The 288,358-nt window shown below is 39.2% G+C and overlaps 1 protein-coding gene and 2 pseudogenes across 5 annotated transcripts; all 3 read right to left on the bottom strand.

Annotated features, from left to right (window-relative positions):
- Positions 1-67,676: 67,676 nt before the first annotated feature.
- On the bottom strand, positions 67,677-69,397 carry LOC102390070 (annotated as a pseudogene).
- A 21,788-nt stretch (positions 69,398-91,185) lies between these two features.
- Positions 91,186-233,514, bottom strand: HAO1 (hydroxyacid oxidase 1). Of its 5 annotated transcripts, XR_003103127.3 has the most exons (11): positions 233,321-233,514; positions 226,509-226,660; positions 202,383-202,638; positions 191,996-192,171; positions 182,266-182,357; positions 174,013-174,171; positions 173,831-173,900; positions 171,856-171,890; positions 169,469-169,586; positions 168,134-168,229; positions 154,905-155,991 (listed from the first exon to the last, which is right to left on the bottom strand). XR_003103127.3 is itself a non-coding variant. In XM_006053569.4 (10 exons), exons 1-9 carry the CDS (start codon positions 233,455-233,457, stop codon positions 169,518-169,520), a joined length of 1,146 nt encoding a protein of 381 aa, XP_006053631.1. In that variant the 5' UTR covers positions 233,458-233,514; the 3' UTR covers positions 154,905-155,991; positions 169,469-169,517. The 5 variants fall into 5 exon arrangements, 4 of the variants coding, with proteins under 4 accessions (XP_025119813.1, XP_006053631.1, XP_006053630.1 ...); XM_006053569.4 differs by lacking the exon at positions 168,134-168,229; XM_025264028.3 differs by lacking the exons at positions 154,905-155,991; positions 168,134-168,229; positions 169,469-169,586 and adding an exon at positions 91,186-93,537.
- A 45,006-nt stretch (positions 233,515-278,520) lies between these two features.
- LOC123464865 overlaps positions 278,521-288,358 on the bottom strand; it is a 17,382-nt pseudogene continuing 7,544 nt past the window's right edge.

The raw sequence follows: 288,358 nt of genomic DNA, 5'->3' as shown, positions 1-288,358 counted from the left end.
AAGGATCGATTGTTCAGCGCTCAGCTTTCTTTATAGTCCAACTCTCACATCCGTCATGACCACTGGAAAAACCATAGCCTTGACTAGATGCACCTTTGTTGACAAAGTAATGTCTCTGCTTTTTAATATGCCATCTAGGTTGGTCATAACTTTTCTTCCAAGGAGTAAACATCTTTTAATTTCATGACTGTAATCACCATCTGCAGTGATTTTGGAGCCCAAAAAATAAAGTCAGCCACTGTTTCCCTATCTATTTGTCATGAAGTGATGGGACCAGATGCCATGATCTTAGTTTTCTGAATGTTGAGCTTTAAGCCAACTTTTTTACTCTCCTCTTTTACTTTCATCAAGAGGCTCTTTAGTTCTTCAATTTCTGCCATAAGGGTGGCGTCATCTGCGTATCTGAGGTTATTGATATTTCTCCCCGCAAACTTGATTCCAGCTTGTGCTTCATCCAGCCCAGCATTTTTCATGATATACCCTGCATATAAGTTAAGTAAGCAGGGTGACAATATACAGCCTTGACGTACTCCTTTTCCTATTTGGAACCAGTCTGTTGTTCCATGTCCAGTTCTAACTGTTGCTTCCTGACCTGCATACAGGTTTCTCAAGAGGCAGGTCAAGTGGTCTGGTATTCCCATCTCTTTCAGAATTCTCCACAGTTTGTGCTGCAAAGAGATATCAATGAATCCAATATCATAGTTGGAGATTTCAAAACACCTCTATCAAAAATGAATATATCCACACATGCTATGTTTAAAATGGATAACCAACAAGGGCCTACTGTATAGCACAGAGAACTCTGTTCAATATTATATAACAATCTAATTGGGAAATGCATTTGAAAAAGAATAAGTTCATGTACACGTATAACTGAATCACTTTGCTATACTCCTGAAAATAACTCAACATTGCAACACAACATTGCTAATCAACTATTCATATATATATATATATATATATATATATATATATATATATATATATAAAAGTTTAAAAAAAGAACAGATCTGGCAGGTAGAAAGTCAGCAAGGACATAGTTGAACTCAATACCTTCAATCAATCAGATATAAATGACACCTTGGTGGCTCCGATGGTAAAGAATCTGCCTGCAGTGCAAGAAGCCTGGCTTCAGTTCCTGAGTCAGGAAGATCCCCTGGAAAGGGAATGGCTATACTCCAGTTTTCTTGCCTAGAGAATTCCACAGACAGAGGAGCCTGGCAGGCTACAGTCCATGGGGTCACAGAGTCGGACATGACTGAGGGACTAAACTTTAGCTTTCATTTTTCATGGACAACTTAATCCAACTACTATGGAGCACACTCCTATTTAAAGCCCACATAGAATAATAACCAAAGGAGATAACATTTGGGGCCACAAAAACACAACTTTGCTCTTTTAAAATAACTTAAATCATACAAAACTTCTGTGGTGGCTCAGATGGTAAAACGTCTGCCTACTATGCAGGAGGTCTGGGTTCAATCCCTGGGTCGGGAAGATCTCCTGGAGAAGGAAATGGCAACCCACTCCAGTATTCTTGCCTGGAAAATCCCATGGACGGAGGACCCTGGTAGGCTACAGTCCATGGGGTCTCAAAGAGTCCAACACGACTGAGCGACTTCACTTTCACTTTCAAATCATACAATGTCTGATCTCAGACTGCAATGAAATCAAACTATAAATTAATACCAGAAAAATAATGAGAAAATCTCAAAATAGATGGAAATTAAACAACACATTTCTAATACATGATTTAAAAAATAAAACTTTTCCAAAGTTGTGGGATGCAGTGATAGTAGTACTTAGATGAAGATTAAGAAAGGTCCAAAATAAATAATCTAATGTTTCCACCTTAGGAAACTAGATAAAGAACAAACTGAATACAAAGTAAGCAGAAGAAAAGAAATAATAAAAAAATTAGAGCAAAACTCAATGGAGTTGAAAACAGAATTATTAAGAAACCAATCAATAAAGCCAAAATCTGGTTCTTTGAAAAAAATCACTAAAACTGATAAGCCTCTAACTAAGCTAACAAAGAAAAAAGAGTGAAGACACAAATTACTAATATCACAAAAATAAAGTGGAACATCTCTATAGATTCTGTGGACATTAAGAAAATAATAAAAGAATATATTAAAAACTCTATGCCCATAGTTTGATAACTTATATGGGGAAAAAATTTTTTTGAAATACACAATATGCCAAAACTCACACAAGAAATAAACAATCTGAAAAGACTTATATCTAGTAAAGAAATTGAATCAATAATTAACAACCTTCCAAATCAGAAACCCTGAGGCCCAGATGGATTCACTGGTGAATTCTATTGAAGATTTAAGGAAAAAATTGTAACAACTCTCTAAATCTCTTTCTGAGAATAGAAAGAGGGAATACTTCTTAATTTATTCCATAAGACCAGCATTGTCTTAATGTCAACAACAACCAAAAACATTACAAGAAAAATCTACAGACTATTATCTCTTATAAACAAGAAAGCAAAATTCTCAACAAATTATTAGTAGATGGAGTTCAACAATGCATAAAATGAATTATACACCACAATCAATTGGGATTTACCTTGGTATGAGAGGTTCATTCAATATTTAGAGATCAATTAATATAATTCTTCACATCAACAGACAAAAAAGAAAAATAACATGGTCATATCAATAGATGCAGAAAAAGCAAATGACAAAATCCAATACTCATTTGTGATTTAAAAAAAGAGACACATCCACCTCATTAGAACTGATTCAAATGTATTCTTTTTAATGGCTGAATAATACTCCATTGTGTATATGTACCACAGCTTTCTTATCCATTCATCTGCTGATGGACATCTAGGTTGCTTCCATGTCCTGGCTATTATAAACAGTGCTGCGATGAACATTGGGGTACTCGTGTCTCTTTCCCTTCTGGTTTTCTCAGTGTGTATGCCCAGCAGTGGGATTGCTGGATCATAAGGCATGTCTATTTCCAGTTTTTTAAGGAATCTCCACACTGTTCTCCATAGTGGCTGTATTAGTTTGCATTCCCACCAACAGTGTAAGAGGGTTCCCTTTTCTCCACACCCTCTCCAGCATTTATTACTTGTAGACTTTTGGATCGCAGCCATTCTGACTGGTGTGAAATGGTATCTCATAGTGGTTTTGATTTTCATTTCTCTGATAATGAGTGATGTTGAGCATCTTTTCATGTGTTTATTAGCCATCTGTATGTCTTCTTTGGAGAAATGTCTATTTAGTTCTTTGGCCCATTTTTTGATTGGGTCATTTATTTTTCTGGAGTTGAGCTGGAGGAGTTGCTTGTATATTCTCGAGATTAGTTGTTTGTCAGTTGCTTCATTTGCTATTATCTTCTCCCATTCTGAAGGCTGTCTTTTCACCTTGCTAATAGTTTCCTTTGATGTGCAGAAGCTTTTAAGGTTAATTAGGTCCCATTTGTTTATTTTTGCTTTTATTTCCAATATTCTGGGAGGTGGGTCATAGAGGATCCTGCTGTGATGTATGTCAGAGAGTGTTTTGCCTATGTTCTCCTATAGGAGTTTTATAGCCTATTATTTGGAGCCTATTATCCAGAGTGAAGTAAGCCAGAAAGAAAAACACCAATACAGTATACTAACGCATATATATGGAATTTAGAAAGATGGTAACAATAACCCTGTGTACGAGACAGCAAAAGAGACACCGATGTATAGAACAGTCTTATGGACTCTGTGGGAGAGGGAGAGGGTGGGAAGATTTGGGAGAATGGCATTGAAACATGTAAAATATCATGTATGAAATGAGTTGCCAGTCCAGGTTCGATGCACGATACTGGATGCTTGGGGCTGGTGCACTGGGACGACCCAGAGGGATGGAATGGGGAGGGAGGAGGGAGGAGGGTTCAGGATGGGGAACACATGTATACCTGTGGCGGATTCATTTTGATATTTGGCAAATCTAATACAGTTATGTTAAGTTTAAAAATAAAATAAAATTTAAAAAAAAATAAAAAAAAAATAAAAAAAATAAAAAAAGAGACACAGAGAAAGAGACAAGATTGGAACTTCTTAAACTTGACAAGGAGTGTCTTCAAAGAAACCTGCCATTAATATTGTACATAAAATGTGAGACATTCAAAACTTTCCCATAATATTAGGTGCAAGAAAATATACTTTCTTTCTCCCTCCCATGTCCCCTCTCCCCACTCTTATTCAGTATCATACTGGAAGTTCTAGTTAATGTAATAAAAGAAGGAGATCAAAGGGTATACAAATTAGGAAGGAATAAACAAAATTTGGTTGTTCACATGATTGTCTATGTAGAAAATTTGAAAAAGTTGAAAAAAAAAGACTCTTGAAATTAATAAATGATTATAGACAGATAATGGTTTGGCTAAATGATTATAGCCAAACCACAATCACAGAAAACTAGCCAATCTGATCACATGGACCACAGCTTTGCCTAACCCAATGAAACTATAAGCCATGCCATGTAGTGCCACCCAAGACAGACGGGTCATGGTGGGGAGTTCTGACAAAACTTGGTCCACTGGAGAAGGGAATGGCAAACCACTTCAGAATTCCTGTCTTGAGAACCCCATGAACAGAAAGAAAAAGGCAAAAAGATAGGACACTGGAAGATGAACTCCCCAGGTCGGTAGGTGCCCAATATGCTACTGAAGATCAGTGGAGAAATAACTCCAGAGAGAATGAAGAGACAGAGCCAAAGAAGAAACAGCATGTATTTGTGGATGTGGCTGGTGATGGAAGTAAAGTCCAATGCTGTAAAGAGCAATATTGCATAGGAACCTGGAATGGTGGGTCCATGAATCAAATCATTGGAAGTGGTCAAACAGGAGATGGCAAGAGTGAACATTGACATTTTTAGGAATCAGTGAACTAAAATGGACTGGAATGGGTGAATTTAACTCAGATGACCATTATCTCTACGACTGTGGGCAAGAGTCCCTTAGAATAATTCATAGTCATCAAGTCAACAAAAGCCATCATAGTCAACAAAAGAGTCCTAAATTCAGTACTTGGATGCAATCTCAGAAATGACAGAATGATCTCTGTTCGTTTCCAAGGCAAACATCACAGGAATCCAAATCTATACCCCAAACAGTAATGCTGAAGAAGCTGAACGATTCTATGAAGATCTACAAGACCTTCTAGAACTAACATCCAAAACAGATTCCCTCTTCATTATACGTGACTGGAATGCAAAAGTAAGAGGTCCAGAAATACCTGGAGTAATGGGGAAATTTGGCCTTGGAGTAAAGAATGAAGCAGGACAAATCTAATAGACTTTTGCCAAGAGAACACACTAGTCATAGCAAACACCCTCTTCCAACAACACAAGAGAAGACTCTACACATAGACATCACCAGATAGTCAATATCGAAATCAGATTGATTGTATTCTTTGCAGTCAAAGATGGAGAAACGCTATACAGTCAGCAAAAACAAGACCGGGAGCTGACTGTGGCTCAGATCATGAACTCTGTATTGCCAAATTCAGACTTAAATTGAAGAAAGTAGGGAAAATCACTAGACCACTCAGGTATGACCTAAATCAAACCCCTTACAAGTATACAGTGGAAGTGACAAATAGATCAAGGGATTAGATCTGATAGAGTGCCTAATGAACTATGGACAGAGGCTCGTGACATTGTACAGGAGGCAGTGATCAAGACCATTCCCAAGAAAAATACATACAGAAAGGAAAGATGGTTGTGTAGCTGTGAAAAGAAGAGAAGTGAAAGGTAAAGAAGAAGAGGAAAGATACACCCATTTGAATGCAGAGTTCCAAAGAATAACAAGAAGAGATAAGAAAGCCTTCCTCAGTGATTAATGCAAAGAAATAGAGAAAAACAATAGAATGGGAAAGACTAGAGATCTCTTTGAGAAAATTAGAGATACCAAGGGAACATTTTATGCAAAGATGAGCACAATAAAGGACAGAAATTAAGAAGAGGTGGTAAGAATACACAGAAGAACTATACAAAAAAAGATTCTCATGCCCCAGATAATCACAATAGTGTGATCACTCACCTAGAGCCAGACAACCTAGAATTTGAAGTCAAGTGGGCCTTAGGAGAAGGCAATGGCACCCCACTCCAGCACTCTTGCCTGGAAAATCCCATGGACAGAGGAGCCTGGTGGGCCGCGGTCCATGGGGTCGCAAAGAGTCGGACAAGACTCAGCGACTTCACTTTCACTCTTCACTTTTATGCATTGGAGAAGGAAATGGCAACCCACTCCAGTGTTCTTGCCTAGAGAATCCCAGGGACGGGGGAGCATTCTGGGCTGCTGTCTATGGGGTCGCACAAAGTCAGACGCGACTGAAGCGACTTAGCAGCAGCAGCAGCAGGGCCTTAGGAAGCATCATTACGAACAAAGCTAGTGGAGGTGATAGAATTCCAATTAAGCTATTTCAAATCCTAAAAGATAATGCTGTGAAAGTGCTGCACTCAATATGTCAGCAAATTTGGAAAACTCAGCAGTGGCCACAGGACTGGAAAAGGTCAGTTTTCATTCCAGTCCCAAAGAAAAGCAATGCCAAAGAATGTTTAAACTACCGCACAATTGCACTCATTTCACACGCCAGCAAAGTAAAGCTCAAAATTCTCCAAGCCAGGCTTCAACAATATGTGAACTGAGAATTTCCAGATGTTCAAGCAGGATTTAGAAAAGGCAGAGGAACCAGACATCAAATTGCCAACATCCGCTGGATCATCAAAAAAGCGAGAGTTCCAGAAAATCATTTACTTCTGCTTTATTAACTACACCAAAGCCTTTGACTGTGTGAATCACAACAAACTGTGGAAAATTCTTCAAGAGATGGGAATAGCAGACCACCTGACCTGCCTCCTTAGAAATCTGTGTGCAGGTGAAGAAAACAATTAGAACTGGACATGGAACAACAGAGTGGTTCTAAACTGGGAAAGGAGTATGTCAAGGCTGTATATTGTCACCTTGCTTATTTAACTTATATGCAGTGTACATCATGAGAAATGATGGACTGGATGAAACACAAGCTGGAATCAAGATTGCCAGGAGAAATATCAATAACCTCAGATATGCAGATGACACCACCCTTATGGCAGAAAGTGAAGAAGAACTAAAGAGCCTCTTGATGAAAGTGAAAAAAGAGAGTAAAAAAGCTAGCTTAACACTCAACATTCAGAAAACTAAGATGACGGCATCCGGTTCCATCACTTCATGGCAAATAGATGGGGAAACAGTGGAAACAGTGACAGTCTTTATTTTGGGGGGCTCCAAAATCACTGCAGATGGTGACTGCAGCCATGAAATTAAAAGAAGATTGCTCCTTGGAAGAAAAGCTATGACCAACCTAAACAGCATATTAAAAAACAGAGACATTACTTTGCCAACAACGGTCTGTGCAGTCAAAGCTATGGTTTTTCCAGTAGTCATGTATGGATGTTAGAGTTGGACTCTAAAGAAAACTGAGCACCAAAGAATCATTGCTTTTGCACTGTGGTTTTGGAGAAGGCTCTTCAGAGTTCCTTGGACAGCAATGAGGTCCAACTAGTCCATTTGAAGGAAATCAGTCCTCAATGTTCATTGGAAGGGCTGATGCTGAAGCTGAAACCAATACTTTGGCCATCTGATGCGAAGAGCTGACTCATTGGAAAAGACCCTGATGCTGGGAAAGATTGAAGGCGGTAGGAGAAGGGGACTACAGAGGATGAGATAGTTGGATGGCATCACTGGCTCAATGGACATTAGTTTGAGCAAGCTCCAGGAGTTGGTGATGGACAGGGAAGCCCGGTGTGCTGCAGCCCATGGGGTCGCAAAGAGTCGGACATGACTGAGTGACTGAACTGATCTACAGCCAGACTGTATGATACAAGTTTAACATACAACTGTTTTCTTTTATACCAGCGATGAAGTGAAATTTAAATTAAAAACAATACCATTTATGTTAGCACTCCCTCAAAAGGCAATATTTAATTATAAAACTAATAAAATATTTTGTATATATCACTGTGTGCATAGTCACTTCAGTCGTGTCCTATTCTGTGTGATCCTATGGACTGTAGCCTGCCAGGCTCCTCTGTCCATGGGATTTTCTAGGCAAGAATACTGCAGTAGGTTGCCATTGCCTTCTCCATGGGCTCTTTCCTACCCAGGTTTTGAACCCGTGTCTCTTAAGCATTTTGCATTGGTAGGTGGGTTCTTTACCAAGTGCCAAGGAAAGCAAAATTCTAATTAATTAAATCATCCAAATATGTGGAGAGTTCCAAGTTCGTGGATCAGAAGACTCAGAATTGGCAAGATGTCAGTTTTTTTCAATTTGATCTCAAGATTCAGTACAATTTCAATCAAAATACCAGCAAACTAGTTTTGTGAATATAGACAGACTAATTCTAAAGTTTCTTTGCTTGCATGCTACTTTGCTTCAGGCGTGACTGACTCTTTGTGATGCTATGGACCATAGCCCCCCAGGTTCCTCTGTCCATGGGATTCTCCAGGCAAGAATACTGGAGTGGGCTGCCATGCCCTCCTCCAGGGGATCTTCTTGACCCAGGGATAAATCCCACTTCTCTCACATCTCCTGCATTGGTAGGTCGGTTCTTGACCACTAGTGACACATGGGTAGCCTTCTAAAGTTTCCACAGAGAGGCAAATGACTCAGAATAGTCAACACAATATTGATGAAGGAAAACGAAGTTGGAGGACTGATGCTACCAGACTTCAAGACTTAATATAGAGCTTCAGTATGATTACTGAAGATAGTGTGATTTCAGTGAAATAATAGACAAAAAGATCAATGGAACTGAGTAGAGATCCAGAAATAGACCTATACAAATATAGTCAGCTGACCTTGACAAAGGAACAAAATCAATACAATGGTGCAAAGACAGTCTTTTCAACAAACAGTGCTAGAACAACTGGACATACACACACACACACACAAGAATCAAAACAAACCTTACATCCTTCATCCTAGAGATGATCTAGTAAGTCATCAAAAGAATCTTTAGTGAGCATTACTAAGTAAGAGTGGCCAATCTAAAATAGCTAGATTCCAACTGTACATGATTCCAACTGTACATGTATCCTTATGTCTCTGTGTCTGTTGCAATTGGTTTTTCAACTCACCATCCAACTTCTGGGTTAGTAAGAGGATAGGGTATGCAATGTATAACCTCCTTTTCCTGAAGGTTGATCTCCAACGAAAACCTAATGAGAGGGGGTTCATAAGTTATCCTACCTGATTAGAGGGTCTCCAGCCAATAAAAGGCTTGGACTAAACATTGGATTTATCTGCCCTTCAAATTTTGAAACTTTTATATATTTCAATAAAGATGAGGTAATATAAACTCATGTTCAGTCTCTCTCTGAAAAGCTACAAATAAATGCCAGTAGAAACTATAACAATAAAATCACAGTATAGTTAGAAAACTGCCAGTCAGAATACACCCGAAGAACTGAAATATCAATGTGGTAAAAAAAAAAAAAAAAGGCTAAAATCTGAAACAATAAATTCTTAAAAATGTTAGACTGACTGCATCACATATTTAATATGCCTAAACAGAATGGGAAAGACTAGAGATCACTTCGAGAAAATTAGAGATACCAAGGGGACATTTCATGCAAAGATGGGCTCAATAAAGGACAGAAATGGTATGGACCTAACAGAAGCAGAAGATATTAAGAAGAGGTGGCAAGAATACCCAGAAAAACTGTACAAAAGAGATCTTCACAACCCAGATAATCACGATGGTGTGATCACTGACCTAGAGCCAGACATCCTGGAATGTGAAGTCAAGTGGGCCTTAGAAAGCATCACTACAAACAAAGCTAGTGGAGGTGATGGAATTCCAGTTGAGCTATTCCAAATCCTGAAAGATGATGCTATGAAAGTGCTGCACTCAATATGCCAGCAAATGTGGAAAACTCAGCAGTGGCCACAGGACTGGAAAAGTTCAGTTTTCATTCCAATCCCAAAGAAAGGCAATGCAGAAGATGCTCAAACTACTGCACAATTGTGCTCATCTCACACGCTAGTAAAGTAATGCTCAAAATTCTCCAAGCCAGGCTTCAGCAATATGTGAACTGTGAACTTCCTGATGTTCAAGCTGGTTTTAGAAAAGGCAGAGGAACCAGACATAAAATTGCCAATTTCCATGATCCCCTGGATCATGGAAAAAGCAAGAGAGTTCCAGAAAAGCATCTATTTCTGCTTTATTGACTATGCCAAAGCCTTTGACTGTGTGGATCACAATCAACTGTGGAAAATTCTGAAAGAGATGGGAATACCAGACCACCTGACCTGCCTCTTGAGAAACCTATATGCAGGTCAGGAAGCAACAGTTAGAACTGGACATGGAACAACAGAGTGGTTCCAAATAGGAAAAGGAGTATGTCAAGGCTGTATATTGTCACCCTGCTTATTTAACTTATACGCAGAGTACATCATGAGAAATGCTGTGCTGGAAGAAGCACAAGCTGGAATCAAGATGGCTGGGAGAAATATCAATAACCTCAGATATGCAGATGACACCACCCTTATGGCAGAAAGTGAAGAGGAACTAAAAAGCCTCTTGATGAAAGTGAAAGTGGAGAGTGAAAAAGTTGGCTTAAAGCTCAACATTCAGAAAATGAAGATCATGGCATCTGGTCCCATCACTTCATGGCAAATAGATGGGGAAACAGTGTCAGACTTTATTTTGGGGGGCTCCAAAATCACTGCAGATGGTGACTGAAGCCATGAAATTAAAAGACGCTTACTCCTTGGAAGGAAAGTTATGACCATATTGGATGAGGATGAGATGGCTGGATGGTATCACTGACTTGATGGACGTGAGTCTGAGTGAACTCCGGGAGTTTGCGATGGACAGGGAGGCCTGGCATGCTGCGATTTATGGGGTCGCAAAGAGTCAGACACGACTGAGCGACTGAACTGAACTGAACTGAAATGTGTCCAGTAAAATGTTGTTTAAAAAAGTAATTCTTTGAAGAGCAAGAAATGGAATTTTAAGTTCATCTTTTCTAGCTTTTTCCTCTTTGAAAAGACACTTTATTTTTCTTTGATCTCAGTTCCTCATCTCCAAAATGAGCTGTGGTATACATGAGGTTCTGTAAAGTTCTTGAGCATAGTTTTTATGTACAGAAAAGTTCATTTCTATGTTTAACCAAACAACATTGAATTTAATAATGTTGAACTTCAAGAAACTAATTTTTCTATAATTTACTTTGTGTTTATGTTAAAAAGCACAGCAAAGTTTAGTAATTGCTTCCAAAGAACTTTTGCGTGATATTGTTGACAATAACAAATTCCTTAAAAAATTTTAAACATTTAAACTAAAGTTAAATATTTAGATTCCAGTTTCACTTTTAAGTATTTCAATTGTTTGAACATCTAACCTCTTCAATTTATCAGTTCAATTCTGTTCAGTCACTCAGTCATGTTTGACTCTTTGCTACCCCATGGACTGCAGCACTCCAGGCCTCCCTGTCCATCACCAACTCCCGGAGCTTATTCAAACTAATGTCCATTGAGTCAGTGATGCCATCCAACCATCTTATCCTCTGTCATCCTCTTCTTCTCCTGCCTTCAATCTTTCCCAGCATCAGAGTCTTTTCAAATGAGTCAGCTCTTTGCATCAGGTAGCCAAAGTAATGGAGTTTCAGCTTCAACATCAGTCCCTCCAGTGAATATTCAGGACTGATTTCCTTTAGGATGGACTGGTTGGGCCTCATTGCTGTCCAAGGGACTCTCAAGAATCTTCTCCAACACCACAGTTCAAAAGCGTTAATGCTTAGGTGCTCAGCTTTCTTTATAGTCTAACTCTTACATCCATACATGACTACCGGAAAAACCATAGCTTTGACTAGATGGACCTTTCTTGGCAAAGTAACGTCTCTGCTTTTTAATATGCTGTCTAGGTTGGTTATAACTTTTCTCCCAAGAAGCAAACGTCTTTTAATTTCATGGCTGCAGTCACCATCTGCAGTGATTTTGGAGCCCCAAAAAATAAAGACTGTCACTGTTTCCCCATCTATTTGCCATGAAGTGATGGGACCAGATGACATGATCTTAGTTTTCTGAACATTGAGTTTTAAGCCAACTTTTTCACTCTCCTCTTTCATTTTCAGCAAGAAACTATTTAGTTTTTCACTTTTTGCCATAAATGTGATGTCATCTGCATATCTGAGGTTATTGATATTTCTTCCACCAATCTTGATTCCAGCTTGTGCTTCATCCAGCCCAGCATTTCTCACGATGTACTCTGCATGTAAGTTAAATAAGCAAGGTGACAATATACAGCCTTGACATACACCTTTCCCTATTTGGAACCAGTCTGTTGTTCCATGTCCAGTTCTAACTGTTGCTTCCTGACCTGCATACAGATTTCTCAAGGGGCAAGTAAAGTGGTCTGTTATTCCCATATCTTGAAGAATTCAACATACATTATATGAATTCAATTCATATAGATCTAATATTTTAAAATTAAATTTTGCTGACATGTATACTCTTAAATTGGAGAAGGCAATGGCACCCCACTCCAGTACTCTTGCCTGGAAAATCCCATGGACGGAGGAGCCTGGTAGGCTGCAGTCCATGGGGTCGCAAAGAGTCGGACACGACTGAGCGACTTCACTTTCACTCTTCACTTTCATGCATTGGAGAAGGAAATGGCAACCCACTCCAGTGTTCTTGCCTGGAGAACCCCAGGGACAGGGGAGCCTGGTGGGCTGCCGTCTATGGGGTCACACAGAGTCGGACACGACTGAAGCAACTTAGCAGTAGCAGCATACTCTTAAATGATCCAGGTCTACATATAAGCTTGTTGTTGTTCAGTTGCTAAGTTGTGACCAAGTCTGAGACCCATGGACTGCAACACTCCAGCTTCCCTCTCCTTCTCTATCTCTGTCTCAATCTCTGGACTTTGCTCAAACTGATATCCATTGCATCGATGATGCCATCTAATCATCTCATACTCTGTTGCTCTTTTCCCCTCCTGTCCTCAATCTTTCCTAGCATCAGGGTCTTTTCCAATGAGTCAAATCTTTGCATCAAGTGGCCAAAGTATTGGAGCTTCAGCTTCAGCCTCAGTCTGTACAATGAACATTCAGGGGTGATTTCCTTAAGGATTGACTGGTTTGATATATTTGCTGTCCAAGGTACACTCAAGAGTCTTCTCCAGACCACAATTCAAAAGCATCAAACTTAGAAAAAATAAATGAATGTTCAACTATAAATCTTAAAACTGAATTTATTGTGCATTTTAATAGGCTAAATTTTCTTAAATATTACAAAATTATACTAAACTAGTACACATTTTTCAATGAAATGTTATTAATACTACTGTTTTTATATTTCTAAAGATTTTATACTTTAAAACATTTTATGCTTTATGCCTACTTATGTTTTTGCTTAGTAGCTAAGTTGTGTCCAACTCTTTTGTGACCCCACAGACTGGAGCCCACCAGGCTCCTCTGTCCATGGGATTTCCCAGGCAAGAAAAATGTGGTAATTGCCTCTCCAGGGTCCTTCAGGGTAAGCATGGGAGTTTTTGTCAAGGGTTTGACTGGATTCTTATCACAGAAATGAATGGATGCTCTAAACTCTTACAGTTGCTTTGACAGCTAACCCATAATTACAAGAGGGAGTGGCCTTTGTCAAAGACATCACTGTATGTATATCAAATATGTCACATATATTTCTTAATATATGAAGTCTATATCTCCAAATTGGGTTCATCTCAGATTTAGATCTTGCCATTTCTTTGACTCTTTTTTTTTTATTTTATTTTATTTTTTAACTTTACAGTATACTATTGGTTTTGCCATATATCAAAATGAATCCACCACAGGTATGCATGTGTTCCCCATCCTGAACTCTCCTCCCCCCTCCCTCCCCGTACCATCCTTCTGGGTCGTCCCAGTGCACCAGCCCCAAGCATCCAGTATCGTGCATCGAACCTGGACTGGCAACTCATTTCATACATGATATTATACATCTTTCAATAACATTCTCCCAAATCATCCCACCCTCTCCCTCTCCCATCGAGTCCAAAAGACTGTTCTATACATCAGTGTCTCTTTGCTGTCTTGTATACAGGGTTATTGTTACCATCTTTCTAAATTCCATATATATGCGTTAGTATACTGTATTGGTGTTTTTCTTTCTGGCTTACTTCACTCTGTATAATAGGCTCCAGTTTCGTCCACCTCATTAGAACTGATTCAAATGTATTCTTTTTAATGGCTGAGTAATACTCCATTGTGTATATGTACCACAGCTTTCTTATCTATTTGTCAGCTGATGGACATCTAGGTTGCTTCCATGTCCTGGCTATTATAAACAGTGCTGTGATGAACATTGGGGTACACGTGTCTCTTTCCCTTCTGGTTTCCTCAGTGTGTATGCCCAACAGTGGGATTGCTGGATCATAAGGCAGTTCTATTTCCAGTTTTTTAAGGAATCTCCACACTGTTCTCCATAGTGGCTGTACTAGTTTGCATTCCCACCAACAGTGTAAGAGGGTTCCCTTTTCTCCACACCCTCTCCAGCGTTTATTGCTTGTAGACTTTTGGATCACAGCCATTCTGACTGGTGTGAAATGGTACCTCATAGTGGTTTTGATTTTCATTTCTCTGATAGTGAGTGATGTTGAGCATCTTTTCATGTGTTTGTTAGCCATCTGTATGTCTTCTTTGGAGAAATGTCTATTTAGTTCTTTGGCCCATTTTTTGATTGGGTCATTTATTTTTCTGGAGTTGAGCTGGAGGAGTTGCTTGTATATTTTTGAGATTAGTTGTTTGTCAGTTGCTTCATTTGCTATTATTTTCTCCCATTCTGAAGGCTGCCTTTTCACCTTGCTAATAGTTTCCTTTGTTGTGCAGAAGCTTTTAAGTTTAATTAGGTCCCATTTGTTTATTTTTGCTTTTATTTCCAATATTTTGGGAGGTGGGTCATAGAGGATCCTGCTGTGATGTATGTCGGAGAGTGTTTTGCCTATGTTCTCCTCACAATTTGTATGGAAATACAAAAAACCTCGAGTAGCCAAAGCTATCTTGAGAAAGAAGAATGGAACTGGAGGAATCAACCTACCTGACTTCAGGCTCTATTACAAAGCCACAGTTATCAAGACAATATGGTACTGGCACAAAGACAGAAATATTGATCAATGGAACAAAATAGAAAGCCCAGAGATAAATCCACGCACATATGGACACCTTATCTTTGACAAAGGAGGCACGAATATACAATGGATTAAAGACAATCTCTTTAACAAGTGGTGTTGGGAAAACTGGTCAACCACTTGTAAAAGAATGAAACTAGAACACTTTCTAACACCATACACAAAAATAAACTCAAAATGGATAAAGATCTCAACGTAAGACCAAAACATATTTTCTTTATCCATTCATCTGTCATAAACATTTAGGTTGTTTCAATCTCTTCATTATTCCTTATAATACATTTATAAGAACATAGAATGAAATATAAAATGAATAGTGAAGAGAATGGAACCACTAGTGACAATAGCTGATGCTTGCAGCATCAGACTCAGTTGGAGAGAAAGAGAATTGCTCTTAGTAATTTTTTATTTTTCTAACTCTAGAAAAGGTTGGCCCCAGAAAAGTGAAAGTGGTAATTCCATTTTTGTTAAAGAGCAGGTTTCTTGTTCCTTCTAAGTGGGGCGAATGAATCCTTGAAGCACAATGCAGATTGGGGGATGTGGGAGTTCAGTGTCTCTTTCAGACCTGGGGAGGCTTTTTGCCTCCCAAGAAAATGGACTTTGTGCATGAACTTAGTGTTTCTCTGGGTAGAACTTGTGGTTCATCTCCATAGCTGTTTCTGAGAAGGGAAGTGATGAATGTTAGAGGATCTGAAAACACAGGTCACTCTGGACTCAAACTAAATACAGACCTCAGAACAATGAGCCTCTGTCTGAATGCATCCTGGCTCCCAGAGTGGCTCCTTAGCCAGTCTACTTTTCAGTGGCTATGCCAAGCTACTGGGTCTGAGGCGAAATAAAAAATAACATCCAAGCTCTCAGCTTTCACCATTAGATATACAGACCAGGTTCCAAGGAGGAGATACAGAAAGCCTGCTCATCCACTCTCTCTCTTTCTCAGTCTCTCTCCATCTCTCTCTGTTTCTCAGTCAGTCTCTGTCTGTCTCTTCCACCGTGTGTGTGTGAATCTGGACACTAAAAGTATTCACAAAGAAATGCTATGCTTAAACTTCTATGCTTAAAACTGGATCATGACTGGGAATGAGAGACCCCTTGACCTTTCCAATCAGCACACAAGGTAATGTGGGCTTTGCTGTTCCCATTCTCACAAGATTTCCATTGTCAAGTTTCTATTCCTTACTCCTGTTGAGAGAAACTACCCAAAATGTGAAATATGTAAAAGGATAATTGTATGCTCAGACCATCATTTAGCTACCCAACCAAGGATTAGTTCATTCTCTAGACTGGAAGTCAGCAAACTTCTCCTCCTGAAGGCAAGATAGAACATAATTTAGGCTTTAAGGCCACATGTTGCTTTCTCACAACTCTTCAGCCCTGCCATCATCATACAAAATAACATGGCCAACACAAATGAATAGGTATAGCTTTGTTCCAAAGAAACTTTATTTATTTTTTTTTTAAATCATTTGTAAAAACAGATGGTCAGAGGATTTTGGCCCCCTGTAATTTGCTAAGTTTTGTTCTGTTAAAGAAAAAGAATCCTTATCTGATTTGCTATTTGCACTTGATAAAGGTCTAGGTTACAAGTTAATTTGGTAGATATTGATCCTATAGAGTTATAAGTTATTGTTTTCTGGTAGAAAAGACAACCTAAAAGGTTAGGATTGGAAGGTTTTGATTCTAACTTCAAAAGTAAAATCTCATTTTAGTGTGCCTTTCCTGATGGCCTATATGTACTTTGATCGTCAATGTTTTTTTGATCCAACTCTGCCATCCTTCCTAATTTGTGAGTTATATACATGAACTAGTGTTAATTCTCCATTTATTTGAAAATCTTGCTTTTAACTCTCTGAAGATTAAACATTATCTTCCTTATATGCCCTCATATACCTCTCCCTTATATGCCCATGATACGGCACAAATGACTTGACCTTTGCACAAAACCTTGAAACACTGATATTTCCCTCATTACCACCACCACTATTCCACACTCAGTGATAGCTTCCCAGCACAGCCTTCATCAGCTCCCTTAATTTCCACTTGATTAATTACATGGCCACTTCTTTCTCTCCCAGATCCCCTACCTAGTCCATAGATAGTGCACATAGTCACAGACTAAGTTTCTTAAACACACATGTTGTTATGCCTCTCTTGTTTATCCCTGATCAAAAAGTGTTGGCTATTTCCAATCATTGAGCAAAGAAAATCCAAACCTAAGACCCCACCTAAACTACATACCAACATTCCCTGGAGAATCCCATGGACGGAGGAGCCTGGTGAGCTACAGTCCACGGGGTCACAAAGAGTTGGACACGACTGAGCAACTTCACTCAAGACCCCACCTAACCTACATACCAACATTCCCATCATAGATTCATTTGAGCTGCTTTTAAGCTCTTGTTTATTCTGTTATCTCTCCTTGAAATACATTTTACCACAGCCTTCTCTTAGATTCCTGTGTTTCCACATGCCCCAATCTTGCCTCAAGGTCTTTTCAACTCTCCCCAAAGAAAACAATTTCCCCTTCTTCAAGTTCTCTCTTCTTTAGCTGTTTTTTCCCATGTTAACATTCATAGACTTCTAAAGTGTTAGCAGGCTGGAAAGTGTATGATAGAGTCTGAAAGTTTTCAACTGGCCCCTTAGCATTGACATTTGTCACCTCTGTGAACTTTGTAACCAACTAAATGTTTCCATGCTTTAATTTTTACATTATCTGTAAAAATAATACAATAGCATCTATTTCTCCAGGCTTCTGCATAAATTAAATTGGTGTATAGTATCATTCACATGACTTCTAAACATTCCATTTTGTTTCTCTAAGTCTGCCTCCTAATATTTAAAACTATTTCATGAGGGCCTAGAGAAGGATAGACGTGAATCTGAGCAAACTCCAAGATGTAGGGAAGGACAGGGAAGTCTGGCATGCTGTAGTCCATGGGGTCACAAAGAGTCGGACAAGACTGAGCCACTGAACAATAATAGAGAAGGATCGTTTTTTAGCTGCTCAGCATTCCTTTCACCTTCTTTGGGTAACTGCCTTCTGGGTCATTATTTTCTGTCACTGGTCACAGTCCTGGACTGGCTATAAATCAAAAGGCCTGGCCTTCCCTGCTAAGCTTTTGGGGATATTACTTAAGCAGGGCAAATTGGACTTTCTGTCTTGGGACTTTGTACCTTGACTTGAGTAATAAAAGGTTGTAAAAATAATAATTATTTTCACTTCAACCTTAGGTCCCTAACAAAATTGTTGTATAGGTCCTCTTACTGAGATCACTGATTTTGCCCATTCTGATTCTGATTTTCACCTACTCCATCTTTTGGCTTTGCCTTCAGTCCTGCAAATCCATGTAATAAATTTCATTTCTACTTGAGTTAGCAGAAATGAATTCTGTTGTTTGCAACCAAGAACCTTAGCACAGAATTATACATCCATCTTTTAATCTCCAATAGTCAAAACCCAATGTCTAGCACTTAAAGTCTTCAGTAAATTTTTCTGAGATAGAAAAATTCTTCAACTTCTTTTGGACTTGTCTGTACACATTTTAGTTTATGTATACTTTCTTAATTTCATGATAAATCAGGATTCTTACATGCTTCATTTTACTTCTATTCTTAAAATCATATGTGTGTGCCCATGCTGTTCCAAAAATAATTTAAGATATTTACATTTATATAGAAAACTAAGATAATGGAGAAAATGTTAAAGAGGTGGGACTTTTCCCACAAAGAAAGTTATAAAAACAATAAAAAGTTCACTATCTTGATGATCAGATTAATTTCAAACACTTCATTTCTGGCTCAGTATTGTGTACTGTAGTATAGTAATCCCATAGACTCACCTGTGAAGTTTTTTGTTGTTGCTGCTGTTTTAAATACAGGTGATTTACTCTCACGAAACAGCAGTTTGACCTGAAGCTCTGGGTGCAGGACCTGGGATGCAGTATTTTTTAAATGCTCCTAGTTGGTTCTAATGCACAATAAGAATTGAGAGTTTGAAAATCATGGGGCCAGTCAATTTTGCAATATGCTTAAAATGGAATATTGATCTTCAAGTCAATACAAATCATCTCAATACTTTTCAAGTGTAGAAAATTCTGTGTAGGTTTCAGAGTAAAAATATAAGCACAAAAGATTCAGGAAAATAAACTCTCATGAAAAACACTAATACTCTGCAATTATTTTTCCACAAAAATAAAATAATGCCAAGTACTAGGCCTCTTGCAAGTAACAAATCTTCAAAACCCAAGTGAAATTTTAAAACCACTCCTTCAAATAGCATCCATCCGGTAGGTAGATGTCCTGTTTTAGTTTATTTCCCGTTTCTGTTTGGTGGAGTTCGTGGGATATTTCTAGAACCAATGAGCAATTAGGATTTGGATGCCAATTTAGATATTTGATTTGGAAATTGAGTCTTTGAAAACCATGAGTTCCAAATACAGGGCAATCCTTCCTTATTATGCTACCCCAGAAACTGGCAACAAGAACTCTCTCAAAACATTTACAAATGCTGGAGCCGTATTCTCTGGGCTGCAGGTGGAGCACATAGAGCTGTCAGGAAAAGTAAGACACCTGCTGTGTCCTTGAGTGCCCTTAGATGGGTGGTGACAGGAGAACAATGGGATCTGCTGTGGTATAAATCTGGGCAGTAGTTATAAATCAGTGTATTTCAAGAGCACTGCTGGAAGACCTTTCTGAAAAGGTGTGCACAGTGGACCCTGGTAGTAAGAAATCAGGCCTGACAGCCCTAGGTGGCTTTTGTTAAATGTAAAAGACCACTGGACAAGTTGTGCACCTGCCATAATCAGTCATGAACACTTTGGGAGACATTACTTTATCCGACACATAATCAGCTACTCCTTTTACTCAAGTCAACAGATGTTTATGGATATCTACTGCCCATGTGACATTGCAGTGAGGGCATCAATATCAAAGGTAAGTATGCAAAAGAGTGATGTGAAAGCCTTACTAAAAGACAGATCTCTGAGCCTCAACCTCAAATATTCTGATTGACAAGGATTGTGGAGTGGTCAGGAATCTCATTTTAGCACTCAGGGATAATGAAGATGTGGACGGTCAAAGAACAACACTAAGATATCTATGAAGATTATTCTATGCCTCCCTTAAAAATAGCTTAATTTGAGGGAAGAGGAGAATTTAAGAAAGATCCAAGTCAGTTAGGACTCCAGCAGAGGGTTTTGGCTGCAATAAGTGAGCCTCAAAGAACAGGGAGTGAAGAGAAAGTCCTGAGTGCTCTCTACCCCAGGAGATGGGAAAGACCACAAGGAGGAGAAGATGAACCAACCTCAGAATTTCAAAACTTGGCCTCAGACTCACTTAGGGAGAACAACAGTTGGGAGCTATAAGACTAACAGAAAATTCTTGATTAGTAAATAGTCAGCAAGCATGACTACCTGCTAGGCATTTAAAAAATGCTTTAGATACATCATCTACACTGGGAGGCAGCTGCATCCCAGTCCATCCTAGAGCATGGACTCTACGACAGTGTCATCAATGCCGACTACATCTGAGATCACCTGGGATCTTTGAAGAATTCTGATACGGGGGCTCAAGCAGAGTTTCTGAGGTATTGGTTAAGGTATAGTCTGAGCTTTTGTCTTTCTTCAATGCTCCCCAGTGAGGAATGAAAACTAACAATCTAGAATGGTGTTTTGTAAAATAAGAAGTATATCAGAATCACCTGGAGAGGTAATAGGGAAATGGAAAGCCAAGCTTCTTGGAGTTGGGCAGGGCCTGGCCTCCTGCATTTACTGAGTCCAAGAGGGTGATTCTGACACACGCCAAGTTTTGAGAACCATGGATTGTGAGTGAGACTACATTGGTTTGAAGTAGGCTTCCCCACCCCTCAACCGGGTGCCTTCAGCTAGTTATGGACACATCTCTGTTTCATTCTCCATAACTGTACAGCAAGGAGAGCAGGACACGTCTGATGAGGAATGAACATGGATAACACTGGAGACTCATTCCTTCCCCCTTTTTGACTCACTTAGCAGAGAGCTGCCTTGGCAGCTCTGAGTTTTCTCAATAGAACAGGCTTAGAGTGGCCCCCAATCCCATCCTACCCAGTTCTAAGGAGGCTTTTTCCTGAGGAGGGAGCTTCTATCATCTGATAATCTCACATATATTCCCTGCATATTCTCTCCCAATGCTCATTCTCACAACAGTTATGTAAAGTTATGATTTTTATAGTTCATCATACATAGAAACACTCGAAGGACTTTATATAACAGATTTCTGGGCCCTCCTCCTAGAGCTTCCAACTTGGTAGGCCTGACTGTGACCTGATAATTTGCATTTATCAACTTTTCAAGTGAAATTGACATCAGCCTGAGATATACTCTGAGAATTTCTGATGTAGAACCATTTGAGGACAGGGGTTCTGTCTACAGAACCACTGGGCAGGCCTGAGCACTGGGCACTTAAAGTCACAGGGCTGTTTAATACTTCTCTGACTATAAGTTCTCCCCCAATAATCTCTCTTTTCGGAGAAAGCAATGGCACCCCACTCCAGTACTCTTGCCTGGAGAATCCCATGGATGGAAGAGCCTGGTAGGCTGCAGTCCATGGGGTCGCTGAGAGTCAAACATGACTGAGCGACTTCACTTTCACTTTTCACTTTCATGCATTGGAGAAGGAAATGGCAACCCACTCCAGTGTTCTTGCCTGGAGAATCCCAGGGACAGGGGAGCCTGGTGGGCTGCCATCTATGGGATTGCACAGAGTCAGACACAACTGAAGTGACCTAGCAGCAATAGCAGCAGCAATCTCTCTTTTATATCTGTACTGGCCAAAGTGAATGGCATGTGTCTGTGACTATAATGGCCATCTCATGTGTTGTCACATGTAAAATTGTTTTAAAATGTACCTAACAAAGAGTTTACCCATTCCAGTGTTCTTGCCTGGAGAATCCCAGGGACAGGGGAGCCTGGTGGGCTGCCGTCTCTGGGGTTGCACAGAGTCAGACATGACTGAAGCAACTTAGCAGCAGCAGCAGCAGCAACAAAGAGTTTAGGCCTTTAAACAGAAGCCAATTATTTTTCATTTTTAAAATCCCTCCTGAGCACCAATTTTGTGCCAGACATTTGGTGAGATGCTGGGAAATTCCTTATCCTGTAGGAATTGACAGTCAAGAAGAAAATAAAAGCATGAACACAAATAATGATAATGTTATAATAAACAAAATGATATAAATACTGTCTAATATAAGTAGGATCCTATTACGTAAGTTTTTGTTAAGGAAGGGTGAAGGCCATGACTGGTTTCTTTGCTACCACACAACTCCTACAGAAGGCATAAAAAGCAGCCTTCTGACCCACCATTCACCCTCCTCCTTCTAGCCACCAGCTCTGACTTCTAGTGTTCAGTGAAGAGACGTGCTGCACATATACAAAATTAGGCTATATTAGATTCATCAAAGATATTCATAGTTCAGGGAACAGTATTTAAGTATTTAACATATACCTATTAGCTGTGGTTTCATCCTAAATTATTTTAGCCCACTCTCAGATGCTTGAAGTTTCTATCATTCTTCTGATCAGCTCTTTACATGGAACTTTCTTTCAAAGAGCCTTCACCACCTTTTCAGTGTTACTTCCAGCTTCATTACCTTCTGAGAGATTAGGAAGAGTCACTGATGACTTCATTTCATGGAGGAAATGAGATGCAGAGACATTAATGGTTTGGCCCAGAGCAAAGACTAGAAACCGAACCTCCTACTGAGGGACCCGGGGCTCCATATTTTGTTGTGTTACAAGAGTAAAAAAATATGTACCACCCAGGAGTATGTGACTTACCTGCCTCAAAGCACAGAACTTGGGAGCAAAATAATAATAAATGAAGCCAGAGGAGAGGTATTATTTTTCAGGAATCATGCCTTATCATCCAAGAGCAGAACCTTGTTCTCTTCAAGGGATCATCACAAACAGGTCACTTTAAATGAAGTTATGCATTTCCATCTTCACCCACAGGAGATAGCAGCTCCTTCTACCTGATTTCTATTCTTGCCAATAAATGTTTATTCTTACCCAGTGGACTCCAATAATGTTTAACAAATGGTCTGGGCTGGACCACCCAGCTTCTGGTAAGAAGACAGAAACAAGCATTCCCAAGATTCTTATTTTTCTATGATGACAAGGTCAGGGTCAGGAAAGAATGAGATCTTTATGTTGAAACATCAGGACTTTCCTTATTTAAAACAAATGGCATCCAGAGTCTGAAAACATTAATGTTACTAGGTCTGGAGAAGCCAGACAGAAATATGGTTGGGTTTTCCTACTCAGATACTTTAATGTAGCAACAAAGGCATCCACTGATCCATAATACCCAGTCAGAATTTAAAATAAGGCCTGGATTTTCCTCATGACTCAGAGGTAGAGAGTCTGCCTGCTGATGTAGGAGACATGGGTTAGATCTCTGGTCCAGAAGGATCCCATGTGCCACAAAGCAACTATATCCTGCACCACAACTATTGAGCCTGTGCTCTAGAGCCCTGGAGCTGCAACTGCTGAGCCCATGTGCTGCAACTGCTGAAGCCTGTATGCCCTGGAGGTCAAGCTCTGCAATGAGGGGCCACTCCAGTGGGAAGCCCATGCACCACAACTAGAGATGGCCCCCGTTCACTGCAACTAGAGAAGATCCCACTCAGCAATGAAGACCCAGCACAGCCAAAAATAGACAAATAAATAAAAAATTTTAAAAATAAGGCCTCAGTCAACTATTCTTTGCTGGAGCTCATATGACAGAAATACAGGTCTTCTTCTTAGCTCCCAATTTACCATAAAAGCAGCCCAAATTCAGCCGTTCAGCCCTGCCACCTAGAATACCACTTCCAAAGTTGCTCATTTCCAGGAAATCCTACAAATATTTGCAATCTGAGGTCACTTTTGAATAATATATTCTCAGTGTTGATGAAAAACACATCTGAAGTGATTTGAACTACCTCAACTTCTATACTGAGTCAGACTAACTTCACTGTGAGATATATAAAACTGAAAAGCCAGAATCATTAGAAAATTTATATAATGTGGATTGTAATGAAAGTCCAATTTCTGTGGAAGTCCAGGAGGAGTTCTGTAGGAATTTAATTGTATTGTGCTCAGCTCAATTTAATTGTTTAATTAATTTAAATTGAATTAAATTATTTCAGTTTACTTTAATTGTATTCAGCTAAGATTATGGCATCATGAACTCAATGGACATGAGTCTGAGCAAGCTCTGGGAGTTAGTGATGGACAGGGAAGCCTGGTGTGCTGCAGTCCATGGGGTCGCAAAGAGTCTGACATGACTGAGTGACTGAACTGACTGACTGAAGATTATGGTAAAATTTTTCTGGCTCATGGTCAACAAAATTTGAAAAAATCCTAGGATATGTTTGACCCTTGATCAGCACAAATTTGAACTAAGAGGGTCCACTTATACAAAAAAAAAATTTTTTTTTCATGAAGTACCTACCACAGAACTGCATGATCATTGGTTAAATCAATGGTCAGATGACTCCATGCATGCAGAACCATGGCAATGGAGAACACAGATACAAAGGACTCACATATGCAGAATGTCAACTGTAATTTATAGGCACATTTTTAATTGTGATGGGGGTCAATGCCCCTTACCCCAGTGTTGTTCAAAGGTCAACTCTATTAGCATAATTTCTAGATTTCTACATGGCCTGCACTAAACAACTCAATAATAAGTAATTTATAGCTCTGAAGGCTGGTATAATCACAGGTAGCTGAAACCTGCTTATATAAATAATCTCATCTTTATATAACCTGTAGTTCAGGTCAGTTGCTCAGTTGTGTCCAACTTTTTGGGACCCCATGGACTGCAGCACACCAGGCTTCCCTGTCCATCACCAACTCTCAGAGCTTACTTATACTCATGTCCATCGAGTCAGTGATGCCATCCAACGATCTTATCCTCTGTCATCCCCTTCTCCTCCTGCCTTCAATCTTTCCCAACATCAGGGTCCTTTCCAGTGAGATCTGTAAGCATTCACCAAATACCTTTGAGGGTCTCAGTCTGAAGAAAACCACTTACCCAGATCATCATGACTGAAGTTCTAACAGTGAGAAATGACGGAGACAGCTGTCTTGTCTCCTTCAGTTCAGTTCAGTCGCTTAGTTGTGTCCGACTCTTTGCGACTCCATGAATCGGAGCACACCAGGCCCCCTGTCCATCACCAATTCCCGGAGTTCACTCAGACTCACGTCCATCGAGTCAGTGATGCCATCCAGCCATCTCATCCTCTGTCATCCCCTTCTCCTTTTCTTTTTTTTTTTTAACCATATTCACAGAAAACTCATCAATCTTGTCTCCTTAGATCTTCAAATTAACGTTTAGCCAATACCCAGTCTAGAAGAGAGAAGTCATCAAAGATGTTTGTCATTGTGTTGTTTTGATCAAGATCTAGAATATCCACAATATCTACATATCCACCGAAGACTGGGGGGTACCCTGCAAACAGGGCAATGGCATTTTATTTTCCTGAACAATCCACATCATTCTGAGCTTTAATCAAAATTAGCCATGACCACTGACTGTGGGGGCAATGAAAAAGAAAGAACAGGTTTGATTTTTAAGGTTTTGGGAAACTATTACTGTTGTAATAGAGATGTCAGATCACTTTGGCTTCTGAAATCTCAGTAGTTTATGGCTTCCTGGGAATAATAGGGATGTCCCAAGATTATCTCATCAGAATACATTTCTGAATAAAGCTCATGTAAACTATAGAAACATTTCTTCAGTTACACATGATCATAATCTTTTCTTGGTTTCAGCCTGTCCTTTTCACCTTTGTAATAAAGATGTTACCAAGATAAGAATTAATATACTTTTTTGTTTAGCAAATTTCCTCCTTAATTCAGATAGCTTATAGTTGGAGGTCTTCACCAATGCATAAACTCTTAGTATTTTGTGAGTTTAGACTCAACCTATTAGTTTGTACATGTTGATCCCAAACTCCCAACTGTCTACATGTATATATGGCTGAATCCCTTCGCTATTCGCCTGAAACATTGTTAATCAGCTACACCTCATGGCAAAATAAAAAGTTTAAAAAATATTTTAGCAAAAAATATATTACTACATTCAGTTCAGTTCAGTTGCTCAGTCATGTCCAACTCTTTGTGACCCCATGAATTGCAGCACGCCAGGCCTCCCTGTCCATCACCAACTCCCAGAGTTCACTCAAACTCATGCCCATCGAGTCGGTGATGCCATCCAGCCATCTCATCCTCTGTTGTCCCCTTCTCCTCCTGCCCCCAATCCCTCCCAGCATCAAAGTCTTTTCCAATGAGTCAACTCTTCCCATGAGGTGGCCAAAGTAGTTTCAGCTTCAGCATCAGTCCTTCCAAAGAACACCCAGGACTGATCTCCTTTAGAATGCACTGGTTGGATCTCCTTGCAGTCCAAGGGCCTCTCAAGAGTCTTCTCCAACACCACAGTTCAAAAGCATCAATTCTTCGGTGCTCAGCCTTCTTCACAGTCCAATTCTCACATCCATACATGACCACAGGAAAAACCATAGCCTTGACTAGATGGACCTTTGTTGGCAAAGTAATGTCTCTGCTTTTGAATATGCTATCTAGGTTGGTCATAACTTTCCTTCCAAGAAGTAAGCGTCTTTTAATTTCATGGCTACAATCACCATCTGAAGTGAGTTTGGAGCCCCCCAAAATAAAGTCTGCCACTGTTTCCCCATCTATTTCCCATGAAGTGATGGGACCAGATGCCATGATCTTAGTTTTCTGAATGTTGAGCTTTAAGCCTACATTAAAAATTATTAAAAAAAGAAAAAAGAAATCACCCTTAAAGCAGAGAATGAGCCTTCTTCCACCCCTTGAGTTTCAGGATATCTATGGTTCCCCACCCTCAACATGCCCCACCAATAAATAGCATCTCTTATAGCCAAACTGTTATAAGAGAGCAAGACATTCTAACACAAAGGAAACAGTTATTATTGGTTGTCTAGGTTTAAATGAGGAATTCAAGGGTAATAAGGTACAGCAGGGCCTCCCTGATGGCACAGACAGTAAAGAATCTGCTTGCAATGTGAGAGATCTGGGCTTGATCTCTGGGTCAGGAAGACCCCCAGGAGAAGGGAATGGCTATCCACTCCAGTATTCTTGCCAGGAGAATTGCATGGATGGAGAAAACTGGCAGGCTACAGTCTATGAGGTTGCAAAGAGCTGAACACAACTGAGCAATTAACACCAGCACAGGGTCCTACAGCACTGTTTCAGTTTGATGAAAAAGATTTTAAAATATAGAGTAGTACTGCTTCCAGGCTCAGTACCTCGGAAGGATCCAGAATCGATTCCCCTTTCTGACTAAAGTTCTCCATTTAGCCAATAAGTTCATTCTATAGTATTACCCTCATAAAACCAAAGAATGAGCTACGTGTATTTTCTTAACTGAAGGGTTTTCTACTAAACTGAAACAAGGGAACCACATCTAATACTCAACAGTCACTTTAAGATACATTTACTTTTCTTAATTGGACTCAGATAAGACATGCAAGGAGATCCAACCAATCCATCCTAAAGGAGATCAGTCCTGGGTGTTCATTAGAAGGGCTGATGTTGAAGCTGAAACTCCAATACTTTGGCCACCTGATGTGATGAACTGACTCATTTGAAAAGACCCTGTTGCTAGGGAAGATTGAGGGCAGGAGGAGAAGGGGACGAGAGAGGATAAGATGGTTGGATGGCATCACCAACTCAATGGACATGTGTTTGGGCGGACTCTGGGAGTTGGTGATGGACAGGGAGGCCTGGCGTGCTGTGGTTCATGGGGTCCCAAAGAGTTGGACATGACTGAGCAACTGAACTGAACTGAAGACATGAAGAGGATTAACAAGTTATCTCAAAATTCAAGTGATAGATTCTAGCTCTTACTTCATCCAGTTACCAACAATTAGCAAAGCTAGGATGCTATTTCTTTTGATTCTATTAAACAAAGTTTGTTAACTTTGTCCACACATTAGAATCACCTTGGTGAATTTAAAAATCTTAATGCCCATTCCACATTGGGCAATTTGAATAGTATTTCTAGGGGTGGGACTCAGGCCTTCCTACTTTTTGAAGTCCCATTGGTGACCCCAACGCACAGCCAGGATAACAAATCTATGTCTTAAACTAGTAGCTCTCAAACTTCAGTGTACATCAGTATCACCTGGATGGCATGTTAAAATAGAGAGTGCTGGGCTTCAAATCCAAGAGTTTCTTACTCAGTAGGTCTGGAATGGAGTCCAATAATCTGCATTTCCAATAAGTTCTCAAGTGATGCTGAAACTGATGCCTTTAGTACAAGGATCAGCTCAGATCAGTTCAGTCACTCAGTCGTGTCCGACTCTGTAACCCAGGGACTGTAGCAAGAAAGCCTTCTCTGTCCATCACCAAATCTGGAAGCCTGCCCAAACTCATGTCCACTGAGTCCATGATGCCATCCAATCATCTCATCCTTTGGCGTCCCCTTCTCCTCCTGCCTTCAATCTTTCCCAGCATCAGGGTCTATTCCAATGAGTCAGTTCTTTGCATCAGGTAGCCAAAGTATTGGAGATTCAGCTTCATCATCAGTCCTTCCAGTGAATATTCAGGACTGCTTCCCCTTAGGATTGACTGGTTTTATCTCCTCACAGTTCAAGGGACTCTCAAGAGTCTTCTGAAACACCACAGTTCAAAACATCAGTTCTTTGGCACTCAGCTCTCTTTATGGTCCAAATCCCATATCCATAGATGACTACTGGAAAAAACCATAGATCTGACTAGATGGAGCTTTGTTGGCAAAGTAATCTCTCTGCTTTTTAATATGTTGTCTAGGTTGGCCATTGTGTTTTTTCCAAGAAGCAAGCATCTTTTAATACCATGGCTGCAGTTACCATCTGCAGTGACTTTGGAGCCCCAAAAAATAAACTCTCACTGTTTCCATTGTTTCCTCATCTATTTGCCATGAAGTAATGGGACCTGATCCCATGATCTTAGCTCTTTGAATGTTGAGTTTTAAGCCAGCTTTTTCACTCTCCTCTTTCTCTCTCATCAAGAGGCTCTTTATTTCTTCTTCACTTTCTTCCATAAGGGGGGGTCATCTGTGTATCTGAGGTTATTGATATTTCTCCCAGCAATCTTGAGTCCAACTTGTGCTTCATCCAGCCCAACATTTCACATGATGTACTCTGCATATAAGTTAAATAAGCAAGGTGACAATATATAACCTTAATGTACTCCTTTCCCAATTTGGAACCAGTCAGTTGTTCCATGTATGTTTCTAACTGTTGCTTTTTGACCTTCATACAGATTTCTCAGGAGGCAAGTAAGGTGGTCTGCTATTCCCATCTCTTGAAGAATTTTCCACAGTTTGTTGTGATCCACACAGTCAAAGGCTTTGGAATAGTCAATGAAGCAGAAGTAGATATTTTTCTGAAACTCTTTTGCTTTTTTGATGATCCAAAAGATGTTGGCAATTTAATCTCTGGCTCCTCCACCCTTTCTAAATCCAGCTTGAACATTTGGAAGCTCTCAGTTCACGTACTGCTGATGCTTGGCTTGGAGAATTTTGAGCTTTACTTTGCTAGCATGTGAGATGAGTGCAATTGTGCAGTAGTTTGAACATTCTTTGGATTTGCCTTTCTTTGGGACTGGAATGAAAACTGAACTTTTCCAGTCCTGTGGCCACTGCCGAGTTTTCCAAATTTGCTGGCATATTGAGTGCAGCACTTCCACAACATCATCTTTAAAGATTTGAGATAACTCACCTGAAATTCCATCACCTCCACTAGTTTTGTTCGTAGTGATGCTTCCTAAGGCCCACTTGACTTCACACTCAAGGATGTCTGGCTCTAGGTGAATGATCACACCCTCATGGTTATCTGGGTCATTGAGATCTTTTTAGTATAAGACTTCTGTGTATTCTTGACATCTTTTCTTAATTTCTTCTGCTTCTACTAGGTCCATACCACTGCTGTCCTTTATTGTGCCCATCTTTCTATGAAATATTCCCTTTGTATCTTAATTTTCTTGAAGAGATCTCTAGTCTTTCCCATTCTATTGTTTTCCTCTATTTTTTTTTTGCACTAATCACTTAATAAGGCTTTTTTTTTTTATCATTCCTTGCTATTCTTTGGAATTCAGAATTCAGATGTTTACATCTTTCCTTTTCTCCTTTGCCTTTCACTTCTCTTCTTTTCTCAGCTATTTGGAAGGCCTCCTCAGACAAACATTTTGCCTGTTTGTATTTCTTTTTCTCGGGGATGATCTTGATCACTCACTTCTATACAATATCACAAACTTCTGTCCATAGTTCTTTAGGCACTCTATCAAATCTAGTACCTTGAATCTATTTGTCACTTCCACTGTATAATCCTAAGAGATTTGATTTCGGTAATATCCGAACGGTCTAGTGGTTTTCCCTACTTTCTTCAATTTCAGTCTGAATTTGGCAATAAGGAGTTCATGATCTGAGCCACAGTCAGCTCCTGGTCTTGTTTTTCCTGACTGAATAGAGTTTATCCATCTTTGGCTGCAAAGAATATAATCAATCTGATTTTGGTATTGACCATCTGGTAATGTCCATGTGTAGAGTCATCTCTTCTGTTGTTGAAAGAGGATGTTTGCTATGACCAGTGCCTTTCCTGGCAAAACTCTTTTAGCGTTTGCCTTCCTTAATTTTGTACTCCAAGGCTTGTTACTCTTGACTTCCTACTTTTGCATTCCAGTCCCCTAGGATGAAAAGGACATCTTTTTTTTTTTTTTTTTTTTTTTTTTTGGTGTTAGTTTTAAAAGATCATGTAGGAGTTAATAGAACTGTTCAACTTCAGCTTTTTTGGTATTAGAAGTTGGGGTTTATACTTGGATTACTGTAATATGTATGGTTTGCCTTGAAAAGGAATTGAGATCATTCTGTCATTTTTCAGATTGCACCCAAGCACTGAATTTTTTACTCTTTTTTTTTTTTTTTTTTTTTTTTTTTTTTTTACTATGATGGCTACTCCATTTCTTCTAAGGGATTCTTGCCCACAGTAATATATATAATGGTCATCTGAATTAAATTCACTGATTCCAGTCCATTTTAGTTCACTGATTACTAAAATGTCAATGTTCGCTCTTGGCATCTCCTGTTTAACCACTTCCAATTTACCTTGATTCATGGACCTAACATTCCACATTCCTATGCAATATTGTTCTTTATAGCATCAGACTTTACTTTCACCACCAGACACATCCACAGCTGAGCATCATTTCCGCTTTGGCCCAGCCTACTCATTATTTCTGGAACTATTTCTCCTCTTTTCCCCAGTAGCATATTGGGCACCTATCGATCTGGGGAGTTCATCTTTCAGTGTGACATCTTTTTGCCTTTTCATACTGTTCATAGGGTTCTCAAGGCAAGAATACTGACGTGCTTTGCTATTCCCTTCTCAAGTAGACATGGATCACACCTTGAGAAGCAATGTCTTACATGAATATATTAATCTGACAGTTTTAGGCAGAAGAAATAAAGTTAATTTGTTTACATTTTAGAGAAATTGATTTAATACAAACAGCCATTTTTAATAGCATTATATAGTCTTTAATTTGACAAACTAATGGAAATACTGGTGACAATGCCAAAGAGCAAGTCTTAATGGCTTAATTTCCCTCCCAATTATAGAAGAAATTCAGCTCATAAAATATAACTGAAATGTTTAAACAAACTTATGTGGTACTTAGGTGAAATTGTAACTCTTGTAAAACAGGGCAGATTATAATCAATTTCATGAAGTATCTGGTTTGTTTCAGCTAGTTCACTTGAAAATTTGAGCAGCTGGACATAGAAAGAGAATCATATACTCACACCTTGGTTGGTAAGAAGACAATAATTCAAAATATTATCTAATTTGTAGTGTTTTTCTCATTCTTTAGAAAAGAGCTTTCTCACAATTATTGAAAAACCCCCAACATGTCCAGTCTCCTTACCAGCTGAGGAACATCACACTAATATCCTCATTTGACAATCACATCTTGGTATCATTGTGACAACTCCATCTCTCCTTCTTTGAGATTTTGATTTTTGGTAACTGGTTATGTATATACCAATGCCTTTATATTATAATTTTTAGAGTTTGCTCATTTACATAATGAATGAATACAACAATTAAAAATTAGTGCACACATAACAACATGATGAATCTCACAGATGCAATGTTGAATCAAAGTCAGACACAAAAGTGTTCATACTGTAATCTATATGAAGTTTAAGAACAAGCAAAACTAGCTTAACAGCCACAAAACTGAGAAGAATTCCTCTAAGGAAAAATTGACTGAAAGAAGGCATGAAAAATACCTTGAAAATGCTGAAATATCCTAACTCTTATTCTAAGTGGTAAATTGGACACATGCACGTGTGCTAGGTCACTTTGGTCATGTCCAACTCTTTGTGTACCTATGGACTGTATCCTGCCAGACTTCTCTGTCCACGGGATTCTCCATGCTAGAATACTGGAGTATGTTGCCCTGCCCTGCTCTAGGGATCTTTGTGGTCCAGGGATAAATCCAAGTCTCCTGAATTGCAGGTGGATTCTTTACCCCTGAGCCACCAGGGAAGTCCCAAAATGGTCACATGTATATATAAATATTATGACTGTGAGCTTATGATTTGTGCATTTTATATGATGTAACTTAATTCACAACTTTATTTCAAATTTTCATTAATATAAGAAATTACTTTGCAAAATATATCTCATATCTAAGTTCAAATATTGCTTACATGCTGAAATTAATAATTGCTACAGATAAGTCTAATTTGAAAAATAATTCAAAAGATTTCTTTATAAAAGTCAAGTGTAGGACAATTCTATGTAAAGATTATGTCCTCTTTTTCAAATAATTTTTACAAAAGATTTCATCAAGTTTTGGAAGGCAGAATGCAGATGAAAGATGGCAACTAAGTTAGCAAACGCAGAAAAATGAAGCTTGAGGTCACTGTGAAGGAGATGGGGAGAATGGTAGGGATCATTTACTTTGAAGAACCCCATGAAGACATGATGCTCAGAGGCATCAAATATAATGGTTAAAGTAGACAGAAGAGGTAAGATGTAGGTTGAAAAATAAAGGTTATTAACTGATAGTCTATATAGCAAATGACACAGTAGATTTCCAGCCCTTGTGCAAGTGGTAAAAACATTCTTCACTGAAGAAACTGAGTTGCCCCAATTTTTAAAAAATGTTGCTTGCACACTAGCATATGTGAGTCCCCAATTAAATGATTAAATGTTCTGCTCACAAGCCAAATAATCACCCAGTTGAAACCCTATCCAAAAGCTCCACAAAAGCAATAAATTCTAGTGACTTGCTCTTAATATTAAATAGACAACCAAGGACCACCAGAGACCATAATATGCTTCCAACATTAAAGAGAGAGACAAAAATAAACATAAAAAAGAAGAATCTCTAGAAAGCATCAAGCAAAACTTCATAAGAAATGTTAATTACTGTGGAGCAGTGAAAAATGAGAAATCATTATTGTATTTGCAAAACAAGAAGAGTACAGTGTTTTTAAAAATAATGAATAAACAATTTTTAGAAGTTAAAAAATATAGTCACTAAAATAAAAAGTATTGAGAAGATAATATCAAGTAAATAGATAAAATAAAACAAATTGAACATAACATAAAGAACAAAAAAAATATGAGAGAAACAATAAGAGATTTGGGAAAATGAACCTGGAAAGTAGGCATTTCAGATGGAGAAAAAGGGAGGAAAGTATTTTTAAAATCATGTGTGAAAGATTACCAATGTTATTAAAGAATGTGCATTTTTAATTGGAAAAGCCCAGGACAAGAAAAAATAATTAAATAAAAAGGCCACAGCAACACACATCATTATGAAACTTAAGAACTGAGGAATAGATTGCTTTATGAAATGTGTTGTAAGAATGTCCATGAACTTAAAACAATGAAAATGCTGCAAAAAGTTAAAACAAATGATTCCAAAACTCTTGAAACTAACTAAAACCAATGAACAAATTGAAAATTTCCCAAGAGAAATGACTGACATATTCAGTAAAACAGTGGATTTTGTGGTGTTTAACTTGCAGCTAGCTATTCCATGCACACTCTGCCTGACCAGCTCAGCAGCTCTGTAGACATAAAAAGCCAGCAGCCTTATAGCTAGAGAAGACCGACATCTTTCAGAGTTCTGTTAGAAGACTTTTATTCAGGTCAATATTTTGTTCAACCTGGTAGTTCCCTAGAAGAATCTCCAAGTTTGTGTAGCTATTTTATTTGGCCAAAAAAAAGGCCCCATCTTCAGGTGTTTGGTGTAAATAATGGCAATCTCACAGAAACATTGCAGATGTCTGAGGTTGTGATCTGAGTTAGAGAATGCTAACTCAAAAAATGTAAAAGAATATCCTGCAGCAGTATAGGACTTAAAAAATTCCAGTATATTCCTGGGGCTCCAAAAGGCCTCTCTCAAGCACAGAGCTTTGTGCAAGCCCAACACCTTGAGAAATTACAAGACCTCATCCATTCACCTCTGGGTGACCTCAAGGCCTGGAACAAGCAAGAAGTGAAAGCTTAAAGCTGTCTTGTAAATTTCCTGAACTGTGAAGGGAGGCTTTCACAGGCAGATTCCATTGATATACAGTAGAAGACAGAAAGAGCTTACCAGGTGGCCCTAGTGGTAAAGAACCCACCTGCCAGAGACACATGTTTGATCCATGGGTTGGGAAGATCCCCTAGAGGAGGGCATGGGGCAACCCAATCCAATATCCTTGCCTGCAGAATCCCATGGGCAGAGGAGCCTGATGGGCTACAGTCCATAAGGTCGCAAAGAGTCAGACACAACTGAAGTAAATTCACAAGCAGGCAGAAGACAGAAAAGCAAGAAATTTAAGGAAATACTTAGACCAATCATTCAGTTCAGTTCTGTTCAGTTCAGTCACTCATTCGTGTCCAACTCATTGCAACCCCATGAATTGCAGCACACCAGGCCTCCCTGTCCATCACCAACTTCCCGGAGTTCACTCAGACTCATGTCCACTGAGTCGGTGATGCCATCCAGCCATCTCATCCTCTGTCATCCCCTTCTCCTCCTGCCCCCAATCCCTCCCAGCATCAAGGTCTTTTCCAATGAGTCAACTCTTCGCATGAGGTGGCCAAAGTATTGGAGTTCCAGCTTTAGCATCAGCCCTTCCAAAGAACTAGCTTACTATTAAATTGTATGTTTTTTCCAGTAGCCATGTATGGATGTGAGAGCTGGACCATAAAGAAGATGGGGCACCAAAGAATTGATGCTTTTGAATTGTGGTACTGGAAAAGACTCTTGAGAGTCCCTTGGACAACAAGGAGATCAAACCAGTCAATCCTAAAGGAAACTAACCCTGAATATTCACTGGAAGGACTGATGCTAAAGTTGAAGCTCCAGTACTTTGGCCACCTGATGCAAAGAGTTCACTCACTGGAAAAGACCCTGATGCTGGGAAAGATTGAGGGCAGGAGGAGAAGGGGGCAACAGAGGATGGATCTTTTGTAGAAGGTTGGATGACATCACTGACTCAATGGACATGAGTTTGAGCAAACTCCAGGAGATAGTGAAAGACAGGGAAGCCTGGCAAGCTGCAGTCCACGGGGTCAGAAAAAGTCAGATACAACTTAATGACTGAACAACAACAAAATTGTACTGACCAAGGGGCAACCCCTAAGAAGCCAAAACTAATAATCGTTCTTGGGTGGATTAGTCACGAATGATTTTGTTAGCTCTTTCTGGACAAGGACTTTGTTTTTCACCAAAGTGCTCCCAATCTCTTGCATATTTACTGAATTGAATGAATTCATGAACACACAATTACTATAAATTAATAGGTTTGAGTCACTGTCATTTTTTAAAAGAAAAGCAAACATCTATGAACCTGACACTTATCCTTGTTTCATGCTTTGAGGTAGAAGGTGACAAAAATATACTTTATAGATTAGAAAATTAGCTGGTATGAAAAAATATTAATTGGTAAGATAATGTGGTGGACCCTGTGATGTCCAAATCTCCCTTAGGGAATGAACTTACTCACCCATAGGCTGGGAGTGATTCAAGAAGACAGTCTCCACTGCCAACCCTCTTTGGGTACAGCTTCAGTTGAAGAAACTACCTTGTTCATGACTAGGTTTCCTCCCAGGACAGCCTACATCCAAGATTCACCACAAAGGGATTATAGAGATGCAGCCCCTTCATCCCAACTTGGTCAGTTCTATAGGGCCAACCTACTCTCAGCATGCCCCTGATTCATGGACACTGCGTCCTCCCTCTGCCCCATCCTGCTCCTTTCCCTTCACTTCCACAAATGCCCATCATGAAATGTACACATGAGATGCTATATGAACCTCCTCTAACTCATAGAACTAGGAGCTGTCTCCTAATAAGTTTTTCTACTATATCAAAGCAGCCACATGCATGAACCCACACAAGAAGGTGCTTCATGATATTTTCATTCTAGAATAATGTAAGAGATCTCCTAGAATAATAGGTACTTGCTTCCTGGTCTTCCATTATTTGGTAGTGGTTTAGTCACTAAGTGGTGTCCGACTCTTGTGACCCATGGACTATAGCCTACCAGGCTCCTCTGTCCATGGGATTCTCCAGGCAAGAATACTGGAATGGATTGACATTTCCTTCTCCAGGGAATCTTTCCCACCCAGAAATTGAACCCAGGTCTTCTGTATTGCAGGCAGATTCTTTACCAACTGAGCCACAAGGGAATTTGGTATGGTTTAATTAAGTTAGTTCATGTCTGCTTCTCTCAAGCCTTAGATACAGGTTTCACATGTTCTCATAAAAAATACAAAATCGGTTTATTATAGACTTACCATGTCTTTCTATTTTTATTATTTATTTTAGAGATTGGTGAGTCCTGTTGCGGAGAAAGCGATGGCACCCCACTCCAGTACTCTTGCCTGGAGAATCCCATGGACGGAGGAGCCTGGTGGGCTGCAGTCCATGGAGTCACAAAGAGTCAGACACGACTGAGCGACTTCACTTTCACTTTTCACTTTCATGCATTGGAGGAGGAAATGGCAACCCACTCCAGTGTTCTTGCCTGGAGAATCCCAGGGACAGCGGAGCCTAGTGGGCTGCTGTCTATGGGATCGCACAGAGTCAGACACGACTGAAGCAACTTAGCAGCAGCAGCAGCAGCAGAGTCCTGTCGTGATTACACATCTTAACAAATCAGTGCCCAACTCCTCTGGCAGATTTCTGAGCAACCTCACTTGGAAAACACCTGGTAAAACATATTTTTATTCAACTTCAGGCAATTCAAATGCAGTGGAAAGTCACTTAAGTAGAAACCCAACTATGATGCTGCTTTTCAAATCAAAAGCAAGATCTCAGCTCCACAGGATGTGGCTGGTTGCCAGGTGTTTAATATTCGAGGGGCAAGCACACTGTTGGGAGCTTCTTTACATAATTGACAAACCAAAACTCAAAGTACCAAGGTTAACAATTCGCTTCTCTTTGACCACATAACTGGTATTGTGATATTCCTCTACTGCCCATGAATCACTTTCATAGAGCCATTAGAGGGTTGTTTTGGGCCTCTGCAAAACTAGCAGCAAGGCTCTGGGTAGCTGAGCAATGTCAGAACAATGTACAGTGTGGGTTTAAGGTCGCTTTGGAGCCACCATCGTTTTTCTTCTTTCTTGCTCCTGAATCTGCCAAATTATTTTGGCCCAAGTGCTGTGTATTTGAATTCTATGCAGACGATAGTACAGACAAGTAGTTTTCTCCACAAGGTCCTTGATGAATAGGCTCAGGATATCAGACAACAGCATATCTCCAGATGTCACTAAAAACCTTGCAGAGGGTTTACAGATCAGCCTGTTTTGTCAGCCACCTGCGCAGGGAGACAGACACACAAGAAAGATGATATCACATAAGCTGACCAGGATTTCCACTGGTAGCCAGTGAGCCTCACTTTTTCCTGTTGTGTGCCGCAAGGCACACCATCATCTGTTGCTAGAGGAAAGATAGGATAGGTAAATAATTCAAAAATGAATGACACTAAATGATACTAATTCAGAAATGGATGACAGTTTCTTAAGGAAAGGTTAAATTATGTTGTTTTAGATTGCTTTGCTACTTTTCCTTTGAAGGTAGAAAAAGAATTGTAAATTGACATTTCTGAATGCCTAAATGTGCCTGTTGCCTCACGTAATTTTTATGCCTCATTTAATTTTCACAATACACTATGAAAGAATGAGGAAAATGAATCCTTAGAAAGTCTATAATCTGCCTAGGTTTACACAGAGAGTAAAGTGAAAATATGAGAATCTGAACACAGTTCACAGTGACTTCAAAATGTCTGGTATTCCCACTTTTATACCCAATTCCAAAAGGGTTATGATCTGAGCCCTAGCTAAAGATTCAAATTTGTTCTCTCTTGATGATTTGCTGATTTTCTTTTTTATAAAATCATAAAATAAGTGATTCAAATTTCTATTACCTTTCTTCTCAATGGTGAACCCCTTGACAGAGATTTTTATTCACAAAATAGGCCACACTCTTTTCAGGATTCTGTTGGTACAAAGTATAATGGATTATACTGAGATGAAACAGACACTGACCTGACTTTTTGTTCAGCACAGGGGCTACCATTCACAAAGAAAGCTCCATGCACATTTCAGCTAGACTTTAAAGGGTTAATGGAGGAGGAGGGTGGGAAAAGGACATCCTAAGCAAAGGGACCATCGTGCACGATCAGTCTGTGTAAAAAAAGAGGAAATACAATACAAGGTTAGTAGGACAGAGAATATCATTCTGTTTCATAAAGGTTAAAATTGGACATTTGGAAAAGAGAAGCACAGAAGATTGCAAAGATTATCTCAATTCTTCACCCATTTTTGCATTCACTCCCTTTGCCATGTATGTACTTTTGCTGAGTCTCCACCTGGGAACCGGACGGTCTGTTCTGTCCCTTGACTTTGGCTTAGCCATGTAACTTGTTTAACCCAATAGGATGTTAACAGGTGTGACACAACAGAAGTTCAAAACAGCCTTGCTCATTAGGGGTTGCTTTATTCTATCTTTGCTGTTGTCACAAGGAAATGCTTTGTGATAGCTTGCTGGGGAATGAAGGCACCCGAAACACAGCCAATGCTTCCAGCTGCTGGAGTCTCCCAAGCCAGAGTAGCCTATATCAGCTGACAACCAGGTAACCCCAGACTTGTAAGTCCAGCATAGTTCAGCAGGGTGGCCCTTCCAACCCCCAGATGGTTCCAGCCATATCAGTAATTAACTCAAATTTTTTAATAACACTGAAGTTCTGTTGTCTGTTATACAACTTGTTTTAAACACAGATGACATGAGGAATGATAAATAAAACAGACAAGTGATACAAGAAGTAATGAGAATTTGTGAGAAAATCTACCATCATCCATGGATGTGGTATAAGATTATTAAAGGTAACTCAACAGCCTGCCCCTCCAGTCCGTGTAGGTCACTCAAAACACTGAGACCCTAAAAATGGGTTTATCAGCAGTCCCTTCACACCATAACAGCTCTCCACATCAAACCCTGATGCTCTGTAGACTTCTTTCAGTCTGTGGTGTGACAACTTCATCTCTTAATATCTTTCTTCCATTTTGTCCCATGTGATATTTATCTTCGTGTCTATTTTTCCTAAAGAGAAACAAACATCTCTGAAGACAGATGTTTTGTTTTTCTCCTCTTTGCATCTCCTGGTGTGCCCAGCAAATGGAAGACAATGAAATATTTAATGCCTTTTTAAAACAGAAAAAAAGGAATCAGAGGTGAGAAGTAAGTTTATTTATGAAGCAATATTTCTTCAAATACTCTAAAACCCCAAAGGTTTTGGCAACTCACTAGTGGCAAAAACTGACTTAAATAGGCAAGAAGCTTTTTCTAATACTTACCCCCCAACTTAGTTTCACTGCAGAAAATTAATGTGTTGAATATAGAACATTGACTCAAGCCCCACTAATATATGACATAATTATCATGATTATAAAATATTAAAAAAAATTCTGAAATACATCTGGGCCCAAGGACTTCATATACAGGTTTGTGAGCCATATTCTATTATTACAAATGAAAAATGAGAAATAACTGGAGACTGAACTGAAAACATATCAGTGAGAATAGAAAAGAGATAGCAGATTAGAGAAAGATTGCTAAAGAGAAATAGAGATGTCTTGGTCAACAAAGGTACATCCAGTCAAGAGAAAATGAAGATTAAAAAAGAGAAAACATAGTTAAATCCACTTTAAAAAAAAAAAAAATACTGCAACAGAGATACCGGAAGGTATGGAAGTACAGCTGCACGTCCATATATGAAGAATCAAGGAGTCATTTCATTTATCACCACTAGCTACACTCTTGTATAATTTGTTTCCTTTTAATTTCATAAACACTTTTGTAAAAACTAATGATTTCCAAACATAATAGGGCTTCATAATTAACAGAAGAATTAATTTAATATGAATATTCCTGGCCAGGATCAAGGGTGTCCTGGGGCTGGTACCTGCCCACTGGTAGGTGGAGTCAGGTCCCAGGGTCTCTAGCTGCAGGGCCCTGGGGTCACAGGTCTAATGCCTGCACTCTTAGTTACTTCACCTGAGGAGTCCCAGCATTGGTTCCTACATGCTTGTGGATGGGGATGGGCCTTGGTCCCAAGCTAAAAATCTAGGGGAAAATTCCAAAATCTCCTTGCCAGCACCAGTGTCCACGTGTTGGGATGAGCTCCCCAGAATGGCTGCCACCAGCATCTCTGTCCCCAGGGTGAAGAGATGCTCCAAGAACATCAGGTGGGTCTGACCAAAGATCACTTCATTTTACTGCTTCTGCTCTGGGTCCTGGAGATTTCATGTGTATCTTTTGAGAGAAGAGTCTCTATTTCCCACAGCCTCCTGGGAAATGATAAATTATTACGACAAATTGTAACTCCACCCTGATTTCAGATCAATTGGAGACATAGTTTTATTTATAAAATTGAATCGCACAGAGGTATGTCTTTAGATATAGTTTCATTCTGGGGCTTCCCAGGTGATGCTAGTAATAAAAGAATTCACCTGCCAATGCAGGAGGCATTAGAGACACAGGCTCCATCCCCTGGGTGGGGAAGATATCCTTCAGGAGGGCATGGCTCCACCATCCCTGGGATTCTCCAGGCAAGAACACTGGAGTGGGTTGCCATTTCCTTCTCCAATGCATGAAAGTGAAAAGGGAAAGTGAAGTCACTCAGTCGTGTCCGACTCTTCGCGACGCCATGGACTGTAGCCCACCAGGCTCCTCCGTCTATGGGATTTTCCAGGCAAGAGTACTGGAGTGGGGTGCCATTGCCTTCTCCCAAGTTATAGCATAAATAATGTCTATTAATTGCCTGAGGATTAAAATCCACTTGTGAATAATTCTCTTCACTAGGACACATGAATATACAGTGAATCAGTCAAGCATATAGTGCATTGTCTATATATAGAGCTCAATCGGTATCTCCTAGCCTTGGTTGAAAGAATTCATACTTGCACAAAGCAAATTGCTTTGTACTAAAACCCATTCTCTTTGGAATTGTGATAACCTATTCTTGGACACAAGATTTAATTCTACAAGCATATTTTTAAGAGCCTATTGTCTAATAATGTGATTCTATGACATATATGGGGAAGTTCCTGACATTATGGTCATCACAGCCTACTTGGAAAAGAAGTCCTCACATTCATAAAATAAGAGAAGAAAACATATGATTAAACATCACATTTTCTCATTTAAGAACAATATAACATACAATGGAAAGAGGACTTTGTTGGAAACCTCGTGCTGGATACCAATAAATCTTTAGTTCTATGACTTAGCACTACTGGGCTTCAGTTTCCCAATGTGAAAAATGAGGAGGTTCAAAGAGGTGATCTCATAAATCCCTTTACATTCTCAGGTCTACCAAAGGTCAGTGAACAGGGATATAATTGTGGTTGAGAGAAAATGAAGAATTCCCCAGAGGTGGAAAAAGAAGTTAGGCATTAGCAGATGAATTGGCATGAGTGTTTAAAGAGAAAGGAGACTATTTCAAATAAGCAAACTACAAGAATAAAAGTGAAAAGGGGGGAAATCTCTGGTGGCCTGCATTTGATCCCGAGTCAGGGAACTAAGATTCCACAACCCATACAACCAAAAAAAAAAAAGTTCAAAGGGATGTTGTTCCTTTCAACAACCCCTCAAGATGCTAGGCAACAACCTGCAGAAATGTCCTAACTCAACCAGTGTGATCCTGCACAACTTCAGGTGGAATATACATGGAGTCTAGAGCATTGTACACAAACTGTGACTGGAAACTTAGTTCAGGATGTTAATGCTGCCTAAATTTGGGCAGGTTACTTATGCCTCAATTTTCTTAAACTTTAAAATAGAGATAGTAATAATAATACATGTTCAATATTGTTGCTATGAAGATATGAGCTGTGCATTTAAAACTCTTAGCATGGCACCTGTGGCTTATAGGTTTTCAATTAGATTTTCCTTGTAGACTTTTGGATCGCAGCCATTCTGACTGGTGTTAAATGGTACCTCATAGTGGTTTTGATTTGCATTTCTCTGATAATGAGTGATGTTGAGCATCTTTTCATGTGTTTGTTAGCCATCTGTATGTCTTCTTTGAAGAAATGTCTATTTAGTTCTTTGGCCCATTTTTTGATTGGGTCATTTATTTTTCTGGAGTTGAGCTGTAGGAGTTGCTTGTATATTCTCGAGATTAGTTGTTTGTCAGTTGCTCTACAAGTAATAAATGCTGGAGAGGGTGTGGAGAAAAGGGAACCCTCTTACACTGTTGGTGGGAATGCAAACTAGTACAGCCACTATGGAGAACAGTGTGGAGATTCCTTAAAAAACTGGAAATAGAACTGCCTTATGATCCAGCAATCCCACTGCTGGGCATACACACTGAGGAAACCAGAAGGGAAAGAGACACGTGTACCCCAATGTTCATCGCAACACTGTTTATAATAGCCAGGACATGGAAGCAACCTAGATGTCCATCAGCAGATGAATGGATAAGAAAGCTGTGGTACATATACACAATGGAGTATTACTCAGCCATTAAACAGAATACATTTGAATCAGTTCTAATGAGGTGGATGAAACTGGAGCCTATTATACAGAGTGAAGTAAGCCTGAAAGAAAAACACCAATACAGTATACTAACGCATATATATGGAATTTAGAAAGATGGTAACAATAACCCTGTGTACGAGACAGCAAAAGAGACACTGATGTATAAAACAGTCTTATGGACTCTGTGGGAGAGGGAGAGGGTGGGAAGATTTGGGAGAATGGCATTGAAACATGTAAAATATCATGTATGAAACAAGTTGCCAGTCCAGGTTCGATGCACGATACTGGATGCTTGGGGCTGGTGCACTGGGACGACCCAGAGGGATGGTATGGGGAGGGAGGAGGGAGGAGGGTTCAGGATGGGGAACACGTATACCTGTGGTGGATTCATTTTGATATTTGGCAAAACTAATACAATTATGTAAAGTTTAAAAATAAAATAAAATTAAAAAAAAATAAGCAAAGCCAAAAAAAGAAAAAAGATTTTCCTAATAATTGTAGTTTAAGTAGCAGTAACGGTTGTAGTTGAAATACTTGGGCTGCTCATAAATATGAATTTTGGATCCCTGTAACGTTTTCACATTAACATCTCTTAAGAACACAAACATGAGACAGTTTAAGAAACTAAACACTGACTTTGTTACTGATCAAGGTTCTTGGCCTTTTTAATCAATAGAAATTGATCAGAGGCCAGACAAGAAATTCAGGCAAGGCTTTATTAGGGTCCATATGGAGAAGGCAATGGCAACCCATTCCGGTACTCTTACCTGGAGGAGCCTGGTAGGCTGCAGTCCATGGGGTCGCAAAGAGTCGGACACGACTGAGCGACTTCACTTTCCCTTTTCACTTTCATGCATTGGAGAAGGAAATGGCAACCCACTCTAGTGTTCTTGCCTGGAGAATCCCAGGGACAGCAGAGCCTGGTGGGCTGCCGTCTATGGGGTTGCACAGAGTCGGACATGATTGAAGTGACTTAGCAGTAGCAACATGGTATCAGCAGGGAGCAAGAAAAAACAACAAATTCCTTTGCTTGCTAGCTCTCAGAAGGAGTGTGGTGAGCTTGTTCCTTATATGGGGTGAAGGCAAGAGTGTGTCCAGGGATTGGGCTGGAAGGGTGGTTTAGGTGGTTTGCCTGCCCTTTAGGTGCTGTTGTGTGCAAGAGTTCATGTGTAGTAGTACCCTGTTTTATTCCTGATCCATGCTATTTTGCTCCATGCTCTTCAAAAGTGGCAGTCGGGTTTTTGGTCTCTTTGCAATTTTTTTTTAATTTATTTTTTTATATTTTTTTATATATTTTTAAATTTTTTATTATTACTATTTATTTTTACTTTACAATATTGTATTGGTTTTGCCATCCAGAATTTTCCCCAGTTGCACATGTGTGCAGTTATTTTTAATGTCATTATGGTTTCTTTGTATTTTTATCATTCACATAAAAGTTTGCCCAGGTGCAAGCACTGCAGTATTGCAACAAAGGGTCCCACATACTAGCCTGATTCACCTTTCCAACACACAGTTGCAGCCATAACCACACTTCTTAGATACAAAGCAGAGTAGTAGAAAGGAAGAATAAAGAAAACTCTTTTTCTCCACCCTTTTCTTACCATTAATAAACAAACTTATTTAGGGTTAAAAATTTTTACACCACCAGTCACCAACCTCCAGACTTGTAGGTCTAAACAAAGAGCCAACAATAGCACTCATCTCTGCTGCTGCTACTGCTAAGTCGCTTCAGTCATGTCCGACTCTGTGCGACCCCATAGACAGCAGCCCATCAGACTCTGCCATCCCAGGGATTCTCCAGGCAAGAACACTGGAGTGAGTTGCCATTTCCTTCTCCATTGCGTGAAAGTGAAAAGTGAAAGTGAAGTTGCTCAGTTGCATCTGACTGGTAGCGACCCCATGGACTGAAGCCTACCAGGCTCCTCCATCCATGGGATTTTCTAGGCAAGAGTACTGGAGTGGCTTGTCATTGCCTTCTCCAAGCACTCATCTCACACACTAGCAAAGTAAAACGCTCAAAATTCTCCAAGATAGGCTTCAACAGTACATGAAACAAGAAATTCCAGATGTTCAACCTGGATTTATAAAAAACAGAGAAACTAGAGATCAAATTGCCAACATCCATTGGATCATAGAAAAATAAGAGAATTCTAGAAAAACATCTCCTTATGCTTCATTGACGATGATAAAGCCTTTGACTGTGTGGATCACAAAAAATAGTGGAATATTCTGAAAGAGATGGGAATACCAGCCCACCTAACCTATCTCCTGAGAAACCTGTATGCAGGTTTAGAAGCAACCGTTAGAACCGGACATGGAACAATGGACTGGTTCCAAATGAGGAAAGGAGTACGTCAAAGCTGTATATTGTCACCCTGCTTATTCAACTTATATGCAGAGTACATCATGCAAAATGCCAAACTGGATGAAGCACAAGTGGAATCAAGATTTCCAGGAGAAATATCAATAACCTCAGATATGCAGATGACACCACCCTTATAACAGAAAGTAAAGAGGAACTAAAGAGCCTCTTCTTTTTAAAAAAAAAAAATTTTAATTTATTTAATTTAATTAGAGGCTAATTACTTTACAATATTGTATTGGTTCTTGATGAAAGTGAAAGAGGAGAGTGGAAAAGCTGGCATAAAACTCAACATTCAAAAAACTAACAACATGGCATCTAGTCTCATCACTTCATGGCAAATAGATGGGGAAACAATGGAAACAATGACAGACTTTATTTTCTTGGGCTCCAAAATCGCTGCAGATGGTGACAGTAGCCATGAAATTAAAAAAAGCTTGCCTCTTGGAAGAAAAGCTATGCCAAACATAGACAGCATATTAAAAACAAACAGAAACAACACTTTGCCGATAAAGATCCATATAGCCAAAGTAACAGTTTTTCCTATAGTCATGTGTGGATGTGAGAGTTGGACTATAAAGAAAGCTGAGCATCGAGGAATTGATGTTTTTGAACTATGGTGTTGGAGAAGACTCTTGAGAATCCCTTGGGCAGCAAGGAGATCCAACCAGTCCATCCTAAAGGAAATCAGTCCTGAATATTCATTGGAAGGACTGATGCTGAAGCTGAAACTCCAGTTATTTGGCCACCTAAAGCAAAGAACTGACTCATTGGAAAAGACCCTGATGCTGGGAAAGATTGAAGGCTGGAGGAGAAGGAGACGACAGAGGATGAGGTGGTTGGATGGCATCACCAACTCAGTGGACATGATTTTGAGCAAGCTCTGGGAGTTGGTGATGGACAGGGAAGCCTGGCATGTTGCAGTCCATGGGGTCACAAAGAGTCGGACATGAGTGAGAAACTGAACTGAACTGAACTGAAACAAAGAGGAATCCTTACAGAATTTTTTAGGATTTCAAAATTGAGACGAGGAAGGCTACACATATAATCAAATCATACAACAGAAAGAACCCTAAACAAATTCAGTTCTACAAATCATTTTGTTATTTTTGTTGTTCAGTCAGGTCCTGACTCTTTGCACCTCCAGGGACTGCAGCACGCCAGGCTTCCCTGTCCATCACCATCTCCCAGAGTTTGCTCAGATTCATTTCATTTGAGTCAGTGATGCTATTGAACCATCTGATCCTCTGCTACCCTCATCTCCTTTCACCTTCAACCTTTCCCAGCATGACGGTCTTTACCAATTAGTCAGCTCTTCACATCCAATGGCCAAGGATTGGAGCTTCACCTTCAGTATCAGTCCCTCCAGTGAATATTAAGGGTTGATTTTCTTTAGGATTGACTAGTTTGATCTCCTTGCAGCTCAAGGGACTCTCAAGAGCCTTCTCCAGCATCACAATTTGAAGGCATCAATTCTTCTGTGTTTAACCTTCTTTATGGTCTTTATGTACATCTGTACATAACTACTGGAAAAACCATAGCTTTGATTATATGGACCTTAGTCACAAAGTAATGTCTCTGCTTTTTAATACACTGTCTATATTTATCATGGCAAATAGATGGGGAAACAGTGTCAGACTTTATTTTTGGGGGCTCCAAAATCACTGTAGATGGTGACTGCAGCCATGAAATTAAAAGATGCTTACTCCTTAGAAGGAAAGTTATGACCAACCTAGATAGCATATTCAAAAGCAGAGACATTACTTTGCCAACAAAGGTCTTCTCTACTCAAGGCTATGGTTTTTCCAGTAGTCATATATGGATGACTTCACAGTGAGAGTTGGACTGTGAAGAAAGCTGAGCACCAAAGAATTAATGCTTTTGAACTGTGGTGTTGGAGAAGACTCTTGAGAGTCCCTTGGACTGTAAGGAGATCCAACCAGTCCATTCTAAAGGAGATCAGTCCCGGATGTTCTTTGGAAGGAATGATGCTAAAGCTGAAACTCCGGTACTTTGGCCACCTCATGGGAAGAGTTGACTCATTGGAAAAGACCCTGATTCTGGGAAGGATTGGGGGCAGGAGAAGAAGGGGACAATAGAGGATGAGATGGCTGGATGGCATCACCGACTCAATGGACATGAGTTTGAGTGAACTCTGGGAGTTGGTGATGGACAAGGAGGCCTGGCGTGCTGTGGTTCATGGGTTTGCAAAGAGTCAGACATGACTGAGCGACTGAACTGAACTGAACTAGGTCTATGATAGCTTTCTTTCCAAGAAGCGAGTGTCTTTTAATTTCATGGTTATAATCACTATCCCCAGTGATTTTGGAGTCCAAGAAAATAAAATCTGTCACATCTTCTACTTTTTCCTTTTCTATTTGCCATGAAGTGTTAGGACTGGATGCCAAGATTTTTGTTTTTCAATGTTGAGTTTAAGCCAGCTTTTTTATTCTACTCGTTCACCCTCATCAAGATGATCTTTAGTTCTTCTTTACTTTCTGCCATTTCTGAGTGGTATCATCTGCATATTCTAATATTGTTATTTCTCCTGGCATTTACCTAGACTTAATTTTCTAATTATCAAAAACTATTGAAGTTAAAAATGGAAGAACAGCCATTGTTCATGGATTCCAAGACAGTATCATGAATATGGTGTCTTAGTTCAGGCATTTATAATAGAGTACCATAGACTGGATAGCTTATAAACAATAGAAATTTATTTCTCACAGTTCTGGGAAATTTAAGACTAGGAAATTCAAGATCAAGGCATTCACCCTTGATAGCAACATTTCCTAACATGTCCCAAAATAATGACCTTGAGCAGGTTACGAATAAAGGCCCTTGTTCATTTACCTATTAGAAAGTACTGAGGCATAGAAGTCATTCCAATATATATTCAGATATGACCCCTGTCATTTACAGACTATGTGATCTTGCGAACATTTATAAACATACCTAAACCTCTTTCCACATCTTTAACTGTAACTCTTTCATAAGTAAGAAGCCAGTAGCCTAATTCACCTAAAGCACCTTGAACAATACCAGACACCTGGTGAATGTAAACTTTCCTTTCATCTACTGGGTAAGCTACTAGTGATCTCAGATCTTCTCACCAAAATTATTGCAAAGATCTACCATGTGACATAGGATTGAGTAAGCAGACTATATAATAATGTTTGCAATTGTACTCTGGAAAATTTATTCATTCAATAAATATATATCATTCAATAAATATAGTTATAACAACTATAACTTGAAGTTAAAAATAGAATACTATTTATATTATCAGTGAACTGCTTAAGTGTAAATCTAAAATTCTGTATAATACTTACATAAGGAAAACTATCAAACTCAAAAGAAATCTTACTAAAAAGAACTAAATAAATAGATAATTCATGTTCATGGTTAGAAAGGCTCAATTTGTCAAGATGTCAGTTTCTCCAAACTTGACCCATAGAGTCAATGAAATGCAATCAAAATCCCACCTAGTAATTTTGTGGATACCAACAAACAATCTAAAGTTTATCTGCAAAGGCAAAGGCCTAACATATAATATCAAAAAAGAAAAACAAAGTCAGATATTACCCAAATTAGAAAGTCAGATATTAGTCAAAGACTGATATTACTCAACTTCAAAAATGACTATAAAGCTACAGTAGTCAGGACAGTGTGGTGAAAGACTAGACAAATACATCGCCCTCCCCCCCTCCAAAAAAAAAAAAAAAAAAAAACAGAATGGAGAGCCTAGGAACATATACACATAAATATAGTCCTAGATCCTTGACAAAGGAGTAAAGGTAACTCCATGCAGAAATCATAGACTTTTCAACAAACGATAATGAAACAACTGGGCACTCTCATAAAGAAAAAAATAATAATGAATCTAGACAAAGACCTAAACCTTTCATATGCACACACCTCAAAATATATCAGAGATTTTAACTTAAAATGCAAAAGTACATACCTCCTAGAAGAGAACATAGAAGAAAATCTAGATGTCCTTGAAAGTATGGTAATAAATTTTAGATACAATGCCAAAGGTATGACTCATGAAAAAGAACAGATAAGCTGGAATTCATTAAAATTAAAGGTTTACTTTTCAAAAGATATTTCCAACAGAATGAGAAAACAAGCCACAGATTGAGAAAGTATACTTACAAAAGCCTCATCTGATACCAAGGGAATATTTCATGCAAAGATGGGCTCCATAAAGGACAAAATTGGCACGGGCTTAACAGGAGTGGAAGATATTAAGAAGAGGTGGCAAGAATACACAGAAGGATTATACAAAAAAGATCTTCACGACCCAGATAATCACGAGGGTGTGATCACTCACACTCACCTAGTGCCAGATATCCTGGAATGTGAAGTCAAGTGGGCCTTAGAAAGCACCACTATGAACAAAGCTAGTGGAGGTGATGGAATTCCAGTTGAGCTACTGCAAATCCTAAAAGATGATGCTGTGAAAGTGCTGCACTCAATATGTCAGCAAATGTGGAAAACTCAGCAGTGGACACAGGACTGGAAAAGGTCAGTTTTCATTCCAATCCCAAAGAAAGGCAATGCCAAAAAATGCTTAAACTATGACACAATTGCACTCATCTAACACACTTGTAAAGTAATGCTTAAAATTCTCCAAGCCAGGCTTCATCAATACGTGAACCATGAACTTCCAGATGTTTAAGCTGGATTTAGAAAAGGCAGAAGAACTAGAGATCAAATTGCCAACATCCACGGTATCATCGACAAAGCAAGAGAGTTTCATAAAAAATATCTATTTCTGCTATATTGACTATGCCAAATCTTTTGACTGTGTGGCTCACAATAAACTGTGGAAAATTCTGAAGGAGATGCGAATACCAGATCACCTGACCCGCCTCTTGAGAAACCTATATGCAGGTCAGGAAGCAATAGTTAAAACTGGACATGGAACAACAGAGTGGTTCCAAATAGGAAAAGGAGTACATCAAGGCTGTATACTGTCACCTTGCTTATTTAACTTATATGCAGAGTACATCTTGAGAAACCCTGGGCTGGAAGAAGCACAAGCTGGAATCAAGATTGCTGGGAGAAATATCAATAACCTCAGATATGCAGATGACACCACCCTTATGGCAGAAAGTGAAGAGGAACTAAAAAGCCTCTTGATGAAAGTGAAAGAGGAGAGTAAGCCATTAAAAAGAATACATTTGAATCAGTTCTAATGAAATGGATGAAACTGGAGCCTATTATACAGAGTGAAGTAAGCCAGAAAGAAAAACACCAATACAGTATACTAAAGCATATATATGGAATTTAGAAAGATGATAACCCTGTATGTGAGACAGCAAAAGAGACACAGATGTATAGAACAGTCTTTTGGACTCTGGGCGGGGGGGGGGGGATGATTTGGGAGAATGGCATTAAAACATGTATAATATCATATAAGAAATGAATCGCCAGTCCAGGTTCAATGCAGGATACAGGAAGCTTGGGGCTGGTGCACTGGGATGACCCAGAGGGATGGTATGGGAAGGGAGGTGGGAGGGGGGTTCAGGATGGGGAACATGTGTACACCCATGGCAGATGCATGTTGATATATGGCAAAACCAATACAATATTGTAAAGTAATAAATAAATAAATAAATAGAAAGAGGAGAGTTAAAATGTTGGCTTAAAGCTCAGCATTCAGAAAATTAAGATCATGGCATCTGGTCCCATCACTTCATGGGAAATAGATGGGGAAACAGTGGAAGCAGTGTCAGACTTTATTTTTGGGGGGCTCCAAAATCACTGCAGATGGTGATTGCAGCCATGAAATTAAAAGACACTTACTCCTTGGAAGGAAAGCTATGGCCAACCTAGATAACATATTGAAAAGCAGAGACATTACTTTGCCAACAAAGGTCCTTCTAGTCAAGGCTATGTTTTTTCCAGTAGTCATGTATGGATGTGAGAGTTGGACTGTGAAGACAGCTGAGCGCCAAAGAATTGATGCTTTTGAACTGTGGTGTTGGAGAAGACTCTTGAGAATCCCTTGGACTGCAAGGAGATCCAACCAGTCCATCCTAAAGGAGATCGGTCCTGGGTGTTCACTGGAAGGACTGATACTGAAGCTGAAACTCCAATATTTTGGCCACCTGATGTGAAGATCTGACTCATTTGAAAAGACCCTGATGCTGGGAAAGAGTGACAGCAGGAGGAGAAGGGGACAACAAAGGATGAAATGGTTGGATGGCATCATGGACACGGGTTTGGGTAGACTCCGGCTTTGGTGATGGATAGGGGGGCCTGGTGTGCTGTGGTCCATGAGGTCACAAAGAGTCAGACACACCTGAATAACTAAACTGAACTGAACATCTGATACAGGACTGTTATCTAAGTGATCCAGAGAACTCAAAATTCAGCAGTGATAAAACTAACAACATTATTTTTAAGAAGGCAAAAGACCTATTAGAATATCCAAAAACCAAAGCAGTGACAAAACCAAATGCTGAGGAGGATGTGGGGGGAGGATATGGAACAACAGATAATTCAGCAATTGAACTCCTTGGTATTTGCTCAGATGAGTAGAAACTTGTGTCCACATGAAGACTTGCTCATGCATGTTTAGAGTAGTGTTATTCATTATTTTCAAAAAATGGAAGTAACCAAGATGTCCTTCAATAGGTAATAGCATAAACTGGTACATTCAGATAATGAGCTAATTATTCAGTTTTAAAAAAGAAAAAGAGCTATCAAACCATGAAAACCAATGGAAGAACCCTAAAAAATATATTAATATGTGCAAGAAGCCTATTTGGAAAGGCTGCATGCAGTATGGCTACATATTAACTTTCTGGAAAAGTTAAAACTAGAAACAATTAAAGCATCAGTAGTTGCCAGGTGTTGGTAGCGGAGAGAGAGAGATGAATAGACAAAGCACAGAGAATTTTTAGGGCAGTATCTGTATGATACCATAACGATCAACACATGTTATCCCACATTTCTCAAAACTCATAGAATGTGTAACAGCAGAATTGAAATTTAATGTGAACTGTGGATGCTGGATGATGATAATATATCAATGCAGATTCACCAGTGATAACAAACTACAATTTGTGTAGATGGTTTTTATATTGGAGGAAGCTGTGCATATACAGGGGCTTCCCAGAAGATGCCAGTGGTAAAGAATCTGCCTGCCATGCAGGATATGTAAGATATGGGGGTTTGATCCCTGGGTTGGAAGATCCTCTGGAGGAGAAAACGGCACCCCCATCCAGTATTCTTGCCTGGAGAATCCCATGGACAGGGAAGCCAGTCATGCTACAGTCCATGGGGTCACAAAGAGTCAGATATGACTAAGCATCTGAGCACACTTGTGCATATTGAGGGGCAGGGTGTTAGAACTAACACTCCCCCCCAAAAAATGTCCTCTTCATTATAGGGGACTGGAATGCAAAAGTAGGAAGTCAAGAGATTTACCTGGAGTAACAGGCAAATTTGGCCTTGGAGTACAAAATAAAACAGGTAAAGGTTAACAGAGTTTTGCCAAGAGAAAGCATTCGTCATAGCAAACGCCCTCTTCCAACAACACAAGAGAAGATTCTACACATGGACATCACCAGATGGTCAATACCGAAATCAGACTGATTATATTCCTTGCAGCCAAAGATGGAGAAGCTCTATACAGCCAGCAAAAACAAGGGAGCTGACTGGAGCTCAGATAATGAACTTCTTATTGCCAAATTCAGACTTACATTGAAAAAAGTAGGGAAAACCACTAGACCATTCAGGTATGAACTTAATCAAATCCCTTATGATTATACAATGGAAGTGACAAATAGATTCAAGGGATTAGATCTGATAGACAGAGTGCTTGAAGAACTATGGATGGTGGTTCATGATAATGTACAGGAGGCAGTGATCAAGATCATCCCCAAGAAAAAGAAATGCAAAAAGGCAAGATGGTTGTGTGAGGAGGCCTTACAAATAGCTGAGAAAAGAAGAGAAGTGAAAGGCAAAGGAAAAAAGCAAAGATACACACATCTGAATGTTGAGTTCCAAAGAATAACAAGCAGAGATAAGAAAGCCTTCTTAAGTGATCAATGTAAAAAAAATAGAGGAAAACAAAGGAATGGGAAAGACTAGACATCTCTTCAAGAAAATTAGAGATACCAAGGGAACATTTCATGCAAAGATGAGCACAATAAAGGATAGAAATGGTATGGACCTAACAAAAGCAGAAGATATTAAGAAGAGGTGGCAAGAATACACAGAACTGTACAAAAAAGATCTTCATTACCCATATAACCACAATGGTGTGATCACTCATCTAGAGCCAGACATCCTGGAATGTGAAGTCAAGTGGACCTTAGGAAGAATCACTATGAACAAAGTTAGTAGAGGTGATGATATTCCAGTTGAGCTTTTTCAAATCCTAAAAGATGATGTTGTGAAAGTGCTGCACTCAGTATGCCAGCAAATTTGGAAAACTCAGCAGTGGCCACAGGACTAGGAAGGGTCAGTTTTCATTCCAATCCCAAAGAAAGGCAATGCCAAAGAATGTTCAAACTACCGCACAACTGCATTCATCTCACACACAAGTAAAGTATACTCAAAATTCTCCAAGCCAGGCTTCAACAGCACGTGAACTTCCAGATGTTCAAACTGGATTTAGAAAAGGCACAAGAACCAGAGATCAGATTCCTAACATCCACTGGATCATTGAAAAAGCAAGAGAGTTCCAGAAAAATATCTATTTCTTCTTTATTGACTACACCAAAGCCCTTGACTGTGTGGATCACAACAAACTGTGGAAAGTTCTTAAAGGGATGGGAATACCAGACCACCTTACCTGCCTCCTGAGAAATCTTTATGCAGGTCAAGAAGCAACAGTTAGCACTGGACATGGAACAATGGACTGGTTCCAAATTGAGAAAGGAGTATGTCAAGGCTGTATGTTGTCACCCTGCTTATTTAACTTCTATGCAAAGTACATTATGCAAAACGCCAGGCTGGATGAGGCAGAAGCTGGAATCAAGATTGCCAGAAGAAATATAAATAACCTCAGATATGCAGATAACACCACCCTTATAGCAGAAAGCAAAGAAGAACTAGAGGGCCTCTTGATGAAAGTGAAAGAGAAGAGTGAAAAAGTTGGCTTAAAACTGACTCTTTGTGACACCATGGACTGCAGCACCCCAGGCTTCCCTGTCCATCACCAACTCCCAAAGACTATTCAAAGTCACGTCCATCGCTTAGGTGATGCTATCCAACCATCTCATCCTCTGTCGTCCCCCTGTCCTCCTGCCCTTAATTCAGAAAACTAAGATCATGGCATCTGGTCCCATCACTTCATGGCAAATAGATGGGGAAACAATGGAAACAGTGATAGACTTTATTTTCTTGGGCTCCAAAATCACTGCAGATGGTGATTGCAGTCATGAAATTGAAAGAAGCTTGCTCCTTGGAAGAAAAGCCTTGACCTACCTAGACAGCATATTCAAAAGCAGAGACATTACTTTGCCAACAAAGGTCCATCTAGTAAAAGCTATGGTTTTTCCAGTAGTCATGTATGGATGTGAGAGTTGGACTATAAAGAAAACTGAGAGCTGAAGAATTGATGCTTTTGAACTGTGATGTTGGAGAAGACTCTTGAGAGTCCTTTGGACTGCAAGGAGATCCAACCAGTCCATCCTAAAGGAGATCAGTCCTGGGTGTCATTGGAAGGACTGATACTGAAGCTGAAACTCCAATATTTTGGCCACCTGATGTGAAGATCTGACTCATTGGAAAAGACCCTGATGCTGGGAAAGATTGAGGGCAGGAGGAGAAGGGGACTACAAAGGATGAGGTGGCTGGATGACATCACTGACTCGATGGACATGGGTTTGGGTGGACTCCAGGAGTTGGTGATGGACAGGGAGGCCTGGCATGCTGCGGTTTGTGGGGTGGCAAAGAATTGGACATGACTGAGCGACTGAACTGAACTGATGCAAAGAACCAACTCATTTGAAAAGACCCTGATGCTGGGAAAGATTGAGGGCAGGAGGAGAGGGGCACGACAGAGAATGAGATGGTTGGATGGCATCACCTAAGCGATGGATGTGACTTTGAATAGCCTCTGGGAGTTGGTGATGGACAGGGAAGCCTGGGGTGCTGCAGTCCATGGTGTCGCAAAAAGTCAGACACAACTGAGCAACTGAACTGAACTGAGGGGCAGGGCTCAGTTCCTTCTCCTCAACTTTCCTGTAAATCTAAAACTTCACTAAAATGTAATGTATAATTAAAAGAAAAAAAAAGAAAACCCAGAAAATTTAGATGAAGTTGACCTCTTCTCAGTTCAGGACATAATTCTCCCCTTAAAAATGTAAAGTTCCACTGGATGAGACAAATGTGGATGGATGTTCGTCTGTCTTTCAGCCAGTTCCTCAAATAATTAGACTCCCAAATCCTTCCACTTTCCTTTCATCAGTTAGGTGTACTAAGACTGGAAGGGAATGGGATTCACATGAATTGTGTCACTGGATTATGACTTGAAGCCCAAGCTTCCATGAGTTATCATGGACAGGGTTAGCCTGTTGAAATGAATGATTCAGTTAATCCTAAACCTTCCATGAAATAGTAATTGCAGCCACCTCTTCCTTCTGCTAAGTATTTTGCCAAAACTAAGGACAAATCACAAAGATTCTGCTAGTTTCTTGATGAGGTATTAGGAAACCTGGATATTAACCATGATTTCCAAAGAATTATTTATGTCCATCTTCTAAGATAGATGCAATGACTACTTAGTGTCTGTCAAACAGTTTATACATGCCAGATATTACTTTAACTTATTTACTATATTATATAATTTCCTAACAAATAGTGTGAAGTACTTATTAAAGTCCCTATTTTACAGATGAAGAAGCTGGAGTTCAGAGAAGTTATATAATTTCCCCCAGGTCACAGTGCCTGGTATTTGTGATTTCTCATTTTAAAGCCCATTCTCCAAGTATGAGAGAAAGTCAGCATTGCTTATGTGGATTTCTGGTAGAAATACACAACCTGAGTTTGATTATGGGGAAACATGTCCAAAATCAGGGCACTGATTTCATTGATTGCAAGGTGACTGTCCTGTACTCTCCAGGGATGTTGGGGTCATGGAGGACTAAGCAGGGTCTGAAATAATTCCAGATGAACTATCACTAGAGAGACATGACAGCATAGGATCTTAGATTGATCCCGGTCCAGGAAAATAACATGTGTATGTGTGTGCATTGTGGGGTGGGGTGGGGGTGTAGCGAGCAATTGGCAAGATTGGAAGATTTGTAGATTAGATGATATTATTGTGCACATATTGATTTCCCAGATTTTGATAATTGCATGCACTGTGCTTATATCAGAGTATCAATCAGAGTATCTTTGCCTTTGAAGAACTGTCTTAGAAGTAAGAGAAAATCACATCTACAACATACTCTCAGTACACACACACAAGGATTTTGCCTGTATTATCCCTGTCTTTGAAAGATCCTATAACAAAAAGCCCCTGGAGAAGAAAATAACAACTCACTCCAGTATTCTTGCCTGGGAAATCCCATGGACAGAGGAGCCTGTGGACTACAGTCCATGGGGGTCACAAAAGAGTTGAACACAAGTTAGTGACTAAACAACAACAACGCAGGAAAGAGCAATAGCAATTTGGTGTCTAAGTTACAGTCCTTATATGTGCCAAACACCTGTGGCGGATGCATGTTGATGTATGGCAAAACCAACACAATATTGTAAAGTAAAAAAAATAAAATAATAATTAAAAACAGAAACAAAGCAGCAAAATGATTCATTTTGTTTAATTTTATTGAAAATGTATTCAGTGCCTTCCCAGTGTTATTAAGTGTCAAAAAAAAATTAAATTCAGAACCCCTAACCTTGAGGAATATATATTGTTTTTCAACTTTAATTGACTATAGTTTAATATAGAGAGGTTTTGTCTAAGGCTGAAGTGAAGTGAAAGTCGCTCTGCTGCTGCTGCTGCTAATTCGCTTCAGTCATGTCTGATTCTGTACGACCCCATAAATGGCAGCCCACCAGGCTCCCCCATCCCGGGGATTCTCCAGGCAAGAACACTGGAGTGGGTTGCCATTTCCTTCTCCAATGCATGAAAGTGAAAAGTGAAAGTGAAGTCGCTCAGTCGTGTCCAACTCTTCGAGACCCCATGGACTGCAGCCCACCAGGCTCCTCCATTCGTGGGATTTTCCTGGCAAGAGTACTGGAATGGGGTGCCATCGCCTTCTCCAAAAATCACTCAGCTGTGTCCAACTCTTTGCAACCCCATGGACTATAAAGTCCATGGAATTCTCCAGGCCAGAATACTGGAGTGGGTAGCCTTTCCCTTCTCCAGAGGATCTTCCCAACCCAGGGATTGAACCCAGGTCTCCCACATTGCAGGCAGATTCTTTACCAGCTGAGCTACAAGGGAAGCCCTGTCTAAGGCTAAATGATTCTATAAACCTCAAATAGAATCGCATTGTTGTAAAAGATTAAAATAAGAAGATAACAAAGAATTCCAACTTGGCCACTTTATTCATAAGCAGGTATTTCCAAACTAACATTTAGACTGAGATTGAATCTGTAATCTGTTACTAACACTGTAGTGTCATTTGTCATTAAGGGCAATTATTTAGAACAACTAACTTAAAGAAGCCATTCCCACATTTAAGTTGGGGTCATCCGATGTTTGACTACCATATCTCCAATACTTAGATTAGAACCCAGGATATATAATGTTTGATAGAAATGTGTTGAATAAACAGAGGTTGGGACAGTGTGATGTTATCAAGGTACAAACATACACACAGGTTTAACGCTTCAAAGCATGGAAAACCAGTTTGCATTCATTATATTCCAGGGACAAATTTTACTTCCAGCCTCCTGAAGTCACTTTTGGGTAAGTGATATGGGACAATGCATTTTCCAATGTGACTTCATAGACCAAGCTTAATTAGGCAGAAATAACTTTCTCAAACAGTGTCAATCCCCCCAACACCTGGCTTTACAGCCGTCTGCTGACATGACACCCACATGGCACCTTGGTTTGTTACCTGAGACTTGACTGAATTCGTTTTGATCCTGAATGAAGGACTTCATTCCAGGTATGAACTTTGTCTCCACTATCTTAGATGATAGACTGTAAAGTATTTCTATTTCTGCCATTTCTGAAATACCTTTTATCAACTATGTGGGCATGGTTGGACAGAGGTTTCATCAGTCCTGGGTCATCAAGACTGCTTGCATGTGGCTCAACTGCTTGCAAAATAACTTTTGGAGGACTCACTCCAGCAGGTCTAGCTGCTCTATCTCCATGTAAGTAATATTTGCCATCACCTGGCATTTCAGATTATAAGTGTTATGTGACTCCCTTGGTGCTGAAAGGAGGTTTGGAAGCATCTGTGTAGATCCTGTTAGTCATGTGTTTCTATGGTTATTTATAAATATTATGACCAATCTTATTCAATATATGATGATTACAAATTATTCACTTTTAATTGCCAGGAGCTGTTTTCTTTCAGAGGTCATTTAGAAGGGTTTTCAGATTCAGTTCACTCTGATGAATGTAATTTGCCAGACTGAAATATTCATGGAGCCAAGATTTTGGCAATAAGATTGAAATTTGGAACACAACTTAATTGGAAGAATGAGAAGAGAATAGATAAGTGCAAAAAGAGGAATCTTTGGTTGACTATGTGTTTGAGAAAGTTTTTATTTACAAGCATGGGAAAATAACTCTAACAAAAAACTCATCATTGCTTTGTGGATCCAGGGAAAGTCTATTGTACCATAAGTCCTTTGTAGATCTAAAATTACCCAAGATGGAATTAGAAAGTTTCTCATATCCTTGCAGACTGCATCATTGGCAAAGACTACTTTACACATTCAGTAAAAATAATACTAGGTGAAATGAAAACATTGGAACAGGAAGGGAATTCAACAGAGTCTGCTGAGAAAGCCAGCTGATGCTTTGTGTAGAATGTACAAAGTTAGCTGTGAACCACGAGCCAGGTTTAAGTTAGCTCAAGGCTAGGAACACATCTTAGAGTTGTAAGGATACTAACTGAATAAGTCTTAACGTAAAAGTCTTAAGAGCCAGGCTTGCTTGCAACACAAACATAAGACAGAGAAAAATAATTCAATCCAAATTGAAGCAGAGTAGTGAAAAGACTCTCATTCTATTCTGTATCTATTTTGGTGAATATCCCTCTTGTTGCTAAATATAAAAGATGCAGCCATAGTAAGTATTAACAACTTTAATAAGTTGATGTATGGCAAAACCAATACAAAATTGTAAAGTAATTAGCCTCCAATTAAAATAAATAAATTTAATTAAAAAAAAAGATGCACGATACTGGATGCTTGGGGCAGGTGCACTGGGACGACCCAGAGGGATGGAATGGGGAGGGAGGAGGGAGGAGGGTTCAGGATGGGGAACACATGTATACCTGTGGTGGATTCATTTTGATATTTGGCAAAACTAATACAATTATGTAAAGTTTAAAAATAAAATAAAAAAAATAAGCTGCTATTGTAAATAGCCATGACAATGCAACTTTTAAAGTCGTATTTTTTTACATTTGCACACGAAGAGTTTTTGATGCATCTCTTCATTTGGTGAATGTGTCAATGTGTTTTCCATAAGCATGGCAGGATTACTTTCTCTCTTCATCCCTCTTTTTCTTTTTTCTTTCTTTTTTCTCTCTTTTCCTTCTTTCTTCTCTCTTTTTCTTTTCTTTCTCTTTTTTTCCTCCCCTTCTTGTTCCTTTTCTTTCTCTCTCTTTCTTGTTCCCTCCCTCCATTCTTTCTGCTTTCTTTTTCTCTTTTTTCTATTAGGTCCTCTGCCTTAGGAAAGAAGAAGGACTCAAAATTCAAGAAAGAAGTATTAACTTTGAATTCTCCTCTTTCACCAGCCTACCCTTCTTCTGAGTCTGTCTGCCTATCAATCTATCTGTCTTTCTTTCTATTTATCTTTCTTTCTTTCTATACTTACCTACCTGCCTACCTACTTGTTTGTTTCTATCTGCATCTGTGTGTTCATATATGTAGGTATATATACACATATATATACTTCTGCTCTGCTACTAAAGAACTTAAATCTAAAAAAATGTGTTCCAATTCCTCCAGCTCAGATTTGAAAGAGCTAGAATTTTAACCCATATTTTAATATGCAATTTAACCATGTTTTTCTAAGGATTAAATAATTATTGAGGGCAGACAAATAATTATACTTAAATTTTTAATGTATTTTTTCAATTTTAAAATTTAAATTCTTTTGTTAATTTATTTATTTTAATTGGATGCTAGTTAAATTCTTATTATGACCATTGATTCTGTTTTTTCATATATGGGAGTGTAACCAAATCAAAAGTGAATCTGTTTAAATAAAGATGTCAATAAGCAATTCTATAGGTGGCCAGTATCTATGACAAAAAATATTAGAGGAGAAAACAAGTACAATAAGGTTGGAAACACCACACTAAACATTAGTGCCTCCTACTGTAGGGTCAGGGGCAGAAGCCGGGAGGATCCCATGCCCAAAAGGGCGGCGGCCAAGAGGAATTACCCCACCTCCGAGGTGAGGGGCAGCGGCCGAGAGTGCCAGGCTGCAATGGCGCAGGAACAGCCTAGAGGAGCTACCCCACATCCGAGGTCAGGGGCAGCGGCCTGGAGGAGCTACCCCACGCCCCAACTCCAGAGGCCAGGGGCGGCAGCTGGGAGGAGCAACCCATGCCCGAAGCCAGGGGCAGCAGCCAGGAGGACCAAAGCCATGTCCAAGGAGCCGTGGCTGCACGGGCGCAGGAGGGTCTAGAGGAGCTATCCCACTTGAAGGTCAGGAAGGTCTGGTGAGGAGATACCCCTCGTGCAAGATAAGGAGCAGCGGCTGCACCTTGCTGGAGCAGCCATGAAGAGATGCCCCACGCCCAAGGTAAGAAAAACCCAAGTAAGACGGTTGGTGTTGCAAGAGGGCATCAGAGGGCAGACACACTGAAACCATACTCACAGAAAACTAGTCAGTCTAATCACACTAGGACCACAGCCTTGTCTAACTCAATGAAACTAAGCCATGCCCGTGTGGCAACCCAAGATGGTTGGGTCATAGTGGAGAGATCTGACAGAATGTGGTCCACTGGGGAAGGCAATGGCAAACCACTTCAGTATTCTTGCCTTGAGAACCCCATGAACAGTACGAAAAGGCAAAATGATAGGATATTGAAAGAGGAACTCCCCAGGTCAGTAGGTGCCCAATATGCTACTGGAGATCAGTGGGGAAATAACTCCAGAAAGAAGGAAGGGATGGATTCAAAGCAAAAAGAATACCCAGCTGTGGATGTGACTGGTGACAGAAGCAAGGTCCAATGCTATAAAGAGCAATATTGCATAGGAACCTGGAATTTCAGGTCCATGAATCAAGGCAAACTGGAAGTGGTCAAACAAGAGATGGCAAGAGGGAATGTCGACATTCTAGGAATCAGTGAACTCAAATGGACTGGAATGGGTGAATTTAACTCAGATGACCATTATATCTACTACTGCAGACAAGAATCCCTCAGAAGAAATGGAGTAGCCATCATGGTCAACAAAACAGTCCGAAATGCAGTACTTGGATGCAACCTCAAAAATGACAGAATTATCTCTGTTCATTTCCAAGGCAAACCATTCAATATCACAGTAATCCAAGTCTATGCCCCAACCAGTAACGCTGAAGAAGCTGAAGTTGAATGGTTCTATGAAGACCTACAAGACCTTTTAGAACTAACACCCAAAAAAGATGCCCTTTTCATTATAGGGGACTGAAATGCAAAAGTAGGAAGTCAAGAAACCCCTAGAGTAACAGGCAAATTTGGCCTTGGAATATGGAATGAAGCAGGACAAAGACTAATAGAGTTTTGCCAAGAAAATGCACTGGTCATAACAAGCACCCTCTTCCAACAACACAAGAGAAGACTCTACACATGGACATCACCAGATGATCAACACCGAAATCAGATTGATTATATTATTTGCAGCCAAAGATGGAGAAGCTCTATACAGTCAGCAAAAACAAGACCAATAGCTGACTGTGGCTCAGATCATGAACTCCTTATTGCCAAATTCAGACTGAAATTGAAGAAAGTAGGGAAAACCACTAGACCATTCAGGTATGACCTAAATCAAATCCCTTATCATTATACAGTGGAAGTGAGAAATAGATTTAAGGGCCTAGATCTGAATAGATAAAGTGCCTGATGAACTATGGACTGAGGTTCGTGACATTGTACAGGAGACAGGGATCAAGACCATCCCCATGGAAAAGAAATGCAAAAAAGCAAAATGGATGTCTGGGGAGGCTTTACAAATACCTGTGAAAAGAAGAGAAGCAAAAAGCAAAGGAGAAAAGGAAAGATATAAGCATCTGAATGCAGAGTTCCAAAGAATAGCAAGAAGAGATAAGAAAGCCTTCTTCAGCAAATCAATGCAAAGAAATAGAGGAAAACAACAGAATGGGAAAGACTAGGGATCGCTTCAAGAAAATGAGAGATACCAAGGGAACATTTCATGCAAAGATGGGCTCAGTAAAGGACAGAAATGGTATGGACCTAACAGAAGCAGAAGATATTAAGAAGAGGTGGCCAGAATACACAGAAGAACTGTACAAAAAAGATCTTCACACCCAGATAATCACAATGCTGATCACTGACCTAGAGCCAGACATCCTGGAATGTGAAGTCAAGTGGGCCTTAGAAAGCATCACTGCGAACAAAGCTAGTGGAGGTGATGGAATTCCAGTTGAGCTCTTTCAAATCCTGAAAGATGATGCTATGAAAGTGCTGCACTCAATATGCCAGCAAATTTGGAAAACTCAGTAGTGGCCACAGGACTGGAAAAGGTCAGTTTTCATTCCAATCCCAAAGAAAGGCAAAATGCCAAAGAATGCTCAAACTACCGCACAATTGCACTCATCTCACACGCTAGTAAAGTAATGCTCAAAATTCTCCAAGCCAGGCTTCAGCAATATGTGAACTGTGAACTTCCTGATGTTCAAGCTGGTTTTACAAAAGGCATAGAAACCAGAGATCAAATTGCCAACATCCACTGATCATGGAAAAAGCAAGAGAGTTCCAGAAAAACATCTATTTCTGCTTTATTGACTATGCCAAAGCCTTTGACTGTGTGGATCACAATAAACTGTGGAAAATTCTGAAACAGATGGGAATACCAGATCACCTGACCTGCCTCTTGAGAAATTTGTATGCAGGTCAGGAAGCAACAGTTAGAACTGGACATGGAACAACAGACTGGTTCCAAATAGGAAAAGGAGTACGTCAAGGCTGTATATTGTCACCCTGCTTATTTAACTAATATGCAGAGTACATCATGAGAAACGCTGGACTGGAAGAAGCACAAGCTGGAATCAATATTACTGGGAGAAATATCAGTAACCTCAGATATGCAGATGGCACCAGCCTTATGGCAGAAAGTGAAGAGGAACTCAAAAGCCTCTTGATGAAAGTGAAAGTGGAGAGTGAAAAAGTTGGCTTAAAGCTCAACATTCAGAAAACGAAGATCACGGCATCCGGTCCCATCACTTCATGGGAAATAGATGGGGAAACAGTGGAAACAGTGTCAGACTTTATTTTTATGGGCTCCAAAATCACTGCAGATGGTGACTGCAGCCATGAAATTAAAAGATGCTTACTCCTTGGAAGGAAAGTTATGACCAACCTAGATAGCATATTCAAAAGCAGAGACATTACTTTGCCAACAAAGGTCCGTCTAGTCAAGGCCATGGTTTTTCCAGTGGTCATGTATGGATGTGAGAGTTGGACTGTGAAGAAGGCTGAGTGCTGAAAAATTGATGCTTTTGAACTGTGGTGTTGGAGAAGACTCTTGAGAGTCCCTTGGACTGCAAGGAGATCCAACCAGTCCATTCTGAAGGAGATCAGCCCTGGGATTTCTTTGGAAGGAATGATGCTAAAGCTGAAACTCCAGTACTTTGGCCACCTCATGCGAAGAGTTGACTCATTGGAAAAGACTCTGATGCTGGGAGGGGTTGGGGGCAGGAGAAGGGGACGACAGAGGATGAGATGGCTGGATGGCATCACTGACTCGATGGACATGAGTCTGGGTGAACTCCGGGAGTTGGTGATGGACAGGGAGGCCTAGCGTGCTGCAATTCATGGGGTCAGGAAGAGTCGGACACGACTGAGCAACTGAACTGAACTGAACTGTAGGTTAAGAGGAAATAAATCTGCCTTCTTGAATCAAAAATATTTTTGAAACAAATCTTAATAAAAATATTTCCAAATCCCTCCTCCCTTTGTATTATTTTACAGATGAGAAAATCTGGGGTCAGAGGCTGTTGAAGTTACACAAACTTTTGAGAAAAGCTGGATTCAGCAGTGTATTTTGGATTCCTTGTATTACTGAACATAAGTTCTTGTGCCCAATGCACAGTAAGGTCAAACAAACCAAAATATCAAAGTTTGGAGCAGAGAAAGTTTTATTACAAGGCTATAAAAAGAGATACCTGGCTCATGAGCTAAAGGTTCCTAACTCCCCAAAGATTTTCAGCAAAGCCCTTTTAAAGGCAAGGAGAGGGACTGAACATAAGTGCTTTGTTGCTGCAAACTTTTTGGGTGTCAGATTCCTTTGTTCTTGCAACTGTCCACAAAGGTCGGCTCATGTCCACATGTGTCTCATAAACCTCCAACAAGACAAAAGTTATTCTCTGTTCTGCAACTTTTTATCTCTTTATGAATGGGCTCTTAAAGGTCAGAGCCCTGAGAATAAGTTGTCCTGTATATTTCAGGCTACAGGCAACATTCTTTTATAAAAGATGCAGAGTCAGAATGACTAAGCACAGGCAACAGAGCACAAAGTTTAAAGTAAAAGGAAGAGATCTAATATGAAGTCAGATTTCTTTTTCCTTATTATACATGCAGGGGTTTAGTAGGAGGGTGTGTATTTTACCCATAGGTTTCAGGAGCAGAATGTGAATCAAGAATTCCTCTGGGAAAATGCCAGAAAAATAGCTGTCACTTCTGATCTGGAACCCATTTCAATAAGTGAATCTTATACAGATAAAGGTATGACAATAGACTAGTGAGATTTTTTTTCTTCAAAGTCTTTAAAAGTTATGCATTCAATAGAGAGTGATTTTCAAAGTCGTCACTCCTGAAGCTTTTACTCTCCATCCTGTTATCTTGATATGGTCAAAAATATGCTTGGTTCTCCCACTGGCTGAGGCTTACGCCCCCAAATCTATGCATCAACAAAGACATAGCAAATGCCCATTATGTGCTAGCCCTGTGTAGGGGCAGTGGATCCCACAAGAAGTTAAAGTCTGATCTCGGGTGGTCTCGGCCTGCAGCAGCTTGAAGCAGGGTTTTGGTTCCTGGCCAGAGATTGAGTTAAGACCACAGTGGTGAGAATACTGAATCCTAGCCACTAGACCAGTGGTCAATGACAAGGCCCTGGCCCTTTGGCTTTACAGAAAGAATTCCCACAAAAATGGAAAGTAGTGAAACAAGTGAAGTGTTTATTAGAAGTAAAAAAGTACAGTACAGAAAAAAGAAAAAAAAAAAAAGTACAGTACATGTGGATGGACACATGGGCAGACTCAGAGAGTCGTGCCCTCTTGTCAGTTTAAATCACTTGTATGGAGCCTTTCTTTCAGGTTTTCTTTGGCCAATCATTTTGACTGCCTGGTTCTGAGTCTGTTTTTGGTATATCTCTGGATCCTCCCATGTGTGTGCGTGCATGGATTCCACCATAGAGATCTATGGGTAGATGAGCATTATTCCCCATTTGACCTCCAAGGAACTTGACTTAAAGAATGAGAAACATGTGGTCTTTATATTTTATCTGGGCAGGACCTAGCCTCCTTTATTATCTTGCTCTGTCCACAAGGGATGAACTCCAGCTGCTCTGTCTGGGGCCAATTTATCTCCTGTCTCAAGGCCATCTTCTGAAAGCTCAGATTCAAGTGGACAACACTGGCTATTCACAGTTAAATTAATCAATATCTAGACAATAACTGACTAACATTAAGCTACAAGGAAAATTAAAGGGTGTCATGGTACAGAATGAGAGAAAGGTCTGAGTTTCCACAAGGTAGTCATGACAAAGACATTTTGATGAAGAGGAATTTAAGCAGAGGACTGATAAAAGAGGCAAACCATAGTGAGATCTGATGGGAAAAAAAAATATTCCATATAGAGAAAAAGCAAAGAAGTGGCTGTGTTTTGAGACTTGAAAAGATGTTAAACCTAGATGTTTTAAAGATGAAAAAGTAGCTGCTGATGTGGAGAATGAGCCAGATTATACAGGCACATATAATTCATGACTAACAGCATAGTTTTTATCCTAAGAACAGTGAACATAAGCAGAAAACTGACATAAGTTGTTGTTGTTGTTGTTGTTTTAATCCTTCTGGCTGTGATGGCAAATAAATCATAGGGGCACCCCAAAAAATGATGAAACCAATCTGTAGGCTATTGAGAAGTTTGGGTAAAACATGAAGGTGATATTGATAGAATAGGAGTTCTCAAGATTGAGAAAAATAGATGGAATTGAGGTACATTTTTGAGAGCGAATTGACAGGACTTGCTAATGATTTTTTTTTTTTTAGAATAAAATAAATATATAATTTAAGAGGCATTTTACAAACAAACAAACAAAAACAGTTGTTATTTTTCCATCTGGATAGAAGTCCCAAAATTCAGAGTTCTCAGGTCTATGGTATTTCACAGTTAACCCATCAAATCCAGTGCTGGAGGGTCCAAATGGCAGATCCCTTGGTGGTGACTTGAGTACATGGCTTCTCAATCTTTGTTACTTTCTTCCAGTCCCCAAATCTTTCTTTCTTCCTCTCCTTCTGTTTTTTTTTTTTTTTTTTTTTTTTCAGTCAAAGATCCTGGAGCATATGGAATTTAACTGGCATTTTTAATCCAGAAGAGAAGTGTTCAAACAAATGTATGGGGGTAAGTAGGGCTTGGTGCAGGAGAATCAGGACACGAACGTCCCTCACTTTTGCTTTCTTCTGACCCAGATCCCACTGGACATATTCTGTTTGGCACTTGAAAGCTCTGGTATTTTGGCAAAGCAATTATGGGAGGCCCAATCTAGTTGGCAACTGGGGATGAAGGAATCTTCATGGCTAGTTGTGAAGTCCTTCCCCTCTGGAGAATCTGTGATCAACTTGTATCTTCTCAGAGGTAGCAGTCCCCAGCTGATTGCTTGAGCACAGGTTCCTCTCAGTGGGACGTAGTCACACCCAACTTCACCTTCTCTTCATTTTCCACGTCATAACCTCCTCTCCTGTGGTACCAAAACATGAGAAGCCCCATGACGACCAGCAGACAGATGGATGACAGCACCACAGCCACCACAACCAGGATGGTTGTGTGATCGCACGTATGTATATAAGCGATTTTTCACAGGGAGGCTCAGCCCATGGCACCTCTCTCCGTTTTAACCTGCGTGGCAGATGCAGGTTGGAACCCGGAGCTCCTTCACGTATTTGCATTCTCCGTGGATGCAGAAGTCCTTGTATCTCCAAAGACATGGGTTTCTCTTCTTCCCTAATCCCTTGCCTTTCTTCTTTCTTTTCCCACGCTCCTCCTTGCTGGGTGTGGCCAGAGCTTGTGGCTTGGAGGAGAAAGCAGCTCTGAAAAGGTCCAGGTTTGCCTCTTCCACGTCCAGGACTTCCCAGCCTTGGCCACCTCCCACGGGCAGCAGCTGGTCCCTAGATTGAGTAGGGGAGTCCAGATTGCTAGCTCCAGCAGCCAGGACTCTCCAAAGCCGCTCCAGGCTCTCGCCAGTGACCAACGCCGAAAGCACTGCAGCAAGACAGAGGGAGCTTCAGCACCACCGACGGCAGCAGCTTCATGGTCCCGGACTCGGCGGAGGAGGCGAGGCAGCAATCACTTTGCGGGGCGGAGGCCACCGGACGCTGGCACTGGAACCGAGCGGGAGAAGCTCTGGAGATCCCTGCGGGCACGGTCGGCTGCCGGCCTCTGGGTGCAAGCCTGCCTGGGATTTGCGCGCAGCTCGTGGCCGCTGAGCGTCTCTCTATTCCCTCCGTCTGTCCGACCGCCAGAGAAAGAGAACCAGCTGCGGTCGACTTGCAGTTTTCTGGCTTCTGTAACTGAATCAATGGTGGTACCATTTACAAAGATGGAAAAAAACTGAGGCGAGCCAGGCTAGAGGAGGAAGCTAAGGGCAATGTTTAGGCCATAGTAACCTTGAAATGCTTATGAGACATCCAAGTAGAAATGCCAAATGGATAATTGAATGTTGGAGTCTCAGGTTTATAGGAAACATGTGGCCTGAAGGTAGAAAGTTGAACACTCTCAGTCTATAGTTAGGCTTAAGCTCTGGGAGAGAATATGCATTTATCTTTCCCAAACCAAGCCATACACAGTACTTTCCATTTGCCTTCAAATTTGAATCACTGATCTCTCAACTCTAGCTGCTCCCATATCCACTTTACTTTCTAGATTTCCTTCCTCTATAAAGTTGTATCTTCTAAAAGTTTTTGAGCTCCCAAATGAAGCACTGCAAAGACTAACACAGTTTTGTTAAGAGAACACACTGGTCATAGCAAACACATACTTCCAACAATAAAACAGATGACTGTAAACATGGAAATCACCAGATGGTCAATACCGAAATCAGATTGATTATATTCTTTGCAGCTGAAGATGGAGAAGTTCTATACAGTCAGCAAAAAACAAGACCTGGAACTGACTATGGCTCTGATCATCAGCTCATTGTTGCAAGATTCAGGCTTAAATTGGAGAAAGTAGGAAAAACCACTTGGCCATTCAAGTATGACCTAAATTAATTCCCTTATGGTTATACAGTGGAGGTAGTGAGTAGAATCAAGAGATTAGATCTGGTAGACAGAATGCCTGAAGAACTATGGGCAGAGGTTCATAACATTTTACAAGAGGCAGTGACCAAAACCATCCCAAGAAAAAGAAATGCAAAAAGGCAAATGGTTGTTTGAGGAGGCCTCACAAACAGTTAAGGGAAGAAGACAAGCAAAAGGCAAAGGAGAAAGGGAAAGATATACACTACTGAAGGCAGAGTTCCACAGAATAGCAAGGAGAGATTTTTTAAAAGCCTTCTATGTGAACAATGCAAAGACATAGAGGAAAATGATAGAATGGGAAAGACTAGCTATCTCTTCAAGAAAATTGGTGATACTGAGGGAACATTTTATGCAAGGATGATTAATAAAGGACAGACGTGGCAAGGACATAAAAGAAGCTAAAAAGATGGAAGAGGTGGCAAGAATACACAGAAATATACAAAAAAAGTCTTAATGACCCAGATAAGCATGATGGTATGATCATTCACCTAGAACCAGACATAATGGAATGTGAAGACAAGTGGGCTTTAGGAAGCATTGCTATAAACAAAGCTAGTGATGGTGATGAAATTCCAGCTGAGCTGTTTAAAATCCTAAAAGCTGATGCTGTTTAAGTGCTGCACTCAATATGTCAACAAATTTAGAAAACTCAACAGTGGCCACAAAGGTCACTTTTCATTCCAAAACCAAACAAGAGTAATGACAAAGAAGATTCAAACTATGGTATATATGAGCTCATTTCACATGCTAGCAAGGTAATTCTCAAAATTCTTAAAGCTAGGCTTCAGCAGTACGTGAACCAAGAACTTCTAGATATTCAATCTGGATTTAGAAAAGGCAGAGGTACCAGAGATCAAATTGCCAACATCCACTGGATCATAGAGAAAGCAAGGGAATTCCAGAAATTTTTCTGTTTCATTGACTACGCTAAAGTCTTTGACTGTGTGGGTCACAAAAATCTGTGGAAAATTCTGAAAGAGATGGGAATACTAGACTACCTAACCTGCTCTTGAGAAACCTCTATGCAGGTCAAAAAGCAATAGTCAGAACTGGATACAGAACAATGGACTGGTTCAAAATTGAGAAGGGAGTTCATCAAGGCTGTATATCATCACTCTGCTTATTTAATTGATATGCAGAGTATATCATGCGAAGTGCTATGCTGGAGGAATCAAGTTGGAATCAAGATTTCTGGGAGAATTATCAACCTCAGATATACAGATGATACCACTCTAAAGGCAGAAAGTGAAAACAAACTAGAGTGTCTCTTGATCTGGGTGAAAGAGAATGAAAAAGCTGGCTTAAAGCTCTACATTCAAAAAATGAAGATCCTGACATCCAGTTCCATCACTTCATGGCAAATAGATGGGAAAAAAAAGTGGAAAGAGTGATAGATTTTATTTTCTTGGGCTCCAAAATCACTGTGGATGGTGACTTCAGCCATGAAATTAAAAGACAGTTGCTCCTTGGAAGGAAAGCTATGGCAAAACTAGTCAGTATATTAAAGAGCAGAGCCATCACTTTGCCAACAAAGGTCAGTATAGCAAAGCTATGGTTTTTCCAGTAGTCATATATGGATGTCAGAGTTGGACCATAAAGAAGGTTGAATGCCAAAGAAATGAAGGTTTTGAACTGTGGTGCTTGAGGAGACTCTTAAGAGTCCTTTGGACAGCAAGGAGATCAGTCAATACTAAAGGAAATCAAACCTGAATATTCATTGGAAGGACTGACGCTGAAGCTGAACCTCCAGTCCTTTGGCCACCTGATGCAAAGAGCTAACTCACTGGAAAAGACCCTGGTGCTGGGAAAGATTAAGGAACAGGGGAGAATGGGGCTTCAGAAGATGAGATGTTTGGATGGCAACATCAACACAGTGAACATAAGTCTGAGCAAACTCTGGGACATAGTGAAAGACAGGGAAGTCTGGTATGCTTTAGTCCATGTGGTTGCCAAGAGTTGAACGCAACTGACTGAACAACAGTAACAAAATTTCCACTTGTCCCTTCAAGCTGACCAGAAAACAGACACTTGGGCTCTTCTCTTTCAGGTGATTTTAACTACACAGTGGGAAAAAAAAAAAAAACCCACTGCAAACCACAACAAAAACCCCTGAGATTGGTTTTCAGTGAAAGCTGAAAGTTTGTTTTTTTTCTTACTACAAGTGAAGTTACTCTTGGGACTATTTGCTCCTGATTTCTTTCTTGATCTTAGACAGAAAGTTCCATTTATCCTTCATCTGTACTTCTGTAATAGGGAAGAAAAAACGTGATTCCATGTTGGATCTGTTTCTTTTACTTTAAGCTTTGTGCTCTGTTGCCTGGACTTAGTCATGTTGACTCTGTACTTTTGTAAAAGAATTTTGCCTATAGCCTGAAATACACAAAAGAGCCTATTTTCAAAGTTCTGACCTTTAAAGTATAACATTCTTCCATTCAGATAGAGATAAAAATTTGTAGCGTAGAAAATAATATTTATCTAATTAAAGATTTTCAAGAGTACCTCATCTATGCAGACAGATGCAAGTTTCTGACACCAAGAAGTCTGCAACAACTAACCACATCCCCTCCCCTTTAAACACAAAAGAAGCCAATTCTAACTCAGGTAAGATAGTTCTCTAGGACATGAATCTGCCATTTTCTTGGTCTGCTGGCTTTCCGAATAAAGTCATTATTCTTGTCCCAACAACTTGTCTCCCAGTGATCAGAACAAGTTTGGATTTAGTGAGCAGAACGAGTTTGAACTCAGTAACAGTTCTATTATTCCTGTGTGTGTTCTAAGTTTTTTCATGGTAAAATTCATGTTGACTCAGAATTCCAGATGTTGAGGTCTGAAGAAGTCCTCAAAAACTAGTTCAACCTGCTCATGTTACATATGAGAAAACAAGCATATAAAAAGTATAAGTGACCGACAAACACTGTGGCTCTAATATGGACTTTATATTATTTATATTCTCTAATTTACAGAGAATAAATGGCTCGTTGCTGAATAGATTGTTCTTTCTCTGCCCTAGACTACACAAATGCAGCTGACTCATATCACCTTGTAAGTTCCTGGACAACGAAAGGCTTCAATTTCATTTCTAATTACACTTTTTAAAGCTACAGAGAGCTGCCCGCAAGTTCACTCTACTATAGGCCCCAGAATTGTTTTTCATTAAAGCTGGCCTCTTCTGTAAGTCAGACATTCACAGAGATTCCACAGGAAGAGGGCCTCTAAGACACAGCTTTATCTCACTATCTTATTAGGGTATATCATGACTCCAGTAGGAAATGCATAAAATAATTTATATAATAAGTTTTACAATTTTATGCTCTGCATTTTGGGGATCTACAATATTTTATCCCATATTCATTTTGTTCTTTTTAATGATTGATTCCAAACATTCTCAGCTAAGAAGTTTTGAAAATGCAGAAAAGTACAAAGCAAGCAAAATTATCTATACCCTTACAAGACTTAGGTAATTACTTCATATTTTGTACTTCTTTCCAGATCCTCTTCCTTGCATATAGGTTTGTACATGGGTTTTTCTTGTGTGTGTAGCTATGTAGATAGTATTTTCATGTATGTTTACATTTTTCCATTTGTACATATAAACATTATATACATAAAATATTTATATTATTTGTGTTCTCTAATTTTCCATAGTGTACTCTAATTTTTTAATAAGGGATGTAACCCCTAGCAAAATGCATAGCACATTATAAGCTCCCTGTAAATTCTGATTCTCTTATTATTTTAATCAAATATACGAAGTGTTGAAGCAAAGGTAAGGAATGTTCTTTGGACAGGGCTGTGGGATGTGCTCACAGAGCAAAAGTTGAGACCAGAAGATTTAATGACTCTCACAATTTAGGGCTAGAACAATAAGTGGATGAGCAAAATGACTAGTATTTGTATCACTGAAAAGCCTGAACCCAGACCGGGAATGACAACAAAATCAACTAAGGTCACACCCCTGCTTTGAGAATGAGCTGTAGTACAGAGTATGCTTGCCTCAAGAGGGAAGAGAAACTCATCTCAGTTTTAAATTTCATTCTCAAGGCTTTAAAATAAAGAAAAACTGACTTTTCTCATAACTACCATCATCTTTCAAATACCCATACTACTCTGAGCCCTTATTTGCCTAAATTTTGCTTTCTAGAAATGATAGATGTTATTCTAGAGATGTAAGGGGAAGAGAGAACATCAGCATGCAAATGATGGGAATTTTAAGGTCAAGGATACCCAAATTCCTGGAAACACTCTACTGTTTAAACATTTTACTGTGTAAAAGCTTTGGACATGAGTCTTTATTTCCCTTTCCCTGTAATGTATTATATATGCATTCTTTTACACAAAATACTACAATCAGATTATTTTTGGCATCCAACAGCTGTAAGTCACTTCAAGTGAGGGAGATCGATTCCTTGATACCTCAATACACTTTTCATCTTATCTACTAGCATTATTACAATTAAAAAAAAAAAACCTACATCTTCTTTTCCTGTCATTATTTCATGGCCTCCCTCATCTGTTCATTAATTCTTGAAACTAAAAGCCTGCCTTTGACATTAAGACCATATCTGCCTTAGTTGTGCAGCAGATGCTTTCTGCACATTGACATATTTGCCATCATCACATTGCTTTTTCTTCCATGTGTATTTTACTTCTCTTGAACAAAAAGTATGTAATGGTCTTAATAGATAATTAGTGTGCAATAATCCAATGATATTTGTTAAAGAAAAAGTAAAACATAACAAGATTAAAGGTTAAATATTATCTCATAAAATATTATGAAAAATAACATAAAAACTTAGAGATAGGTAGTGTTATTTAAAATCTCCTCTTTAGTGTCAAACATTTGAAAGTGCATAACTTCCCTAACAACCATTTATTTGATCAAGACTCTGAGGTCTTAACTGACCTCAAGCACAATACATTAATGGAAATACACTCTCCCAAGACAAAAGGGAAAAAATGCCCCAATATTCTTTGCCCTTGTCAGAGTGCTGCAGAGGAACTACCAGCATCCAGATATCTGGAAAGACAAAACAAACTCTGATCCACTTCGGGGGCATTATATTCCTACCTGGGATATTTTTCCTCCTACTCCTTGCTAATTCAACTCTTTATTCATTCTTCAAGTGTTTGCTTAAACATCGCTATCTAGAGAAAGTGTCCCAAATTCACATCTAAATTAGTCCCCTTTATGCCCAAATCATAATTCTTAACTTGCCCCTTGCAATTCTTATTACAATTTAGCATTTCATTGTTTTATAGACATTTTACATCTTCCTCTCTCCCCACTAGACTCGGACGTTAGTGAGAGCAAGAATCAGCTCCAATTTGTTCAATGCTGAATTCTACAAACACCTAGCATAGTTCATTGGAATGACAACTGTTGTGTTCAGTTGTTCAGCCATGTCCAACTCTTTGGAACCTCAAGGACTACAGTACGCCAGACTTCCCTGTCCACTATTTCCTGGAGATTGCTCAAACTCACGTCCATTGAATCTATGATGTCATCCAACAATCTCATTCTCTGTTGTCCCTTGTCTTCTTGTTCTCAATCCTTCCCACCATCCAGGGTCTTCAACGAGTTGGCTCTTCACATCAGGTGGCCAAAGGGTTGGCGCTTTTGCTTCAGCATCAGTCCTTCCAATGAATATTCAGGACTGATTTCCTTTAGGATTGACTGGTTTGATCTCATTGCTGTCCAAGGGACTTTCAAGAGTCTTCTCCAATACCACAGTTCAAAAGCATCAATTGTTAGAAACTCAGCTTTCTTTATGGTCTGACTCTCACATCCATATATGACTACTGGAAAAAGCATGGCTTTGAGTATATAGACTTTTGTTGGCAAACTGATGTCTCAGCTATTAAATACACTGCTAGGATTGTCATAGCTTTTCTTCCAAGGAGCAAGCATCTTTTAATTTCATGGCTGCAGTCACCATCCACAGTGACTTTGGAGCCCTGTAAAATAAAGTCTGTCACTGTTTCTATTTTTTCCCATTTTATTTCCCATGAAATGATGAGACTGGATCTTTGTTTTTTGAATATTGAGTGAAAAAACCAGCCTTTCACTCTCCTCTTTCACCTTCATCAAGAGGCCCTTTTGTTCCTCTTCACCTTCTGCCATAAGGGTGGTGTCATCTGCATATCTGAGGTTATTGATATTTCTCCTGACTATCTTGATTCCAGCTTGAGGTTCATCCAGCCCGACATCTTGCATCATGTACTCTGTATATAAGTGAAATAAGCAGGGTGATATTTACAGCTTTGATGTACTCCTTTTCCAATTTTGAAACAGTCCGTTGTTTCATGTTCAGTTTTAACTGTTGCTTCTTGATCTGCATACAGGTTTCTCAGGAGGCAGGTAAGGTAGTCTGGTATTCCCATCTTTTTGAGAATTTTCCACAGTTTGTTGTGATCCACACAAAATCTTTAATGTAGTCAATGAAGTGGAAGTAAATGCTTTTCTGGAATTTCCTTGCTTTCCTATGATCCAACAGATGTTGGCAATTTGATCTCTGGTTCCTCTGTCTTTTGTAAATTCAGCTTGTACATTTGGAAGTTCTCAGTTCACGTACTATTGGAGCCTAGCTTGAAGAATATTGATCATTACCTTGCTAGCATGTAAAATGAGCACAACTGAACTATAGTTTGAACATTCTTTGACATCGCCTTTCTTTGGGATTGGAATGAAAACTGACCTTTTCCAGTCTTGTGGCCTCTGCTGAGTTTTCCAAATTTGCTGGCATATTAAGTGCAGCACTTTCACAGCATCATCTTTTAAGATTTGAAATAGCTCAGCTAGAATGCCATCACCTCCACTAGCTTTGCTTTTAGTCATCCTTCTTAGGGCCCACTTGTCTTCACACTCCAGAATGTCTGGCTCTAGATAAGTGATCACACCATCGAGGTTATCCGAGTCATTAACATCTTTTTTTGTATAGTTCTTCTGTGTTCTTGCCACCTCTTATTAATATCTTCTGCTTCTGTTAGGTCCATACCATTTCTGTCCTTTACTGTGCCCATCTGTATGAAGTGTTCGCTTGGTATCTCTAATTTTCTTGAAAAGATCTCTAGTCTTTCCCATTCTTTTGTTTTCTTCTGTTTCTTTGCACTGTTCACTTAAGAAGGCTTTCTTATCTCTCTTTGCTATTCTTTGAAACTCTGCTTTCAGATGAGTATATCTTTCTTTTTCTCATTTACCTTCCATTTCTCGTCTCTCCTCAGCTATTTGTAAGACTGCCTCATGTAACCATTTTGTCTTTTCACATTTCTTTTTCTTGGGGATGGTTTTGATCACTGCCTCATGTACAATGTTATAAACTTCTGCCCATAATCTTCATGCACTCTGTCTATCAGATCAAATCTCTTGAATTTATTTGTCAGAATGACAGTGAATAATCAATATGATGAAATCATCTATTAATTTTAGTAAAACTTCTGAATCATAGAGATATGAACCTTATAAATAGATCTTTAATTACCAGTGAAGAGAGTTTGAAATAAATGTTACAAGGGTAGACATCAACAGACTGACTGAGAAGAGTCTTGGGAGATGCACTGTTGTTACTGGAGGAAATGAAACTAAGACTTGGAGAACCTGTCAAGTTCATACAAACAGCAAGTGCTGGGACATACACTGGGTTCTCAATAACCATTTCATAAATGAATGAAATCACACGCTCATAGGCAAACTGTTAGGCAGTTTTACAGGTAACAGTAGTCTTTTCTTTTCAGTAATGCAGTTTTCTAAAGTTTCTATATATCAGTCCTAATTTTGCACTTCTGAAGCTCAAAAAAAATTGATTCTCTCATCCCCATTATATATCTTCAATTATTGTTTTATTCATTCATTTATTCATTCAACCAGTATTTTAATGTAACCAATGTCAAATGCTATTCTAAGAACATAATGATGAACAAATATCTTCATAGAGCTTCCAACAGATGAACAGCAAACCATCCCATAAGTGAAAATCACTGCAGTGCTACATATTTCACAGGAGAAAGCTGTGGGAGCGTATGACAGAAGAATCTGACCTAATAAGAGAGATCAGAAGGATAAAAGGTTTTATTTTAAATAATCAAAGAAGAAGGAAAATGCATTCCAATAGAGGCAGTGGTATGCACCCTGTGACAGGAAGTGCAATATGTGTGAGGGACTGATAATGTCCATGTGACAAAAATAGAAAAAGTTAAGAGTGCATGGTGTGATTTAAGGCTATAAGTACAGGTAGAGGCCAATCCATGCAAGGACACACAGTTACTTACAAGACTACTAAGGGCAAAGAAACTCTAGATGAATTTCAACCTAGGAAACAATGTTCTCAGATTTGTATTTTGTAAAACATTTTTTTGACAAGATATTTGGAGGATATAGGAACAAAGAATAGCAGCAGAGAGACCTGGATGCTACTCTCAGCAAAATATGTTGATGGTTTGGATAAAAAGGCATTGGAGATAGAAAGTAAACCAACTATTATGCTATTGGGATGTAAACTGAACAAGACATTATAGTTTGAGTGTGAAGGGGGAAATGACATTTGAAGGTTGACTCTTTGCTAACTTCTTATTCCAATATACATTTTCCCTCTTCCTTAACAACAAAACCCTAGATTTATCTGATGTGCCATGAAGCAGATAAAATTTATATTTTTCTGTCTCATGTTCAGGAATATATGACCAAAAATGTATATTGCTAAACATTGGCCAATAAAATATATGTGGGGAAATTTGGGCTTTTTGAGATTTTTTTCTGAAAAGGGAGAGGTCATGGCCTTATTCTCCCCTTCCTAAACCCTTCTGCTTAGAACTCAGATGTGAAATTGTAGCTTTACCAGTCAATTTGAATCATAAAGACAAGACTGAATATTGGAGAAGGCAAGTACTCACGCAGCAGCCCCAATCTAGGCTGTATAACACAGACTTCTTTTATCATGAGAAAATGAAATTTTTTATGTCAAAATCATCAATAGCCAAATAATCTGACTTTATTCACAGCACAATACACTAGATGATAGGGGTGCCATTAGGTGGGAAAGATTTGAGCAAGTTCAGATAATGGGAAGAAGCACCAAGAGTTACTTTGAATGCAATAAGTTTGAGATGTCTCGCAGATGATGAAGGGGGCAGTGAGACGTACAAATATAGAATTTCTAAAGTGTCTAGATTAAGTATAGATATTTTAGGTCCCTTAGCATTTTGAAAGTATTTATAATCACATAAGAAAATTAAGTGAATCTACAGATTCATTGCAAATCTGTTAAAATATCAGATGGTTTTTCCATAGGAATTGAAAAGCAGACCTTTAAATTCATGTGGAAATGCAAGGAACCCAGCATAGCCAAAACAATCTTGAAAAAGAAGAACAAAGTGGAAAGACTCAGACTTTTCATTTTTAAAACTAACTACAAAATTACAGTAATCAAAGCAGCATGGTACTGGCATAAAATGGCATATTAATCAATAGAATAGTATTGAGAGTCCAAAAATGAACCTTACATTTGTGATCAATTGATTACTTATTTATTTATGGCTGCACTGGGTCATGATTGCTGTACAGGCTTTTCTCTAGTTGCAGAGAGTGGGGACTACTCTATAGTTGCATTGTGCCGGCTTCTCATTACAGTGGTTTCTATTGTGGAGCATGGGTTCTAGGGCACAAGGGCTTCAACAGCTGCAGCACGTGGGCTCAATAGTTGAGGCTCCCAGGCTCTAGAGCAGAGGCCCAATAGTTGTGGTGCATGGGCTTAGTTGTGAGATCTTCCTGAATCAGGGATCAAACCCATGTGTCCTGCATTGGCAGGTGGTTTCTTCACCACTGAACCACCAGGGAAGCCCAGTCAATTGATTTTTGATAGTGTTGAAAATATTTAATGGGAAATAAATAGTTTTGCAATATATAGTTCCAAGACATGATATGTACATCTGAAATAAATCAGTTGAATACCTCATACCATGCACAGTGCCCAGTGTTCCCCAGTAAACTCAGTCTCCCAGCCTGTGGCCCAGAGTATCCCTACAGGAATTGAATACAGAGACCAGCCCTGGGAGCCTGGATACTGAATCACCTGACTGGGGGCATGAGCAGTTTACTCCTATGTATTTGCCTGCTGGCATCAGGCTCTCCTCACCTGCTTTATTGAGCTTGCCCTCACCCACTGAGCTATCCTTCTGGAGTCTCCAACTGCACAGCTCCCCCAACTGAGCCATTAATGAAGAGGTTTGCATGCATAATGAAGTATACACATTGCTTCATAGATGAAAATTATGCAGTTAATAATAGACTTGTACTCATATTACAGAAAAACTATTAAAACTCAATAATAAAAATATAAAAGATGTGAGTGGGCATATAAATGGTCAAAGAAGACATATAAGTAACCATAAAATGCAATAAAAATCATTAATCATTAGGAAAATACAAATCAAAACCACAATACGATACCACTTAACACCAGAATGATGGCTATAATCAAAATAACATAAAATAACAAGTGTTGGCAGGAATGTGGAAAATCAGAACCCTCATACATTGGTGGTAAGAATGTAAAATGATGCATTCAGTGTTATTTAAATACTGTCTGGCAGTTTCTCAAAAACTTAAATGTAGAGTTACCATATGACCCAGCAAACCCACTCCAAGGTATATACCCAAAAGAAATGAAAACATATGTCCACCAAAAAAATTGTTCATAAATATTTATAGCAAACTTTATTCATAATAGCTAAAAGAAGAAATAACCCAAATGTCCTTTAACTTATGAATAAATTAATAAAATCTATTATATCCATATAATAGAATATTATTTTATAATAAAAAGTAATGAAATTCTGATACATTCTATATCACAGATGAATATTGAAAACATGCAAAGAGAAATAAACCAGACACAAAACAATGCAAAGGAGTTATGCCATATGATTCCACTTATATAAAGAGTCCAGAATGGGCAAATCTGGCCACCTGATGCAAAGAGCTGACTCATTTGAAAAGACCCTGATGCTGGAAAAGATTGAAGGCAGGAGGAGAAGGGAACGACTGAGGATGAGATGGTTGGATGGCATCACCAACTCAATGGACACGAGTTTGGGTAAATTCCAGGAGTTGGTGATGGACAGGGAGGCCTGGTGTGCTGCGGTTCATGGGGTTGCAAAGAGTTGAACATGACTGAGCGACTGAATTGAACTGAACAGGAACATAAAGTAGATTAGTATTTGCCTATTGGTATTTGCCTATGGTTGGGGATGGTGAATGAGGGAAGGAATGAAGAATGGCTGTTAATGGGTACAGGAGTTTCTTTGTGGGATGATTAAAATGTTCTGAAATGAGATAGTGGTGATAGTTACACAACTCTGTGAATATGTTAAAAAAAAAAAAAACCTGAATTGTACAATTGAAGTGAGGGGACATTATGGTATGTGAATTAAACCTGAATAAAATGATTTAAAAATCAAGAGAAAAAGCTAACTTTTCTTTGCCCATCAGAGCACAAAACCCCACAATCATATCAATGAACCCATAGCCTAAATGTGCAATTATTTGCTGCCTCTACATGGAAGGCCCCTATCAAGCCACATTCTCACCTCTGTATCTGATAGCATCCTTTGCTTAGTACTCAGAGGCTCTTTTCTTGCTTTTCCCTCCCACCAAACTGTGCACATCTATACAGAAGTGATGAGTTTTAATCTCAGGATTTCCAGAAAATTTGATCCTGATTTGTGTTTGGAATATACTTGCTGCTGCTGCTCCTAAGTCGCTTCAGTCGTGTCTGACTCTGTGCGACCCCACAGACGCCAGCCCACCAGGCTCCCCCGTCCCTGGGATTCTCTAGGCAAGAACACTGGAGAAGGTAATAGCAACCCACTCCAGTACGCTTGCCTGGAAAAATCCCATGGACGGAGGAGCCTGGTAGGCTGCAGTCCATGGCGTCGCGAAGAGTCGGACACGACTGAGCGACTTCACTTTCACTTTGCACTTTCATGCATTGGAGGAGGAAATGGCAACCCACTCCAGTGTTTTTGCCTGGAGAATCCCAGGGACGGCGGGCCCTGGTGGGCTGCCGTCTATGGGGTCGCACAGAGTCGGATAGGACTGAAGCGACTTAGCAGCAGCAGCAGCAGGGCCTATTGCCACGGCACACAGAGCGCGGCCGAGAGGAGCTACCCCACGTCTGAGGTCAGGAATATACTTCAGTTCAGTTCAGTTCAGTCACTCAGTCGTGTCCGACTCTGCGACCCATTGAATCGCAGCACGCCAGGCCTCCCTATCCATCACCAACTCCCGGAGTTCACTCAGACTCACGTCCATCGAGTCAGTGATGCCATCCAGCCATCTCATCCTCTGTCGTCCCCTTCTCCTCTTGCCCCCAATCCCTCCCAGCGTCAGAGTCTTTTCCAATGAGTCAACTCTTCACATGAGGTGGCCAAAGTACTGGAGTTTCAGCTTTAGCATCATTCCTTCCAAAGAAATCCCAAGGCCAATCTCCTTCAGAATGGACTGGTTGGATCTCCTTGCAGTCCAAGGGACTCTCAAGAGTCTTATCCAACTAGCTCTTTGCAAAGTATTAATTTTTAAAATTCACAATTATTTAATTATATACTAAAAGTTAATTTCTTGTTTAATGCAGAAACTGAAATGCAAATCTTCCTACCTTCTTTCTCATGTATTTGCAATGTTCACAAATAAGTTATTAATTTAGACTTGCATTACATTCGAGCTTCTAGATTGACCTTTTATGTCATTTCTGTACTATGCATATCTTTCTAGGTACCATCTTAATATGTGGCCATCTAGCCCAGCACCTCTCAAACTTGAACTGCATCAGAATCACACAAGAAGTTTGTTAAAGCACATTGCAGGGCCTCACTCCCAGGGATCCTGATTCAGTGGTCTCCAGGTACAGACTGAAACTGTGTTTCTGATCATCTCCAAGGCTTTGCTGATGTTGCTATTCATAGACCACACCTGGAAGATTGAGGGGCTAGAGGACTAGCATGTGTAGGTTATACTCAAAAGTTGGGCAAGGCTTAGGTCTGTTAGGGAGAGGTCAGGGCATTTATTCAATAATAAATTGATTATAGATATTCAATAATAAATAAATTATAGATATTCTTTATAGAAATCTATCACTTTTTAATAATTGTATTGTATCACCTACATGATAAATTTGGACTCATTAACTTTTATAATTATAATAAAGAATGTTAGTAAATGTGAAATATTGTTTGTAATTTGTAGCAAAACAATGTCCTAGTAATAAAATGCTACTTTTCAAAGTATAAACAGTCAACTGAAACACACAATAAGACTAAGCTAAAACATCAATAAAATGGGGAAATAGCACAGGTAGGGAATAGGAGGGAGTAAATATTTTCTGAACAATAATCTAATATACCATAGTTGTTAATGTACATTTAATTTGTACTCATAAATGACAGTTGTTTGAAGTCAAGCATGAAAAAATATCAATTATAATAGGTCACATAAATTATAGTAATCATGGAAACTTTTCTCAACATGAACACCATCAAATCAGCACATTAAATTTTTCTGATTAAAATTTCTGCATATCAAATTGGAATAGCTTTCAATCTCAGAAATTCAAGAATTAAAAAGAGAAAATATTAACACAACTGGGATTATATGCAATTTATCTTTTCATTTAAGATGACTGAAGAAGCTTCAGAGATGCTTTCTGCTTGAAAATAGGATACCAAACCAACTCTCTTGTAACTTAGAAATAAACACATTTTTTTAGAAAACTGGGCCAGCTGATTGCTAATCCAAAATGGTAATATTCTGAACATTTAAGCATAATAAAAGCAATCTTTGTTTTTGATGATATAAAATGTAAAATTAAATTTCAAAACATATCTAACAAATAGTGAAAGTGAAGTCACTCAGTCATGTCCTACTCTTTGCAACCCCATGGACTATAGCCTACCAGGTTCCTCTGTCCATGGGATTTTCCAGGCAAGAATACTGCAGTGGGTTGCCATTTCCTTCTCCAGGGGATCTTCCTAACCCAAGGATTGAACCCCGGTCTCCCACATTGTAGGCAGACACTTTACTGTCTGAGCCACCAGGGAAGTTAGAACATCTTCTAACAAAATATGATATATCATGCCATTTATACTTTATTTACCAATCATACTTTTATCTTTTATAGCTTTATATTTTATACTGTAATTTTATAATTTTATAAATGAATAGTCTGTTCCCAATTTACCTGTTAACACATTTAGACATTATCTGTATACAGAGTATTAAAGATTCAATTTAAATAATTTTATAAAACATGATTAAAAACGTAAAAAAGTAAATAACTTTTTAAAACTATGTTATCATTATCATGAAAACATTCCACAATGATTTTTTTTGAATCCATAAAAGTGACTACAACTGTATATGTAGCTTATTGCATTCAGTTCTATGAAAAGCGTCAATCGTGTCCGACTCTTTGTGACCCCATGGACTGTAGCTTGCCAGGCTCCTCTGTTCATGGAATTTTCAAGGCAATAGTACTGGAGTCAATTGCCATTCTTTTCTCCAGGCGATCTTCCTGACTTTACTGTCTGAGCCACCAGGGAAGACCCAGTCTGTTCTAGGGCTGCTATAAATCTGGCAATTTAAAACAACAGAAATGTATTCCCTCAGAGTTCTGGAGGACAGAAGTCCAAAATCAAGCTGTCAGCAGGCTTCATTTTCTTTAGAGGCTCTGAGTGGAACCCATTCTCACGCCTTCTCTCTGGTAATTCTTGGCTTCCCTTGGCTTGGTAGACACATCTCTGCAATCTCTGCCTCTGTCTTCACATAACTTTTCCTGTATGTCACCTCCTTTGATATCCAGGATGATCTTATCTCAAGAGTCTTACCTTAAATACATCAGCAAACACCCTTATTCCGAATAGTTATATTCTGAGATTTTTGTGGACATATCTGGTTGGGGGTGGGGTGCAAAATTCAACTGAGCACACTTGTGAAAGAAGTTTGAGGATTAAAAATAATTGATAAAACAGCATCAATCCATTGCTTACCATTCCAACATGTTGCTTCATTCACCCACACATTTATTTTGTTCAATGACTGAGTACCTACTGTGCACCAGGCACTGAATTAAGCCCTTGGATAATGAGTGACCAAAGTGACAATCACCTGTAAGAAGGTTGTTGTGTGCTGATTCCCACACATGGCTTGATCATAGCCAAGTTTTCACCATCCTAAGACAAAATAAAATAAATTTTTAAAGGTTTAAATTTATTTAACTTTGCTTAATCCCTAGAGTATGCTCTGTTTACTCTTGTGCACATACTTCTGTTCTATATGTAGAAAAGAATGAACAGTTGGAAGGTGATAACTGTACTTCGTAAGATTCTTTCTCATACTTCATAGTATTCTTTCTGGAAGAAATAAAATATATGGAAATTCTACTACTCCCCTAACCTTATTAAATTAATTGGTTTTTTAAAGCAAACAGGCTGGGAACAACTGCTTCAAAGTGCCCTGGTCATGCTGAAAACCTTCACTGAACTTGGCCAACTTCTCTACTGTGCAAGAGGAGAATGAGATTTCCGAGACTTTTCATAAATTGGCACTTCTCTGGTGCCACAACTTTGCAATCCACTGTATCCTGTGCCTACATACCAATTGATGAGAAAAAGAAAGAACTGTCAGGCATCTAGCTGTGTGAGGTGAAGAAATCTACAGGTAGGAAAAGTTGCTGGGATGATCTAATGACTGCTGGATGGAGCTGCTTAGGGCGCAGCCTTCCCCAGTATGGTAATCTGAGCCTTGTTGGGGAGGGGCTACAAGCAGAATTTGAAAGCCCTGTTGCCTCAAGGACTGAAAGAGGTTAGGCATTACTTTCACTTCCAGAGATGTCCATGGGATCTCAAAGAATCAGATATTACTGAGCAAATAAGCACAGCACAGAGATGCTTTGGTGCTCAATTGGCTCAGTTGTGCACAAATTATAGAATGAACATTCTCCCCTTCTCTGCATGGAACCAAAGATAACTTGTACACACTCACTACTCCCCAAGACATATTCGTACCAATATTTCAATGGTCAGTTATTCTAGGTTCAGAAGTGCATTGAGGTGGGAGTGGAGGTGGGATGGAGGTAGAGCCTAGTTGATGGGGTCAAGAATGCTAACATATGCTTTTATTAGTAGTAATAATAATTTCACTATTTCTATCTATAGGCTAGGACAATCAGGTTGCTGAAATGTATAAAACAAGCAGGTGACAGAGAAAGGATTCATTCTAGAACAGGAGTTTCTTTAAAAAAACTGAAAAATAGCATTTCCCTTACAAGTGTCAACTACAAATTGGCACTTACCAAGAGCACTGCCAATGACTGAACAACAAAGGCATTTGCCGACTGCCTCTACAGAGATTGAACCCCATGCTGCTACGGTTGTTGACCTACAACAACCCCTGAGGGAGTTCAGGGTGGCCTGAGGCACTCTGTGCTCCAGGGAATCTGGTGGGACAGGTCTTTAGATAGTTGGATGTTTTTAGGAACAGATTTTATGATCTCAATCCTTACATCTCCTCATATCCAGAGAAATACTAAATCCCTTCATGGTGACATCAGATCCTCATGACTAACAAAAAAACTGTTTGCAAAATGAGTATTTCATGGGACTGAACTCTCCCTTCACCAAAACCTTATATGTTGACCTTACCCCACTGCCACTTTGGAGCAGTCTCTCAGAGCTATCTGAGAGGCTGCCTCCCTGGCTGTAGTCCTCATTTTGCCCCAAATGAAACTTAACTCACAACTCTCAAGTTGTACATTTTTAGTCAACACAAGCATATTTTAAAGAGGAGTGAATTTTTAGAAGTATATTAATTAACAATTCTGGGATAAAGCATTATTTTGATACAAGGCAGATCATAGTAAAAATTCTGGCTAAACTTTTTTATTTTTCATAGCCAGTGTGCAAGAAAGAGTTAATTCAGCAAATCAGGGCTTCTCCAGTTTGCACATTCCATAAAAGGCCTATCTTCAGAACTGGCCCTTAACTGGATCCTAAGAGATAATCCCTGAGCCTTTGGAATATCTCACTTGATAACAGTGTTTTTGTATGCCTAAGGCCTTGAGTCTTTCTATGTCAGTTCGACCTCTGAGAAGCTGGAGTCCAATAGCTGAGGTCAGTCACATGGGCACTGTGCCTACATGACTGACCTGCAATAAAACCCTGGACTCACGTGTTGGGTGAAGTTCTTGAAAAAAAAAAAAAAATCAATTCTAAAAGGCACAGAAGGAGGAGCAAAAACATTTTTAAACTGGCAAAAATATAAAGCATAGAAAGTGATAAATTATTTGAATGTCCAAGCAACTTACATTTTACTATATATGAAAGAATCAAACACTTAGAGAGTCTCATATTAGCCAAATTTGAGATAATTAGAACATCAAAAATAATCTTATCTATACAGAGTGAAGTAAGTCAGAAAGGAAAAAAAAATACTGCATACTAATACATATATATGGAATAGAAAGATGGTACTGATGAAAGTACTTGCGGGGGAGCAATGGAAACAGACAGAGAGAACATACTTATGGAATGGGTTGGGGGAGAAAAGAAAGGGTGAGATATATGGAGAGAGTAACATGGAAATTTATATTACCATATGTAAATTAGATCAGTTCAGTTCAGTTCAGTCTCTCAGTTGTGTCCAACTCTTTGTGACCCCATGGACTGCAGGACGCCAGGCTTCCCTGTCCATCACCAACTCCTAGAGCCTACTCAAACTCATGTCCATTGCTTAGGTGATGCCATCCAACCATCTCATTCTCTGGCGTCCCCTTCTCCTCCCACCTTCAATCATTCCCAGCATCAGGGTCTTTTCCAATGAGTCAGTTCTTCACATCGGGTGGCCAAAGTATTGGAGTTTCAGCTTCAGCATCAGTCCTTCCAATGAATATTCAGGACTGATCTCATTTATGATGGAATGGTTGGGTCTCCTTGCTGTCCAAGGGACTCTCAAGAGTCTTCTCCAACACCACAATTCAAAAGCATTGATTCTTCGGCACTCAGCTTTCTTTCTTTTTTATTATTTGTTTATTTTTTAAATATAAATTTATTTATTTTAATTGGAGGTTAATTACTTTACAATAATGTATTGGTTTTGCCATACATCAACATGAATCCGCCACAGGTATACATGTGTTCCCCATCCTGAATCCCCCTCCCTCCTCTCTCCTCCCTCCCCATACCATCCCTCTGGGTCGTCTCAGTGCACCAGCCCCAAGCATCCAGTATCATGCATCAAGCCTGGACTTGCGATTCGTTTCATATATGATATTATACATGTTTCAATAACATTCTCCCAAATCATCCCACCCTCTCCCTCTCCCACAGAGTCCATAAGACTGTTCTATACATCTGTGTCTCTTTTGCTGTCTTGCATACTGTTACCATCTTTCTAAATTCCATATATATGTGTTAGTATACTGTATTGGTGTTTTTCTTTCTGGCTTACTTCACTCTGTATAATAGGCTCCAGCTTCATCCACCTCATTAGAACTGATTCAGGTGTATTCTTTTTAATGGCTGAGTAATACTCCATTGTGTATATGTACCACAGCTTTCTTATCCATTCATCTGCTGATGGACATCTAGGTTGCTTCCATGTCCTGGCTATTATAAACAGTGCTGCGATGAACATTGGGGTACACATGTCTCTTTCAGTTCTGGTTTCCTCAGTGTGTATGCCCAGCAGTGGGATTGCTGGGTCATAAGGCAGTTCTAGTTCCAGGTTTTTAAGGAATCTCCACACTGTTCTCCATAGTGGCTGTACTAGTTTGCATTCCCACCAACAGTGTAAGAGGGTTCCCTTTTCTCCACACCCTCTCCAGCATTTATTGCTTGTAGACTTTTGGATCACAGCCATTCTGACTGGTGTGAAATGGTACCTCATAGTGGTTTTGATTTGCATTTCTCTGATAATGAGTGATGTTGAGCATCTTTTCATGTGTTTGTTAGCCATCTGTATGTCTTCTTTGGAGAAATGTCTATTTAGTTCTTTGGCCCATTTTTTGATTGGGTCATTTATTTTTCTGGAATTGAGCTGTAGGAGTTGCTTGTATATTTTTGAAATTAGTTGTTTGTCAGTTGCTTCATTTGCTATTATTTTCTCCTATTCTGAAGGCTGTCTTTTCACCTTGCTTATAGTTTCCTTTGTTGTGCAGAAGCTTCTAAGTTTAATTAGGTCCCATTTGTTTATTTTTGCTTTTATTTCCAATATTCTGGGAGGTGGGTCATAGAGGATCCTGCTGTGATGTATGTCAGAGAGTGTTTTGCCTATGTTCTCCTCTAGGAGTTTCATAGTTTCTGGTCTTACATTTAGATCTTTAATCCATTTTGAGTTTATTTTTGTGTATGGTGTTAGAAAGTGTTCTAGTTTCATTCTTTTACAAGTGGTTGACCAGTTTTCCCAGCACCACTTGTTAAAGAGATTGTCTTTAATCCATTGTATATTCTGGCTTCCTTTGTCAAAGGTAAGGTGTCCATAGGTCCGTGGATTTATCTCTGGGCTTTCTATTTTGTTCCATTGATCTATATTTCTGTCTTTGTGCCAGTACCATACTGTCTTGATGACTGTGGCTTTGTAGTAGAGCCTGAAGTCAGGCAGGTTGATTCCTCCAGTTCCATTCTTCTTTCTCAAGATTGCTTTGGCTATTCGAGTTTTTTTGTATTTCCATACAAATTGTGAAATTATTTGTTCTAGCTCTGTGAAAAATACCATTGGTAGCTTGATAGGGATTGCATTGAATCTATAAATTGCTTTGGGTAGTATACTCATTTTCACTATATTGATTCTTCTGATCCATGAACATGGTATATTTCTCCATCTATTAGTGTCCTCTTTGATTTCCTTCACCAGTGTTTTATAGTTTTCTATATATAGGTCTTTAGTTTCTTTAGGTAGATATATTCCTAAGTATTTTATTCTTTTCATTGAAATGCAGTACTCAGCTTTCTTTATACTCCAACTCTCACATTCATACATGACTACTGGAAAATCTATAGCTTTGACTAGATGGACCTTTGTTGGCAAAGTAATGTCTCTGCTTTTTAATATGCGGTCTAGGTTGGTGGAGAAACAGTGAAAACAGTGGCTGACTTTATTTTTGGGGGATCCAAAATCACTGCAGATGGTAACTGCAGCCTTGAAATTAAAAGACACTCCTTGGAAGTAAAGTTATGACCAACTCACAAGGAGATCCAACCAGTCCATCTTAAAGGAGATCAGTCCTGAGTGTTCATTGGAAGGACTGATGTTGAAGCTGAAACTCCAATACTTTGGCCACCTGACTCATTTGAAAAGACCCTGATGCTGGGAAAGATTGAAGGCAGAAGGAGAAGGTGACGACAGGGGATGAGATGGTTGGATGGCATCACCGACTCAATGGTCAGGAATTTGGGTAAACTCTGGGAGTTGGTGATGGACACAGAGAATTGTGGTGCTGCAGTCCATGGGGTCACAAAGAGTTGGACATGACTGAGCAACTGAACTGAACTGAGGTTGCTCATAAATTTTCTTCCAAGGGGTAAGCATCTTTTAATTTCATGGCTGCAGTCACCACCTGCAGTTATTTTGGAGTCCAAAAAAATATAGTCTGTCACTGTGTCCATTGTTTCCCCATCTATTTGCCATAAAGTGATGGGACTAGATGTCATGATCTTAGATTTTGGAATGTTGAGTTTTAAGCCAACTTTTTCACTCTCCTCTTTCACTTTTATCAAGAGGCTCTTTAGTTCTCTTCAATTTTTGCTATGAGGGTGGTGTTATCTGCATATCTGAGGTTATTGATATTTCTTCTGGCAATCTTGATTCCAGCTTGTGCTTCATCCAGTCCAGCGTTTCTCATGATGTACTCTGCATATAAGTTAAATAAGCAGGATGACAATATACAGCCTTGCCATACTCCTTTCCCAATTTGGAACCAGTCTGTTGTTCCATGTCCAGTTCTAACTGTTGCTTCTTGACCTGCCTACAGATTTCTCAGGAGGCAGGTCAGATGGTCTGGTATTCTCATCTCTTTAAGAATTTTCCACAGCCAGTGGGAATTTGCTTATGAATCAGGGGACTGAAATAGGGACTCTATAACAACCTGAGGGGTGGGATGGGGAGGGAGATGGGAGTGAGGTTTAAGAATGAAGGGACATATGTATACCTATGGCTGACTCATGCTGATATATGGCAGAAACCAACAAAATTCTGTAAAGCAATTTATCCTTCAATTAAAAAATAAATAAATTAAAAAATAATCCTACCTATAATTCATACAGTTTGAATATCTAAAAGTTCATGAGTACATAATGATACTTACAATGATGTAAAGTGAACCAGAAGACCCCACATACTACCTTGACAACTATCTAATACACCAATTCCTTACTCTGAAAATGGTGCCTAAAGGAAAAAATGTACACATTAATTCTGCTTTTTACACTTAGAATTATCTTATCTTTACCTTGTGAGTTGACCCTGCTTCTATTAAAATCTGTATTTGATACTTCAATGACTATCTCATTTTCTTTTGGTTTATATTTGCATGAGTAAGCTTTTTATCTTCCTATACTTTTATTTCAAACTGTCCACATATTTGCTAGGTGGGTATTTTATAAACATCTTATAGATTGTTTTCAAAATGTCAACTTTTGTCTTTTAACAGAACAACTAATTCATTTATGTGTTTTTAAATTTTATTGTGAAAATTTCAAGCATAAAGGGAAAGAAAATAGTACAATAAGCATTCTAACATCCACCAATAAAATCACCACTTGCTAACACTTTGCCATGTTTGTTTCATCTAGATATTGTTACTTCCTTAATCATTGAAAAATAAACACTTCTAAATAGGTTATTCTTCCATCATAATCATTAAATTCAGAGGTGAAACAAAAAAATTTGTGCATCCTTAAACTTTTTCAGTTTCCAGAGCCCTCTGTAAATGAAAAATATATTTATAAATACAAAATTGCTAGGCTCCTTCTCAAGTTCTGAAAATTGCTAGTACTTCTTAAGTTCTAGAAAGAAAGAGAAGGATAGAAAGAATGGAGGGAAGAGAAAGGAAGAAAGAATAAAAAAGAAAGCAACTGGGATTAGAGAAAAAAGTGCTATTATTAACAATGATATATGTAGAAAAACTGAAGACACTACCAATGAATTGTTTAAATAAATGATAGAATTTCAGAATGTCACTGAATGCAAATTGACATACAACATGAAATTGTATTTCTTTATAAGCAACAAAAAGATAAAAATTAAAAGATACTACTTTCAATTAAAAATACTAAAATATAAATCTAACTTAAGATATGCAAGATTTCTAGAAAAATAATGATAAATTTTTCACTCAGAGACTTTAAAGAAGATGTACTTAATAATGGAGAGCTATATTGTGCCTGTGGATGGAAAGATTCAATATTGTAAATGTGTAAACCATTCCCAAGAAAATCTATAGATTTAATGCAATCACAATAAAAATCCCAACAGTAATGTATGTGACACATACATTGACATGTGTGACACGTGTCAGTGTGATGTGTGGTTTGTGTATGTGTATAAGTCGACAAATTTAGTCTGAAATTTATAAGAAAATTCAAAGTAGCCAAGAAAACTTTATGCTAGGGAACTTGTACCACCAGATAGCAAGGCTTCTAATAAAGATACTCAAACTAAACTAGTGTGGTATTGCTGCAAAAATAAACAGATCAATGGATTAGAACAGAGAGTCTATAAATCTACACAGTCTATACAACTGCCTGAAGGACAATAGAAAGGATCCAGGTATGGGTAAGTAGCTAAGTGTTCAAGGGAGAAAGGGTTAAATAGTTACAATTATGGAAATGGCTAGAAAAGATGGGACACAAAAGCTGGGTGGAAGGATGATGCCTACACAGGATGTGATATCTTCTGAGGCTGAAGGAAAAGAGCTAGACAGTGAAGAAGGGTGGAGAAGGTTTGTTGTGGTCATCTTAGAAAGTACAAGCAAGCTGATCATAAACTGTAACAACCAGGCTGAGCCTGTGAAGGAACTACTGAGACTCATGATCAGGAATGTGTAACTCATGACCTAGTAAAACATGTCTGCAATATTTATCTGTTCAAGTGCAAGCACAGAGAAAATAAAACATGAGGTCAATAATGTCAACTACTAGTCAGTATCTAAATACCTAGATATTACTAGATCATTGTGGTAAAAGAAGAGTAAGTAGGTGCCCTATCAGCAAGGTTATTACTGAAATGATAAAGTTTGGAATATAAGTTCTAAATGGGAGAGAAAGAAAGAAGAAAATGGATGGATTGCAATAAAGGATGGATGGGAGTTTCTATGATAGTTTTTCTAACTTGATTTTATTTTATTTTTTTTTATCACCCCACCACTTAAGAGTTTCCTTTCTTGGCCCAAGTACAGAAATCAGACTTTCTTCCAAGCCATCAGGTCCATCAACATAATGATTGCACTGGAATTCCTGCTGATAATTTGAGTGTCTTCCACTGAATTCAATAAAACATAAATAAAATCAAACAAAGGGAAAAAAGAAATCCAGGACATACTCATATAACTAGTAGAATATCTCCTTGAAATGTCTATTTTACCAAATCCAAAGTCTTCAGTTCTTTTGCACAGCTTGTAAGCAAATGTTAGTGTGTGGATTAGATTTATGTCTTACAAATAAAAAGTGTTGTGAGGCTGAGGAGGAGGCATGACAAAGGTTTATTTTGTAGCAATGGAATCACAACTGCTTGGTTAGAGATGAACCTGAATGATGATTTTCCATAGTAGCCTCCCAGCACTTAATCTTAACAAAATATAAATGTGCTGAATTTATTACATTTGAACTCTGAAATTAAAAGTGATCATCTGTGACACACATGTGTGGTACATAGAGCAGTAATATATTGTAGACTAGTCAAACCTGAAGCAAATGATATCGTGTTTGTGATTTGACAGGCAAACTCACTCACATACTGAGACAGCTGAATGAATCTGATGAACTCTGATGTCACTCCTCTTCACAGGTATCTGCTTTCTGCAACAACACACAATATATAGGGGGTATTGATTAATAATTCTTTCAATATATCTGTATAACAGAGAGAATAGCCTAAATCTGGAAATTCTGTTTACTTCAATGAAACAGAACAATTATTTGAACCAAGCTAAATTCTAGAGGAAAAAGATTATAAGGGTTAGACAAAAAAAAAAATACAAAGGAATAGTTTCCTTTTCTTCTCTGGAGAGCAACATGAAGGGCAGCATTGCAAAGGGTGTTCCACTGGGATTTTCAGGCAGATGTTAGGATCAAATGTAGGAGGAATATGTATACATTTTATGATCAAAAATGTTACCATTTTCCTTAGGAAGCAGACTGCATGTGAAATTAACTTTTGCCACAGATCTAGAACAGAATCTATGTCACAAGGCTAAAGATGTAAACAATTAGAGGACTAATCCTTTCATAAGTCATATATATAGAATGAACCCTTAAGGAAAGAAGGGACACAATTTGCTAAGCGGTAGGTACCACACAGAGTGGATAAATTTATTTTTAATGAATTTTTATTCATACTTTGAATTCACATTCTGCATCCAGAGAGGGTAAAAAAAGCAAAATTAGGCTATACTGGGATTGGGCTATAATTTCTATGGCTTCGAGTCTGCATATATTACTGTATTTAATTAGTTTTGCAGGGAGATCCATATCTAGGTAAAATGTGTTGTGTCAGGATTCAAAAGAATCAATGACTTAATGATGGCTTCATAGCCATAGACTCTAGAATGTCCAAATCCTGTTCTACAAGTCATGTAGACTTCCTTGATGAAAGTGAAAGAGGAGAGTGAAAAAGTTGGCTTAAAGCTCAACATTCAGAAAATGAAGATCATGGCATCTGGTCTAATCACTTCATGGCAAATAGATGGGGAAACAGTGTCAGACTTCATATTTTTGGGCTCCAAAATCACTGCAGATGGTGACTGCAGCCATGAAATTAAAAGACACTTACTCCTTGGAAGGAAAGTTATGACCAACCTAGATAGCATATTGAAAAGCAGAGACATTACTTTGCCAACAAAGGTCTGTCTAGTCAAAGCTATGGTTTTTCCAGTGCTCATGTATGGATGTGAGAGTTGGACTGTGAAGAAAGCTGAGCACTGAAGAACTGATGCTTTGGAACTGTGGTGTTGGAGAAGACTCTTCAGAGTCCTTTGGACTGCAAGGAGATCCAACAAGTCCATTCTGAAGGAGATCAGCCCTGGGTGTTCTTTGGAAGGAATGATGCTAAAGCTGAAACTCCAGTACTTAGGCCACCTCATGCGAAGAGTTGACTCATTGGAAAGGACTCTGATGCTGGGAGGGATTGGGGGCAGGAGAAAAAGGGGACAACAGAGGATGAGATGCCTGGATGGCATCACTGACTCGATGGACGTGAGTTTGAGTGAACTCCGGGAGATGGTGATGGACATGGAGGCCTGGCATGCTGCAATTCATGGGGTCGCAAAGAGTCGGACACGACTGAGCAATTGAACTGAACTGAAGAAATTCTTCCTTGAAGACTTTCTGAGGACACTGAAGAAGGAAAATTAGTATAATGGGAATCAAAATGTTACTTTATTACTGGCTGATTTTCTGTTGTTCAGTTGCTCAGTCGTTTTCAACTCCTTGCAACCGCATGAACTGCAGCAGGACAGGTTTCCCTGTCCTGCACTGTCTCCCAGAACTTGCTCAATCTCGTGTCCATTGAGTCAGTGATGCCATCCACCATATGATCCTCTGTTGTCCCCTTCTCCTCCTGCCTTCAATCTTTCCCAGCATAAGGGTCTCTTCCAACAATACAGCTCTTTGCATCAGGTGGCCCAAGTACTGGAGCTTCAGCTTCATCATCAGTCCTTCCAATAAATATTCAGGATTGATTTCTTTTAGGACTCACTGGTTTGATCTCCTTGCAGTGCAAGGGAACTCAAGAGTCTTCTCCAACATCACAGTTTAAAAGCATCAATTCTTCAGTGCTCGCTCAGCCTTCTTTATGGTCCAACTCTCACAACCATACATGACTACTGGAAAAGCGATAGATTTGACTGTACAGACCTTTGTCTGCAAAGTAATGTCTCTGCTTTTTAATATGCTGTCTAAGTTTGTCATGGATTTTCTTCCAAAGAGCAAGTGTCTTTTAATTTCATGGCAGCAGTTACAGTCCACAGTGATTTTGGAGCCCAAGAAAATAAGTTTATCGCTATTCAAAGTTGTTTGCCCATCTATTTGCTGTGAAGTCAAGGGACCAGATGCCTTGATCTTAGGTTTTTGAATGTTGAGTTTTAAGCCGGCTTTTTCATTCTCCTCTTTCACCTTCATCAAGAGGCTCTTTATTTCCTCTTTGCTTTCTGCCATTAGGGTGGTATCATCTGTATATCTGAGGTTACTGATATTTCTTCAGGAAATCTTGATTCAAGCTTGTGCTTCATCCAGCCTGGCATTTTGCATGATGTGCTCTGAATAGAAGTTAAATAAGCAGGGTGACAATATACAGCCTTGTACTCCTTTCCTAATTTGGAACCAATCCATTGTTCCATCTCTGGTTCTAACAGTTGCTTCTTGACCTTCATACAGGTTTTGCAGGAGGCAGGTAAGGTGGTCTGGTATTCCCATCTCTTTCAGAATTTTCCACAGTTTCTTGTGATCTGCACAGTCAAAGGCTTTAGTGTAGTCAATGAGGCAGAAGCAAACCTTTTACTGGAATTCCCTTGCTTTCTATATGATCCAACGGATGTTGGCAATTTGATCTTTGGTTCCTCTGCCTTTTCTGAATCCAGTTTGTACATCTGGAAGTTCTCAGTTCATGTACTGTTGAAGCCTGCTGCTGCTGCTGCTAAGTCACTTCAGTTGTGTCCAACTCTGTGTGACCCCATAGACGGAAGCCCACTAGGCTCCCCCGTCCCTGGGATTCTCCAGGCAAGAACACTGGAGTGGGTTGCCATTTCCTTCTTCAATGCATGAAAGTGAAAAGTGAAAGTGAAGTTGCTCAGTCATGTCCCACTCTTTGCAACCCCATGGACTGCAGCCTACCAGGCTTCTCTGTCCATAACATTTTCCAGGCAAGAGTACTGGAGTGGGTTGCCATTGCCTTCTCCATGTTGAAGCCTAGCTTGAAGGATTTTGAGCATTACCTTGATAGCATGTGAAATGAGCACAACTGAACAATATTTTGAACATTCTTTGGCACTGCCCTTCTTTGGGATTGGAATGATAACTGATCTTTTCCAGTCCTGTGGCCACTGCTGTGTTTTCTAAACTTGCTGGCATATATAGCACTTTCACAGCATCATCCTTTAGGATTTGAAATAGCTCAGCTGGAATGCCATCACCTCCACTAGCTTTGTTTGTAGTCATACTTTCTAAGGCCCACTTGACTCGCACTCCAGGATGTCTGGATCTAGGAGAGTAATACACCATCATGGTTATCCAGGTCATTAAGATTTTTTTGTGTAGTTCTTCTGTGTTTTCTTGCCACCTCTTCTTAATATATTCTGCTTCTGTTAGGTCCATAGAGTTTCTGTCCTTTATTTTGCCCATTTTTGTATTTAATGTTCCCTTGGTATCACCAATTTTCTTGAAGAGGTTTCTAGTCTTGTCCATTCTATTTCTTTCCTCTATTGTTTTGCATTGTTCACTTAATATTTAATATTAATTAGATATTCTTATTAATTAAATATTACTATGTTCAATATTAATTAAATATATTTTAATATATTATAAATATATAAATAATTAATGTTGATTATTTAATATTCTCAAGTTTAGTCAACTTGCCACTCCTAGAATGTTTCAGAGGAAGGAGAGACTACAGAGAGCAAAATAGAGCATTCAATGTCTACAGACCAGACAAAGTTGAACTTACACATTATTTTACATTATTTAGTACCCTCTCAGTAAGCATAGAAATCCAACTCACTTGTGCATAGAAAATGCATAGGCCACTAGAAGTATAAATAGCCAATGAAAGCTTTTAGAAAAAAATTTTAGAATTAAATTTAAAACAATTAGCAATGATATCGTTTTGCCTCTAAAACTGAGAATCTGTTTATATAGGTTATAGAGAATTGTCATTTTTGTGCAATTTGGTCTGAGATCTTTCAGGCCATCAATTGGGCTAAGACCATGATGAAGTTTAGAAATTATCTTGGCATTTATTCATTCATTACTCAAATGACTTATCAAGAATCTGCTATGTCCCAAGCACATTGTAAGATATGTACCTCTCACAGTGTTTATGTACAGGACAGACATTACAAAAAATAGATATACTAACAAGTGTGTGTTTGTTAATCACTTAGTCATGTCCAACTCTTTGCAACCCCATGGACTATAGCCCACCAGGCTCTTTTGTCCATGGAATTCTCCAGGCAAGAATACTGGAGTGGGTTGCCATGCCCTTCTCCAGGGGATCTTCCAGACCCAGGGATCAAACCTGAGTCTCCTAAGCTGCAGACAGATTCTTTACCATCTGAGCCACCAGGGAAGCCCTATACTAACAAGAGTACGATATAAATCACAATTTTGACAAACACTGAAATATAGTTATATGAATTTAAAAGTGCCATACTAAAGGTAAGTTGAGCAGTGCCAGATTTCTGGCAAAATTTCCTACTGTGCACCTAGCTATAAAGCATTGAGTAAGGAAATGTTTACTAGGTAAGGAAAGGAAGTAGCTGGTAAATGTAGTAACATGTACAAATAATACAAGGAAAAGAAGGGAATGTACAATGTAAAGGCCAGAGTATCAATCAGTGTAAACTTTCCTATGTGACTGTAACAAATAACTCTAAGGTCTCAGTGGTTTGAACCAACAAAGATTTATTTCTCACTCACATTTCATAACCACTTTGAACTGACTTTGCTCCAATCAGATCTGCTCCTTGTTCTCCTCACTGGGGAACTCAGTCTGGCCAATGTGGCTAGAGTTTAGAGAGAAAGGGAAATACAGGCCAGAGCAAGAAAACCTGTCTTTATCTTATTAGCAGTGGAGACTCACTGAAGGCTTTATACTTTGAGGAATTTTTTCCTAAGGAGAAAAATCAAGTAGTTATGAAAAGCTTAATCTACAAACTTGCTTACCACAGTAATGTTTATTAATTTTTTAAAAAATACTCAACCTTAGGTTCTTATTATAAAAAAAAATGGATTCTCTGTATCTTTGTGATGAAATGCCATATAGCCAACAAAAACAATGTACTTAGGAAAAATATTTTATTAAATGAAAAAGATGCATAAGATATAGTATAAAATTAGATCCACCTATTTTTTAAGTGATTCCCAGGTGGCATAGTGGTAAAGAATCCGCCTGCCAATGCAGGAGACACAAGACATATAAGTTCGATCCCTGAGTTGGAAAGATCCCATGAAGTAGGAAAAGGCAGCCCACTCCAGTATTCTTGCCTGGAAAATTTCATGGATGGAGGAGCTTTGTGGGCCTCAGTCCACAGGGTAACCGAGTGAGACATAACTGGAGCACACACACAAATACATTTTTAAAGTACCGTTTATTGAATATATGTGTATAAAAACTTTGATGGATATATGTGTGTGTATATATATATATAAGCAATTCTCATTTGATATAGGATAATGGTTTGCTTGCTTTTTACATTTGTTGTTTTCTTTCTTACTATATGTGCTTTATTTATATGCTAATTTTCTGCAAAGAAGATTTATTCTTTTTCAGAGAATTTTTTAAATTTGTCAGGACCTAATTGCCACTGTTCAAAAATATCTTTTTCTTTTCTTTTTCCATGGATAAATATGATTAGACTTCTTGCTAATCTCTTGTAAAATATGTGAAAGTTAACATGTTGTTTTTCTTGTTCCTTCAATTCATCTAAATGTTCTGAAAACATTACCAGCAGTTCAAAAACTGTTGCTAGTTAGAGAAGTTTTAACATTTGTTCTCATCTTTGTTTTTTTTTTTTTTTTTTTTTTTTTTTTTATTTTTATTTTATTTTTAAACTTTACATAACTGTATTAGATTTGCCATGTTCTCATCTTTGTAATTACCTCTTACCATGAGCACCACAACTCAGGTTTTGGGTTCATAACCAGATGCCCTGAGGCAATGAAATGCCAAACTGTCAACCTGTCCAAAGTAACCAAATATCCTTTGGTAGTCATTCTGGAGTCCAGTCCAGCACCACAACTTACTACGCAAGAATGACCTCATGAGAACCTGTTCTGTATCCACTTTTTTGATGTTCTTTTGGCTATGGTGATAGAATGATCCTAACTGCCAGTAATGGATAAAGAACAATACAGCATATGTACCACCGATGCCATAATAACACCACATAAATTGCTTAAGAACAGGCTGCCTTGTTTTGCATTCTTATTCCATCACTGGACATATTACAGCAGTAAACTCTGACTTTTCAAGGAAAACTTTGGCATAAAAACTCAAACCATATTTCATCTCTGCTTCAGTTTCCAAAAAAAAAATAATCTATTTGACCAGACTTTGCAGACATTGGCCAAATGTTGGCCTGAGCACTGAGTGTATACCTGGATGGGTTAATCCATCTGACAAAACTGGGTTACCACAAACTGGGCCTTACATGAAAGGTCTGAAGCAGCTTAAAGCCAGCCTGGGGCAAACACTCCACTGGGAAGTGTGTTGGTGAAACAGCAGGCTTGTACTTTTACAAGGATTGTTTGGCAGTTTTGTTGTAAATAAGTCTGTTTTCATTTTTCAAAGGAAAAAAAAAAAAACAATAAAGAATGAAATAAAAGTTGCATTATAATCCCTGAAACCAAGGATTTTATTTTATCCAAAGTACTATTTATGAATTCCCATCCATGGAGCCATTGATGTCTTATAAGGGCCATTTTGGCCTTTATAATTCTTCACATTTTAGATACAAAGAGGCACTTCTGTTTGAACTGATAGTTCATGATGTAAAGGAAACTGGTTTGGTTTTGTTTTTTAATGCAAGCTGTAGTAGGTGCTTCTTGTCACACAGAGATCTTTTATTTTGGCCTGGTGAATGGAGGTTGGATTTGAAATAAAACTGAAGTCAACATACACAGAGTATTTGCTAGACAGACTAGCAGATCGCATTTGCTAAATGTAATCTTTTTTTGAAAATAGTGTCTGAATCTACTTTGGGAGATACAAAATATCTCTTTACTTAGACATGCAACAATAAAGTAACAGATTTATATGTGGAAATATTTCCAACAAGTGCTAATCAATTATGGAAGAAGAAAATGAAAGCTTGAGTCAATGTAGAAAATAGTAGCTGGAGAAAGCATGTTTTCAATTTCCATTCTATTTTCTTTCATTGTAAGAAAAGAGAAAAAGAATGGGAGGAAATATCAAGAAAAGATAATGATTAGCGCTATCAAAATTTTATAGTTACTTAGAGGCTACTCTGTGAAAGCATAGATGTCCTTCCTCTAGTTTTTTTTGTTTTGTTTTGTTTTAAAGTATAAATCCCTTTACTAAAATCTCTGGAAAGTAAATTAAAATAGGCGGAGCCCAGCCTATTCATGAGAGTAGGTAAATTTGTCAGCATCTAGTAAGAAAACCAAGACAAAGCCATATTTGGGTCTGAAGTCAGATGCCATTAGGAAGTGGACAGAATGCTATAGTCTGGTTATACTAGTGGAAGTAAATAAGGGTGTGTCCAGGTCAGATCTCTGCTGCTGCTAAGTCGCTTCAGTCGTGTCTGACTCTGTGCGACCCCATAGACAGTAGCCCACCAGGCTCCTCTGTCCCTGGGATTCTCCAGGCAAGAACACTGGAGTGGATTGCCATTTCCTTCTCCGATGCATGAAAGTGAAAAGTGAAAGTGAAGTCGCTCAGTCGTGCCCGACTCTTAGCGACCCCATGGACTGCAGCCTACCAGGCTCCTCCGTCCATGGGATTTTCCAGGCAAGAGTACTGGAGTGGAGTGCCATTGCCTTCTCTGAGGTCAGATCTCAGGAAGCCCCAAATGGCACACCAAACTCTAGAGGGCAAATGCAAGCAATATTGAGTTCTGGGTCTTAGGAGTTAACAAGATGAGTGTTGGGAATCAGCAGTGTATATCACTGTCTTCAGTGGTTATTCAATTGAGATTCTGCTAAGGATTAGATTCTCATCCTCATAAGCATAGCTGTATAGACCTATAAAACACAACACCCCAAGTTCATGTCACCAAACACCGTGGTTACATTCAAATTTTGTTTATTTTTTTAAATTCCTAGTACCTGTTTCTATTCAATAAGACTAGTAGAGAATCCCCAAATTTTCTGAGCTTGTCAATTACACGCCTGTCTAATCATGGTCCTTCCACTGACCTAAGCTAGTCAAACTCTCTTGTTTTATAAAATTGCTTTAGAGCATTACTTACATATTTATAGTCATAATTTCAAGTAAATTATTTGGGAGATCTTATAATTGTAGTTGTATATTTCTGATAATATCCCTGGTGTGTATATAAATATAAATATAAAAATCTTTCATGTGATAACAGCAATGAATAATTTCAAGAAAGCCCAACTCTCAACTGTGAATTTTTAAAAGATATAAAAATTCCCTATTTTTATTAAAATCTTACCAGCTAGCCAAATAGATGCATAAAATCATAGACTCCAAGTTGGAAGTTACTTAGGAGGTTATCTGGCAGTTTTGTGTCCACAAATTTTGGGCACTCCTGTCCAACTCATTGTGACCCTACAGACCTGCCAGGCTCCTCTCACCATGAAATTCTCCAGGAAAGAATACTGGAGTGGGTGGCCATTTCTTTCTCCAGGGGATCCTCCTGATGCAGGGATCGAACCCGGGTCTCATGCAGATTCTTCATCATCTGAGCCACTAGGGAAGCCCCTCCATCAAAAACAGGATCTGTATTCTCCTCTTGTGCATCCATGTAGGCTTCTGACTCACAAATACCACCTACAGTGCTGAAAATGTGATGCTGCATTACTTCTAAGGCTACACCACAAGGGGCAATGTGGCTTCTCTTGTGCACTGGGACATGTTTTGATATTCCTGAATCACTATGTATGAAGTCCAACTACCCTGAAGCAACCATCAAGTGAGGAAATTAAGGCCCCGTGTACATACTCCAGTCGGCAGCCGCAACCAAGCTTCCAGCCAGGTGCCAACAAAACCTGCCAGCCAGGTTAGCAAGTCATCCTGGACATCCAATCCTAGGATTCAGGCAATACAGACCTTCCTATGATTGCAGTTGGTTCAGATGTGTATAATCCCAGCAATCTCACTACTGAGCATATACCGTAAGGAAACCAAAATTCTGCATGACAAACCCCAAGTGAAAACTGCCTGTACAAGCACTTCTGAGTTCCTGGCCCATCAAAGGATTAAGGAAATAAAATTTGTTTTCACTAAGTTCGGGGGTAATGTTGTTCAGTTGTAAGTTGTGTCCGATTATTTGCCACCCCGTGAACTGCAGCATACCAGGTTTCCTTGTCCTTTATTACATCTCCTTGAGTTTGCTCAAACTCATGTCCATTGAGTCAGTAATTCCATCCAACCATTTCATCCTTTGTCGCCCCCTTCTTTTCTTGCCTTCAATCTTTCCCAGCATCAGGGTTTTTGTTTGTTTGTTGTTGTTGCTTTTTTTCAATGAGTTGGCTCTTTGTACCAGTTGACCAAATTACTGGAGCTTCAGTTTCAGCACCAGTCCTTCCAGCCAGTCCTTCTAATCAGGGTTGATTTCATTTAGGATTGACTGGTTTGATCTCCTTGCTGTTCAAGGGACTCTCAAGAATGTTCTCCAGCATCACAGTTCAAAAGCATCAATTCTTTGGTGCTAAAGATGCCCTGGAGAAGGAAATGGCAACCCACTCCTATATTTTTGCCTGCTGCCGCTACTGCTACTGCTAAGTCTCTTCAGTCGTGTCCTACTCTGTGCGACCCCATAGACGGAAGCCCACCAGGGTCCCCCGTCCCTGGGATTCTCCAGGCAAGAACACTGGAGTAGGTTGCCATTTCCTTCTCCAATGCAGGGAAGTGAAAAGTGAAAGTGAAGTCGCTCAGTCGCGGCCCTCTCTTAGCGACCCCATGGACTGCAGCCTACCAGGCTCCGCCGTCCATGGGATTTTCCAAGCAAGAGTACTGGAGTGGGGTGCCATTGCCTTCTTTGATATTTTTGCCTGGAGAATCCCAAAGACAGAGGAGCCTGGTGGGCTGCAGTCCATGGGGTTGCAAGAGTCAGACGCTGCTTAGCAACTAAACCACCAACCACCACAGCCTTCTTTATGGTGCAACTGTCACATCCATGCATGACTACTGGAAAAACTATAGTTTGACTGTATGGATCTTTGTTGGAAAAATGATGTGTCTGCTTTTTAATACACTACCCAGGTTGGTCATCGCTTTTCTTCCAAGGAGTAAGTGTCTTTTAATTTCATGGCTGCAGTCACCTTCCACAGTAAATTTTTATGCAATAGTAAATAACTGGTATGCCGTCTGACCCCAAAATCCACTCTGAGATAAAGATTTTGGATTAAATGACTCTATTTAAAAGGGTTCTTCCTCACATGTTAGATTTTGTTTTGGATAACTATTTTATTCCTCATCTTGGACAAAAATATTCAACCATTTAATTTCACACTAATATTTTAGATTAACTTTCTAGTTCACCAAATTTTCTCTGGCCTCTTCAACATGAAAGCTTCCCGTGTAGATCAAAGAACTCTGAAAATATCTTCTTGGACTTTTCTCCTACAGAAAAAATATCCTTATTCTCTCAGTCTTGTCTAAAAAGATTTAATTTTCAGAATTCTCTGTCCTCTAAATGTACTCTGATTGGAAAAGTCTAGCTTAAAGTATAATGGAATGGGGAACACGTGTACACCTGTGGTGGATTCATGTTGATATATGGCAAAACCAATACAATATTGTAAAGTTAAAAAATAAAAAAACTTTAAAAAAAAAGTATAATGGGAGGATTTTGACACTTTATTCCATAAGTCATCTTACTAGAACAGTATTTGGTAAAATTGTTTTTTCTATTCCCTTTATTGTCCTAGACACAATATTTCATTAATGCAACTTAACAATTGTGCAGTCTATTTTTCTAATAGCTACATAATGCTATTGGCTTATTTTATGGTTGCCATCAAATGGAAGTCCCAGAACTTTGCCATCTGCACTGTAGCCAAGTCAGCTCATTCTCATGCAGGTAATATTATTAATCTAAACAGAACTTGAAATTTGTTTCTGCTTGATTTTGTTTCATTGCTTTTGGACTGGTGTGTCTCTATCAATTGGCATCACTTTTACTATTAGGTTTGTCATTGATTTTCAGTTATGCACCCCACTTATGTATCTTCACTTCTAAAACTCTATCAGAAATATCAATGGAAACATTGAGCCAACAGGTAAGAGTGTAAACTCTTACAGAATCTATTACAGAATTATTTACAACACATAGTAGACATGTGTTTAAAATAAATATCACTAAATATCAACAACCCTATCATTCAATACATTTCCTAACTACCATGTATTTGCAAAAGATATTGTCAGATGCGGCTTCCCAGGAGTATTAGTGATAAAAAATCTGAAGACGCAGGAGACACAGGTTCAAACCCTGGATCAAGAAGATCCCCTGGAGTAGGAAATGGCAACCCACTTCAGTATTCTTGCCTGGAAAATTCCATGGGCAAAAGAGTCTGACAAGTTACAGTCCACGGGGTTGCAAACAGGCAGACACAACTGAGTGAATAAACACACACACACAGTCAGATGTATTTCTGTGATAGAAAAAATTGAATTGCATTTTATCCATGGAAGTTTCTGTTCTCCAGAGATTCTAACAAAATGGGAAATCATGTGAATTTAGCATGATTTATCTTGAGTTAATGGAAGTTGGCTAGTTCCTAGAGATTTTCTAGAGCATCTTCCAAAGGCTTATAAACTACATGCATGATTATTACTTCAAGAATATTGTATTAAGTTAATAAAGGAAAGGTAATAATTCACATAATTCTTTACCACCATTTTTAAAGTGAGAATACAATGTTTCTAGTTCAGATTGATGTCAAAAATCTTGTTTTCTGGTATTTCTTAAAAATTAGAATATAGCTATCTTATATATCAGATAGTATTTACTATATGAAAGAACTAATTAATAAATGACTGAAAATATAAATGAAATATTTCTTGATTTGGATTTATTTTCTTCGTAAAACATCATTATATGAGGTTAACATTCAATTATTGTCCATTTTATTTACAGCTCTCTGTCTATCTCATGTTCATGGGTGCAGATCTATCTACCTTTCTCAGTATTTACAATGTTTAAAATAGTATCCAAGGCACAATACACTCTATGCACAATATACTGCATAGAGATATGGTGAATTAAGGAATAAGAATGAATCAGTTTTCCTTTAAAAACTAGAAATGAAACTACCATATGACCCAGCAATTTCACTACCTTGCATATACCCTGAGGAAATCATAATTCAAAAAGACACATGCCCCTCAGTGTTTATAGAAACACTATATTTCAGGACATGGAAGCAACCTAGACATCCACGGACAAATGAATGGATAAAGAAGTTGTGATACATATATACAATGGAATATTATTACTCAGCCATTAAAAGGAACAAATCTGAATCAGCTGTAGTGAGATGGACCTTTCACTACATAGGTCCTATAACAGGACCTAGAGCCTGTTATACAGAGTGAAGTAAGTCAGAAAGAGAAAAACAAATACCATATTTTAAAACATATATGTGGACTCTAAAAAAAATGGTACTGATGGACTTATTTGTAGAACAGTAATAAAGACACAGACATAGAGAAAAAAAAGACTCGTGGACATGGTGGGGAAAGAAGAGGGTGGGATGAATTGAGAGAGCAGAATTAACATGCCTACACTACCTTTTGTAAAATAGGTAGCTAGTGGGAAGCTTCTGTATAACACAAGGAGCTCATCTCAGTGCTCTGTCACAGCCTAGAGGGATAGAATTGGGGGGTGCCAGGGAGGCTCAATATATGTATATTGACAGCTGATTCACATCATTGTACAGCGGAAACTAACACAACATTATAAAGCAATTAAAATATAAAATCATAAAATAAATACTAAAAAAAGAACCAGTTGTGGCCTTAGGTCTCAAATTCACACCTAAGAAGTCACTCACTATTACAATATTCAGTCTACTCTTCCCAGTTAGAAAAACCTTTTCTCAGTGAAGAAGATAGATACACAATAGAAGGCCAGTTTTCTCACTGTCACTTATAAATGTATTTCTAAGAAACATGAAGTTTATTCTTATGCCAATATTCTTCCAAAACTAAATGTTTTACAAAAAATACAATAAGAATTAGAAATAAAGAAATAAAACTGTTATATACAGATGACATAATTAAGTCAGTAGAAAATAAAAAGCATAGACTTAAGTTCAAATACTCTAAAATAAATTTTTATTAAAAAGTTATATAATTTAGATTCACCAGAAGCAGCATTCCAATACAACAAGCAGTTCATTTTGAGGGTAACCCCATAAAACACTGTGAAGAAAGCTGAGGAAGTACGACAGGCAAAGGAAAGTTTAGCTCTTCAATCTACAGCCTTGAAGAATCCATCCTCAAATCTTCACAATTGGAGCAATCACTCAGCTAGACCTCAAAGGCTTGGTGAAGTAACAGTGTTACAGTAATTTCATATTTCAGGCATTTCATCATTTTTAAAAACAAAATCCTGTTCTGTCCTTCAGCACCCTGGGGAAGAGTGACTTTTCCTGAGAAGTAGCAGCAGGTTGACATAGATTTAATTGAAACATCTGTGTATATCTTTTACATCTATTATTTTTCCCATTTTGCCTCATGATTTGATTAAGAAGTAGTAGACATGATTCTGAAATTACTATATTAAAATTTGGATGTTAATATACACACAAATTGAAGAAGGAAATGGCAGCCCACTCCAGTATTCTTGCCTAGAGAATCCTATGGACAGGGGAGCCTGGTGGGCTGCTGTCCATAGGGTCGCACAGAGTCAGACACGACTGAAGCGACTTAGTATGCTTGCATGCATTGGAAAAGGAAATGGCAACCCACTCCAGTATTCTTGCCTGGAGAATCCCAGGGACAGAGGAGCCTGATGGGCTGCCATCTATGGGGTCGCACAGAGTCGGACACGACTGCAGCAACTTAGCAGCAGCATACACACAAATGTATATCAAAGACTCTTTAAAAACTTGATATTTATATTTAAGTATCTATTTCAGTAACTATAACACATATAATGTCTTGAAACTATGATATTCTTTATTGTAAAATGAAAAACAATTTCAAAGCAATACATAAATTATGAACTCATTTTTGTAAAAATGTGCATATAGACATAACAGAGCTCGTTTCTGTAAAAATGTGTGTGTATATGTATAAACAATTCAGAGTGGTCTAAGTGGTAGGATTTTACAGATGTGTCTGTTTCAATTTCAAAAATAAAATTTCCTTTTAATTTTGTAATAATAACCAATTTTTAAAAGTTTGATATTTGATATAAAAAAACATCCAAAATAACAAAACAGATAAACATATAATCCATAAATACCTATATAGTAAAAAAAAATCCTTAATCAGAGAGCATGTCATCAACCACTGATTACTTCAAAAGTTTGCCATCATTTTTTTCTGTTAGAAAAAATTAGCTAATCATAAAATAGAACTATTTCATGTGTATTTTGAATAAAATTCAAGTTTCAAAACACAATGTCCATCTATGTATAACATATTTGAAAATCTTGCATTAGGCAGAAAACCGAAAAAGTTGACTGGTTTGATCCCCTTGCTGTCCAAGACTCTCCAGAGTCTTCAGCACCACAGTTTGCAAGCATCAGTTCTTTGGTGCTCAGGCTTCTTTATAGTCCAACTCTCACATCCATTCATGACTACTGGAAAAACCATAGCTTTGACTATATGGATTTTGTCAGTAAAGTGATGTCTCTCTTTGATGTCTCTCTTTTAAATACACTGTTTGTCACAATTTTTCTTCCAAGAAGCAAGTGTCTTTTAATGTCGTGGCTGCAGTCACCATCCACAGTGATTTTGGAGTCCAAGAAAATAAAATCTGCCATTGCTTCCACTTTTTCCCCATATATTTGCCATGGAGTGATGGGACTGGATGCCATGATGATAGTTTATTGAATGTTGAGGGTTTTTTTGTGTTTTTTTTTTAATTAGAGGCTAATTACTTTACAATATTGTAGTGGTTTTTGCTATACATTGACATGAATCAGCCATGGGTATACATATGTTCCCCATCCTGAACCCCCCTCCCACCTCCCTCCTCATCCCATCCCTCAGGATCATCTCAGGGCATCAGCCCTGAGCACACTGTCTCATGCATCAAACCTGGACTGGCAATCTATTTCACATGCGATAATATACATGTTTCAATGCTATTCTCTCAAATCATCCCACCTTTGCCTTCTTCCAGAGTCCAAAAATCTGTTCTTTACATCTGGGTCTCTTTTGCTGTCTTGCATATAAGGTCATCATTACCATCTTTCTAAATTCCATATATATGCATTAAAATACTCTATTGGTGTTTTTCTTTCTGACTTACTTCACTCTGTATAATAGGCTCCAGTTTCATCCACCTCATTAGAACTGATTCAAATGCATTCTTTTTAATAGCTGAGTAATATTCCATTGTGAATATTGAGTTTTAAAGTAGCCTTTTCACTCTCCTCATTTACCCTCATCAGGAGGTTCTTCAGACTCTGTTCACTTTCTGCCATGAGAGTGGTATCATCTGCATATTTGAGGTTGTTGATATTTCTCCTGGCAATCTTGATTCCAGCTTGTGATTTACCCAGTTCATCATTTCTCATGATGTACTCTGCATATAAGTTAAATAAGCAGGGTGATAATATACAGCTGTGATATACTCCTTTCCCAATTTGGAACTAGTCTGTTGCTCTATGTTCAATTCTAACTATTGCTTCTTGACCTGTATACAGATTTCTCAGGAGACAGGTAAGGTGGTCTTGTATTCATCTCTTTCAGAATTTTCCACAGTTTGTTGTGATCTACATAGTCAAAGGATTTAGCATATTCAATGAAGCAGAAGTAGATGTTTTCTGGAATTCTCTTGCATTTTCTATGACTCAATGGGTGTTTGAAAATTGATCTTTGGTTCCTCTACCATCTCTAAATCTGTCTTGTACATTTGGAAGTTTTTGGTTCACATCATGCTGAAACCTAACTTGAAGGGTTTTAAGCATTACCTTGCTAGTATGTGAAATGAACGCAATTATACAGTAGTTTGAGCTTTCTTTGGAATTGCTCTTCTTTGGGATTGAAAAGAAAACTGATCTTTTCCAGTCCTGAGGCCATTGTTGAGTTTTCCAAATTTGCTGACATATTGAGTGCAATACTTTAACAGTATCATCTTTTTGGATTCTAAATAGCTCAGCTGGAATTCCATCACCTCTACTAGCTTTGTTCATAGTAATGCTTCCTAAAGTGAAGTCGCTCAGTCATGTCCGACTCTTTGTGACCCCATAGACTGTAGCCCACCAGGCTCCTCTGTCCAAGGGATTCTCCAGGCAAGGATACTGGAGTGGGTTGCCATTTCCTTCTCCAGGGGATCTTCCTGACCCAGGGATCGAACCCAGGTCTCCATCATTGCAGGCAGATGCTTTAACCTCTGAGCCACTAATGTTTCCTAAGGCCCTCTTAATTTCACATTCCAGGATGTCTGGTTCTAGGTGAATGACCATACCATTGTAGTTACCTGGGTCATCAAGGCCTTTTTTGTACCATTCTTCTGTGTATTCTTCTCAACTTTTCTTAATCTCTTCTACTTCTGTTAGGTCCTTGATGTTTCTGAACTTTATTGTGCCCATCTTGCATGAAATGTTCCCTTGCTATCTCCAATTTTCTTGAGGGGATCTCTAGTCTTTCTCACTCTATTGCTTTCCTCCATTTCTTTGCACTGTTCACTTAAGAAGACTTTTTTTTAATCTCTCCTTGCTGTTCTCTGGAACTCTGCGTTCATTTGGGTATATCTTTCCCTTTCTCCTTTGCCTTTTGAGTCTCAATTTTTCTCAGCTATTTGTAAGGCCTCCTCAAAGAACCACTTTGCCTTCTTGCATTTCTTTTTCTTTGGGGTGGTTTTGGTTATTGCCTCCTGTACAATGTTATGAACCTCTGTCTATAGTTCTTCAGGCACTCTGTCTACCAGATCTAATGCCTTGTTTCTATTCATCACCTCCACTGTATAATCATAAGGGATTTGACTTAGGTCATAACTGAACGGCCTAGTGGTTTTCCCTATTTAGTTCAATTTAAGCCTGAATTTTATAATACAGAGCTGATGATCTGAGTCACAGTTAACTCCATGTCTTGTTATTGCTTATTGTGTAGAGCATCTCCATCTTTGGCTACAAAGAATATAATCAATCTGATCTCAGTATTGATCATCTGGTGATATCCATGTATAGATTCATCTCTTAGGTTGTTGGAAAAGTGTGTTTGCTATGCGCAATGTGTTCTGTAGACAAAGCTCTGTTGATATTTACCCTGCTTCATTTTGTACTCAAAGGCCAAACTTGCCTGTTACTCCAATCATCTCTTGACTTCCTCCTTTTGCATTTCAATCCCTTATGATGAAATGGACAGCTTTTTTTGGTCTTAGTTCTAGAAGGTCTTGTAGGTCTTCATAGAAACTGATTGACTGTGGCTTATTTGGCATTAATGGTTGGGACACAGACTTGGATTACTCTGATGTCGAATAGTTTGCCTTGAAAATGAACCGAGATCATTCTGTCATTTTTGTGATTACCCCTGAGTACTGCATTTTGAACTCTTTTATTGACTATGAAGGCTGTTCCATTTCTTCTTAGGGATTCTTGCCCACAGTAGTAGATATGATTGTCATCTGAATTCAATTTGCCCATTCCTGTCCATTTTAGTTCACTAATTCCTAAAATATCAATGTTCATTCTTGCCATCTCCTGCTTGACCACATCCAATTTACCTTGATTCATGGACCTAACATTTCAGGTTCCTTTGCAATATGTTCTTTATAGCATTGGACTGTATTTTCACCACCAGACACACCCACCCAAAGTGTCATTTCTGCTTTGACCCAGCCTCTTCATTCTTTCTGGAGCTGTTTCTCTGCTCTTCCCCAGTAGCATTCTGGGCACCTGACCTGAGGGGTTCATCTTCTGGTATCATAACTTTTTGCTTTTTCACACTGTTCATGGGGTTCTCAAGGCAAGAATACTTATGTAGTTTGCCATTCCCTTTTCCTTTGGACCATGTTTTGTCAACTCTCCAACATGACGCATCTGTCTTGGGTAACTCTACACAGCATGGCTCATAGCTTAGGTAAACTTAATAAACTAGTTTGATCCAAACATAATCATTGACAGTTAATAGTCATAATATTCATCATCATCATTACACTATCATAAATAAATAAAATAAAAACCTTTAGATATTAAGAACTATAAATAGAGGGCAAGGACCTTACATTGCCTGGAAATCTTGAGCATGCAATGTAGTGTGCAGTCACCCAATAAGATTCAGCAAAAGAAATAAGACAGCAGCTGGCAGGGCCAGTACTTTCCTGGAAAGCAGTTCAGCAGACACCATGCAGAAAATTATCTTTGACAAATATATCAAAATTCCCTTCAAATTCCAACATAAACTCCTGCATTGTCACAGAGCCTGAAATCAATCACATCTTGAATATAAACAGTCCCTTATGACCTGCTTCTTTGTGGTCTGTCACCATTTACTCCAAGAGACACATATTTAGGGGTTAATGGGTGAAGGAATCATATTAACTGAATATACCACAGATAAACTGTTTCCTACACGTTCTCAATTCACAACATACAAACTAAGGCACAATACTTTTGTTGTCTCTATATTCTTCCCAGAAACTACATAGAATTCTCTGTCAATGTGCTAGCCACAATTTAAAATTAAATAAAACTTAAAATTCAGTCCCTCTGTTGCACAAGTCAAGCCCACTGTAGCATAGTGAACAGTGCAGGTATAGAATATTTAGATAATTGTTGAATGTTCTATTCAACAATGCTAATCTGTATATCAAATGCTGTCTTGCTACTTGTTATGACCTAGTGAAAGCTAAGACTTTAATGATATCACTATTTTGCCACATACTTAGTACTTTTGTCACTTAAAAAGTAGTTTAATTAAGTAGAATAAAATGTAACTTGTTGCTAAAATATTTAACTCTATTTATCATCTGTAAATATGCCCTCAAACTGATTGCTTTACTGGGAAGCCAAGGTTTGGATGATCCCTGCTGTATTAATTATTTGTTGCTGTATAATAAATTATCCAAAATTTAGCAGCCTAAGAACAATCATCAACAGTTATCTTTCATGGTTTCTGTACACCAGGACTTGGGGTGCAACCAAATTGATCAGTTCTGACTCAGGGTCACCCATGACCATTGCAGTCAAATGTCAGCAGGGCTGCAGTAATCTGAAGACTCATTGTGCTGGGTGATCCATTTCTAAGACTCAATAGCTGGTAAGTTGGTTCATCTCCACTGGGAACTCTTTAGTGTTCTCACAACATGGCATCTGACTTTTGGCAGAGCTCAGGGATTCAAGATACTGAAGCAAAGACTGTAATGTCTTTTACGACCCAGTCTTGAATGTCTCGCACCATCACTTCTACTATATTCTGTTGGTAACAGAAGTTAGCCTTGAGTGATTCAATGTGAGAGAGGACCACATAAGAGCATAAATACTAAAAGACAAGGATCAGTAGGGACCATCTTAGCAGCTGACTATCACACTCAGCCAATGTTTTTTCTTGCTAGATTGTAAGCCGTTTAGAAGAGGAAGCAGAGAACAGAACTTACCAAGAAGAATTTAGTCACACTGTTCCAGAGCCTGAGCATAGATTGACCCAGTGGTCTCCAAAGGAAACTTCATGTCTCATTTGCTTCTTGAGCTTTCTTCCAGTATTCAAGATGGTGAAACTTTTCCTACCTACTAGCTTTCCCCACACAAAACATATTTAACACATAAGTGAAAGAAACTTTATAAACTTAGACCTTTAGTGGTTCTGAACCTTAGTCACAGAATAGAATGATATGGAAATTTTTTGAAGGAAGGAAGGAAGGAAAGAAAGGAGGAGAGGGAGGGAGGAAAGAAAGAGAAGAAAAAAATAAAGAAAGAAGTAGATACCTAGGTCTCACCAGAGATTCTAATGTTATTGGTCTGGATGCAGCCCAGAAAGCAGATATTTTAGCAAAAGTTGAAAACCACTAAATAAAGAAAGATCCTTCTGGATGTTTTCTCTCATGAACTCTTTCCTTCCTTAATCTCTCCATCCTGCTCTCAGAACCATTATTTTAAAACTCTGCCTCCTTGTTTCTCAACCCAATCCCTGAAAAGAACCCATCACTTCTCACAAAAACTGGGGGAATGTCTTAGTCCCTTTCAGGGTTTGCTTAGTGCCACTGAACCCAAGATGTCAGCCATTACAAACCTCTAAAGGGTAATAGGGAGCTCTAGTCTCAGGACCAGGGGATAATAAAGAATATGTGAATTCACTTCAGGCTCTTGACTGTGGAGGGCTGCCATTAATTTCCTCACTAATTACCAAAGATGCAAGCACACATTTTCAAAGGGAAAATTAATACTTACCAGAAACAACACAGCCTAATCTAACATGAGAAAACAATTTCCTCCTATGAACATGAGTTTAATCACATCATCAAACTCTGTAATGTTTACCTCCACAGGTATTTACAGAAAAAGGGGAGGGGGGGAGCAATTCTGTATGTCAGCAATTCCCAGAATTTAGCATGCATATGAATCACCTGGGGATCTTGTTAAATGCAATTCTGAATTTATGATGGGGACAGAGATTTTGTACTTCTAACAAGCTCCTTGCAGATGTGACTGTTGCCCGTTTACAGCAACACATTGAGTATCCAGTATATAGATACTATTAAAAAATAAGAATAATAACTACAAAGCATTTTTGTTCTCTTCACTTTGATCTCACGTTTCCTTGAAGAACTGGAATAGTTTTACCGCACTCCTATTTTTATCGGCCTAGTCTATAATATTCTATTATTAATAATAGAATTGCTAAAGTCTATATTACATATATAATAATTTTATTATTCTTATACTTTCAATTTCATCTGCTTTTGTTATGGAAAAAAGTCTTCTAAACAATTTTGTGTAAGAAGAGTATAGATCATTTTATGAAGGAAGAACTGATAAGAAACAAATTTGTATCATACAAAACTTATTCTGTTTTCATATTCTATATTCATCACTATATTTACTGTTGCCATTACTCATGCCAACCCCAAGTACTTTCTCTTTACTCTTTGAAAAGGAGGAAAAGTCCCACAAAATATAATTAAATCTACATTACAACCCAGACTAAATATTGCACAAATATGTGTTCTCTTAGAATTGTTATCATAAAACACACAGGACATAATACTTACAATACCAAAATGACTCATGCCCAGTGGTATTGTGGTTACATGTTAGCTGGAAGTACGTTGAGCTGAGAGCTTTTTTTTTTAAATTCTATTAGCCAATCTATTATTCAGGTCTTATTATATTATTCAGTATATTCAGGGGGAAATATACTTATTGAAAACATAGTATCTCTTAACTTTGGGGAAAAAAATCTCTCTGTAGTCTAATTAGCTATGGTCACTTACAGAAATTATGTTCATTGTTCTTTTATCTCTTTGAAGCACCCTACGATAAATGAACACTTGGCCATTTCAGTGTGTTATCTTCAATTATAAAAACTGATTAAAAGATCTTCACCTTCTATAAAATAATGCCAGTTCAAGGTAAAAATTACTATCACACTTTGAATAGTCATTTCCTGGTTAATACCAAGAGAGCAAGTAAGATTATGGCTTTCTTTTGTCTTTAATAATTATAGAGAAAATATCCATCATAAAAAGAAAGAATAAAATACTGAAAACAATTCAAAGACACAGAATATGTCCTTGTAATCCTGGCTGCACACTATAATTAAAATTAAGCTAAATTTTAAACATCATACTTTAATCACAAAACTCTCTTAACTGTGTAAAAAGCACTAACTAAACATGACTCAAGATCAAATGAATTTTGCATTGAATTCTGAATTAAAGCTGTATTATTTTAGCCTTATCCCAACCTGTTTCCAGTGAATATTTCTTTGATTGATTCATTTTCAACCACTAAGCAAAAATTTACCCCCAAATTGCTATAGAAGTATTTTGTATACATTGTACATTCTGGAATTAGAAAATGAAAGACTATTTCTTTGAATCCATGGTATCAGCCAGTCTAATTATACAATATTTCTGACTTCTGCCCAGAATGAATAAATGTAGGTGATGACATTGCAACTTAGAAGCGCAGTGTTCACAAGAGCCGACTCCTTCAGAGGAGTCATCCTCACCACAATCTTTACCTTGGAAACTACATCTGAAGTGGCTAGATCAGTCTCTTCAAGCAGCATTTGTTCAAATCTTAGTCTAACTCCATAGTAACCACAGGAATGTTTATTTTGTTACTAACTTTCATAATGAACATAAAGAACTTTGGGCATAACCATTTGGCAGCAATAATAAAATTGCCTAACTCTGGTGACTGTTGTTCCATCGGTTCCTGGGAGACCATGGTAAAATATAAAGACCAAGTAACTATGTCCTTGATTAGACTCCATAACTAAACTATACTTTAATCACATCATTTTCATTTGCTTAGAATAGAGAAGATGTGGTTTCCTGTCTTGCTTCATCATTTGACTGGTTGTTTGAATAACCATCAGTCTATTAGTTCGTTTATCTATAAAATAAGAAATTAAGATATCTCTGAAGTACCTTTCATCAATAACAATAAAAATTATTAGACTAATTCTACTTTGTAAGTAAAAGGAAATGTTGACCTAAACACCAAAGCTTCTTGGAAAATTTCAGCCACTAATTCTAAATCACTATTTGAGTGCCTGGCTACCCACACCAGACAAAGGAATATATTATAGTCTACAAAATTGGCAGACTAATAGTAAGCCATCAAATATTCACCCAAAAGTCACTAGAAATAAAGTGCTAAGTGAAGCTGTTTACTATTAGTGCGTCATTGAAAGCCAACCATGAGGCAAGTGAGTCTTCCCTGTACCTGGGAATATAATTAAAGTGAAGCCCTCAGGGAATGGTCAAAGCAGAGATATGCAGAGTCTTAAAGAGGTAGAATAGTCCTCCATCTGGATGGTAACCAGATAGACAGCGTTAGCATACTTGAAAAAGACTTATTGTGTGAACAGCATGGATGGGCCCTTAGAAGTTCAAAGATACAACCTTGAGAACTTAGAGAATTGTCTTTAGGACAATTCACATCTACAGCATCCTTTAAGAGAAGTTCTCAAGAGATAAACAACAAGGACCTACTGAATAGCACAGGGAATTATTCAGTATCTTATAATAACCTATAATGGAAAAGAATCTGAAAAAGAATAGATATGTACATATACATGAATCAGATGTACATATGTATAATATATATATACTGAATCAATTTCTTGTACATCAGAAACTAACACAACATTGTAAATCAACTGCACTTCAATTAAAAAAGAGCATATATATAAAACTAGTAGTGTTTGTTCTACTTTCTTTTTATTTATTTATGTTAATTGGAGGACAACTTACTTAACAATACTGTGATGGTTTTTGCCATATATCAATATGAATCTGCCATGGCATATATCTGTTCCCTCCATCCTGTATCCTGCTCCTTCTTCCCTCCCCACTCCATCCCTCCAGGTTGTCACAGAGCACCAGCTTTAGGTGCTTTGTATCATACATTAAACTCCCACTGGCTATCTATTTTACATATGGTAATATATATGTTTCAATGTTATTTTCTCAAATCATCTCACCCTCACCTTCTCCCATTGAGTCCAAAAGCCTGCTATTTACGTCTGTGTCCCCTTTGCTTCCCTGCATGTAGGGTTGTAAGTACCGTCTTTATAGATTCCATGCATATGTGTTAATATATGATAGTTGTCTTTTTCTTTCTGACTTACTTCACTCTATATAATAGGCTCTAGTTTCATCTACCTCATTAGAACTGACTCAGATGTACTCCTTTTTGTAGTTGAGTAATATTCCATTGTGAATATGTACCACAACTGCTTTATCCACTCATCTGTCTGTAGACATGTCCTGCTGCTGGTGCTGCTGCTAAGTCACTTCAGTTGTGTCTGACTCTGTGCGACCCCATAGACGGCAGCCCACCAGGCTCCGCCATCCCTGGGATTCTCCAGGCAAGAACACTAGAGTGGGTTGCCATTTCCTTCTCCAACGCATGAAAGTGAAAAGTGAAAGTGAAGTTGCTCAGCCGTGTCCGACTCTTCACGACCCCATGGACTGCTACCAGGCTCCTCCACCCATGGGATTTTCCAGGCAAGAGTACTGGAGTGGGTTGCCATTGCCTTCTCCGAGAGACATGTCCTAGCTATTGTAAATAGTGCTGCAGTGAACACTGGGGTACATGTATCTTTTCAGTTCTAGTTTCCTCAGGGTATATGCACAGTAATGGGATTGCTGGGTCATATGGTAGTTTTATTCTCAGTTTTTTAAGGAATCTCCATACTGTTCTCCATAGTGAGATTCCCACAGTTTGCATTCCCAGAGTGTAAGAGGTTTCCCTTTTCTCCACACCCTCTCCAGCATTTATTGTTTGTAGACTTTTTGATGATGGCTTTACTTTTTAAAAAAGAGAATTCCTCAAGAATAGAAGCGCTACAACTCTCAGGCTAAGTTGCAACCAGCATTTAGTTCTTTAAACTACTTCCTCTTTCACCATAGCCATGCCCACTAAACTACCTTTTGACTTCTCACATAACTGTCATTGTCAGATATGAAAAATTTGGCTTCACTCCAGAATAAAGGTAATATGCTTTTCTGACTGGGATTGAAATCTCCTGCTGTATTGATAAGTCTCACTTTCTGAGCTTTTCAGAACATTGACAGGAGGAGGGGACACTTATAATTCATTCCTTAGGTCAATGACAGACTCTCCCAAGGAACATCACATACCATAACCAGGCTTCTTTCCCCCTCAGACTTTAATATATTGATTCTTTCTCTCTGCCCTCCTTATTCTTATCCTCTTCCTTCCTCTCCAATAAAGATAATGGATGGACATGGGTCTGAGTTTTAAGAATAGTTAGGATTAGACAGAGGTTAGAAGAAGGGATTTCAAAGACAGAAGTGGTTAAATCAAGCTAGAGGATTAAGTCGACCAGTCCAGCCAGTTTAAAGAGGAGCAGTAATGCCAGGTAAGATGAGACTTGAAACTGAAACTGAATCTGAAAGCTTTCCAGAGGGCACTAAGGCATCTGGTCCTATGGAGTTGACTGTGAGAGCTTTCAGGGTTTCTTCAACGACAGTAACATAAATAAAGGTTGAATAGGAAGGTTGTGCATGCTATATACAATCATACACAAAGTAGTTACACTATAAATTATATTTAACAGAAAAGTGTATAGTTCGGTATAGTTTTAACTGCAAAGATCACACATTTCTCTTTATTACATGGAGGTAAGACCCTTGGAGGGAAATGAGTAATGTTTACTCACAGAGACAACTGGGGGAGGTGTGGTGGTATGGACATGTCCACAAGTAATGGAAAGAGGAAGGAAAAGAAAGAATGGAGATGTCTCTTAATTCATCTCCTACCTTTCCTCAGGATAGAGTTCACCTCCCAAATGACCAGCACGTCAACCCTGGCAGCCACTCAGCCACCAGAGAATATTCAGGAAGCTACTGGAAACAGAGGACTTTAAAACACAAGTGTCTGGGTTTTGTATTATTCCCAAGGAATGTCTGTTGTCTTCCCCTGACACCTCCCTCTATGAGGAATGGAAACTAGGGTGACACACGGCAAGAAGGGACAACTGGAAACACCAATTGAATCATACCTTCTGGTAGGGACTTTTCTGTTATCACGAAACCTGAGATGCTTAAAAATAATTCCAGCTTCCTAAAGTAGCTTTTTTTTTTTTTTAACAGAAAGGTACAATAGCCTCAGAATTTCTGATCAGGGAGAAATGTGTCTGTGAAAGAGAAAGAGAGGAGGAAGCTTGTGTGAACGTGTGTGTGTGTGTGTGTATACAAAGCAGAGAATGAACACACAGTCACCTCACTTTCTGGCATGATGGCTTCTCCTGAGTTGAATGTTCGGCAATGCAGTTTGGCACTGGAGCCTTCTTCTGAGTTGAGGCTCCCTCCCTCTCTTTTTGCTTCAGCTCAGTGTTTTGCTTGAATCTGAGTCATAAGCTCCTTAAGCTGGCAGGAAGTGGATAGTCGGGCTGGCAGCTTCTTCTCCCCCAAACAGAGGGAGTGTCTTGGCTGACACCTAAGCAACCTTTTCCATCCCAGACTCAGTAATAGAACCAATGAACATTAGCAGAACAGAAGGCTGGGCCACACTCACAGAGAAGTAGACAAGAGAAAGTATCCTGGAGAAATCCATTAGCTCAAGCCATAGATTAAAACAGGAATAGTTTATGGAATTACCTTAGTCACTTACCAAACCTTTAGAATATTTTGTTTATCCCCTCAAGCTGATCTATGGAGGCTCTCTAACCAAGCCCTCACCCAACCCCACTGATCTTCTTTCTTCATCAAGCCCCTCTGATTGTCTCTTCTGCCAGCAATATCCATCCTTTCTTCTATCTTTCCTAAACTACAGCTAAGCTCATGGAGTCAGGATTGGTCCTCACTGATGGACAAAGCAGTAAGTTGGAATCTGAAGGAAGCAAGGAAAGGCCTCTTTCCTGCCTAATTTACTAGAATTCCCTCTTTACTCTGTGAGGAAGAATAAATGGGATCAGAGAAGGAACAAACATGAAGACAGTACCAGTCATCATCAACACCTCTGGCTGCAATCTGCCATCAAATTAGCTCCAGGAGGGATCAAGGTCATAAGCAGAGGGAATCAGATTGCGGGAAAGCAGAAAAATCAGAAAGAAAAGTTTGGAGTAAAAAGGTTGCTACAATGTGGGTGACCCAGTGTTGTACTGAAGTTCAGAAGAAGGGAGGATGGGGATCTGAACACCTGGATGGAGAGAACCTGCCAAAAGAGCTCCAGGGTGTTGAAAAGTAATGGCAGAATGTTGGAAAAAATGCTTCCCACCTTTACAGCTTTTCCTTCAATCAACCTGGTGACTTCAGTTTAGGACTGAGCCATGGCAGTTCCTCTACAAGCAGACCCAACAGGAAGAGTCTGTCATGCCCCACAGAGTTCCAACATTCTGTATGTCACTCTCCACATTCCCTCCATGTCCCTCGGAACCCCCCACTATCACTTATCTTTCTCTGGCTTCCATCCACCTCATCTTCAGCCTCCTCAAACCCCACTTCTGACATGTGGCAAGACTGCCAGACCCAGGCCCTTGGCCCTTTCCTATCCAATGTTCCTGTTCTTCCTGTCTGCACCATTGCCTGATGCCTTCTGATTGCTCAGACCAGAGCTCGGAGCTCAGCTCTCAATCATGTGCTTGACCTCCAGAAAGCAGTCTTTGGCCATCCAATTTAAGGAGAGCAAAAACAAAACAGAATAAAAAAGAATTCATTTTGATATTTGGCAAATCTAATACAGTTATGTAAAGTTTAAAAATAAAATAAAATAAAAAAAAAAAATTAAAAAAAAAAAAAATAAAAAAATAAAAAAAAAAAAAAAAAAGAAAAAATATCCCTAAAATATTTGAAATAGATTCTGCTTGCAAAGTTAGAACTGGTGAATGCTGAGTGTGTAAAATGTCTCCCACTATCCTAGAGAGAACTTTGCAAAGCAGCTGTATTTCCTATATTAGAAATATATGCAATTTTGTTATGAATTGAGCTCTTTCTTTTCACAGACACTGGCTCTTTGTTTATTTCAGATATGAGTTGCTACACAGCTGCTTGTCAGCTCAATATTTGCAGCATATTAGTTATGAGAGATAACATTGAATTATTAATATAAATAATGTGTTAATACTGCCCCATCTGTATGTATAAAGGGTCTTGGAAAATAGCCTCCATACCTAGCAGAAAATGACTTTTAGGATCAAATTTTCCTAGAAGAGGGCACACTCATGACCACCAGACTCAAGTAAGTTCATTTTTACCTTTCCAGTGGTTCTGATGAGATGTACCTTTCAGTATTTCTCTGTGTGTCCATTCTGAACATCTGAATGTTACCCTTTCTGCAGACAGATCTACCCTAGAGAAACACACCAAACAAAAGAATCCATGGTTCATTATTTGAGCATTACAGATCTTAGCTGACAACTTTGGTTTAGGAATCTAAAGGGGTAGAAGCTATCCATCATGCAGCAAACAATAAGAAAATCTGGTAGAAAATAGAAAATACTGCAAAAAAAAAAAAAAAAAAAAAACACCTCATTAGATCAAAGAGTTGAGGAAAGACCCACCTAATAAACTACGACTTACAGATGAGATAGGTGAGATCACCCTTGAGAGTCTAAATTATAATTCTGTCTCTGAGAGGGGTCACCTAAAACAGAATGAAATATTTTCTAAAGTCCCATAATTATGGGAACTGTAATATAGTTCCAATTAAACCATGAGGACTCAATGTCTGCTGAAGTCCTATTATACACTGTTCTACGTTATCTCTCTGAATTCAGACTGAGAGAACACTGAAGTGGACACAGTTCATGCAAAAATAAGAACTCTCAAATAATCCGAATTCTTTATTTGCACTTTTTAAAATTCACTAAAGAGGACAGTCTCCAGAAATATTTTAGAAAAATAATTCATTTTCTGCTCTCATCCATTGATTTAAGTAGAGACCACCAAAGCACTTTCTTCAAAAGAGCAAAAGTGTATTCCCCTCTAAACCTCCAGACATTCATTCCCTCTTTCCTACTTCACCACTCCATCACATTAATATGATAGTTGATATGATAGTTGCTAATCCTTTCCCTCCTCCTCTCCGCATTCAAGTCCTGGTCCTCTTGTCATGTTGGTCCTCATCACAAATACCAGGACTGGTCAGACCCTCCTCATGCAGCAGAACTGAAGGAACCAGAGGCCTGTTCAGCACGCAGTGGCTGTAAGAGACTGAACATGACTTAGCAGCCAGTGAGTCTCTGATACTATCTAACCATCTCACTCCTCTGCTGCCTTCTTCTCCTTTTGCATTCAATCTTTACATAATGGTGTATTGTGTGCCCTTAGAAATCAGATGAAGCACATGTAGTACATGCCAAAGGATCTTCAGAGTAAAAGTCCTAAATACTGATGAATTACTGTGAAAAGTTGTACATTGAAGCAGCCTATACAACATTTGATGAAATTAATGCATCAGTGTGTGTGATTCTCATGCATATATATTCCTTTCCCCTCTAGTACTCTGTGTTTTTAACACCTTGGTCTCCCCAGACTTTCAGCTCTCTCTCCCCCTAGTCATATCATCCACCGAGCTCTTCCTGGGTTCTGCCTCCATGCTTCTCTCAAGACAGTAAACTGGGCCAATCACGGGTTTCACCACATTCATTTTCTATCTCTCAGGTATCACTGTCCTACACTGCCAGATGACTAATGTCTTAAAAATTCATCTTTTCATTTATTTCATCTGTTGTTATTTCATTTGTTGTTGTTATTTCAGCTAAATTGGAAAATATAATTATTCCATCTTAGTAAAAAGGAGAGGTTCTACCAGCTGCAGATTAAATAGAAACTCAGACTGTATTTGATGAATTAAATTACTAATGATCCATAGCTTCAGACTCATAATGCCCCTTCTGCCACTAAAACCAGATCTCAAAAAAATCCAATATACTTCATTATGCTTTGTACTTTTACAACATTATACGACCTCTCCCAGGGTATTTTAGGTTCCACAGTGGCACCCCACTCCAGTACCCTTGCCTGGAAAATCCCATGGATGGAAGAGCCTGGTGGGCTGTAGTCCATGGGGTCGCTAGGAGTCGGACACGACTAAGCGACTTCACTTTCACATTTCACTTTCATGCATTGGAGAAGGAAATGGCAACCCACTCCAGTGTTCTTGCCTGGAGAATCCCAGGGACGGGGGAGCCTGGTGGGCTGCCATCTATGGGGTCGCACAGAGTCAGACACGACTGAAATGACTTAGCAGCAGCAGCAGCAGCAGGATGGCTATAACAGATGATCATAAACACGATGCCTTAAAAGAACAGAAATTTATTCCCTCACAGTTCTGGAAGCTAGAATTTCAAAATAAAGATGTCAATTTGTAATTATCTTGAGAGCAAAAGTAGAGTCACATTTTACCCACAGTACCTAGCTTTGTACTTTTCTTCTAAAATAAACTCTATGGTGTTTACATAAAGTTTAATTATAATGGCCAAGAGGCTTCTCTACAAAGATAATTTTTGGTATTAGTTTTTAATCCAAAATAGTTCCAGATATGCAATGTATCCATAAGTGACACTAGGTTCAGGAACAAACAGTATTTTTTCCACTGTGCATAAGTTACTAAAATGCCAAACTGGAAATGTTTCATTATTTTATATGACACAGAGAAACAAACAAAAGAAATGGTTTGTATTAAAACTATCCTCTAATGCTAACATAGTTATCAGTTATAAACTACACCTCTGACTTCATAGCTAACTAAAATGTGAAACATAGTTGTCTTACAATCAAATACACACAGTGTGGGTGTATGATTTATATGTGAGTAAATGTAAACCTACTTATTTTCACATGATGTTTCAAAGATTCTTCATGGTTTTGGTCTTGCAAGTTACTATTTAACTAGTCCAGAAAATTTCCCCAACTACCTCAAATCACTTTGCTGCTGCTGCTGCTGCTAAGTCGCTTCAGTCGTGTCCGACTCTGTGCGACCCCATAGACGGCAGCCCACCAGGCTCCCCCGTCCCTGGGATTCTCCAGGCAAGAACACTGGAGTGGGTTGCCATTTCCTTCTTCAATGCATGAAAGTGAAAAGTGAAAGTGAAGTCGCTCAGTCGTGTCCAACTCTTAGCGACCCCATGGACTGCAGCCTACCAGGCTCCTCCAGGCAAGAGTACCGGAGTGGGTTGCCATTGCCTTCTCCGCAAATCACTTTGAGATTTGCCCATTTCCTAATTTTTCTGCCCCCACACATCCAGCCACATTACAGCTCATTTGCTTAATGTAGTTTGACCAATCAAATTTGAAATTTAAACAGTAGTATCAGAGGCTGAGAATCTCTGTAGCAAAGTCATATTAGCAGGCAATCTTCTGACATATGGCACTGGGATGTCTTGTAACTTTCCTCTAGTATGCTCCTTCAAAGATTTAGGGGTTTAATCCTGCTTCAGTTCTGCAAAATACCCCAGCATCCTTCCAGTAAACTCTTTTTTGTGGCTTAAGTCAGCTATAGTTTATTTCTGTGGCCTGAAACCAAAAGAACCTTAGCTAATGCAATGTCCTAAGAACATTTTGGGAACGATATACAAGAAATTAACACTAACTACCTCTGAGAAATGAATGGGAGTGTGGATCCTGAAGGTGCAGAGGGGAACTTCCATCATGACATTGTGACACTGTACAATTGAATGTTGTGTCATTCTGCTTTGCTTTAGTTGTATTGGGGACATTAATTTTTGTACCATGAGCATGTGTTACTTGCAGACTTTTTCCCAGCTAGATTTCTTTTTCCTTTTCTTTTCTCCATTTGTAATTGTAATATGAAAATGAATGATACAAGAGCTTTCTCATTTGTCATGGCTTTATCCCTACCTTATTGAAGCCCCTCACTTCAGGGATGTACAAATTCAGCCCAAGATGGTCATTACCCAGTCAATCACAGCAATTAGAACCGGGAGTTTAGGGAATTCCCTGGTGGCCCAGTGGTTAGGACTCTGAACATTCACTGCAGGGGGCCCAGGTTTGATCCCTGGTGGAGGAACTAAGATCCCACATGCCTTAGCCATAAATAAATAAAGAAATAAAAGAACCAAGAGCTTATTGTTTCAGACTTGCCCAGAGTTATTCTTGTTATACAGTGAATAATGATTTTGTTTTTGGATGTGGTCAATATTAATTGATCAAGCATCTTCCTGTTAAGGTGCTTTAATTTCTTTCCTTCTACTTAGTACTCCAAACTGACTCAGTTTGATATTCTTTCTGATTAATAATCTCTTTTGAAATGAACATCAAGATTAGCTGGGTTGGTTATTGATCATTTCACACTTGAATGGGAATTGTCTTAAACAGATTAAATTTACCCAGACATTTGGATAAAAATCACCTTTACTGAATTCACTGGGAGTTCTGGTGGGACTGTGATGAATTTACAATATTGGAAGCTATACAAGGTGCCTCTTCTCACTCCCGCCTCCATCTTTGCTCACTACTATTGCTTTTAAAAAAATTAATATTGACAGAAAAATCTCACCCCCTAGAGAGGAAATCAGCATGAGTCAAGGCAAATGGACCAAATTAGCCATCTGAGGAAATAAGCAATCCTGGGAAGTGATCTGTAAATGCCTGTCAATGGGAGCAAAGGGATTCTAGTCCTAAGAGGTGAGGAGAGGGTAACAGGTAGGAAGGCCAGAGATCCCCAAGCAGCAGGAGGAAATAAACTGCAAGTGGCAGACGTTTCTTTTTTTTTTTTTTTTTTTCCCTTCTGTGTTGACGAAACCAGTTCTACCTAAGTCTATTTTTTTTCCTTTCTCAAAACTTGGGCTGATAATGTCTCAACAAACCAGTATTCATGTCAATTGTTTTATGGATGGCATACCTTGTGCCATCCTATCTCAAAAATGCATATTGTGAGAGAGGGGCCTGGTGAAACCTCTCAGCCTTGAGGTGTTTCTTTTATCTGATAAGAAACTTGCTAACAGACATAAAATGCCTTGCTAAAAGCTAGCAAGGGGGAACTCTTTCTGTCCCCTTTTGATGTTTATGTCAGAAGCTTTCCCTATCTCTATTATACTTTAATAAAACGTTGCTACACAAAAAGCTCCAAGTAGTCAAGCCTTGTCTCTGACCCCAGATCAAAATCCTCTCCTCCGGAGGTCATGAATCCTGGCATAACACGCGGCTCACAGCAGCAACCTTTCAGAGGGATCAGGAAACCTAGACTGGCATGTGATCATTATAAAGCAGAAAACAGCATCACATTTTACCTTGCTTAGGGTGATGTCATGGTGCTTTTGTAGTTGATTTAAAAATAAGAATCAGAGAGTACGAATGTGTCCGTGTTTGTCCAGAATTGCCTTGAAAATCAAATACTTCCCAACCTCACTGATTGTTCAGGAGCAGCACAGTACGTTTTACAGGGAGCAGGTGTTTCTTAGAGTGCTTACCTGTGGGGCATGGGACACAGAAAGAGAGAAGGAGGAGGAAGGAAAATGTGGAGCAAGAGGTAGGGAGACAAAAAAAGGATCAGAGGTAAAGAATAGTGGCAGAAAAAAGTATGTCAGGTGACTGTCTTTTCCGAATCAATGAATCCAATTTGTCTGCTCAAATTGTTAAAATGTTTAGGGGCTGGGGGCCGGTGGTAGAGTTCTGCTCCTCTGCCCCCAGGTCCTTGTCACAGCATTTTTTTAAATTTATTTTTAATTGCAGGATAATTGCTTTATAATACTTTGGCTTCTATCATACATCAACATGAGTCAGGCATAAGTATACATATGTCCCCACCCTCTTGAACTTCCTTCCCATCTCCAACCCCATCCCACTCCTCTAGGTTGTCATGGAGCACTAGTTTTGAGCTCCCTGCATCATACAGCAAGTTCCCACTGGCTATCTATTTTACATATGGTAATGTATATGTTTTCACGCTACTCTCTCAATTCATCCCACCCTCTTCTCCCACTGTGTCCACAAGTCTGTTCATTATGTCTAAGTCTCCATTGCTGCCCTGCAAAAAGGTTCATCTGTACCATCTTTATAGATTCCATATGTATGTATTAATATATGATATTTGTTTTTCTCTTTCTGCTTTCTTCACTCTGTATAATAGGCTCTAAGTTCATCCACCTCAATAGAACTGATTCAAATGTGTTCTTTATGGTTGAGTAATACTCCATTGTATATATGCACCACGTCTTCCTTATCCATTCATCTGTCAGTGGACATCTAAGTTACTTCCATATCCTAGCGACTGTAAATAGTGCTGCAATGAACATTGGGGTACATGTGTTTTTTTTCAATTATGGTTTATTAAGGGTATATGCCCAGTAGTAGGATTGTTGGGTCATATGTTAGTTCTAGTCCTAGTTTTTTAAGGAATCCCCATACTGTTCTCCACAGTGGATGTATCAGTTTACATCCCCACCAACAGTACAAGAGGGTTCCCTTTTCTCTACACCTTCTCCAGCATTTATTGTTTGTAGATTTTTTGATGATGACCATTCTGACTGATGTGAAGTGATACCTCATTGTAGTTTTAATTGGCATTTTTCTAATAATGAGAGATGTTGAGCATCTTTTCATGTGTTTGTTAACCATCTGTATGTCTTTGGAGAAATGTCTGTTTCAGTCTTCTGCCCATTTTTTGTTTGGGCTATTTTTTTCCATGATGTTGATCTGCTTGTGAGCTGCTTATACATTCTGGAGAATAATCCTTTGCTAGTTGTTTTGCTTTCAATTATTTTCTTCCATTCTGAGAGTTGTCTTTTCACCTTGTTTATTATATCCTTTGCTGTGCAAAAGTTTTCAAGTTTAATTAAGTCCCATTTGTTTGTTTTTATTTCCAATGCTCTAGGAGGTGGGTCAAAGAAGATCTTGCTGTCATTTATGTCTAAGTGTGTACTGCTTATGTTTTCCTCTAAGAGCTTTACACTTTCTGGCCTTATATTTAAGTCTTTAATCCATTTTGAGTTTATTTTTGTGTATGATGTCAGGAAGTGTTCTAATTTCATTCTTGTACATGTGGCTGTCCAGTTTTCCCAGGACCACTTATTGAAGAGGCTGTCCTCTCTCCATTGTATATTCTTGCCTCCTTTGCTAAAGATAAGTTACCCATAGGTGTGTGTTTATCTCCGGGATTTCTATCTTGTTCCATTGGTCTCTATCTTTATTTTGTGCCAGTAACATACTGTCTTGATGACTGTAGCTTTGTAGTATAGTCTGTTGTCAGGAAAGTTGATTTGTCCTCCAGCTCCATTTTTCTTTCCTCAGACTGCATTGGCTATTGCAGGTCTTTTGTGTTTCCATACAAATTGTGGATTTTTTTTGTTCTAGTTCTGTGAAAAATACCATTGGTAGTTTGAGGGGGGTTGCATAGACTCTGTAGATTACTTTGGGTAGTATAGTTAATTTTCACAATATTGATTCTTCCAATCTAAGTAGATGGTGCTGCTGCTGCTGTCACTTCAGTCGTGTCCGACTCTGTGCGACCCCATAGACGGCAGCCCACCAGGCTCCCCCGCCCCTGGGATTCTCCAGGCAAGAACACTGGAGTGGGTTGCCATTTCCTTCTCCAAAGTAGATGGTATATATCTCCATCTGTCTATGTCATCTTTCATTAGTGTCATAGTTTTCTGCATACAGGTCTCTTGTCTCTTTCAGTACATTTATTCCTAGATATTTTATTATTTTTGTTGCAGTGTTAAATGGGATTATTTCCTTAACTTCTCTTTCTGATTTTTCATTGTTAGTGTATAGGAATTTAAGTGATTAATTTTATATCCTGTGACTATACTATATTCATTGATTAGCTCTAGTAACTTTCTGGTGGTATCTTAAGGGTTTTCTATGTAGAGTATTAAGTCATCTGCAAACAGTGAGAGTTTTACTTCTGCTTTTCCAATCTGGATTCCTTTTATTTCTTTTTTTTCCTCTGCCATGGCTAGGACTACCAAAACTATGTTGAATAATAGTAGCAGGAGTGGGCACCCATGTCTTGTTCTAATCTTAGAGGAAATGCTTTCTGTTTTTTACTATTGAGAATAATGTTTGCTCTGGGTTTGTCATATATGGCTTTTATTATGTTGAGGCAGGTTCCTTCTATGCCTACTTTCTGCAGAGGTTTTATCACAAATGGATGCTGAATTTTGTTGAAAGATGATCATAAGGTTTTTATCTTTCTCTTTGTTGATATAGTGGATCACATTGATTGATTTGCATATATTGAAGAATCCTTGCATCCCTGGAATAAATCCCACTATATCATGGTTCAGTTCAGTTCAGTTGCTCAGTCGTGTCCAACTCTTTGCAACCCCATGGACTGCAGCATGCCAGGCTTCCCTGTCCATCACCAACTCCCAGAGACTACTCAAACTCATGTCCTTTGAGTCGGTGACGCCGTCCAACCATCTCATCCTCTGTCGTCCCTTTCTTCTCCTGCCTTCAATCTTTCCCAGCATCAGGATCTTTTCAAATGAGTCAGTTCTTCGCATCAGGTGGCCAGAGTATTGGAATTTCAGCTTCAGCATCAGTCCTTCCAATGAATATTCAGGACTGATTTCCTTTAGGATGGACTGGTTGGATCTCCATGCTGTTCAAGGGATTCTCAAGAGTCTTCTCCAACACCACAGTTCAAAAGCATCAGGGTACATATTCCTTTTAATGTGTTGTTGGATCCTGTTTGCTAAAATTTTGTTGATAATTTTTGCATCTATGTTCATTAGTGATATTGGTCTGTAATTTTCTTTTCTGTGGTATCTTTGTCTAGCTAGTATTAGTGGTATCTTTGTCTCGTATTAGGGTGATGGTGGCCTCATAGAATGAATTTGAGAATTTTCTTTTCTTAGCAATTTTCTGGGAGAGTTTGAGCAGGATAGGTGTTAGCTCTTCTCTAAACTTTGGTCGAAGTCACCTGGGAGGCCATCTGGCCCTTGGCTTTTGTTTGTTGGAAGATTTGTTATCAGAGTTTCAATTTCAGTGCTTGTGATTGGTCTTTTCATGCTTTCTATTTCTTCCTGGTTCAGAAATATATTTTTTAGAGATTACACTCTATAGGAGTACTCTAAATTTGTAGAAAATGATAAGCAATATGAATAATCCCTGCCCATAGAAGCACAAATGGCTTATATAAGTCCCCCCAAAATAGTTTATTTTGCTTATATAAGCAAAATTCTCATGTGGACATGTTTTAACATCTTATTTGTTCCCTCATTTATTGAGTAAAATAAAATCTTTCGTGTGCACTCATTTTATATTTGTGTGATTCGTGATTTTACCTTTTTGAAAGTATGCATATCAACTACCAAATAATGTCTGTTGTTTGTTTTGTTGCTAGTTGCTTTGTCTCTCAGTTGTATCTGGCTCTTTTGCAACCCCTTGCGCTGTAGCCTACCAGGCGCTTCCATCCACGGGATTTCCCATGTAAGAATACTGAAGTGGGTTGCCATTTCCTTCTCCAGGGAATTTTCCTGACCCAGAGATTGAGCCAGCATCTACTGCATTGGCATGTGGACTCTTTACCACTGCCTACCAGGGAAGACCAGTATAGGTTGAGTGTTAATAGAATATAGACAATGTTTTCCACTGAATTGCTTAATATAATAGTTGTGAGGCAATATGAAAGTGAAATGATTATATCTGGTAAAATAATAACACTAAATGAAAACATCTACAGAATTATACGATAGAACCCTTTAAAGCAGATGGTTGCCTGGTATACATATATATTAATATACACATACACATATACATATGTTAAAATGTCACCAATTCATTGTAGCCAATATGCTTTCCATATGGTGATTCTCAGTTTTTAGGTTTCTGCATCAGAAGTATGTATCACACTCTATTAAACATGTGGTCATAAGGGCACAATGTTAACTGTGTTGCTTAATCATTATTACTCACCCTTGCCTGTTATTTGCTTTTCCATCTTTCTCTCTAACTAAAGCATATGTATCATTCCCCCCAGACATGGGGCCACTTATTCAAGTGGAAATAAGAGCATTTCTCTATAAATGCAGCTGAGAAGATCACATTAAGCAAAATTCCAAAGCTAATGGCCCACTGTACTTAGTCACTCAGTCATGTCAGACTTTTGTGACCCCATAGACTGTAGCCTGCCAGGCTCTTCTGTCCATGGGCTTCTCCAGGCAAAAATACTGGAGTGGTTTGCCATTTCCTTCTCCAGGGGATGTCTCCAACCCAGGAATCGAACGTGGATCTCATGCATTGCAGGCAAATTTTTACTGACTGAGCTACAAGGCCATTAGTCACAATGGCTCGTTAGTCACAGTAAACTGATGATCCACCACAATGACTGACCAGATAACTCGGTCAACTAGCTCAAGGGGATAGTTTACCAAACCAAGAAAATATTTTACTGGATCAAGGAGCCTTGCCTCACCCCTTCCCAGAACACATATCCAAAAGATGTGTGCATTTGGTAGTGCTGACCACATCAGTCCCTAAAATGAGAAGAGGTCTCGCTTTCCCAAAAGCAAGTACCCAAGCATCCACCTCCATCTACAAGCGCAAGATGTGGTACCAGGAGCCTTGCAGTGTGAATTTCTCATGGAAAGATGTACACTTGAAAGGAACACAAGGAGTACACCCTCTTCCTAGGACTGAAGTTCAGAATCCTTCTAAGAAAACATTATTACAATGTCACCAGTCTACTTCTCATGTCTAAAAATAAAGCATCATATCACTTCTTAAGATACATATTACATATGATTAGAACTTTATTCTATTTTTCCCATCTCTTAGCTGGCATTCCTCAGGAGCAGGAAAAAAAAAAAAAAAAAGGCATTTTCCACACAAAAGTCCACACTGAAGTATGTTTAAGCATCAGATTAAAACTAACAAAAGACAGGAAACAGGGAGTGAAGACTTTACTCAGTCTTGAACTCACCCTATTGTGCCTAGGTCCCAGGGGTCAGGAAAGAGCAAGGAGGTTCAGAATTAGCTGCTTCTGTTTCCTTTCACTGCTGAGATATTAAACTTCAAAAAATATTAAGTGGACAAGAAATCTCCAAGTGCCCATAACCCCCTGTGTCTATCTCTAGCATTGAAAGGCCTGTTTCAACCTTATACCTTTTCAAAATTAGAAAAACATCTGTCCCCATTGGTAAATCCCCTTTCCTGCATATCTGTTTTCTGACTTTCCCAAGTCCTTTCCCTTTCACTAAATAAATAAATAAGAAAAAGATAAGATGCCAGGAGTAGGGATAAATGGGATTTCTTGTCAGATAATGACCACAACTTATTTATTTTTAGTTTTCTTACATTGGAAATCAATTTTCTAATCTAGAATGATCTCCAATGCCAGGTATGATTCTGATTTTCCCTGGTAATACAACCTATAGTAGTGATTTTTAAATGTCTTCAGTTTAACTGTGGGCAATAAAGTTGTATCATCTCCTCCACAAAAAGAGACTGCTCTTGGGAACTGTCACATCTTTGCCTCAAGTTCTCTCACTCAGTGCTGGAATAGACATTACTCATTTATTTAGAACTGGAAATGCATTTTATGTTTGTACAATGATAAAGCATAATTAGCCTTCTATGGTTCCTAATACTGCTGAAGAGATTGAGGAGATATTCATACATGCACAAGAACACATGTAACAACATCTCAGGGTCCTGAGACTCTTCTCCTTGAGCGCTCATTACGCTTCTTAAAACAGATATTCCAGCAGATCTGTCTGTCCAGGGATGAGAAACAGGGTTCACGTTGGTGCAAATTTCTCAGGAGAATTTGCAGAGTAAGGCTGCATATGCCACCCAAGAAGGCCCAGGACCAATTTTCCTTTCCCACCACTTCTATCAGTTGGTCTTTTTTTCATCCCCAGAAGAAGTGAGCAAATTGACAATCTTCCTTGACCCAAGGATCCCAAAGCCTTTCTTTACATCTTAGACTAGGAATGATATAATGTAGGTGTAAAATGGCTCACATCAGAGCAATCATAAAATTTACATAAGAAATATACTGGAGCCCTGCCTCCCTCTGTGGGGTCAGAGTTTAAAATTGTCCCTGCTTGTTGGTTAACACCCCCCACCTCCTTCTCCACACCTTTCATTTTTACTAAAATCTTACAAGTAGGAAGCATAAGCATTGAGGAAGATTTCATACATTTAGTCCCTCAAAGAAATAGATCAGGAATTTCAGATCAGAATGAAGGCCACAAAAAGAAAATAGTTAAAGGTATCAAGTATTATCATGTAGTTTACCATCCAAGCTGGTTCAGTTTTGAGAGTGAAAGGGGGCAGGACAAATGTTAAACTGAACTGAGCAGTGAGACGTGAGGCAGAAAGTGGGACAATCCCTGGTGTATGGAGGTATCCTTAAAAGAAAAGTGATAAAGGTGTCTGTAATTATTTTCAGACCTTCACACTCAGAGAAGCAGTGAGGAATCAAAGGGGCTTATGCTGGACAATACCTGGCTGAGCTGAGCTTTATAAACACCTGCAGAGTTCTTAGGCAGGATAGATTCAAGGAGTCCCAAGGAAACAGGTAGGCATTTATGTTATTGGTCTAAACTCTGAGAGGTAATGGAAGCTTAAATTGGCTGATATCAATGGGATAAATGTGAAACATGATTGATATAAAATGAAGAGACTTCTGAAACTTATTTAATGTGGGAAATCTCACATAGGGTAGATCAGAGGTGATTTTTCTGAATAACAGAGTGATGCCATTAGCAGTATTTGGGAAAAACACTAAGGCCAAAAGGTTAAGCAACACACTCAAGTTCATCAGCTAATAACAATATGGCCTCAGGTTCACCCTTCAGTAAAGAGATTACTGTAAAATGATAAGAACCAAAGGGAGATTGCAGTGCAAACCATGAGATCACAGAAATTGCCTGTTTTTGCAAGTTGTGGTAAGACGCTGGACTAAAATCCGAAGATGTACCATTGAGTCCTGCTCAATCAATCTTTAGTTTATTTCCTTGGCAAATTCCTTTTCTCTGGGCTGGACTCATGGAAGCATCTGGAGGCACTGGCAGGCCAGCTGTTCTGAGAAGGCCTCAGCTAGGACAGCTGTCCTCTGCTTCATTTTATCTTCCACCCTCTACCTGGCTAGTCCAGACTGTTGCAGATGAGAGCAGCGGAGTTTTGAGAAACAGTGGAAACCCAGGTCTCTACCACATTCTGTTGACCAAAATGAGTCATCAGGTCAGACCAAATACAAGGAGGAGAACTGGAGCCATTACTGCACCAAATCTATCAACCAACCAAACATAGAGTATGAGGTTTAAGGGCTGGGATTGTGAGATTGTTAATAACTCCTATATAAGAAGCCACCCCTGAATTTATTTTTAACTAAACATTTGCTCTGTTTAATTCACAAAGCTGTTGAAAGAACCTGTTGTTTCCGATTCAACAGTAAATTAAAGGTGAGGCTTCGGCAGGGAGCGGGTGGGGGGGTACAAAGAAACAAATACTGTACCACAAACTGAAGTGCTACTTGTATAATTACATCTTGGGTGTACCAAGATTTATATCCATCTCTGGGGACTTTGGAAGGAGAGAAGGAAGGAAATCAATTGACAGAGGGCTTCATATCCCAATTGGTGTTTGTTTGAAAGTTAACACAGAGCAGTCCTTATCCTGGCCACCCAATAAAGTCCACTTATGTCTTGCAAGCCTGTGCCACTTCAGGAATCTGGTTGGGAGAGTACTTCTCTTTACCTGGAAGGAAAGCCTCCCACCTGATCAATATAGGACCTGCTAGAACTTTCTTAAGCAAAGTATCCCCACCTAGAACTTGTGAGGTGATGTTTTATAAAGGAACATTCTTGACCTTGATCAAGTCAGAACTAGATAGCACTGTGTCTGCAGTCTCAAAAAAAAAAAAAAAACAAAAAAAACACTCACTGAACACTCTAGCCCTGATATGTGATCTGTCAGAGACTGGCTAGTTGCTCATCAAAGAGCTTCCTCTTTCTGGGCACACAGCCAAACTACATCCCCTGACACCCTGTATCTAGGTGGGGACGTGGGACTGGCTCTTGCCAATGGAATGTGAGGGGAAGACATCCCTTTTGGTTGAATGTGGGGATCAGCAAATTGTAGCTTACTGGCCAAATTTGGCTGGCCACCTGTCTTTGGAACTCAGCCATCTCTATTCATTTACACATTGTCTATAGCTGCTTTCACATTGTAACAGCAAAGCTGAGTAGTGTAACAGGGAATATATATTTCCTAGAACTTAAAATATGTACTATCTGTCCCTTTCCAGAAAAAAGACACCAACCTTGGTTTAAAGCATCTTAAAGTTGAGTACCTACCTGTTCCATTCTCTCTTCTGCTTGTCTACAATCTAGAAGATCTCTGTACAGTTTGAAGTCATGACTGAACTTTCCAGAAACCATGAAAAAATGTGAGTCCTTGAATGACTGCATGGAACTGAGGCCTGTATCCAGACAACCAGCCCACCCATATTCCTTTAAGACCCACATTGGACTTTGGGGTCACACAGAGCCAGACACGACTGAAGTGACTTAGCATAGCATAGCATAGCATGGACTTTGAGATGGATAAAAAATAAAATGTTGGTATGTGAAGGCACCGTAACCTGGGACTTATTTGTCACAGAAGTAAACACAACTTACCTTAGATAATAAAAATGGGAAAAGCAGTACAATCAAGATATTACAAATGTGAATAACTGCAGCACATAAAAGTCAATACATTGGTCCAAGGCCTATATCAAAACTTGGCAGAGAGAGAAGTTGTAACCATTTCCCCTGAGACTGAGATGAGATGAATTGGCAGAAAACCTTTAGAGACCAATTCTAGCACCAATCTTAAGGTCTTCCTCATGTACCTGACTTGAGGAAAATCAGAGGTTCAAGCACCTAAGAATAGCTCTCTGTTGGCTTGTAGCTAATGCTTGCCTGATTTTTTTAATTATTATTAAAGGGTGACATTTTGCAATGCAAACATTCCAGACAAGAATATGTCCAACAATATATGTCACTCCATAATTATTATACCCTTTTAAAAAGAAACTACGTAAACAAGTCAGAAGTATATTTTTATGATCTCAGAGACAATTAGAACCCTGGACACCTAGAAAAAGAGAGCTATGAAAAGAAACATAGGTGCTCCATGGGAAATGTAAACTTTATAACTGTGCCCCCTTTGCTGACTAAGGTGCAGTTCTGGACTCTGATATAATCTAAACAGGTATTCAGTTCAGTTCAGTTCAGTTGTTCAGTCATGTCTGACTCTTTGGGACCCCATGAAACGCAGCACGCCAGGCCTCCCTGTCCATCACCAACTCCTGGAGTCCACCCAAACCCATGTCCATTGTGTCGGTGATGCCATCCAACCATCTCATCCTCTGTCGTCCCCTTCTCCTCCTGCCCTCAATCTTTCCCAGCATCAGGATCTTTTCAAATGAGTCAGCTCTTCACATCAGGTGGTCAAAGTATTGGAGTTTCAGCTTCAACATCAGTCCTTCCAATGAACACCCAGGACCGATCTCCTTTAGGATGGACTGGTTGGATCTCCTTGCTGTCCAAGGGATTCTCAAGAGTCATCTCCAACACCACAGTTCAAAAGCATCAATTCTTTGACACTCAGCTTTCTTTATAGTCCAACTCTCACATCCATACATGACCACTGAAAAAACCATAGCATTGACTAGATGGACCTTTGTCGACAAAGTAATGTCTCTGATTTTGAATATGTTGTCTAGGTTGGTCGTAACTTTCCTACCAAGGAGTAAGCGTCTTTTAATTTCATGACTGCAACCACCATCTGCAGTGATTTTGGAGCCCAGAAAAATAAAGTCAGCCACTGTTTCCACTGTTTCCCCATCTATTTGCCATGAAGTGATGGGACCAGATGTCATGATCTTAGTTTTCTGAATGTTGAGCTTTAAGCCAACTTTTTCACTCTTCTCTTTCAGTTTCATCAAGAGGCTCTTTAGTTCCTCTTCACTTCCTGCCATTAGAGTGGTGTCATCTGCATATATGAAGTTGCTGATATTTCTCCCAGCAATCTTGATTCCAGCTTGTGCTTCCTCCAGCCCAGCGTTTCTCATGATGTACTCTGTATATAAGTTAAATAGGCATGGTGACGATATATAGCCTTGACGTACTCCTTTTCCCTATAAATTACCTTGAATTCAGAGGCCACTCTGTATTCCATCCACAGCATCCTTGTCCTTCATCTGCCTTGTCACTTCTTTTTCACCAGAAGTCACTTCCTGTGGTAATTCTTCCCTGTACAAGCCACACATGTCCTTTCTTTGTCTTCTTCAATCCCTGCAATTAATAGGTGCCTCAGGAAAGCATTAATTATACTACAAGTATCATTTTACACACCCATTTCTCCTGCAAGATGTTGAACTGGGGCCACTCCCTGGTGTAATTTCTGGAACATAGAATGTGCTTAATTTATATTTAATTCTCTAGAATTGTGGGTTTCCACATCTATTAAAGAATTAACAATCACTTGGGGAATACATAAAAATATGGATTCGGAGACCTTTGAATCAGAGTATCCAGGAGTAAGACTATGAGACAGTATTTTTCACAAGGTGATTGTAGGACACTGATTTCCATGCTCCAGTCCTTCTAACCAGGAAATCTTCCAATCCTAGGAATCCAGTTGAGCTGTAGCACTTTCCTTTGGTGGTTCTGCCAGGTCCTCAGACCATGGAAGTGGGTTGGGGGACAGCATTCATTTCTTTAGTCAGTTATTGAGGGCCCCCTATGTGTCTAGGGTTTGAGGAAAACATAAGGAATAGAATGGATAAGAATCCTGCCCTCATAGAGTTTATATTCTAGGAATATAGAGGGTGATGAAAAGCAGGATGAATACATACAGATTATAATATATTTGTAATATGTTGGAAAAAATAAACCAGGGAAAGAATAGGAAGTGGTTATGAAACAGGTCTGGAACCTGGGACTCTTTGCTTAAGTGCTGCATTGCTTGTATCTGGACATACCTATCCTTGAGCAACAAAATACAAATAAACTATGTAGGATTAAAAATAACTATGTGCATGCACAGTTGGGGAAGAAGGACGAAAAGGTACAAAAGATCAAAATACACAATGGAATATTACTCAGCCATAAAAAGGAACACATTTGAGTCAGTTCTAATGAGGTGGATGAGCCTAGAACCTATTATACAGAGTAAAGTGAGTCAGAAAGAAAAATACCATATTCTAACACATATATACAAAATCTAGAAAAATGGTACTGAAGAATTTATTTACAGGGCGGGGAGAGGGGAGGAGAGGGTGTATGTATGGAAAGAGTAACATGGAAACTTACATTACCATATGTAAAATAGATAGCCAACGGGAATTTGCTGTCTCAGGAAACTCAAACAGGGGCTCTGTATCAACCTAGAGGGGTGGGATGGAGAGACAGATGGTTGGGAGTTTCGAAAGGAGGAGATATATGTACACCTATGACTGATTAATGTTGAGGTTTCCCAGAAAACAGCAAAACTCTGTAAAACAATTATCTATCTATAAAAAATTAATTAATTAAAAAAATGTATAGAAGAGTCTTATGGACTCTGTGGGAGAGGGAGAGGGTGGGAAGATTTGGGAGATTGGCATTAAAACATGTAAAATATCATGTATGAAACAAGTTGCCAGTCCGGGTTCAATGCACAATACTGGATTCTTGGGGCTAGTGCACTGGGATGACCCAGAGGGATGGTATGGGGAAGGAAGAGGGAGGAGGGTTCAGGATGGGGAACACATGTATACCTGTGGCGGACTCATTTTGATATTTGGCAAAACTAATACAATTTTGTAAAGTTTAAAAATAAAATAAAATTTTAAAAAAATAAATAAATAAATAAAATTGTCACTTCTGAGAACTTAAAAAAAAAAGATATTCTCAAAAAAAAAAAAAAAAAAAAAAACTCAGTTGCCATTTCTGAAGAATCTGAAGCAAAAGCAGAGTACTGCACGTGCCCTCTGCACACAGCACCACCTAAAGGGTGGGCAAACCACCTAAGCCACCCCTCTGACCTGACACCTGAACACACTTTTACCCTGACCCCATGTAAGCTTGCCCCCCACTCAGGGAGGGAGTAAGCAAGAGAAACTGTTGTTCATTTTCACTCATCCTTCATGCAGCAAGTGCCCCAATAAAGCCTTGTCTGGATTTCTTGTCTGGCCTCTGATCAAATTCTATTTATTAATGAGGCCAAGAACACTGGTTGGTAACAATTAGAGAGTGCTATTTTAAAGAGCATTACCAGGGAAACCCACAGTGAAAAGGTTACACAGAGTAAAGATCTGAAGGATAAGAGATCAAGAATGATTTCTTGGAGAGGGGGTTTCAAGGACAAGAGAAAGTGAACAGATACCAAGGCATGAACATTCCTGGCAAGTGTGAGAAACAGGGAAGAGGTATGAGTAAAAGGGTAAGTAAAACAAAACAGGGTCCCAGGGGTTAGAGGTTAGTGCCACATCACTCTGCAGGTCATTGTAAGGTGTTTGCCCCTCCTCCATGGGTGATGGGAGCCATTGGGGAGTTCTGGGCAAAGGTCGAATTTGCTTTTTAACAGCCCGACTATGGCTGCTATGCTGAGATTACACTGAAGTGGGCACAAGGGTTGAAACAGGGAAACCTGTTAGAAAACTGATGGCCTAATTCACACAAGAGATGATGGTGAGTCAGACCAGGGTTTATGTAGCAAGGAAGGTGATGAGATGAAATCAGATGCTGAACATACTTTAAAGGTAGAATCAACAGGTTTTGTTTGCAGATCAGGTGTAGAGTAACAAAGAGAGAATCAGGAGAAACCCCAATGTTTGAGAGCTGAGAACTGAAAAGATGACAAGCGATTCAGTAAGAGAGAGAAGGTAGAAAATTAAGCAGATGGGGGATGGATATCGGGTGCTCAGTTTTGGATCTGTTAAGATGAAATACCTAAGTGGAGATGTAAATGAGGTTAAAGGTCATCATTAACCAATGCATTTCTTCCTCATCTATCTCTCTGGCTTGGACCTCCAATGCCCTAATCCAAATTTCTATTTTCTAAGAAAAGGGATAATTTCAGATGTTGGTAAAATTGCTTTGTGAAACCATAAGGTACTATAAAGTGTACGTTATAAACTACAAGTACTATAAACTGTAAGTTTTACACATGGAAGCCCTAGGAAGATGCCATCAACTCCAAAAGGGGCCTTTTATTTGACCTTTGGAAAAGTAGACTTCAGGAAACATGCAAGAAACCATAGCCCCTCAGGGTTTTGGGGCCAGAGAAGTACAAGTTAGGTTATTTGCAAGCAAATATAGTGCCTTTTCTGGAAACCCTCACAGTTTGCTAAACTTTTGGAAAATTAAACACCCACCATTAAATCATAACCAAAGGAGACATGAAGTAGCAACTGACCATGCACTCCTATCTACTGTGGCCTGAGAAGTAAAAGCATTATGTCCAGCTAGAGGAAATATGATTTCAATTGAGAATATCTGAGACCCATGGATTTCCTTTCTAAAGCAACCATAGTCCATTCTTTCAATCCATCTCCCACTTGCATTCCATCTTGCAACCACCAGCTCTGCCCCTGCTCCCACCGTCAAATCTTGGTAGAAACAGCTGTCACCACAAAAGTCATAGCTGGGCCAAGGCAGCCAGCTGGCTCTGTGATTCACAAACAAATTAACCTTGGGATTTTATTTTGAGCAAAGGGGCTTCCTATCCTATGTTCTTAGTGGCCATCCATATTTTTGCTCTTGGATAAACAAACACCAACTCAAATGTCACACAGACTGAGCCATATTGTGGGTTTTCAGGGCCACTACTCACTACTGCTTTTTTAAAAATATTCTTAATCAAAAGTTTTTATCTCCTGACTTTTCCAGTGACCAAATGATCTGATCCCTACCTGGGGTTTCATTTCTCAAAGGGGAGGAGTGTGAACATCGTTGTTCCATTAACAGTTTAACAAATCATTTGTCAAAGTGAAGGCACAGAGTTAACAGATGACATAATATGATATTTACAAGTTTTAGGAAATCAGCAATTGTATGTGTTGCAGCACAGCACCATCTACTGACTATAAAGGGAAAGAACATGGGAGTGAGAAGAAGACAGGAAAAGACAGGCCACAGAAAGGAGGTGAGAAAGAAGAGAAGGCTAGAGAGGAAGAGGAAAAGAGAAAGAAAGGATGGAGGAGGGAAAGGAAGGGAAGAGAAGGGAAGTTAAATTTAAGAAAAGGACTTTGGATTTTCACTCATGCAAATCTTCATGCCATACATACAGAAACTGACCTCGGAAGGTTTCATTTCTATTCATCAACGATGCAGAAGAATTTCAGATTGTCTATTTATAAGAAAAATCACTCTAACATTTTCAACTTTTTAAAAATAGTTATCCTGGTGTGGTATTGTCAAATGAATACATATATAAGTCAAAAGAAGAGAATAAAGAATCCAGAAGTAAACTGCTATATTGAGTCTTATTTTTCTACAAAGGTGCAAAGACAATTCAATGGAGAAATAATAGTCTGTTCAACAAATTGTGCTGAAATGATAATACAAAATATGTGCAGCCTCAACCCATACCTTATATAAAATTTAACTACATATGGACTACAAATGTAAATAAAACATTTTCAAATGTTAAACTGGCTTTCAATACCCAGAATTCATCCCAGGTATGAAAGGCTAGTCAAATATTTGAAAATCAATTAATGTTAATACATCAACAGGCTTTAAAAGATAAGCTACACCATCATATCAATAAATGCAGAAAAAAAATTTACAAAAATCCAACATTCTTCCATGATGAAAAGAAAAAGAATTCTCAGTAAACCAGGAATAGAGGAGAACTTCCTCAATTTAATAAAGAGTATCTACAAAAGCCTACATCTAACATCATACTTGATTATGATAAAGTAGAAGTTTCTGCTATGGCTAGGAAAAAGTAAAGGATGTCCTCTCTCACCAATCCTTTTTGACATTATCTTGGAAGTTCTAAATAGCATAATAATACCAGTTTCCCTGGTGGCTTACTTGGTAAAGAATCTACCTGCAAAGCAGGAGACCTGGGTTCAATTGGGAAGACCCTCTGGAAGAGGGCATGGTAACCCATTCCAGTATTCTTGCCTGGAGAATCCTCATGGACAGAGGAGCATGGCGGGCTGTAGTCCATGGGGTCACAAAAGAGTCAGACACAACTGAGCAACTAAACACACACGCAAGAAAACAAAGCAATTGGAGAAAAAAGAAATAGAATGTTGTTTGCTGATGATGCAATCATCTATATAGAAAATCTTAAAGGATGAACAAAAAACTTCTGTAGCTAATAAACAGATATGGCAAGACATAAGGGTATAAGGTTAATATACAAAAGTCAACTGCTTTTCTACATGCCAGCAATGAAAGAGTAGAATTTGAAATTAAAAACACAATGTCATTTACATTAGCATCCAAAAATGAAATACTTAGGTATAAATCTAACAATGTATGTATGAGTCAACATGAAGAAATTATAAAACTCTGAAGAACAAAAGTAAAGAACTGAATAAATTGAGAGACACTCCATGTTCACGAACAGAAAGACTCAGTACTGTCATGATGTCACATCTTCCAAACTTGATCTACAGATTTAATTCAATTCCAATCAAAATCCCAGCAAGATAATTTTATAGATATTGACAAACTGATTTTAAAGTCTATATGGAAGGGCAAAAGACCCAGAATAGCCAACACAATATTGAAGGAGAAGAACAAATTTGGAGGATTGATAAGACCAGACTTCAAAACTACTATAAAGCTGCAATAATAAAGACAAGGTTGTGCTGGTGAGAGAACAGAGAAATAGATCAATGGAACAAAATAGACAGCACAGAAATAAACTCACAATACAGTCAACTGATTGACGAAGAGGCAAAGGTAATACAACAGAGCAAATAAAGTCCCTTCAACAAATGATGCTAGAACAATTGAACTTCTGTTTTAAAATTTTAAAAAATGTGAAGACATAAATCTTAAACCCTGTACAAAAATTTACTCACAATGAATCACAGACAGAAATATAAAAGCAGAACTATGAAATTCTGAAAAGACAATACAGAAGATCTAAAAGACTTTGGGAATGGTGATGACTTTTTAGATAAAATATCAAAGGCATAATCCATGAAAGAAGTAATTACTATAAGTTCAGTTCAGTTCAGTTCAGTCGCTCAGTTGTGTCCGACTCTTTGCGACCCCATGAATCTCAGCATGCCAGGCCTCCCTGTCCATCACCAACTCCCAGAGTTCACTCAAACTCATGTGCATTGAGTCCATGATGCCATTCAGCCATCTCATCTTCTGTCGTCCCCTTCTCCTCCTGCCCCCAATCGCTCCCAGCTTCAGAGCCTTCCAATAGGCATCATTAAAATTAAAAACAGTCTGCTTTCCAAAAGACAGTGTTCAGAAAATAAGACAATATATGGATTGGGGAAATGTATTTGCAAAAGACACATCTGATAAAGGATTCTCACCCAAAATCTACACAATCTTAGAATTCAACCAAAGAAAAAGAACAACCAAATAAATAAGATTATGAACAACCATATTAAAAAGTGGGCCTTAAAAAACTAGGCATAAAACCACCATATGACCCAGCAATCCCACTCCTAGGCATTTACCCTGAGGAAACCAAAACTGAAAGAGACACCCATTGTTCATTGCAGCACTATTTACAATAGCTAGAACATGGAAGCAACCTAGATGTCCATCAACAGATGAACGGATAAGGAAGTTGTGGTATATACACACAATATTACTCAACCATAAAAAGGAACACATTTGAGTCAGTTCTAATGTGGTGGATGAACCTAGAACCTATTATAAGAGAGAAGTGAGTCAGAAAGAGAAAGATAAATAATGTATTCTAACACATATATATGAAATCTAGAAAAATGGTACTGAAGAATTTATTTACAGAGCAACAGTGGAGAAACAGACATAGAGAATAGGCTTATGGACATGGGGAGAGGGGAGGAGAGGATGAGATGTTTGGAAAGAGTAACATGGAAACTTACATTACCATATATAAAATAGATAACTAAAGGGAATTTGCTGTATGTCTCAGGAAACTCAAACAGGGGCTCTGTATCAACCTAGAGGGGTGGGATGGGGAGGGAGATGGGAGGGAGTTTCAAAAGGGAAGGTATATATGCACACCTATGACTGATTCACGTTGAGATTTGACAGAAAACAGCAAAATTCTGTAAAGCAATTATCCTTCAATAAAAAATTAATTTAAAAAACAGTGGGTCTTAACAGACGCTACCAAAGTAGAATACATCACCAAAGAAGTCCATCACCAACTCCCAGAGCTTACTCAAATTCATATCTATCAAGTCGGTGATACCATCCAACCATGTCATCCTCTGTCGTCCCCTTCTCAAAGGTATATGAAAAGACAGCCCACTCTATATGTCACCCCAGAAAATCAAATTAAAATAACAGATTACCACTGCATACCTCCTAGAATGCCAAAATCTGAACCTTGATGACGCCATATGATGACAAAGATGTAAAACAACAGGAACTATCATTCATTGATGGTGGGAAAGGAAAATGGTACAGCCACTTTGGAAGATATCTGGCAGATTTTTACAAAAAAAAATAAACATTTTCACCACATGATACAGTCATCATTTCTTTGGTATTTACTCAAATAAGCTGAGAAAACATGTCCACTCAAAAACGTGTATATGGCAATTTAGAGCAGCTTTATTCTTAAGTTCCAAAACTTGAAAGCAACCAAAATGTTGTTGAGTAGGTGATGAATACATAAACTGGGGTACATCCAGGCAACTAGACACTACTCAGCCCTGAAAAGAAATGAGCTAGTAAGCCATGAAAAGATATGCAAGAATTTTTAACGTACGCTACTAAGTGAAAGAAGCCAATCTGAGAAGGCTACATACTGTATGATTTCAACTATCTGGCATTCTGGAAAAGGAAAAAAAAAACTATGAAGACAGTAAAAGATCAGTGGTTGCCAAGGGATTAGGCGGAAAAGATGAATAGGTAGGCTGAAAGGACTTTTAGGGCAGTAAAAATACTCTGTATGATACCATACCATGATACATGTCATTATACATGGATACATGTCATTATACATTTATTGAAGCCCGCAGACTGCCAACACCAATGATGAGCCATAATGTAAACTATGAACTTCGAATGATTATGATGTGTCAATGTAGGTTCATCACTTATAACAAATGTGCCATCCGGTGGGGATGTCGATAGTTGGGGAGGCTGTGCATGTGTTGGGAAAGGGGTATATGGGATACCTATGTGCCTTCCTATTAATTTTGCTATGAACCTTTAAACTTCTCTAAAAAATAGTCGTTTAAAAATACTAGAAGAAAGGACTTTCCTGATGGTCCAATGGTTAAGAATCCACCTGCCAATGGAGCGGACACAGATTTGATTACTGGTCCAAGAAGATTTCACATGCCATGGAGGCACTAAACTCATGTGACAATTATTTAGCCCATGTTTTAGAATCCATGCTCTGCAACAAGAGAAGCCACCGTGAGAAGACTGCACACTACAGAGTAACCACCAACCACTGCAATTAGCAAAAGTCTGCATATATCAACAAAGACCCAGTGCAGCCCCCCAAAAAATGCATAAACATTTTTTTTAAATATTAAAAGAAAAATCTTACAAGGAATGGGGCAGGGGAAACCATGATGGAACTACTGATTTATTTAATATCATGTATGAATCTCAAATTCATTATGTTAAGTAAAGTAAGCCAGTCTCAAAGAATTACATATTGCATTATTTCATTTAATGATATTCTGAAATAGTGAAAACTCTAGGGACAGAAAATATATCAGTGGTTGCTATAGTAGGAAGAGACGGTAACATGAAGGGGTATAGAGGAATTTGGGAGGGGTGGAGAAACCATTTTACATCTTGACTGAGCTGATTATTACACTACTGTACATATTTTTAAAACTCTCAACTCTAAAATAGAAACATGGATTTTACTATATGTAAATGATACCATAACAAAAATGTAAAAAGTAAATGACCTTACTCTAATATATGACTTATTGCAGAAAAAGATGGAATTAAAAGTATTTTCTACTTTCACAAACTATTTGTTAAATTCATCAATTTATTCTTAAAAGAAAGCCCTTGCTAAATCTAATCTTGGCTCCTGTTTAAAATAGCCTGCATTTAAAAATAGAAGAATCTGAATTGGTGTAACATGAACAGTTACATAATCTACATCTTAATGATCAAAATGTATTACAGAGAGAGGATTATACTGGTATTTAATGCAATCTTTGACTAACTTTTAACCTGAATGTTTATCCATGTGAAACATCTTCAGAAATTCTTTCTGGTAGCTTACATTATACAAAGAAATGACTACATGGTTCTGAATGCTGTCCCTTTCTTTTCAAGCTCCAGATTACATCGTATCAGCCTTCCCAGAGTTATACTTTTGTTCTTTCAACCAAGGTTACTTCTCAGTCCCAAAGAGAAGAGTTCAAAGGTAGCAACCTATATAGGCAGAGCATTTATTGTATTGGATGTATGATGCCAAGAGTAAAGGTTAACCAAAAAAGGAAGAGGAGGATGGAGAAAAAATGTTAAAATTCTCACATTGAAGGCCATTTTGACAAATTAGCATTTACTGCATCAGTGGTTTGATCACTGCTCTTTGGATCCTTCATCCACTAACATGATTTGGAGGCTATATAAAATTCATTTATTTAACAATTATTTCTCATGGGTCTGCTATGTAAGCTATGGTGCCAAAAACAAACTTGGGATATAGTGACCCACAAAAAGACAATGGCCCTGTCCTAAGACAGCTCATCATCCTTGGGAGGAAGTTGATGCATTAAGTCAAAAATGATGGCAGAATAGGATCACACCTGTCATGGTATCTGAGGAGTACAGGGGAGGAAGGCAGATGCATCAAAGTATCTGAACCCAGGTGGTGTATTTAGTAACAAAAAATGTATGAGGGCAGGGACATTAACTATAAAATGACTATTAACCAGATGGATTGGGGAATATAGGCAGTAAGAAAAGACAACACCAGCAAAGATCTAAAGTCTTACAAGTCTATAACTATATAATAATGTAGTTAAAGCTTTACCACATGAAAAAAAATATGCCTGGAAAATATAAAGACTCAATAAAATTGTAAAAAAAAAAAATTAAACCTCTCCTTAATTGATCTGTAGCTATCTAATTGAAGTTTGGCCTTGGGGTTCAAAATGAAGCAGGCAAAGGCTAACAGAGTTTTGTCAAGAAAATGCAGCAATCATAGCAAACACCCTCTTCCAACAACACAAGAGACAACTCTCCGCATGAACATCACCCGATGGTCAGTCTCGAAATCAGATCTATATTCTTTGCAGTTGAAGATGGAGAAGCTCTATACAGTCAGCAAAAACAAGACCTGGAGCTGACCATGGCTTAGATCATCAGATCCTTATTGCAAAATCCAAGCTCAAATTGAAGAAAGTAGGTAGGGAAAAACACTAGGCCATTCAATTATGACCTAAATCAAATCCCTTATGATTATACTGTGGCGGTTATGAATGGATTCAAGGGATTCGATCTGGTAGACAGAATGCCTGAGGAACTATGGACAGAGGTTTGTAACATTGTATAGGAGGCGATGACCAAAACCATCCCCAAGAAAAAGAAATGCAAAAAGATAAAGTGGTTGTCTGAGCAGGCCTTAAAATAGCTGAGAAAAGAAGGGACGTGAAAGGCAAAGAAGAAAGGGAAAGATACACTCAACTGAATGAAGAGTTCCAGAGGATAGTAAGGAGAGATAGGAAAGCCTTCTTAAGTGACCAACATAAAGAAACAGAAGAAAATAATAAAATGGGAAATACTAGAGATCTCTTTAAGAAAATTGGAGTTACCAAGGGAACATTTCATACAAAGATAGACACAATAAAGGACAAAAATAGCAAGGAGCTAACAGAAGCAAAAGAGTTTAAGAAGAGGTGGCAAGAATACACAGACATCCTGGAGTGTGAAGTCAAGTGGGCCTTAGGAAGCATTACTACAAGCAAAGCTAGTAGGGGTGATGGAGTTCCAGCTGAGCTATTTAAAATCTTAAAAGATCATGCCATTAAAGTGCTGCACTCATTATGCCAGCAAAGTTGGGAAACTCAGTAGTGGCCACAAGAATGGAAAAGGTCAGTTTTTAATTCTAATCCCAAAGAAAAGCAATACCAAAGAATTTTCAAATTACCACACAATTGCACTCATTTCACAAGATTATGCGCAAAATCCCTCGTGCTGGTCTTCAAGAGTATGTGAACTAAGAAATTCCAGATATATAATCTGGATTTACAAAAGGCAGAGGAACCAGAGATCACATAAGAGAATTCCAAAAAAAAATCTGCTTCATTGACTGTGCTAAGGCCTTTTACTATGTGGATCACAACAAACTGTGGAATATTCTTAAAGAAATGGGAATACCAGACCACCTTACCTGCCTCCTGAGAAACCTATATGTATGTCAAGAAGCAACACTTAGAACCATACATGGAACAATGGACTGGTTCAAAATTTGGAAAGAAGTACATCAAGGCTGTATATTGTCACCCTGCTTATTTAACTTATATGCAGGTAACATCATGCAAAATGTCAGACTCAATGAATCACAAGCTGGAATCAAGATTGCAGGGAGAAATAGCAACAGATATGCAGATGATACCACTTTAATGGCAGAAAATGAACAGGAACTAAAGAGCCTCTTGATGAAGGTGGAAGAGTAGAGTGAAAAAGCTGGCTTACAACTCAACATTCAAAAAACTAAGATCATGGCTTTGGGCCCTATCGCTTCATGGATGGGGGAAATGTGGAAACAGTGTCAGATTTCATTTTCTTGGGCTCCAAAATCATTGCAGACAGTGACTGCAGCCACAAAATTAAAAGACACTTGCTCCTTGGAAGAATAGCTATGTCAAACCTAGACAGTGTTTTAAAAAATGAAGACATCACTTTGCCTAAAAAGAGTCATATAATCAAAGCTATAGTTTTCCCAGTAGTTATGTATGGATGTGAGAGTTGGACCATAAGGAAGGCTGAGCACTGAAGAATTGACACTTTTGAACTGTGGGGCTGGAGAAGACTCCTGAGAGTCCCCTGGACAGCAAGGAGATCAAACCAGTCCTTCCTAAAAGAAATCAACCTTGAATATCCATTGGTAGGATTGATGCTGAAGCTACAATCCTTTGGCCACCTCATGTGTAGAGCCAAGTCATTGGAAAAGATCCTGATGCTGGGAAAAATGGAGGACAAGGGGAGAAGGGGGCGACAGAGGATGAGATGGTTGAATGGCATCACTGTCTCAATGGACATGAACTTGAGCAAACTCTGGAAGATAGTGAAGGACAGAGATGCCTGGCATGCTGCAGTTCATGGGGTCACAAAGAGTTGGACATGATTTAGTGACTGAACAACAGCAACAACAATGGAAGTAATCCAGTTGATGCTAAGTGGAAACAGAACAAAACTAATCTAGAGAAGATGCTATCCCCAAATACTATTATTAATTTGTCTTTATTTGGGGAAAACATTTTGTCATTAAGGTTGTTTTTCAGTTGCTCAGTCGTGTCCAATTCTTTGCAACCTCCTGGACAACAGCACATCCTGGAGCTTGCTCCAACCTATGTCATTTGTGTTAGTGATGCCATCCAACCAATCTTGTCCTGTGTCATCCCCCTCTCCTCCTGCCTTCAATCTTTCCCAGCATCAGGATATTTTCTGATGAGTTGGCTCTTTAGGGTCATTAAGGTTGGCTTATCCAAATTTTCACAGACTATTGTCAAATTGTGTAAGAAAGCAAAATGCGTTAGTCAGCCTTACCTCTTCTAGTTTTGACACTCTGTGCACTTGGAGTTACAGTCTGACTAGACTTATTTCTAATAGATTTCATTTTAGAAATAGATAGTAATCTCCTTTTATGCATTTCCTTCAACACAAATATCTTGCATGTTTAATCTTGGTATTTCTTTGTATAGAAGCTTATCATTCATAGAAAAAAATATCCACTCATCCAACAAATCTTTATCTAGGCTCCACTATATGCCATGTCCAAGAATCTTCATTTGTGTTATGCACTTGAGTAATTGGTCACATCAGTAATATTAAAGTCTGCAGGTACACATAAAATTGCTTAACCAATAGCTTAAATGCTTAGGTAAGCTCTCCCTCAAACCTCAAAACCAATAGAAAAATGAGGGCTAACATGTCACAAACCTAGCCAAATTTTTGATCTGTACTATTTTTTTGGTATAGAGTTTCAATAAATATTATTCTTTTAGCAATGCCATAAATTCACTTCTCTATAGCTTCAAAAGCTTGGTCATAGTTTTATGGTTCTCAATTTTAGTGAATTTGTCCATACTCAATCATCAGTCTTTGCCCTTCCAAAATATTCATAATAAATAATTCACAAGGAATATGCCCTTAGTTTTTGTCTGGATAAAATGTTTTTTTTTTATTCTTTACCTCCTTTTTATTTTAGGTCTAATTCTGTCTCCCTTCTGATGTTTAATTGTGGTGGTAATTTAGCAAAGGTAATGATTTTGAAAGGTCTGTGATCATTGAAATTTAAGCCCAAATAGCAACCTGGCTGACATTTTTTAAATTCTATATTGGAGCATAGTTGATTAACAATGTTGTGTTTGTTTCCGATATACAACAAAGTGATTCAGTTTTATATATATATATATATTCTTTTTCAAGTTATTTTCCATTTAGGTTACTACAGAATACAGAGCAGAGTTCCCTGTGCTATACAGTAGGTCCTTGTTGGTTATTTATTTTAAATATGGTAGTGTGTACATATCAGTTTAGGAAGTGTTAATAATTACTCAGAAGCCAGCACCTTGATGATTTTCTCAATGAACTAAGCAGAGAAAGATTTCTCTTCTTCACATATTTTTATAATATTCTGCCGTATACTTTCCAGCTATTTCTCTGGAAACTATTTGAATCCATGTTTCTCCTAAGCAGTGACACAAGGTGGGCTGGCTAAGACATGCTTTCATGTGGATATGGTATTGCTGCAGGCAAAAGGAAGCACTCCTATAATAAATCCTCTGGGTGGGCTTGCTTTATAAGGGTCTTGAAAAGCTGAGAAAGACAAGCAAAGAACCAAATGTGAAACTTGAGGCCCTTGTCACCAACACACTGAGTTAAAAAGCACACACCATTTACCAAGCATACCTGCCCAAGCTAGTAAATTGACCAATTTCTCACCCACCATTTTTGTCTTTATAAACCAAGGGAGGAACACAAGTAAAAAAGTCTTACTTTTATTTCTTAACTCAAAAAAGGGAAAAAAGGTAAAATTTGCATATTATTCACCATTACCTAGGAGAAGGCAATGGCACCCCACTCCAGTACTCTTGCCTGGAAAATCCCATGGACGGAGGAGCCTGGTAGGCTACAGTCCATGGGATCGCTAAGAGTCAGACATGACTGAGTGACTTCACTTTCACTTTTCACTTTCATACATTGGAGAAGGAAATGGCAACCCACTCCAGTGTTCTTGCCTGGAGAATCCCAGGGACGGGGGAGCCTGGTGGACTGCCGTCTATGGGGTCACACAGAGTCGGACACGACCGAAGTGACTTGGCATAGCATAGCACCATTACCTTTAGGCAGTTACTATTAACTCATAGAGGTTAAATCAAAAGAAATACAGGATTCCATCAGTCTTGGGCAGTGCTGGAGAATATGCACTCTGTCTTCACCTCGTACATACAACGTACTTTCAGAATTAGATGTCACATCATGAGAAACAGTATGTTGAAAGAGTCAACCTGACAGAGTATACTAGAATCTATAGAGATTTTGTTCAAATTCTCTCTGTTAATGTCTAGCTCATGGGCTGGCCCCTGATTTCATTCAAGTGTTAGTACTTTCTTCATAAAATCTACTTGTAACTCTTGACTAATGCTGAATCTACATGCCATAGCCTGGAATTTTGACTGCAACTAAGAGCTATATGTGGAGGGATGAAATAAATATCTTACTCCAGGCCTCAATCTCACATCTAACATTATCTCTGCAGGTACCGAGTTGTCCCTTGGAGAGCTGATGGTAGGAACTGACTGCTATGAGGGTGTATGTCTGAGCTCCACCCAGAGGACTGTAGGTTCCCTACGCTGTGTCTCTGTGTTCATCCACAGGCTGGGTGTGGTCTGAGCCAGTGATTTCCTTTAAAAGGCTGACCTTGAACTACAAGAACCAACTTCGCTGCCCAGAGAGCCAGAAGTACCTGGGAATTTGCATCTTCCAAGGTTGACCAACCAGCCCAGTTTGTTGAGGACTGAATGGTGTCCCCAAATGTGGGGTTTTCAGCACTAAAAGAAGGACAGTCCCAGGTAAACTGAGAAAGTTGCTTACCCAAAGTACCCTCATCACAAGTGGGCGGTCTTTAGTCATATCCGATTAGTGCAGTAATATACAAGCCCAAAAATACGATGCTAAAGCTGAAATTCCAATACTTTGGCCACCTGATGTGAAGAACTGACTCCTTGGAAAAGACCCTGATGCTGGGAAAGATTGAAGGCAGGAGGAGAAGGAGCAACAGGGGATGAGATGGTTGGATGGCATCACCAACTCAACAGACATGACTTTGAGCAAACTCCGTGAGATGGTGAAGGACAGGGAAGCCTGGTGTGCTGCAGTCCATGAGGTTGCAAAGAGTAGGACATGATTGAGCGACTGAACTGATAAAAGCCCAATTCCCTTGTCTTAAGTTGGGACGAACATTCAGGTACAACTGTGTTCCAGAGCACCTTGCAGGAACCGACTGAGGCTGGAGTTTCCCATACCTCGCATCTTCCTTTCTGTATCTGGTCTCTCCTCTCACTTTCCCATGTCTCCTGGAAGCACTTCCTTAGTAAATCATTTGCATCTCATTCTCATCTCAGTGAAATATTATGAACTCCTGCCCCTTCCCAGGAGTGTGAGAAAATTACAGGACATGTCTGCCATTGAATTCATGTGGCAGTCACAAATTTCATTTTAGCCAAATGTTTAAGCTTATCCTGAACTAAAATTGATAACAGAGTTATGATGGTGGTGGTTTAGTCGCCAAGTCATGTCTGACTCTGTGACCCCACGGATGACAGCTCACCAGGCTCCCCCATCCATGGGTTTCTCCAGGCAAAAATACTGGAGTGGGTTGCCATTTCCTTCTCCAGGGGATCTTCCCAACCCAGGAATCAAACTCAGGTCTCCTGCATTGCAGACAGATTCTTTACCAACTGAGCTGTGAGGGAAGCCAAGTTATAGGCAGGTGGGAAAATTCTCTCATCTTGGTGAATTTCCTTTTCTTCTTTCCATAACTTTGGTCAACTTGGAGATGGTAAAGATGGTAGAAATAGCAGCAGAGTATAAAGGCGGCTCTTGGGGCGGAGGGGGGGTGGTGGTATGTGGCAAACACACAGTTAAAAGAGATAGAATTTAAATAATCAACCCCAAGTGATTAAGATTTGATTAGCTATTATTTAGTGCATCCCAAGGGGCATATTTTTTCTGAAATAAAACTAAAATCTTTAGTATATTTTAAGAAAATAATTTTCTCTGCTAGGATATGTAATTCTATCATTTATATATACCTACAGATATTTTTCTGAAACCATAACTGAATAAAATATTAATTTGGCCTGGACTGTACTTTTGTGTGTCTAGAAACTCTACTTCTCTGACCTGCTCTTTGAACCGTTGAAGTTACTATACAATGAGGGGCAATTTGCAATAATTTACCAAAAAAAAAAAAACAACACAATAATAAAGTAGCTCTATAACCTGTGTGTTTGATTTAAGGAAAAGGGTTTCCCTTCCAGGACCCCATGAATGTACAAGGTTCAAACAAAGTGCGAGGCGCTAATGAACAGCCTCTGTTTTCCTGTGCTGGGCCCTGAACAGAATGACTTCATTCAGGGCTACTGTTCGTGCATGGAAAGTACTGGTAAAAAATCCCACAGAGTTCAGACGACCTTTTCCTAACTTTCTTTTTTTTCCCTATTTGTCTTTCGGGTCTAAGCCAGGGATAACATAAATATTCATCAGCTGATATTTGCAGTAGCTGTGAAGTTATGAATGAGGCCATGCGGCTTGACTCTTGTCCCATCTACAGAACGGCAGCTTCTCCACTCAGCTTCCAGCCAAAGGACACTTTCCAAAATCCCCAAAGTGTACTAGCAGGCTTTTCAAATTCAGACTTTTCTTTTCTTTAATGCTCAGAGCATAAATGCTGTCTGCTTAATGTTTACCCTGGGATTATAGAAGAAGAAAAAGAAAAACATTACTTTGCCAAGCTTTAAACTTTCAGATGCCTTGACATAACAGGCAAATGTGTTAGTAGCTCACAACATTGGTGGCATATATCAATGGTCATGATGTTTCCAGGTTTTCTTTTTATATTAAATACCAGACAGATACCTGAGGCATGTATTGTGTGAAGGACAGGGAAAAGAATCACAGCTTTGATCTGTTTTTATTGCTTTATTAGTCACCTGGGCAGGTGTTGGACAGAGATGCTGGAAAACACTTTTGAATAAGACAGCTTCAAATAGGTCCTCGATGTTGAGACATAAAAACATAAAAATTGTGCCTGTCATACAGCCCAGAATGGGCTGGTCTCCTTGTAATCCAGATTTTCCACAAATCAGAACTTTAGAATCTGTATTTTTTTTTAATTTTCCAGAGCCTCTTACTCAAAGAAAAAAAGGTAGAAAGAATGTCGTAAATGGAAATAAGAGACTATGTTGTAGCAAAAAGTCAAGTGATGAATCAATTCCCAGTAGCTAATAAACATAAATAGAACACATTTTTAATAGATACAGTATAAATATGTCAATGTACAATACTGTCTTTTAAACTTTGCTTATCAGTGTGTTTTATTCAAAACCCAATATATGGTCTTTGTCTCTGTAGAAGTGTTCCCTATGTATATGAGTTATCTGGATAATCCTAGGATATGAGGATAATTTTTAAGAAGTATTATTCCAAGAGCCATACTTGGAAGAATCTATTTGGAAATATACTGTATTTCTGAATTTTATATAACAATTGCAGATCAAAATCTCCTAGGATCACTGTTCTGTAGGTTTTCAGGTCCAGCTATCTCGGATAAGATGACATACCTAACAGTGGAAATAACTGTCTAAACCACCAGACCATAGAGATGAAAGATAGAAGAGCAGGAACTCAGGTGTTCCAATAAGGACCAAATCCCAGCCTGGCAAGAAATCTGACTGGAACAGATATTCATGGCTGGATTCCCGTCTCCTTCTTCATCCTGGAGTCTAGCCTTCCCAGGGCTAGAATGGGAGCCAGAGGCAAGTGCTCAACTGTATTCTCTCTGGCTCCAGCTCTCACCAGAATAAGATCTGATGAAGAACTGTTGGAGAGAGTTATAGGCAATGACCTTCTGCAGGAAAAACTAGTCAGTAGACAGGAATGATGGATTGTTATACATGTGCAGAGACACTGGGGAAGCCAGATGAGTTAGAGCATGCAGGAAAGATTTCTTCTCCCTCTGATCCTCTTCCAGTACTGTAAATTCTGATCTGGAAGTAGCAGAGGGAAGAATTAGATGTTAATGTCCTCTGTGTGAAACTCTTTTTCAAAGCACATTGCAATGTCAGAAATAATTTCAATTAGAAACTTTTTACTCTTATTCAACAATAGCCTATAAAATTTCATGTACAAATGACTCTACATTTTGATCTTGGGCACAAGCAGCTGAAGATATTTGCTTACTTGATTAGTTTTCTTTGTTTTTAAAGGACTATTTACATATTAAAGACCACTTTCTGAGTTCTAGCCTTGCTTTCTTTCTTTCTTTCTTTCCTCTTTGTATCCTCTCCAGGAACACTGCATTTTCCCAAACAATACCTCATTTGTTTAAGTACACAGAATTTTGAACAGTACAAGACAATTTGTGATCTGTCAAGGCAGACCACAAGTATAAGTCATACTGTTTCATCAAAGCGGTCCATGTAATTTATAATCCAAATTGGGAGAGTTTGGAAGTAACTGGAGCATGAACACTGGAAGAATGAGTATTACGCTGGGAGAATGAATATAAAACTGGGACTGTTGTGGACAAAGAGGAGCATATAATCACCCTACACATGAAGTCCTCTGGTTGATTCTCTACTTTTATCTTCAGTTTCCACTTGTGTTCTCTGGATAATAATTTGCTTTCCCATTAAGTGATTTAATGCCACTTTATTTGGCTGTTATACCAAATTATCATCAATACACATTACTCAAGCTATATCCTCATAAAGTTGCTTTGGGTGATGTCATCTCCCTTCTGTCTTTCCATTGAGGATTTTGAAGGTTTCAAAAACATATCCCATAAATTGTGCACTCTGCCTATATATAGGGCCAGTGCTATCTCAAGAAAAATAAGATTAGATTGCTTATTTCCCTTGCTTCTGAAAGATTACTTGGTGGATACCAGATAGCCAGCTGTTGGTTCTCTCTATATACTGAAGTACACTCAGCTCCCTAATCACAGAATAAAGGTAATTCATCCACAAAGGGGCATCAGACTATTTCCATGGGTTCAGTGTCCACAGAGGTTAAACAGCACCTTGGAGGAAGAGCAGCTTCAACACATTGGTTTTGGCCTAATGACTTTGTCATGCCTGCTGATTCCCAGCTCCTCTATGTGAATTGTTCTTACTTCTGGGTGATCGTTTTTTTTAAAATATTTATTTATTTCTTTGGCTATGTTGGCCCAGAGGTTAAAGCGTCTGCCTGCAATGCAGGAGACCTGGGTTCTATCCCTGGGTCGGAAAGACCCCCTGGAGAAGGAAATGGCAACCCACTCCAGTATTCTTGCCTGGAGAATCCCATGGACCGAGAAGCCTGGTGGGCTACAGTCCACAGGGTCGCAAAGAGTCGGACACGACTGAGCGACTTCACTTTCACTTGGCTATGTTGGTCTTAGTTGCAGCATGTGGGATCTTTCATTGCAGAGCATGGACTTCTCTCTAGTTGTGGCACATGGGCTCAAGAGCACTGGCCCGGTAGCTGTGGCACATGGCATCAGGAGCCCTGGCTCAGTAGCTGTGGTACATGGACTCTCTACTCTTGAGTGATCTTGATGAGCCACCTTAGCTCTCATGTTTTGCAATCTTCCTTTAGAATTGCAATGTGGAAAATTGCACCACTTCAATACTCATAATTTTTTGACATAATAAATACCTGAATTCTACAGATGCTATTTAAACTGATGAGTATTCTGAGAAGAATTTTCACTAAACAAATTTTTTTTAATTTCTTGCCATTAAAATTTGATTTATTTTGTTATTCAAACTTTGTCAATTATCTCCATCTCTGCCACTAATAGTTGACTGGACCTTGGTAAGTTATAATCCTTCTGGTCAGTTTCCTAGAGATCAAAGGGTTGAATTTTCAGTATTTCTCACATTGCAGTCCATAGAATTTTATATCCATATTATATTAATCACTTTAATTATAATCCATATTATATTAATTAGGCTTTCCTGGTGGCTCAGACAGTAAGAATCCACTTTGCAATGCAAGAGACCCAGGTTTCATTCCTTGGTCAGAAAGATCCCCTGGAGAAAGGAATGATTACCTACTCCAGTATTCTTGCCTGGAGAATTCCACAGACAGAGGAGCCTGGTCGGCTACAGTCCATGGGGTCACAAAGAGTTGGACACGACTGAGCACCTAACACCATATTAATTGCATACATACATGAAGCATTTATGAAAAATACCTGATTAACAAAGGTAAATAGATTTCTTTAATATAAGACTTGAGATACATTAATAAGCAGATATGTCTAATCAAGCCACAAGACAATTTTAGATTACCATGATTAATTTATGCACTTTAAAAATAAAGCAATCAAGAAGTTAAATTTGCAAGAATGAATACACTAGCCTTGAAATAACGTTAAACTTCCATCAAACATTCTGTGGTCTGAAACTGACAGGATGTTTCTGGATTACTGGTGCATGGTCAAGCAAAGAAAGACTACTCACAGTGGGATTAAAGGCATTTCCATAACCAGTTTCAAATTTCCCAGTTGCCAAGTGATGCCATACCCTTTAGGTGTTACAATATTAAGGTCAAATAACCCATATCATTCCTAAGTTTCTTTTTTAGTGAGAATATCACCAGAAAAAAATTTAATTTATAAGGAGACCAACAAAGTTAGCACACATCCAAACACATCCAAAAACATAGAGTGCCAAATGAAAGTTGGATATCAGCTAAACAACAAAATTGTTTTAGCATAAGTATATCTCAAATGTTGTATGGGATATACTTATACTAAAATTTTTTTGTTGTTGTTTCTACAGAGGACACCTCTTGTTTGATAATCAACCAAATTTCCTTACTCTGGAAATAGCAGTGTCCTTTCCTGGCCCTTAGGATTCACAGTAGTCCCATATTCATATTATACCTCTTCTCCCTTACCATGTTTAATGGATCAAGGGGTTTATAAGTTAGCATTCTGGTCTCTAGCAATCTCAGACTGAAGCTGGAATATAATTCTTGGTGGCAGAGCCAGGTGATGGGAATCCAGGGAGGCTTGTAGCCAAGTGACCTACCGAGTTGAAGTTGCCCATCTGCAGTGAGAAAGCAATAAAGCCAACATTCTGGGAGAACCAAAGGGGGTGAATAAAGCAAAACACGTCCTTGGTACTTTTAAAACCCTGGAACCAAGTTTCATAAGCCCCAACTGCATTTATGTTCTTCCTGAGGTTTGGCAGTTCAACACTTCCTATGATTTAATGAGACACTAAAAACCTCTCTGACTGCTTGAGCTAATTCAACTTGTGTTTGTTCTTTCCAATAAAACATCATGAGTTATAAAATTTCAATGATACATTGTTTAAGGTGCTTAAGCAAAAATTAATTATCTCAGAAAAACTAAAGAAATATTAATTGCTCACCATTTTTAGGGACAAACTTGCATAATGGATATGTGCCATACCCACATTACCCAACTGTGTGGCCAAGACCCATTATTCAGGGAGTAGACCATAGGGCTTGCCCATAGAATATATGTGAGTAGCATTTGGCCACATGATCTGACATATTCCAAGCAACTCTAAAATTCTATGACTTTGTAACATTTCAACAATTTCTCAGTCTCCCTTGGTGGTTATATTTGCTACAAAAATATAATCAAAGAAACAATGCTGTGTACAATAGCCAAGACATGGGAGCAACCTAAATGTCCATCATCAGATGAATGGATAAAGAAGATGTGGTACATAACACCAAGGAATATTACTCAGCCATTCAGTTCAGTTCAGTGCAGTGCAGTCACTCAGTTGTGTCCAACTCTTTGTGACCCCATGAACCTCAGCACGCTAGGCCTCCTTGTCCATCACCAACTCCCGGAGTTCACCCAAACTCATGTCCATCGAGTCAGTGATGCCATCCAGCCATCTCATCCTCTGTCGTCCTCTTCTCCTCCTGCCCCCAATCCCTCCCAGCATCAGGGTCCTTTCCAATGAGTCAACTCTTCGCATGAGGTGGCCAAAGTACTGGAGTTTCAACTTTAGCAACAGTCCTTCCAAAGAACACCTGGGACTGATCTCATTTAGGATGGACTGGTTGGATCTCCTTGCAGTCCAAGGGACTCTCAAGAGTCTTCTCCAACACCACAGTTCAAAAGCATCAATTCTTCGGTGCTCAGCTTTCTTCACAGTCCAACTCTCACATCCATACATGACCACTGGAAAAACTGTAGCCTTAACTAGACGGACCTTTGTTGGCAAAGTAATGTCTTTGCTTTTCAATATGCTAAATATTATTAATGTATTATAATTTTTTCTACTATACCTCTTCTGAAATTGTTTAATTATACCTCTTCCAAAATTGTTTAATATTAGTTTTCATTGAAAAGGGTTTAGTACTTACTATAATCCTCATAGTTTCTCTGTTCCCTGGTTCTTCATTTTGATTTACCTCTTCTTCATTCCCTGGATTTCATCGGTAACTAATATTTTAAAAAATAACAGTATTCTTTGAGCTTGTGCATATTTAAAAATTGGCCTGATGCTTTTATATTTGAATAGTAGCTGAGATGGTTATAATATTTTGGGGTCACACTTGCCTCTGGTGGACTTGCCTCTGGTGCATTGCCATCTGGCATCTGATGAAACCCAGACTGGTCTGCTTTCCTCCCTTTGCTGTTAACTTAGCACCACCCACCGAAAAACCAAACCAAAAACCTGATGCCTGAAAAACCATATCTTTATCTTTGAATTTCAATATCTTCAGCTGAGGCAATGCTAAATGTCACATGACACAGTTTAAAAATAGAACTATGCTTAGTACATTGTTTTAATTTTAGTTTTAATATGAAAAAAGCCCAACATAACTAGCATATGTCTCATATGAATTAATATATTATTAATATTGCCCTCTATTTTTCTACATTAGCCTTACTAACAATGTTACAGCAATAGTAAAATCAGTGGTTATCATAAATTTGGGGACATTTATTTTGTTAAAACAAACATTTTAAGATTCTTATTATCCAGGGACATCCCTGGCAGTCCAGTGGTCAAGACTCAACCCTTCTACTTTGGGGAGCAAGGGTTCGATTCCTAGTCAGGGAACTAAGATCCCACACACTGTGTAGTGTGGCCCTAAAAAAAAAAAAGAAAGAAAGAAAAGAAAGATTCTTATTATCTGGACTAGTACTGCCCCATAAATGTTTTGTGATGATGGAAGCACTGTATATATGTGCTGTCTGATATAGTAGCCATTATCTACATATGGCTTTTGGGTACTTGAAATGTGCCCAGCATTGAATGCTTCACTTTAATTCTAATTATTCTAAATTTAAGTAGTAACATGTGGCCAGTTGGTATAGTCCTGGGTAGTCCAGATGTAGATATGCAAAACAATCTTGGGCAGAGAAGAAACTTCATTTAATAGACTCAAGAGCAGCTTTGCTACATGGTTACCCTGGGCAAGTCACATAAAGTCTTTCAACATAGCTTTCTAATTTAAAAAATTATATGTCATAACAGCTCTTACAATAAAAATAATAATGTTTACAATTATTTGAAAGAAAAATGCTATATTGGTCTAAAACAGTATTGTTTTGTTTATTTTTCTTGTTAATCTTTTATTTATGGTTTACTAGGAAGATTCCAGAAATTTTGTCTAAAGTCTTGATTTTGTGACTCAGACTAGCCATGGAATAAATACTTCATCTTGAGAAAATAATCTTGAACATTAATTTTCATTCTTTAGGTGAAATAGTCATATTACTTATCAATACTATGTACTAAAGAATAGTGACCCCCTTTTAAACTAGGAAATGATGTGTGTAAGCTATTATATAAATAATTATAATAAAAATATATGGCATGTAGAGTATGTAGTGTAATGGCTGACATCCTGGAACTCTGAAAAGAGTGAGCAAAGTATGTTAGAGTAAAATATGTCCTTTTGAGTAGACAAAATCCTGTATTCTCAATCGCCAACTGGCACCAACAAAGAACTTTCTCTAAGGAACTTTGGTATCTCTTTGATCCAGGAGCAGATTTCTTTACCGTATAACATGGAACATTGCCCAAGTCAAGAACACACTTTCGGCTCAGATTTTCCTTTATTGTTGATACCATGTTATCTGGTTTTAATATTAATGAACAAATGTCTCAGATTTTTAAAGTTTCTGGATAATAGAAGACAATAGTTTTGTCTTAGTCAAGAATATACTTTTGGTTTGAATATTTTAGTTGTTATAACCATCCTATCAAGTTGAAATATGAATGAGCAATACCACTCCAACTTTGGGGGAGAACTTATGAATAACAGTAATTTAATAAAATTTGTACTGTGACATGAACATTTCATCTTAAGTAGCGCTTTTAAAAAGCGCACTAAAAAAGTAGTTAGGAAGAAACTCTTTTAAACAATTCTTCAATAAATCTAACTAAATAAAGTTAAAATTCACTGTTTCCAGTACTACCAATCATATAGCTCCAAAAAAGATGCAACAATGCAACAAACTAACAAAAATATCTGAAGATTCAGACACAAACTGTTAATCTACCAAAAATTAATTTATGCAACTATTAAATATTCATGATTGTGGGTCGGGCAGTATGTATGAAAGCTAGAATCCATAAATTTGAAAATGCAGTCATTGGATCGACTGGTGGTTTTGTCAACACAACTGCATAAACAATTTGCCCACTTTCTACTAAATTGACCGCATGCTTTGTTGTCACATAAACCCAATCTAAATGAGATCTACAGATTTCCCCCCAAACCTTATTTTAGCTAAACGTTTCTTGGCTAATCTTATTCCAGGTCTGTTAACAATTTTTCCAGAATGATTTGATTGGCTTTCAACTGTTTTGCCATTTCTTGTCCATCCTTTATTGGGCAGGTAAATGATGGAGAAAATGATGCAAGGGCAAGCAAATAAACACAGAAAGAAAGGTCTTTGGAAAGCAAGACACTCCCCACAGTTGTTGGCCCTTTCTTAGGAAGGCACTTAAGAGGGCATGGGAAGTTAATATTCAAACTGCCTCTGCATCTGAGATGCCTCCTTCCAGGAGTTCAAGAATGAGAACTTCTCCTGCTACTTAATATTGTCTCTGTTAACATTTGTACTGCCAAAGTTCTTCAAAGGCTTCAGGCAAGTAAAAAGCAGCAACATGTATTTTTTTAAGTTAATTTGAAACCATACATGAATTAAAATTTTTCAGTCTAATAATTGTTAGAAAAATTTCCATTTTTGTTGCTTATCCTAAACTTCCTAATGATGAAGGTTCACATGGTCCTCCATTTTTTTTTTTAACTTTGCTCAATAGCAGGAAATAAGGATGATAGCACTAGAATAACAAAAACACATTGTGCAAGAATCTATCTTTTAGTATCCATTTCAGTTTATTTCAGGGACTGCTGATCTTTTGGAGTTTTTGACACTCATTCAGAAATGAAACATAAATTAGGTATTCTAAGTATTCCAATTCAGTTAAGAGCCAAGATGATTTCCTAGTCTAGATTCATTTATAGTTTTGCTTCCATCAAACTAAGGGATAAGAATGAAACTGAAAAATATCATACCTTGTTAGAGCATTGTTGGAAATATCCAAGAATTCTTGGAAAATGCTCATAATCAGATGATAATATCTACCCTATTGAACCAGCTCAGTGATGAATAATTGTGTTTGTCACCAGCTGTCATTTAATAACATATCAGTTAAACTATTATACTTGTCCTTAATTTTTTTTTACATGTTTCACAGGAGAGTGTGAAGGAGTAGGGGGATGGAATTTTTGTGGAGATAGCTTCTAATTTCACAAAGAATGCCTCAATTCTGTTAGATATTTCTCTGTACATTGAGGTCATGCCAAGATGAATTTTAGAATAAGATCTGCCATCCAGATCTTCAGGCTCTGGACTGAGACATCTTTCTGTTATGGCACACTGCTTCCTGCACTGCTTTTTGGTACTTTGAATATCTCAGAAAGTGCAGAGTTCTATTATCACCAACTGTAATACTTATTAGTCCTTTAGTATGTTAAAAGACATGTAGTGTCAAGAACAACAGAAAGTCATCCTCAACAGTGTTCTGTCTACTCACGGAGCATTGCTTCCAGCCCTGGCCAGACTGAGTATACTCACAGGAGAGCGCACAACATGGTGAAGTGAAGTGAAGTCGCTCAGTCATGTCCGACTCCTCACGACCCCACTGACTGCAGCCTCCCAGGCTCCTCCGTCCATGGGATTTTCCAGGCAAGAGTACTGGGGTGGATTGCCATTTCCTCCTCCAGGGGATCTTCTCCACTCAGGGATTGAACCCCGGTCTCCCTCTAAGCCAGCAGGGAAGATGCCTGGAAATCCAGTCATGCTTCTAGAAGGTACCACCATCTTAAAGCTGACATGTGATGACTTTTACTTTCCTACTTTTGCTGTTCAGTAAATATATGGATAAATTTATGCTATGTTGTCCTAGGAGTGAAACAAATACCACTAAGGAAAAATTATAAGGATAGAGAGCTAGAAGCTGGATTGTCATATCCACGAAGGCAGAGAATTTGTCTCGCTTTTTGCTATATTACTAGCACCTTCCATGAAAAATTGTAGTGATTCAATAAATATTTGTTAAATTAATCAACAACAATTTGTAAGGGATATTATAGAAATTTTTAAAGAATCAACTCTAACATTCTATGTATGGCATCAAAATACAGTGAATACTTAAAGCATTCCATTAAGAAAATTTAAAATCACAGTATTTGATGTAAAATTCTAAGAACATGAATTTACACATGAGCATTTTATGATCAAAAATTTTTGTTTTGAAACTGTGTTTTATTTGCAAAACAGAAATGAAAAGGGAGATATTATTAAAATATTAAGAAGTGTAATTTTCTTGAGGGTGGGTTTTGTCATTTAAAAATTTCTTTTTTGTGAGTTACAAAGTTTCTTTTAATATAATCGATTAAAGAAACTATGAAATAGGCCTTGATTATAAGTATTTTTAAATTTTTATTTTATATTGGAGTATAGTTGATTAGGGGCTTCTCCGGTGGCTCAGTGGTAAAGAATCTGCCTGTCAATACAGGAGATGCAAGAGATGCAAGTTCCATCCTTGGGTTGGGAAGATCCTTGGGAGTAGGAAATGAAAACCCACTCCAGTATTCTTGCCTGGAAAATTCCATGGACAAGGGAAACTGGCAAGCTGCAGTCCATGAGGTCACAAAGAGTTGGACATTACTGAGCATACCCGCGTGCATGCATGATAGTGGATTAACAATGCTGTGCTGGTTTCAGGTGTACAGCAAAGTGATTCAATTATACATAAACATGTATCCTGTTTTTAAATTCTTTCCCCATTTAGGTTATTATAGAATGTTGAGCAGAGTTCCCCATGCTTTACAGTAAGCCTTTACTGGTTATCTATTTTAAATATAGCAGCATTTACATGTCAGTCCCAAACTCTCAGTCCATCCTTTCCCTCCACCCTTCCTCCTTGTTACAGTAAGTTTGTTCTTTAAGTCTGTGAATGTGTTTCTGTTTTGTAAATAAGTTACTTTGTATCATTTTTTATAGTTCTGCATATTTTGATATTATGACATTTGTCTTCATCTCACTTACTTTGGTTAGTATGATAATCTCCAGGTCCCTCCATATTGCTGCAAATGATGTTATTTCATTCTTTTTAATGGCTGAGTAGCTATGGTTTTTCCAATGGTCATGTATGGATGTGAAAGTTGGACTGTGAAGAAAGCTGAGCGCTGAAGAATTGAATGCTTTTGAACTGTGGTGTTGGAGAAGACTCTTGAGAGTCCCTTGGACTGCAAGGAGATCCACAGTCCATCCTGAAGGAGATCAGCCCTGGGATTTCTTTGGAAGGAATGATGCTAAAGCTGAAACTCCAGTACTTTGGCCACCTCATGCAAAGAGTTGACTCATTGGAAAAGACCCTGATGCTGGGAGGGATTGGGGGCAGGAGGAGAAGGGGACGACAGAGGATGAGATAGCTGGATGGCATCACTGACTCAATGGACGTGAGTCTGAGTGAACTCCGGGAGCTGGTGATAGACAGGGAAGCCTGGCGTGCTGCAATTCATGGGGTCGCAAAGAGTCAGACACAGCTGAGCAACTGAACTGAACTGAACTGAATAATATTTAGAGAGAAGGGGAGAAAAATCAAAAAGAAAGTAGATGTAAGAGGCTAATTTCTTCATTTTCTATAGTGATTAGTTAATTGATACCATATAAAATGTATATGCCAGAAATAACAATTCACTCAAACTTCTTAAGTTTTAAATAATTTTCAAAATGTCATAAGCAGGTACTTAAATGCTATATTTCTTTTTGGAAGAACTATTTACCTTAATTTTAAGAATTCCTGCAATTTCACTTTCCCTCCTACTAAATTCAAGTAAAATTGAATATTTTACTTAAATGTAGCATTTACTGTGTAGTTCTATTTTAGCAAAGCCATTTTTATCTATGTATCCAGATGCTATTTATTATATGTATATAGCAGTGTCTGAAAGTGTATTCACCTAATATAAATAACAATTATATTTATGTGATAAAATATGTGGTTTTTATTTTACTTTGTTGAATTGTTTGAAATTCTTAACCATTTTTCACAAAAAGTCAAATTTTAAAGTAAATAATATAAAAAATAATTATTATAAATAAGACTTTGATGTTCAATTTATAATTCGCAATACATTCTCACATATATCACCATGCTATGTCTTCATTTCACAGCTGAGATTCTGAGCGTCCTAGGGTTAAATAATGTTTCACATGGCTAGTTACTCAGATCTTCAGGACTCTAGTCCAGTACTTTGGGGTGGGTTGGCTTTGACCTTCAACTAGTGACGTTAGTAATAAAACTGTAATACATAATGTGAAGCATATTACTATAAACTACTCCATCAATAAGAAGATCCCCATACTGTTAAACTTAGGATTTTGACTATAATGAAAAATGAATCAACTTGTAAGGCAGATGATCTAACCAGAGAACACAAGTAGAAAACTGAGCCAGAATCTTTTCCCCAATGAGGCTGAACAAATGAACAAATAAATATATTGCACACTTGAATTTTACCCACTGTATTGGCATTATTCAGGGTAACACAGTTTTTGGTTTTCAGAAGATCCTGGAAAATTTTCAGTTAAACCTATGGGCATTATCTGAAATGATATTCAGAAAAATATCAATAGAAATAGAAACAAATAACTGGCTAAAAATAAACTCTCCCAAAAAATTCTTAGGGAAGAAACAAGATACCGACTACTCCAGTAAGCATTGGATAAGGACAGGAAATTGCATCTTTTTAAATAGATAAGATTTCCCATCACATAAACATAAAATAATACCCTCTATCATTTATGTTAACATTTGTATCACCTAAAATAAACTCTCATCCTGATGTTCTTCTATAATTGGCATGTGACAAAGCACACATTGAAGCAAATAAGAGTTCAGAAAGCATTCTTTATCTTTATGTTATAAGACGCCTTCAGATTTTCCTAAACAGACAAACTTTATTTTGTTGCTATGCAACAGATGTGCAATACAGTCCTTTGGACAATAAATAAATTATGAATTTTACAATGAAAGCTCTTTTCTCCCTGTTTGAAAACAAGCCACCACTTCCTTTCATGCTATACTAATCCACCACAGCTCTCTAAAGCTGTTTCACAAACGCTAATGTTTTGGCAAGATAAACAAATGAATGAATTGCACAGCAATGACACAGATGCAGCTTGCAGACAGCACGCTAAGAAGCATCAGTACTACTTGATTCATTCTTACAGGTCTGGGATCCTGGGCTCCCCAAGCGTGGTAGAGAGAAGGAAGTTTATTTCACACCCACATTCTTCTAAATAGCAGAATATAAGTGAGTTTAACAAAAAAAGATTCCGATGAGCTCTGTTAGCAGGCACCCATCACTGCTACATGTATCAAGCGTGTTCTGTGTGAGGACATGAGAGTGATTTTAGCCATGAGGGGAACATCTGTGAGGCCAAGAAGTCACAGGTGTTGCGAACCCATGACTCATGCACCAGACTGGCAACACCATGTTTAACATGACCTGCTCCATGTTTAAACTGTTAAATATTTGCCAACTCTTAAAAATCTTCACATAATAATATGGATGTCTAGCTTTCCTTGAAAAATAAGAAAATAACACGGAACTTACATTTTCACTTAATTAGATGGGAATCAGCTTCCAGCAGAAAAAACTGCAAACAACCCAGTGAATCAATAAACTGTGGTACATTCATGCATTGGGTTACTATAGAGCAATAAACAGAAAGGATTACTGATATACTTAACAACATGAATGGACTTTATGTACAAAACCAGAAACAGTAGTACATATTATTTGATCCCAGTTACATGAAGTTCAAGAACAGCTAGAACTAACCAATGGTGATGGAAGTAGTGTAAGTTTACTTTTGGTAGATGGAGTGGTTTGGGGACAATGGAAAACTTCCAAATCTTGATCTGGGTGGTGGTGGTCGCATGGGTGTGTGTGTAAAATGTGTCCACCTATGACAAACTTAGGCACTTAACACACATCACTACAAGTACTTTGTGCCCCCATGGTGATGGACAGGGAGGCCTGGCGTGCTGCAATTCATGGGGTCGCAAAGAGTCAGACACGACGGAGCAACTGATCTGATCTGATCTCTGATGAAATAAATTTTAACAAGAATAATCAATTGGCTGAAGAAAAGGTGGCATTTTTAGATGGGTTGTCATCCGCCCATACCCAACAGTTGAGTCATTACATGATCTGCTTGGCAAATTGTACTTGATGCTTCTTGCTCTAGACAACGCCAGTGATGCCTTGAAGAGCAGTATCTGCCTCACCTAGGAGCATGTTAGAAATACAGAACCTACCCCAGACCTCCAGAATCAGAATCTATAGACATGATCCCAGCAATCTGTTTTAACAAGCCCACCTGGCATGCTACAGTTCATGGGGTCGCAAAGAATCAGACATGACTGAGTGACTAACACACACACACACGCACACCAGGTGATTATAATACACTCTCCAGCTTGAGAAGCACTTCTCTAGGGTACCATATACATTAAACACACAAGAAAAGCAGATTGGCCTATATTAAACTATTAATTCCCTATTATCCCTTCTCTCAACATATTTTAAGAAACTCAGGAACAGAAAGATCAATTGTCTTCCTTAAAGAACTTCTTTCAAGCTCAAGTGAGAAAATCCCCAGAAGTGGATATGCAACAAACACCCGCTCTTCCTGTGTCAGACATCACACACCTTTGGTTTTAGCACTGTTAAAACAGGATTGGAGACACTCAAGACAATGTAAAAACAACTTTGTATCTTTCTGATTATGGAAACAACACATATCATAAAACATTCAGTCCTATCACAACTCTGAAGAAAATAATGGGGATCTATGTTCAAGGAGGTAGCGTGGCTCTGGGGGTCATAAAAGTGTCTAGAAATTCACAAATTAAGACCATTCATCCCCATTCTCATAAGACTTACTTAAAGCACCACATGTGGGTCTTCATTTGCTGAGATAGTTATCAAGTTTTTAGCAACCTGCTGTATCAAGCCTACTATGATGTAGGTTTCCCAGGTGAGTCAGTAGCAAAGAGTCCACCTGCAATGCAGGAGATGTGAGTTCAATCCCTGGGTCAGGAAGATGGCAACCCACTCCAGTATTCTTGCATGGAAATCCCATGGACAGAGGAATTTTGTGGGCTACAGTCTGCATGGTCACAAAGAGTCGGACATGACCTGGCAACTAAATAACAACAACAACAAACCATGATGAAGCCAAAGTGGACATTCTTTGCCAACAGCAAAGACACTTTCAAATCAGTTGGTGGGATCAAAGAGGTGCTTATTATAGATCTATCAGTTTATTAACACTAACTGGAAACACAAAACAGTTATGTGATGTGACAGTCAAATTTTTTATTGGTATCTGGAGAACAACTTAAGGCATAATTTTCATCACATTACATGACTCATTTTTACCTTGTATTATTTATTTATTTGGCTGCATCATGTGGCATGGGGGAATCTTAGCTCTGTGACCGGAGTTTAACCTGGGCCTCCAGCAGTGGAAGCACAGAGTTGTAACCACTGGGCCACCAAGGAAGTCCCTAAATGATTCTTTTTTATCAGACCCAGATATAATTTCAAAAAGAAAGGCCTATGTTTGTGTCCCTCAGAGTATTTACGAATACTCTAGCATTTAAAGGGAAAGAGAGTAGGAAGGAAGAAGAGAGAAAGACAGAATGACAGAGAGAGGGAGAAAGAAAGAGACAAAGAGATCTGAGAATAATAAAACATTATAATAAAACAACAAAATATAGCATCACCATCATATATTAAGGTAGTGATTCTCTCTCAGTTGTTCCATTCAATACTTCACAGTAAATGAATAACCAGGGAGATGGTGAAAAGAAATTTCAAACTCTCTTTGGTTACCAACTTTACCTACAATCTGTCAAAAATCTGGCTAGGGAATAAATGTGAAGCTCATATGACCAGGGCTTCATGGACAGGCAGCCAGTGCAGTCACACAGGACTCCATGCTCCAAAGGGGCCTCATGTTTGAGTTTAATGTTCTTACTGACTTAAAATTCTTAATAATCTTATCTTCGAGTTTGTGTAAAGGATCAGGGGATCATGGAACATGTGCTGCAGCCTGGGAGCCTAGAATGATACATTGTCCCTCCTCCAACCCATCCACCCCCTGCTACCTCCCCAAGTCCCTTGAGTGAGTGAGTCCTTGGCTGCTGGCTCATCCAGCCCCAATGAAAGCATCACCATCAGCCCCCTTCATGGCCCTGGGCACAGAGGAGTCAGGATAGATCACAGGGCAGTGTTCAGGCACCCATGAGGATTCCCCTGCCCAAGGAAACATGACATTAAATAGAAAGAAAAGATTCCATGACAGGTTCAGAGAAAAATCCTGGAAGAAAGTCTTTGTCCTGCTTTTCTGAACAGGAGGCCCACATCTTCACTTGGCATGGCCTTCATAAATCATGAAGCTGGCCTTACATGTGACTGTGAGTGGGGAAGAAGCAAACTAAAGAAGGAGGATGAGGTGTAAGAGAATGAACGAGTATGCACAGGAGGAACAGAGAGGTATTTGGGTTCTGAGATTAAAACAGTTGAATTCCATACTGTTACACACGGGCCAGATAGCTTCTTTTCAGAAAATGCTTTATTTCTCTCTGATTAAGAAGCAGTCTATATCATAAAATACTCAGATATATTCAGATACTGAAGACGTGAATGAAAATCTACATTGAAAGGAGTCACATAGCCCAGAGTGTTAAAAACTATCTAGAAAATCACTTTTATCCCAGTTCTATCAAGTGCTATCTCCTTAGGGTTGTAAATCCAAATCTCCTGTTTCTCCAGGCACATCCAGCCTTCTAAAGTTGCCCTTAGACTTTAAGAACACAGTTTTAGGGATATCCAAATATAGTGAAGGTTTATAAACAGGGAGATCATTATCTTTTAACCTCGGCACTAGCTACCTCCAATTTTACCCAGGAATATCTTTTGTTTGTAGCACGTGAGGCTGCCAGGGGATGACGTTGTCTAAAACCATTTTCAATGTTTTCTTTTTAACAGTTAATATATTTCCAGGATGCAAGTCCATTTCTTTCTAAAAGGTTCCTAGGACACTCATTGAAAAGTCAAAAGCAATGAACTTAAAATAGCAAGGGATTGCTATTTTGCTGGAGAAGAATGACACCCTTTGTATCGAAGTGGGGAATTACAGGCTGTGGTCACTCTCTGCACAGTGTCTCTTTGTCAAGTAACACATGCCAAAAAAAAAAAAAATACAGATGGGAAAATATTGTGCACTGTCAGATCTTGGAAACAGCCAAAGGATTTTTCCTCACCAATGTCTTGTCGATGACTTTCACATTCTGGCACCCTGAAAAAATAATGCATACATTTAATATGAAATGAATGCAATAATAATCAGGCAGGTAATCGTTTTCCCAAGGAATGTAAAACTTGACAAATGTAAGGTTTATGATTCAAGGTAAGCTTGCCAAATCTTATGTGGCATGAGACCATTTTTATTACCTAAACAGTCCTTAACACAAAATGACTGGCACATATTTTTATTAACACAAAGAGTATATTCTTTTCTGCCACATTTAATACAGAGTCAGTGGCTAAAAGTTCTCTTTTAGGATATGTCTGTAGCAAATTAAAAGGCAGAGTGAGGATTCAAAGAATGGCATTCTTCTCACGGATGCTGTGTCTACCCAGCCTCAGCTCAGAAGTGCATAGACCACTGAGCTCTGGAATTCTATCTGTGGGGATGGTCTGGGTGATACAGATCACAGAAAAGGAAGCCCTTGCTACCTTCAAAAGGAGGGGAGGGGATGATTGACTCAAAATGATTCAATGCATCTAGAGGTCCATTCTGAGTCAAATTCAAAACAGTCACTAGGAATAATGATTATTTATTTGTTCATTCATTCAGCAAATATTTATTATTTACATGCTATGCTCTAATCCAGACACTAGAGATACTGCAGTGAAGACAACAAAGATCCCTGCCTTGTGGTTCTTAACATTCCAGAGAGGAAACAGACAATGCACAATGTGTGTCATTTAAGAAAAATAATGTGATAGATAATCTACAGAAGGTGTTAGGTGCCAAGGAAAATAATGAAATTAGAAGATGTTAGCTGCTATGGAAAAAAAAATGAAACAGTAACAGAGGAAAAAACTGGAAGTTGGGTGAGCAGAAGACAAATTGCTATTTTAAATATGGTGATCAACATGGGATCCTATGAGACAGTAAGATACAAAAGTGTGACTTGAAGGACACAGGGGAGTTTGCCACATAGATTTTTGGGGAAAGAGCATCCAGCCAGCAGGAAGAGCAAGGCCAAAGCCTTTAGGCTGAAACATGCCTGTTGTCATCAGGGATCAGCAAGAAGGCAAATAAGGCCTGGGTGGACATATTTGTCACTCAAATACAGCCTGAGTAACAGTGGGAGGAGCTGATGTCAGAGAGGTGACAGAGATCAAACCACATAGAACCTCATAGACCATCATGAGGACTTTGGTCTATTTATTCTGAATAAATTGGGAGCAATTGAAATGTGCTGATAGAAGAGTGATATGATCTAAGTTAATGTCTAAAAGGATAGTTATGATGCTATGATCAGAAGAAACTGGAACAGAGAAGGAAGACAGGATAGACAGGCTGACTCAAAATACCCAAAGAAAGAGACAGTGAAAGGAAGGATACACCAGGAAACCATTACAATATCCAAGAAGAAGGGAGACGATGCAAGTTCCAACCAGGCTTTTTTTACAGAAAGCACTTCTGTGGATGGATGTGAGGCTATGAGAGAGAAAAGGAGTCAAGAGTGACTTAAGTCTTAAGATCTGAGCAAGTGAGACAAAGGTATTAACATGAACTGAGACTGAAAAATCTGTAGGTAGAGCAGAGTTAATGTAGAAATTGAGCAGCTTAGTTTTGGACAGGTAGATTTTGAAATGCCACATAGACATCTAGGTGGAGCTGGTAGCTAGCCCATTAGATTTATTGTTCATGTGTTAAGAGAGGAGAAAGAATATGATGTAGCATTACCCTTAAGGTACTAATAAGACTTGCCAAAGCATCCCTGAAAAGACTGTCCAAGCAGAGGCTAAGTGACTGCTACAGGCAGACATGCTGTGGAGTTCTTCCCTTCGAGAGCTCTCTGCACACTATAGCCAACTTTAAATTTCATTACACTCCAAATGGTTCCATCCTCTTCCCCCTCAAATTCACTTATTTCCACCAAGGAGCCTGGCCTAAACACACCCAGAAGAAATGAAGTGGTAAATGATAACACCAAGTCTTACCACTCAGAGCCATGGCCAACCAGAATTCCTCCTTCAGTATCTCAAGGACATCCTGAACACCTTTCTCTCCCTAAGCAAGAAGACACAGATCTTTTGAGTAAGTCTGTATGACTGGTTTCATGAATTTATTTCACAGTTGAGTCACTCTGTTTTATATATTTATTGCTTTGTTCTCCAGTTACCTGCGAAGCCAAGCCCCAAATGATCGGTCTCCCCACAAACACAGCCTTGGCTCCCAGGGCCAGAGCTTTCAGAACGTCAGTTCCCTTCCGCACACCGCCATCCAGGAAGACCTCCACCTTCCCTTCCACAGCCTCCACTATTTCTGGCAGAACATCAATCTGTGGAGAGAAGAGGTCAGTGAAGTGATACTGTGCATGTTGAATTGTTCCCCAACTCAACTTCCACAGGCCACCAACCATCCAATTAGCACTGTAAGTAGGAAAGGCTAGGCTTAGAATCAACAGTAAAATCAGTCTCTCCTAAAATAAAAGAAGTGCAAATGCTAGCAACCAAAGACCAGCTAAATTTGGAACTGAGTAGCTTATTTTTCTGTTGAAGTCCAAGATTATTTTTTTATTCCTGATGTGTGTACATGCACGATAAGTTGCTTCAGTCCTGTCCAACTCTGCAATCCTATGGACGGTAGCCTGCCAGCCTCCTCTGTCCCTAGGATTCTCCAGGCAAGAATACTGGAGCCCTCCTCCAGGGGATCTTCCCAACCCAGGGATCAACCCCTTGTCTCTTAAGTCTCCTGCAATGGTAGGCAAGAGACGTAGTGGTAGGTAGGTGGCACTAATACCACCTGGAAAGCCCTTATTCCTCATATTCGGATTCAAATATCATGATCCAAATATATATATATATGTGTGTGTGTGTGTGTGTATTTTTAATTGTGTATGTATATATACACACAATTAAAAATACACACACACACACACATGTATGTATGTATACATACATACACAATTAAAAATACATAATCAGCTTTAAAGGCACAGAGCTACTCTATATTAAATACATAAATATAAATGAAGTATCTTCCTCATATAAATTATTCTGAACATTACTTTACTCATTGAAAATCAGTTGTTAAAATTCATACTCAGATTGTGGTAGAAGCAATAGTATATAAAAATGCAAACACTATCAGTCACAAAAAAACTTAGTCTCTGATTTTCCCACCCAAAATATGAGAATATATATAATATACAATTATATATAACAATATAGCAAACATCCAGTTATACATGAGAGAATTCTCCCTGAAAATATTTTTTCTTGCTTTTAAGGAAAATGCCCACATGCACTTTGAAGATTCTCATCTTGATTAGCAGTTGATGATGGGCTTATTATATCAGCTCTAGAGAATATAAGAGCTTCATTGAGGTCCATCTGCTAGACTGTATTATTGTTCATAATTCTTTACACCACTCTGAACCCACTCTTTTTCCAGGGTCACTTGGCAGTGTTTCCTAGTTTAAAAAAAAAAAAAACAACACAGTGCACTTATCACTCCTTGACAGTGGCCTTGGCCTTGCAACCTACTTTGCCCAGTGACATGTGAACAGAGGTGGAAGAGTGCCATTTCTGGGCATGGACCTTGAAAGACCTCATACATTTCAACTGTCTCTTGCAGCTGTGCCATTGGCCGTGTGAGGAAACTCCCCCTCCCCTCCATAGAACTTAGACCCCCGGAAAAGAAGGAGAGTTGTCCCATCCAAGCCCAGCTGGACCTGAAACTTGGAGAATAACCACCCAGCCAGTACCAAATCTAGGTCAGCAGACCCCCAGTTGACAAAAAGTTTCATGGGAATAATGATTTAAATTTGAGTTTGGAATCTTTTGTTGTTTAGCATCATGTGGTAATAGCTCTTAAAGTTGGTTAATAGCCAATATAGTTAGTTATAGACAGTAACTGACACAATTGGCTACTTGGGTGTAAATCTTTGCATCTGAGGGTGGAAACAATTCTCATAGTGACCTACTATAGTGACCATAGTAAGTAAAAATCCGCAGAAATTATCCACACTTATCCCCAAGTACTTAAATATAAAATGAAATCCATACATTCAAGTGCAGTTTTTCTAGAAGTAATTGTGCTGAAATCACTCAAAAACTTTCCTGCTTCTCCCCCCAAATTTGAGAGGCTCAATGTAAAAAGAGTTTTATGTAAAAGACTGAAGACCAAACCCAGCTACAGATTTGGAGGAAGTGAAGGCAACAGTTGGAGCACAGCCCCCTAAATGTTTGGCAAGTAATGTGATTTTCCTCTTTTCCTTTCGGCTTTTCTGCCTGGCCAAACATGCTTTGGATCCATTTACATATGTCCCTTTAACTATACATAGTCCTCCTTTTAGACTCAGGCAAGTTACATCAACATATAAATGCTACAATTTCCAAGTGATGATGCAAGCTATAATTAAGTATATTTCCCCATTTGAAACCAAAACCAAAGAAAAATATTAGCTAGTTTCAGTTCAATACACGTTTTCAAAGTCACGCAAATCAAGTCTTTTAGGATATTTCCAATACCCAATCTGGCCTAAAAAATAAACTAATAAGGATACTTAAAGTGTGAATCCTGGATTATAAAATGAAGCCTAGATTGGTGTTTTCCTGTCCATGGACAAGGAAGTTCTATCCATCACAGAGCATTCCTATCCCCCCTTTCTTCTTCCTGGGGCTGCAGTTTTACTGGGTATATATTATGCAGAATAATTCTGACCAGAGCAGATAAAATAAGTAAATATAGTGAACAAGTCCACTATTTTACGACTTTTCTGTTTCTTTTCAGCTTGCTACACATCTAAAAGACCATTCATTTTAGCTTTTCTTTTCTTAGTGGTTCCTTAGACAATTAATTGCAGGCTTAGCTCCAGCAGAGTTAATCTACAGGAAAATATGGTAAGATTCCAATGTACTACTGTTCACTCATCCATCCATTCACTGATTTATCAAATATTTTATTGATGACTTGGCAGATTCCAGGCATCATGCCAGGCAGTTTATGGAATCCAAAAAGAATCCCATAGGGACCTGAATCTGGAAAAGCCCCCCTAATGGCACCCCACTCCAGTACTCTTGCCTGGAAAATCCCATGGACGGAGGAGCCTGGTAGGCTGCAGTCCATGGGGTCGCTAAGAGTTGGACACGACTGAACGACTTCACTTTCACTTTTCACTTTCATGCATTAGAGAAGGAAATGGCAACCCACTCCAGTGTTCTTGCCTGGAGAATCCCAGGGACGGAGGAGCTTGGTGGGCTGCCGTCTATGGGGTGGCACAGAGTCGGACACAACTTAAGTGACTTAGCAGCAGCAGCAGTTCCTGTTCCTGCTCAAGGTCCTCCCTGACCACAAAACTTCCACTCACAAGGTGCTTCCATCTTTCTACCTTCTTAAAGCATCCAGTCCTACACTCATGACTTCTGACATTTTAGGCATAAAACACTTTAAAGTTTCCAAACCAGAGCAGTTGAGCACAAACAAACAGATAAAGCCAGAGGTGCCTTAGTTAACAATGAAGAAGACAGATTCCAAGACACTGCCCACAAGTCCTCCTCTGACTCTCTACCCACCATGCTTCAGGCAGCCCTGGCTGGAGGTAGTGGTGTGAGTTCTAATAAGTAGTGTGAGTTCTACTAAGTACGTTTAGAAAACCCCTGCTCCATATAGGTCTGGCTGACAGTTTGCAATTGCAGAAATGGCTGCAGCCATCTGCCACCTTATCTTCATTTCCTTGCAGTGCAACATTTCTACTCCTCCCATCATGAGGAAGAAATGAAGTCAGAAAAGTCTATTTCCTCACACCTTGAATCTGAAGTGGCGTGTGACTAGCTTCCACCAACAGAAAAAGAAATAAGTGACAATATGCCTGTTCTAAGCATAGAGCTCAAGAGGCTTAGATATTTCCACTTGCTCCCTGGGAAACCCCGTGCCTTGTGAGACCCAGCCCACCTAACATTCTAGATATGAGAGACAATGCAGAGCCATCCCTGCTGAGGTCATCCTACACCAGCCTGCCCTAGGAGACCCAGCAGCTGACCACAGACATCTATGAGTGAGCCCAGCCAGGAACACAAAACCTCTCTGTGGATCTCAGGTCAAATGGACAATTCACAAAATTATGACATGAATCAATGGTTATTGAATTTTAGCCAGTAGATTTCAGAATGGTTTGTTATACAGCAAAAGCTAACTGATAAATCAAATGGTCCTCAAAGGAAGAATATAATGAATCTTTTTCTGAAGGAAAAATGAAATTTCTGACATCATAGAATATACCCAAGGACTCAATTTTAGAAACACTGATTTAATAACCCAAAGTTTATTTTATGAAAATGTTTTACAATAGAAAATTTTCACTTGAAAATATGAAAAGAATATCATATTTTTAAGTTTACATTCTTCCCTGGTAGCTCAGTTGGTAAAGAATCCACCTGCATGTGGGAGACCTGGGTTCGATCGCTGGGTTGGAAAGATTCCCTGGAGGACAGCATGGCAACCCACTCCAGTATTCTTGCCTGGAGAATCCCCATGGACAGAGGAGCCTTTGTGGGCTACAGTCCATGGGGCCACAAAGAGTCAGACATGACTGAGTGACCAAACATTACTTTGGATCCAGTTAGCTTAAAAAAATTTTTTTTTTCATAAAAAAGTCAAAAAAAAAAGCTCCTAGGGTTCAAAGACTCCATATAATCTGTCTTAAGACCCCAGTTTGAGATGATCTAGTATTGTGTATTTTGGGAATATACTGATTCTGCCATATCATTCCCTAATTACCTCAGGACTAGTCTTTGCCACATTATTACCTTCAGAGTAAGGATCCTAATGTGAACTTACTTTTTTTGAGGCAGATGTTAAATTACTTATAAAAGCATACACTACTGAATTATCAAAATTCTTAGAAGGAAATATGTTATTCTTTTCTTTTATTGGAGTATAGTTCTTTTACAATGTTGTGTTAGCTCCTGCTATACAGCAAAGTGAATCAGCTGTGTGTTTACATAAACTCCCTCTTTTTTGGATTTCCTTCCCATTTAGGTGACCACACAGCATTGAGTAGAGTTCCCTGTGCTATATAGTCAGTTCTAATTAGTTATCTGTTTTATATATAGTAGTGTATATATGTGGAGGAGACAATGGCACCCCACTCCAGTACTCTTGACTGGAAAATCCCATGGATGGAGGAGCCCGGTAGGCTGCAGTCCATGGGGTCGCTAAGAGTCAGACATGACTGAGCGACTTCACTTTCACTTTTCACTTTCATGCATTGGAGAAGGAAATGGCAACCCACTCCAGTGTTCTTGCCTGGAGAATCCCAGGGACGGGGGAGCCTGGTGGGCTGCTGTCTATGGAGTCGCACAGAGTCATATACGACTGAAGCGACTTAGCAGCAGCAGCAGCAGTGTATATATGTCAATCCCAAACACCCAGTATATCCCACCCTCCCTCCCACCTTGGTATCAATATGTTTGTTCTCTATGTCTCTGTCTCTACTTCTGCTTTGCAAATAATGTTAACTTATTTTTAAACTCTGCTGGAACAGGCCATGGTTCTCAATAGCACTGTATTACTATGGACTGCAGTCAAACTCCTGATCTGGGACTCTTAATGATAAGTATTTCTCCATACAAGAAAACTCTGTGATTTATAGAAATGCAGAAATCATACAGTCCAGACATTTAATTTTTGCAACCAACACAACATTATGTAGAGACTCAGGCTGAAAAGTCTGAGCAATTTGCTCACCCAGCTCTCGCCCTTCTAGAGGCAAGAAAGGGCTTGAACCCAAGACTCTGGGTTCATTTCAATGCTCTTGCAGTAAAATCCCACTGCCTCTTTGACTCTGAGTTATGATGTCACAGAATGTGCAAGAGAGTAAGTCCTTCTGTGTACCTACTGAGAAGTTCTATATCACAGCCTCCTCCAAGTCTTTTGCCAAATGCCTGAAAACCAACACATTGAGAGAAAAACACCTTCACTATAAACTTAATCCTGCTTCACATTTCTCTCATCATCGTGCACCTTAAATTTTCTCTAAAGTAGGAGGCAAACTCAAGCAAGTATCTCCTCTCAGGCACACATCATGCAAAGGGGAGGGTCATTGTTTATCTTAAAACAGTTTCTGAGACCACAACTCAAAAAGCCCTTTTAGATAAGTTTCCATATCCCCTAGGCCAGAAGGAAATAAACCACACCATTCAGATATTTTTCCCTTAAAATCTAGTTAGATTTGATTTCAGTAGATTTAGGTTTTATTTTTAGAAAACAAACTTAATTTGGCCTGCCCACTAAGTCCACGTCTTCATACACAAGAGAGGCATAAATCAGCGGAAAAGCCTTGAACTGAGACCAACTTCTCCTGCCCGTCCAGAGGAGCTCTTCACTCTCCACTACAGGCAATGTTTAATATTACCTAAAAAGATGGGTCTTTATAAGTAATGCTGAATTGGGAAGAGCTGACAACTTCCAGTTTTATGATTTTAATTACTGATTCTGTGCAAAGACTTGATTTCTTCCTACCATTAGCCTATTAGTGCTTCAAGAAAAACTCTTGAGTGCAAATGCATGAGCCCAGGAGCCCCTGGCCTCATTCAATCTGCCCTAAGACCTGCACAACATCCATGGATTTAGCTAAATCAACATGCTATCTTAATGAAACAGTAATCCACTACTTGACTAAATTATTTGAATGAATTCAAATGTTTGCCCCAACTAATAACTATGACTAAATGGTTCTGACAAAAGGGGGAATGGATATGATGATCCAGCTCGGGAATGATGAACTAAAGAGTCTATCCACATTATTTCATAGATATATATTTATTTAAGTTTTGTTACATGATGTTAGCTTACTTTGCCTATGATAAATGAAATTATGGAATACTAAAGTTTAAAGGCGCCAAAGAAACAATCTAATTAATTTTTTTAACTTTAAAAGATGAAAAAGCTGAAATTTAGAGGGGTTATCCCTCTGCCCCATAGCAGGTCAGACCCTTCTCTCTTTCCTTGGCTCTCATAATTATCCAGGCCACCTCATTGGTCTTCCTGCTCCCTGTCATGCCACAGTCCAATTTGTGGTACTTGTTGCTGCTAAATCAAGGCTTTTCTATTGCATATCTAATGACTCATAATATTTAATATTCAAAGACCCCCTCCCTCACCTGTCCAAGCAGGCATATTTCTCAGGCTCCCAACACCCACCAGATACTGCAAACAAAATAGATTCCTTGGAATTCCCCAAGAATATCTCAGTCTTTCCCATTCCACTTTTACACTCACACTAATGAAAGCAGGGGTCCATATAGGAACAAACCAGAGGTGAAAGGCAGCTGCAATCCCACTGCCTCATTTAAAGAAATCCTGGATACATTCTCACAGTGGACAGCATATAAGGGACCCCCACGCCACCCCACCTACAGCTTCTGGCCTTCATTCTAGATCAGGGATCCATGAAGTACACCCCTGGATATATGTCTGTCTCCATGACTTTTGATCCATTTCTGGGCTCCCCAGTCCTTTATCTTAAAGTCAACCCATGGCTGGGCCCTTCGCTCCTGGCCTTGGGAGCCGATTGCTCACTTTGACCATTTTAACTCTATCCCACACCATTGCAGCCAGCTAGTTTATCTTTTATATCTGGATTCTGACTCTGATTTGTCTGGCACAGGGTATATAGTACATATAAATTCACATTGGATCTCCTCAGTAGCTGTCAAAAATACTAGTGCTTCAGTTTTCCTGGTCCTACAAGATTCTGATGGATGGATTCAGGGTGCAGACTGGGAATTAGGATCCTTTAAAGTTTCCAAGAGATTCCAATGTACAGCCAAGGTAGTTCAAGCTCCAACAGAGAGGCTTGTTTGCAGGAAACCTCTCCCAGGCCACAGGATTTCTGCCTCCTTTCCCCACCTGCCCTCACTCTGCAGCTCTTCAACCCCCACCTCCAAGACACTCATGGCATAATCTTTTCTTTCCTACTCCAATTTACAATATTCCTCTCAGTATATCTATAAATATAGAACTAATCCCTGCCTACAAATGTCTATTTACTTAATACAGACAACTTTTATAAGTTTACAAACAAATAATAATCTAATTTAGGTAGATGCTCATGTACTTGTGCACATGCTGAGTCACTAAGTCATGTTTGACTCTTTGCAACCCCTTGGACTGAAGCCCACCAGCCTCCTCTGTCCATGGGATGTTTCAGGCAAGAATACTGGAGTGGGTTTCCATTTCCTAGTTGAGGGGATCTTCCAGACTCAGGGATCGAACCACTAAACTTAAAGTCTGAGATCTTACATATATTCCTACATATTCTATCTTGAGTATTCATACAAAAATATATATACAAAGAGGGGTAGTCACAGAGATGGTCAAAACTGAAATAGAAATGGGAATTCCAATGGAGGCATCTGCCAAAACTCACAGTGGCTGGCACCCCGTCAAGCTGTCGAGCCCCATGATTTGACACCAAGATCCCATCCAAACCATGTTTAACTGCTGCCTTGGCATCATCACCTAGAAAGAGTAATACAACCACGGTATGGAAAAGGCAACTTAATAAAAGGCTTGAATTTTGAAGCCAAAGCATCCCCATCAAAGGGAGGCTGGCCTGATACATATGTATCTTGCTCAGAAACTTTAGCACAGACATACACCCAAGGGTTAAATCTAGAATTATATTGGCCAAAAACGGTTAACATTTGAAACAGCTTAATGATGAAATAAAACAATCAATAGATGGTAAACTGACATGCAGTTAAAATGTATTTATCCTCATAAGGAAATACCCTTGCTCAATTTATTTTTATTATTAACAAGATTAAATTATTTAGCATTCAACATAATTACTCCCCCAAAATTTGGATAACATAAAAGAACATATCAGTAGCAAGCAGTTTAGTGTAATAGGTGATAAACAAGTCTATTTCAAAAATATTCTTTAATACAAAGCTTTAACTTCAGTAATTATTTTAAGTAATAGTGTTCTATAATTAAATGTATTTTGTCCATTGAAGCATATAAAAATGTAACATTCAAAAGATATGCTACATCTTAAACCATTCTTAAAAATATATTGATTTTTGAAAATGTGGTTTTAAATTTGACTAACATACTCTGAAATCAATTTCAAATCTTTTAAAAATATTTTACATCTTTAAACTATTATATTCAGCATTCTCCCAATAAAAACTATTTGCTAACAGAATCATGAAAATAACACTGCTTCCCAAGTTTAACACTCAAAAGTAGCCCAAGGTTGTAGTGAAATCAGATTGTGGAAACTTAAGCAGATAGATACAGAACATTGCATATATTTATAAATTCAGCAATGGAGATCAAGGGCTGACCTGACTAAGAATAATAAAAAAGAGATTCATAGGAGAATTTGTAATTTGAATTATTTGAAAATTTTATTCTTTAAACCACCATTTTCCAAACTGTGTTTCATGGAATTTTTAAATATTCCCACTTTTCAAAATAAAGCTAGACATATTTTTCTTCTAAAATTATAGGCATATGAAAATGTTAAACCCATATGGCATAGACAATGTTGATATTCTTAAAAATTCATAGGTTGAAGTTTTAACCCTCAATATGATAGAATTTGGAGATGAATACTTGAGAAGTAATAAGGGTTAGATGAGGTCCCAGGTAGTGCTAGTGATAAAGGTCATGAGGGTAAGGCCCTCATCATGGTATTAGTGCCCTTACAAGATTACACCAGAGAGCTTGTTCCTCTCCCTCTCCACGCACACAAGGGAGAGGTCATGTGGGCACACAGCGTCACAGTGACCTCTGCAACTCAAGGGAAGAGCCTTCACAAAAACCAACCAGACTGGCTACCTTATCTCAGACTTCCAGCCTCCAGAAGAATGAGAAAATAAATTTCTGCTTTAAAACACTCCCTTTCTCAGGCTATTACATTTTGTTATGGCAACTTGAGCCGACTAAGACATTGTGTCATCATGATATTATTATTACTAGCAGAGAATAGTATATGTAAGGAATATATACTATATAGTGTGCATGCTAAGTTGCTTCAGTTGTGTCTGACTCTGTGACCTTATGAACTGTGGCCTGTCAGGTTCCTCTGTCCATTGGATTCTCCAGGCAAGATACTGGAGTGGGTTGCCACGCCCTTCTCCAGGGGATGGTTCCGACCCAGGGATCGAACCCACATCTATTTCATCTAACATGCATTGGCAGGCTGGTTATTTACCACTAGCACCACATGAGAAGTCCATATACTATATATACTATACTATATATATGTTAGGCTTTACAGATGATGCTAGTGATAAAGAACCCTCCTGCCAATGCTGGAGATGTAAAGAGACGCAGGTGCTATATAAGAAATATATAGTGTGTGTGTGTGATGCCCTTCAGTTCAGTTCCGTTGAGTTGCTCAGTCGTGTCTGATTCTTTGCGACCCCATGGACTGCAGTATGCCAGGCCTCCCTGTCCATCACCAACTCCCAAAGCTTGCTCAAACTCATGTCCATCAAGTCAGTGATGCCATCCAGCCATCTCATCCACTGTTATCCTCTTCTCTTCCTGCCTTTATCTTTTCCAGTATCAAGGTCTTTTCCAATGAGTCAGTTCTTCGCCATCAGGTGGCCAAAGTATTAAAGCTTCAGCTTCAGCATCAGTTCCTCTAGTGAATATTCAGGATTGATTTCCTTTAGGATTGACTGGTTTGATCTCCTTGCTGTCCAAAGGTCTCTCAAGAATCTTCTCGAACACCACAGCTCTAAAGCATCAATTCTTCAGTGCTCAGCTTTCTTTATGGTCCAACTCTCACCTCCATAGGTAACTACCGGAAAAACCATACCTTTGACTAGATGGGCTTTTTCGGTAAAGTAATGTCTCTGCGTATTAAGTAATGTCTCTGATTTTTAATACACTGTCTAGGTTGGTCATAGCTTTTCTTCCAAGTAGCAAGTGTCTTAATTTCACAGCCACAGTTACCATCTGCAGTAATTTTGGAGTCCAAGAAAATAAAGTCTCTCACTGTTTCAATGTTTCCCCATCTATTTGTCATGAAGTGATGGGACCAGAAGCCATGGTTTTAGTTTATGAATGTTGAGTTTTAAGCCAGCTTTTTCACTTTCCTTTTTCATTTCATAAAGAGGCTCTTCGGTTCCTCTTCAGTTTCTGCAATAAAGCTGGTGTCATCTGCATATCTGAGGTTATTGATTTTTCCCAACTTGTGCTTCATCCATCCTGGCATTTTGCATGATGTACTGTGCATAGAAGTTAAATAAGCAGAGTGACAATATACAACCTTGATGTACTCTTTTCCCAATTTGGAACCAGTTCATTTTTCCAAGTCTGATTCTAACTGTTGCTTCTTGACCTGCATACAGATTTCTCAGGAGGCAGGTAAGGTGGTCTGGTATTCCCATCTCTTGAAGAATTTTCCAGTTTGTTGTGATCTACACACTCAAAGGCTTTGACAAAATCAATAAAGCAGAAATAGATGTTTTTCTGAAATGCTCTTGCTTTTTCGATGATCCAATGGATGTTGGCAATTTGATCTCTGATCCCTCTGTCTTTTCTAAATCCAGCTTGAACATCTGGTAGTTCTCAGTTCAAATACTGTTGAAGACTGGCTTGGAGAATTTTGAGCATCACTTTGCTAGCGTGTGAGATGAGTGCAATTGTGTGGTAGTTTGAGAATTCTTTGGCATTGCCTTTCTTTGGGATTGGAATGAAAACTGACATTTTCTAGTCCTGTGGCCACTGCTGCATTTTCCAAATTTGCTGGCATGTTGAGTGCAGCACTTTCACAGCATCATCTTCTAGGATTTGAAATAACTCAACTGGAATTTCATTACCTCCACTAACTTTGTTCGTAGTGATTCTTCCTATGGCCCACTTGAATTCAGACTCCAGGATGTCTGGCTCTAGGTGAGTGATCACACCATCATGATTATCTGGGTCATGAAGATCTTTTTTGTACAGTTCTCCTGTGTATTCTTGCCACCTCTTCTTTTTTTTTTTTTTTTCCTTCTTTTTTTTTTTTGTTTTTTTTTAATTTTATTTTATTTTTAAACTTTACATAATTGTATTAGTTTTGCCAAATATCAAAATGAATCTGCCACCTCTTCTTAATATCTTCTGCTTCTCTTAGGTCCATACCATTTCTGTCCTTTATTGCCCCCATCTTCACATGAAATGTTCCCTTGGTATCTCTAATTTTCCTGAAGCCCTTATCATTTCGATATTGGACATTTTAAACAGTCTTCAAGCCTCCCCATTTAATCATATTTAATGATTAAAATCATTTAATCATTTCTATTTGTCACTTTGTTTTACATTTTGGGAAATATCCTTGACCCTCTTCTTCAGTTAACCAGTAATTTTATTTTTAATTCCAAAAATCATGTTTTTAATATTTGGGAACTCTTTTTAATGTTCCAATTTTCTTTTCACAGCAGATTCTTTTTATTTAAACATATTTTCAATCCCTCTGAACCTATCCTTTGGATCTTTAAAGTTCTTTTTTTACTTTATCTCTTTCCTCTGCCATCAGCTTTTCTGTAGCTGTACCATGGTCTTTTATGTTTCGGAATTTCTGAAATGCCTTGTGATGCTAAAGGTGGAGTCTCCCCTGGGCTGGAGCACAGACCCTTGGGAGACCCCATGGCTCCCAGCCCCTCACCACCCTGCACCCCTCCAAGGTGCCAGCAGGAGGCAGACCAGTCCCCTGGACACCCCGGGACCCCAGCAAACCTTACCCATCTTCAGTGGAGTCTCCCCTGGGCTAGTGGGTGAGTGTCACAAACAGAACTCCAGTGATTCCTCTGGCTTTCAGCTCCTGCTTTTCATCCCTCATCTCTGTCACACTTGCACTCTAGACCCTAGGACCCCTCAGGCACCCTATGATACCACTTGCTCCTGCCTTCAGGGTTCTCACAAAGACTCTCTACAGGAGCAGTTTTCTTTTCATTTTCCTGCTGTCAATATACTCCCTTTACCTTTTGTTTCTTTCATAAATGTCTTGAAGTTTCTCTGCTTCTTGTGCCTTCCTTTCCTTTGCTGTCATAAGTGTTATGCATTCTTGTATTTCTGTACTTTAATTTCAGTAAGGTCTTAAATTTAATAAAAGGGTACATATGTGCTCAATCTATCACTTTGAACTAGAAATCCAATATGCTATCACACTATCATTTAAAACATGTTTAGGAAATGGTTCTCTAAAGACACAGACTTGTATGCTATCCAGGAGAACTTTCTATGATGATGGAAATGTTCTACATCTGTGTGATTCCATACAGTAACACAAATAGCCATAGAGTAATAGAAGTGTGGCAATGTAAGTGAGAAACTGAATTTTACTTTTGTTTAATTTTAATTTACTTGAATAGCCACACTTAGCTAGTGACTGCCATATTGGCTAACTGAGTTTTAATGTTTGCATGGGTTTACCCACTCTAATAAAGAGATGTACCATGGTATTTTTTATGTCTAGATGTATCTATGTCTATAAGTAACCTTAACAAACAATGTAAAATGTAATTGGAATTGCTCTGGTTATCTAATTGCATGTGTGTTACCAAACATAAAAATCAAAAGTTAAAAAATTAAAATATTTGAAATATATTTTATGAACCTCATGATTGAAGATATATGTAATCCTCTGATTTATAATGCAAATACTTGCCACCAGGTAGCTATAACCTGTGTTTTAAGATATTGAATACTGTCAATAAACTGATCCTACACAGTATAAAAAAAGAGATTAACCCCTTAGGCTTGGTAGTAAGGCCACCTAGATTTGAATCCCATATCTGCTACATGCTTACCATGTAAGCGGCAAATTACCTAACTTGTTTGGTGCATCAGTGTACTAAACCACAAAATGGGGATAAAGATTCAAATATGATTGGTTTGTGGATTAAATGAGTTGAATGAGCTCTTAGAAAGTACCTGACACATGTTGAGCACTCAGATAAATATGATTATTATTATTTTCAGCTGATGGTACAGGAAATACTAACTAAGAATATGAGTAGGTAGAGGAAGATTTATTTGCTGGATACTTTTGGCAAGTCTATTTAAGTTTTGTTTATAACAACACATTTTAATCATAGTGAGGGTTATGATTATTATGAGCTTTTCATTTTTAAGGAAGTGCTATTTAAGTCTTAGTTTGTTGTCTTCTATCATCTCAAGTGGTTTTCTGTGTTCTACCAGGCAGCGCTGGGAATGCAGGGAGAAATCACTGAATGGTTTTCTAAGAAGACAGGATCATGAGTATGTAGAGAAAAAATGAAAGTAATCATTTATGACCATTTATGTATCCCTTTCCTTAGTTGTTTATGTAATCTTGTTCACATTTTATTTTAACCCAGAGAGAAAAACAATGTTTTCTTAACAAGAGAGTCAAAGTGAACATAGCAAATGTTCATGAATCTTGGATATTTTCATTAACCTTTAGAGTTTACTGGTATGACATTCCAAATTTGTTGATTTGCCAGTTAATACACTAACTGATTCACAAACACAACAGTCAATAGTGAATAGCACTGTTTGCTATCTTATTAATACATTATTTCCATACTTAATCTTACATACCAAAGTAAGTACTCAAGATTTAGAGTAGTATTATCTTCTATCTATTGTCAAGGCCTTGAACAATAGACATATAGCAGGACTCTATGCTATTTCAGCAGGAGCTTAGTAACTAAATCCTAGCTTCATGGCAGCAGTTTTGAACACAATTCAGGAACACTGAGTGAATATTCTTTGAGAATGTCTTTAAAAACTATAGATAGGATAATAAGGAGTTAAAGAAGTTTCTGAGAAGCCAAAAACCACTAGAGAAGTGAGACCGTCTAGTTTAAAATTTTTTAATTAGAAAAAAATTCTAAAAAGCACATGCCTTTGTTTATAATGCCATTTGTTAGCGTGAGTTCTGAGGAAAACCTAACCCTGTCTCAAGTACATATTTGGAGTTTGTGTTGAGATTTCCAAAGACAGAGTTTAACCACAGCAAGAGATTGCATCTTGCTGTTTTACTTGCATTCATTAGAATGCAATCCTTAAAACGGTGGTAAGGAGGGATGTTTCATTGAGATCTTCTCAGTTGCCTGTGATTTCATATTCCTACAAACATAATCTGTACCTTTCTGGTAAAAGGAAAATGAAAAAGGATAGATGACTCTTAGTCAATCCATGTAACTTCTGGATGAAGATCTGTGAAATAATGAGACCTGGATTTCCCAGAATTGGCCTTAGCACTCCCGCCTCCCCTCCACCCAGCCTGAACCTATGCACCACTTAATGTCATTGTTGTCATAGTGATGATTCTTGTTTGTTAAATAAATGAAGTAAATAGTTACAGAGAAGCTAGACAATGTAAACTGCACATGTACAAATAAGTTATTTCCTTTCAAATGCCAAATGCCCAGTCTTTCCTTCTCTTGCTTTTGAGCTCTCTCTAGTTATAGATATTCATGCAGTTTTCCCTAAGTATTTTACTCAATAAACATTCAGGCTGTCTACTGAGTGAAAAACATAACATATGGATAAGAAAGAAAAAAGAGAAGTAATGGTGTTGGTAGTGGTCCTTGGTGTAACGGCCACAGAATGATGTTCTTGAAGTCAAAACATTTTTCAACATAACATGCGATAGTAAATCATTGAATAGATTCACATCATATCCTAGAGGACAAAGTGGTAGAAAATTAGGTATATTGGGAATCCAAAATTGAAAAGTTGGTTAGAAATTAAATTGGTGATTTTACCCCAACTGCTGTGAGCCTTCTGTGATGAGAGTGATTAAATACTTGAAACAGCATTTTAAAATAATTTTTAATTAATTGTAAATATTTTAAATAATTTTTTAATAATTTTCTAAATGGATTACACCCTTTCAGTTTCCTCACTGACACTACTGTGAAGTGAAAGTGAAAAGTAGCTCAGTCATGTGCGACTCTTTGCGACAATACAGCCCATGGACAACACAGGCCAGAACACTGGAGTGGGGAGCTGTTCCCTTCTCCAGGGGATCTTTCCAACCCAGGGATCAAACAGAGGTTTCCCACATTGCAGGTTGATTCTTTACCAGCTAAGCCACAAGGGAAGTCCAAGAATACTTTGAAGTGGGTAGCCTATCCCTTTTCCAGTGGATCTTCCCGACCCAGGAATCAAACTGGGGTCTCCTGCATTGCCGGTGGATTCTTTACCAGCTGAGCTACCAGGAATTAGCTACAATTCTTGCCCAGATTACAGCAGTTTCCTAAATTGCTTCCCTGACCACAGTTAGGCCACCTCCATTGAGTCGGCACATTATACAAAGCTTGCTTTTCCTACACTGCTGATCTGATGAGGTTGTTTCCCTCATCAAGGTTCTTAGTGGTTCTCAATCATCTTAAAGTCTACATACGGCTTATATGGTTTAACATTGTTACTTGTGACTGCTGTATTTCAACATGACTGAAGTCTGAAAAAGAGTCTTTTGACCTGATGTCATGACAAAAGTCAAGGATCATCTTTCATCCTGGAATGAAACCTTCCCTAAATCACTTTTATAACTGTCCAAACACTATTTGAGCCATACCCTTATAGTGCATAGATTTCAATCTCAGTACGTACAACATCTTATCTCACCCAAATTCTTGTTTTTATGTCTGTCCCCTCCAAGAATGAGATGTCCTTTGGCCGAGGATCTCAAATTATTGTCTTTTATTTTAGCACACAGTAAGCATAATAAATGTTTATGAAATGAGTGAGTGAATAAGTGAATGAATGAGCAAAAAAATGGGACAGATCCTTTGGGTTAATATTTCAGTACCTACAGTGGAATATAGCTACAGGAAGTAGCACTAATAATCATGGACTACAGTATGAATGCAAGCAAGGTCAGCGAAACTGTTGTTTAAAGGTGTCTGTAATATCAGTATATACTCAAAAAAGTATAATCCACAGAAATTTTGAACTGACAATAGTCTATAGAAAAGAATATAACAATGTCTTTTAAAAGCACAGATTAAGACAGATCAGGATTTAAACATATCTCCACTACTTAAAAGCTCCATTGTGAAAAGTGAAAGTTGCCCAGTCATATCCTACTCTTTGTGACCATGGAATTCTCCAGGACAGAATACTGGAGTGGGTAGCCATTCCCTTCTGCAGAGGATCTTCTCAACCCAGAAATCAAACCTAGGATTCCCACATTGCAGGTGGATTTTCACCATGTGAACTACCAGGAAAGCCCAATAATACTGGAGTGGGTAGCCAAGCTTCATTAGGCCCATTCTTTTACTCACATTAGCTTGTTTTTGTGTCCATACTATTAAATAAAGTCAGGGGCATTCCCAGAGCTTTATAAATAAGGGCCATGGTACTCATACATATTCAAGTAAAACCAATGAAAAAGTTTTGATTTTAAGTCATAGTTAACCCTGAGATAAATTAATGGAATCTCTCATCACAGAGCCACTTACTTAAACATTTCCATTTGAAATAATATGTTTGGGGCAGCTATCTACATAACAGTATTAAATGTTTTCAAAGGCAAGAAAATATTTTTGTGGATGAACACATTTACATTCCAAATTTATTATATTCATTGGTACCTCCCTGTGGGATTTGCATACATGTGGATACTGGGGAATTTGTCAAGTTTCTTAACAACCATGGCTTGATATTTGAAGATTTTAACATTCTAGTCCACCATTCTTTAAAGAGAGGTGATATGGGATTCCACACTCAAAAAATCAGTTCTAGTCATTAGTACTGGGAGGGAACAGGAGAAAAATACAAAGGGCTCTTAAACATATCTGGCTGTCATAATATCTTCCTTGGGACTTATTGATTTGAGAGCAGTTGTTGGCAGCTTTCAGCCAAAGCAACAAACTCAAGACCTTCTACCTAGGTTCTGCCAAGCTCTGTGATTCAATGGCATCCAAAATCAGGCAATCCCACGACTTAGAAAAACTAACTTTTTACTTCATAAGAGCCCTGTTCTCCTTCAGAAGGAAGAAACATTTAGTCATTAATCTCAAATGGGAGAACTGAGAGATGGATTTATATTTCCATATTAATTATTTGTAAATAATTGATTATTTTCCCTTAAAATATCATGGTCATATCCATAAAGAATCATAAAACCAGAATTAACTCAAGTAGAGAAATAAACAAACCTCTCAAAATGCCTTTTGCAACAATGGGCAGAGATGTTAGTCTTCTCAGCCATTTAATATCCTCCCAGCTGATGGATGGGTCTATTGCTTTAGCCACATATGCAGCAAGTCCACTTTTGTCTCCAAAATTTTCCTTAGGAGAAAATGCTAAATCACTGGTTTCAAAATTTTTCATTCTGAAACAAAGAGATACAGAAAATGAGAAACTTCCCAAATTAGAAGTATCTTTACAATGACTCATTCAATGAAAAAAAAGAAGGGTACCCTTTTCAAATCAATTGACTGTTCGCTCTCCAGGTTGATCACATTTATGTTTTTGTGTTTTGATGAAGGAGTCCAGGCTAAATATGACAACTTAGTAGACTTAATTGGTCACTTAAAGTTTATTTTACATCTTATAATGTAAGATTTTTATATAAATTTATATCTTTTTATATAAATAAGTCAGATTAAAGGATATGGCTTTGGCCAAGTTCAAATATCTCTACCTTTTTAAGCCAGTCTGTGAATATAAACAATTTGATGCTATTTTCAAAGGCAATGCATACTAATCATAAGATGAATATTTGCATGATGCATCACAATTTACAATGGGCATTCATATACCCACAATATTTTAAAAACTTTTGGAAGATAAAATTCACACTCTATAATTTCTATTTTATACAGAAAATAAAACCAGAATTGTAGAACAAGATGCCCCCATGTATTAACTAATGCAGCATTTGGGTTTCAAACTGGTCTCGACTCATTTTTTTTAAGAATTTTTTTTCTGTGTGCATCATTTTAAAGTCTTTCTATTTCATGCTTTGGTTTCTTGGCTATGAGGCATGTGGGATCTTAGCTCCCCAACTAAGGATCGAACCTGTACCCCCTGCATTGTAAGTGAGGTTTTAACCACTGGACCACCAGGAAAGTCTCAGCGTCTCTGACTCCTAATTACATTCTCTTCACTCAGATCTCAACTGCACTCAAAGTCCTTGTGGAAAATTCTAGAGGAGATTGGAAATGCTGTATTAACACCTCTGTCTGGGGTCACTGTAAACTCTTTTCCTTGTCTTTTTCTTTCTTCTTTCAACTCTTTTCCTGCTACCATGTTGGTGGTGCTGGTGCTGGTGCTTGGTCATAGGGAGAAGTGGAAAGTGGTTCCCAGCAGATACACTGTCAGCTCTTGCTTTTTTTCTCCTCTATTTACTTGCTTTTTCTGCCTTCTTACTCAGAACCCCAAATCTTCTAGACAATCCTGACCAGGATAAGAGTTTCCAAGACCTTCCTTACTTTGCCTGAGGTGTGATGGTTAGTTTCGTCAGCTTGACTGGGCTAAGGGATGCTTAGGCAGCTGGTAAAACATTACTTCTGGGTATGTCCATAAAGATGTTTCTAAGTGAGATTAGCATTTATATCAGTAGACTGAGAAGAGACTGGGCAGGCATCTTCTAATCTGTGGAGGTCCCAAATAGGACAAAAAGGTGGAAGAAGAATAAGTTCATTGTCTCTGTTTGAGCAGGGACATCCATTGTCTCCTAGCCTTCACATTGGAGCTATTGGTTGTAAAACCTTCAGGTTTTGATCAGTACTTACACTATGGGCTCCCAGTTTTGAGGCCTTTCAGACACAGACTGTGACTTATACCATTAACTCCCCCCATTCTTAGGCCTCAGGTTTAGGCTGAAACTACTCTGGCTTTCCTGGACCTACTCCTACAACCTGGGCCTCCAGCTTGTAGATAATAGATTGCGGGATTTCTCAGCCTCCTTAACTGTGTGAGCAAATCCCTTATAGTAAATATCTCTATAGATATAGATACAGATATTTAAATATGGACATCCTACTTGTTCTGTTTCTCTGGAGAACCTGACTAATACATATGACTTTTTCTTACTCGTGGGGCCTGAGTCACCCTCAACACAGCAGACTCAACTTGTCAAGGATGTTGGTATACACATACCCTAGCTCCTTCACCCCTGGGCAGATTAACTCTGAGATAGATTCTACAAGATCTCCCAGAGTTTCCCAGCAGGATTAAGCTTCAGTTGCCCATAGCTGTGACTATCTTTGTAATGCGCAAATTGTTGACCATCTCCCCTCCCTGATACCTCTTCCCCACTCCTCTACCAATATTCCTACCATCTTCTAAAGGTACTACTTTTACTTAAATCAGTGGTTCACATTCTTCTAAAGAAACACAAACTGAGACACAACCCCACTGAGTTGCTCCCTTCTCCTATGTCTAATTTTGTTAACTCAGCTTAGAACAGTATTTCTCTAACTAATCTGGAAGATTATGCAGCTGGCTTACTCTACACCTGAAGTCTTTTCTCTTAGTCTAATATCCTGATATCTTGACTAGATTTTGGAAGTTCTCCAAGCTAAGGACAAAGTCTTTTCTGCCTACATCTCTGACCACTGATTGGATGGATGGCCTTCTGAATACATACTGGCACCACCCATATGACTTAGCTGCCTTAAATCAGCTTAGCAGACCCAAATCCAACTGCCAACTTCATTTCTCTAAAAGGCTGACTTTGAATGATGACAGTAACCTAGACTCACCTTGCTCTTCTGCACATTATGAATTACTCTGCTAGCCAGTCTCTTCTTTGTGTTAAAGTAAAAGCTATATATGGATCTCTGGCTTAGTCATCAGTCTTTATTCCTTTCCACTGGCTCTGACATTGAACATAGAAAGTATCTTGGAGCCAAGGCTATAACAATTTTTATATAAACTTAGAAGTACAGAGGTACACAATTTTTACAAAACTAGGGCTTCCCTGGTAGCTCAGTGGTAAAGAATCTGCCTGCCAGTGTAGGAAACACAGGAGACTTGGGTTCAATCCCTGAGTCAAGAAGATCCCCTGGAGGAGGAAATGGCAACCTGGAAAATTCCATGGACAGAGGAGCCTGGTGGGCTATAGTCCATGGGATCACAAAGAGTCAGACATGACTGAGCAACTGAGTGCTGAGGTTTAATGCCTTTAACGTGCTTATAAATAGCTGGTTGTGTAGCTTAGACAGCATCTATTATCATAAGGCCATGGACATTCATATCCCATGTAACAGTCTTCAACCACTGGCTAAGTTTTCTCAATAAGGATTGACTATGACTCAGGCCATAGAGAAGACCTTCGCCTTGGAGAAGGCAATGGCACCCCACTCCAGTACTCTCGCCTGGAAAATCCCATGGATGGAGGAGCCTGGTAGGCTGCAATCCCTGGGGTCGCAAAGAGTCAGACACGACTGAGCGACTTCACTTTCACTTTTCACTTTCATGCATTGGAGAAGGAAATGGCAACCCACTCCAGTGTTCTTGCCTGGAGAATCCCAGGGACGGAGGAGCCTGGTGGGCTGCCATCTATGGGGTTGCACAGAGTCAGACACGACTGAAGCAACTTAGCAGCATGACTCAGGTGGCCACTAAGGGCCACAGAAAATCACAAATCCATGAAAGTCATATTTGTATCCATTATTTGCTGAGGTTTGGTTTAGATTATAGCTGAAATACCCTGAGCTTCTTTTTTAAATCAAACCACTTAAGGTTGTACATTTTATCACAGATTTTGGCCTTCTGTGGTCATCCTAACTTGAATTAAGCTAACCTAGTCAATAAACATACCCTTATTATTGGAGGCCTATTCCATTACTTAGAAATGATACTAAGCGATATTAAATTTCAAACCTTTAAATAATATTGTTAATAAGAAAAAGGTCCTGTCTGTCCATGCCATAGCAAAACCAGAGGGGAAAAAAGAATAATATCTGTACGTGTATATTCTCTGCATAGCACCCCACCCCCATCCCAAACAAGCTACAGTGTTTCAGCAGGGGTGGGGTGAAAGGGTGAAAGGGATAGGAAAAAACAGAAACATGGATAAAATTATATAAATAACTGTTGTTATTCTTGGATGGCTAAATGCAGATCAACACTTGAATGAATGTTGCCTTACAGAAATTTCAGGGTACAATGAAGCCTTGTTGTTACTCTTAAACGTTGTTCAAAGCCAGAAGCCAAGAAAAAGTTTTCAGATATCTTGACAGAGACCCACGATGGAGTGTTTTAACCATGGCTCCAAAGGAAACCTCCATGAATGCTATTTTTATTAGAATTATGACATATACACAAAAAACACTTAAAGCAGCTTCTGATAACCAAAGTATTTCATTTCATAAGGAAGGAAAAGGGCAACATCAAAATAATAACAAGATTACTTGGGACTTAATTCTCTGAATCCCAATCTGTTTAATGACCCACAGGCAAGGGATAGGATTTCTTTTTTGTAAAGGATTCATTGTGCCTTGAAAGGCCCCTAAATATACTTTTTAATCTAATATAAAAATGATTTTAGTTTTTAGTAAGTTAGCATCATAAAAATGTAACAACTACTAAGGAAAGTTAACATTATTAAATAACCAAAATTAATGTCAGTAATGATGACTATTATTGAAATATCATATGACATTAAAGAATAATGTCGTATGTCTCCACTGTGGGAAACACATTACAAAATAACAACCAGTAGAACACATAATCGGAGAAGGCAGTGGCACCCCACTCCAATACTCTTGCCTGGAAAATCCCATGGACGGAGGAGCCTGGTGGGCTGCAATCCATGGGGTCGCTAAGAGTCGGACATGACTGAGCGACTTCACTCTCACTTTTCACTTTCATGCATTGGAAAGGGAAATGGCAACCCACTCCAGTGTTCTTGCCTGAAGAATCCCAGGGACAGGGGAGTCTGGTGGGCTGTCGTCCCTGGGGTCGCACAGAGTCGGACATGACTGAAGCGACTTAGCAGCAGCAGCAGAACACATAATATCAGTATAACACGAGAGACATTCAAAATACGTAATAGATATTTGTACATGGAACAGAAACCTTTAATACTGTGATTAGGAAAACATTTCTATTTACTGCATAGTCCTGCTAACTTTTTCTTCCATATGACTGGGTATTTGGAAGAAAGGTTCAGGGCATGGATTTTAAGTATGAGCTCAAACCCTTATTCAAATTCTTATTAGTATTGTTTTATTGGGTAAATCTGTTATAATCTAGTACATTTTTATTCAAAATTACTTACTGAGCACCTACCATTTGCCAGTGTTTTAGTAAAATGGTCAAAAATACTGGCTACCAAGGTTGACATTCTAGCTAGGGGAGTCAGAAAATAAACAAGAAACATAATCAACAGGTAATTTATGGAGCCTGTTAGAACATAGTTCAGTTCAGTCATTCAGTCTTGTCCAACTCTTTGCGACTCCATGAATCGCAGCACGCGAGGCCTCCCTGTCCATCACCATCTCCTGGAGTTTACTCAGACTCACGTCCATCGAGTCGGTGATGCCATCCAGCCATCTAATCCTCTGTTATCCCCTTCTCCTCCTGCCCCCAATCCTTCCCAGCATCAGGGTTTTTTCCAATGAGTCAACTCTTCGCATGAGGTGGCCAAAGTACTGGAGTTTCAGATTTAGCATCATTCCTTCCAAAGAACACCCAGAGCTGATCTCCTTTAGAATGGACTGATTGGATCTCCTTTCAGTCCAAAGAACTCTCAAGAGTCTTCTCCAACACCACAGTTCTTTGGCTCTCAGATTTCTTCACAGTCCAACTCTCACATCCATACATGACCACTGGAAAAACCATAGCCTTGACTAGAAGGACCTTTGTTGGCAAAGGAATATCTCTGCTTTTCAATATGCTATCTAGGTTGGTCATAACTTTCCTTCCAAGGAGTAAGCATCTTTTAATTTCATGGCTGCAGTCACTATCTGCAGTGATTTTGGAGCCCAAAAGAATAAAGTCTGACACTGTTTCCACTGTTTCCCCATCTATTTCCCATGAAGTGATGGGACCAGATGCCATGATCTTCATTTTTCTGAATGTTGAGCTTTAAGCCAACTTTTTCATTCTCCTCTTTCACTTTCATAAGTACTATACAAAATAAAGAAAAAAGAAGAGCAGAATAAGAGGGATGTGAGCTGGTAGAGGCTTTACTTGAAAGTTTAAATATGATAATTGGTTGTGGCCCCAATGAGAAGCTATCTTGTAGAGGAAATTGGCAGAGCTGTGTCATTGTATCTGTTTCCTGTTGCTGCGTTAACAAGCACAACCCTAGAGGCTTTCAGTTCAGTTCAGTTTAGTTCAGCCACTCAGTCATGTCCGCTCTTTGCAACCCCATGAATTGCAGCATGCCAGGCATCCCTATCCATCACCAACTCCTGGAGTTTACCCAAACTCATGTCCATCGAGTCAGTGATGCCATCCAGCCATCTCATCCTCTGTTATCCCCTTCTCCTCCTGCCCCCAATCCCTCCCAGGATCAGGGTCTTTTCCAATGAGTCAACTCTTCGCATGAGATGGCAACAGTATTGGAGTTTCAGCTTCAACATCAGTCCTTCTAAAGATCACCCAGGACTGATCTCCTTTTAGGATGGACTGGTTGGATCTCCTTGCAGTCCAAGGGACTCTCAAGAGTCTTCTCCAACACTACAGTTCAAAAGCATCAATTCTTCGGCGCTCAGCTTTCTTCATAATCCAACTCTCAAAGTGACACAAATTTATTATAGTCAAGAGGTCAGAAGTTCAAACTGTCTCATTGGACTAAACTCAAGGGGTCAATAGGGCTATTTCCCTTCCAGAGGCTCTAGGGGAGAATCTTTTTCCTTGACTTTTCCAGCTTCTAGAAACCATCTATATTTCCCTGTTTCCAGATGCTATCACTCCAACTTCTGCTTCTCTCATCGCATCTCTTTCTCTGACTCTGACCATCCTGCTTGCCTCTTATAAGGAGCCTTTTTATTACCTTAAGACTCCTGTCATAATCCAGGATAATCATCTCATCTCAAGGTCCTTAACTTAATCACACCTGCCAAGTTCATTTTGCCATGTAAAAAGTAACATATTCACAGGTTCCAAGGTTCAGAACATAGGCGTCTTTGGAAGGTTATTATCCTGCTTAATATTATGTGACTTAACATTGTAACTGTTTTCCTAACCAAATAATTTAGAGGCTATCTGCCATGTACAAAGTCCTTCTTCACAAATCACTTTCTCTCCTCTAGACCCCCAACCCAAGATCCCCACACTTATTGTATCTCTATTCTTTTCTCTACTGTTCATCTTTGGTTTCCCAATATAAAAACAAGTAGCTTCATCCCTGATGTCAAAATGTAAAGGAAGTGAAGTTAGTTTGCATTGATTTGGGGAAAGAATGTTAAAGGCAGAGGGAAGAGTCAGTTCTGAGGCTCTAAGGCTCAGGTGTGGCTGGCACCCTGAAAAAATAGGAGGAAGCAGGAGATGCTGGGAAGAATGAATGAAGATGAGAATGCTGGCAATGAGGTCAGAGAAGGGGGTGCCTCACCCGCCACTTTTATCTCCATAAACCTGGGAAGACAGCACGGTCTCATCTCTTTTGTGTGCTATTCTCTGGCTGTTGTGGTGAATACTTTATTTCAGGGCCTAAGGAAGCACACGTCCCAAGGCAAATCATCAAAAGGGTAGGTGTCATGATTTACCTTGACCTTAGTCAATGATTGGAAATTTCTTTTAACTGCCTTAGTGCTGCCCCAAAGAGCCAAATTTTAACCCAGGGTAAACAAGCCACCCGCGTGTGGTGTGGAGATGGACTCGGGTCCCTGACTCAGCGCCTCAGGAGCCAATCTGGTGAACTGGCTTCAATCCTCGCCTCTTCCGGGAGCAGATGAGAATTCTCCTTACTCCCCCTCAGTCTCGGGGACCTCCGCGCTGCTCATCATGCGGCACATCCATGTGTTTTGCATATGGACCAGGCAGAGATTACCAAACTCTTGAACTCTGGCTGGTCCCAGAAGCCAAGAGTCAGGACCCGCCCCCTTCTCTCCAGGCAGAGGAAGCCACGAGGGCTGGAAGAAGCCGTTGCTTTACAGACTCATTCTCCTCTGGATTTCCTGCCTCTTTCGCCTGCCAAACCTCATTCTGAACAGCCCGGCTTCACCTTCTATGAGTCAGGTCAATTGCGGAAAGAAACCTGATTTCGTATCAGGCTGTAACAGATGAGCTTTTGGGCAGCACGTGCCCTCCAGCGGAAGCCAGGGTCTCCCGTTGTGGGATCTGGCTTCACTGTTGAATGTGGGCCCCAGGGCGCTGCACGTCGCCCGCCCCCCAACCCCCCCACCCCGAAGCCCACAGGGACAAACAGCGTCAGTGTGCGCTCTGACGGCCAGGGCTCCGGCAAAGGGTGTTTCCTGTGTTCCCCATAGTCTAGATGTGTGGCTCATTATTTGATCATCTTCAGAAGGAAGATGTGACAAGCTGGGGAGCCGTGGCCACTCCTCTTCATATTGACAGCTGAAAAGGGCCTTTGTCTCCTGGTCCCTCACGTCATCTGGGCAGGAGCCCGGGAGGAAGGAGGAGGGGGAAAGAACAGCAGCCTTCCCGCTCCTGGCTGAGTGGCCCTGGCACCCAAGGAGTAAGAGATATGGGCCAGAATTAACATGGGTGTCATGCGCCAACTAAGTAGATACCACGTGAAGCCTGTTTTGTTATCCAGAGCCAGAAACTGCTTCCTAAACTTAAAGAACAAACCCGCTGTATTATTTATTGTTGTCATTAGCAGAAGTAGTAGTAGAACAGAAGAGGGAAAAGAAATAGCAAATTCCTACTCAAATGGTCAAAGGGAAACAATGAGGAACATTTCCTGTCAGAAGCCTAAATACTGGGAAACAACATTTTAGAAAGTCTAAAAACTAAGGTAATCAAAAGAGAGAAATACTGTGAATTCATATTAAGAATTAATATAGATTAATAAGATTTCATATTAAGGACATTTGAAACCATCTACTTTCTAATAAATTTGGCAAGAAGTAGAAATATGTCAAGGATTTTTGTTTTTGTTCTCTTAGAAAGGCAGGGTGTTTGGGTAACTCCATGTCTGGGATGTGTGGAGCAGGGTGATTGACGGTTGTCAGGGGAACACTTCCTCATTCTGCCATTGGGCCATTGAGGATATTATATACAGAAAGAAATCCTAAACCTACCTGGAATTATCACAGAGATCACATCACACAGCTCATTTATATATGGTTTAACAGCAAGATTTTATGCACAGTAGCTTATACTTAAATAGGTATACGCACAGAAGAGCTATATGACAGTTATGTAACACACAGAACTATGAACTTACATGACAGTTGGAAGACATTCCATTCTCTAATACACTTGGAATCCTGGCTCTCAACAGTCTTCTTGTCCTTATGTGGAATGCTGATTTGATTTTGAATCTTTTAGATTTTGGATCTTTTAGGAGGATTAACTTTATATGTAGACAGAATAAGCAATAGTCCGGTGAAGTGAGGTCTAGGATTCCAAAGAAGTCATCCCTCATTTCTTGTACTCTGGTGGACGCTTTGAAATCCCATCATCAAAATGTCCTCCATTAAAACTAAGATTTTGGTTCTGGTCAAATAGTTTTAGCCCTGAAGTCTATCGGTCAAACACTGGTATGAAAAACATAAGGGCAGATTTTGATAGGAACCAAGGGAAGGTAAAAACAAAGGGGAGGAGAGATTTGTAGCTCTGTCTTTTTCAGTAAACTCCACTGAGTTTCTAGTTTTGACTCAAGATGATTCTAATCTTTTACAGGGAAAAGGACTATAATTCCCTGTTGATGGATCAGCTAAATGGCCTGATAAAACCACCACAGTTCAGTCTTAAATTCCTAGATTGTACATTGTTTTTGCTCAGATGAATGAGTGAGTGAATGGATGAAAGAATGAATGAACCAATAAATAAACTAGTGAATCTTGAACCATGGGTGAACCACAACAAAAGAGATATATTACTGAAAGAAGTAGGAGACGGGGCAGCAAATATGTGACTTTTTTGGTCTCCATTCTTTTAGCTTTCTTCAATCTTCCCTGCCAGAGTTGTTCCAAATACAATTAAAAATAAAATTAAAAGGGTGCTTTTTTATTTCAACAGGCAAAGAAATACGGTATTAGGATTACAATAGCAAGCTGTTGCTTAAGCTAAATTAAGTATCTTTTATCTATATGGCAATTCATCCTACTAAAAGCCCTTAATATACTCTGAGACATAGATTTTTTTACTTTGACAAGTATATGGCAAATCTTGTCTCTGCTGTTATAGCTCAAGTATGCAACACTCACATATGATGTGTGATTTGCTGAGGATTATATGGATATTTGACAATGACACCATCTCTAGAACCCAGACCTTATCTTTCCTAGACACGATCTCATACAGCCATACTTTGGGACCAACATTTTGTGAAGATCTAATTCCCCAGAGCACCCAAGTGGAAACTGGAGAAAGTCTTTGGAACTGGATCATGACAAGAGCAAATAGAAATAGAAAATAAGTTAAGGGGCCCAGTGATCAAACAGCCATGGTTACCTGAGTTGGGGTGGCATCTTGAACCTGTTACGCACGTCATCAAAGCGGTTGCCCAGGTAAGGGGTGTCCACCGTCACAAATATGGCCTTGTAGCCCATTCGCTCAGCCCTCCGCACAAGCTGCTTGGTGACCTCACGGTCCTTGTAGATGTACAGCTGCAGCCAGCGAATCGCCTCGGGACCAGCTTCTGCCACTTCTTCAATTGAGGAGGTGGCCCAGGAACTCAGCATCATGCCAGTTCCCAGTGACCTGCAGGCTGAGGAAGGAAAGAGAAGATCAAGACCAGCTTGGCATTTTCCCTACTCTAGTCTCCAAGTTGTGGCTCATGGGATAAAGACAGCTACAAAGACAATTTAGAAATAAAAAGTTGCATCTTTAAAAAGTTAGAAACATGCTTTCCTTTCCACACTCTGTGAACAGATATGAAGACAAAATTGACCCAAATGGCCAAAGATGTGCTATATGTAAGGATTAAAAACTTAGAAGCAACTTGAATCTCCAACCTTAAGGAAGTAGATAAATGGTAGCTCACAAATAAAATGAGATATACACAGCCATGAAAAGTAATTTTTGTAATAGTTAATTTTATGTGTCAGCTTGGCTAGGCAAAGGTTCCCAGATATTTGCTCAAATGTGTCTAGATGTTGCTGTAAGATTTTTTTTGTTAAGAGTTTAGCATTTAAATCAGTGAAAGTGAAAGTGAAGTCACTCAGTTGTGTCCGACTCTTTGGGACCCCGTGGACTGTAGCCTACCAGTCTCCTCCCTCCAGGCAAGAGTACTAGAGTGGGTTGCCATTTACTTCTCTAGGGGATCTTCCTGACCCAGGGATTGAACCTGGGTCTCCCACATTCCAGGCAGATGCTTTAACCTCTGAACCACCAGGGAAGAGATTAACATTTAAATCAGTAGACTTTACATAAAGCAGATTACTCTCCATAATGTGAATAGGCCTCATCCATTCAGTTGAAGGCCTTGAAAAAAAGACTGACCTTTCTGGAGGAAGAGGGAATTTTGTCAGCAGATTGCCTTCACATTCAAATACTAACTCAGCTTTTCTGGGGTCTCCAGTGTGCCAGCTCTAGATTTTGGACTTAACCAATTTATACATTTGTATGAGCCGATTCCTTGAATCTCTCTCTCTCTCCATTTCTCTATTTCTCTGTTTCTCCCTTGTCTCTCTCTCACAGTCCCTCTCTCACTCCTCCTTCCTTCTCTTTCAGTTACAAGGAATGACATTTGCGGACTCAGAAAGTTTATCAAGGTATATTAAGAAACCAGAGAATTCCCTGGTGGTTCAAGATTCTACCCTCTCACTACAGAAGCCTGGTTTCGGTTCCTGATCAGTGACCTAAGTTCCATGCAGCATGACACCCCCACCGTCCTCTTCCCCACCCAAAAAAATAGGAGAAGAAAGAAAAAAATCTCCAAAATAACTGGTATACCATGATTTGTATGAATGTGATTATTGGTGTATGAACCTAAACAAACTAATTGTTAATGATAGGTGAGGGTGGGAGAGTTTATTTTTTCTTCCTTTATAACTTTTTAAATTTTATCTTTTAAAAACTGTTAAAAATGAATTTGCCGTTTATATTGTCATTTAAAATTTTATACAATTCATATGTTAGACACCTCAAACAGACATCAGTCAGCTCACAACCTTTTAAACAAGATATCAAGTAATGCCTCGACCAGTAACACTGAAGAAGCTGAAGTTGAACAGTTCTATGAAGACCTACAAGACCTTCTAGAACTAACACCCAAAAAAGATGTCCTTTTCATTATAAGGGACTGGAATGCCAAAGTAGGAAGTCAAGAAACACCTGGAGTAACAGGCAAGTTTGGCCTTGGAGTACAGAATGAAGCAGGGCAAAGGCTATTAGAGTTCTGCCAAGAGAACACACTGTTCATAGCAAACACCCTCTTCCAACAACACAAGACTCTACACATGAATGTCACCGGATGGTCGACACCAAAACCAGATTGATTATATTTTTTCCAGCCAAAGATGTAGAAGCTCTATACAGTCCGCAAAAACAAGACGAGGAGCAGACTGTGGCTTGGATCATAAACTCCTTATTGCCAAATTGAGACTTAAATTGAAGATAGTAGGGAAAACCACTAGACCATTCAGGTATGACTTAAATCAAACTCCTTATGATTATACAGTGGAAGTGAGAAATAGATTTAAGGGACTAGATCTGATAGATAAAGTGCCTGATGAACTTGGATGGAGGTTCCTGTTCCCATCGTACAGGAGACAGGAATCAAGACCAGCCCCCAAAAAAGAAATGCAAAAAAGCAAAATGGCTGTCTGAGGAGGCCTTACAAATAGCTGTGAAAAGAAGAGAAGCGAAAAGCAAAGGAGAAACGGAAAGATATACCTATTTGAATGCAGAGCTCCAAAGAATAGCAAGAAGAGATAAGAAAGCCTTCCTCAGTGATCAATGCAAAGCAATAGAGGAAAACAACAGAATAGGAAAGACTAGAGATCTCTTTAAGAAAATTAGAGATCCCAAGGGAAGATTTCATGTAAAGATAGGCTCTATAAAGGACAGAAATGGTATGGACCTAACAGAAGCAGAAGATATTAAGAAGAGGTGGCAAAAATACACAGAGGAACTGTACAAAAAAGAGTTTTAGGACCCAGATAATCATGATGGTGTGATCACTCACCTAGAGCCAGACATCCTGGAATGTGAAGTCAAGTGGGCCTTAGAAAGCATCACTACGAACAAAGCTAGTGGAGGTGATGGAATTTCAGTTCAGCTCTTTCAAATCCTGAAAGATGATGCTGTTAAAGTGTTGCACTCAATATGCCAGCAAATTTGGAAAACTCAACAGTGGCCACAGGACTGGAAAAGGTCAGTTTTCATTTCAATTCCAAAGAAAGGCAATGCCAAAGAAAGCTCAAACTACCGCACAATTGCACTCATCTACCACGCTAGTAAGTAATGCTCAAAATTCTCCAAACCAGGCTTGAGCAATACATGAACCGTGAACTTCCAGATGTTCAAGCTGGTTTTAGAAAAGGCAGAGGAACCAGAGATCAAATTGCCAACATCAGCTGGATCATGGAAAAAGCAAAAGAGTTCCAGAAAAACATCTATTTCTGCTTTATTGACTATGCCAAAGCCTTTGACTGTGTGGATCACAATAAACTGTGGAAAATTCTTCAAGAGATGGGAATACCAGACCACCTGATCTGCCTCTTGAGGAACCTATATGCAGGGCAAGAAGCAACAGTTAGAACTGGACATGGAACAACAGACTGATTCCAAATAGGAAAAGGAGTACGTCAAGTCAGTATATTGTCACCCTGCTTATTTAACTTATATGCAGAGTACATCATGAGAAACGCTGGGCTGGAAGAAGCACAAGCTGGAATCAAGATTGCTAGGAGAAATATCAATAACCTCAGATATGCGGATGACACTGCCTTTATGGCAGAAAGTGAAGAGGAACTAAAAAGCCTCCTGATGAAAGTGAAAGAGGAGAGTGAAAAAGTTGGCTTAAAGCTCAACATTCAGAAAACTAAGGTCATGGCATCTGGTCCCATCACTTCATGGGAAATAGATGGGGAAAGAGTGGAAACAGTGTCAGACTTTATCTTTTTGGGCTCCAAAATCACTGCAGATTGTGAATGCAGCCATGAAATTAAAAGATGCTTACTCCTTGGAAGGAAAGTTATGACCAACCTAGATAGCATATTGAAAAGCAGAGATATTCCTTTGCCAACAAAGGTCCTTCTAGTCAAGGCTATGGTTTTTCCAGTAGTCATGTGTGGATGTGAGAGTTGGACTGTGAAGAAAGCTGAGTGCTGAAGAATTGATGCTTTTGAACTGTGGTGTTGGAGAAGACTCTTGAGAGTCCCTTGGACTGCAAGGAGATCCAACCAGTCCATCCTAAATGAGATCAGTCCTGGGTTTTCTTTGGAAGGAATGATGCTGAAGCTGAAACTCCAGTACTTTGGCCACCTTATGTGAAGAGTTGACTCATTGGAAAAAACCCTGATGCTGGGAAGGATTGGGGACAGGAGGAGAAGGGGACGACAGAGAATGAGATGGCTGGATGGTATCACCGACTCGATGGACATGAGTTTGAGTAAACTCCAGGAGTTGGTGATGGACAGGGATGCCTGGCATGCTGCAATTCATGGGGTTGCAAAGAGTCGGACACGACTGAGCGACTGAACTGAACTGAACCAATGGTATTGTCTTAGAGAACTTGAAAGAACATGAATGACAGGCTTTTTTCCAAAAATAGGTAGCAAATTGGGGTCAGCTTTAGTGGAGGACAAACTGATACAATGTCTGTATGCCAAATGCCAAAAAATAAATAATAAATATATAAAATTGACTACTTGACCCTGGTTCATTTGACTTACCTTCAATCAGCCATCCATCAAATGTGAGTGAAAGTCATCCAAGTGACACAGGGAGATGATAAGAATCAAGTGACATGCTGTTTACAAAGCTGCTCTGAGAGGTTAAAATGCTTTCATGCTTTTCAAACTTTAGCAGGCAGATAAATCCCCTGGAGTGTTTATGAAAACACAAATTGTGAAAAGCACTGCAGAGTTTCTGATGCAGTCTGGCAGAGACAGGGCCCAAGAACTTGCCTTTCTAACCAGCTCCCAGGTGGTGCCAATGCTGCCAGTCCCTGGACCACTCTTTGACATTCAAACAGCATCATCATGTAAGCTGGATGGGTGCATCTTTACTCTCAGACTAAGGTGACATTTGAAATAGCAACCAGTAGAACAAAGATTGGGACCAATTACAAGAGATGCACATGCAGTAAATGGCAGGCATTAACCACGGGTTTCCAAATTTCCATGCTTTCTCAAGTATATAAAAAACCTCTTCACTTGGTTGTCATGGCCCTAAGGATTGGGGGAGTACATTTGTTCATACTGGTAACAAGGGAGTCTTGTTGGCATATGGGAATTCTAGAAAAATCATTGCCTTGGGGGAGTGAGACATGCTGGATTCTCTGTGTGACCTTACTTAGGCCACATCCTCTTTACTCTAAGGTAACCTGGTAGTAAAGCGGATTTTGTTTTTGATGATTGTTACTTTTCCAATGCCTTCAAAGATGCTTTTCATCCCTGCTCTTCAGGTCACAGGTCAGATAAAGAAGACTTAACCTGAAGGTTATATTATCTATGGATCATTAATCTGTTTCCTCCAAGTGTTCCTTTAAGAATTTCTCTCTTAAGTACTCATAATTAGGAAAATATTGCCCAACAAACCACATTTTAAGTAAGAAATTATGAGTAATGATATGTATAAATATCTTGTCTTCATTAAGAGCTGTAAATATGAAGAATAGATCCAGGTCATCCACTATTGTTTGGAACAAACACCAGAGGACAATGATTGTTTGGATCAGAATCCCCTAACCATCAATTTCCCATAAAGAAATGTGTTCTGAAGAGGATGTGGTCTAAGTAAGGTCACACAGAGAACCCAGCATGTCTGACCACTCCCTCAAGGCAATGATTTTTCTAGAATTCCCAGATGCCAACAAGACTCCCTTGTTACCAGTATGAACAAATGTACTCCCCCAATCCTTAGGGCCATGACAACCAAGTGAAGAGGTTTTCTATATACTTGGGAAGGCTTGGAAATTTGGAAACCCGTGGTTAATGCCTGCCATTTACTGCACGTGCATCTCTTGTAATTGGTCACAATCTTTGTTCTACTGGATGCTAACTATTTCAAATATCACCTTAGTCTGAGAGTAAAGATGCACCCTTCCAGCTTACATTGTTCTGAGGGGGACAAAAAGTACAAGGTTTTTAATTTTATAAATGACTGAACATAGATTTTGTTGAAAAATTCTAATATGAGTTATCCTAGTCTAGTGCCAAGAACTCAAAAGTTTTTGAAGTCCATTTTCCCTATTTATTTTCCACAATGAAACTCTTGCCTGCTCTCACAAGGAGCAAGTGTCAAATTTCATTTTACAAAGGGCAGGGGTCAATTTTCATGGGCCCCCATTCCTAACATGTAGTGCAGAATGAAGACTCCAAAGCATGTTGCCTTTTCCCAATTCCTGGCAAAATGGTGATGTTACTAAAAGGCAAGTCCTGTCTCTTGCCCATGAGAAGGTCCCCAGCACTGATCCAAATCTGAACATCTTGCCTTTCATGATAGTCAACATGTCCTAGAGAAAGCATACCCTGGGAGCTACAACATTAAGTAAACATTGATCCCATATGACTCTATTTCCTATTTCCATCCACTCTTGTTTTATCATCCCTGAGATAAATCTTCAAGGATAGACATATAAACTCTTAATATTCTAGGTATATTCAGACTTTGTTTATATTTGATATATCTTTCTCTTCTTTATTTAGAAGAAAGAGTCATCAAGTCACTGCTATTAAAAAATACATAACCCCCTCAACACACACACTACTGAAGAGACACTAGTAAGGTTTTAGATATTGAAACATCAAAGATAAAACCCTATAAATTACCTAAGTAATAACGTCAATCTCTCCTATCTCTCAAGCAGTGGTAAAGAATCCGCCTGCCAGTGCAGGAGATGCAAGTGATGTGGGTTTGATCCCTGGCTCAGGAAGATCCCCTAGAGTAAGAAATGGCAACCCATTTCAGTATTCTTGCCTGGCAAATTCCATGGATAGAGGAGTCTGGCAGGCTACAGTCCAAGGTGTCTCAAAGATTCAGACATGACTGAGCGCATGTGCACACACACACACACAAGAGTCAGAGGTCTGGGCTGCACTCTCAGGCTTACCATCTATGAGGCACATTTCAATTGTAAAGATTCTTCAACCAAAGCTGCTGCCCCACCCACTCCATCACATCATAGTATTGCCAGATGGTCCATTGAGATGATATTTATGAATGTTTTCTGGTAAACTCTAAAGCCAAGCAATTGTAAAGGGTTAAGTGAGAGAAGGCCTAACAGTATTTGGGAAAATAAGTTCTAGATAACTTTTTAAATTTTTAGAATTTTGTCAAGCACCTGGAGTTCTCATTATTCATAATCCTCTCAACATACAGCTTTCCTCTGCAATGTTTTGGGGTTTTTTTGTAATCTTTTCATTTTGTTTTTTGGCAGCACCTTCCAGCATGTAGGATCTTAGTTCCCCACAAGGGATCAAAACAGGGCCCTCTACACTGGGAGTGCAAAGTCTAAACCACTGGACCACCAGAGAAGGCCCTCTCTACAAGGATACTGATGCTCAAGACATTCATTCTTCCTTACAAATATAGTGTCAGATTCTCACTTCCTGAAGCAAGAGAGCACTTATGGAAGAGAGGAACCTTCTCCAGGCCAAGAAACTCCAGGCTATGGCTGATAGAGGGATATCAAAGGAGGAAATTCCTACATTCCCGAGGTGTGATCTTTTTGTAAAGTCAATGGCAAGACAAAAGCAAATAATCTAGGAGTTACAACAAAAATATGTCATTCTCCACTCCCCATGGCTGTCCTTCATCTGTCTACAGATTTCCATGAAGAGAACCATGGAGAAGATATTAGTGCCTATAGTATTCACTAAGCCCATCAAGCAGTAATTTCTGAAAGCAAACGTTTCAGATTTTCCCTACACTCCTTAGTTTCTCCCCTCTTTTACAACTGTAAGCATAATATGGAAATCATGAGATCAATACTATCAGCTCTAACCCCTCCCCCAACATCAAAGTGGGCTATGGGCTACTGGAAAATGTTGGTGCATTGTGTTTAATAGAACAAAAATTATCTTTAGACCTATCCAAATAGTTCTTTATTAGAATTAAATCACATGCCCTAGGGTGGGGAAATGCTACATGGGTTACAATAATCTGGCATAAGACCAAGTTGATACTGCCTTCCCAAATTCAATGTAGTTAACTCAGTGTCCTACACTATGAAATCTGTAAACAACTACTGAGGTTTATATCAGTTCATATTATATATGAATGCAGCCACCTCTGGTTGAAACAAAGGCTAAACCCAATGTTCAGTGATTTGGCTGGGATAGAACAGGTAAATAGCTTTGCAAAACAGCACAAGTTGGCAAAATCCTCCCTATGGCTGAGATATGCAATTGTATTTCTAGGTTTGGCCAGGGTTTCACTTTACATCAAGCCTTAAATAAAACATTTATTTCTAATCCAAGTAATCTGAATGTGGAGGCAAGCAGATAGGAGGGCTATTGTGACCTTAAATCTCAGGAGATGCTAAATCTGCCTGTTTCAGTTCTTTAAATAAAGACTACTTTGTACATCTCCCATGCATCTAGAGTCTGCTTCTCAGTTCCTGCTCATTGCAGGCAATCATCACAGAATCAGAGGCTCTCAGAAGGTCTTGGAGGGCCTTCAGATGGAAACAATATTTGAGCTACACCCAACACTACTTCATCTTTGGGGATTTAAGCTATGCCTTTGGCTGGAAACCACCAGGAGCCTTCATTCCAGTCTCCGTCCAGTGCTTCTCAAGCTTCAACATGCACAGGAATTACATGCGGATGTTGATAAAATTCAGATTTTGACCCAAGTGGTCTGGGATATGACCTAAGATTCTGTGTTTCCAACAAGCTTCCTAGTAATGCTGGCATTTGTTTTGTGGACTATACTTTAAGGGTGGGTAGGGGCTGGCTTGTGTCTTGTCAATTGCCAGCTATGTCCTGCTGAATGTGTTTTTCTTCTCCATTGTTATTCCTCTGTAGAGGGACACAGGTAACTTTGCAACATTTTCTTATTAATTCATCTCTTAGTAAGATTTAAAGTCAGGGAACTAAAGTCCACTACAGAAACAACCCCTTGGGCTTCCCTGGTGGCTCAGTGGTAAAGAATCTACCTGCCAATGCAGGAGACATGGGTTCAATCCCTGGGTCGGGAAGATCCCCTGGAGGAAGAAATGGCAACTCGCTCCTGTATTCTTGCCTAGGAAATCCCATGGACAGAGGAGCCTGGCAGACTACAGACCATGGGGTCACAAAAAAGTTGGACATGACTTAGTGACTAAACAACAACAACCCCTCAGCACACTTAACCATTATCAGATGTATTTTATAACCTTGCTTATCCAGAATTTGCAAGCTTCCTAGATTTCAGATTCAAAGAAAAAGCAAGCAACAAAATAAAAATAAAGTGACAGAAGATGAGGAGGAAAAGAGGTTTCTCAAAGATAAGAAGGCACAATTTACCAATTATAAAATAGTTTTCAATGTTTAATATCAGGGCAAACAATTGTTCAGTCACTAAGTCTTGTCCAACTGAGACCCCATGAACTGCAACACACTAAACTTCCCTGTCCTTCACGACCTCCCAGAGTTTGCTCAAACTCATATCCACTGAGTTAGTGAATTACACATATAAATAAGATGCCAAACTGTCAAATGAAACTAAAGTTTATCATTCTAGGCTTGACAAGGAAGAGATTTATAATACATTTGGGAATGATGTTTATTCACTACCACAAAAACAGCAATGTAAACTATTAGTTATCAATGGGAATTGATGTCTGTTATTTGGGACATTAACTCATGTGGAATAAACCAGAGCAGAACAATTAAGCAATGTGCTACTTTGGGTACAAATTATTTCTTTGAAAATAACTTTCCTTTATGGGAAAGGTGAGTTAAGCTTCCAAAATTATATGTTTAAGGAAAAGGGGTAATATTATGAAAGGGCAAAAAGGGGCTTTTTTAGGTGCATTTGATTAAAATGCTTCTGTAAAACTTAGTCACCAAAACATCTGTGCTGAAAATTTTGTTGAGAAAACCCATTTTGTCCTCTGCACAGGAAGTCATTATGCAATAGGGAAAATATGCGATGATCATGTACCAAGCAGTTGTGTGGTTCTAAACTCAGGGTCTGACACACTGAAGTGTTTGCATAAACATGCACCATACTAGCCATTGAGGGGTCAGAGTTTCTTTGCCTAGGAAGCTATTATTACACAGAATTGTTAAAGACACAATTAAAATTATTGTCTCAATGTTGAAACCTATCATTTAGATTACTCAGAAAAAGAATGTTCTAAAGTCAGTCATCTAAATTAAGAAAAAACTTCTACTATAATTATGTGTGAAATACTCAGAAGTGGTCAAAAATATTCATTTACAATTTAGAAAATTTAACCAATTTAAAGCCTGCCTCAAAAGGCCAAGAAGCCAGTGTTTTCATGACATTCCATGGTCTGATTTTGAAACAATATAACACTGAGTGGTCATAATGTCACTATACACCAAGAACTCTTTTTCATTGTGTGGAAATATTTTCGGGACAATTCTTCCTAATGGGCTTCCTTAGCCCACCCTTCTTTGTTCCTACTTCATCTCTAAGGCCACACTCTGCAATAGACAAAAACATTAGCTTTACTGTAATGATTCCTAAGTTATAATTCTTTCATTTTTATTGAGTCTCCAGGCCTTGTCATAGCTGGCAGCTGGCATGAAGACCACACCACAGTGAGATGCCTTTTAATGATGGTTTCAAGGAGTATCAGATTTATACATGGTGACTTCAATCAACCTCCCTCAATCTAACACCCTGAATGTTGGAATCTATAGGTAAGCCTTTGACTTCTAGCTGTCACACTTTGATATCTTCCAGAGCACTAACAGTTTGAGAAGAAGCAATCTCACGCTCTCAAGAAAGCTGCTCAGTTCTGGTGCAAAATACTAAAAATTATTTCATTTGATGTTGGTCTTTAAGACAGCTGAAGTCTAATCTTTTAATAGCTGTTTTAGATGAATGAAGTTTCTCTCACTGCAAAGTAATTTCAATGCTGAACCTATCACTTTTTGAATAATTTTATATATGAATTATATATTTATATATGTGCAGATATATAAGATGCCCACAATCATTATTATATATGTATATAAAGCTTCCCAGGTGATGCTAGTGGTAAAGAACCCGCCTGCCAATGCAGGAGACTATAAGAGACACATGTTCGATCCCTGAGTTGGGACGGTCCCCTGGAGTAAGAAATGGCACCCCACTCCAGTATATTTGCCTGGAGAATCCCATGGACAAAAGAGACTAGCAGGCTACAGTCCATGGGGTTGTACAGAATCAGACATGACAGAAATGAGTTAGCAATACAATATGTGTATGTGTACATATATGTAATGTGTATATGTACAGAAAGAGCACGTTTACTGACTTTTGATCATTTTAAATAATCAGAATATCCAAAATATACAGTAGTCATTAAATAGGTTGAAAATAAGGGCAAGAAAAGGTACAAATTGATGTTTTATACTACAACGATGCAAAGAGGTAGTCCCTTCCAAATTTTTAACTGATGTAATTTGGACGAAGTTTTAGTGAACTATCTGTTCTCCTTTATTCCTTCTTACTTTTGTTTCTTCTTAGTAAAAGTGGATACAATAATGGCTGAAGACAAATCACTGGATCAGACTCTAGAGTGAAACAGATCTAGGTTCAATCCCCATCTTAACCACTGACCAATACTGGTCAAGGGTGTCCTTCATTATTGTCAAATGAGGAGACTGATAAAAGATAATGATCTCACAGGTCTATTGTGAGGATTAATGATAGGGATGTGAAGTTCAAGTACCTGGTATATAAAAGGCACTCACTTCAGAAACAGTGAAAGTTTCATTTAAAGTAAATCTGGTGCTTTTCCTGGATTTAGTTAAAATTAAAACTTATGGTGATATTTTCCTCATATATATACTTGGTCACCTAGTACAACACATAAATATATAAATCAATAAAGCTTTCAAAAATACATCATATGGGCCTGGAGCAAAGGAAATGACAATTTTTCTTGCTGAATGGTCTTTCACTCAGTGTTAAGGTTGATCACTTAATCTCGGAAAATCCAGAAAATTCAACAGCTAAATCTCTCACCTACACCCTAATTCAGCTCTTTGGGGCCTTTGTGTCACTCTGCAATCTGTTCCACCTGCACCTTAATAGGTGGTCAAGTCACAACTGAGTCCCAAAACTTCACTTTGGAATGTTCTGCCCTTTTAGGCTCAAAAAGAAAGTGTTCAGATTTAATGGTTTTATGGCCCATCAAATCCTGTGTGGTAGCCTCTAATTGCATCCAGGGGTAGGAATTTCTTTTTAAAATCTTTTTTTTTTTTTTTGACAGTTTAATAAGAATTTACTAATATGCTGAGCATTCCTGGAACGCATTAGGTAGGTTTTAATTTTTCTCTATTTGAGGTCCCAGCACTCCCTCATGTGGTATTTGTTCACATAACAAGTCAAATGCAAAAGCATAAGTAAATACTTAATCTCTTTTTTTCTTTCATTATTATTTCCCATGATTAAACAGAGCAAAAGAGCTAATGTACCTCCATGGGAAATGAAATAAAATTTTACTACATCCACTGTACATAAAACCAGAGAGATTTTCACAGTGCTATAGTAAACATTTTATTAATTAGTTCTCCGAGAAATCAGATACACTCTACTTATTCTGCACGATGGAAATTTAACCTAATGAGACCACTCTCTTTATGTGCTACTAGCATTTGTATTTATTATTTCTATTTGTTTCAATATATTAATATTTTAGAGAGCTGATTTTGTATTCATCCCTGAAGATTATATGAAGAATAAAACTTAAAAATTAAAACCCAATCTAATACAGTTTCAAACAGATATGCCATTATAAGTAGGGGCATTTGTATGACTACTTAAATATTATTGCTTGCTTAGTTGTTTAGTCATGTCTGACTTTTTGCAACCCTTTGGGCTGTAGGCCATCAGGCTTTTTCAGGCAAGAATACTGGAGTGGGCTGCTATTTGCTCCTCCAGGGGATCTTCTCCACCCAGGGATCAAACCCGCATCTCCTGTTTCTCCTGCTTTGCAGGCAGATTCTTTACCTGCTGAGCCACTGGGGAAGCTTCTTAAATGCTATAATAATTATTAATTTTTAAAATGTTGACATCCATTGCAATAACCTCTTATTCATAACACTATGCATGGCAAACTGCTTTCCACTGAATGTTTCCTGGTTACTCCTTCCATCTTGCATGTGTGCATGCTAAGTCGCTTCAGTTGTATCTGACTCTGCAACCTTATGGACTGTACCCAGCCAGGGACTATAGCCTTCCAGGCTCCTCTGTCCACGGGATTCTCTAGGCAAGAATACTGGAGCCCTCCTCCAGGGGATCTTCCCAACCCAGGGAACGACCCCTTGTCTCTTATGTCTCCTGCCTTGGCAGGCTGGTTCTTTACCACAAGCACCACCTGGGAAGCCCCCCTTCCATCTTAAAAGAATTTTAATTTTTGTTTGTTTAAAGTTTAAGCACCTTTATTCATGCTCCTGAATTTTGCACAAGGTTCCTATTTCCTAATAAGTTTCATATCCTGTGGCTTATTCCATACTCTCAAAACTAAAGGGATAAAACTGTAAAAACATAGAACATTTGCAGTTAATATTCCAAGACTATATAACATATACCTTGCCATAGGGGTCTTGCTGCAATTAGACTGATATGACATTTGGTAATATCAGTAACTGGCCAGAGTATTATAGATAACATTGTGTATTGTGATTAATAATCTTGAACCAGGCATTTAATCTCTCCAAGCCTCAGTTTCCACATCCACAGGAGTTGGATAAAGGGCTTTGGGCTCACACATTTTAAGACAGCACTAGGGAATAGATCGGAGAGGGCAATGGGACCCCACCCCAGTGCTCTTGCCTGGAAAAATCCCATGGGCAGAGGACCCTGGTAGGCTGCAGTCCATGGGGTCGCTAAGAGTCGGACACGATTGAGCGACTTCACTCTCACTTTTCACTTTCAGGAACTGAAGAAGGAAATGGCAACCCACTCCAGTGTTCTTGCCTGGAGAATCCCAGGGACGGAGGAGACTGGTGGGCTGCCGTCTATGGGGTCACACAGAGTCAGACACGACTGAAGCGACTTAGCAGCAGCAGCAGCAGGGGATAGATGAGTTAAAAATTCAAATTGCCTGGCACATATTAATTGCTAAATAAATGTTGGCTATCATAATTTTCCACAAGACTTTGAAGTATCACTTTTTAAATTTATATGTGTTTTTTAAATACCTATTTGTTTTCAGTAAGATCCAGAGATAAATACTTATCTGATCAGTCTCCTCCAAACCAAGAAGGCAGTTTTAAGAAATAAAAATCCAGTGTAGGCAGATACTCACTCCACAGTCTCTATCCTCCAGAGCTGGCATAGAGTTGAAAGTAAGTGGGCTGGGAGGAGGTTCCAGAAATGTAAGGAAGGGCAGGTCTCTACTTTGGTCTCTCTTTTTGTATTTGATGACATTTTAAAAATGGAACAAAATAATTTATTTATATGCTGAAAAAAATTGTAAAGACCATCTATTCCTGTTGGGAGTTTTCTACTTTTGAATACTTTTTCTTTGTTTCTGTCTTAGCAACAGAACCCTTTGTTTGAAGGGTCACTCTTTTGAATCCCAATAAGTAACAAAAGTAGCTGTGTGCTCAGTGACACACTTAACTTCCCTGAGATACTTGGAAACAACTCCAGCTCCTTGGGACACCGGAAATAAACCACTGCTCTTGCATAAGCAGCTCACTTTATCAGTGCAGGAGCGTAATCATAGAGAGTGGAAATGACCCGCCTCAAGGAGCGAAACTAGTTAGTGGTGAATTTCCACATAAATCAGATGCCCCAGCCTGGCAGCCCAGGGGACAGTTGTAGCCCACAAAAGTATTTACTTTGGCCCACACATTGTTGCCCCAAACAGTGTTTTAAAGAATTTTGATTTATTTGCCAACATTTAAAAACCAGGAGATTGCACATAAAAATCAAGGTTTCTGGCTTCTCTTAAAAAAATTTTTTTTGAAGATTTGGCAAACCCACCTTCTCATTCCCATAGGGCATCAGTTAGCTGGAGGCAAGATGGGGCTACCCTCCTTCCATGGAATATGCAGTCTAGGCATGGTACCCTGTCTACCACTGAGCTTACATTGTTGTTTTCTCAACTTCATCTCTCCTTGCACATTTACATTACCAACCTGGCCCTAAAAGCCATTTTTTGAGGTTTCTGCATAAAACTTAAAAAAAAATTAAGCAAAGTAAAAAGAGCATTCTTTACTTCCACTAAGATATAAATGGAGTGTACTTTTCTGATGTGTGGAATGTATGGAAGAGAAATATTTTAGGGACTTGGAATTTCAGGGGCAAAAAAAAGTTGAGCCCCACTTCAGGAAGCTTTTCCCAACATTTATCTCATGTGATTCTCACAAGAACTTCTAGAGGTAAGATCTCTTATTAAAGTAGGGTTGCCAGCTGTAGCAAATAGACATAGGGTACCCTGTTACAAATGAATTTTTATCTGAAATGCAACTACAACTTGCTCTCTGTATTTTGTTTGGCAACCCTCTACTCAGTGCCATTTTGAAAAGAAAGAAAGTGTAGCTCCATTGGTCACTCTACAATCACAGTCATGTAAAAACAGAGAGCTCTGTTTTGGGGTTTAGTTGGTCCTGGGGACATGTCCCACAGTGGTAAGGAGAAAGACCAAAGGACCCCTGAAGCAGGGCTCCATGAAGAAGTCTGCAGAACAGTGAGACCCTGGCACCATGACAACTTTCAGAACTTTCTAGCTGCTCATTCTAATTACTCAGGCCAGACCATTCCCTGGGCATTTGAATATCCTTCACTTACCCCACTCCAGTACTTTTGCCTGGAAAATCCCGTGGACGGAGGAGCCTGGTGGGCTGCAGTTCATGGGGTCACTAGAGTCAGACACAACTGAGCGACTTCACTTTCACTTTTCACTTTCATGCATTGGAGAAGAAAATGGCAACCCACTCCAGTATTCTTGCCTGGAGAATCCCAGGGACAGGAAGCCTGGTTGGTTGCCGTCTATGGGGTCACACAGAGTCGGACATGACTGAAGCGACGCAGCATCAGCATCAGCATCATCACTTACTCTTACTGACCAAGCTAGGTGGAGCCCTTTCTTCAGAAAGGGCTGCTAACTAGCATCTAGTCTCCAAGTGTTGTTAGTCTCTCAGTTGTGCCTAACTCTTTGCGACCCCATGGACTGCAGCCCACCAAGCTCCTCTGTCCATGAGATTTTCCGGGCAAGGATACTGGAGTGGGTTGCCATTTCCTTCTCCACCTATTCTCCAAACTTGGCTTCAATTTCTCCTGCTAGCTAGGGACAAAGACCCTGGAAACAAGAAAGCTACATTAAGGGCCAGATAATTAGGAGAGTGAGAAAAAAAGTCCTTCACAACAACATTCATAGATTTCATAATCTCCCCAAGGATCAAGCTAGCTTGAGAGTATTTCCATATTTGGAAACAATAGAGTAAATCAAATATTAGCTGCATAATTCCATGTTGATTTCGTCAGTTTTGAGAGAAAGAAACAATCTCTACCAAATACAAGCATCCCTCCACTTTTAAAGTGCCTGTGGCTGTATTAATATTCAGCTAGCCACTGTCTTGGTTTGTATTCTTCCAGAAGCTGACAATGAGACAGTACTATGAGCCTGAGACTTTTATTTGGGAATGATCACAAGCTGAGCTGAAGGAATGGGAAAGTGAAAGAGGAAAGGGAGGCAGCCAAGGAAGGGTGTGATATTGGGCAGGTGACTTCTGAAGGCAACTGGGGCCCAGGCTTACTGGGGAAACCCTGGGTAGTAGGATGGGAAAATGCTTCAGTGACCCTGATCAGAGAGAGCTGGAGTATTTTTCCACCAGCCTGAAGGATGCCCTTCCACTCACCAACTTCCAAACACCACCCCCATCAGTTCCTGTTGCCAGAGAAAATATTAGGCAAAAAGTTGCATGTTCTGATAGAAATGGGAAGTAACAAAGGAATATATGATGGGCACCAATAGCATCTGTTCCAGACACACATTCTTTCCTTCTGAATAATCTATCCATCCCACAAGCAACACGTACCAACCAAAGAGCCCTTTTTGTTAAGAGCTGATCACCAGCAGTTTGGAGGATTAATAGCCATATTATAGACCATCAATCCATAGACAGTGATAGGAACATAGAAGAAAACCTTAAGAACTCCGAAATCCTTGAGGGATAATTCTACTACAAATATGGAATATAAACTGTCATGTCAGTAGCCTGACAAGAACCTGTTCAGGATCTTAGCTTCTTGAAGCCAGTGTGTATAACTTTTCCTTGCGAATTCCTCTGTGTTCTCAGTGTCATTACATCATTTGCTCTGCCTGTTCTGCCTTATCCTAATGTGTATCAAGTGAGTCACTCTCCTGCATTCTCCTGGGGTAGGCATAGGCTGCTTCTCCTGCACCTTAAATAGCAAATTAATTCCCTTTTACCTTTAGGGCTTCCCAGGTGGCTCAGCAGGTAAAGAATCCACCTGCAATGTAGGAGACCTGGGTTTCAATCCCTGGATTGGGAAGATCCCCTGGAGAAGGGAGCAGCTACCCACTCCACTATTCTGGTCTGGAGAACTCCATGGACTATATAGTCTATAGGGTCACAAAGAATTGGACATGACTGGGCAACTTTCACTTTCACTTCACTTTCAGGGAATTGTGATTTACAGATAAATGGGCTTCCCCTCATAACACTTGTGGGATTTTCTGGAAATTAAAAGCAACACAAGGTGGCTAAGAGCCCAAACTGTGGAGCCAGACTGCCGAGGTCTGAATCCTATCTGTATCATTTATAAATTCACACAATTGTGTGACCCTCGGCGTCTACTGTGTGCTTCAGTTTCTCATGTATCAGTTCAGTTCAGTCGCTCAGTCGTGTCCGACTCTTTGCGACCCCATGAATCGCAGCACGCATGGCCTCCCTGTCCATCACCATCTCCTGGAGTTCACTCAAACTCACGTCCATCGAGTCGGTGATGCCATCCAGCCATCTAATCCTCTGTCATCCCCTTTTCCTCCTGCCCCCAATCCCTCCCAGCATCAGGGTCTTTTCCAATGAGTCAACTCTTCTCATGAGGTGGCCAAAGTACTGGAGTTTCAGCTTTAGCATCATTCCTTCCAAAGAACACCCAGGGCTAATCTCCTTCAGAATGGACTGGTTGGATCTCCTTGCAATCCAAGGGACTCTCAAGAGTCTTCTCCAACACCACAGTTCAAAAGCATCAGTTCTTTGGTGCTCAGCTTTCTTCACAGTCCAACTCTCACATCCACACATCATCACTGGAAAAACCATAGCCTTGACTAGATGAACCTTTGTTGGCAAAGTAATGTCTCTGCTTTTCAATATGCTATCTAGGTTGGTCATAACTTTTCTTCCGAGGAATAAGCATCTTTTAATTTCGTGGCTGCAGTCACCATCTGCAGTGATTTTGGAGCCCAAAAAGATAAAGTCTGACACTGTTTCCACTGTTTCCCCATCTATTTCCCATGAAGTGATGGGACAAGATGCCATGATCTTAGTTTTCTGAATGTTGAGCTTTAAGCCAACTTTTTCACTCTCCTCTTTCACTTTCATCAGGAGGCTTTTTAGTTCCTCTTCACTTTCTGCCATAAGGGTGGTGTCATCTGCATATCTGAGGTTATTGATATTTCTCCTAGCAATCTTGATTCCAGCTTGTGCTTCTTCCAGCCCAGCGTTTCTCATGATGTACTCTGCATAGAAGTTAAATAAGCAGGGTGACAATATACAGCCTTGATGTACTCCTTTTCCTATTTGGAATCAGTCTGTTGTTCCATGTCCAGTTCTAACTGTTGTTTCCTGACCTGCATACAAGTTTCTCAAGAGGCATGTCAGGTGGTCTGGTATTCCCATCTCTTTCAGAATTTTCCACAGTTTATTGTGATCCACACAGTCAAAGGCTTTGGCATAGACAATAAAACAGAAATAGATGTTTTTCTGGAACTCTCTTGCTTTTTCCATTATCCAGCAGATGTTGGCAATTTGATCTCTGGTTCCTCTGCCTTTTCTAAAACCAGCTTGAATGTCTGGAAGTTCATGGTTCATGTATTGCTGAAGCCTGGCTTGGAGAATTTTGAGCATTACTTTACTAGCGTGTGAGATGAGTGCAATTGTGCAGTAGTTCGAGCATTCTTTGGCATTGCTTTTCTTTGGGATTGGAATGAAAACTGACCTTTTCCAGTCCTGTGGCCACTGCTGAGTTTTCCAAATTTGCTGGCATATTAAGTGCAGCACTTTTCACAGCATCATCTCTCAGGATTTGAAATAGCTCAACTGGAATTCCATCACCTCCACTAGCTTTGTCCATAGTGATGCTTTCTAAGGCCCACTTGACTTCACATTCAAGGATGTCTGGCTCTAGGTCAGTGATTACACCATCGTGATTATCTTGGTCATGAAGATCTTTTTCGTACAGTTCTTCTGTGTATTCTTGCCACCTCTTCTTAATATCTTCTGCTTCTGTTAGGTCCATATCATTTCTGTCCTTTATCGAGCCCATCTTTGCATTAATGTTCCCTTGGTATCTCTAATTCTCTTGAACAGATCTCTAGTCTTTCCCATTCTGTTGTTTTCCTCTATTTCTTTGCATTGACTGCTGAGGAAGGCTTTCTTATCTTTTCTTGCTATTCTTTGGAACTCTGCATTCAGATGCTTATATCTGTCCTTTTCTCCTTTGCTTTTGCTACTCTTCTTTTCACAGCTATTTGTAAGGCCTCCTCAGACAGCCATTTTGCTTTTTTGCATTTTTTTCCATGGGGATGTCTTGATCCCTGTCTCCTGTACAATGTCATGAACCTCAGTCCATAGTTCATCAGGCACTCTATCTATCAGATCTAGGCCCTTAAATCTATTTCTCACTTCCACTGTATAATCATAAGGGATTTGATTTAGGTTATACCTGAATGGTCTCGTGGTTTTCCCTTCTTTCTTCAATTTCAGTCTGAATTTGGCAATAAAGAGTTCATGATCTGAGCCACAGTCAGCTCCCAGTCTTGTTTTTGCTGACTGTATAGAGCTTCTCCATCTTTGGCTGCAAAGAATATAATCAATCTGATTTCAGTATTGACCATCTGGTGATGTCCATGTGTAGAGTCTTCTCTTGTGTTGTTGGAAGAGGGTGTTTGCTATGACCAGTGCATTCTCTTGGCAAAATTCTATTAGCCTTTGCCCTGCTTCATTCCGTATTCCAAGGCCAAATTTGCCTGTTACTCCGGGTGTTTCTTGACTTCCTACTTTTGCATTCCAGTCCCCTATAATGAAAAAAACATCTTTTTGGGGTGTTAGTTCTAAAAGATCTTATAGGTCTTCATAGAACCATTCAACTTCAGCTTCTTCAGCATTACTGTTTGGGGCACAGCATTACTTCTCATATATAAAATGGGCCTAATAATAGTACCTACCTCTTTGGGTTGTTTGGAGGATGTGATGCTTTAATACTTGTAATGTGTTTATAAAAGTGCCTGGAGCATGGTATTAAGTGCTTAATAAATAAATCTAAAGGGGTAAGACTCCAGTAGGTCTTTAATAATGCCTCAGAATTAGTGCTGGCAGGAAATAGTGTTAGATAAAACAGTCATGCCTAGGCTGTCAAAGTAGTTTCTAAGTAAGCTTTCTTCTCATTTTTCTTCCCACCTTACTCCCAGCAAAAAGGAGTAGTGACCTTGGAATCATCAGAAGTGAGTTGGAGAATAAGTCCTATTAATCACTAACTATGAAAACTTGCCCTGTATGGAACCAGCTCTTCACCTACTAGGGACAGTGACACCTGTCAAATAGCAAATATAGTGATTTATGTAAAAATAATTTGAAGCTTCAGGGTGTTTTATCAATTCAATAAGCTTTGTTTATTGCCTTCTTCACTTCCTTCCATTCTCATCCATTCCTCCATGGTTCCTTCTCCAGTTTTCTCTTATTTTAAATTTAACTTTTATTGTACTCTTCTAATTCAAAGAAAATTCTATACATATAGACCAAAAATAAGAAGGTTATAGAGTCACATCTGATCCTATAGTCAGAATATCCATAACCCACAAATAAAATTTTGTAAAATGTGGTCTACATTCTTGTAGACCTCCTCAAAAATAAATATATTCTAGGACCTTAATATCGTTTATAACTGCTTTTTTAAAATTCTTATATTGTAACATATTTCTATGCCAGTCAACTCTTCATTTCATATAATTTTTAAATGTTTACCCCATTTTTTATGCATCCTATTTTTTTGCAACCGATCTCTAATTCTGGGACATTTGAGTTATTTTCCTAACTTTTTTCTTATTAAAAATAACAGGAACGGGACTTCCTTTGTGGTCCAGTGGCCAAGATTCCACACTTCCAATGCAGGGGGCCTGGTTTTCATCCTTGGTAAGGGAATTAGATCCCACATTGAAACTTCATTGCAAATCTGCATTGCATCAAAAGATCCCTCATGCCTCAACTAAGACCTGACACAGACAAATAGGCAAATACTTAAAAAATAATAATAACAGGCATAAAAATTCCTGAAAAAATGTCATTCCTCAAAATCATAATTATTTCCTTGGAATCCCTAGAGGAAATTTACAGCATCACATGGAATTGGTATTTTTAAAGCTTTGACAAACAGTTCCAAACTATTTTCTAGAAAGATTATTCCACTTTATACTCCTCCTAAGTTCAGTTCAGTCGCTCAGTTGTGTCTGACTCTTTGCGACCCCATGAATTGCAGCATGTCCAGCCTCCCTGTCCATCACCAACTCCCGGAGTTTACCCAAACTCATGTCCATCGAGTCGGTGATGCCATCCAGCCATCTCATCCTCTATCGTCCCCTTCTTCCCCTTCCCCCAATCCCTCCCAGCATCAGAGTCTTTTCCAATGAGTCAACTCTTCGCATGAGGTGGCCAAAGTATTGGAGTTTCAGCTTCAGCATCAGTCCTTCCAATGAACACCTAGGACTGATCTCCTTTTAGGATGGACTGGTTGGATCTCCTTGCAGTCCAAGGGACTCTCAAGAGTCTTCTCCAACACCACAGTTCAAAAGCATCAATTCTTCGGTGCTCAGCTTTCTTCACAGTCCAACTCTCACATCCATACATGACCACTGGAAAAACCATAGCTTTGACTAGATGGATCTTTGTTGGCAAAGTAATGTCTCTGCTTTTTAATATACTGTCTAGGTTGGTCATAACTTTCCTTCCAAGGAGTAAGTGTCTTTTAATTTCAAGGTTGCAATCACCATCTGCAGTGATTTTGGAGCCACCAAAAATAAAGTCTGACACTGTTTCCACTGTTTCCCCATCTATTTCCCATGAAGTGATGGGACCAGATGCCATGATTGGTTTTCTGAATGTTGAGCTTTAAGCCAACTTTTTCACTCTCCTCTTTCACTTTCATCAGGAGGCTTTTTAGTTCCTCTTCACTTTCTGCCATAAGGGTGGTGTCATCTGCATATCTGAGGTTATTGATATTTCTCCTAGCAATCTTGATTCCAGCTTGTGCTTCTTCCAGTCCAGCGTTTCTCATGATGTACTCTGCATAGAAGTTAAATAAGCAGGGTGACAATATACAGCCTTGACATACTCCTTTTCCTATTTGGAACCAGTCTGTTGTTCCATGTCCAGTTCTAACTGTTGCTTCCTGACTTGCATATAGGTTTCTCTTAAAAACGCACATTTTCAACATGCATATAACCTCATCCCACTGTTTAATCTTAAAATAATATAATTTGATATTCAGAAAACAGAATATTATAATTTATATTTATTTGCTAATCATGGATATGATAAAATATTTTATATATTTAATATGTTTATTGGCCATTTTTATGTCTCCATTTGTGAATGTCCTATTTGAATTTTTTCATTTATATCTTTTCCTCCATTTAGGGATTATACATTATTTTATTATTCAAACATAAAGCTCTTTACACAGGAAGGACATTAACCTTTTGCAGTCTCATATTTTTTCAATTCATTTTGGTTAACCATTTGTTTTAATCTTTTATAGAAATTTGAGAGTGTGGAAATTTCCATTTTTGTGTGTATGTTGACTTGTTTGCTTTTGTTTTACTGTTTGTGGTCTATAACATGTTTGAGAAGTTCTCTCTTATCCAAATTTTAAGTAGACCAATACCATTTCTCCTTTTTCCCCCTTCTCTCTCTCCATATTTCAGGATTACTGTAGATAAATGGTTGGGGCTCCAAGGGTCACTTGTCTCTGTGGTCCCAAAATTAAAGACCTAAATCTCCCCAGCACAATCTCACTGTGTCAGGCTGATATTCAAAGCAGTAGTTTGTGGAAGACATTTCAAGGAGGAAAGTGAATTCACAAGCTCCTTGATTCTTAGAATTAAAATGCTTTAAAAATAGTATTTAGTTCCTACTCTTTGGTCCTGAATTTCCTGCCTTCCTTGGTTTAGTCACTGAGTCATGTCCAGCCCTTGAGACCCCATGGACTGTAGCCTGCCAGGCTCCTCTGCCCATGGGATTCTCCAGGCAAGAATATTGGAGTGGGTTGCCATTTCCTTCTCCTACCTGCCTTCCTTAGCATAAAAAAAAAATCAGATAAAATGTGTTACCAATTTTTATACATGCTTCTGAAGCAGAATGTGGGGAGATTTATTACTGCACATACCTTTTCAAATATCCATAGATGCTAGCAGACTGAAAAGTTGACGAATTACCCTAACTAGGAATTTCTGCATTTCATATTTGAATTTGTCATTATTCCCTCCTAAGGCAGTTGAAAACACTTTATTTTTGGGAATATAACCCATCCATAAGCAAACTATGGCAGAAAACACAACCAACCAAGTCACAGTATTTGCTGTTTGACCGTGAGAATCATGTGGGTTTAGGGGAAACAAAAAGAGCTTTGAAAATGAGGTGGATGTGAAGCTGAGTCCATCTCTGTATGCCTAGTTGTGTCACCTTGGGTGAGTCCCTTTCTCAGACCTCGATTTTTTGAGATGTTGATGTTAATACTCACAGTACGAATAAAAGTCAGTGAGCCGTATGTGAAAACTCAGTTAATCCTTACAGTAATCCAGGGAGGTAGGTGTTATTTTTATCCCCATTTTACAGCTAATAAAGCTGAAGCACAAAGAGTATCTTGCTAAAGTAATACATCTAGAAGGTAGAAGAGCAGGAGGTGCAAGAACAGGCATTTCTATGCCAGTCAATGAGCTTAACTATTGTGAGTATAAAAACACCCAGGGAAGTGTTTGCTTGCTGCACACAGAGAAGACAGTCACCAAGCGTTAGTTTGTTTCTGTCCTTTGAGTGAGAACCTTCTTCCTACCTCGCACCGTTGCAAGCTCCCCATCCACGTGAGCCATGCACTGCATAGCAGTGGCCCCAATGCAGATCGGCATGCTGACTTTTTGCCCTAAAACAGAAGTCGACAGGTCTATTTCAGCAACGTTCCGGAGCATCCTTGGATATAGCTTCCACCTAGAATTTGGGGGAGGGTAGAGAAAAGGTTTTAGAATTTCAAGTGTTTGAGTTAGAAAAAGAAGATATTCTTGTATTTTTCCCAGCAAGCAAATTACTTCACAAAGCTCAAGGAAATTAAGAAACTTTACTTGTTAAGATAGAAAGTTTTGAATAAGATTAATAATAAACTTCTCAAGTTATTGTTCTTAGTCAAGAACAATTAACAAACCGCAGACATAGCCCATCTGAGTCTACAGCCTTTTGCTCTTTGAGAAACACATTTGCATATCCAGACAATCAAAATCTAGAAGAGTTCCACCATCCTTAAAGATTGCCCCATTTCCTTTTGCAGTGAAACTCTCCCTCAACCAATCCCCTAACATCCTCTGATCATTTTGTTGTTGTTGTTCCTATAGTTTTACTTTGCAAGAATATCATAAAAATGGAATCATATATAGTTAGTCCTGAAAGTATATATAATTGATCCTTGAACAGGGCAGGGGTAGTGGGGTGGGTCAGTCCTTTGCACAGTGGAAAATCTGTGTATAACTTTACAGTTGGATCCTCCAGATCTCTGGTTTCACATCCACAGATTCAAGCAGCTGCAGATCATATACTACCTTTTCAGTGTAAAAAAAAAAAAATCCATGTATATGTGTACCTGCTAAGTTCAAATCCATATTCAAAGGTCAACTCTAGTATATGGCATTTTGAATCAGGCTTGGGATGTAGCTCAGCTGGTTAAGAATCCGCCTGCAATATGGGAGACCTGGGTTCAGTTCCTAGGTTGGGAAGATCCCCTGGAGAAGGGAACAGATACCCATTCCAGTATTCTGGCCTGGAGAATTCCATGGACCGTATAGTCTGTGGGGTGGCAAAGAGTCAGACATGACTGAGTGACTTTCACTTTCACTTTTTTTAACTTAGCCTAATACTTTTGAGATTCATCCATATTGCTGCAAGCATCAACAATTGTCATTTTCAGTTGATGGTGAGTATTCCATCTTAAAAACGTAGCACAGTTTATCCATTCTCAAGATAAGAATATTTGGAATCTTTCAACTTGGGGTGATAATAAATAATGCCACCATAAGCATTCACTGAAAGGTTTCTATGTGAACATAGCTTTCATTTCACTTCTTCCAAGCCATTTTGAAGACAGTATAGAATGGCATGGGGATTAGATTAGAGTTTAAGAAGATATCCTATGTCTACGTCAACTGTTCTTTTTTCTTACAGACAGTAGCTTCAGGCAATTACTTGTAAAATTATGATGTGGTTTCTTCAAAATCCTTGATCTGAATTCTGTATCCATTGAAGTATGACGATAAGGGAAGGTGGGTTTTTTTTAGTTTAATTGAGCATTTTCCCCAAAAATGTTATTTGGCAGAGACTGGAATTTTTGACTTGAAGAATTTTTGACCCTGACCATTATCTTAAATTATTTTTTCTGCAGTTCTTTTGTGTAGCAATGTAAGTTACTCACAAACCAAGAAACAAACTAGTAAAATTTACAGGAAAACTAGTTCTCTTTTCTCTCTGCAAAATTTATATCTCCTATTTGTTCAGGATTATTTTCTCCTCATTAGTAATTGATTAAAACTGAAGAAAATACAGCCCCAGTTTCTCATGAGCATTAAGGCAATAAACCTGTGAGTACACATGCATATATACCTAACTAGCACTCACCTTTCAGGACTTAGATTTAATTCTGCTTCCAGATAGATCAATTTTTTCATTAATACAGTGAAGTGTGATTTAGTAACAGAGTTACCAAAATAAATGGAACCTCCCAAGACTTAATTGAAGCCTACTTCCTCCAGCGGAAGAAGAAATTCTGCCTTAATGTTGCTTTGAGGAATAGCTAAGGGTCTGTAATATAATCCTTCCTCACATAATAAAGTAAAAACATCCAACCCCTGCAAAACATAATAAAGAAGTTTAACGGTGATTTCTCTGCAATTCCTTTGAACAACATAATTGTCTTGATTTTCTGTCACACCACATGCTCTGCTGCTGGAAGTCTTTTCTTCTCAACTGACCCTCACAGCATGATTCTTTGATCTCCATTCTGAATGGGGAGATGCAGAAACCTTGAAGAGAAATTTTACTACCAGTCATCTCTAAGTGTATTATTAGAATGAGAGAAAAAGATTTAATAGCAGCCGTTGGCATGCTGGCCTTGGAAGGCATTAATATTTACTTAGAGCTGAGAAAACAATGGAAGCTTTTATGAAGAGCACACACAGAGCTGCAGGGCATTAGCCATGTGTGTGTTTGTGTGTCAGAAGGAACATTTTCAGATATCCAGTTCCCCTTGAATCAGGCAAGGCTCAACCCTTTCCTCTACAGGCAGCAATTTCATACTTGTCCACGAGGTGGCGAAGTCACTTTAATAACGGTGTTCTTGCTTCCCACACATATAATTTCCGGCCCTGAAGATGACATTACAGAGGCATCAACCAACAGCACAAAATGCAATTCCTAGACCAAATTAGATGAGATCAATGGCGTGGAAAATGTATGCTTTCTAAAAAGTCCTTCACATTTTGAAATGTTCCAAAGAGCAATTACAACTTAACCTTGTCAGATAATTCCAATAGTTCTGCAAGCCCCACCCGATCTCATCCCCAATTTAAGTTATTTTTTCACAATCTTACATAAAACTAGCTTACTACAACCTTGGACCCTGGTTTTATGGGACTTCCACTTTGGAAAAAAATATGAAGATTGACAAAACAATTGAACCAGCTGAATAATAAACATTTTTCAAAGGTTTCTTTAATGAAGTGGTGCAAAAGTGGAAATCATTTTAACATCCAACAAGGGCCTCAATTTTATGTTATCATAAATTAGGTCCCCAAGAGGAAGTACACTGATGAAGGAAGAAACCCTCTCATCACCCAGCTTTAAAGTTCTGTGCTGTTATTGAATCCCACCAACTCAACACAGTGAATTAATGATTTATAAGTACTGTAAGATGATCATGTCTTCCCAAATGGCTCAGTGGAAAAGAATTTGCCTGCCAATGCAGGAGACTCGGATTCAATCCCTGGGTCAGAAAGATCCCCTGGACGAGGAAATGGCAACCCACTCCAATATTCTTCCTTGGAAAATTTCATGGACAGAGGCGCCTAGTGGGCTAAAGTCCATGGTGTCACAAAAGAGTCCAACACGACTTAGCAACTAAGCAATAAAAATGATGATCATATTGCATCTTAATTTCTCCACATGAATTACTTATTCTAAGCATTAAAAATGCATAGCATATATATACATACATAAATTGTGTATATGTATATATAAAATATACTACAAGTTTTAAAATCTTATTTGTTACCATTTATTTCTCAATATTGAGAGAACTTTAAAACATATAACTGGAATATTGATACTTCTGAGATACTTGGTAAAGGAAGAAGGAATTTAAGTCAGAAGAAAACACAGCGAGGTAAATACTATATTTAAACAGTCTAGCCATTTTCAGAGTGCCTCTGTGTGTAGATAAGTTTCAGAAGGCCCGTGAATCTCCTGAAATATGCGTGTGTGTGTGTGTGTGTGCGTGCGCGCGCACGTGCTTGTGTGTGTAGTTTGTCACACATGTCTGGATAAAAAACCACAGCTTTGAGGTCCAAAGTGGGAAGAGTGAGAGATTTCCAGGGGAGAGGGAGGGAGATGAAGAGAAGAGAAGAAAAGGGAGAAGAATGATGAGGAGGGAGAAGGATGAAAAGGTGACGGAGCTGATGTGAGATCTCTTGCCATGTGACTTTTCAAAAAATGAGACAATTAACAGCTTTTCATAATGCAAGAGAAAAATCAGCTTGCTTACCTGTGGTGCCAAGTAGCTGAATGATTCTGTGACATTTACACCTATGAGAACACTAACAATGCCCCTGGTGAATGTATATTGCTTCTCAAATATTTAAGAGAGGGAATGATGGCACTTTTACCATCTCTTATTTGAGAAAATCCATGCAATTTTCAGTGTCACTAAGTGCATTAGGGACGATGAGCTTCCTTTACTAATATCCCATGACTTATAAACACCCAAATTGGAGAATCATATTCCACCAGATAATTTCACAAAAAGCCACAAAATGTGTGCAAGCCATGTTTGAGAAAGATAATGTGTTTCTCACATTATAACCCTGGTTAATGTATAAGAGAATCTAAGAACTATCCTTTTGAAAATTAACTCCAAACTTTCAGGCCACACGAAATCTAACAAGCTGACATTTTTCATTGTTCCTGTCATAATTGCAATAGGAAACTCTGTTCTTTGGGTAGTTCTATTTGACTTTATTTGGTTTTTTTTGTTTTTTGTTTTTGTGGGAAGCAGACACAATGTTATTACAGCCTCAAGTCTTACCCAAAAATATCTCCAAGCAACTGCTTTGTCACCTAACTGGTCTGTGTCCCCAGAACCCCAAAAGGTGGTTGTCAGAGCTGGGTGCAGAGATAAAAGGTGTCATTGTACATTCACACCATTTGCTATACCCCTGGGATAGGGAGGTTATAAATTTCACAACTGTCTTTAAAATACTCTGTCGTGTGTCACAGTGGGTTATCTGAGGTTTGCTTGATTTGTCATCTTCATTTGAATTAGAATGAGAGCTTTCAGACTGATTGCCTTCATCCCATCAAGCCAAAGCCACCACCTGGAAGAACATCTATTTTACCTCCATGTGATCAGCTTTATGATACAGAGTAAGAACTGAAAGTTCATCCAGCAAGTTACATGACAAAAAAGGATTGGAGATGCTAGACAGGCAACGTGTGTTGTAATAAAAGCTCCTCACGTGGTTGATAATAATCCTCTATCCTCCAGAAGAAAAAAAAGAGTCTATTAGTACACTTTTCCCTCCTTTAAAGCTGAACAAAAGAGAATGCTCAAGGTTCATAGAAAAGATGGCATTTAAAACTCCTTCTCATTGTCTGTGTCCTGTCCCTAAGTTACTCACTCAATACTTAGGCTGAGTAGGCTGGGAACACCCACTGCTGGGGATACCTGTGTAATTCACAGAAGCTGTGAGGTGCTTTTTCAGGCCACACAGAAGTCACCACAGTCTTCTGTGTCTCACAAGGTTTCTAGAATTTCAAGGGTTGAAGAGATGTCTGGTTTGCTACACCCCTTTGCTCCATCTTGAAGATGTCCATTGGGCCAATTGTTTTGGGTCCATTTTTCACCAGTTCAGCCACCAGAATTATGGAAGCCAAAAGTCAATGTGCATCCCTTGAAATGTAAGCTCAACTGGACAAGAACTTTCTTCACCTGGCTCACTCTATCCTCAACATGTATTGAATCGAACCCACTGAGATACTTAATGTGTGAGGCAATTAACCAACCAGCATGTGGTGAGGGGTGTTAAAAGGTGAGGAAGGCTGTGCAAAAATGGACTAGATGGTCCCTTGAGCATTGTGCCTTGAGGAATGCTGATGGACACCAACTCCATTATCCTCCCAAGGCCCTGAGATTTCCTTGGTTAAAATTACCTATTTGGGTTTAAGTGTTGCTTTCAGGAAACTACTAATAGGCAAAACACATCACTTGTGAACAGAGTTGAGATGAGCCCAAGTAGGGGCAACTTCTGAGAGCAGAAAACATTGAAGGACCTGAAATACCCCATAGCAGTTGGATAAAATCATCAGAAGTTTAAGCAGCTCCACTCTTTGCCAACTTTTCCCTTGCCATGGCTCCCTAGCATTTATTAAATCTCATTTGTGTCCCAGGAAAGATCTGAGACAAAGTCAAGGCTTGAAGAAGTTTGGGGAAGCCTCCCCTGCCTTTCACCCCACGCTCAGGCTCCTACATTGATTTGTAGGTGATTTGGTGCTGTTTGCCGGGGACCACCATGGTTAGAATGATTTCATTTCTCCTAATACACACATAGGAAAAATTAGCTTGAGTGATTTTGCTCTAGGCTAAAGCAGAAATCAGGAAGAAAGGCAGATTCTTTCACCTGGGTACTTTATTCCCTTTTTGTTTCTCACCATCCAAATGAGTGCCCACATTTGCTGGCTTCACTAAAGGTGCATGAGCCTCATAGACTGTAGTGTATTGAGGGCTCCCCTCCCCTGCTCCAGCAAATAAACCATTTCCTAACTGTATAAGCTGTGACATCCACCATCTTGGGCTTTGAAATATGAAAGTCAGTGGAAAACTAATTTTGGAAGAGAGATGAAGCCCTTTGGAGGAGAAAAGAAACCACAAAGTGAAAGATTAATGCCATATAGACAAACTTGAATCTAAAGTAAAAATTTAGAAAACAGTAATCAAAATGAATGATAATGGAAAAGCAGCATGATGGCAACATTCGAGGTAACCATCTGATCTGGTTTGCCCAGATAAGACAGTTATCTCCTGTTTAATACTAACAGTTTCCTATACCATAAATTAGACTGCCGGAGAAAAAGAGAATGGAATCATCATAATTTATCACCATTTTTATACACAGTTAAGTGAATTATCCACATAATTCCAAGTGAGGAAATGTAGGGTTAGCTTTTTCCAAGCAAATTTAAAACCCAATATTTCTCACAGCCCCATGAATTTCCCCTCTCTACTAAACATAATATCTAAACAAGTAAGTCCATACCATCATTATTCAAACTGAAATATTGTGCTTTGATAGAATTTCTTTGTATAATTTTAAAACATGATTTTAAAAATATTCTTACCTGGAAAAGGCTGCAATATTATCAGCCAAGGTTTCCTGATCATTTGCGCCAGATCTATAATAGTCATATATAGACTTCTGAAGTACAGATTTAGCATGCTGTTCATAATCGCTGATGCAAACAAGCCGAGAGGACATTTTCCTGGGCTATTGCAAACCCTGGGATGTTTTTCCCCCTGTGTTGCTTTCTACACTCTGACAATTCTGTTATTAGTCATTTATTAACAGACTTTTTCCAAAGTTCAGATTTAGTTCTCTGTTGCTTACATTAATTAAGTGAGCAAACACATGCTTAGACTTTGAAATTTTATTTGCAGCTGTCTGCCAAAGAGCAGGTAGTACATCTAAGCCTCAAGAAATTGGGTTGAGGGGACAGCAAGAGGGGATTAGGTGTGTGTTACATTAAAAAGGCAGGAGAATGAGTAAAAATTAAAAACCTAGAGCAGTCCTTGCCTAAAGCCGCCCTTGGCTCAGTTCTGCCAAAGGCTGTTTCTTCCCCACTGCATGTGTCTTTGCTATTTAACTGGTACCCAGAATTTGCTGCACACTCATTTTCTTTCCATATTTGGATCATGCACTACACAAAAAAGAGCTTATGAAATGAATAGAGCATATGTTACCAGAATGGGGACTCCTTCCAGGGCCCAAGAGTGGGCTGTTGTGTAACACTCAGAAATGAATTGTCTAAAGAGACACGTGTACTGGCAAAGCTAAAGACTTTATTGGTAAGGGGTGCCTGGGCAGAGAGCAGCAGGGTAAGGGAACAGGAGAACTGCTCTGCTGCATGATTTACAGTCTCAGGTTTAATGGTAATGGAGTTAGCTTTCCAGATAGTCTCTGGCTTTTGCTTGTACCCATATTTGGTTTGACTCAGGATCCTTCCAGGCTTTCCCAGGTGGCTCAGTGGTAAAGAATCTGCCTGAAATGCATGAGACTTGAAGGAGACACGGATTTGATCCCTGGGTTGGGTAGATCCCCTGGAGAAGGAAATGGCAGCCCATTCCAAAATTCTTGCCTGGAAAACTCTTTGGACAGAAGAAGCTGGCTGGCTACAGCTGTACAAGCTACAGACTACTCTTTGCAGTCACCAAGAGTCAGACACGACTAAACAACAGCAAGGGTCCTTCCTTGTGTACTTGCAAATCTGGATTCCAGCACAAGGTTTCTGGGAGTTTGGCAGGACATATTATAGATGGGCATCTCCTCCTTCTTTTTGGCCCCTTGTAGATTCTCCAGTTTAGTTTTCTGCAACAGCACCATTTTCCTTATCAGGACCTCCTGCTGAGACAACTCATGCAAATCATTATTATTGTGCTTGGTCAAGGCGGTCAACAGTTCCCTAGCATATCCAGTAAATGTAGGGTGTCTACACAACAAGAAACCTGGCTGATTATAAACTTTTGGCTTTAACAAGAAACATTAAGGCCAAATTTACAGCTGATTCTTAGAGTCTTATCTTCCTCTGGAGAAGATGCAGGGAAGTGCCAGTCCAAAAGACCTTGCAATTTCAATCTAAAATTTCATTCAGTCATGGAAAAAACACCCGGGGAAGATGTGCATTAGTAAGGCATAACTCAAAACAATGGCTTTGACATGAGTCAGATCTGTTTTTCAATTTGGGAGGCCCCACTTAAAGTTGCTCACCTGTGCCCAGCAGCTGAAGTTCAACTCCCAATACCTATAGGAGGTATTGAACTTGGAATCTGCTGCTCCATCCACATGGAATCAATGCCCTCTGGAGGGCTTAAATTGTGAACTCATGGACTGTAGCAAAGGAGTTCATACATGAATACCGAATCCCTCAGTCCTCCGGCATTTAACTCATAGATGTGTGTTCAATGAGTCGCACGATCACAGTTCTCTGAGGTTCATGCTTCAGTTACCCACAGGTCTTAGTTGGTTGTTAACCCACCCTGTGTTACCTGCCTTCCCTTCCAATTTCCCCAACCCCTTAATTTAATCAAAGAGCTTCATGCTGTTAGAATTAGCATTGAATTATATATAGATTTATCCCCAAAGTTCACAAATGCTTACTTTTGGCTTCAGTTAGGTATTTATTATATTATATTTTATAACATATCAGCTCAGTTCAGTCGCTCAGTCCTGTCCGACCCTTTGCCACCCCATGAATCACAGCATGCCAGGTCTCCCTGTCCATCACCAACTCCCAGAGTTTAACCAAACTCATGCCCATTGAGTCGGTGATGCCATCCAGCCATCTCATCCTCTGTCGTCTCCTTCTACTCCTGTACCCAATCCCTCCCAGCATCAGAGTCTTTTCCAATGAGTCAACTCTTCACATGAGGTGGCCAAAGTATTGGAGCTTCAGCTTCAGCATCAGTCTGTCCAATAACACCCAGGACTGATCTCCATTAGGATGGACTGGTTGGATCTCCTTGCAGTCCAAGGAACTCTCAAGAGTCTTCTCCAGCACCACAGTTCAAAAGCATCAATTCTTCGGTGCTCAGCCTTCTTTATAGTCCAACTCTCACATCCATACATGACCACAGGAAAAACCATAGCCTTGACTAGACGGACATTTGTTGGCAAAGTAATGTCTCTGCTTTTCAATATGCTGTCTAGGTTGAACATAACTTTTCTTCCAAGGAGTAAGCGTCTTTTAATTTCATGGCTGCAATCAATGTCTGCAGTGATTTTGGAGCCCCCAAAAATAAAGCCTGACACTGTTTCCACTGTTTCCCCATCTATTTGCCATGAGATGATGGGACCAGATGCCATGATCTTAGTTTTCTGAATGTTGAGCTTCAAGTCAACTTTTCACTCTCCTCTTTCACTTTCATCAAGAGGCTTTTTAGTTCCTCTTCACTTTCTGCCATAAGGGTGGTGTCATCTGCATATCTGAGGTTATTGATATTTCTCCCAGCAATCTTGATTCCAGCTTGTGCTTCTTCCAGCCCAGCGTTTCTCATGATGTACTCTACATAAAAGTTAAATAAGCAGGGTGACCATATACAGCTTGACATACTCCTTTTCCGATTTGGAACCAGTCTGTTGTTCCATGTCCAGTTCTAACTGTTGCTTCCTGATCTGCATACAGGTTTCTCAAGAGGCAGGTCAGGTGGTCTGGTATTCCCATCTCTTTCAGAATTTTCCACAGTTTATTGTGATCCACACAGTCAAAGGCTTTGGCATAGTCAATAAAGCAGAAATAGATGTTTTTCTGGAATTCTCTTGCTTTTCCATGATCCAGCAGATGGTGGCAATTTGATCTCTGGTTTCTCTGCCTTTTCTAAAACCAACTTGAACATCTGGAAGTTCACGGTTCGTGTATTGCTGAAGCCTGACTTGGAGAATTTTGAGCATTATTTTAACATAATTATATATAATTCCTTCAGTTCAGTTCAGTTCAGTTCAGTCGCTCAGTCGTGTCCAACTCTTTGTGACCCCATGAATCACAGCACGCCAGGCATCCCTGTCCATCACCATCTCCCGGACTTCACTCAAACTCACGTCCATCAAGTCGGTGATGCCATCCAGCCATCTCAACTTCTATCATCCTCTTCTCCTCCTGCCCCCAATCCCTCCCAGCATCAGGGTCTTTTCCAATGAGTCAACTCTTCGCATGAGGTGGCCAAAGTACTGGAGTTTCAGCTTTAGCATCATTCCTTCCAAAGAACACCTAGGGCTGATCTCATTTAGAATGGACTGGTTGAATCTCCTTGCAGTCCAGGGAACTCTCAAGAGTCTTCTCCAACACCACAGTTCAAAAGCATCAACTCTTCGGTGCTCAGCTTTCTTCACAGTCCAACTCTCACATCCATACATGACTACTGGAAAAACCATAGCCTTGACTAGACGGACCTTTGTTGGCAGAGTAATGTCTCTGCTTTTCAATGTGCTATCTAGGTTGGTCATAACTTTTCTTTCAAGGAGTAAGCGTCTTTTAATTTCATGGCTACAGTCACCATCTGCAGTGATTTTGGAGCCCAAAAAATAAAGCCTGACACTGTTTCCACTGTTTTTCCATCTATTTCCCATGAAGTGATAGGACCAGATGCCATGATCTTGGTTTTCTTAATGTTGAGCTTTAAGCCAACTTTTTCACTCTCCACTTTCATTTTCATCAAGAGGCTTTTTAGTTCCTCTTCACTTTCTGCCATAAGGGTGGTGTCATCTGCATATCTCAGAGAAGGCAATGGCACCCCACTCCAGTACTCTTGCTTGGAAAATCCCATGGACGGAGGAGCCTGTTAGGCTGCACTCCATGGGGTCGCTAAGAGTCGGACGTGACTGAGCAACTTCACTTTCACTTTTCACTTTCATGCATTGGAGAAGGAAATGGCAGCCCACTCCAGTGTTCTTGCCTGGAGAATCCCAGGGACGGGGGAGCCTGGTGGGCTGCTGTCTATGGGGTTGCACAGAGTCGGAAACGACTAAAGTGACTTAGCATCTGCATATCTGAAGTTATTGATATTTCTCCCGGCAATCTTGATTCCAGCTTGTGCTTCTTCCAGCCCAGCGTTTCTCATGATGTACTCCGCATATAAGTTAAATAAGCAGGGTGACCATATATAGCCTTGATGTACTCCTTTTCCTATTTGGAACCAGTGTGTTGTTCCATGTCCAGTTCTAATGCTTCCTGACCTGCATATAGGTTTCTCAAGAGGCAGATCAGGTGGTCTGGTATTCCCATCTCTTTCAGAATTTTCCAGTTTATTGTGATCCACACAGTCAAAGACTTTGGCATAGTCAATTGTCCTTTTGATTAACATAAAACTAGCTTTATTACACAATATTGCTACTGCTACACATGAAGATACCCCAAGGCTAATGATGAAAGAAGATGGATAATAAGGGCTGGAAATTATGCTCTCTGTAAGCAGTGTGCTGAAGGATAAACCAGCAAGCTCCAGAATGTGCTATTCTTAAAACACAGTTGTACTTGAAAACAGTGAGCCAGAGGAGACTGGCTAATAATGAGATGTCAGCTCTCTGATTTTAGAGATTAATAATCAGAACTGAAATGCCCTTAAACAGCATGAAAGTGAAAGTTAGTAGCACAGTCGTGTCTGACTCTGCGATACCATGAACTGCAGCCTGTCCCGGTGAATTCTCCAGGCAAGAGTACTGGAGTAGACTTCTCCAGGGGATCTTCCCAACCCAGGCATCAAACCCAGGTCTCCTGAATTTAACAGGCAGATTCTTTACCAACTGAGCCACTAGGGAAGCCCCTTAAATGGTGTACTTTTATTTAAATTATAGTCTTATACTAGGAGGAAAAGCTGTGAATGTTTAAAACAACACAGTTTCTTCAAGCAGATAATTTGAACCAAATAAGAATGATAGCTCAGTCTAAAATATGATGCTAAAAGAAAATTGCTGCACTTGGATGCACATCCTTGTCTTAGCAGGTGAGAGAGACACATATAGTCTTCCTACATCTGTTCAACTATTTATCTTATGAATGTTATAGATGAATATTAATAGCACATTTCTTATAAATGAGTCCCAACAACTAAAGGCTGAAAGTCACATATCTATGTACATGTCAAATGAAAACCTCCTGTGAGCATATTTGAAAACTAGAAAGTTGGTGCTGATGGCTTTTGGAAATTGCTAAAATAAGAGAACAGTTTTGTGAGAAATATGTGTGGACACCATGCAAATTTATTTAAAGCAAATGAACTTGAGAAAGGAGTAGATTGAATGAATCTCCATCTCTCCTCTCTATTTTTGTGGATAGTGGTAACAGTGATAGATTTTTTAAAAAGAATAGCGGCTCATTTTTTTTTAAGAACTGTAAAATGCTTTTTTATATTTTATTACTTCAACTCAATAATGACAATCTACTCAATATTGCTGTAAATATTCATTGTGACAAGTAAAGGTAGTTGTCATTCACAAAGGATAGCATAGGAAGGAAAAAAAATGTTTAACTTCTATCTTATTACAAATAAGGGAATAGTTTGGCAGGAATGGCATTTCCTTCATCTGTTTAGGGACCAGTTGTAGTGAATAATTCAATGTGAGTTTTCAGGCCAACACCTGTTTTAGTTGTGAGATTATTGATTCTTGGTTTTTAGAAATTTTAATGGAAATCATGCACTTATCCAACTTTAGGCTTTGCAAGCTACAATAATATAGTCTCTGATTTTCACTGTAAATATATCTGCTTAACAAATCATATTGATATGTAATCATATATTCTTATGCATAATATATTATCTTGATATATATTATTATGTAAGACTGCTGATCAAAAATTATAAATATTTTAGGCTAAGGAAAAATTGGAAAACAATATTATTTATAAAAGATGATTTTTTTGTGGTGGTCACTTCTTTAAAATATTGTTTCCAAGTGTAATGAGGAGAGATGGAAATAATAAATGAAGCCCCTTAGTTTGTTTATCACCCAAACATTATTACTGACTATATTCTCCACTCTACATTTCATCCCTGTGACTCATTTATCTTGTAAATGGAAGTTTGTACCTCTTGATTTCTTTCACCTGTTTGTTTCCCTCATCTGTTTCACCCCTCTCCCTTCTGGCAACCAATATTTGTTCTTGGCATCTATGACCCTTTTTTGTTTTATGTTTGTTCCTTTTTTTACATTTCAGTTTTCACATGTCCCAAGTTAGAGCATAGTTCTTTTCAGATCTATCCATGTTGTTGCAAATGGCAACATTTCACTATTTTTATTGCTGAGTAATTGTGTGCATATATTCTTTACCATTAGTCTACCCATTGGTAGTTAGATTGAGCCCATATCTTGCCTGTTGTAAATAATGCTGCAGTGAACATAGATGCGTGTGTATCTTTTCAAGTTTGCATTTTCATTCTCTTCTGCTAAGTACCCAGCAGTGGCATTGCTTGCTCTCATGGTAGTTTCATTTTTAATTTTTTGAGAAACTTCCATTTACTGCGCTAAGTTGCTTAAGTCATGTCCGACTCTTTGCAACCCTATGGACTGTAGCCCACTAGGCTCCTCTGTCCATGGGATTCTCCTGGTAAGAATACAGGAGTGGATTGCTGTGCCCTCCTCCAGGGGATCTTCCTGACCCAGGAATCAAACCTGCATCTCTGAAGTCTCCTGCATTGGCAGGAAGGCCCTTTACCACTAGTGCCACCTGGGAAGCCCAGGAAACTTCCATACTGTTTTCCAATTTACATTCTCATCAGCAGGGCATGAGCACTCCCTTTTCTCCACATTCTCACAAACAATTGTTATTTATTATCTTTTTAACAAAAAACATCCTGACAAGTGTAAAGAGATATCTTATTTTGGTTTTGATTTGCATTTCCCTGACAATTAGTGATGTAGAGTATCTTTTCATGTGCCTGTTAGCCATCTGTACATCAGCTTGGAGAAAAAAAGTTTTTTTAGATCTTCTGCCCCTTTTTTAGTAGAGTTGTTTGGGGAGATTTTTGTGTGTGTGTTTAAATGTAAGAGTTACTTGTGTATTTTGAAAATCAAGCTCCTTATCAGATATGTCATTTGCATATACCTTCTCCCATTCAATGAGTGACCTTTTTATTTAGTTGATACTTTTCCTTGCTGTACAAAAGCTTTTTAGTTTGATGTATTTTCATGTGTTTATTTTTACTTTTGTTCTTGCTTGAGGAGACATAACCAAGAAAACATTTCTAAGACTTATGTCAGGGAGTATACTGACTATATTTTCTTCTAGAAATTTTTAGTTTCAAGTCTTACATTTAAGTCTTCAATCTATTTTGAGGATTTTTTTAATATGAGAAAGTAGTCCAGTTTGATTCTTTTGCATGCGGATATTCAGATTTCCCCACACCATTTACTGAAGAGGCTGCTTTTCTCCTTTGTATATTCCTGCCTCTTCTGTTGTAGATTAGTTGACTAAATTAATGTGGATTCATTTCTGAGCTCTCTGTTCTCTTCCATGGACCTGTGTGTCCTATTTATGCCAGTACTATACTGTTTTGATGACTCTAGCTTTGTGTGTCCTTAGTTTCTCAGTCATGTCTGACTCTTCACAACCCCATGGACCGTACTGCAGCAGGTGCCTCTGTCCATGGAAATTCTCCAGGCAAGAATACTAGAGTGGACTGCCATGCCCTCGTCCAGGGGAGCTTCCCAACCCAGGGATTGAACCCAGGTCTCCCACGTTGCAGGTGGATTCTTTACCATCTGAGGCACCAAGGAAACCAAAGAATACTGGAATGGGTAGCCTATCCCTTCTCCAGGGGATCTTCCCAACCCAGGAATCAAACCAGGATCTCCTGGATTGAAGCCAGATTCTTTACCAGCTGAGCTACTAGGGAAGCCCATCATACTGTTTTAATGTCTCTCACTTTGAAGTTTGGTTTGAAATCAGGAAGCATAATACCCCCAGATATGTTCTTATTTCTCAAAATCGTTTTGGCTATTTGCAGTCTTTCGTACTTCCATACACAAAGTTAGAATTATTTGCTCTAGCTCTGAGAAAAATGCCATTGGTATTTTGATAGGAATTGCACTGAATCTGTACATTACTTTGGCTGCTGCTGCTGCTGCTGCTAAGTCACTTAAGTCGTGTCCGACTCTGTGTGACCCCATAGACGGCAGCCACCAGGATCCCCCATCCCTGGGATTCTCCAGGCAAGAACACTGGAGTGGGTTGCCATTTCCTTCTCCACCCTTGGCTAGTATAATCATTTTTAATAATATAAATTCTTCCAATCCATGAAAACAGCATATAATTTCATCTGTTCATGTCATCTTCATTTTCTTTCATCAGAGTGTCATAGTTTTCTGAGTACAGGTCTTTTACCATCTTAGTTACATTTACTCCTAGGTATTTTATTCTTTATTTTGATATGATTGTAAATGAAATTGTCTTCTTAATTTCTTTTACTGATAGTTTGTTTCTAGTTTATAACAACAGATTTCTCTATATAAATTTTGTATTGTGCAACTTTACCAAATTCACTGATAAGTTTTAGTAGCTTTTTGATGATATCTTTAGGATTTTCCATGTATATATTGTGTCATCTGCAAACAGTGAGAGTTTAATTCCTTCCCAACTTGGATTTCTTTTATTTCTTTTTCTTGTCTAATTGCTGTGGTTAGGACTGCCAATATCAGGCTGAATAAAAGTGGTGAGTGTGGGCATCCTTGTTTTGTTCCTAATCTTAAAGGAAACACTTCCAGCTCTCATAGTTGAGTATGGTGTTAGCAGTGGGCTCATCATATATGGGTTTTATTATGTTGAGATATGTTCCTTCTATGGGCTTCCCTGGTGGCTTAGTGGTAAAGAATCCACCTGCCAATGCAGGAGATGTGGTCTAATCCCTGGGTCTGGAAGATCCCCTGGAGAAGGAAATGGCAACCCACTCCAGTATTCTTGCCTGGAAAATCCCATGGACAGAGGAGCCTGGTAAGCTACAGTCCACGGAGTCTCAAAAGAGTCAATCACAACTTAGTGACTAAACAACATGTTCACTCTATATCCATTTTGCCGAGAGTTTTTGTCATAACTGGATGTCAAATTTTGTCCAAAGTTTTTCCACATCTATTGAGATGATCATATGATTTTTGTCATTCAATTTGTTAATGTAGTGTATCATGTTGATTGATTTTCAGACATTGAATCATTCTCGCATCCCTAAGATAAATCCACAGTATATGATCCTTTTAATGGATTGTTGAATTTGGCTTGCTAATATTTTGTTAAGGTTTTTTGCATGTACATTTATTAGTGATATTTGCCTGTAATTTTCTTTTTTGTGTGATATCTTTGGTAGGTATCAGGATGATGTTGGCCTCAGAATTGTATTTCTAGGAATTTAGCCATTTCTTCAGGTTTCCATTTTATTGGTGTATAATTTTTTGTAGCAATCTCATGATTTTTTATTTCTGTGTTGTTTGCAACTTTTCCTTTTTCATTTCTGATTTTATTTTATTGGTTCATCTGTCTTTTTTTCCTTGATGATTCTGGCTAAAGATGGCAAGACAGAAAGCGACAAGGATTCTAAGCCTGGCTTCTGAGGCCTGCAAAGCGACCTTACCAACTCCAAATTACCTTCCCCCTGCAACTGCTTTCATATAACTCAGCATAACCCTTTATTCTATCAATATTTAAGGGTTTTTTTTTTATTTGGGATATGTTTCACTAGAATCCAAACATAGCTCCTTATTGACCCAGAACCCAGTTCATTGGAATGCCCAGGAAAGGATTTAATAAGGTAATAAGATATTATATATACACATATTCACACATATGCTACATATGTACATATAATATTTTGTATTTATACAGATCTATGAAATTATAGTTATAATTAACTGATAATTAAATGTAATTTAATACAAAGTCTAATGAATAGAGATTATTAGAATTCATTGAGATTAGTCTCACTGAGTACAATTCCAGAAGCATTCACTAAAATATTTGTTCTGGCTGTTTTGTTTTTTCTGTACAAATTTTTTGGGATGAAGATAAGGGTGTGTATGTTGTGTATGTTCTGTAATTCTGATACTGATGATTGAAAAAAATCCCATAAGAAAATTCTGTTTTGGGTCTTACCAGTTAAAATATTCCAATTTATTCAAACACTATCAATGAGGGCAGGACAGAAACTATTGATATAAGAATATTAATAGTGCCTAACTATAGTTTCTGATGCCACAGGAGTAGAATGATTGATTCCTCTCCAGTTTCCTTATAAACTACTATTTTAAACCTGCTGCTGCTGCTGCTAAGTCACTTCAGTCACGTCCAACTCTGTGTGACCCCATAGACGGCAGCCCACCAGCCTCCTCCGTCCCTGGGATTCTCCAGGCAAGAATACTGGAGTGGGTTGCCATTTCCTTCTCCAATGCATGAAAGTGAAAAGTGAAAGTGAAGTCGCTCAGTCGTGCTGACTCTTAGCGACCCCATGGACTGAAGCCTACCAGGCTCCTCTGTCCATGGGATTTTCCAGGCAAGAGTACTGGAGTGGGGTGCCATTTTAAACCTAGATGCCTCCAAACTGGAGAACTTCATAGTTTCTTAGATTGGAAACAGAGAAAATATGTAATCAACCACTGAACCAGTCACTCTGCTTAATGAAATCTCAACAGAAGAAAACTTCTTCTCTGTACAATAAAATAGATAAATAACATACATTCTGATTCTGAACCCCAGCACCCAGGTGGACACTACCCCTCACTGTTGAGGCATAGTAGTACTGATTCAATTTTTGGCCTGAGAGCTCTTGTCTCTTAATGAACCCTTCTGGCAATTGTCAGACTCAATGAAAGTCTCTTTCAGCCTATTAAAGGAGACTTTTACTATCCCAGCTCTCTCCCCAATAGTAAACAACAACAGAATGTTCTCCAGGTTCTATGCATGCTACGTACTCAGTCACTCAGTTATGTCTGACTCTTTGCAACATAGACTATTTGCGACATAGACTACAGCCTTCCAGGCTCCTGTCCATGGAATTCTTCAGGCAAGAATACTGGAGTGGGTTGCCATTTCCTCCTCCAGGGGATTTTCCTGACCCAGAGATTGAACCACCCTCTCCTGTGTCTCCTGCATTGGCAGGAAGATTATTTACCACTGCACCACCTGCGTTATATCCTGGGAATAACCTCTTTATAATCAGGAAAACAGAGGCTGCTTTCAGTTACTGTGCAGCACCTGAGTGAATGCTACCAGTCAGCTCATTACAGAAAATAAAAGCAGATGATTTTTCAGTTGTTCAATTGTTTACATCTCTGTCAAGCCCCAGTGATAGGCGGCGCCTTGAGTGAAAAGACAAATCACAATAGATTTTTAATGGCTGGCCTTCTCTCTAAGTTAGAATGAGATAATGTTGTAATGAAACCTTGTAGTCCTTTTCTTTTCTAAGCTGTGTTTTACCCACTTTGAACTAACTCCTAAAAGTTGAATGCATGTGTGTTTAAGAAGCTAATTGTTTGTAGGCCTTGTCTGACAGTGGAGAAGGCAATGGCAACCCACTCTGGTACTCTTGCCTGGAAAATCCCATGGACAGAGAAGCCTGGTAGGCTACAGTCCATGGGGTCTCGAAGAGTCGGACACGACTGAGCAACTTCATTTTCACTTTTCACTTTCATGCATTGGAGAAGGAAACGGCAACCCGCTCCAGTATTCATGCCTGGAGAATCCCAGGGACAGAGGAGCCTGGTGCCCTGCTGTCTATGAGGTCGCACAGAATCGGACACAACTGAAGTGACTTGGCAGCAGCAGCAGCAGCTTGTCTGACAGAGAGAAAAATAGCAAAAAAAAAAAAAAAAAAAGGAATTGTTGAAATAAACATGATGAATTTGCATCAGAATGACAATTGAAGAAATCCATCTTAACCTTCACACCAATTGGCTTTCAAAAACTGTCCCCCTTGAGTTCTCAGGTCACTTCTGAAAATAATAATAAATTAGCCTCTGATGTTTTTCCACAAGTCCTCAGCACATCCTCTCTACCTTTGTCTTCTCTTAGTACCCACATTCATCTCTTTATTTCAGTTAGAGAATATTGGGATCCTGGCCAGCTTCATAATTCTCAGGTTTTTTAACTTAATAGGGTTTTTCAGAAACCATGTGGATATGGGTCATACAAATTAGTCTGCCCCTTCAACTTTCAATACCAGGAAAGTGTCTGTTAAAGAGATTTCAGTATTGATAGACATCAACATTTTCCCCAAAGGAGATGGCATCATTTTCAATGTTCAGGAAACAATTTTTCAAAGGATAGCCAGATTCAAAAAGCACAGGAAATATAAAATGATGCACTTAAAATTATGGTGATGTGAGCATTGTGGCCAGTATTTCTTAGCAGAAATAGAATGTGTTTTTTGTTTGTTTTTTTGTTTTTTAATTTTCAGGTCTGGAGTCACTATCTACCACTCCAAAAATCAGTGTCTGATAATATTAAATAATTCCTGCTGACAAAGGATATGTAAGCTCTCAAAGTGTTTGGATACATACAAAAAGAGCAGTACCTGGAACTCAAGCTCAACCAAGAGACACAAAATCTATTTCGTAATCTGCCTTTTTACATTTCCCATGTTGGGCACACTCACAGAAAGGCAGCAGATTCTAAAGTCAATTCCCAAAGTGGGTTCCATGGATCACTAATAGATATACCTTGATGGAAATATATATGGAAAAAATCTGTGCTTCAATGAAAAATTATCAATGCCTAGATGACAATTTTCCAGGTTATCTGATCATAGTCTCTCACTGTCCTTGAACTATTTTTCAACTATATACATTGCAAACAACTGAAGGAAATTTAAAATTATTCTTGACTATAGATAAGCAAACACCCTCTTTCAACAACACAAGAGAAGACTCTACACATGGACATCACCAGATGGTCAACACCAAAATCAGACTGATTATATTCTTTGCAGGCAAAGATGGAGAAGCTCTATACAGTCAGCAAAAACAAGACTGGGAGCTGACTGTGGCTTAGGATCATGAGCTTCTTATTGCCAAATTCAGACTTAAGTTAAAGAAAGTGGGGAAAACCACTAGACCATTCAGGTATGACCTAAATCAAATCCCTTATGATTATACAGTGGAAGTGAGAAATAGATTTAAGGGACTAGATCCAATAGATAGAGTGCCTGATGAGCTATGGACTGAGGTTCATGACATTGTACAGGAGACAGGGATCAAGACCATTCCCATGGAAAAGAAATGCAAAAAGACAAAATGGCTGTCTGGGGAGGCCTTACAAATAGCTGTGAAAAGAAGAGAAGCGAAAAGCAAAGGAGAAAAGGACAGATATAAGATTCTGAATGCGGAGTTCCAAAGAATAGCAAGAAGAGATAAGAAAGCCTTCCTCAGTGATCAATGAGAAGAAATAGAGGAAAACAATAGAATGGGAAAGACTAGAGATCTCTTCAAGAAAATTAGGGATACCAAGGGAACATTTCATGCAAAGATGGGCTCGATAAAGGACAGAAATGGTATGGACCTAACAGAAGCAGAAGATATTAAGAAGAGGTGGCAAGAATACACAGAAGAACTGTACAAAAAAGATCTTCACGACCAAGAGAATCACGATGGTGTGATCACTCACCTAGAGCCAGACATCCTGGAATGTCAAGTCAAGTGGGCCTTAGAAAGCATCACTACGAACAAAGCTAGTGGAGGTGATGGAATTCCAGTTGAGCTATTTCAAATCCTGAAAGATGATGCTGTGAAAGTGCTGCACTCAATATGCCATAAAATTTGGAAAACTCAGTAGTGGCCACAGGACTGGAAAAGATCAGTTTTCATTCCAATCCCAAAGAAAGGCAAAATACCAAAGAATGCTCAAACTACCACACAATTGCACTCATCTCACATGCTAGTAAAGTAATGCTCAAAATTCTCCAAGCCAGGCTTCAGCAATACATGACCTGTGAACTTCCAAATGTTCAAGCTGGTTTTAGAAAAGGCAGAAGAACCAGAGATCAAATTGCCAACATCCGCTGGATCATGGAAAAAGCAAGAGAGTTCCAGAAAAACATCTATTTCTGCTTTATTGACTACACCAAAGCCTTTGACTGTGTGGATCACAATAAACTGTGGAAAATTCTGAAAGAGATGGGAATACCAGACCACCTGACATGCCTCTTGAGAAACCTGTATGCAGGTCAGGAAGCAACAGTTAGAACTGGACATGGAACAACAGACTGGTTCCAAATAGGAAAAGGAGTACGTCAAGGCTGTATATTGTCACCCTGCTTATTTAACTTCTATGCAGAGTACATCATGAGAAACGCTGGTCTGGAAGAAACACATGCTGGAATCAAGATTGCCGGGAGAAATATCAATAACCTCAGGTATGCAGATGACACCACCCTTATTGCAGAAAGTGAAGAGGAACTAAAAAGCCTCTTGATGAAAGTGAAATAGGAGAATGAAAAAGTTGGCTTAAAACTCAATATTCAGAAAATGAAGATCATGGCATCCGGTCCCATCACTTCAGGGCAAATAGATGCGGAAACAGTGGAAACAGTGTCAGACTTTATTTTGGGGGGCTCCAAAATCACTGCAGGTGGTGACTGCAGCCATGAAATTAAAAGACGCTTACCCCTTGGAAGGAAAGTTATGACCAACCTAGATAGCATATTCAAAAGCAGAGACATGGGGGAGGAGCCAAGATGGCGGAGGAGTAGGATGTGGAGAACACTTTCTCCCCCACAAATTCATCAAAAGAGCATTTAAACGTCGAGTAAATGCCACAAAACAACTTCTGAATGCCAGCAGAGGACACCAGGCACCCAGAAAAGCAACCCAAGTCTTCGAAAGGAGGTAGGAAAAAATATAAAAGACAAAAAAAGAGACAAAAGAGGGAGGGACAGAGTTCCAGTCTGGGAAGGGAGTCTTGAAAAGAGAGAAGTTTCCAAACACCAGGAAACCTTCTCACTGACGAATCTGTGCTGAGCTTTGGAAGCACAGAAGGCAACATAACAGGGAGAAAAAAATTAACAATTAAAACTCGCAGATTGCAAGCCCTACGGTAACTCCCCCAGCGGAGAAGCAGCGCAGACGCCTGCACATGCCATTAGCAAGCGGGGGCTTGCAGGGAGGTGCGGCGCGGGCTGCATCGCTTAGAGTAAGAACTTGGCCTGAATACCCTGAGCGCTATCTGAGCGAAATAATTTGGGCTAGCAAACCAGACTGTGGGATATCTACCACGCGAAAAGCCAGCCCTAACCTAAGACACCGCCAGGCCCGCGCACAGAACAAAGGACTGAACAGAGATAGTCGGCTGCAGATCTTCCCCCTCCGGTGACAGGCAGCCAGAGCCGGAAGAGGGCAATCGCAGCCCCAGAGAGACATTATCTATAAAACTGTAAGCAGGCTTCTTTGCTAACTAAAACTTCTTGGGGGTCTGGATGGTCAACATCTGCCTGAGAAGGTGCGCTGGTTGTACACCCAGATAACCGAGTGGCGGGGAGGCGATAAGTCGCAGCAATGGCGCTCGCCAGACACCTCATCACCTGAGCTGCTCGGACCTGGGAAGAGCACAAAACGCAGGCCCAACCAAGTCTGCGCCTCGGAGGACTACCCAAGTGCCTGAACCTGAGCGGCTTGGACCTGAGAGGTGCATGTAGCCCAGGGCCGGCCTCGGATGGTTCCCGGCGGAACAACCTAGAGCCCGAGCAGTGTGGGCAGGGAGGCTACACGCGCCGTGAGCGGGGGCAGACCCAGTGTGGCTGAGGCACTGCGAGCGCATGCCAGTGTTATTTGTTTGCAGCATCCCTGCCTCCCTCCCCACAGCGCGACTGAACAAGTGAGCCTAAAAAGAAAAAAAAAAAAGTGTCCTCCACCGTCCCCTTTGTGTCAGGGCAGAAGACACTGAAGGGACCAGCAAACAAAAGAAGCTATAACAGAGGGAAACGCCTTGGAAGCTACAGGCAATAGATTAAAACCCTGTGGTTACTACAGACTACATAGGAAGGGGCCTATAGGTCTTAAGAAATATAAGTCGGACCAAGGAACTAGCCAAAAATGAACTGAACCCACAATACTCACAACAAAACCAGAGAAAGTCCTAGATATATTTTTACTATTTTTACGATCATTCTTTCTTTCTTTCCTTTTTTTTAATTTTTAAAAAAAATTTTAAGTCCTCTATTGTTCCTCTAATTTTCACTTTTATAACCTATTATTTTGCAAAAAAAAAAAAAAAGACCCTATTTTTTTCTTATTCAGCAAACTTCATATATACATTTTTTATAATTTTTTGACCTTGTTTGTTTTTTTTTTTCTTTAACATTGTATTTTTGAAATTCCAAACCGTACTCTAGATTTTTAATTTTAGCTTTTTGGTATATGGTATCAATTTTGTACCTATAGTTTTTTTTATAATTTCTGTGACTTTTTTTTCCTTTGTTTCTTTCTCTTCTTCTTTTATATAACATTGTATATCTGAAATTCCAAACTCTACTCTAGATTTTTAATTTATGCTTTTTGGTATTTGATATCAATTTTGTACCTGTATTTTCTTTATAATTTTTGTGACATTGTTTGTTTTTGTTGATTTGTTTTCTCTCTTTATTTTTCTTCTTCTTTTTTTCAACATTGTATTTTTGAAATTCCAAACTCTACTCTAGATTTTTAACTTTTGCTTTTTGGTATTGGTTATCAATTTTGTACCTATACTTTCTTTATAATTTTCAAGACCTTGTTTGTTTTTGCTTGTTCATTTTTTCTCTTTCTTTTCCTTCTTCTTTTCTTTAACATCATATTTTTGTAATTCCAAACTCTACTCTAGATTTTTAATTTCTGCTTTTATGTATTTGTTACCAATTTTGTACCTTTAAGAACCCAATCTTCAGGACCCATTTTTCACTAGGGAGTGAGATTACTGGCTTGACTGCTCTCTCTCCCTTTGGACTCTCCTTTTTCTCCACCAGGTCGCCTGTGTCTCCTCCCTAACCCCTCTCTACTCTACCCAACTCTGAATTTCTGTGTGTTCCAGACGGTGGAGAACACTTAGGGAACTGATTACTGGCTGGATCTGTCTCCCTCCTTTTCATTCCCCCCTTCTATCCTTCTGGCCACCTCTGTCTCCTGCCTCCTTCTTCTCTTCTCTGTATAACTCCGTGAACATCTCTGAGCGGTCCAGTTGTGGAGTGCACATAAGGAAGTGATTACTGGCTAGCCCACTCTCTCCACTACTGATTCCACCTCATCTCATTTGGGTCACCTCTAACTCCCTCCTCCCTCTTCTCTTCTCCATGTAACGCTGTGAACCTCTCTGAGTGACCCTCACGGTAGAGAAACTTTTCATCTTCAACGTAGATGTTTTATCAGTGGTGCAGTATAGAAGGAGAAGTTTTGAAACTACTATAAAAAAAAGACCGATAACTGGAAGCAGGAGGCTTAAGTCCAAACCCTGACTCCAGGGAACTCCTGACTCCAAGGAACATTAATTGACAGGAGCTCATCAAACGCCTCCATACCGACACTGAAACCAAGCACCACACAAGGGCCAACAAGTTCCAGGGGAAGACATACCAAGCAAATTCTCCAGCAACAAAGGAACACAGTCCTGAGCTTCAACATACAGGCTGCCCAAAGTCACCCCCAAACCATAGACATCTCATAACTCATTACTGGACATTTCATTGCACTCCAGAGAGAAGAAATACAGCTCCACCCACCAGAACACCGACACAAGCTTCCCCAATCAGGAAACCTTGACAAGCCACCTGTACAAACCCACACACAGTGAGGAAACGCCACAATAAAGAGAACTCCACAAACTGCCAGAATACAGAAAGGACACCCCAAACTCAGCAATTTAGACAAGATGAAGAGACAGAGGAATACCCAGCAGATAAAGGAACAGGATAAATGCCTACCAAACCAAACCAAAGAGGAAGAGATAGGGAATCTACCTGATAAAGAATTCCGAATAATGATAGTGAAATTGATCCAAAATCTTGAAATTAAAATGGAATCACAGATAAATAGCCTCGAGACAAGGATTGAGAAGATGCAAGAAAGGTTTAACAAGGACCTAGAAGAAATAAAAAAGAGTCAATATATAATGAATAATGCAATAAGTGAAATTAAAAACACTCTGGAGGCAACAAATAGTAGAATAACAGAGGCAGAAGATAGGATTAGTGAATTAGAAGATAGAATAGTAGAAATAAATGAATCAGAGAGGATAAAAGAAAAACAAATTAAAAGAAATGAGGACAATCTCAGAGACCTCCAGGACAATACTAAATGCTACAACATTCAAATCATAGGGGTCCCAGAAGAAGAAGACAAAAAGAAAGACCATGAGAAAATACTTGAGGAGATAATAGTTGAAAACTTCCCTAAAATGGGGAAAGAAATAATCACCCAAGTCCAAGAAACCCAGAGAGTCCCAAGCAGGATAAACCCAAGGCGAAACACCCCCAGACACATATTAATCAAATTAACAAAGATCAAACACAAAGAACAAATATTAAAAGCAGCAAGGGAAAAACAACAAATAACACACAAGGGAATTCCCATAAGGATAACAGCTGATCTTTCAATAGAAGCTCTTCAAGCCAGGAGGGAATGGCAAGACATACTTAAAATGATGAAAGAAAATAACCTACAGCCCAGATTATTGTACCCAGCAAGGATCTCAGTCAAGTATGAAGGAGAAATCAAAAGCTTTTCAGACAAGCAAAAGCTGAGAGAATTCTGCACCACCAAACCAGCTCTCCAACAAATACTAAAGGATATTCTCTAGACCAGAAACACAAAAATGGTGTATAAATTCAAACCCAAAACAATAAAGTAAATGGCAACGGGATCATACTTATCAGTAATTACCTTAAACGTAAATGGGTTGAATGCCCCAACCAAAAGACAAAGACTGGCTGAATGGATACAAAAACAAGACCCCTACATATGTTGTCTACAAGAGACCCACCTCAAAACAGGGGACACATACAGACTGAAAGTGAAGGGCTGGAAAAAGATTTTCCATGCAAATAGGGACCAAAAGAATGCAGGAGTAGCAATACTCATATCAGATAAAATAGACTTTAAAACAAAGGCTGTGAAAAGAGACAAAGAAGGTCACTACATAATGATCAAAGGATCAATCCAAGAAGAAGATATAACAAGTATAAATATATATGCACCCAACACGGGAGCACCGCAGTAGGTAAGACAAATGCTAACAAGTATGAAAGGAGAAATTAACAATAACACAATAATAGTGGGAGACTTTAATACCCCACTCACACCTATGGATAGATCAACTAAACAGAAAATTAACAAGGAAACACAAACTTTAAACGATACGATAGACCAGTTAGACCAAATGATATCTATAGGACATTTCATCCCAAAACAATGAATTTCACCTTTTTCTCAAGTGCACATGGAACCTTCTCCAGGATAGATCACATCCTGGGCCATAAAGCTAGCCTTGGTAAATTCAAAAAATTAGAAATCATTCCAAGCATCTTTTCTGACCACAATGCAGTAAGATTAGATCTCAATTACAGGAGAAAAACTATTAAAAATTCCAACATATGGAGGCTGAACAACACGCTGCTGAATAACCAACAAATCACAGAAGAAATCAAAAAAGAAATCAAAATTTGCATAGAAATGAATGAAAATGAAAACACAACAACCCAAAACCTGTGGGACACGGTAAAAGCAGTCCTAAGGGGAAAGTTCATAGCAATACAGGCACCTCAAGAAACAAGAAAAAAGTCAAATAAATAACCTAACTCTACACCTAAAGCAACTAGAAAAGGAAGAAATGAAGAACCCCAGGGTTAGTAGAAGGAAAGAAATCTTAAAAATTAGAGTAGAAATAAATGCAAAAGAAACAAAAGAGACCATAGCAAAAATCAACAAAGCCAAAAGCTGGTTCTTTGAAAGGATAAATAAAATTAACAAACCATTAGCCAGACTCATCAAGAAACAAAGGGAGAAAAATCAAATCAATAAAATTAGAAATGAAAATGGAGAGATCACAACAGACAACACAAAAATACAAAGGATCATAAGAGACTACTATCAACAATTATATGCCAATAAAATGGACAACGTGGAAGAAATGGACAAATTCTTAGAAAAGTACAACTTTCCAAAACTCGACCAGGAAGAAATAGAAAATCTTAACAGGCCCATCACAAGCACGGAAATTGAAACTGTAATCAAAACTCTTCCAGCAAACAAAAGCCCAGGTCCAGACGGCTTCACAGCTGAATTCCTCCAAAAATTTAGAGAAGAGCTAACACCTATCCTGCTCAAACTCTTCCAGAAAATTGCAGAGGAAGGTAAACTTCCAAACTCATTCTATGAGGCCACCAACACCCTAATACCAAAACCTGACAAAGATCCCACAAAAAAAGAAAACTACAGGCCAATATCACTGATGAACATAGATGCAAAAATCCTTAACAAAATTCTAGCAATCAGAATCCAACAACACATTAAAAAGATCATACACCATGACCAAGTGGGCTTTACCCCAGGGATGCAAGGATTCTTCAATATCCACAAATCAATCAATGTAATACACCACATTAACAAATTGAAAAATAAAAACCATATGATTATCTCCATAGATGCAGAGAAAGCCTTTGACAAAATTCAACATCCATTTATGATAAAAAAAAAAACTCTCCAGAAAGCAGGAATAGAAGGAACATACCTCAACATAAGAAAAGCTATATATGCCAAACCCACAGCAAACGTTATCCTCAATGGTGAAAAATTGAAAGCATTTCTGCCAGGAGCCGGCGAGAGACATTCCACTCGTGACAAAGGTCATGAGGAAGGAGGCTCGGCATACACAAAGGCGGGATCGAGCCTCGGGAGTGCCCCCGGATATTCTCGAGCATCAACCCCCAAAAAACCAGAGTCTGCCTACTTTATTGCTTTGTGCTCTCACCTCTGACTTTACTGGGGGCTGTCCCCCACCACCATCTCGCTCTCTCTGTCAAAGAGTTAACTTACAGCTCCAATTAATAAAGTTCCTGGGCAATTAGGAGTGTTTAAATCCAAAACCCTCAGATGGCTCTCTAACTCGCCTGACAAGTTTACCCGGACACCTACAGCTATGCATATGATTGTTTACAGTCTCCCAGCCTCGAGAGGCACGGGAAGCTTAAGATATTCAAATAGCTTAGAGCCTCTCAGAGAGTTAGAAACTGTCAGAATAAAACTAGTAAAAGATTTCATTGATGAGCCAATGCTTGCTGCCAAGTTTCCACATCCCCTGTATTGTATCCTTGAATATGTATTAATTAATAGTTGGTATGTAGAAAAAATAAGTAGTGGCCTTGGTGTTAGTAACTTTAGACCCTTAAGGTAATAAATTCTTTCCTTTGTAAACCCATTACACATCCGCCCTATAGGAATGTAATTTTGTCTTCGAAATGGCGCCAAACCTTAAAATAATTACTCTTAGAGAAAATAAGTCTTTGTTGATAAGTCCTTGTCAAGAGTCATAAAATGTTAATAGGCCTTCTGGCCAGAAGATGATGTAAATCACCTAAACCATTTGCTAAATTTACAGGAAAGAAACCCTGGTTTTTGATAAGCATCAAAGACTGCTGACTTTGCATCCCCTATTATCCTCTATGTGTAACTTAGGGTATAAAAGCCCCTGTTGAAAATAAAGCTATGGGCCTTGCTCACCAACGCTTGGTCTCCCCATGTCATTCTTCCCTTTAACTTCCAGCTGAGTGTCCATCTGGAGTGCGGATATCCTCTGCGACCATTTATTTGCCTGGGCTTCTAAGACCCACTTGAGAAGGTGTCTAAGGTGGGGCACCTTCCGCTATTCGAGAGGGCGCCTGCGGCCTCCGTGGTCAGAGCTAACCTGGTGTCACGGGTTATATTGATTTTCCACGTAAACCAAGCCACTCAGCTTCTATTCTCCACTGAATTTTCCTACTGAGCTATCCTCATTCTATTACTCTTTATTATCTCTAATTAACATTTGAAAAGGTCACCTAGCCTTCTCTCCTTCGAATACCCTGGATCAGCCGGGGCTGGACCTCGGCACATTTCCTCTAAAGTCAGGAACAAGACAAGGGTGCCCACTTTCACCATTACTATTCAACATAGTTTTGGAAGTTTTGGCCACAGCGATCAGAGCAGAAAAAGAAATAAAAGGAATCCAAATTGGAAAAGAAGAAGTAAAACTCTCACTATTTGCAGATGACATGATCATCTACATAGAAAACCCTAAAGACTCCACCAGAAAATTACTAGAACTAATCAATGACTATAGTAAAGTTGCAGGATATAAAATCAACACACAGAAATCACTTGCATTCCTATACACTAATAATGAGAAAACAAAAAGAGAAATTAAAGAAACAATTCCATTCACCATTGCAACGGAAAGAATAAAATACTTAGGAATATATCTACCCAAAGAAACTAAAGACCTATATATAGAAAACTATAAAACACTGGTGAAAGAAATCAAAGAGGACACTAATAGATGGAGAAATATACCATGTTCATGGATTGGAAGAATCAATATAGTGAAAATGAGTATACCACCCAAAGCAATTCATAGATTCAATGCAATCCCTATCAAGCTACCAACAGTATTCTTCACAGAGCTAGAACAAATAATTTCACAATTTGTATGGAAATACAAAAAACCTCGAATAGCCAAAGCGATCTTGAGAAAGAAGAATGGAACTGGAGGAATCAACCTACCTGACTTCAGGCTCTACTACAAAGCCACAGTTATCAAGACAGTATGGTACTGGCACAAAGACAGAAATATAGATCAATGAAACAAAATAGAAAGCCCAGAGATAAATCCATGCACATATGGACACCTTATCTTTGACAAAGGAGGCAAGAATATACAATGGATTAAAGACAATGTCTTTAACAACTGGTGCTGGGAAATCTGGTCAACCACTTGTAAAAGAATGAAAGTAGAACACTTTCTAACACCATACACAAAAATAAACTCAAAATGGATTAAAGATCTAAATGTAAGACCAGAAACTATAAAATTCCTAGAGGAGAACATAGGCAAAACACTCTCTGACATACATCACAGCAGGATCCTCTATGACCCACCTCCCAGAATATTGGAAATAAAAACAAAAATAAACAAATGGGACCTAATTAAACTTAAAAGCTTCTGCACATCAAAGGAAACTATTAGCAAGGTGAAAAGACAGCCTTCAGAATGGGAGAAAATAATAGCAAATGAAGCAACTGACAAACAACTAATCTCAAAAATATACAAGCAACTCCTACAGCTCAACTCCAGAAAAATAAATGACCCAATCAAAAAATGGGCCAAAGAACTAAATAGACATTTTGCCAAAGAAGACATACAGATGGCTAACAAACACATGAAAAGATGCTCAACATCACTCATTATCAGAGAAATGCAAATCAAAACCACTATGAGGTACCATTTCACGCCAGTCAGAATGGCTGTGATCCAAAAGTCTACAAGCAATAAATGCTGGAGAGGGTGTGGAGAAAAGAGAACCCTCTTACACTGTTGGTGGGAATGCAAACTAGTACAGCCACTATGGAAAACAGTGTGGAGATTCCTTAAAAAAACTGGAAATAGAACTGCCTTATGACCCAGCAATCCCACTGCTGGGCATACACACTGAGGAAACCAGAAGGGAAAGAGACACGTGTACCCCAATGTTCATCGCATCACTGTTTATAATAGCCAGGACATGGAAGCAACCTAGATGTCCATCAGCAGATGAATGGATAAGAAAGCTGTGGTACATATACACAATGGAGTATTACTCAGACATTAAAAAGAATACATTTGAATCAGTTCTAATGAGGTGGATGAAACTGGAGCCTATTATACAGAGTGAAGTAAGCCAGAAAGAAAAACACCAATATAGTATACTAACACATATATATGGAATTTAGAAAGATGGTAACAATAACCCTGTGTACGAGACAGCAAAAGAGACACTGATGTATAGAACAGTCTTATGGACTCTGTGGGAGAGGGAGAGGGTGGGAAGATTTGGGAGAATGGCATTGAAACATGTAAAATATCATGTATGAAACGAGTTGCCAGTCCAGGTTCGATGCACGATACTGGATGCTTGGGGCTGGTGCACTGGGACGACCCAGCGGGATGGTATGGGGAGGGAGGAGGGAGGAGGGTTCAGGATGGGGAACACATGTATACCTGTGGTGGATTCATTTTGATATTTGGCAAAACTAATACAATTTTGAAAATTTTAAAAATAAAATAAAATTTTTAAAAAAAGCAGAGACATTACTTTGCCAACAAAGGTTCGTCTAGTCAAGGCTATGGTTTTTCCTGTGATCATGTATGGATGTGAGAGTTGGACTGTGAAGAAGGCTGAGCACTGAAGAATTAATGCTTTTGAACTGTATTGTTGGAGAAGACTCTTGAGAGTCCCTTGGACTGCAAGGAGATCCAACCAGTCCATTCTGAAGGAGATCAGCCCTGGGATTTCTTTGGAAGGAATGAGGCTAAAGCTGAAACTCCAGTGCTTTTGCCACCTCATGTGAAGAGTTGACTCATTGGAAAAGACTCTGATGCTGGGAGGGATTGGGGGCAGGAGGAGAAGGGGACGACAGAGGATGAGATGGCTGGATGGCATCACTGAGTCGATGGACGTGAGTCTGAGTGAACTCCGGGAGTTGGTGATGGACAGGGAGGCCTGGAGTGCTGCGATTCACGGGTTCACAAAGAGTCGGACACAACTGAGCGACTGAACTGAACTGAGTGACAAGTCTGATGGAGCTTTTAGAATGTTTCTGGAAATAACCTATTATAAAGTTACCTGTAAGTTTTAAAAGTTCTGGGCAACTATTTCTAGGTAAAGTTAAATTGATTAAACAATAGAATAATACAATAATGTTAATATAGACAGTAAGTTGTGCAGACAGTCTGGATTCTCCCCTAGAAGTGTTAAATCATTGGCACAGCATCACACAAGTAGTCTAGAAACTAAGTCAGGCTAAAAACTGAAGTTTCTGATTCTGAAAATAATACTTCTACTACCTCACACGCTGGTTCTACAGAACAACAGGATGGATAGCCATCCAACTAAAACCTCTCAAGGTACTCTCAAAATTTACACAAAACATATTTTCAAGACAGTATCCACGATAGGTATTAAACTTGCAGAAAATTGTAAGAGTAAAATATAATTGGATTTTATAACAGAAAATCTTGAAGTATTTATTTTTCATCCTTAAAGAGATAATAGTTTCAAATCTAAAGGTAAATTATGAGAACAATTTTGAGGATTTTAAAATCCTTATGCCACATATGTAATATATCTGTGAATCTTCTACTTAAGTTTGTTTTCAAGAAGAGTTGTTTCAGGAATCAGATTTGAGAAGGCTTCACAAATTATTATTTCATGACTGTTACTTTAAATTGAAACATATCCCAGTATTTTGGTCTGAGTGTTTTCCTTTTTTCCAATGATGCAACAATGTATGTTTTAGAAACTTTTACCAGAAATCCCCATCTTTATGGGTTCATTAAGTTACATCATGAGTCTACTGAATTTTACCTAAACTAGGTGAGTGGTTTTTCTGCCCATATTTTTGAAAACGTTCATGATAAATTCTAACTTCCTGTTTGTATTAGCTATTTTTCCAAAAAGAACTAATCAATGATGCTTTTTTAATGGACAGACTGTGTTCTTGAGTTGCCAAAGGTATAACGCTAAGAGAAATATAACCCTCTGAAGAGAGTTTTACATATAAAATTAAATTCCATATGGAAAATCAAACAAACATTATTAGCCATTGCGCATGTTTTGTTGGGAACTTATAGTGGTGCTGTGGAAGGAAGGAAAAGGAAAATTCTTCCTACCTGAGCAGCAGGTGTGAGATTTTCTTTTTCTAAACCCACAAGGTTCATTTACTTCCAAGCAAATAGGAAACACTGACTGGAATTAATATCACTAACTTGGGAACTCACTGTAACATCTTATCTTTCACTCAGCTCTGAAATTTCCTATAAGTAATGTTGGGGAAAGAAGAACAATTGTTTTGTTTCTAATTTTAGGCTGAAGAGGCAAAGTGTTGACAGAGACAAAATAGAAATAGTGAGAGAGATGATAGTCAAAAAATATGGTTCAAAGAAGCAACAAATTTTATTGGATGAATTTATTGTTATTTCTTTGTAATGTGACAGGGATGATATATTAATTTATGAATATTTGATATTTCCCCTGAGGAGGCAATAGCATAGCTGTCTCTCATTTCTTCCTTTGTCTTTCTTCTACCCCATAGACTTTATTACATATATTCAGAGCAGTCATAGAGGGGGCAAAAAAAAAAAATTAAAGATAAAAAGTTTTTAAAAGAAAAAGATGAGGTTTATTTATAAAAGCAGGGGGAAATGGGACATGAAAGAAAGAGGGGGAAATCAAGAGCTTATACAGAAAGAGTCTAGGGTAATATTTGTACAGAAAAGAAGGGAGCATGAAAATAAGGTGGAGGTTGAAGGGTACCCCATTCACCTACATATGAGAGGGTAGAAGAAGAAAAGATAGGAGGTGGAGCTTTGGAGAAATGTTACTGTGGAATGAATTGGACTCTCCTTAGTACTTAGTATTTTCTTTTAGACCTTCTAGAATAAACACACACACACACACACACACACACACACAGATGTCCTTTTCAACATAGAGGGCTGGAAAGCAAAAGTAGGAAGTCAAGAGATACCCAGAATAATGGGCAAGATTGGCCTGGGAATACAAAATGAATCAGGGCAAAGGCTAACAGAGTTTTGCCAAGAGAATGCACTGGTCATAGCAAACACTCTCTTCCAACAACACAAGAGAAGACTCAGCACATGGACATCACCAGATGGTCAGTACCAAAATCAGACTGATTTTACTTTTTGCAGCCAAAGATGGAGAAGCTCTATACAGTCAGCAAAAACAAGACTGGGAGTTGACTGGTGCTCAGATCATGAACTCCTTATTGCCAAATTCAGAGTTAAATTAAAAGAAACAGGGAAAAACATTAGATCATTCAGTTATGACCTAAATCAAATTCCTTACAATAAATTACATAGTGGAAGTGACAAATATATTCAAGGGATTACATTTGATAGACAGAGTGCCTGAAGAACTGTGAACGGACATTCAGAACATTGTACAGGAGGTGGTGATTAAGAACATCCCAAGAAAAAGAAATCCAAGAAGGCAAAATGGTTGTTTAAGGAGGCCTTACAAATAGCTGAGAAAAGAAGAGAAGCTAAAGGGAAAGGAGAAAAGAAAAGATATACCCATTTGAATGCAGAGTTCCAAAGAATATAAAGGAGACATAAGAAAGCCTTCCTAAGTGGTCAGTGAAAGAAATAGAGAAAAACAATAGAATGGGAAAGACTAGAGATCTCTTCAAGAAAATTAGAGATACCAAGGGAATATTTCATGCAAAAATGGGTACAATAAGGACAGAAATGGTATGGACCTAACAGAAGCAGAAGATATCAAAAAGAGATGGCAAGAATACACAGAAGAACTATACAAAAAAAATCTCAATGACCCAGATAACTATACAAAAAAAGATTTCAATTAACCAGATAACAATGATGATGTGATCACTCACCTAGAGCCAGACATCCTGGAATGTGAAGCTGAGTGGACCTTAGGAAGCATCACTATGAGCAAAGCTAGTGGAGGTTATGGAATTCCAGTTGAGCTCTTTCAAATCCTGAAAGATGATGCTGTTAAAGTCCTTTACTCAATATGCCAGCAAATCTTGAAAACTCAGCAGTGGCCACAGGACTGGAAAAGGTCAGTTTTCATTCCAACCCCAAAGAAAGGCAATGCCAAAGAATGTTCAAACTACCACACAATTGCACTCATTTCACATGCTAGCAAAGTAATGCTCAAAATTCTCCATGCCAGGCTCCAACAGTACGTGAACCGTGAACTTGCAGATGTTCAAGCTGGATTTAGAAGAGACAGAGGAACCAGAGATCAAATTGCCAACATCCACTGGATCACTGAAAAAACAAGAGAGATCCAGAAAAATATTTACTTCTGATTTATTGACTATGCCAAAGCCTTTGACTGTGTGGATCACAACAAACTGGAAAATTCTTATAAAGATGGGAATAATAGACCACCTTACCTGCCTCCTGAGAAATCTGTATGCTGGTCAAGAAGCAAGAGTTAGAACTGGACATGGAACAAGACTGATCCCAAATTGGGAAAGGAGTATGTCAAGGTTGTATATTGTAACTGTGCTTATTAACTTACATGCAGAGAACATCATGTGAAATGCCAGGCTGGATGAAGCACAAGCTGGAATCAGGGTTGCTAGAAGAAATATCAATAACCTCAGATATGCAGATGACACCACCCTTATGACAGAAAGTGAAGAGGAACTAAAGAGCCTCTTGATGAAAGTGAAAGAGGAGAGTAAAAAAGCTGGCTTGAAACTCAACACTCAAAAAACTAAGATCGTGGCATCCCATCCCATCACTTCATGGCAAATAGATGGGGAAACAATGGAAACAGTGACAGACCATTTTCTTGGACTCCAAAATCACTGCAGATAGTGACTGTAGCCATGAAATTAAATTATGCTTGCTCCTTGGAAGAAGAGCTATGGGCAAACCTAGACAGCATATTAAAAAGTGGAGACATTACTTTGCCCACAAAGGTCCATCTAGTCAAAACTATGGTTTTTCCAGTAGTCATCTGTGAATGTGGGAGTTGGACTATAAAGAAAGCTGAGCACTGAGGAATTGATGCTTTTGAACTGTGGTGTTGGAGAAGACTCTTGAGAGTCCTTTGGACAGCAAGGAGATCCAACCAGTCCATCCTAAAGGAAATCAGTCCTGAATATTCATTGACAGGACTGATGCTGAAGCTAAAGCTCAACTAGTTTGACCACCCAATGTGAAGAACTGACTAGTTGGAAAAGACCCTGATGCTGGGAAAGATTGAAGACAGGAGGAGAAGGGGATAACAGACGATGAGATGGCTGGATGGCATCATCAACTCAATGGACATGAGTTCGAGCAAGATCTGGGAGTTGGTGATGGACAGGGAAGTCTGGCATGCTGCATTCTATAAGGTCACAAAAAGTTTGACACAACTAAACGACTAAACTGAACTAGTATTTTTCCAGAGATAAAGTTAATCATTTACATTTCTTGTTCCTAGGTTGAGCTGGCGCTTCCCTGGTGGCTCAGATGGTAAAGAATCCAACTGCCAATGCGGGAGACACAGGATTCTATCCCTGAGTTGGGAAGATCCCCTGGAGAAGGAAAAAGTAACTCACTCCCATATTCTTGCCTTGGAAATCCCATGGACAGAGGAGTCTGGCAGGTTACAGTCCATGGGGTGGCAAAGACTTGTACACGACTGAGTGAGTAACAATACAATAACAACACATTATCTGAATCAACAGTACATTTTGATACAGAGGTCAGACTCTTGGAACAATGAAATAAAGTGAGAACTAAGGAGTAGGTTCTTGAAATAATTATATACAGCCAGAGAAAAGTGGTCGAGGCTTTGCTGAAATGGAAATTGTAAGGAAGGGGAAGAAGGAAAACCAGTTCCAATTTAGAAATCAGATTTATGAAGCAAATATCATGAGTTAAATTAAGACTGTCTTTAAAAGAAAAGCTTCTCTGTGAAATTATAAAATGAACATTAAAGACAGCATCAATGACCATCTAACTTTTTTTTAATTTTATTTTATTTTTAAACTTTACAAATTGTATTAGTTTTGCCAAATATCAAAATGAATCCGCCACAGGTATACATGTGTTCCCCATCCTGAACCCTCCTCCCTCCTCCCTCCCCATACCATCCCGCTGGGTCGTCCCAGTGCACCAGCCCCAAGCATCCAGTATCGTGCATCGAACCTGGACTGGCAGCTCGTTTCATACATAATATTATACATGTTTCAATGCCATTCTTCCAAATCTTCCCTCCCTCTCTCTCTCCCACAGAGTCCATAAGACTGTTCTATACATCAGTGTCTCTTTTGCTGTCTCGTACACAGGGTTATTGTTACCATCTTTCTAAATTCCATATATATGTGTTAGTATACTATATTGGTGTTTTTCTTTCTGGCTTACTTCACTCTGTATAATAGGCTCCAGTTTCATCCACCTCATTAGAACTGATTCAAATGTATTCGTTTTAATGTCTGAGTAATACTCCATTGTGTATATGTACCACAGCTTTCTTATCCATTCATCTGCTGATGGACATCTAGGTTGCTTCCATGTCCTGGCTATTATAAACAGTGATGCGATGAACATTGGGGTACACGTGTCTCTTTCCCTTCTGGTTTCCTCAGTGTGTATGCCCAGCAGTGGGATTGCTGAATCATAAGGCAGTTCTATTTCCAGTTTTTTAAGGAATCTCCACACTGTTTTCCATAGTGGCTGTACTAGTTTGCATTCCCACCAACAGTGTAAGAGGGTTCCCTTTTCTCCACACCCTCTCCAGCATTTATTGCTTGTAGACTTTTGGATTGCAGCCATTCTGACTGGTGTGAAATGGTACCTCATAGTGGTTTTGATTTGCATTTCTCTGATAATGAGTGATGTTGAGCATCTTTTCATGTGTTTGTTAGCCATCTGTATGTTCATCTAACTTTTTAAGATTACATTCCTTCCACAACAGAGAAGAAGGCCTATGTCAGTCCCGCTTGGAGCAGATGAAAGCTGCTGCCCTATTCACTGGTGGTGAACAGATTTATTCTGGGAGATCTGGCTGCTGCTGCAGAATTCAACTTCAGACTTTGGAACAACCGGAACAAAATAATTGCTCCCAGACACTTGAGAAATCTGTGGGAAATACCATGCCAAGGAAGGATCAAATAAAAAACATTGAGTTGTAATTTGATCATTCTACTAAAATGATACAAATATGCACAGACACAGAAATAGTGAGATGCTATAGCATGTGACATCGGACACCAGGGCTGACTTAAGAAGCCAAGGCTATAAAAGCTGTAATTAATGTTTTGAATGGTCTTGAGAGGCTGTGCCCACAAGTGGCAGAAAGCATGCCCAAGGTGGCCCATCTGCCAGGGGTGATGGAATGAGACTTGGCAAACCTCCTGGCTGGAGCAATTAAGTGAGAGAGCCACAATCTGCTGATTTTAATCTTGAAGCAAGAACTTCATGAATTCTTACTACTAGTGAAGGAGACCTAGCCTGAGTAGGATAAAGAATGCATAATAACAGCCTGTAGGATCACCTAGTGGGACTCATGCCAAAGGCCTGGAGCGGAAATGAAAGTTACAGAAGGGATACTCCCTCTCATTGAAATCTTCTCAGTTCAGTTCAGTTCAGTCACTCAGTCGTGTCTGACTCTTTGCAACCCCGCGAACCATAGCACACCAGGCCTCCCTGTCCATCACCAACTCCCGGAGTTTACCCAAACTCATGTCCATTGAGTCAGTGATGCCATCCAACCATCTCGTCCTCTGGCATTCCCTTCTCCTCCTGCCCTAGTCTTTCCCACCATCAGGGTCTTTTCAAATGAGTCAGCTCTCCGCATCAGGTGGCCAAAGTATTGGAGTTTCAGCTTCAACATCAGTCCTTCCAATGAACACCCAGGACTGATCTCATTTAGGATGGACTGGTTGGATCTCCTTGCAGTCCAAGGGACTCTCAAGAGTCTTCTCCAACACTACAGTTCAAAAGCATCAATTCTTCGGCGCTCAGCTTTCTTCACAGTCCAACTCTCACATCCATACATAACTACTGGAAAAACCATTTTGTTGTCAACCTTTATTGACAAAGTAATGTCTCTGCTTTTAATATGCTGTCTAAGTTGGTCATAACTTTGCTTTGAAGGAGTAAGCATATTTTAATTTCATGGCTGCAATCACCATCTGTAGTGATTTTACAGCCCCCAAAAATAAAGTCAGCCACTGTTTCCACTGTTTCCCCATCTATTTCCCATGAAGTGATGGGACCAGATGCCATAATCTTAGTTTTCTGAATGTTGAGCTTTAAGCCAACTTTTTCACTCTCCTCTTTCACTTTCATCAAGAGGCTCTTTAGTTCTTCTCCACTTTCTGCCATAAGGGTGGTATCATCTGCATATCTGAGGTTATTGGTATTTCTCCCAGCAATCTTGATTCCAGCTTGTGCTTCCTCCAGCCCAGCATTTCTCATGATGTACTCTGCATATAAGTTAAATAAGCAGGGTGACAATATACAGCCTTGACATACTCCTTTTCCTATTTGGAACCAGTCTGTTGTTCCACGTCCAGTTCTAACTGTTACTTCCTGACCTCCATATAGATTTCTCAAGAGGCAGATCAGGTGGTCTGGTATTCCCATCTCTTCCAGAATTTTCCACAGTTTATTGTGATCCACACAGTCAAAGGCTTTGGCATAGTCAATAAAGCAGAAATAGATGTTTTTTTCTGAAATCTTGTCAGGGAAGCATAAATAGGGATTAAATCCCAATCAGGACCCCAAAAGACAGCTCTTCTCACAGGTTGGGCACTAATATGCTTCCAGTGCAGTTGTTTTTGACAGGCGGAGACTGAAAAGAAGCCAGCAGGGGTGAGTCCATGCAGGGCTTACCCTCCGCCTGTGTGGTTGAACCTGGAAGACGGGTGTGGCCTCTGTCCCCATCTGCCATGGAGAAGAGGGGCATCTACCTCAAGGAAATTTGTCAGATGAATGATATTTCCTTATTTGAAGAATGGAGACTGGAACAGAGGGTTTGAGATTCTCTGGGAAGGCAGGGGGATTAGTTACTCAACCTGATATGTTTCTAGAAATTCCATTAGCAAGGTTTTCCATTTACTGCCTCCAATGATGAATGTTGGCAGAAGCTGCTGAGTTTGATAGTGTTTCCTGACAGAAATCCCTGACAGGGATTTTGATCTTCCTGGAATTATCTAGGGAAGTTGGGGGCAGCAGATGGAAAGTGTAATCAGCACAGTTTCTTTTAACACATGTCCTTTCATAACCTCTCTCCCATGTCCCCTCTCAATCAAGCAAAATTCTGGCAATGTCATTTTGGTATTTACAACTTTCCTGGACTAATTGGCCTAATTTTACAGTGAAAGAAACTTTGGAGCTGAGATGGGGTATCTCTATTAGAAAGGATCTGTAGCGAAAGGGCCTTTCTCCAGAAAGGTTAAGAATGAAGAGGTGATTTGAAACATGTAAAATATCATGTATGAAATGAGATGCCAGTCCAGGTTCGATGCACGATACTGGATGCTTGGGGCTAGTGCACTGGGACGACCCAGAGGGATGGTATGGGGAGGGAGGAGGGAGGAGGGTTCAGGATGGGGAACACATGTATACCTGTGGTGGATTCATTTTGATATTTGGCAAAACTAATACAATTATGTAAAGTTTCAAAATAAAATAAAATTTAAAAAAAAAGAAAAAACAAACAAACAAAAAAAGAATGAAGAGGTGGTAGGTGACAGGAAAATGGAGGTGGAGTGAGATTGATTAATGCTTACTCTTTGGGGATGCTAGAGAGAATTATTCAGGGATAGACTGGAGAAGGAAATGGCAACTCACTCCAGTGTTCTTGCCTGGAGAGTCCCAGGGACAAGGCAGCCTGGTGAGCTACCATCTCTGGGGCTGCACAGAGTCGGACATGACTGAAGTGACTTAGCAGCAGCAGCAGCAGACTAGAGATTAAAAGGAAGGAATAGTGCTGGCTTGGGGGAGGGAATTGATCACTCTGGGACTAAAAGAAGCAGAAAAGGAAAGGAATATTAGAAAATCAGAGTTTACTTTTGATTGCTAGATCTTGGTCCTTTGAATGCAATAATCCACAGAGATAGGGCTTTATGAGCCCCAGGATTTATTTAGATCATAGAATCCTACCTCACAGCAAAGTGAAAAATGCAAGAGAGTCCACCACTCAATTTAAGAACTCAGTCATTACCAATTTCTTCCTCCCAGAATTTGCATCTGCTTCTAGGTCATGACATTCTGCTTTCAGGAACTGGATAAACCAAGGCTGTGCCTACTTCTAGTTCATCTTCATTTCTACTGTGAGTCCTTTCAGAGATCCAGCCCAAACCAGGGGGTTTCACAGGCCATCCTGTCCTTAGCTAGTCTCTGACTCCTCAGAGAGACAAAGCTCTCAAACAGATCACTCAGCTTCTCAACACACTTACCATCTCCTCTTCTAGAAAGAGCAAATTTCCTCAATGGAAAACTGCCCAACACCAAATCCCGCCCCAAGTCACATTCCTGACTTTTCTGTCTCCCCTAGATCCTTCATTATCTGATCCTCTTAGGTAAGATGTGTGTGCATGTATGTAAAAATGTATCTTACTATCAACATTTATATACATATAAGAAGGGAATATTCATTTGAAGGACTGATGCTGAAGCTGAAGTTCCAATACTTTGGCCACCTCATGAGAAGAACTGACTCATTGGAAAAGACCCTGATACTGGGAAAGATTGAAGGCAGGAGGAGAATGGGATGACAGAGGATGAGATGGTTGGATGGCATCACAGACTTGATGGACATGAGTTTGAGCAAGCTCTGGGAGTCAGTGATGGACAGGGAAGCCTGGCGTGCTGCAGTCCATGGGGTCTCAAAGAGTTGGATACAACTGAGCAACTGAACTGAACTGAAGAAGAGAATGGCTACCCACTCCATTATTCTTGCCTGGAGAATTCCATGAACAGAGTAGCCTGACAGGCTACAGTCCATGGGATCGCAAAGAGTAGGATACGATGAAGTGATTAGCACTTTCATATGTATATATGTGTGTGTGTGTATGTGTATATATGTGTGTGTGTGTGTATATATATATATATATATATATATATAGCAGCTTTTCTAGTTGTCCTCATTAGGAGGGTTGGTTAGAATTGTCTATAATGTCATTAATATATGTGGATGTCCCTTAATATACCCACTGTAAAGATGAAGCACAGTGAAGTTAGATACTTGCTCAAGTTCAAATCATGGCAAATGGTAGACCTGGGATTCACCCCAGGGATACCTGCTCCAGTATCTGTTTTCTCAAGCATCTGATTCCTGCAGGGGTGAAATACATTATATATTGCTTTTTGGTGACATAAGAACAAATTTTGGAAAATCCTGAGGAATATATTTCTGGCATTCATTCCAATATTTCTACCAAAGATTACTATAGTAGTAAAGTAATTCAGGAATATATCATAATCAGAAGATAACATGGGCCAGCCAAGAACCGGAAATACTCTACATGTCTGTTAACAGAAGAATAAATAATGTGTTGTATATTCATAAAATGAAATACTACATGCAAATAAAAAGGATTGAACTGCTGATACATGCAGCATGGATGAACCTAAAATATATTATTCTAAGGGGGAAAAAGTGCCCTCTTCTTTTGTGTTTTAAAAGTTTACAGTTTTTATCTAATATTATCTCAAGGATTAGGGCAAATATAATCCTGCTGGCTGATGAACAGTTTCCTTATGTATTTTGTAATTTTGAATTGTGAATTAATCTTTAAGTGGGCTTTCTTTATGGGAATTTTTATGCCAGTCAACAATGTTTTCAAGAGTACTTGGTTTTGTGCTTCCTTTCACTAGTATACCCTCCTGCCCCATTCACATTTTTATGAGAATTTTTTGATTTGGGGCCTTTTGAGACTATGAAACTTATGTAAGTTCAAACTTAGATTTGTAAAAGTCAGGCCTGTGGTTATGATTTCCCAAGGAAGACTACTGTTTTCAAAACACAGATCAGGCCAAGAAAGATTAACTTTCCCCATGTGCTAGTGAGTAAATTTTTTGTTTCACTGAGTATATAATTGAGAATTTTATAGTTTTGGTTCCAACTTCCCATCTTGGTGTAGTCAAGACCTTGTATACTACAGCTATGTGGTCAAAAAAACACACACCCTCTGGTTATCTCAGGCCGCAGCTTCCAGCACTAACATCACCCCCGCAACCACTTCCCCTACTAGGGCAGTCCCAGTACCAGGTCATGTTTATTTACTTCATGATTTTTGAAACCTGTGAATTTTTTCTTCTAAAATGGCTGTCTGGGGGGGGGGGGGGGGCTTACAAATAGCTGTGAAAAGAAGAGAAGTGAAAAGCAAAGGAGAAAAGGACTGATATAAGCATCTGAATGCAGAGTTCCAAAGAGTAGCAAGAAGAGATAAGAAAGCCTTCCTCAATGATCAATGCAAAGAAATAAAGGAAAACAACAGAATGGGAAAGACTAGAGATCTCTTCAAGAAAACTAGAGATACCAAGGGAACATTTCATGCAAAGATGGGCTCGATAAAGGACAGAAATGGTATGGACTAACAGAAGCAGAAGATATTAAGAAGAGGTGGCAAGAATACACAGAAGAACTGTATAAAAAAGATCTTCACTGCCAAGATAATCACGATGGTGTGGTCACTGACCTAGAGCCAGACATCCTGGAATGTCAAGTCAAGTGGGCCTTAGAAAGCATCACTATGGACAAAGCTAGTGGAGGTGATGGAATTCCAGTTGAGCTATTTCAAATCCTGAAAGATGATGCTGTGATAGTGCTGCACTCAGTATGCCAGCAAATTTGGAAAACTCAGCAGTGGCCACAGGACTGGAAAAGGTCAGTTTTCAATCCAATCCCAAAGAAAGGCAATGCCAAAGAACGCTCAAACTACCGCACAATTGCACTCATCTCACATGCTAGTAAAGTAATGCTCAAAATTCTCCAAGCCAGGCTTCAGCAATACATGAACCGTGAACTTCCAGATGTTCAATCTGGTTTTAGAAAAGGCGGAGGAACCAGAGATCAAATTGCCAACATCTGCTGGATCATCAAAAAAGCAAGAGAGTTCCAGAAAAACATCTATTTCTGCTCTATTGACTATGCCAAAGCCTTTGACTGTGTGGATCACAATAAACTGTGGAAAATTCTTCAAGAGATGGGAATACCAGACCACCTGACCGGCCTCTTGAGAAACCTATATGCAGGGCAGGAAGCAACAGTTAGAAGTTGACATGGAACAACAGACTGGTTCCAAATAGGAAAAGGAGTACATCAAGGCTGTGTATTGTCACCCTGCTAATTTAACTTATATACAGAGTACATCATGAGAAATGCTAGCCTGGGAGAAGCACAGGCTGGAATCAAGATTGCCGGGAGAAATATCCATAACCTCAGATATGCAGATGACACCACCCTGATGGCAGAAAGTGAAGAGGAACTAAAAAGCCTCCTGATGAAAGTGAAAGAAGAGAATAAAAAGTTGGCTTAAAGCTCAACATTCAGAAAACTAAGATCATGGCATCTGGTCCCATCACTTCATGGGAAATAGATGGGGAAACAGTGGAAACAGTATCAGACTTTATTTTTGGGGGCTCCAAAGTCACTGCAGATGGTGATTGCAGCCATGAAATTAAAAGACGCTTACTCCTTGGAAGGAAAGTTATGACCAACCTAGATAGCATATTAAAAACCAGAGGCATTACTTTGCCAACAAAGGTCCATCTAGTCAAGGCTATGGTTTTTCCAGTGGTCATGTATGGATGTGAGAGTTGGACTGTGAAGAAAGCTGAACGCCGAAGTATTGATGCTTTTGAACTGTGGTGTTGGAGAAGACTCTTGAGAGTCCCTTGGACTGCAAGGAGATCCAACCAGTCCATTCTGAAGGAGATCAGCCCTGGGTGTTCTTTGGAAGGATGATGCTAAGGCTGAAACTCCAGTACTTTGGCCACCTCATGCGAAGAGTTGACTCATTGGAAAAGACTCTGATGCTGGGAGGGATTGGGGGCAGGAGGAGAAGGGGACAACAGAGGATGAGATGGCTGGATGGCATCACCGACTCAATGGACGTGAATTTGAGTAAACTCCGGGAGTTGGTGATGGACAGGAAGGCCTGGCATGCTACAATTCATGGGGTCGCAGAGTCGGACACGACTGAGCGACTTAACTGAACTGAACTTGCCTTTAAAAAGATATCAGCTACAGTTTAGCCAACATTTCTAGTTTTTTTGGTGGGAGATTTTCCAAATTTTCTGTTCCCTCAATGTTGTTTATCAAATACATTTTAGAAATGCTAAACTCACTTCTTCCTTGGAGATTTTTTCTTCTTTTTCTTTGGAGATTTACATCATTAGCCTGCTAAAAGACAACAATTTAAATTTAACCCTTTTTGAAACAATATATGCTAAAACTTCTCTTGTTGTGGGTTTGCCCCTGAATCACTATGTTGTTTGCATATTATGAATGAGGCAGTTTCCTTTATGAGAAAATTCAAGAAGAGTCATGGGCTTAACTGTTTCTTCAAGTCACTACTTTAACCTGTCATTAAGATTGTGTTGTACTCTCAGGATGGAGGCGGGTAGGGAAGTTGCTTTCTCTTCTGGCATGAAAGCAGATATGCACTTTTAAAAGACATGTCAGTAGTTTAGAAGCATAGAAGAAAAAAAATCACCCTATTTTATGCCATTTAATGGACAATTTGACTCTGTTAGGAGGTAATACTTTTCCAGAGCCAGTGGAATAAAGGTTCTGAAGGAGGGTCAAAGGACCTGGTGCTACAGTCATGGCTTTGTCCACAGGTGCTTCCCATATGCAGGAGTCAAGGATGTGAAAAGTCTTAGAGTATTCTGTACAATATGTTTATTAGTCAAAATGGTTTAAAGTCAATGGTTAATCCATAACCTGCTGGTTTCTAATGCTATTTATTAGATCAAGATTCACGCTCAGAATTTATTGAAAGAACTAGAGACTGAAGGACAATTCCATAGAGAGACAGCTCTGTAATTTTGTAAACTTGGCAGGTTGTCCCTCTGAGTCTGGGCCTTATCCTATGAACTCTACCAAAGTAACTAATTAGAATTTTAGGAACTATATGCCCCACCAGGGACAATAGAACACAAAGAATTCTGATGGTATAAAATTTTCCAAAGTATAATGTTTAAGGTTAATGTGATAAATTGGATGTCTATCAACTAGAAACCCATTTAGGGAGATATATAAATTACTGATTAGATATCAAAAATATAGAAATTGGAGTAAATACTCATGCAAATATTAATAAGAAACTGTTCCTCTCTCATTCCCTAAAAAAGGGAAAATGGAGTCCAGAATCCACTCTGAATGCTCATCAAAAAACCTCCCATTGATATAAATGTTAATTCTGTTTTCCAATATTTGCTGTTTAAAGATTGCTTGTGTTCATCAGAGGGGTTCTGAGTCCACCTCTGCCTTAGAAACCCCTAATCTTTCCCTCTTGGTCACATATACCATCCAAACTCTCCGCCTGGACAAGGTTCCTTTCTTATAAACTACATAGCATCTCTTAACTCTTCTGTTCTTACCACACTCATTAATGTCCATCTCTCCAAACATGAACTCTATGAGCACACACCACTAACAGCCTGAAAACTCTGGTATCTTGAAGACCAATGATAGGAATGTTCAGAAGGAAGACAGACAGCCCTGGGCCCGCAGGTGTTCTTCCCTCTCATGTGACATGACACTCATACCACTAACATTCCCAGGAGTTTACCTTTCATGAGGCACAAGGGTTACAAAGATATGTAAGATGAAGTCACTGTGGCAGAGATGCTAGCTTTCAATCCTCCTTTTTCTTAAGCACATGAAAACACAGCCAGTGCCCTTGTGAACAGAAGGGACTCAGCCCAGCTCTGACACACTCCTGGAGCACTCCTCGTGCTCTCACCTCCACAGTGACTGGGATGGAGTGAACACGGTTGCCTCAGAAGCCACACACTACACAGCCAGAGCCTCCCTTAACCTGGATCATGCACAGGAAAACCTGCATGAAGCAGGGTCTCTGCTGTCTGGGACACCTGACCTCAGTGAAACAACAAAATTCTCCTTGTTCTGAAAGCCCCTAAGATTTGGGAGTCTGTTAACACAGCCTAGACTAGCCTAATCCTGTTCTAAGTCTCAAGAGGGTCACATGTCCTAAGAAGACATGTCCTATTATTATGGAATAGGTTCCAAAGAACCTCCAAGATTGAAGCAAAGCAAGGAATTACTCTTTGCACCACAGTGTTATTGGCTTCAAAAGCTACAGGTTTTGCTCCCACCAAGGATGCATAACCAAGTTCAAGTTGGTCTAGATACCACATAATTGATGTTCTTCCATTAGCATGCTGAGCCAGTTTCTCCAAGGACTTGGTGGTATGGAAGTTTAATCATTTTGTTCTTACTACACATGTCCCTAACATCTTTCAAAAGTGAAAAATATAATATCCTTTATTTCAGTCTCTGAGGGAGTTTGTCCTTTGTGCTTTTCTACTGCTATGCTGACAGGAAGGGTCAGGTGCGGGCAGAGTCTTCTGTGTGCCCTAGGAGACCAGATCAACTCACAGTGTCTTGGAGGGATAGAAGCAATGCTTGCCATATGTTCCAGCCCTGGTCACTTCCAGAGCTCAGGACAGAGGGGACCTGAGGGCAATGAGTTTTCATAGGCAACACAACTGTGATGAGGAGAAAGCCTGGGATCTTTGCACTCATTCTTGAGTTTTTGTGAACTTCCCAGAGCAGCTAAAGCAAGGGTTTGGGATTCATCAAGTCAAGGAGAAGGAGGAAGAAGAGGAAGGAAGGAAGGACAATGAACAGACAGGATGGAGGATGGACACACAAAAATTATTTTTTAATAAAGTAATATTTTTCACTGCCTAGGCAAATGAATTCTGTGAAATTCTTATATGAAAAAGAGTACACTGTTTTGTCTTTACTTAGTTATCACCATCATTAGGTTTTGATGCAAGTGGAAATTTATGATAAAATGAAAACAAATAGCATCAAGGATCACATACAATTGTATGATAAAGTGATTTGTAATTCAGGCAATGTATTGCTTGAGGCTCACATCTTGATTTCCCACTCCAGTTGCTGGTGATGCTATGTAAGGAAGCAGAAAATACACAGATGAAAAGAAAAATAACTATCACTAGGCTAAAAAATTAAGATCAATGTAAGAATATAAATAACAAATTCATAATGTATTGCAATACAAATAAACAATATTATTAGTATAAAAGCTGCATTTGCATTGTTTAGTAACAAATACAATTAAAATACATCAGAAGCGTGTTAAAGTTGTTTGAGTCACATATATACAGTGTCACAGTTCACACGAAGGTTCACTGAGACTAAACCATCTGAAGGACATGTGTCCCGATCTGAAACTATCAAAGGCCTTTCAAGCAAGCTTCCTAGTTCAGGAAAGATGCTCAAAAAGCTGCCCCATCTAGGTCCATCTGACTTGACTCCACTTTTGGTTTTCAAAATAAGCTATAATATTCTAAAGGGGATCATAACGTAGACTGATGTAAACAGGTACTAAACAAGAAGGAACTTTTCCATTGGCACAGAGTTACATGAATACTTCCCCAAATATTATATTTGAAAGGATGAGTGAACCACACATTAATAATACTGGCAGAAATAACACTTCAGCACTGAGAGGAAGGACATATCAAAACTACTGATCCACATTAGTAAAAGCACCAGTCACCCCCTTCCTTTTCCTATTTCATGCCAATTTAACGTTTTAGGCTAAAATTTCAGGTGTGCCTTATCATTTCTACTCTTTTGGACTCTCTAATGTTTGCCATTCTGTAAAACATGCTCCACTCTTAAAGGACTTGGTAATAAAATGTCACATGCCAAGTATTTGCCTTAAAAGACAGTTTTATCATCTATCCAAATTGTACATACCCAAATCATAGAGAAACATCACAGCTATCAACAAGGATTGGGGTCATAAAAGAGTCAAAATTTGGCTTTCTCCAACGTCAGTGTCAGCCTGGCCAAAGCTTGCTTGCTTTTTATCACAGTAGTTATTTGGGATTTCTTCTTGTAGTCAGAGAGGACTGTGACTAACAGGGATCTTGTGCCAAAGTTAAGCTCCAGGTGTGTACACATGGGTGCCAGGCTCTGTGAGCTGAATGAATCAGCCTCTCATCCCATTCATACTTACAGTTTAAAGGGCAAGAAAGAAATGGACTGCCTATATGTTGCTTCAGGATGAGATCTCTAAGCAAGCTGGGGTCATTCGCCAAGAGATGAATAATAAAAGGAAGAAATCAAGGAAACAGTAATTGAAGGTTTCAAACTTTCCCTCTAATCAGTGAATAGGCACTCCTTTCTCACTTCTCACATAGAAAGCACTGCCCCCATTCCCAAATGAATAGTTTTATTTAATTTACCTAACTTTGATATTCTATAACTAAATAACTGATATTGTAATATAGAGAGATGATCATTCCTTTTATTTTTTGAATCAAAATCATTTCCATGCACTTGACTTCTGGATTAAATATATTATCTATAGGAAAAATCTATCAAATCCTATTGAAATGTTAATCTAATTTTAAGTTATTTGGGGCTGATATTTTTCCTTTAGTTTTATATTCAGTAAGTACTGAAAATAAACCTAAAGGCTGCAAGTAGAAAGAAATTAAATTAGACTGTGTACATCTTTCACCAGAATATTAAAAAAAAAAAAAACAACAGTAAAATCAGTCCCCAAAGCCAGATACTTGAACTTTTAATGGATCTGCATCTCCAAACTGTTTTCTCCTCTTCCTCTAATTTTTTTTAAGTATTGCTGAGAAGAAAATATATTTTTCTTATTATATAATAAAATACTATCTGGAATCCAACTGGAAATTGGCATTACACTTATAAGAAGCCAAAGTAGATTTTATTTTTTCATTCCATCCCCTTTGGTAAAATAGTCCACTTAAAAAAAAAAAAAAAGATTATTTCAACATGGGGGAGGTTGGGGGAAGTATTATACAGAAAAGCCAAACTACAAAACCTTTTTGATTCCATACCATTGAACTTGAATTCAACGATCTTTGAAAATTTTGTTTCAGCTGATTAGAAAAGAAACAGAATCCAGTGCCAGGAGGGCAGGCTCAGCTTGGCTCTGCTCCAGAAAGGCTTCCTGACATCAGGGAGATGGAGCTGCCTGCACCACTAGAACCCATGCTTTGGGTGAGGAGGTGTCAGAGCCCAGATGGTGGGAGGAGCTAGAAATAAGCACAAGCCAAGGTTTTCCCAGCCTGTCAGTTCTGTGATGGCCTCAAACTTGAAGTCTGTTGCTGTCTAAAGAGGAAAACTATTGGCAACTCTTACTGTCACCACACTGGGGGATGAGACTATCAGGTCACTAAGTTGGAAAGATTGAAAATAACCAACTCTGAAAACTGGATTCTGTCAGAATAAACACTCCCTTCGTGTGAGGCTTGCAACAGGCTCATTCAGCCACACCAGGGTAGAGTTTCAGAACCTCCCCCTCCTCCAGTGAGTCCATGTTCAAAGTTAATACAAGGCAAGGGTTATCTAAACAGCAGATAGGAGTGTACTGCATATTTCTTTTTAAAGATACAGAAGCTTTTTGAATTCCATAAACCTGTACTACTTATTATTCCATCTGGACTCAAGGGGTGTAGGATCAGCTTTAGACATCTTTCATAAGCTTGGAATCTAATATTATGAATTTATTCTAAGACACAAATCAGATAGATGGATGGATTTTTTGAAAGACATTGGGCCCCCTGGGTACTTTTAGCAGGCTAAGTATTGAGAGATTTACAGGAATAAAATTCTTTACAAGATTAAGGAAGAAGGAAATGAAACCAAATCTTTCATTTCTAGATATACACTTTCATTAGTTCTTTCACCAAAAGCACATCACTGAAGGAAAACCAGAAATGGTTTTTCAGTTATTATTAAAGTGGTTCAAGAGCCAGGGAATCCCTTGAGACACAAACAAAACAACACAGTATTCAAGTTTTCTTCATAAGACTACCTTGTACTAGCAAGACTTAGGAGACTTCTGGCTTCAAAAAGAGTATTGCTAAAGGAGCTTTTTTTGGAGGGGGGGCGGAGACTACTTTTTGGCTAAAAACAACAACCAAAATCTCTCCTGTAAAACCCCTACTTCCTTTTGAATCTCCAAAGATTACATACAACATTTTGTATGAGACGTTTGGCAGTCACAGCTTCATGAGCTGTGCTGCTTGATTATCTAAACACTTAAGGCAGAATAAACGCAGCTGATATCAAGCTGACTGCTGTCTGAGTCCTCTCACTGAGGATGTATTGTGAAGAGGGTGGGGAGCCCACAGGGCCATGGTGGGGAAACTGGAAATGTGAAAGGTAAGAAATAAAACACAATAAGGGAGGTTTAGAGTTAGGAACATTTCCAAGCTTTTTTCTACCATAATCTCCAAGGCCCTCTGAACTTCTATCTCTAAAAAGTATCCCTGTACCATGGTGCCTGATGTTTCTTACAGTTTGACAAAAATAAATACTCAATACAAGAGAAAGCAAGATGTCGGCTACATTCTGAGGGTGCTCGTTTGCCCTGCTTTCACTTTAGAGGCCTGCAGCCTTGTCTGTGCCCGCGAACAGTGCTCATGATGCTGGGGACCACTTCCTCTGGTTAAAACTCTGTAGCCTGGAGTAAACAAATGTGTGCTCATCCCCGGTCCCAAACAGACCCTATCATCATGTTTGTTTTTCTGTATCCTCATTGCTGTGCCTGAAAGATTCTCATACATACACGAGGCTTAATGCCACGAGACTACATTATTTTTTTTCTCATTGTAGTTTTTTTTTTATAATTTTATTTTTTAACTTTACAATATTGTATTGGTTTTGCCATATATCAACAAGAATCTGCCACAGGTATACATGTGTTCCCCATCCTGAACCCTCCTCCCTCCTCAAGAGAAGCTTGCTTATTCAAAAAGAAAATAAGAATTTGGTTTAAACTGCAGACAGAGGGGAAAGCTAACATATTCTTTTGGTCTTGGGAACACTGTCCTCAGGCCGATGGCCCCCTCTCAGCATGCTGACTTCTGCGCTGCCTCAATGAGTCTTCCACCGCCTCTGCACCAGCTGGATGGGGCTGCTAAGGAGTATCATCTTCCATCTCTCTAGGTCCTTCATCCTCCTAGGCCTCCCTCAGGGACCCCTGGTCACGGGTATCACTCTTCTCCTCATCCACACCAGCAGCCGAGCTGTCCTCTTCATCCTCCTCTGCTTCCTTCTCATAACCAAGGGCTTCTTTCTCATCCTCATCATCAGCGAGGCTGTCCTTGTTTTCTTCTTCATTTGAATCATCCTTTTCATCCTCTACATCCTGCAACTGTTCAGTTATATGAACCTCTTCTGACCTGAGATTCTGCTCTGCAGAAGAAAGAGAGGGAAACATTCTCTGAATAAACAACGGGCATTCACAAATGCTTTCACTAGTATGTGGAACCTAAAAAAATAAAACAAATGAATGAATATTATAAAACAGAAACAGACTCATACAGAGAACAAATTAGTGGTTACCAACTGGAAGGGGCAAGAGAGGGGAAGGGGATAAGAGGTATAAGCTACTGCAGAGAGAGGGGAAAGCGAACATATTCTTTTGGTATATTCTGTAGGTATAAAATCTACAAGATACAAGGATGTAATGTACAGCATAGGGATATAACCAATATTTTATAATAACTTACTGCTGCTAAGTCACTTCAGTTGTGTCCGACTCTGTGTGACCCCGTAGATGGCAGCCCACCAGGCTCCCCCATCCCTGGGATTCTCCAGGCAAGAACACTGGAGTGGGTTGCCATTTCCTTCTCCAATGCATGAAAGTGAAAAGTGAAAGTGAAGTCACTCAGTCATGTCCAACCCTCAGCGACCCCATGGACTGCAGCCTACTAGGCTCCTCCATCCATGGGATTTTCCAGGCAGGAGTACTGGAGTGGGGTGCCATTGCCTTCTCCATATAATAATTTAAAATGGAGTATAATCTGTAAAAATATTGAATCAACCCTATTGCACACCTGAAACTAATACAATGTTTGACATCAACTATACTTCAGTTTTATTTTTAAATAAAATTCAACAGCCGAGTGCATTTAGCTTTGAAATGAAATGATGGGGCATAGGATGACTTTCTCCATCTTGAAACTATGTTATCACACAGGACAGATCTCTGGATAGTATCCTAGCCCCACCCAGAGCATCTCCACCTCTCTCTGGAGACTTGGTGACCATGCTGACTTTGGCAGAGCCCAAAGGCATGGAGGGCAAAGGTTCTTTGTGTTCTGTATTATGTACCTTGCAGAATGCTCAGTGAAACACTCACTGTCATGGTGATTGGTTCCAACTGTGACTTAAACAGAGCCAATTGGAGTACTTTCCAGGAGTTTTTGGCCAGAGTGAGGAGGAAAAGCTTTCTCTCTTTCTACAGGGATTTGTTAAACTGATAAAATGTGAGTTGGGGCTGTTGAAAGCCACTGAATCAGCATGATGGAGACAGAAACCTATCATCCTTGGGCTGAGTATGAAACCAGAATGTCCTTGGATTTTCCAGTTTTGTAAGCTAATAGATTTTCCCTTTTTCTGCTAAGTTACTTTAAACTGGGATTCTGTTACTTTTAAGAATTCTAAGGAACATAACATAGTTTATAATTATATATGGAAGTCTGAAAGCCTTAAAACCTTTAAGAATTGAAAAGAAATATAAGCTTACTTAAATTCTCACATAATAGCCAGGACATGGAAGCAATCTAGATATCCATCAGCAGACGAATGGATAAAAAAGCTGTGGTACATGTACACAATGGAATATTACTCAGCCATTAAGAAGAATATATTTAAATCAGTTCTAATGAGGTGGATGAAACTGGAGCCTATTATATAGAGTGAAGTAAGCCAGAAAAAAAAAACACCAATACAGTATACTAATGCATATATGTGGAATTTAGAAAGATGGTAATGATAACCCTGTATTCGAGACAGCAAAAGAGACACAGATGTATAGAACAGTCTTTTGTACTCTGTGGGAGAGGGTGAGGGTGGGATGATTTAGGACAATGGCGTTGAAACATGTATATTATCATATGTGAAACGAATCACCAGTCCAGGTTTGATGCATGATACAGGGTGCTTGGGACTGGTGCACTGGGATGACCCAGAGGGATGGGATGTGGAGGTAGGTGGAAGGGGGCTTCAGGATGGGGAACACATGCGTGGTGGATTCATGTCAATGTATGGCAAAACCAATACAATATTGTAAAGTAATTAGCCTCCAATTAAAATGAATACATTTAAATTAAAAAATAATAAAAATAAAAAAATAAAAATAAACTCTCACATAAAATTCAAAAAATACAAAGTCTCATGAGTCTTCAAAGGGACTTCCCTGGTGGTCCAATGGCTAAGAATCTGTGCTTCCACTTCAAGAATTGCAGGTACAATCCTGGTTAGGAAACTAAGATCCCACAGGCCACAGCTCAGTTCAGTTCAGTTCAGTCGCTCAGTCGTGTCCGACTCTTTGTGACCCCATGAATTGCAGCATGCCAGGCCTTCCTGTCCATCACCAACTCCCGGAGTTCACTCAAACTCATGTCCATCGAGTCAATGATGCCATCCAGCCATCTCATCCTCTGTCATCCCCTTCTCCTCCTGCCCCCAATCCCTCCCAGCATCAGAGTCTTTTCCAATGAGTCAAGTCTTCGCATGAGGTAGCCAAAGTATTGGAGTTTCAGCTTTAGCATCAGTCCTTCCAATGAACACTCAGGATTGATCTCCTTTAGAATGGACTGGTTGGATCTCCTTGCAGTCCAAGGGACTACCAAGAGTCTTCTCCAACACCACAGTTCAAAAGCATCAACTCTTCGGCGCTCAGCTTTCTTCACAGTCCAACTCTCACATCCATACATGACCACTGGAAAAACCATAGACTTGACTAGACGGACCTTTGTTGGCAAAGTAATGTCTCTACTTTTGAATATGCTACAGGCCACAAGCAGGGCCAAAAAAACAAAGTTGTTTGTTCCTATTGTTTTCTGCAAACAATAGGAATAAAAGCAAGGAAATACAGGGGTATTTGGTCCCAGAAACAGTGTGAAGTAATGAAAGGATTTGGGAAGACTGCTTTTAAAGGGTTCAGGGCCACTACTGGTACACAACAGAAACTCAGTGAGGATCACTTTCCCGCCCTCCTTGCTCATCCCAATTTGAATGAAGGAAAATGTGTCAACTGATTAATGAAGGGCATACAATTCAAGGGAAAAAGTAATTTCCAAAATGAATGTTCCCAAATTTAAGAGAGGAGATAAAAGAATGCTTGCTCAAATCTATCTAGAGGACACATTTCAAGGAATTTTGTGGTGGTGATGGCTTGGTCACCAGCAAATCAAGGGGAAATTCACTATGAGCACAGAAGGGAATACCACAGATTTCCAAAGATACTCTAACTCATAAATTTGTCATACTTACCTGAACGTTCAGAATAATTCCTTGGAAGTGGCAAATAGAAACATTCTGATATTACTACCAAGGCCTGGAGGGAAAACAGTGATTTTACAGTGAGTGAATGGGACATTTATTACCAAACAACCTTAAAGTTAGGCCTTTCTTCTATAACCAGATATTCATAGACAAATACAGAGCAATTGGTCAAAATTCCTCAAAAAACAAGACAAGGATATAATTAAGAATTTTCTATTTATATTTATGTGATATAATGTAGGAAATCACTATTAATTTAGAACAGAGGTAACAAAGTCAAATGTATACACACAACCCTCTAAAAATAGATGAATTAAGCAAGTATAAGAAAACAGACATTACCAGCCAAGTCTGAAGTGCTCTTTTTAAAAACCCTACTATGACAAATGATATCACTCTAATGGCAGAAAGCAAAGATGAACTAAAGAGCCTCTTGATGAGGGTGAAGGAGGAGAGTTTAAAAGCTGGCTTAATACTCAGCATTCAAAAAACTAAGATCATGGCATCTGGTCCCATCACTCCATGGCAAATAGAAGGGGAAAGGTGGAAGACAGAGGATGACAGATATCCTCTTCCTGGGCTCTAAAGTCACTGAGGATGGTGACTGCAGCCATGAAATTAGAAGACAACTGCTTCTTGGAAGGAAAGCTATGAAGAACCTAGACAATGTGTTAAAAAGGAAAGACATCACTTTGCCAACAAAAGTCCATATAATCAAGGCTATAGTCTTTCCAGTAGTCATGCACCAATGTGAAAGCTAGACAATAAAGAAGGCAGAGCACCAAAGAATGGATGCTTTCAAATTGTGGTGCTGGAGAAGACTCGAGAGTCCTTTGGAAAGAAAACAAGGAGATCAAATCAGTAAATCTTAAAGAAAATCAACCCTGAATACTCTGGAAGGACTGATGCTGAAGCTGAAGCTCCAATACTTCGGCCACCTGATGTGAACAGCTGATTCACTGGAAAAGACACTGATGCTGAAAAGACTGAAGGCAGGAGAAAAGGGCAACAGAAGATGAGATAGTTGGAGAGCATCACTGATTCAATGGACATGAACTTGGGCAAACTCCAGGAGATGGTGAGGGACAGGGAAGCCTGGTGTGCTGCAGTCCATGGGGTCACGTAGAGTCGGACATGACTTGGTGACTGAACAACAACAACACTGACAGATTAGTCTGTATATGGGTTGTCCCTCACCAGTGGGAAAGCCCTGACTATGTGGGAGAATATTTAATGGTATAGAATTACTAAGAGTGCCACAAGAAGTTAACAGAGTGACAACCTGTGAGAAAACATAACAATGATGTGGACTAAATCTTATTTTAAACAGTGATTGACTGGTCTCACCTCCAACCTTGATTGCAGCATTGACTCACTTTCTGCTTACTATAAATATGCTGTTTCCCTTGATAAACTACACGCTTCCTAGAGGCAGGTTCATTCCAGTCCATGTTCCACACCTGGACTGTGGACTGCGGCAGTGTAACTGATGGGATGACACGTGAAACAGGGATGAGTCAGTGGAGCCCCTGGCTCTCTACACCCTCACATGTCCCCCTACAGCAGCGCACAGCACAGAGAGACCAGCACAGGAGGAAGCCACCCATTGAGAAGGGCTTCACAGGTCCTCTTGTACTGAGCTGACTCCTGGGCTTTGCCTATACTGTGAACAACTGCCAAATCTTTAAAATAGAAATAGTACTTCATAAATTTAAGGGGGTTAAAATTTTTTAACTCCAAAGTCATGGTCCTTTGATTCAATTTCATAAACATCAAATGAGTAACTCACTTTGATTATTACCACCTGTATATTCATTTATTACTTAATATTTGGTTCATTACATTTAAGATATCATGTTAACATCTGGGGGGAAGGGCTCAGGAGGAGATTAAAAAGGATATTTAATTATAAAACAATATGAAACAGGGAACTCATAAAAGAATGAAGAAAGCTCTTTAATAGATTCTTAAGAGATACAGAAATGACAACCAGGTATAGGGGTGGGAAAGGATCTAGAGTGACCACTTGAAAGAGGTGGCCTTTAGGGCCCTGGACGTGGTCAGGAGAGGACAGGCAACACCAGTGGTCTGACTCTTGTAAGCAACACAAAATTCAACCACAGAGGCTCTTAGATCCTGTTGTTGTTCAGTCACTCAGCGACTCCATGGACCGCAGCATAGACTGCATTGACCCCATGGACTTTCCCAGGGTTTCTCAAACTCATGTCCATCAAGTCGGTGATGCCATCCAACCATCTCACCCTCTGTCACCACTTTCTCCTCCTGCCTTCAATATTTCCCAATATCAGGGTCTTTTCCAATGACTCTTTGCATCAAGTGGCCAAAGTATTGATGCTTGGATCCAGAGAAATGCCTAAATGCCAGGCAGAGGACTCCCACATGCAGGGCAATGGGATGCACAAGGCACTGTGGGTTGGAGAGGAACAAGCTTCAAGCCGTTAAATTGATGTGAACAACAAAGAGGAAAACATCTCAATCTGAAAAGACAGAGTTTGAAAACCTACATGATAGCCACATGCTTATAGTAGCTATTCAATGAACATAATGTTTTTTGTGATTTTCTTTTTCCTTTTGCCTTTCTTAATACCAACTGAAGGGAAATTTTTGGTCCGGTCACATTGTAAGGGAAAAAAGAAACACCTGCCAGTGACAAATAATTGGCATTTACAACAAATCCTGGAAGGGAGTAAGTCCCACCTGTGAGATACCTGGACCATCTAAAATGGTAGGTAAAGGGGCCTAGAAGAGACTTAAGGGACACCAGCCTCAACCCTGGGGAAGTCACTTAACTGTTTTCTCACTTGCATTCTCTTGAAAGGACAAGTCTGGGGTCAGTCTACCACTAAGGGCTGTTTCATGTCTCTAATAGTACATAATTCCATTACATAGTCATCCTTCTCAGAAATTGGGAGGAAAATCCTCTCATTCTATCAGTTCAGGGTCTATTTTCCAGTCTAAAGAACCACTGTCTAGGGATGGGCCACTTTTTGAGCCACAAATAAGGTCTAAATAGAAATGGTACTCTCCTCTTTCTCTTTCCTCCAACAGTTGGATTTTCAGGTTTCAGCTTAGCAGACAGCTAGGCATCTAAACGAGGACAGCAGATGGATTTGCCATCTTTCACAGAGAGTGATAGCTACCCCTCCTGATACTAGAGACCCTCTCTGTGGAGGCTCTGCGCTAGGAATTGATCAGCAACATATACTGGGTTGACCAAAAAGTTCATTAGAGTTTTCCCATAAGATCTTTGGGAAAAACCCAAATGAACTACTGGCCAACCCAATAGAAAAATTGCCCACCCAAGCTGCAAAATTCAAAGTGTCTACACCAATTGAAATGGAGACCAGATAAGAGAGGCATAAGATTGCTGCCCATGCATTTCATGGCTCTTCTGCCTGTCCACAGCTTTGCTGTTTTCCATCCTTCAAAGCACAGTTGCTGATGTCAGAAAGTGATGAGGCCAGAGTGATCTGATATACAGATATACACTTATGGATCTTTCCCATATTGGTTTAAAATGCAAAATATACACTTGATTTCTAAACTGAGCCTTTTGACTACATGTGAAAAATAACACTTGGTAAAATATTTCTGCCATTACTAGGCTCAATCAAGACAGCAAACAAAGATCAAACTAGCAGCCTTGTTTTGACTTCCATTCTTTTAAAGTTACAAAAAAATAGAAAAAAATGTAATAGTCAGTCTTATGGGAAACATAGACATGATCAGGAAATCACTTCTGTATGGAAAACATTCTGCCTCTCCTGGCCAATGCATATGTTAAACTCCATAAGGACTCATAGAGGAAAGGAGACCCCTCTGAGGTCACCAGGACCAAGCTTCACATGATGGCACACGGGGCCTTGCTTTCAGTCCCCAGTTAATGGCAAAGATGACACAGAACAATGAGCTGTAACCTGAGACCTCACTAAAGGCAAAAATTCTAGCTGTTGTGTCTCTTTTAACACACACTACGGTTGTAGAAAAGGCATTTTGAGCAGAGATACGTGCTTGCTGTTTTGTGGAAATGTATTAACAGAAAACGTATGAGTCTATTTAGTTCAGTTCAGTTCAGTCACTGAGTCATGTCCGACTCTGCCATCCCATGGATTGCAGCAAAACAGGCTTCCCTATCCATCACTATCTCCTGGAGACTGCCCAAACTTATGTCCATCAAGTCAGTGATACCATCCAGCCATCTCACCCTCTGTTTTCCCCTTCTCCTGCCTTAAGTCTTTCCCAGCATCAGGGTCTTTTTCAATGAGTCAGTTCTCCGCATTATGTCGCCAAAGTATTGGAGCTTCGGCTTTAGCAACTGTCCTTCCAATGAATATTAAGGACTGATTTCCTTTCGGATTGACTGGTTTGATCTCCTTGCAGTCCAAGGGACTCTCAAGAGTCTTCTCCAACACCACGGTTCCAAAGCATCAATTCTTCATCACTCAGCTTTCTTTATGGTCCAAATCTCACATCCATACATGGCTACTGGAAAAACCATAGCTTTAACTATACAGACCTTTGTCAGTAAAGTAATGTCTCTGCTCTTTAACATGCTGTCTAAGTTTGTCCTAACCTTTCTTTCAAGGAACAGGTGTCTTTTAATTTCAAGGTTGCAGTCACCATCTGCAGTGACTTTGGAGACCAAGAAAATAAAGTCCATCACCATTTCCATTGTTTCCCCATATTTTGCCATGACTCTATTACTGCTTTGAAATTATTATTTCCTTAAATAACGCTCTCTTTCCAACTTCTTACGAAGGAACAGCATCACTTGGTCACTTGAATAGTCTAGAATCAACTCTTTTCTTCCGATCAAGTCTCTAATAACCTTCCTACACTGATAATTTGACTCAGTTTCCAAATAAACTTAGGGCTTATGCAAGCCTGACTTTTTAGACTTAAAGTCAACCTCAAAAATAAAATTCTAAAACCCTTTATGCTGAGAAGAGTTTTCAATGGTCTTCCAATAGGCCCATACTCAACTACATCCACCATAACTCCATCTCAGAATCTCCCAGGATCTCATACTGTTCCCCCTACAGAAGCCACACAGTCATGCAGCTCCAAAACAGATAGCAGTTGGGAGAAGTACATTGATATCCACAAAGTTATATCCAAAGTCAAATCATTTTAGGCCAGAAGACTAAGGACACATTAATTAGCAATAAGATTAATACAGCAGAATGGAACATACCTGGGACTAATGAATAACATTCTATCCCTATCCATGAAGTTAACATCAGCAGTCAAATGAAAAATACAAACCATAATATGAGGTAAGCATGTTCACGGCAAAATAAAATCAAGTTTCCTTGGCACCTTGAAATATAACTTTGTAGTACCAAGTTATGACTTGCTCTAAAGGTGACTACTAACATTTTCTTTATTTTTTAAAAGATGGTGCAAAAGAGCTGAAATACATTACAAAATATAAGGACAGACTTCGAGACAATTTTACATAAAGGGCTGTCCTTCTAGAAATTTTTCAGTTCAGTTCAGTCGCTCAGTCGTGTCCCATTCTTTGCGACCCCATGGACATCATTATATGCACATCATTATATGCAGAGTACATCATGAGAAAAACTGGGCTGGATGAAGAACAAGCTGGAATCAAGATTGCTGGGAGAAATTTCAATCATCTCAGATATGCAGATGACACCCCCCCTTATGGTAGAAAGTGAAGAAGAACTAAGAGTCTCTTGACAAAAGTAAAAGAGAAGAATGAAAAAGTTGGCTTAAAGCTTAACATTCAGAAAACTAAGATCATGTCATCCAGTCCCATCAGTTCAGGGCAAATAGATGGAGAAACAGTGGAAACAGTGGCTGACTTTATTTGGGGGGGGGGGGTTCCAAAATCACTGCAGATGGTGACTGCAGCCATGAAATTAAAAGACACTTACTCCTTGGAAGGACAGTTATGACCAACCTAGATAACATATTAAAAAGCAGAGACATAACTTTGCCAACAAAAGTTCATCTAGTCAAGGCTATGGTTTTTCCAGTGCTCATGTATGGATGTGAGAGTTGGACTATATAGAAAGCTGAGCACCGAAGAATTGATGCTTTTGAACTGTGGTGTTGGAGAAGACTCTTTTTTTTTTTTTTTTAATTTTATTTTATTTTTAAACTTTACATAACTGTATTAGATTTGCCAAATATCAAAATTAATCCGCCACAGGTATACATGTGTTCCCCATCCTGAACCCTCCTCCCTCCTCCCTCCCCATTCCATCCCTCTGGGTCGTCCCAGTGCACCAGCCCCAAGCATCCAATATCGTGCATCGAACCTGGACTGGCAACTCATTTCATACATGATATTTTACATGTTTCAATGCCATTCTCCCCAATCTTCC

This window comes from Bubalus bubalis, chromosome 14 (genome assembly GCF_019923935.1).
Source record: "Bubalus bubalis isolate 160015118507 breed Murrah chromosome 14, NDDB_SH_1, whole genome shotgun sequence".
Lineage (NCBI taxonomy): Eukaryota > Metazoa > Chordata > Mammalia > Artiodactyla > Bovidae > Bubalus > Bubalus bubalis.
The sequence above is the reverse complement of the archived record's forward strand: the minus strand, read 5'-3'. Positions and strand labels throughout refer to the sequence as shown.

What these genes read in the sequence shown, in the direction of transcription:
- HAO1 (XM_006053568.4), bottom strand. Translation starts at nt 233,457, where the DNA reads ATGTCCTCTCGGCTTGTTTGCATCAGCGATTATGAACAGCATGCTAAA. An exon ending in AATATTGCAGCCTTTTCCAG is followed by an intron (nt 226,661 to 233,320) that starts GTAAGAATATTT and finishes CCCAAATTCTAG; the next exon opens with GTGGAAGCTATATCCAAGGA. An exon ending in GTTGGCCATGGCTCTGAGTG is followed by an intron (nt 171,891 to 173,830) that starts GTAAGACTTGGT and finishes TTATTTTTTCAG; the next exon opens with GGTGCCAGAATGTGAAAGTC.